Below are 288,358 nucleotides of genomic sequence, written 5' to 3'. Positions count from 1 at the left end.
GGGATTAATCTCATTTGAAGTTATTTTACAAAAAAAAAAAAAATTCAAACAGGTGGAATTTGTTAGTGTTAACAGGATTTGGGTTGAGAAGGAAATTCTATCTTCTGAGGCAAAAGGCATATAGAGTTTCATTTTTCTAGGATGGAGATCTCCAGTTCTGGCTGAGCAGTGAGGATTGAAATTGCCTTTGCCACAGAGTGACAGCCAGGAGGGATGTGTGCTGTCAGAGCTGCTAAGGGCAGACCCAGATATTGAGGCTAATTTATTGTACACTTCAAAATAACTGAAAGAGTGGAATTAGAATGCTCCTAACACAAAGTAATAATAAATTCTTGAGGTGAGGGATACTCCAATTACCATGACTGTTCATCACACATTGTATACTTATAGCAAAATATTACATGTACCCCATAAATATATGCATCTATTATGTATCCATAATAATTAAAAAAATAAAAAAGAACTACTTCTAGAAGTGGTTTCTGATTATTTTCTTATGTTTTCTGAAAGTGACCTTTGCACCTGAGTTGGGGAGATGAAGAGAATACTATAAGTGAAGAAGCTTTGGGCCATTCCTAGCAAAACAAGCTTGTAATAAATGGCATAGATGTGTCAACAGTCTCAGTGCAGATGAAAAGCAGTAAAACAGTCAGTGTGACTAAAAATTAGCCATTTCAAATGTGATGTATCCCACATTGTCCTTCTTTTATTCTTATTTTTCTTCCCTTCTATTATTATCAATGTCTTATCTAGTATACTTTTTAATTTGACTTACAAACATACATACATGTATTTAGACACAATTTAGACACAATGACATATCAAAAATTTTAAAAATATATATCTAGCAGGATTTATTATAGATGATTGTAAGTGAAATGCCAAATAAATAGAGCTTACACAGATAAGCTTATTCACCTCATAGATAAGAGATTTGAAGATAAATAGTCCAGAAAATGAGTCCCTTCTTGCTTTCAGCTATACATACCACATTTTAATTCTTATATCCCCCTTTTACTTTTTTAGGAAATTATGGTGGCTTTAATTTGAAAATGTACCCATCAGATTTGTGTTTCAACTCCAACATGTGAAGAGCTTAGAAGTCATCATACTTGTCTTTACAACAAGAAAAAGCTGAACATACAGAAAATCAAGGCATTTTCCTGGGTCCACCAGAGAACTAAAGTCAGAGTAAATTGTCATGATGAAATCTGGAGAGACAGGCAAGTCCAGAGAGACACAGTAAAAATCTTCTCACCTAGAAAAGACAGCACTAAAGACAATAACTGGTAGGGTCTCTATACTGCTGGAAGCTGAGTGTAGAAGTGCATAGTAAAAACTAGAGTGAGAACAAGAAAATCATATTTTTTTGCAGGATACACACATTTCTGGACTTTATCTTTGGAAATGTCACCAGGTTCTCTCTGTGGAGATCTGAGAAAGACCCTCTGTTGGCTCCAGCAGGATAGAAAATACAAGTGTAATCATAATGAAATATAATATATGACATACACAGAGTCTTTTGCAAGGAAAAAGACTCCAGTCCCTTCTAGACTTCCTGTCACATCAAAAGTGAAATAAACAAACACAAAACCTCATTGTAGCGTCAAGATTCCAAGTGTGTACATTGAGAACTTTTCAACCAGGAAAAGGAGGCAGAGCCGGGGCTTGCAAGCAGAGCTATATTACTGAAGAAACACTTTTTAAAGTTTCAGGGACAAGACCCAGACCTTATTAAAATATTAAGATTTAATAAAACACACAAAATATTCCTGTTTTCCACACTTTACCACCACCCCAATAGGATTCCAGTAAAATAACAGTGGAAGTGGCTGATTAGGATAGACTCATTGATGAGATATTTAAGGAAAGGCTAAAACACCATGAGGAATTTGGCAAGGCAGGTATCTTGAGTATAAGACTTCCAGGGAGAGGGGTCATCACTGAGGCAAGAATACCACTGACTGAACCAAGAAACATCAAGGAGACTACTATAGATTAAATAAGCAGGAAGAAAAAGAGAAGAGAAAGTCAAAGTGGTAACATGTAGTCAAATCATGTATAACCTTGTAGGATATTGTGAGGGGTTAGCTTATGTGTAGTAGCAGAAAAATTTGTTAGGAAGCTGTTTTAATAATGGAAGGAAAGATAATAATGGATCTAACGAATATAGTAGCAGTGTAGATACCATGCTGTGTCTATTAAACCATTCACTAGGTTTTCACTTCTTTCCCCATGTGAACTTTTTCCCTATGACTTTCTTTTTTTTCTCAATAACGCAGTTCTGCCAGCCACAAAGGCATGAAAACCTAAAATCATTTTAATTGCTTTCCGTAATTTGCTATGAATGAATATATTCCACTAATTCTACCTCAAGAATTTCTCTTGAAAATGATTGTACATATTGGAAATCCATAAATTTATCTTTATATTTTTAATTGTTCTTACAGATATATTCTACCTACAGCACATCTTAAATATTTAACCTAGAACAATCATTATAAAGTTTTATATAATTTACCTATTCAAAAATCTTCATTGGCTCCTTATGCAGTTGAAATTAAAGCTTTTCATGTGCTGTTGAAGTGCTTGGCTCTAATATCTACCGTTTGCTCTTTATCTAAACAATGCTTCAATCGAGCACAAATTCTCACTATTTATAATATGTAAAAGATGAGTTTTTGCCTTAACAACTTTCTTATTTTGTTATCTTGGGCATGAATAACTTCCTTATGATTTAAATTTATTAGTTTAAATATTTATACTAAGTTACTGTAAATAGTCAGTCTCCTTTGGGATGCCTAGAAAAATGTCTTTCACTCACTTAATATTTTCTGATCTCATGAGTAAGTTATTTTACCGAAGTAATGTATTACATCATTTTAGAAAAGATAATAGTTTTAATGACTCAAATCTTTTAAATGATTTTATCAGCAAAATTTTGTCTCATTAGATGTTATAATCTAGATTATTAGCAAAGGAAAAATAATACAACAAATTAAGACCAAAATTCAAATTCAAAATAAACATTTATACTGGAAAAAATAGAACCCAATACAAAATGCAAACTATATCCAACTTCTTTTCACTATAATATATGTTGTACAAATTCAAATGAGTAATTACAAACAGTCGGAAAACGTAGCTAAGCATTAGTTGTGCCACTGATAACTAAAAAATGAGGCTTTCTCAGCTACGAAGAACAGAGACAAGATGTAAAAATAATTTTAGAAGATACCACATTTTCCCTTTCAAACACTGATGTTTTGTGAGGAGAAAAAATACATCATAACTAGGCTAAAAGAATAATATGTATTGGAGTTTTGTTTCTGAATTTACCAACATCTTTGGCCCACACTTATAGGCCAGAGTGAAATTAGAAACTTCCACATAGCTTTGGCATAGTAGTGGAAAATCAGGAAGGGAACTCTATTTTTCAGGCTTAGGTAAGGAAAATTGTGAGCCTATATAAGTCTGTAGGAAGCGCTTCAAACATAGTGCAAGGCAGAGACAATGAATCATTATTAGATAGTACCTAAATAGGTGAATTAAATAATTTTTTGATACACCATGGTCTTATAACTCTATGTAGAGGCTCCCTGGGTCCCAGTCTCCCAATAAAATACACGAAATTGTTATCAAAACACCAGGGGTTGGTCTACATCCTGCTGTTCACTGCATAGAAAGTCAATCACTGAGACAACAAATGTTGCCAGGGAAAAAAGCTTTAATTGGGTGCTGCATTTGAGGACATGGGGGATCAGTCTTAAATTCTTCTCTGTGATCAACTGAAATGAGAGGTTTATGTAGCAGAGAAGAAATGTAGCTGCATGCAGAAAAACAGGAATTAGCAAGAGGTAAGGAAGAGGAGTTGGTTAACAGGAAGCAGGTGATCAGTCAGGCAATTATGATGGATGAGGGGTCTAGTGTCTCATTGTACAGATGCAATGATCTGGTAAGTTTTAGTTCATCGATACTATCTGAGAAGGCTGAAGGTTGGTTTCCTGAGAAAGGAACTCAGATAAGAAAACTGTAACTTTCTTAAGTTTTAAGTCTGGGAGTGGCTGGGTGCAGTGGCTCACGCCTGTAATTCCAGCACTTTGGGAGGTCAAGACAGGCAGATAACAAGGTCAGGAGATGGAGATCATCCTGGCTAACACAGTGAAACCCTGTCTCTACTAAAAATACAAAAAATTAGCCAGGCATGGTGGTGGGTGGCTGCAGTCCCAGCTACGTGGGAGGCTGAGGCAGGAGAATGACATGAACCTGGGAGGCAGAGCTTGCAGTGAGCAGAGATCACGCCACTGCACTCCAGCCTGGGTGACAGAGCAAGACTCCATCTCAAAAAAAAAAAAAAAAAAAAAAGACTGGACATGTCGATTTCTATGTTTATTAAAAAAAAAACACATAAACATCAGTTCAGTTCTGTGGGGCAACTGGGTTGGTTTCAAAGCTAGTCAGATTACATGTGGTTTGTAGAAAATCAGGTTGGAAAAATAATACCTCTGTGGTTGGAAATATTGAGCCTGGAAGCCCATGGCCAAAACTCCACTGTTAGGAATCAGCCACTCAAAGAGCCCAAGAACATCAGACACACCTCAACAGTCTTCAGTTCATGTAACAAACTAGTTTGCTAACAACCCAGAAATTTGAAAGTCTAGAGGTCTTGTTGGATCTGCAGAATCAATTTTCCCTCTGCACTGTAAGTTTGTAAGCTAATTTGTAAACTAGAAAGGGAAGGAAGTGGTAGCAGATATCTGAAAGACTGAGTATTTATCTCTACAGAGATAAATTCTCAGAGCTATAGTATATATCTCTATGGTGTTTTTCTGCAAAAGCTTGTAATACACAAACTACGCAAATTAAGTTATTCTAACATAACTAGAATATATTTCATTAACGTTGCACTTGTACCTACTTCATTAAAAAGCAGATATCAGTTAGAGGAAAGAAAAGTACAAGTATAGCTCCACCAGCTACTAACATAACTATGGTAGTTCTTTTCCTAAAGATAAAGCTAAGAAACCTGTTTCACCAGCTGTATTAGTATAAGACTAAGACATGTTTCACCAGCTGTATTAGCTCGTCTTTACACTGTCAATAGAGACATACTTGAGACCAGGCAATTTATAAAAGAAACAAGTTTAATGGGATTACAGTTCCACATGGTTGGGGAGGCCTCACAATCATGGCAGAAGGTGAAAGACACATCTCACGAAGCAGTAGACAAGAGAAGAGAGAGTGTGCAGGGAAACTCCCATTTTTAAAACCATCAGATCTTTTGAGACTCATTCACTGTGATGAGAACAACACTAGAAAGACCTGCCACCCTGATTCAATTACCTCAAACTGCATCCATCCCACAACATATGGGTATTCAATATGATATTTGGATGAGCACACAGCCAAACCATATAATTCCACACTTGGCCCTTCCCAAATCTCATGTCCTCACATTTCAAAACCAATCATGCCTTCCCAACAGCCCCCAAAGTCTTAACTCATTTCAGCATTAACTCAGAAGTCCACAGTCCAAAGTCTCATTTGAGACAAGGCAAGTCCTTTATGCCTATGAGCCTTTGTACATTTTCTTATCTTCCTCTGAGCCCTCCAAACTGTTCTAGTCTCTTCCTGTTACCCAGTTCAAAAGCAAGTTAGTTACTTTCTAGATACAATGGGGATACAGGTGTTGGGTAAATACAACTATTCCAAATGGGAGAAATTGGCCAAAACAAAGGGGCTAAAGGCCCCATGCAAGTCTGAAACCCAGTGGGGCAGTGAAATCTTAAAGCTCCAAAAAGCTCTCCTTTGACTCCATGTCTCACATCCATGTCACACTGATGCAAGAGGTGGGTTCCTATGGTCTTGGGCAACTCTGCCCACATGGCTTTGCAGGGTACATCTTCCCTCCCAGCTGCTTTCACAGGCCCACATGAAATTGAGTGTCTGAAGCTTTTCCAGGTACATGATCTAAGCTGTCAGCAGATATATTCTTCTGGGGTCTGGAGAACGATGGCCCTCTTCTCACAGTTCCACTAGGCAGTGCCCCAGTAGGGACTCTGTGTGGAGCCTCCAACCTCACATTTCCCTTCTGTATCACTGTATCAGAGGTTCTCCATGAGGGCCCCCCACTGCAGCAGACTTCTGCCTGGGCATCCAGTCATTCCCACACATCCTCTGAAATCCAGGAGGATGTTCTCAAGCCTCTATTCTTGACTCCTGTGCACCCACACTCCCAACACCACAAGGAAACTGTCAAGGCTTCGGGCTTCCACCCTCTGAAACAACAGCCCAAGCTGTGTCTTGGCCCCTTTTAGTCACAGTGGGAGCAGCTGGGATTCAGGACACCAAGTTCCCAGACTGCAAACAACAGAAGGACCCTGGGCCTGGTCCAGAAACCATCTTTTCCTTTTCCTTCTAGGTCTCTGGGCCTGTGATGGGAGAGACTGCAGTGAAGACCTCTGACATTCCTGGAGACATTTTCCCCATTGTCTTGGGGATTAACATTTGGCTCCTCATTACTTATGCACATTTCAGTGGCCAGCTTTAATGTTTCCTCAGAAAATGGGATTTTCTTTTCTACTGCATTGTCAGACTGCAAATTTTCCAAGCTTTTATACTCTGCTTCCCTTATAAAACTGAATGCCTTTAACAGGACCCAAGTCACCTCTTGAATGCTTTGCTGCTTAGAAATGTTTTCCACCAGATACCCTAAATCATCTCTGTCAAGTTAAATTCCACAAATCTCTAGGTCAGGGGCATAATACCACCAGTCTTTTTGCTAAAATATTGCAAGAGTCACCTTTGCTCCAGTTCCCAAAAAGTTCCTCATCTTTGTCTGAGACCACCTCAAGCCTGGACCTTATTGTTTGTATCACTATCAGCATTTTTGTCAAAGCTACTCAACAAGTCTTTAGAAAGTTCCAAACTTTCCCGCATTTTCTTATCTTCATCTAAGCCCTCCAAACTGTTCCAACCTCTCCCTGTTACCCAGTTCCAAAGTCGCTTCCATATTTTTCTGGTATTTTTTCAGCAATTCCCCACTCTACTGGTACCAATTTCTTATGTTAGTCTGTTTTCATTTTGCTGATAAATGCCTGCCTGAGACTGGGTAATTTACAAAAGAAAGAGGTTTATTGGACTTACAGTTCCACATGGCTGGGGATGCCTCACAATCATGGTAGAAGGTGAAAGCCATGTCTTAACAAGGTGGCAGACAAGAGAAGAGAGCTTGTGCAGGGAAACTCCCCTTTTTAAAACTATTTGGTCTCATGAGACTTAATCACTGTCAGAAGACAAGCACAGCGAAGACCTGCCTCCATGATTCAATTCATGAGTCAGTTCCCACCAGGTCCCTCCCACAACACATGGGAATTCAAGATGAGATGTGGGTGGGAATACAGCCAAACCATATCACCCACCCAACTTTCTGTACCAAGCAATTAGTACTTCATGAGTATGGTAGGCCCATTAATAATCCCCAAAGATGTCCATGTCCTAACTCCTGAAAACTGAATATATTATCTTAGATGGTAAAAAGGACTTTGTGTATTTTATAAAGTTAAGGATCTTGAGATGGGGAGATCATCCTGTATTATCCCACTGGCTCTTATGTAATTACACGGTCATCAAAAAATACAGGCAAGAAGTCAATTGGTAATAGTGGAGAGGGCGGGAAGATATTATACTGCAAAGCAGCCTTGAAAGTTAGAGGAAGGCAGAATGAGAAGCTGGAAAATACTATTTCTTCCCTAGAGCCTCCAGAAGAAAAGCAGCCCTAAGAACACATTTTAGACTTCTGACAACTAAAACCGTGAGGTAACATATTTATATTGCTTAAGGTCACTATGTTTTTGGCAATTTGTTACAGCAGAAATAGGAAACATACACAATGGGTCTAGAAATTGTTTTCACTTTCTCCAATACAGAATTGAGTCTTTGGCTCCCATTTTAGCCATGCAAAGGGGCACAGTAGGAAAAAGAGGACAGGAGAATATGCAAAGTATCAATTATTTCCTCAGCAGCAACAAGCAAAGCAACAGGTTTGCAGCACAACTAAACACCCCAGTTCCTGTAATAACAAGTGTTATTCCTCAACCACTATTAAGAGAAATCATGAGTAAACAAGGCTAAAACATGAAAAAGCTAGAGAAGTGCATCAGAGATAATGAGTCATTAGGATACAAAGTAAAATGCTCACAAATATTAGATAAATCTATTAATTGATAAAGAATATTTTATGTAGTCATATTTCACAATAGTCATCTTTGGTCATAGATTTGATTTTTGGCTAGTCCATAAATTACTCTTATTATAAGATTTCAGGAAATATTTTTTGACATATTGCACATAGCTTTAGCTATTTCCACACCTCACAATGCCAAAATGCATTAATTTTAAAGAATAAGACTGCAGGTTATTCTAAATAGAAAACATGTTTTTTTTTTCTTTAAAACAATCACTTTCATTTCTGTGAAAGAAATTACACAAATTATTTGCCACTAAAAGAGACACACACAAATCTGGCATATGTCATTATGGGGAGACTATGCTATTCTAATGTGTTCAGCTATGTGTTTTAAATTTTAGAAGCAGCCATGCAGAGTTTAGAATCATACTGCATGAACATCTATTCTTATTATACATTTATTAATTAAAACTGGATTTAACTATCTTTTTTGTGAGAAGCAGAGAAAGATGTTGGTGCTTTGGGAAGCATCTTTAAGTCAGTTCCTGTGTTAGTAGCGTAGGATGGATGTAATTAACTTCTACTTTGGGCCTTGCGTGTATCTGTAAGAACTGTGGATTTTACCCGACACAAAATCTTGTAAGGGCAAATGGCTGGGTTTATATTGCGTTAGATTCAACACTACTTATGATTACCAGCTGGACTTATAATGAAGCGTCTGCCATTGAATTTCCAACAGTAAGGCTTCTGCCAAATTTAAAGCAAATTAATGAAACTTGTTCACTGAAGGGAGACATTGGCATTAAAGTTTGGCAGGTGTTATTTGTCACCCACTGCAGGATATGGTTATAGCTTGATTTTGCTATTGTAATCTATGTATACTGGAGAGAATATAACCCAGAGAACCACAAAACTAGTTTTATTTACAATATTATTTAAATATGTTGGTCTAGTTGCTGAATAGTCTCACTTTCATTCACAAGAATATACACTGAAGCTATGTGTGTCTGTTTATAATTCAAATATCCTATATTTGATTTATTCAACAAATGTATATTTGTCTCAAGGAGATTGTAATCATATGATAAAAAAGTAAGTTACTATTGTTGAAAAATCTATAGTGCTTCAGTATGTAACCCTGATAACAATACTTGAAATGGTTTTTTAATCTCTATTTTAAGGAAGAGAAATGAGTTTAGTAATTTTCTAGACACCTAAATAAGTGTAAAATCAAGGCTATCACCAGTTTTATCCATTAAAAGTCATAATATGCTACATGAAAGGCAGTGCATTGCAAGGGTTTATTAGAAATGAGAGCACTTTGAAGTAGAAAGAGTTAGAAATTACATACATTTGAACAAGAATGGGATTCACAAAAATGGCTATATTTTGGTCTCACCATAAAGAAAGAGGATATGATTGATGTTTCTTCATATCTGCATAGTCAGCATCAACACTGACATACATCTAGTATGCATACATTCACTATGCTGGGCTTTTTAAAATTGCTTCTTTAGACAATATATTTTTCTAATTAATTTAACCTTCCTACCTATATATTTCACAAGGATCTTCTGGGTTTGTTGCTGTTCTTTCCAAAGTATTTCCTTCAAGAATATTTTCACAAAAGATTTCTTTTAGGTCCTGTGTGCATGAATATCTTGGATAGGCCATGATATTTACATGATATTTTGACCAATATGTACATTTTTGATGCTTAATACATGTATTAGATTGGTTAAAATTAAAATATAGCTGACCACATGGTTTTAGCTATTTCCTAAATTGATGGTGAGGCCATGGGGCAACTGGAAATCTACTGCATTGCTAGTGGAAATGCAAAATGGTAGAAACACTTTAGAAAAATTTTGGAAGCTCTTAAAAAATTAAACATCCGCATGCCATGTTACTCAGACATCCCATTCCTACTTACCCAAGTAAAATAAAAATATACCCAAAGATTTATACATTTAAAAATGTATATAGAAGCTTTGTTGTAATAGCACTGAGCTAAAAATAATTTGAATGTTCATCAGTAAATGAATGGATAAACAAATAAGACTATACGCATTTAATAGAATACTATTAAACAATACAATGATCTGGAATATTGATACGTGCAAAAACACAAATGAATTTTAAGAAAATTATGTAAATACGAAAAACTAGGCAGAAGAAAAGAGTATATAGAATTAGAGAAATGTATACAACCTCAAGAAAATAGAAATAAATAAATGTGGCAGAAATCACATCAGCACCTCCGTGAGAATGGTACCTGTAGGACAGATGTTTACAATATGAGGCAAAAGAAAACTTTTGGGGTGATGGAAATGTCTGCTGTCTTGATCAACGTTATGATTTCAGGATGTATTAATTTGTTAAAATTTATCCAATTATACACTTTAAGTACATGCAGTTTATTGTATTTCAATTAAAACCCCATAAAGTTATAATTCTTTAAATCACTGAAAGGCAGTGTCAATTTCTTTCAACTCTTTGAAGTATTTGTGCTATTATTATTTTATTTACAATGTTGCTATTGAAAAGTTTGCAGTCATTTTGACTCTTGTTCCTTTTTAACTGCTGGTTCAAAAATGATTTTAGAATAGTTTTCTTTGATATGATCACATTTTATTGATACATACTTACATGTATGTTTCCAGCTTTTTTATCAACTTGATTTCTTTGACCTGAATTTCTGCATTTCTACCTCACTAATGTTGATGCTTTACAGTTATAAACTTTTTACTTAATTTTATTATCATTATTATTTCAAATTATCCGATTACATTATTAATCTCAACTTTTAGTTCCATAAACATTTTCAAAGTTTGTGCATGATGACCCCATGATATATGACTCTGTTGATTGATTCTATTGACTTGATTTCAAACATAGTATCTTATCTCCTTGTGTTACTATTAATTTTTGTTTAAATGCCTAGTACTTTATATAAAAATATTTAAAATACTTTGAGGCCTAGAATGATATTATACTCCTTTTGAGAGAATTTATTATTGCTTCTGTCAACACCTAGGTATAGAAACAATCTTAAATCACCATAGTACAATTTCAGAGATTTATATATTTTGGCCCTGTCTGGATCCTGTAGTTCCACTTCACCCCTAGTACTAACATTGCCTTTTGTAGTCTTTATTCCAAGGTTGACTTTTACCACAGAAGCCGTTCTTAGCTGACTATATCATCTTTTTTTTCATTTCTTTCTCTCTCCAGAAAGTTATGAAAGTAGTGATTTTCTGCTTGGTTTCTCAGTCACTCAGCTAATTGTTCTGAATTGGCAGACATCTTTGGGTAAAGAATGATTTCAAACATACGGCTCGCATTTCTTTTCTTTTTCTCTTAGATTTTGATTACATACGATTATTATTTCTTCTTTTTTTCAATCCCTCCAGGTTTCCTAGTTATTCACCTTGGAAGAGTGGATGAAAATTTCCTGGCTAACCATTACCAAAAGTATAATCTCCCTGAATGGATAACTTTTTACCATTATTTACATGTGACTAAATGCATAAACTAGAATGGTATATCAAAAATAATATTTAAAAAAAATAAAAGCTGGAGGGTACAAAACACAGAGTTTACTTTTAAAATAGAATTAAATGTTTAGTTTTAATAAAATAAAAGGAATATTGGATCGCAAAAATAACTTCTTTTTCTTCATAGAATTCATATAACAATTTTATATATTTGGCACAGGTCAATTAAATTACCCTTAGGACTCATATTCCCTTCTGTGTGAAGACACGAGTAAATTATAACTTTTTTTTCTGATACTAAGGAAGTAGTACCCCAACTACACCACTTGCCAAGTGTTGTAAGAACAATGTGTGCCCTAAGCACTTTGCAAAATTCCTTCTAGTATTTAGTTGTATCTATATACAAGCTAAACTTAAAAGTTTGCTGTAAAATTTTAAAAATATTTTAACATAACTTTAAAATAATATGAGTGTAAATCGAACCTCATTTTTGAAAATATAAAAATCTATGTGTACAAGATTACAATGTTTTTAAACATTTAGACATTTATTGGTTTTTACTTAAAATTTTTTCTTTGATATTTTGGAGTCAATAGCTTTTTCCTATAAGCCTCAAATAATTTTATTTCAATGGTTAAAAAATAGAAATATCTTTAAAATGAATGGGAATATCTTTTCTTAATTTTAACATAATAACTACTATGGCTTTAAATTCCCTTACACGGGAAAATGACTGGAGAAAAAAAATCTGTCGGAAAATTTATATCCCACATATTATCCCACAAGTGGCATACTTCAATCACTCAATGGCACATTTCAGTCCAACAGTACTTTGCCATTTTAGCTGAGTCATAGAGAGTTTTTGTTAAAATATTTCAGGATAACTTCTATTATTAGTGACGTATTGGCAGTAAGTGTACACCTCTTTTAAAACCCTAATTAGAACAGACATTTTTAAGAAACATTTGAACACAAAATATACTGGGTCATTGATCCCAGGAAGTCCTATTGGGATTGACTCATACCATTTGATAATGGTGATTCACAGAAGACATACCTTATGTAAGTAGGAAAAAAAAAGGAAATCACTGATATGTAAAGTTTGAAATTAATTGTATGCTGTGTAATATATATTTAATTAAAATTGCTTTAAAAACTAAAACAATCCAATTATCCATCAACTATCAAATGGATAAATCTTGGGTTAATAATATATATTTTGGAGGATTATATAATTTGGGGTTATTGTTATAATTATTGTATTATTAATATAAATAATAATTATGACTTATTAATGACGATTATAAAATAATGATTTTGGGTTATTAATATAGATAACAATAAATGTGTGATTTACTGTCAATTATACCAATTATTGTTTAGCAACCAAAAAAATTCTACTGATATACACAACACTATAGATATATCTGAAAAGTATGATGCTGAACTAATGAAGCCAGATATAAAATACTTCATGTATGACTTCATTTATTTTAAATTATATACAAGTTAAAACTATAGAGAAGGAAAACATCAGTGGTTGCCAAGATCCAGCAGGAAATGTGATAGCAAAGGGGTAGAAGGAAAATGTTGGTGTTGAGGGAAACATTCTACATCCTGAATTCGTGATGATGGTGCACACCTATATCATGTTTCAATACTTATCAGATTGTACACTTAAAAACAGTGATTTTTACACTGCTTAAATTATGTTTTAATAAAAATTTACTTTAGAACACAATTTAAACAATAATCAGTAAGATAAATAGCCACATATTTATGTTCCTAGTCAGTATCAAAGTTTAACTTTATCCCTTCGTAAGTGAGGTTAACTATTCTGTTGAGTCCTCTGTGTTTTTCCTTAGGGAGGTGGACTGTTCACAGTAACGTTTTTCGTCTTAGAGCCTGCTGGAAACTCCTAACACGGAAGCATTAGAGTCAACAATATGAACACAAACTGTGTTGGAGAACATGCGCCGTAATTTTCCATTTCCCATTTGGACAAACTTTGCTCTGTAAATTTTTATTTCATTTCTCCTTTAAGTCCATGTTGCTGATGATTAACATATCTTGAATATCAGCTTGTAGGTTTTGAAGAATATTCAGCGCTCAATTAATCTTTTGAAATCATTCTCACATATCTCTCCTAGCTCTGACCTCTTCTAAGAGGACAATTTTTACAGCAGTGGAAGAAATTGTATTAACTCAGTTAACAATTGAACAAGCAGAGTCCTCTACTCTTTGGCTCAGTACACTTAAGCAAAAGACAACAAATTCACACTTCATCCTCTGCCTGTCAGCAAGCAAGTTATTTGTGAGAGTCCAATAACCCCCAACTAGCTTCAGCGATGTAAGACATTTACAGAGATTTGAATTGTGCAAATATGGTATCACTATCATGTTAACAGATAAACTGAGATGTAAAGAGTCTTGTTCAGTGTCAGCAGGCAAGAAAATGCTGAAATCAAACCTCGAATGAAGATCCACCTTCCAATTTTTTTTATTTTTAACACACCTTATTGCTAGATATTCACTTAATGAAATAAAGTATATTCTTTCTAAGATGTCATGCACTAATTATTTCATTGAATAGCCCATCTACCCTCTACTTGCTATTTATAAATCCTGGGAATTAGTAAATCAAGACCAAAATAAAAACTATTAAAATGCGTAATTTTATTAATGTAAGCCAAATATTAGCAAATTCATTACACATATCCAACGGTATATTTATAATAAGTAGAATATTTTTCTTTCTTATATATTTGTATACTAGTGTACATAGAATGTGTTCACTTTAAGGTCTAAACGAATCAGCAATAGCAAGAAACAGTATCCTGTAAATTATGAATCAGTTGTTTCATCCATGCTGACATAAAATATGTCCATTATTTTTTCTAAATTTAAAACAATGTCATGTTTAATTCCCAACAGATATGAAAGGATACTAAGCCATAATATTGGGGCACCAGTGTCGGCAAACTGAAAGTGCCAAACAAAGAAAAGGGAGCTTAGTTACTATTCATGAAGGTTGTACATTTTCTCTACTGACTCCGAATGATCGTTTAATTCTTTTCTCTATGATGCCTAGGCTCAAGGGCAGTATCTATTCATCATTGCTATCATAGCACACTGTACCCTTGAATTACAGGGCTTCAGAGATCCTCCTGCTTCAGTCTCTGGAGTAACTGAGACTACAGGTGTGCACCACCTCACAGCTCCAAACGCTTTTTACAGATTGAAATCTCCACACTTCCGACATAAAAAAATGAGCTGAGCAAAGCATTTGGTATTGAAAATGCATCTGCCTTCTAACAACAGACAACTCATTGTTATTCAAATGCCACATCTATTTTTTTTTTATTTATAGTACTATTTTTTTTTCTTTTGACAGGTGTCAGGATGAAATGCTCCTGTATAACAGCAACATAAAAATATCTGGAGTTGAATTTAAAAAGGAAGTTTTAGATGCAAAGAAAATGCAATGAACTATCTTTAAAATTTAACTTTAGCAAAATAAACAGCTTCTTCATAATTTTTCATCCTATGGTCCTTTCCTGATAGTCCTGATTTCAGTTAGAATTTTTTTTTCACAAGCCAATTAAATTTTACATGACAATCCCTTTTCTATCACAATTGACCAAGCTTCTGAAAGATGGAAAAATAATAGTGGAATAATTAGAAATTAGGCTATATAAATTGAATTATTTTCTAACTTCAAGATATATTAATAATTCTTGGCAGTGTTCATATCTAAATAGGTCTTGGAGTGTCTGACCAAACATGTTCCCTTGCCTGAGAAATTTTCATCTCCCATGTTCACATTATCACTCCTGAGACAGTTGAATTTCACAACGCTTACTTGTGTGAGAAACAAGCCATATGCGCTTTCCTCCAATAACACCCTCCACACAAGCCACGAATAAAGGATCAAGGGTAGGCTGATTACCTAATACAACCAAACAGAGACCCTCTCACAAAAATTAGAAGTTGCCACATGAAGAAACTTTATCCACTCGTTGACTGATGGGCATTTGGCTTGGTTGCACGATTTTGCAATTGTGAATTGTAGGAGCTAAGCTATGAGGACACAAAGGCATAAAAATGATACAATGGAGTTTGGGGACTTGGGGGTAAGAGTGGGAGGGGGCAAGGGATGAAATACTACAAATATGGTGCAGTGTATACTGCTCTGGTGATGTGTGCACCAAAATCTCACAAATCACCACTAAAGAAGTTACTCATGTAACCAAATACCATCTGTATCCCAATAACTTATGGGAAAATAAAATAAAATAAAATAAATTTTTAATTAGAACTGAGGTTTAAGGTTATTTAGATACAGTTCAAGAGTATCTATGTTGAAGTCAAATTTTGAGGCCCTCTTTATTAGAAAGAGTACACACTAGAAAATCCAGATTGAAAAAATTAGAAAAATAAATATTCTGAAGAAACAAATGAGAGACTGAAAAATGAAACTTAGTTTTTCTGGTAGTTTTCAGTTTCTTTTGTTGTTAGAGCCTTCCCTGGCACTTGAGTTTCAAGAAATGTGCCAATTTCTTCATAATAAGTTCCCCTTTACTAAAGCTAGTTTATACTTGTTTCTCTTTTCGTTAAGAAATTATTTAGAGGCCGGGCGCAGTCGCTCACGCTTGTGATCCCAGCACTTTGGGAGGCCGAGGCGGGCGGATCACGAGGTCAGGAGATCGAGACCACGGTGAAACCTCGTCTCTACTAAAAATACAAAAAAATTAGCCGGGTGTGGTGGCGGGCGCCTGTGGTCCCAGCTACTCGGAGAGGCTGAGGCAGGAGAATGGCGTGAACCCGGGAGGCGGAGCTTGCAGTGAGCCGAGATTGCGCCACTGCACTCAAGCCTGGGCGACAGAGGGAGACTCCGTCTCAAAAAAAAAAAAAAAAAAAGAAATTATTTAGAAAAAAATAAATTGTTTATATTTATTTTCAAAAAACTTTTCTGGCCTTTTTATTTTTCACATATTTTAAGCTTTGAGCATTTTAAGTTTGTTCTGTTTGCTTACTGCTAAATAATTAGTTCCATTTCCTACCCTTGAAAATGTCACTAGGGAACAGAACGTTTGAAAGATAAGAAGATTAAAATCTTCCCTTGCTTGAAGCTATAAAAAAAATATAACTTGAAGCTACATAACCTTCAAAAAGTTTAATCTGATAAAGTGTTAAATTAAGAACATTCTCCAATTCCCAACCTTATATTTTGCTTAGTATGAAGCATGTACAAAAATATGCAATACTGTTTTGCTTTTTATTACGAAATTGTCCTTGGAAATATTATTTTAACACAATATTTAAAAAATTCAAATCTCAGAGAGCAGTATGTCCTGTAAACAGAAACATTGAAATGTTACATGCTGTAATTATAATAATGTGGCTTTCTTAATAATGTTACACTGCTAATAAATGTTTAACCCACATCTATTGACTTCTAAAAATTATGGATGCTTGCAAAATATATTTGTTGAAGTAGTGAAATTAGATAATTTCTTCTCTTCCTGCACACTCGAAGGTAAAATAAAACATATAACTGTCTTGGCTTAATTAGTCTAAACTCAAGTAATGAGTTTTAAAAGCTTTCTTTTGTTTATATGAATATTTCATAATTCTTATAATTTTAACATTATTAGTTCTTTTATTTTACTTTGAAAAAATATATTTATGAATTTTGTAAATTTACTAAAAGTAATTTGGTTGCAAAGAGAGCAAATTTTTTTCACAGAAAAAATGTGCAAACTCTGACATTTCGTTGTATTTAAACTTTGCATATACTGTTAACTGAAGTAAGGCAATCTTTTATTTGTAGGTAACAGTGTCTAAATAATCTTTGCAGATATTTGAGTTCTTGATTTCAACATGTTTACTTATTGAGTAAAACCTGTTTCTTGTTTCTATTTTAAAGATACAGATACAAAAGAAATTGAGAAATAAACCTTTAAAGAAAATCTACCATGTGTTAAGCAGAATGCTGTATAGTTTATTATACAACTTTTAAATTAGTTTTTTTCTTTTCTTGCCCCCCCTCACTCTCACCCAGATAGCGGCTCACTGCGTCTCCCAGGCTGTAGTGCAGTGGTGCAGTCGCCCCTCACTGCAGCCTCAACCTCCTGGGCTCAAGAGATCCTTCTATGTCAGCCTCCCAAGTAGCTGAGACTGTAGGCGCCCGCAACCACACCTGGCTAAATTTTGTAGAGATGGGGGTTTCACTGTATTGCCCAGGCTGGTCTCAAACTCCTGGGTTCAGGCAATCTGCCCATCTGAGCTTCCCAAACTGCTGGGATTACAGGCTAAAGTCACCACCCTGGGCCTAATTTTATTTATTTATTTATTTATTTATTTATTTATTTATTTATTATTTATATATTTATTTGTAGAGACAGGGTTTCACCATGTTGCCCAAGCTCGTAAATCTCTTTTAATCATGCAAATAATTGTAATAGGAATTTTTAAAGATGAATTCCCTAAAATGAAGTATCTTTTCCCGGGTACACAACCAATATGTCCTGACTAGATTTTTAATTGATATTTCATTTTATTACATATACCTGCGTTAGACTTTTTCTCATGAACTCATGGAAAAGTTCTCTTTCATTTTCAATAATAATTGGGTTTTCTAGCTCCTAAACCAGTCAATTATTTGAGCTTAATAATATTTGTGTCAGTCATAATCATAAAATATTTGGTAAAAATATTAGGCTCTTCAGGAAAACCTTCTGAGGAACCTATCTATTCTTGACATTGCAACCTAGCCATGAACTAACCTGGGGGGAGCTATGAATAAGTTAGCTATGTTCAAACCCCAAAATGACACCCTTTTTCTTCTTCTCTGTGCTCTTGTCATTGTGTTGCTTCCAGATTGTCTCTTTTTGCCATTCAGTTGTTTCACTTTTCAATTTTTCCCACTTGACTTTCTTACTATCGTTTAATTCTCATTTTTTTCTCCCACATTTATTTTTCAAAAATATGGTAACTTCCAACTTTATCTAGTGATTGTGCAGCATTATGAAGATAGTTCTATCCTCACTTGTTTCCGTGAGGTTTGTAGAATTTTCCTGGAGCTGGGTCAGTCAATTTGGTAATAAGCCTTGCTACATTCCAAGTCAATCACCTATTTAACCCCCTAAATTTTACTGTCACTTCTGCAGTCTCATTTGTCAAATGTGTTTTTGTTTATTTATTCAATTCGTTTATTCAACTAAAATTAAAGTAGATGATGGATATAAAATGTCCTTCAGAACTCTGTCTAAATCATAACTCTAGTCTTTGCCTTGATTCATGTTTATGCACATATTTGCTGGCCCTTTTATATTGTACATATAACTACATATAATTCTTTCCAATCTTGGGAAGTTTAATATTGTGACATAAAATTATATGACAAGTATCACTTTAATAAGACTCTAAATACAACAGGACTCATGATTTAATATGTCTCAGTAAAAGCAAAGGTAAAAAAATCATTTGTAATTATCTGTGACATAGTTTTATTAGGAATATTTACTTTTGTCTTGATTATACATCATTGTATCATTGCCTTACAAAACAACAAAGTTAACCTTGCAACTTGATGACAAGGTAATGTTGAAAGCAACTTAATTTATAGTAAGTGATAGCTAAGATTTACAATATATTACTAACTTTTTTAATATAATGAAGAAAGCATAATGCTTCATATAATGAGGAAAGCATAAATGCTTTCAAATAATCTCAGAAATTTAGTTTCTTAAGTTCACTCTAGAAGCTAGAAAAAGTCAAGTGTATTATGAATTTTTAACACATAAATCACAGAGAGATTTGGTCCTCAGAATAATCCATCTGCTACAGTTTAAAATTATGTATGGTTATCTAATAGAAGCGCTTTAAAAATAATTGCATATTGTTTATTACAACATTGGTGTGACACATAGTGGTGAAAATGTCATCAAATTTTATATTTCAGTAATTTCACTGAGATTTTTGGTAGAAAACTATATAGTATATATTTCTTTACACTTGTTCAATGCCTAATTTAAAATCTTTTTTTTTATTATACTTTAAGTTTTAGGGTACATGTGCACAACATGCAGGTTTGTTACATATGTATACATGTGCCATGTTGGTGTGCTGCACCCATTAACTCGTCATTTAACATTAGGTATATCTCCTAATGCTATTCCTCCTGCCTCCCCCCTCCCCCCACCCCACAACAGGCCCCGTTGTGTGATGTTCCCCTTCCTGTGTCCATGTGTTCTCATTGTTCAATTCCCACATACGAGTTAGAACATGCGGTGTTTGGTTTTTTGTCCTTGAGGTAGTTTGCTGAGAATGATGGTTTCCAATGTCCAACAATGATAGACTGGATTAAGAAAATGTGGCACATATACACCATGGAAAAAATCTTACAGTATATATATCTTATATACAAAAACATACCATATATATATGATTTTAATAAAAAGCAACATCTGAATATTTACCACCAAATTTCTGAATTTTAGTAACATGTTGACTGCTCCATGTGTGTCTTTTAGTTTTACATAATATCCACTTCTCCCTCAGGAAATTAATAACCAGAAATTAGTGTTATATATTGAAATCAGTGTTATATATTGCCAATTTTTATAGTTTTACTGCTCGTTTATACCTATTTTTGAAATTTATGTAAATAGCATCATATGGAATTAATGATGGGGTATTTGGAGGCTATTATTATAAAGTCAAGATTATCAATATAAATTAATATCAAAATTGGAAAATTAATGTACTGTATTTACACATATAAAATAATCCACTGTATTAATATACCACAGGCTGTTTATATATTACATTGTTGAATGACTACTATGACCCTTTATTTATTGTTACTGAAAATTATGCTATATTCTTGAACACTTATTCTGAGGCACATGGCAAGAAACTTTTCATGGGTCTGTAAGAAGTTAAAAGTACACATATCTTTAACTTCAATAATTGATGCAAAAGTGTTTTCTAAAGTGCTTGTAACAATTTTCCTCCTAAGAGCATACTGATGAAACCCACGTATTGCAGACTATATTTTTCTGACAATTTGCTGAGAGTGAAACATTATCTCATTGTGGTTTTTAATTAGAAATGAGGTTGAACAATTTTTCATACATTATTGGTTATTTGTTTATCATCTTCTATATGTTTGCTAATGTGTTATTGCTTATTTTGCTAGTAAATTGTTCCTTTAATTGATTCATGGGAGTTGTTTATATATTTTACATAACAACTATTTGCCGATTTTAAGTATTGTAGATATCTTCTAGTTGTGGTTTGTCTTTCTGCTAAATTTCCATCATATTTTGGTGAAAATAATTTTAAATTTCATATAGTTGTAGATTAAATTTTGACTTCCTTTATTCTAATATTTTCCTTCAATGAGATCATAGCACCATTAGGATGTTTTTATAGAATATTTGGAAAAACATAACATTCACAAATAAATTATTATCTTTCTGGAATGGTTTTTTTGTAACTGGTATAAAGAAAGAATAAAAGTCTATTTACTTTATATGGTTAATGAATTTTTCTGGTACCGTTTTCTTATTTTCCCACTCATTTGCGATAGCAGCTTAGTATTATATAAAGATTTCACAGGTGTCTGAATATTTCCCTATTGTTACACACAGATATTGCTGCACCAATCACATTGTTTTAAAAAACGAGGCCACACAAATAATGTATGAATATCTAGTAGGTTATTCTTCACACCACTGTCTTACTCTTCACATTTTTCAGGCTATATTTGATAGCCATTGATAGCATTTATGTTTTTTTTTTTTGTTTTGTTTTTTTTTTTTTTTTTTTTTTTTGAGACAGAGTCTCGCTCTGTCGCCCAGGCTGGAGTGCAGTGGTGCGATCTTGGCTCACTGCAAGCTCTGCCTTCCGGGTTCACGCCATTCTCCTGCCTCAGCCTCCCAAGTAGCTGGGACTACAGGCGCCCGCCACCACGCCTGGCTAATTTTTTGTATTTTTAGTAGAGACGGGGTTTCACCGTGTTAGCCAGGATGGTCTCGATCTACTGACCTCGTGATCCACCCACCTCAGACTCCCAAAGTGCTGGGATTACAGGCGTGAGCCACCGCGCCTGGCCAACTTTTTTTTACTTTATTCACATTAATGCTACAAATCAAATGAAGAATAACAAATAACTTTACCTAACAAATCTGCATCCTATTTGCATGACGTCTCTCCATTAATTTTCATCTTACATATTTTTCAGTAAAATTTTATGATTGCCTCCGTTAAGGTCTTGTAATTCTTTTGTTCAGTATATTCCTTGTTAGATCATATTTACATCACAAATTATATTATTTTGAATTAAAATATGTAACTTCTTATTGCTGATTTATAAAAATGAATGCTAAAGATCTGACCTGAGAGGCGAGAAAGCTCTGTTCACATCATTATTTGGCAGAGGAGAATACTCCAAAGATTTATTTATTTGATTATACAACTCCATTGCAGATTCCTTAGTCTGGGTGATTCGACTGCCTATTAATCCTTTAAGAATCTACACTCCAGAAAGTCCAATGCAGTGTGAATGGAAAGACTATATTTTCTAACTTAAAAAAAGTGTTTTTGAAATCATATCAGATGATTGTGAATGAATCATACATCTCAAATTGGGTTAGGCTAGGGAAGGGAGCAGAGACTAGGTGGATTTATGTTTTGCTCAGCTTGACTAGCTTCACTTTAAAATTCAAATTTTGAAATTTCTGAGTTATACCTAACTTTATAAGTAACTTCACCTCACAAGAAAGCAACATAATTTTTCACCGGAAAGAGGAGGTCAAGGAGAGATCCTGCACTGTATTTGACATTTCTTCAATTGCAGTCTTCAATCTCCACCACAGTGGAATGACAGTGGTCATAAAGACACCGAATTTCACGTTCAATAAAGACTTTCAATACAGAATGAGTCTTTGGATTTATAGCTTTACCTTTCCTAGATTTAATAACTATGTAATTCATCAAATAGAGATTTTCTATTTGAAGATTAGAAAAGGAAAAATGAAAGGTAACATTTACTGCTCCCTCTGGTTTTATTTTCAAATTCAGGATCATACTAATTTACATAAATACTAGTGATATTTTAAACAGCAGAAACTTAAATGAATCTCATTAATCCCCATTGACTACTATGCAAGAGTGTTTAGTGGTCTTCTGTCTTACATATCTATCTCTAACATCAAGCCAACTGCCTGATGCATGATTGCCAGAGCAGTTCATATTTTCTATTCACTTGTATTTAGAAAACAAATGCTCAGTGAAACTCCTAGCCAAAGGCAGTAAGAAGTTAAAACATCAAGTATGCTGAGAACTACTAGCAAATACTTAAGACTGAGTTATTTCTATATGTCAAACACTATCTCATGAGGATGAGATGGACATTATGTTAACCCTCTTTATGGCAGCTTTCACTAATGTTCAAATAGGATCAGAATCAACAGCTGCTAAGTGACAGGACAGTTAGAACATAGAAATGTCTGAAACTAAAACCTGCAATTTTAACCATTATGCAAAAAACATAGCATATATATATATTTTCCTCCTAAGAGCATACTGATGAAACCCATGTATTGCAGACTATATTTTTCTAACAATTTGCTGAGAGTGAAACGTTATCTCATTACGGTTTTTAATTAGAAATGAGGTTGAACAACTTTTCATACATTACTGATTATTTGTTTTTCATCTTCTGTATAATGTTTGCTAATGTGTTATTGCTTATTTTGCTAGTAAATTGTTCCTTTAATTGATTCATGGGAGTTGTTTGTATATTTTACATAACAATTATTTGCCGATTTTAAGTATTGTAGATATCTTCTAGTTGTGGTTTGTCTTTCTGCTAAATTTCCATCATATTTTGGTGAAAATAATTTTAAATTTCATATAGTTGTAGCTTAAATTTTGACTTCCTTTATTCTAATATTTTCCCTCAATGAGATCCTAGCACCATTAGGGTATTTTTATAGATTATTTGGAAAAACGTAACATTCACAGATAAATTAATTATCTTTCTGGAATTGTTTTTTGTAGCTGGTATAAAGAAAGAATAAAAGTCTATTTACTTTATATGGTTAATGAATTTTTCTGGTACCGTTTTCTTATTTTCCCACTGATTTCAATAGCAGCTTAATATTTTCAGCCTCCAGGGCTGTGAGCAATACATTTATATTGTTTATCAATTACCCAGTCAAGGTAATTTGTTATAGAAACAAAAATTGATAAAACCATTATGCTTTCATTTTTCTACAGTATTTTGTACTATTTTGATGAGATATTAAAATTATAAGATTATACCAGATCTTAAATTAAGTGGTATGTACTCAGGTATTCATTTTATTACTACAGTTTAAAATCACATATGTATTATGTATATCCAGTAATTTGACAATATCAAATATTACAAATAAACACAGACTTAACATGGTGACTCAACCCTGTAATCGCAGTACTTTGGGAAGCCAAGGTGGGAGGATCACTTGAAGCCAGCAGTTCAAAACCATCCTAGGTAATATAGTAAGCCCCTATCGCTACAAAAATTTTTAAAAGCTTATTCGGGTATGATAGTGTGTGTTTGTAGTCCTAGCTACTCACGAAGCTGAGGCAGGAGAATCAGTTGATCGATCGCAGGAGCTCAAGGTTACAGTCATCTATGATTGTGCCATTGTACTCAGCCTTGGCAACAGAGAAAGGTCTCTACAACATAAAAATTTAAAAAATAAAAATTAATAACCCACAGTTTATAAATACAGCATAACACTCTCCATTCTCAAGAGCTGATTATGGCAAAGTAAAAAGGCAATATTCATGTTAAGGAGGCAACTTAGAATCTCAACTACAACAAATTGACGCGTAGCAGATGGAACTTGCATAGTAGTAGCACATGTGCAGGATATTAGATAGAATATTGGAAAAATGGTGAAAAAGGAAATGCATGATTCAAATAAGAAAACTATAGATCAGATCACTAAAAATCACCATGGCTTTAGACATAGTCTTTTTGAGTATTTTTTGAAAAGTTTTGAGACACGTATTTCTGCTATATTAAATCTTGATGTTCAGACTGTGAAAAAACAAAATTACTTCACAGGGACTATCTAAGGCTATCAACTAACAATAAACAATTTTAGACTCTTAGTATGTAATGGGGTAGGTGTATATCATGTAAACACATTTTACTAGTAAACACATTTTCCCAGAAAAAAATATCAACTGCACTATAATAGGAAAATTATGTCCAGGTCATTAGGCCTTCCAAAAATTGAACTCTCTACTTCTAGCTTGAGAAAAGAATGTCATCACCAGCTATATTTCTTCAGAGATAGAACTTTAATAAGAACACAAACTTTTGTTGATTTTATTACATGGAATGCCAACGGTAGTTGACCTTTCTAGTTTAAACTGAAGCCATATAATTTATGGATAGCTGCTATACCGAAAGCTATAGAAAAATGACAATAATGTTTTGCATTCTAAATACGCTATCTTACAACAATACATTTTCTGTCCTGCAATCAATTTAATGATTTCTGCAATTTTTTTACTTTTTATATATTAAGCTTACTTTTTTTCTTTTCTTACACAGCATAGATACTGCAATATTATAGTTATATCCACGTTTTTAGGGACACAACCTTAAAGATGCATAATTTTAATATTGATCATTGCATGTTAAGACACATTTGAGAAAAACATATCCCTCTACATTTTCCCAAAGCTGTATTCACTTAATTGTATCATTTACTTCTATCATCTGCATTTTGAAAATACCTCCACCCTAGGAGCTAAATAGTAATTGTTTCTTAAAAATATGTATATATTTTAAATTTAATTTATTTTAGTTAAAAGACTTTATCTTCTTTACTATTGTATCCTAGAAATGAGTACAAATACAAACATATAAGAATAGGTAAACAATGCTGTTAAAATGGGTACAAAATCTTAACAGGCTATTGAAAATTAAAAAAAACAAAAAACAAAATCTACAATAAAATATCACTTCTTATGATTATTAAGAGGGTCCCTAAAAAATACACTCACCTTTCATGTTCCATCTTTAAAAAGATTAGATGAAGAAATGTTAAATAGGTACAGAGATCAAAATATCACCTACCATTTTGGCAAGGATACGCTGGATTATGTTACTTGATTGGAAGTCCACCGGGCCTGCTCTCTGAATCCCAGATTTATCACTTTGTTTGCAGACAACATTGAAATGAGCAGGTCACTCCCCATGGGAGGTGGACATAGACTAGATCTATTTATAAATCCTAAAGAGGATTTAATACCTAAAGGGAAGCAAAGAAAATAGCTGTAGCTGCGCTATGCATGCCAACTTTACCCCGACAAAGTGTGCTTATCTAATAAATCGCTTCATCTATCTAATGCATTTCAAATTAGAAATTGGCATAATTTACCTGCAAAACAGGAAAACTGACAACATGAGCTTTCAATCTGATAGCAGCAGAAATAAAGAGAAGATTTACTCACTTTTGTAAACAGGCTTGTTTGGACACAAGAAGTCAAGCAAAAATTACAATCACAGGTGCCAAGCTCTCCCTGCTGATAGCTATACTCATGGAAAGAGGAAGACAGACAGACAGACAGAGAGAATCAGAGAGAGAGACTCCCATATGCCTTTAAGTGATTTTCCTGGAGGATGTCTACAGCCATGACTAAAATTCAGTGACAGTTCCATTTTTATCAGGAAAAAACAGACCTGTTATTAAACAATCTCTTAAGTAAAACTCACTTGTATGTCAAACCTAGATTTATTAGGAAGTGTTTCAGTAAGAATTGTAAATAAAAATGGCTTGCCAGAATCAAATTGTGAGTGAGTGGGAAAAAAATTCATGTCATTGATGATTTTTGGTTAAAAATGAACTTCAGCATGTTTCTTCATTGCAACTGAAAATAGTAGGTTACACCCAATTCTTGTTTATCTGGTTTTGGATTCTGTAACAGTAACTCACAGTTACTTACTCACCTAAGAGTATGAACTTCATTGCCATAGTCTCCTCTAGTTGGAAGAGAGAAAGTCACATGAAGCCTGTATTTTTGAATTAAAGAGTGGTCTAAAAGTACTTTAAATATAACATCACAGAATTGTTACGGTGTGTTTAAATGAAATTGAGGTCACTGAAAGCTGTCATCTAACTGTAAAGGGCCAGTGTCTCTTTACAGCCAGCTTTCATCTCAGGAAGCAGCTTTCTCCAGATATTCTGAACTTTCATTTATTTTGTCAAGAAAAATAAACAGCCGCTTTCTTTCTTCCCATGATAAATAAAGTCTTTTCAACTGGAAAGAATAAGATTGGGTTCACAGAATAAATTACTACGTCAATAAGGCACTACTGATTCTGGGGGTAATAATCCTTAAACTATACGGGATAAAATAATTCTCCTAAGTAGATTTAATGTTATTCAGGGGTAATATAAGGTATTTGTATAAAATAAGGAAACAGGATCATAAATTTTAAAAACTTTATGCAGAATTACACATAATATGTTTTATGACAACCTATGAATGGAACTCCAAAGTTAGTAAAATAATTAATTAATATGCATGGAGTGATCCATTGAGACACAGTTCTGTTTTTTGGAAGAGAGGAAGCTTCCTTTGCCTTTTATTCATTGTTATTCTGGACATTTCTTCAGTAGTTTTTAAAGATTAGGCTGCAATATGTAGATGGAAGATAACTGCAAATCTCCCTGTCTTAAAATAAATCTTTCACATTTCTCTGTGTAGTATCTTGCTTAAAAGCATACAAAACTATTGCTTTAGACGGTTTATTTCTTCAAACATGGTCATCGAATACCATGTTAAATACTAAAATATAAGAAAAAAGTAATGCTTGTCATATTGAATCTTTATTTTTGTGTATGTCCAATTTCTTGTTTCTAAATATGTAGATGAATTGCTTTAAAATATTTTTCCAAGGTGAGTGGATCATGAGGTTAGGAGTTCAAGACCAGCCTGGCCAAGATGGTGAAACCCCATCTCTACTAAAAATACAAAAATTACCCAGGCATGGTGGCAGGTGCCTGTAATCCCAGCTACGCAGGAGGCTGAGGCAGGAGAATTGCTTGAACCCGGGTGGTGGATGTTGCAGTGAGCTGAGATCGTGCCATTGCACACCAGCCTGGGTGACAGAGCAAGACTCCGTCTCAAAAAAAAAAAAAATTCCCAACCATACTGATTCACATTCTTGATAATTATTCTTGATAATTTTTCTAACAAGCAAGTAATTTTATAACACTAGTCATTAAAATATTATAGTAAGTCAGTCATAGCACAGATTATTATGTACATGCTAATTACAACCAAATTCCAGTCTCTATCTCTAAACTCATCCCGAAACAACATACTAAGAAATTCATTTCCCACTTCCAAATTCCTAAATGTTACATTAATACACATCTCAGTCTTAATATATTAAAAGCAAAATTGATTAGACTAGTCTCCTCTCTACTACACAAATCAGTTTCTCTCATATTCTTCTCATTTAATTAGCACCTGCAAAACCAAATCTGCAAATAATCGCTTGATTCCTCCCAGTTGCTCTTAATAGATCATCTTTCATCAGTTCCTACCATAAAATATAATTCAAATCCATTTATTTTCACTGCTGCCATTATCTCCCCCTGTATTACTACTATAGCTCTAAACTGACCCCCTGCTGCCAAGCTACAAACCTTACTCCACGTAATAACTAGGGTGAATTTTTAAACATAAATAGTTTATATTATTCTCCTGCTTAAGATTTATCATGCCAGATTTAACACTTATCAAAATGGCCAAAATCAAGTCCCCAAAGACAAAGGCAAGTAAACAAAACCCTACAGACTATGGATGGTAGCTTACATTTGGATGTAGGGAATGGCATAGGAAGAAAAAAATTGGCACAGGGACATCAGCTAATCCCTGATATAAAACCTCAGTTTCTCTGGAATGAATGTAAAATCTGAAGATTTTCTGGAATGATAATAAACAATGGTACTAAATGTGAAAGATTTGATTGTCTTGGGTCTAAGCACCAATTCTTGAGCTGGGTACATAGAAGGAGCATCATTTCAAGGAAACCATCACCAAGATGAAGAACACAAAAAATCATACTGTCAGCTAGGACCAACAGAGTGGCATTTGTCAGCCCTCTTGACACCCATTTATATGTAACTTTTAGAACAAGCAGAAAGAAAAGAGGTACCATTTTAATTTGATATTATTTTTATATATAATTGCATAGATTTATATATACATATACATAAATATACACAATAATATATTGTGAAAAATAAAATCAGATCAACTTAGAATGTTAAGTGTCTATTGTGCATACAAAAAAAAAAAAACCACTTCATGATCAACTTAGAATGTTAAGTGTTTATTGTGGATACAAAAAAAAAACACTTCACAAACTGGGAGACTTCATATCAAAAAATGGCACAAAGTCACTGTATTACAGCAATTATAGCACACCTTACCAATCATAAAGTATTTTGACTTTTTAATGATTGACTGCCATGTATATTTTTAGGTAAATAGAGCTGTTTAATCTGATTCATTAATATGTGATTTGTTTAGTTGGTTTAATTTCATTTAATCATGCTGATAAGGACAAAAAAGCTTATGTTTGTGTTTTAGTTATGTTTAAGGTTAGTGTTTTGGGGAAATCAGAATGACTTAAGTTTTGGTTACATGGCTATCGGTGGTTGCCTTTAGGGTATTCAGACTGTTATCTCCATTTTTATGTATTTATTTCTAACAGGACATATATTGTTTATATTCCCTTCTGCCCTTTGAAGGCAATTGAAATGAACTAACAATAGACAGACTAACAGGAGAAAAGGCATATAAATGTATAAACATGCAAGCCAAATCCTTTATAGTTATGTTTGAAATATTACTCCATTAGAGTTCAATCTCAGAAATGTTTCTTTTAAAATTATTTTTAACTGACAAATAATGATTGCATACATTTATGAGGGAAAATATAATGTTTTGATATGTGTTAACAAGTTAAAAACTAAATGAAACTAATTAGCATATTTATCATCTCACTTATCATTTTAGTGGTAAGACGTTTAAAACTGGCTCAGCAATTTTGAAATATATAAAATATTATTATTAACTGTAGTCATAGTGCCATATAAAACTCAAACATTTATTCCTCCTCTCTAATTGAAACTTAGTACCTTTTGACCAACATCTCCACATTCCCTCTCTTATCCCCCACCATGCTTTCATAACCGTCATTCTACTCTCTATTTCTATGAGTTCAACTTTTTTAGATTCCACATGTAAGTGATATCATGTAGTATTTGCTGTCTGTGCCTGGCTTATTTAGCAGAACTTCTTCCAGGTTCATTCATGGAGGTTCATCTAGGTGTTGCAAATGACAGAATTTTCTGCTTTTTAAAGTCTGAATAATATTCAGTTGTGTAAACACACCATATTTTTCTTCATGCATTCATCAGTTGATGGACACTTAGGTAGATTCCATGTATTGGCTATTATGAATAGTGCTGCAATGAACATGGGAGTGCAGACATCAGTTGGTCATATTGATTTGAATTCTTTTGGATATATACTCAGAAGTGGAATTGCTGAAGCACATGGTAATTCTATCTTTAATATTTTGAGGAACCTCTATATGGTTTTACATAACGGCTATACAAATTTACATTCTCACTTAATAGTATACAAGGATTCCCTTTTCTCCACATCTTCAATAACACTTATATTTCACCTTTTTAACAATAGTCATTCTAACTGTTAGGGGGTATTATCTCATTATCTCATTGTGGTTTTAATTTTCATTTCCCTAACGGTTAGTAATGTTAAGTATTTTTTTAATGAATCTGTGAAACATTTGGATGTCTTTAATAAATGTATATTCAGGTCTTTGACCATTTATATGTGTTTTTTTCCTGGCTATTGAGTTGATTTTCCTATACATTTTGGATATTAACCCTTTATCAGATGTATGGCTTGCAAATATAGATTCCCATTCTGTGGGTTGTCTCTATTCTGTTGTTTTCCTTGCTGTGTAGAAACGTTTTAGTTTTATGTCATCCCATTTATCTATTTTTCCTGTGTTTTCTATGCTTTCAGGGCCCTATTCAGAAAATTATTGCTTAGATCAATGTTAAGGAGATTTTTTTCCGATGTTTTCTTCATTCATTTTAGAGTTTCAGGTCTTACATTTTACTTTTAATCCATTTTGAGATGTTTGTTGTATATGATATAAGAATCAGATTTTATCTTCTGCATGTAGTTATTCAGCTTCCCAACACCACTGAAGATACTGTCCTTTCCTCATTGTGCGTTAGTGGCACCTTTACAAAAAATAATTTCTGTAAACCTGTGGGTTTATTTCTGGATTTTTTATCCTGTTCCAGTGTATGATGTATTTTTTAAGCCAATACCATTATATTTTAATTATTATCACTTTGTAATATATTTTGATGCCTGGTAGTATGATGTCTCTCAGTTTTTGTTTTGTTTGTTTGTTTGTTTTGCTTAATTTGTTATGACTATTGGGGTTTTTTCTGACTTTTTATGGATTTTTGGATTGTTTTGTATAATGGTGTGAAAAAATGACACTGAAATTTTACTAAGAATTGCACTGAATCAGTAGATTTACTTAGGTAGTTTGGACATTTTAACAGTTTTAATTATTCCAATCCATGTACAAAAGATGTCTTTCTATTTATTTGTGTTTTTGTCAATATCTTTTATCAATGTTTTATAGTTTTCAGTATACAAATATTTCACATCTTTGGTTAAATTTATATCTAAGAATTTTTCTTTGCTAAGTATTTTTATTGCTATCATTGCTATTGCAAGCAGGATTGATTTCTTAATTTCTCTTTGGAGAGTTCATTGTTAGTACATACAAAGATAACTGATTTCTGTATGTTGATTTTATATCGTTCAACCTTAATGATTTCATTTATTATTTTTAACAGTTTTTTCATGGAATCTTTATAATTTTCTACAATAAGACCTATAATTTTCTATAATAAGATGTGTCATCAGCAAACAGACAATTTCACTTCTTTTTTTTTCCTATTAGGATGTTGTTTATTTATTATTCTTGCCTAATTACTGTGGTGAGGGTTTCCAGAACTATGTTGAAAGGAAGTGGTGAAAGTGAACTCCCTTGTTATGTTTTTGATCTTAGAAGAAAACTTTCAACTTTTGACTGTTTGTTACACATGGCCATTACTATTGTGGTACTTTTCTTCTATATGTAATGAGTTGACAATTTTTATAATAAACGAATGTGGAATTTTGTCCAATCCTTTTCTCTATTAGTATGATCATATGGTTTTGTCCTTCATTCTATTAATTTATCACATTTATTTATTTATGTTTGTTGAGCCATTCTGGCATCCCAGAGATAAACCCAGCTTAATCATGGTGAATAATTATTTCAATGTGTTGTCGAATACAGTTTGCTAGTATTTTGTTTACAATTTATGCATCTATGTTTATTAAAAATATTTGCCTATACTTTTTTGGTGGTATCTTTGTCTGGCCTTGGTATTAGGGTAAGTTTGGAAGTATTCCCTTTTCATCAATTTTTTGGAAGAATTTGAGAAGGATTGGTATTAATATTTCTTTAAATGTTTGGCAGAATTCAGCGGTGATACCATCTGACCCTGGACTTTTCTTCGATGGAAGAGCTTTCATTACTGATTCATTTTGCTTACTCATCATTGATCCGTTCAGATTTCCTATTTCCTCATGATTCTGTATTGGTAGGTTGAATATGTTTAGGGATTTATACAATTCTAGGTTATCCAATTTGTTGGTGAATAATTGTTCATAGTATTTTATGATCTGTTGTAGTTCTATGGTATCAGTTATAATGTCTCCTCTTCCATTTCTAATTTGATTTATTTGAATGGTCTTTCTTTTTTCTTAGTCTAGCTAAGGGTTTGTCCATTTTTTTTCAAAAGACAAGCTCATAGTTTCATTAATTTTTTCTATTGTTTTCCTAGTCTCTATTTCATTTATTTCTGCTCTGACTGATCTGATCTATATTATTCCACTCTTTCTGCTAACTTTGAACTTAGTTCTCTTACTAGTTCCTTAGGGTGTTATGTTACATTGTTAATTAGAGATCCTTGAGGTGTAATGTCAGATTGTTCAAGATATTTCTTCTTTTTTTACTTAGACATTTATTATTGTAAATTTCCTTCTTACAAATGTTCTAAGACTTGCCTCTCACCTCAATCTTCAATATTCTATTTGTTCAAGTAGTCATGATGTTTGTATGAAGGAGAAAATATATATTAATGATTCTATATACTATCAGTCAAGTTCAACATCTTGTCTGACACCTATAGCAATGTTCTCAAACCTTTACTGAACGTGCATCTGTAGCTATGTTTTTTGTCTGTTTTGTTTTTGAGATGGAGTCTTGCTCTGTCGCCCAGGATGGAGGGCAGTGGTGTGATTTTGGCTCACTGCAACCACCACCTCCTGGGCTCAAGCGATTCTCCTGGAGATTGAAATTACAGGAGTCTGCCACCATGCCTGGCTAATTTTTGTATTTTTAGTACAGACAGGGTTTCACCATGTTGGCCAGGCTGATCACGAACTCCTGACTTTAAGTGATCTGCCCACCTGGGCCTCCCAAAGTGCTGGGATTACAGGGGTGAGCCACCATGCCCAGCCTATAGCTATGTTTTTAATGTGAACTTTCATCTATTAATCTGTTATGTTTTCTCTCTATGTAATACACAAAATAGGACAAGGTAAAGTTAAAAGTGTAACATTAAAATAAAAGACTTTTTTTTTCTTTTTTAATCAGAATCTCATGCTATTGCCCAGGCAGGCATGTGGTGGCACAATCTAAGCTCACTGCAGCCTTGACCTCCCAGGCTCAAACAATCCTCCAACTTCAGCCTCCTGAGTAGCTGAGGCCACACTCACGTGCTACCACGTCCAGGATTTTTTTTTTTTTCTTGTAGAGATGGAGTGTTACTGTGTTGCAGGTCTCTAACTCCTGGGCTCAAGTGATTCTCCTGCCCTGACTGGGATTACAGGCATATAATTATATAATTACAGGCCACTGCACCTGGCCTATGAATATTTTAAATGTTTTATAATTTGTATGGTGTTAAAATAAATATAATTTAATGTGTATAGTTTTTATGTATTTTAGAGTTAATGCATTATAATACAACAATTTAAATGGTTGGTTTAATTTTAAATGGTCTGTTTTATTGATTACTTCAATGAAAATGTTACTTTACCAAAATATGTGGGCCTAAAAGAAAAAATTTCATCTCGGTTTCAATGAACTAATCATGATATTTTATTTTCAGTCATAATGTTTAACTTTAGTTTTGAAATTGAACTCATTAAATTTCATCTTCATTGATATCAAGCAGTTGTTCTTAATGACTAATCAATATATATTACATTTTAATAATTGTGATTACATTTCATACTTCCACTGAAATTTTTATATGAAAAGTCATGTAAATGTTGTAACACTCCTTTTCCAACTCTTGTAAAAGTGTCACGAATGTTTTTGTAAGTAAGAAATTTTGCTGTATTGGTGCAGAATCAGTATGTGATTGACAGAAGACAAGGAACTGAGGTAAAGGATACAAGTATCTTCCCATTAGGCAAAAGAGTGCAGAAATTTAGCTGATATAAGATGGGCACCAGATCAGAGCACCCGGAATCTGAGGGGCAAATATTGTTGGCACTTTAAGGCATGTTGTTGCCCATCTCACCTCCTGATAAATGTGAAGACCCTGTGTGATTCCTTCAGACTCTTCCCACATCTTCTAGAGATCTGCCATGTGAAAATTCCTGGAAACAGCCCGAACACAGTCCGGTGTAAATTACAAATTAAAAGGTAAGTTTCCGTCAGTTCTTAGCAAGCTGAAGCTTTAGGAATGCATGAATTTCTTTCAGGTGCCAGAAACTTTTCCAAATAACTGTTTTCAAACTTATGACTTCACAAAACAAATTTCATCTCAGAAGCAGTTGCTTTTACTGTGAAGGAACAGTCTAAATGCCTCTGTTTGTTTTTCAAAAGTATCTGTTTGTTAATATAATTCTGATATTCCAGCAAAGACCGACAAATTTTACAACATGTATTTCTATAAGATATGTAGTCTATATTTAAGCTTGTTAAGTCTTTTGAAAGAACTAGGATCATCTCCTGTAGCTCTTTGTAAAAATATTTTTCATTCGTTATGTTATGGATGTTTCAGAGTATGCACTGCACATATAGTGTTCTCTCTATGATCATACTCTGGAATATATCTTTATTAAAATTTAAGCCAAAACAACCACTCTTTCAATGGTAACACCTAAATAATAATAGTTTCTGATACAACCAAACCATTTTTTAACTAAAATATCACAAAATATTTTAGGGTTGAGATATTATTATTCAAAAAGGGTAATGTTAAAAAGTAAAAAAGATAAAATTTTTGCCCTCATGTAAATATAAAATAAGCACTTATTAATGATTTTATTTCATTCATTAATTATTGAAAGAAACAATGAGATATTACAACTGTGTTCACAGAAGAATCCAGAGTGTCAAGCATCCATTGATGAATAAAAGAATAATGACATAAATTTATAAATAGAAGCAAAACTGTCAAATATACAGGGCAATAGGCAATTAAATTACAATTGACATAATTTGCATTTCTATGAACAAGATCATTTTTATTAGTGTGTGTTCTACCACTTACAGGTTGTAAGTAACTCAGTGACAATAAAATGCAGAGATAACCTGGCAGGGTGTGTTAGACAGGATATCCGTAATCATTGTCCATTCAGAGTTTTTCAGTGTTTCTTGACACTAGCAAATAGCAAACACCAATACATTTTAGGAATGTGTTAATTTTCCTTACAATTCTCTAACAAATCTTCAACATAATATATTTCCCAAAGTATAAATTCTGCTGTTCCCATGTGGGCTATTTCTAGGTTTTATTTATTAATATTACTGCTACCAAGTCCTCGTACCTGTTGTTAAATAAAATTCATTGGAGGCATTGTTTTGGACTAAGCTCCTGCACTAGGCCCCAATAGATCAAAACAAAATGGAGTAACTCATGCTAAGTGCCATGTAATCAAACTGAAATTTTAAAGAAGCAGGAAAATCCCAAAGCGTCCTAAAAACAGGAGATTCATATCAACAAATAGGAAAGGGCCCAGTCAATTTAAGCCAGCATGACATGAAATCCTCTCTGCTTTAACCCTTACAAGGAAAGTAACCTGAAGTAACATGAGGTTAACAAATACACATTTTTTATTACTGTTTCCTTGTTTGTGCTCGTTACCTTACAAAACCAACTGTTCTGTCATGCCCAACAAAGTACCTCTCTCTTTCTAGATGGAATGCTGTCTGCTTCATGGATCACTAATAAAAGCCAATCAGTCATTAAAATTAATTTGTTGAAATTTTGTCTTTTGGCATTGCATTCATTTAACATACATAAAACTTTTTGTTGGGTATTTACCTAGAATTAGAAGTGCTGGGAATTTTTTATGCATTTGTTTATCTTTTGTAGATACTGCCAAATAACTTTCCAAAGTAGGTGCCTTAATTTACAATTACAACAGCAGTATATGGAAGTTTCGATTTTTTCACAATCTTGAGAACACTCAATATTATTTGCCTTCTGTATTTTAGGTATTTTAATGCGTGTATATTACGATTGAAGTTTTTTGTGTACAATTATTTGGATGCATTTAATTATCTTTAATTTTCTAAGATTACCATCATATTTTCTATGCATATTTATGGTTTTTTCATCTATTTTTCTCATTCTAATAAAGCTGTTTTCTTTCCCTTTTCTGAATAAATTAGATAGTACTTCCAGAAAATATTTGAGAAAAGTAGTTAAATGCTTGTCTTATTGCTGACTTTATAGAAAATGTTTCTACTGTTCTATCATTTTATGTACATCTACAAATATATACTTTTATATATTTATCATATCACATATATTTTATGTAACATTTTTAGAATGTCGAGTGAATGTAGTTTAATTCCTTTATAACATAGTCTTTTAAATTCAATTCACATGAACTTTTTCACATGATTTTCACCAAATGCAGAAGTGACTATACATTTTTTTCTTAGCTATTAATGTGGAGTCCTAGCTTTTACATATTTATTATTCTTTAAATGTGAGGTTAGGTTGTGTTTCTAATATTTTATTTGGATATTATATAAATATAACTTAATGCAATTGATTCTTAGTATTTTTTGCAAAACCTCGACCTTTAAAAAAATATTCAAATCATGTAGTAGATTCATAGTAAATAATTTGTTTTTCTTTTTTATGATTTAGAATAAATTCAAAATACATTTGTATTAAATATTCCACATTTTTATTTAGATATAAAAGAAACAACATATGTGAGGTTTCAAGTACTCTTAAAACATATTTAAATTATTTTTTCTTAAAGAAACCAAGAGAAGCATCCACAGTAAGCATCTACCTTCAGAAGATGAATAAATAAACTAGAACAAAAACTGGATTCTTCATTATATTTATTGAATAATTTAAAGGACATGATATTGATAGCATAGTTTTAATGTCATGATTTCAAACTCTGAAAATACTTTAATTTCACTACATATTTTAACTTATTTTTTCTACCTTTTTTTTCTTTTTTCCAGACAGAATCTTACTCTGTTGCGCCCAGGCTGGAGTGCAGTGGCGTGATCTCAGTCCACTGCAAACTGAATTTCCCGAGTAGTTGGAATTTCAGGCACATGCCACAACGACTGGCTAATTTTTGTATTTTTAGCAGAGACCAAGCTTCCTCATGTTGGCCAGCCTGGTCTCAAACTTCTGGCCTCAACTGATCTGCCCTCTTCAGCCTCCCAAAGTGGTGGGACTACAGGTGTGACCCTAGCCAATTTTTTGCTATGTATTTTAAATGTCATGTTATTTTTTGCATGTGGTTGCCTGCTATATTTAACAGTCAATTTGTAATCTTGCTGTGTCTCTCTTCTCAATGGCCTATTATAGGATGCATTTATTGTTTGCTTTTACTAAAAATTCAGTGTGAAACTCTATTTTAGTATCATAGTTGACAAAAATTTTTAACTAATTTTAGATTATATGTTTTCTATTTTTTGTCTTATTATTTTTGAGGTTAAGATAATTATTTATAAGAATAAATGTAACAATGTTTAAAAAACATTCTTAAACCTGTCTTATATCAACATGAAAATAAATGACATTTTGGCCACCAAAAAGTGATTTAACATATTTTATATTTTTTTTTTTTTTTTTTTTTTTTTTTTTTTTTTTTTTTTTTTTTTTGAGACGGAGTCTCGCTCTGTCGCCCAGGCTGGAGTGCAGTGGCGCAATCTCGGCTCACTGCAAGCTCCCCCTCCCGGGTTCACGCCATTCTCCTGCCTCAGCCTCTCCGAGTAGCTGGGACTACAGGCGCCCGCCACCACGCCCGGCTAATTTTTTCTATTTTTTTTTTAGTAGAGACGGGGTTTCACCATGGTCTCGATCTCCTGACCTCATGATCCGCCCGCCTCGGCCTCCCAAAGTGCTGGGATTACAAGCGTGAGCCACCGCGCCCGGCCCATATTTTATATTTTTGATTTTAGGTCTCCTCTGTCTACTGAAGACAAAGTCTTAATTTCAAAATCAAAGTGCAAAATATCTCTCATAACTTTGCCAGCTTCTAATCTCTAGTCTTACCTACTGCTTTTTCTCCATTTAATTACTTTTTTCCTACAGTCTAATTGAATTTCTTTTTCAACAAACTGTTTCTTTTCTTTAGACTTTTACATGTGTTATTTCCCCTTGAATTGAACAAAATATACAAGACTTCTTAAACTACTTAATGTATTCTTATATTTCTCAAATGCAGTTTAAATATTACATCCACCTGAAGGCCTTCTTTAACCTTTACTTTGATTTGACTGTCCTCCACTATGTTCCCATATTTTGATCTTATTTTTCAAATCATTAATCACATTGTTTTGGTTTTGTTAAATTATATGACTAAAATCTCTGATGGAAATTTAAAATTCTCTCAGACAAATCATGAGTTGTACTTCTTTTCAACTCCACATTTGGTATCTTTTTTTTTATTTCAGAAGGCTTTTAATAAATATGTATTATTTAGGAACATTTCTGAAAGCTTTTCCCACATTTACTAACCTCATTATAATCCTTCTGCAGAACTGGATCTTAACCTAGAATCCTCAAACTAAAAAAAAATATGGGGACCATCAGCAAGTTCATAGGAAAATTTTTGGAAAATAAACTCGGTATCTGAAGAGAATGTCTCCTCATGTATCTGTAAAAAGAATCCGTTACTCTAAAATATTCGGAAAGATCAGTCTATAGTTATTATGTAGAAATTGCTTTCAAGAGATTGACTGTTGAGGATTTTTTTCCATGGAAATCATAAATGTATTTTCACTGGGTTCTATTGTAGTTGTGTAAACCAACAGGTCCTTCAACAAGAGTTCTTCAGAAATCATATACTTATGTAAAAGGAAAAAATATTACTTATGTAAAATAAACATAGTCTACTCTGTTTCAGTATATAACCTCACAATAAGAATTGATCTATATGCTAAGTAGGCTAATTCTTCAATATAATTTGGAAGTGTCATTGATGTACACACATAAAACTCATATCACTGAGGTCCACTGAATACTAAGTGTATTAACATAGGCAAGAGGAAAGAATACTAGGTAGAATTATCATTTACCCCCATGATCTTCCCCTTGGTTGAGCCTGACCTCGTCCTCTGCATTAAAAGCTTATTTTCAGTTCTCTCTCATAATGATGGTGGTGAGTCAAATAAAAGACAAGGAGCCAGAGTCCTCTCCATCTGCAGTGCCACTGTAATTCACTTAGAGCGCTCACCTGCATCTTCACCTGCAACTTCTACATATAATTTCCTTCTGTCTTGTTTACAAAACTCAGCTGTTTTATGCCTTTCTTATATTCCTTTCCATCAAATAACTCACACTTTGTTTTGTAAAGGCCGATATTTATTGTAATATTTCTTCATGTGTTAGAGTTTTATTTGTATAGGTATTGTTTTGTTAGTATTCTGGATAAAAAGTGCAATGAGTCAATTTTGATTTTTATTTAGAGATATATTTTTACAACTATTGTTTTCCACAAATGCATATATAGTGTTGGAGTGTGAACTTCTCTCTTTATATAATTGTAATGGGTTTGATTTAAAAGCTCTGGAACAAGTTTCACACAGCAAATGTCATAAAATATATAATATAGTTTAAAATGTTTTAAAAATTACATATATATGTTGATTTCCTGACATTATAATTTATTTATAACAAGTTATGTGTCCTAAAATTTACTAAATATATGTAAACTCACTTAATAAACAACAAATGCACTTGCTTGCTACTTTTACATACATTAATCACATGGTCGTGACACAGGGAATTTGAGAATAACAAGGTAAAAATCACCAGAAATTCATTCTAATTGTTACAGAGCATTGACCCATCATATTTCACACATTAGAGAATGAAATTTTAATTTTACTTAATTTGTGTTATTAGGTGTTTTATTTTTTTAACAAGTTTAAGTTGTAGGATGCAAGTTTTTAAAAGATAGGTGAAAAGCAAATACAGACTATGGCCACCAAATCAATAGACCTTTAAAAACCAATTAGTTCTTCAAATATATGCCAAATGGACAAGGTACACATTAATATGAAAGTCATAAGTAAGAAAAGTAAACAGAAAAAGGAAGGTAATTGCTTTTCAGCGAAGCTTTAAAAAGAATAAAGCAAAGCAGTCAGGAAGAAAATCCCGTGGCTTACAAAATGATTTGCCATTGCAACGGTTAATTTCTAGTTTATAATGGGTTTTATTTCCACACTTTTACAGTAATACATTCATTTCATGCCCAATTTATACCAGAATTGGCCAGAGAATCCCTTATAGAGATAAGGCAGTTATATTTCATCTTATCTTCTGAGCTATATCAGCATAACATTCTGTAACACTGGAAGATACTAATACAATGTACCAATAAAATGTAGGCAAGATCTGTTTTATTTCTCTAATGGAGAAAAGAATGTTGATTTAACAACACACATAGCTTTCAATTTACTCAGCTAGCATAGCTATATTGTGTTAATCAGTTTGACTCATTTCTCAAAATTTTGAATGGCACTTGTTTTTGCTTATATGTATCACTAAATTATTCAAAATTGATTATGTATATGGAAGTATACTTTAAAAAGTGGGACATTAGCAAACAAACTTCACTTTTCTTTTTGATGTACTTCATTACATTTCTGCTTTTAAAGGGAGAAAAAAACTAAAAACTATATAGCCAAAATTTTTAAATTTTGTAATATCAAAATTTTAATAATTATACTAGGGAAAACATTTAATTTAGGAAAGTAAAGCCTGCATGTGATAATAATCATGTGAAATCTAGTTAGTATGTTTCGGTAATCTTGATTAACAAAAGTGTACATAAGCTTTTATAGAATGCAGGCATATTTGAGACTTCTACTGTCATTTTTTTAGTTACAAAGGGTAGATGAGAAATAATATCTTTTTTATGAGAGTGTAGTACAGGAAGAACCTAGTTGCTATTCTCATGAGAAGATGAAGGGAATGTGAAAGTGAGAAGTTAAGAATGAGAGTTCGTTTGCCAAAAGACAGAGAGTCCAGAGCATGCAGTGAAATGAATTTAGAGAGAGGGGATAGGGAGGACTTGGTTAAGAGAAAAGGAAGAACACACAGCTATGGGCAGCAAAATATGAATATAGAAAAGATGGTAGTTATAATTGGCAATGTGATTTTCTGAAGCATTATCTCAGACAGGTGGATTAGAATTCACTTAGGCTTTTCATAAATACCAGCAGCGCTCTGGATGGTCTGCAGTCTTAACATATATTATTACCTTCTTAACTGAAGGACACCAGCCAATTCTGAAAGGAAGATCCTGGTTTGGATTCACTATACGTTTTAAAGGTGCAATGAGGCCCAAGGTGGAACTCAGAGTTCATTGTTACTTGCATTTATGCTCATAAAAAGTCAAGTAGAGGCATCTGTGACTGCCCACTGTGAGATGCTAAAGCCTAAGTTTGCAAGGCTGGGGAAGAGGGTGGGAAGTCCGGGAGTGGAAGGAGGTGTGGAAGTGAGGATGTTCCCTAAAGGCAGGGAATATATGGACAGCCCAGCATAGGTTTTCAAAGACCAATCATAGGTATTCAGAACCCAAGAGGATAGAGAAGTGGCAACAGAAATGATGGGACATTGTTTATACATAGTGAGATTAAGCAATACTCATTTGAACTCCTTAAGTAAGCATATAATAACAAGTAATAATAATCAAATTTCTCACTGTAGGAGAACAGAGTTAAAAATAAGGCTCTTATGGATGTGGTAGTACTCTGTTTCTTGATCTAGGTTCTGATTACATTAATGTGCAAGTGTTTCTGTGAATCTGAGTTTTCATTTCTCTGGGATAAATGTTCAAGAGAAGAATTGCTGTCTTATAATAAGTGCATGTGTTACTAAGAAACTATCAAATATTTTCCAGAATGTCTATACCGTAATACAACCCCACTATCAATATATGAGGTGTCCAGTTACTCTACATGCTTGCCAGTGTTATGACATTACCATACGACTTTTTAAAAATTTTCAGTTATTCTAATAGATATGTAACAATATCTCATTATGGTTCTAATTTGCAGTTCCCCAGTAGCTAATGATGTTGAATATCATATATTTACCTCTCATATGTATTTTCTTTTTAAAAAAAGCCTGTTGATGTATTTTGTACATTTTCTAATTATGTTGTTTGTTTTATTGATGAGTTTTGAAAGTTATTTGTATATTCTAGACACAAGACTTTCCTCAGTCATGTAGTTTGCCAATATTTTATCCTAAGCTGTAGCTTATCTCTTTTTTTTTTTTTTTTGGACGGAGTTTCACCCTGTCACCCAGGCTGGAGTGCAATGGCACCAACAATTGTCACTGCAACCTCTGCCTCCCGGGTTCAAATGATTCTCCTGCCTCAGTTTCCTGAGTAGCTGGGATCAGGGGCCCGCCACCACACCCAGCTATTTTTGTATTTTTAGTAAAGACATGGTTTCACCATGTTGGCCAGGCTGGTCTCAAACTCCTGACTTTAAGTGATCTGCCCGCCTCGGCCTCCCAAATTGCTGAGATTACAGGCATAAGCCACCGCACCTGGCCTGTAGCTTATCTCTTTATAGGATCTTGTGGAAATCAATAGATTTTAATTTTGATGAAAAACAACTTAACAATATCTTCCATAATGAGCTTTGCTTTTGGTTGTCATATCTTAACTTTTCTTAAAAATTATTTTCCTAAAAGTTTATAATTTTATATTTAAATCTATGAATAATTTTGAATTAATTTGTGTATGTGGTCCTATGTTTTTTTCTAAAAGTTTTGTAGCATTAATTTTGCGTTTAAATCCATGATCTATATTCAATTAACTTTTGTATACTGTATGACTTCAGTGTGAATCATAGGCTAAGGTTTTTTTTCTTTTTTGGCCTATGAATGTCTAGTTAGTCCAGTACTCCAGCACCTATCCACATATTGTACTAAAAATTTATTAAGGGCCGGGGGCGGTGGCTCAAGCCTATAATCCCAGCACTTTGGGAGGCCAAGAGGGGTGGATCACAAGGTCAGGAGATCAAGACCATTCTGGCTAACACAGTGAAACCTCGTCTCTACTGAAAATACAAAAAAAAAAAAAGTAGCCAGGCGTGGTAGTGAGAGGTGACAGCATGCTGGCAGTCCTCACAGCCTTCGCTTGCTCTCGGAGCCTCCTCTGCCTGGGCTCCCACTTTGGCGGCACTTGAGGAGCCCTTCAGCCCACCACTGCACTGTGGGAGCCCCTTTCTGGGCTGGCCAAGGCGGGAGCCGGCTCCCTCAGCTTGCAGGGAGGTGTGAAGGAAAGCGGGAACCTGGACTGCGCACGGGCTTGCGGGCCGGCTGGAGTTCCCGGTGGGCGTGGGCTTGGCGGTCCCACCAACTTGGAGCAGCCGGCCGGCCCTGCCAGCCCTGGGCAATGAGGGGCTTAACACCCAGGCCAGCAGCTGCGGAGGGTGTACTGGGTCCCCCAGCAGTGCCAACCCACCCGCGCTGCGCTCGATTTCTCACTGGACCTTAGCTGCCTTCCCATGGGGCAGGACTCGGGACCTGCAGCCCGCCATGCCTGAGCCTCCCACCCCCTCCATGGGCTCCTGTGCTGCCCAAGCCTCCCCGAAGAGCTCCGCCCCCTGCTCCAGAGCACCCAGTCCCATCGACCACCCAAGGGCTGAGGAGAGCGAGCGCATGGCGCAGGACTGGCAGGCAGCTCCACCTGCGGCCCCGGTGCAGGATCCACTGGGTGAAGCCAGCTGGGCTCCTGAGTCTGGTGGAGACGTGGAGAACCTTTATGTCTAGCTCAGGGATTGTAAACACACCAATCGGCACCCTGTGTCTAGCTCCAGGTTTGTGGATGCACCAATCGACACTCTGTGTCTGGCTGCTCTGGTGGGGCCTTGGAGAACCTTTGTGTCCATACTCTGTATCTAACTGATCTGATGGGGACGTGGAGGACTTTTATGTCCAGCTCAGGGATGGTAAACGCACCAATCAGTGCCCTGTCAAAACAGACCACTCGGCTCTACCAATCAGCAGGACGTGGGTTGCCAGATAAGAGAATAAAAGCAGGCTGCCCCAGCCAGCAGTGGCAACCTGCTCAGGTCCCCTTCCACACTGTGGAAGCTTTGTTCTTTCGCTCTTTGCAATAAATCTTGCTACTGCTCGCTCTTTGGGTCCACACTGCTTTTATGAGCTGTAACACTCACGGCGGAAGGTCTGCAGCTTCACTCCTGAAGCCAGCGAGACCACGAGCCCACCAGAAGGAAGAAACTCCGAACACATCTGAACATCAGAAGGAACAAACTCCAGACGCGCCACCTTAAGAGCTGTAACACTCACTGAGACGGTCCGCGGCTTCATTCTTGAAGTCAGTGAGACCAAGAACCCACTAATTCCAGGCACAGTAGCAGGCGCCTGTAGTCCTAGCTACTAGGGAGGCTGAGGCAGGCGACTGGCGTGAACCCAGGAGGCGGAGCTTGCAGTGAGCTGAGATGGCGGCACTGCATTCCAGCCTGGGCGACAGAGCGAGACTCCATCTCAAAAAAAAAAAAAAAAAAAAAAAACTCACTAAGAAAATTAATACTCTTTAATTCTATGTTCATGTTCTATATTATTTGAACTCATTAGGAAAAAATTATACATTTTTCAAACAGTATCTCCAATATTGGCATTTGCTAATTATATGTATTTTCATCTTGAATCTGCATATATAACTAGTTTGTTTATTTTTCTTTGTATTCTTTTCCTGTAGAAATATTTGTTATTATACTACTTAGTTTGAAGATCTTAGGAATATAAAAAAATTAAAAAATGTATATTACAGGATATGCTAAAAAAGTCACTATCAAGTGAATAGAAAAAAGTGACCAATAATTTCAATATTGTAAAAAAAAGTTGGATACAGATAATTAGTAGAGCTCCACAGTATCAGAATCCGTACTAGCTGAGGAACAGCAAAAAGAGAGTTCCAGGAATTTCAGGCTTCATATTCAACTCTGAGATCCACCTGGAATCTGGTAACGTATCTAAAACATGTAGTGAATCCAAACCAGGATCTTCCTTTCAGAATTGGCTGGTGTCCTTCAATTAAGACAGCCATAAAATATGCTAGGACTGCAGACCATCCAGAGTGCTGCTGCTATTCATGAAAAGCCTAAGTGAATTCTAATCCACTTGTCTGAGATAATGCTTTAAAATTCACATTGCCAGTTACAACTACCATCTTTTCCATATTCGTGTTTTCCTGCCCATAGCTGTGTGTTCTTCCTTTTCGCTTAACCAAGCCCTCCATATCTTCTCTCTCTAAATTCATTTCACCACATGTTCTGGACTTTCTGTCCTTTGGTAAACAAACTCTCATTCCTAACTTCTCATTTTCACATTTTCTTCATCTTCTGTGACAATGGCAATTAAGTTCTTCCTGTCTTGCACTCACATGGAATGGCTAATTTTCTCGTATACAGTTTTAAACTAAAAATTGAAAGCTGGAGTCTCAGATGTGCTTGATCTCCAATGCTGCCTTTACATCTGTCCTGTTCCTTCCTTTTTAAAATAGCCTTGCTTCTTTCTTTAAGACATGCCACCCAGTTATATCACCTTTCTATATCTTCTTCTCATTATTAAGTAAACGTGCATCCAGTTACTACAGAATTTAAAACCTATATGATGTCTTGCTCTCCACTTAAATATTTCACCACATTTGTTCTGATTTCAAATTCATGTGGAATTTCCAATGGTACATGGAAACTTAGTGACTGAAAAATATGATATTCAGTGAATTTCCCTTTACATCCATTCTCATGGTTACATTTGTACTTCTAATAGTGTGAATTCCTACATCACATCTCTGCAATATTATGTTGTTTTTGCCCCCAATTGTTCTAACTTAGTTACCTCCACTATATATCTTATTTGGCCTATTGAGAATTCCAATTCTGAAGTGGACAACTTAGTTTCTGTCTTTTTTTAAAACCCTATATCTGATCTACCTGTATCTATTTTACAGCTGACACTTTAGTTTTGCTTTGTTTTTCTCTTATTTATCAATGCCTTCTTTGTATTTTGGCATTCCTACTAGGCTACATGTTTTATCACACAAGCTCTCTCATCAAAAACTTAACCATATTCCCTATCGTCGTTTTTTTTTTTTTAACTCTTCTGGATAAACTCTAGTCTTGGGAAACTCTAAATGAACATTCTCTCTCCCACTCTGAGGCTCCTGAATATTGCCGTAGTAAATTGTACAACCTTTAGATTGTGGCCACCATAAATTTAAGTGTTCAACTTCATGTTTGCCCTCAGTGTTGCAGAACAACCTTCCATTTCCTTCATCACCTCCCTTTCTCATTTATCACAACAGCTATTTCAAAAGTTTCCAATCGCTGTAAACTTCTGACCCTACAAACTCTCCTCTATATTCAGCAGATAAACTCACTTTCCACTTACTGAGAAAACAGGCACCAATTTTCTGCCATTAGACCTATAAATTTACTTGTATTGCCGCTGCTAAATCTGCTTTCTATCGTTGGGCTTTCACTTATGTGTTGGATATCATCATTCTCATAGCAATTTAGGGAATTTTAATTTTTACTTGCACCATTTTATCTCATTTAAAATTACCACCTCTTACTGTGTAAGCATGAGCACAAACTCAAATTGCTTTCCATCATAACTAAATGCAATGCATGCTTATCAATTATACTCCAGATTGAGAGAAAAAGTGAAATAAAAGGCATTATTGGGATAATTCATAAAATTTGCATATGCACTATATATGTTAATAGTTTTTTCTATCAGCAGTAACTTCACTGAATTTGATAATTGCATAGTCGTTATTTAGGGGAATGCCCTTTTGTTTAAGCAAAATAAATGGAAGCATTTGTGACTGAAGAGAAACTAAAGATTCATAAATCTAGATAAAAAGTATACAGATATTGTGTCTATTGTTAGCATTCCACTATATATTTCACATTATTTTCAAATGGAGACTTAAAAAGTTAATCTATCTTGACCCATGTTACTCTCTGTCTTTCTTCTTCATCATGGCCAGACTTAATAATTCGTTTGTCTATATTTGCTATGTCATCACTTACTTTTTATGTTATTGTAATATAGATTTTATCACCAGGGTTCTATTGAAACTTAACAATTATTTCCTTATTGATATACCCTGCCTCAATTATTATTCGATCTGTAAGTTGATTATCAGAGCAGCAAATGGTGAATTTGCTGCTTTTCAAGTCAAGGAAAAGCACAAGAAAAATCATGCTTATTTAATGGTTTCCAATACATGAGACAGTCAAAGAAATCTGTGTTAGAGTTCTCTGGGGAAACAACCAATAGGGGTGTGTGTGTGTGTGTGTGTGTGTACAGAGAGAGAAAGATTTATTTTAAGTAATTGGTTCCTGTGACTATGTGGGGTGGCAAATATAACATCTGAAGACCAGGTTACAGCGATGGAGACACAGGAAAGAATTGATGTGTTGTGAGTTCAAAGGCAATCTGGAGGCAGAATTTCTTCTTTCATAGGGGACTGCAGTCTTTCTCCCCCAATACCTTCAGTTTAAGGATGAAGATGAGACCCACCCACATTATGGAGGGTAATCTGCTTTACTCAAACTTTACTGACTTAAATGTTAATCACATCTAAAAAATTCCTTCACAGCAACATCTAAACTGGTATTTGACCAAACATCTGGGCATCATAGCCTAGCCAAGTTGAAACAAAAAATTCCATCGCAAAAGTAAGAGTTTATATCTAATCTTGTAGGAAAAATATTTTATTTTAGATAGATTCGAAGGGATGAGAATGACTTCAATATGTATTTGTACCACTACAATAAATAAAAGCCCAAGCATTTCTTTCATGAATTGTTATTTTCAGTTTTGGGTTAAAGTGTTATTTTCTTATCTTACTAAATTTCTGAAGATTAACAAAATTTTCAGTTTGTTATATGTAATTTTATATCAGTATTCAGTGAATACGGAATTAGCAACTTATTTTCACTTCTCCAGTGGGAAAAATTAAATGTTCTATACAGTATCAGGTGATAATTAACATAAATCAAGTAGAATTACATTATTTCCATTTGATTCCCATTTTTGAAATAAAAAAAGGATTCTTATAGTTTCTGACTTAAATGCTTTGTTCTTATTGAAATTCTAACAGGTTATGTTTAAAAACTGCTACATATTTAAGTTAAATTCACTCAAGTTATCAGTGTACCAATTTAATAGGAATAAGTATTTTAAATTACATTTTTACTAGCAGGAAAGCAAGAGCCATCAACCAGAAAAATGACATTCTAATAATATGTAAACAATAGACTTAGAAAAATGTCAAACAATTGTAACTAGGTTAAGATCATTTTTAAATTCCCAGTTTAAAAAAATGAAAAATAAATGCATAATACTTAGCAAAAAGTTTAAGATGTTCAAGAAAGTTTATGCTCTCTTGGCAATTTTCATTTTTAGAAAACAAATAATTCTCAATCATGGATATAATCATCAAATAATTTATTTTCTCTCCTTTTTGTCATCTTTATTATTAAAATGGAGCTTTTATTTTGCAGATGCCGATGCTGTATGAGAGGTTAGGAGATTTAAACTCCACTCTGATGGAAATGACACTTGAAGATAGGTGCTGAAGTTTTTGGTCTCAATAGCTGTCTCTAGGCTAAAATATCTTAGCTCTACATTTCCATTCTTTGAGATACTAGTGGCTTGTGTTCATAGATTAAATAGCTTGGCTGCATAAGTACTGACCAAAAACGTATTAGCTTTTTCCATAGACTTGGAATATAAAATACATTTGGCGACTGCTTCAGTGTTCAGATAGAAGTAAAGTTATTTTTAAATTAACCTTTGTATGTTTTTTTCCAGCCTTAATGTCTTTGTATGAGTTCAAGATGATGAACAGCCTTGGTATAACATGAAACCATTTGTGAATTTGGATAAGAGCAGTATATGCCTATTCAAAAATATTATTCTAGGTATCTATTATATAACATGGTTACAGTATAAAGCTTTTTGTTGTTGCTCTGTACAGCTAAAACTCATGAAATACTCAATTAAAGTTGTTAGTTAAATTAATAAAAGCACACTAGAAACACTTCCAATTAGGTTGCTCAGATAAGTTTTAATTTGCATGTAAAGGATGTTAGTTAATTAAATGTCAATTGCTTCCTCAAGATGAATTATTGCTATTTCTCTGTAGTTAACTCGAAAACATGTTGCAAGAATTTTGAGAGAATTTTGTTTAGACAGTAAGTCAACTGCATCTATTCAACCTCTTTATTTTAGATTTAGCAAAGAGAGCCAATAATTGTGTCTTTTATTAAATTTTAATCAAATATTTAATTGCAATTTTATATTATTGTGAAAACATATGGCATATGATCTAGTATTCAGATTAGTATTAATAACTACATTTTTGTTGCTGATTTTCAAATATTTGTTACATGTAGAAAAGAATGGGATTTCTGCCTGCCTAATGACATTTTTTGAGTTAGTAAACATTATATTAGAAACAAATACTGAAAATTTCCATAATACAAGGAGGGTAAAATATTCATTGTCTTCTTGAAAGGTCTAGACAGAAATCCTAAGACTACGGATTAATATCATACAATTGAAGATGTTAAAAACTATGTGATCTCTAGCATTGTTCTGTGTTTTGAATATAATTACCCTGTGTACATTGATCTTGCAACCTGAAATAGTAATAATATTAGAAAAGCCAATCAATAATTATATTAAAATCTGAGATTTGCTAAGATTAAGATGTAAAGTTCTCTGGTCTGTTATAATTGTAAATCACTCTTTACACATTTTTATTATACTTATACCCACGTCTGTTACAGAAACCACATTTTTTTTTTCCCTTCAACCCCCTGGCCTATGGTTAATTGGTGCTTGATTATTTATTTATTTATTTATGTCTTTATTTTGAGATGGAGTCTTGCTCTGTTGCCCAGGCTGGAGTGCAGTGGTGCGATCTTGGCTCACTGCAAGCTCCGCCTTATGGGTTCATGCCGTTCTCCTGCCTCAGACTCCCGAGTAGCTGGGACTACAGGCGCCCGCCACCATGCCTGGCTAATTTTTTGTATTTTTAACAGAAATGGAGTTTCACCATTTTAGGTAGGATGGTCTCGATCTCCTGATCTCGTGATCCGCCCCCCTCAGCCTCCCAAAGTGCTAGGATTACAGGCGTGAGCCACTGCACCCGGCCTGGTGCTTGATTTTTATAGCTGAAAATAATAATGAAGTATTTTTCTCTTCCACAAAAATACTTATGAATGTTGCTTTTGAAAACAAATTTTCACATAACTAGTTTTTGCCTCCTACAGTTGTTAATTGATTCAACAAGTACTTATTGAACACAAATGAGGTAAAAATCTATTATGGCATCTATTAAAAACTGTTATTGGCTAATATCCACAGGACAAAAAGATAAAAAATAAAGTGTTTTAAAAAATTCTGCCCTATCTATTGCATTTTCTGACCTGGATTTTGTGTTCGTGTATATAAATATATATGTATTTATTAAGAGCGACACTTCACTAAATGAATTTGGAGTGCTTATAAACTTAGGAGTGCAAATTCCAAAATTGTGTTATATTCATTTAGCAACAACAAAAAACAGCACACTAGTTCTAGTTTTGGAGGAACCAGATGCAGTTTCTAATACAAATTTTATATTGAAAAATATTTTGAGATATATTACCTGCACTTATTTAATAGTTATTAAATATATCTAATACATTTAAGTTTTTATTAAGTATGCTACAAGTAATATAAACTGATGAAAAGTGATGGCCAGTATCTTGAGAAATTTCTGAGACTTGTGTGTTTACATTCGTGTGTATGAGTGTGTGTAAGAGTGTTCATGAATATGTGAAAGTGTGTGTGTTTGTGTGTGTATGTGTGTAAGGATGTTGATAAGGAGTGACCTTGGGTTAGTTACATAGCCCATTTAGTGAAGCGAGCTATCTTTTATATGATAATTAATCCTTATGTTCTGGATAATATTATACCACTATTAGAATTCAATTATTAAGTAATTATGAGAAGAAATAATTCTTCTGTTTGAGATGTGAGGGTATAAAAAAGCTCAGACTTTAAAAAAAAATGTTAAGTCATTGCAGAAATGCTTAACATTTCTGTTTTTCTTTTATTTATGTATTTTTTGCTTTTTTTGGCTCAGAGTAGATTGGTTTTCATCTCTTAAGTATATAATGGGAGTGCTTTTCCTAAATACCTTTTGACTATTCTTCCTCACCAATAGCTTTACCAATTGGTAAAGAAAAATAAATTATCTGTAAGTCTTCAGAAACATTGGGCTGTTGATAATTGGTAGTGGTGGTTTAAAGAGAAAAAACTGAATATACCTGCAAAGAGCAATACCCTCAGATCTTTCTACAAGCAGTGAATGAGTAATGTGGATATGAAATATCACTGTAAAAATTACCAAAAATGTTATTTTCATAGAAACCAAAGTTTTTGAGATTCTGAATGCTTTTAACTCCTGGGTTAGAATACATATTTTCATAAATATTCCCAGAATCCTTGAGTCAGCTTTTTAAAATCCACCTTTCAGCCTGCCCAGGCAGTCACTTTTATTCAGAAAATAACTTCTTAGAAGGAATGAGGAGACACTTAATCCTGAAGTGAATTCCTTAATACTAGAGAAGGTGAAAAGAATACAACTTAGCAGAAGTCAACTAGTTGTGAATTATAGGAAATATAGTTCTTTATTATTATTACTCTGTGTTTCTGAGACTTTCTTTTACAAAAAGAATCTATAATTTGAGAGGATTTTTCTGTAGAATCGTAGCAAGCCTTCATTTTTTTAAAAATATTTCCCATTCTTAGTTTTTTTCTTCTAGATAATAGAATTAAAAGCAAATGTTTGTAGAGTGTGACAAATAGTAAACAAATTTATGTAAAATTAAGTAAAATTGGTTGCTTGGCATCAAGCAACAAAAATAGTTGACCTAATTTCAAATTTCTCAATTGACATTTTTCTGTGCACTAATTGCTTAAAACAGATACATCTGCAGATAGTTTCATACTTAAAAGGAATATCGTTTGCAATTATGTATGATGCTTTGAATCATATTAAACAAAGATATTAAAACATGATGCCATCCAAATGTTGGTTGGCTATCCTGTATCCTCCATACACACTTTTTCACATAATTGTAGTACAAATATTCCTAACCTCAGGAATCTAGACCACTCAAATATAGGTCAAACCACATCTAGTAACACTGAAAAAAATCCTTTTAATTTCCTTTAACTTTTGTTGTGGTGGGAAGTAAAATAGGTTACTATAAACCCTTACCTTTGGTTCTATGCTTGCTTTATTTCATTCTTATTATTTTTTTAAAAGTTCAGGTGCAATTTATGTGCGAGAAAAAATAAAATGCTTAAATGGAAACTCAAAGTATACAAAAAAGAAAACACACAGTTCTAAGTGTTCTATTTGATGAATTTTGCTAATTCCATAGAAATGTGAAACTTACAAAAGAAAAAAATAAAACAAAGAATGATGGAGAACATTTCATCACTAAAGTTCCCCAGTGTAAGGGAAATGGCTGCACTTTAGTCAGCAGTAGGCCAAGGTAGACTTCTGATGCGGCATGACTCAGCGGGTTTGGAGCACAGGTGCACAACTCTGCACATTATGTAACCACTCCATGTGAGGCACATTATGTAACCACTCACATGAGCTCGCACTTGGCTTGGAGCCACTATTGTCTGTAAAAGGTGTATCTACCCTGCTGATGCTGTACATACGGATGGCTTGCTTGCTCCCAGAGAGAGAACAAAGCCATGTTGAAACTTCTTACAATTCCTCAAGTGTTCTTTCAGCTGTCTGCCACTTGTCTACCCACTCCCTTCGGTCCTCAGCTTGGGCTGGAAACTGACACTTGGTGTGACACTTGACATAGTCGGCAGGATACCAAAGTGAGTGAGCCTTTGGCCCCTGCTGATTCCAGGTCAGCCATGTGGCCACAACATGGGCTGTGGTACTTGGATAGGCTGTGCTTACAAGCAGCTGTGCTGCTTTGATGGGCTCTGGTGGAAACCTGGGTGGTGGTATATGGGTCCCCCACAAGAATGGAGAAGGCACTGAAGCAGCTGGAAGCACAGAGCATCGAGAAGGAGCGAGCCTTTGCCAGCAGTTGGATGGGCATTTGTGACTGTGCTGCAGGAAGTGCATGCTTAGTCCCTAAGGGGTCCGGCGTGGAGGTGTGGGAGTTAAAGAAACTGTTACCACGTCCAGGAAACCCCTGCCCACCTGGATGGTTTGTCTGTGGAACGAGGGGACAGATTGTATATGCTGTTCCACCTCTGAGATGGAAAAGCTGGCCTCTATCACAACTGACCCCTTCTTTCGTCAGTGGCTGCAAGTAAGTAGGTGGCTGGAAAAAGGGCAAGGTGACCACACCCTGACTGAGAGGCTATGGGCAGCCACAGGAACTGTGAACGATGCCGGTGAAATGCTCAAAACCGTCAGTAGATGGCGGTCCTATACAGACTTGGTGCAAGTCATTCAGGAGAAGAATGATGCTGCGTGACCAGGTCCCTCCTGGGAGTTCCAGTTCAAAGATTATTTGCTGCAGCTGGGCGGGGGTGTAGAGCTTTTTCTATTTGATTAAGGAACTGGCCAAGGTGCCCAGCTTAGGAAAACACCGGATGACCGGAGGCCACACGTAAAATTAGCAATCCACTTGTCTGCCACCAACATACGGCAAGTGCTGGCACTGGTAGACACCAGCACAGATACATTCTATGGGTGGACATTCTACAGGGCTTGGCAGCTGACCCATCTATCATGGACTTGATGGACCACTTTCTGATGAAATTGGAACGGTACCACTATGTGGTGGACTTGGCCAATGCATTCTTCTCAATTGACATTGCTCTGGAGAGCCAGAAATAGCTTTCCTTCATGGAACGGTGACAATGGACTTTCACAGTGTTGCCGCAGGGCTATATGCATAGCCCCACTATATGTCATGGTCTGTATATGTCATGGATGATATTAATGTTAACTTCTGATTATCTTGCAGATTTAGAAATGGCAATGCTCCTCTTTCCTGGGATTGGAATGGTGCGGCTGGGACCTCCTTCCTAGCAGCCAGGTGGGCTATTCAGCAGGCACAAGCCCTACAGGAAGTTGACCAGGGGCACTCATTTGAGCTGCATGTGCATGTGACCACAGATGGTTTTGGCTGGGGCCCCTCGCAGTGCATGGAGCCCTTTAGAATGCCAGTAGGTTTTTGGTCCCAACTTTGGAAAGCAGCTGAGCTCCGGTATTCCTTGACAGAGAAACAGCAGCTGTATATGCCGCCCTTCAGCCTCATGAGAACATGACAAGATAGGCTACAGTTGTCAAGCGGACAACATGCACTATAGTGGGATGGGAGCATTCATGGGTAATGATCCCTTGGACTGGGACAGCGCAGACATCCACTTTAGCAAAGTGGGACACCTACTTTGAGCAGCGGAGTACTCTGAGTATGAGTCCCTTAGCAGCAGAGCTGCAAGAGGTCTTGGGACCTGTAGTCATAATGCAAGATAAGGCCATGGGGCCTGAGGCACCCCTAGACCCCAAGCCAGCACCATTTAAGAAAGGGAGCCCCCCTATTGCCAGTGGGGCATGGTACACAGATGGGTCTAGCCAAGGTACTACTGCTTCCTGGACCACTGTTGCAGTCCAACCTAGTACTGACACCATATGGTTTGAAACTGGGTATGGGCAAAGTAGCCAGTGGGCTGAACTTAGAGCAGTGTGGATGGTGATCACTAAAGAGGTGACACCTATGACAATCTGTACCAATAGCTGGGTGGTCTCTTGAGGCTTAACCTTGTGGTTAACTACCTGGAAAATACAGAAGTGGCCACTTGGTCACCGGTCCATGTGGGGCCAAGCTATGTGGCAAAACCTATGGGAGGAAGGATGACCTCCCCCAACCAGCTGTGGAGATGAATGGTAGGCAAGGCAACAGAAAACTTGGCTGTGACCATGGACCTCATGGACCAAAGCCCCCCACTCCTGGTTGTTGGCCATCGAAGCTCCCTGGGGAGAGGGCCTACAGTATGACTTGCATGAAACTCCTTGGGTGTTCAATACATGTCCCCACAGTTGACTGTTCATAAGGGAACAGTCGGGGGCGATCCCTTCTCCGGGAGACATATGTACTGTCTGTATGGCCTATTATGAGCTTTCCTGTGACTTTGGCATATATACAGGACCCAAAGGAATCATGGGGAGCTGAGAAAATGTGCTACCATCGCCCAGTGCAGAAGCCTTTGGTGGCTGCATTCTTATCCAGGATGAAAGGTTAGCCTGTATTTTGCCTGAGGGATGTGATTTACCTCTGTTAGTACCTGTGCCTGCTCTGTCATTTCCACCGTTGGTTAACATGCTCTGATTGCATTGTGGACTGGGCCCACGCCTACACTGAGGTAACCAATGTTTCCAACAGTTGGATCTGCACTGCCCTTCCAGCAGCAGCTGCAGATGGCTTGCCTTGGCACATACATTCAGGATCTGCAGAGAACTGGACATGGCTGGAGATTTGGGGTCCCATGGCCAATGCCTGGAACGCAACGTGGCAAGCCTTGGACAAAGGACACTGCAAGACCCATGGTACACCCACCTCCTGGCTGGCCCATAGTGTTTATGATGGGTGGGGCTGGCTAGTGGGGGAACATGTAGTACCTCTGGCCCAAGCAACACGGTGCATAGAACAACATTAGGGTACCACTACTGTGGGATGGGTACCCCTTACGGCCTGTGCAAACATAACACGTGTCACCACACTGAAGGTATGGTATAGCAAGCAGCCCCACCAAGGTCAGGCTCTGATAGACTTTGTGCCCCCTGGGAGTTTATGGGTCTGTGGGGACACAGGGTGGTCTTACCTACCAATGAACTGGACTGGCTGTTGTACCTGGGGGTGGCCTTATGTACCTGCCACTGTTCTCCCCACATTGCCCGGACCCACTCACATAACTGGGAGGTGGTATGCTCTCGGTTTTTGCAAGTGCAACGAGCCCCCTGGTGGTTCTACCCCTTAGAAATGACTATCCCTGGAGCGAGTGTCTAACTGTAGAAGCACAAGTTACTGCTCTTGCAGAGCACACCGCTTGGGCTCTGAATTAGACCTAAGTAGCCCTCTTTCTGTTAATAGATGAGGTTGATCAGATGAGAAAAAAGGTGTTGAAAAACTGAATGGCCTTAAACCTAGTAACTGCTGCCCAAGGAGGCACCTGCACCCTTTTAGGAACACAGTGTTGGACCTTTATTCATGACAATGGGCAGAACATAACAGCAGCCCTGCAAGGGGTCTCATGGAGATTAAGGTGCTCAAGAGCCTTACTGACAACCCCCTGCAGAGATGGTGGGCATCTCTAGGCTCTGGCCCTTGCTAGGCCGTAATAGTCATAAGTAGCATAGCTGGGATCCTAATAGTGAGCTGTTGCTCTCTGTATTGTTGTTGTGGGTTATGAATTTGGGTCTCTGCCCTATGGGCACATGTCTCTGCCTGGAGGATGCCCTCAGCAGAGGTGGTGGAGTATAAGGGAAATGGCTGTGCTTTAGTCAGGAGTCGGCCAAGGCAGCCTTCCAGTGCAGCATGTCTCAGCGGGTTCAGAACACAGGCACACGACTCCGCACTTTATGTAACCATGCCACATGAGGCATATTATGTAATCATGCCATCTGAGGTGCATTAGGTTACCACTCACATGAGCTTGTGCTTGGCTCAGAGCCACTATTGTCCGTAAAAGGTACAGCTACCCTACTGATGCTGTACATACGGCTGGCTTGCTTGTGCCCAGAGAGAGAATAGAGCCATGTCAAAACTCCCTAGGATTGCTTGAGTGTTCTTTCAGCTGCCTGTCACTTGTCCACCCACTTCCCTCAGTCCTCAGCTTGGGCTGGAGCCTGACACTTGGAGTGATACCCAGTGTTTACTTCCAGGCAGATTTCCCTATATTCTAATCTGGGTGTTTTTTTTTCCACTATATCTCTCACCATAGATTAATTATAACTAATCAAGAACTTGGTAAATGGAATAACATAACACGTAATCTTGGGTGGCTGACTTCTTTCAATCATTTACTTATTGCATATTGCATTTACCAGCACATTTTAATTGTTGAGAAGCATCTCATTGTATAAGTACATTAGAATTTGTTTATCTGTAACCCTGTTCATGAACATTTGGATTGCTTCCAATTTGAGGTTAATATAGATAAGATTGTTATGAATATATACAAGTCTTTTATGAATGTAGGTTTTTAAAAATCTCCTAAGTAAACATATAGAAGTCGAACTGCTGAATCTCAGAATAGCAGTAAGTTTAACATTTTAAGAAAATGCCAAATTATTTACCATAGAGGCTATAGCAGTTTACCTTCCACAGCAATCAGCTAGGTAATGGGCGGGAAATTTCATTAGAAAAAGAAAAAAGTGGATTAAGACAAAACAAGCCATGAATAACCAGGCATCAAAGAAGAATGTCTTCCCTAAGTGAATTATCTTGGACAAATTATAGTTCCAGGAGGCAATAGAAAAGTAGGGCAAGAAAATAAAATAAGACTCTAAATGAAAGGTTGGGGAGTGCAATGAATTTGGTAGGATTCCAAAGGCTGACACAACCCTTGCTTTTTAAACTCTTCCTATAACCACTCACAACCTCAATTTTCTTTCCTCTGCAAAAGATATGTATCCCCTTTGGTTTCAAGGTAGCAGATAATTGCAGAACTAAATTGCAACAATTTCACAAGTTTGAATAATTAAAGGGACTTAAAAGGACTCAGTTTGCACTCCTGTAAGGCCTTAATGTAATTAATACCAAAGAGCAGGAGAAAGAAAGTGCAGGCAAGCATGAGGACCCAAAAGACATCCAGTGGATGCTCCCTCCGCTTCTTTCTTAGTGGTCTAGAATGTATTAATTTTGGGATCGCAAATCCTCTGCAAACTATCTTGGGTTCAGGGGAACATGGGCAAAAGTTCCTATCAAGGTGTTTTAGGTCCCACTGGTCAGGTAGCCAAACCAGGCTCAGTTACACCAGGTGTAAGTCATCAATGTACACATCCCTAATCCAGCTGGTCCAGAATACCCCAGCAAGTTTATTACTTTACATTTAGCCTTATGTTTTTTACTTTTAATTTTTTTATTTTTTACAGGATCTTGCTCTGTCACCCGCGCTTATGTGCAGTACAGTGGCATGATCACTGCTCATTGCAGCCTCGATCTCCCAGGCTCAATTCATCCTTTTGCTTCAGCCTTCTGAGTAGCTGTGACTCCAGGCATGCACAACCAAGCCCAGATAAATTTTTTGTGTGTTTTTTGTAGAGACAGGGTTTCAACGTGTTGCCCACTCTGCTCTCGAATTCCTGGGCTCAAGCTATTCACCTGCCTCGGCCCTCCAAAGTGCTGGGATTACAGGTGTGAGCCACCGTGCCTGGCCTTGCCTTATCTTAACCAAGAGAATTTAAGGTATCCATAAAGATAAGCATAGAGCAGACCCAGTCCAGCAATAATATAACTGTATCTTACATATCATTAGTAACGGCAATCAAAGGAAGCTTAAAAACATTATGAACAAGTTTTTCGTGCTTTTTTTCTCCAATGTTTTAAACTATTTTTATTATTTTAACTTTTATTTTAAGTTCCAGGGTATATGTGCAGGTTTGTTACATAGGTAAACTTGTTTCATGGAAATTTGTGGTACAGATTATTTTATCCCCCAGTTATTGAGCCTAGTACCCATTAGTTATTTTTCCTAATCCTTTTCCTCCTCCCACCCTCCACCCTCAGACAGGCCCTAGTGTGTGTTGTTCCATTCTGTCATCCACGTGTTCTCATCATTTAGCTTCCACTTACAAGTGAGGACATTCGGTCTTGAGTGTTCTGTTTCTGCATTAGTTTGCTATGGATAATGGCCTCCAGCTCCATCCATATTCCTGCAAAGGATGTGACCTCATTCTTCATCCTAAAAGATATTCATTTACTTTCAAAAGTAGCTTTAAAAGCACATAAATATTAATTACAATTAATTTCAAAAGTGATTTTAGAAATAATAAATATACTATTTATATCAACATATCAATATTTCTATCTTTATCATATAATAATATCTTTGCGTAATGATGGGGACGTGTAACGATCAGGTCCTAGTTTGTTTGGCTTGTTTGGAAACATAACTGAAAATTTGTTGCAGGACAGACTTTCATTTCTCAAAAGTAGCGTAGGTGTATACAGAGCTGATCATCTCAAAAGTAACCTTCAGACATATGCAATTACATAGACTATTACATAAGATTCGTTTAACATTTTCTGTGAAAAGAAAACTTAACATAAAATCTGCCCTCTTAATAAATTTAATAAATGCAAAATATCATATTGTTAACTATAGGCACTACGTTGTACAGTTGATTTCTAGAAATAGCATTACTGAAACTTTATGCCATGTACACTGTAAGTATATCCAGCTCTCTGTGTATCAATTACGCCTAAATGAAGCTGTTAAAAATAAAGGAAAAAAAGATTAGCTTAATATTAGTCAAATATATGAAACAGTATGTGTTTTTCTTCCAGCCTTAATTATTTTTCTAAATATCATTGGAGCATTTGCAAAAGCCTTTGATATTATCATAAACAATGTGCTGGCAGAGTTGTTGTTTAACCAATGAGCGTTATCTCTTCAATTAAATGATATATGTGAAAAAACAAATTACTCTTATTCATAAAAAAGTTATCCCATGCGTCTGATAAGCCCTCATGCAAACATACCATTGATTGCCTAATGTGTTTTTTCCAACCATTGTACTTTTGTTTTAAGGGCAATCTCTTTAGTATTAGTGAAAACGTAGCATATTGTTAACACTAATATTAATGGCAGTTGACGTTTATGAAATACTTTTCCAAATACACTACTTATTATTTAACTTTCACTAAACTTTATTATGTAGGTACTGTTTTTCCTCATTTTGCAGGAAAAGAAACTGAGACTTAGAATAGAGACTCTGGGTAGTGTAAAGCAGTAAACACAGCAGAGTCTAATGACAATACTGACATTTACCGGAAATGTACTTTGGGTAAAAGCCTTAAGCTCTAGTTCCTCACTTTCCTTATCTATAGAAGACAATTGTTTATCTTTTTCATACCAACAAAGCATATTATATGTATGTCTTGACCATGACATTAAGGTGAATGGAAGTGTACTATATCTTAATTGATTAGTTATGATGCTGGTACTCTTCTGTCAAGTAGGAAAATAAAATTGTAAGTCTCTTAGGACATTTTTGAGGTTCTATCCATAGATATAAAATATTTCTTTATAGCTGAAAACTGTGATACATATAGATGTGTTATTACGCTTAAGACGTAAATGTAAAGAATCCTAAAATTAAAGCTATAAGCATTGCTGATTTTGAACAAAACTATTTTTTAGTATAGCATTTGTTTCTAAAGAAAGAAAAATTCTAAGATGGCATGTGTCCTATTGTCTCAATGAAAAGATACATTACAATGAATTTAAAGTCAAACAATCTACTCTGAAACCAAGGGGTTTTAATAGTGGAAAAGAGAAAATGTGTTTGGTTTTTGTGAATCCTTGCTTCTGTACTGCCCTCAAACCTACTTCAGCATCGGCTCTCACTTTCTCGGTCCTGAATTCACCCTCATGAAGGCAGACAACATTCAAGGTCCAAAAAGTCACCAAGAGGTGGATTGTTAAATTAGTCTTACTGCCCTAGCTTGTATGGAGCTTGGAGTGTCTGGATATCTGCGTGCCAAGATGATACTGCCCTCCCTTCTTAGTCCCAGGTGAACTGGTCCAATCTTAGGATCCTAGGATGGCCTGTGCCTTCGTTTCCTGAGAGCAGTGCTCTCTCCTTTATCTCTATTTTCTTGGTCCCAATTTTGAGGCTTTGCCCTTACTAGTGTCTTCTTACTGCGCAAAGGAATAAATAAATCTCAACTTAAAAGAACATTACTAAGTGATTATTCTGCACTATACCCCCAGAAAAATGTTTTTTTGTCCTGTGATTTCTTCACACAGAAAAATTTCAGAGTCACAAAACAAAGAAAATGTATTAGACCAGTTTATTTTTGAATATTTTACTTTATTGTTTTTGTGTTTATTTCATCATAAATTTGCTTGTAGAGCAGACCATCCTAAGAATATATTTTAAAAATTCTTATTCTCCAGCTTTCGAAGGCTGTTAATTAGTGAAAATATTGACCTTTATTTGCCATATGCCTCTTGAAGCAACTGAACTAATAACTAGAAATGCTTAATTTTGAAATGTTGTTAGCTTTTCAACTTCCTTATAAAACTATACCAGTGATTACTTTTAATGAACTTAGTAATTTGTATTTATATTACTGCAAATCTGACTTTAAAAGAAACTCTATTTTACTGAATATCTCAATAGTCTTTCTGAGTGACAGTAGAAATGTATTACAAATAATGCAGTGTAGTCTGTGTAGCTTAAAGCTGAAATTAAAAAGATTTTCTTTAAGTAGGAAAGATACAACACAGCAGTAAAATAAAGATACAACACAGCAGAATCAGGCAGGAGTTGGGGATGGCTTCAATGCCTTCATAGCTGGCCACTAGAAAATAGGAATACAATGATCCTATGTAAATTAAAATGACATTTAACCTTTTTTCCAGTTATGAAATCTTAAGCATAAGGAAATTAGATTCCCTCAATTGTATAAAATTGTCTTAGTGAAATGTAAAGTCAGTTACGGGTGAGCTATATGTGTAAGTATAAAAGAAAACAATCTTAGTTATAAGTAACCTTTCTTAAAATGATAGCGATATGTAAAGTTTCTTATTACGATTGTTTCTTTCAAGTATGTCTTGTGTGATTAATAGAAGTTTTTACTCTATATATTTTGGAGCTCTGTTATTTGACATATAAATGTAGCTATAAAATTAATTATAAATATGAGAGTTTGGCAAACAGATTGAGTTACTAGCAACACTTTTTTTTTTTTTCTTTTTCTATTTTATTTGAGACAGAGTTTCACTCTTGTCTGTCCTCCAGGCCGGAGTGCAGTGCCACGATCTCAGCTCACTGCAACTTCCACCTCCTAAGTTCAAACAATTCTCCTGCCTCGGCCTCCCAAAGTGCTGGGATTACAGATGTGAGCCACTGTGCCCAGCCAGCAACACTTTTTTAAATCACTGATATTTTTGGATATAACATATTATCAAAGTTATACACTGTGGGTAAGCATCACATGGACAGTCGAACAGAAAAAGCTTTACAAAGAATTAAACTGGTGACCTGCATTGTAAGAAACAGATTTTTGGCATAGGCGTAGTACATAAGTAAAAAAATGCCAGAGATTTCTGATAAGACTTGAAATAGTGTGTTACATACATTTATTTCATTTTGCTAATTATTTGATTTGTAATGATATCGCTTTAAAAAGATTCATTTGGATCCTGAATGCATGAATCGTATGTTGAGAACTTTATTCACGGTGACTAAGTAGCAGAAAATAACCTCATTTAATAAAGTGTAAGTATTTATTTATGCCAGGTATATAGATAAATCTTTTCACTTGTTTGTTCAAGGGATACATATTGGAATATAGTCATGATTTGGATACTTCTTTAAGGAAATGTATCACTTTTATGACAAAATAGCATAATTTTATGATTGAGAATAAGATATATAATTTTTAAGACATCATTACTTGTAAATGGTTCAAGTAATGAAAAGCAAGCCTGTTTTCATTACTAAATGATTTTACTTTTTACTCGTAAGAAAGATAAATTGACCTGGCATAGTGGCTCATGCTTGTGATCCTAAGACTTTCAGAGGCTGAGACAGAAAGATCGTTTGAGCTCAGGAGTTTGAGACCAGCCTGGGAACCATAGCAAGACCTTGTCTGTACTAAAAATTAAAAAAAAAAAAAATAAGAGCTGGGAGTGATGACAGTGCCTGGAGGCTGAGGCGGCAAGACTGCTTGAGCTCAGCAGTTACAGGCTACAGTGAGCTATGATCACACCTCTGCGCTCCAGCCTGGGCAATAGAGTGAGATACTGTCTTAAAAAAAAGAAAACAAGATAACTAAATTCTGCCACGGTATATTAACAAAGTAACAATAAAGACAATTACGTAAGGACTGAATTAGGAAGCCATTTGTTACTGACTCTCAAACTGTAACATTTAATTTCCCAGCATGTTCATTGGTTAAGCTTCCAATACTAGTGCTGGAAGTAGTCTGTATTTGGAAATGTCTAATTTCTCCGTATGTACTTAATATGAATATACAAAAATATGAAGATTTTCAAACATTTCCTCCCATTTTCAATGACTAAAAACTGTGAGCTAACTTAAGAGAAATAATGACAAGAAAATATAAGTATAAAGCAAATAAATCAATGTGATGAGGAAATGCTAAAAACAGTTTCCATAGCAGTATATTCTCCATAGCAGTATTAAGGGAAAATACTGGAGTATAACACAATATGAAAAAAAATCTATTAAGATAGCCCATGTTCTAGATTCTTAAAAAAAGAGTTAGTCCTCTATTTGCTTTGATAAATTTGTTAAATGGATAAATTACCAAACTGAAGCATAACTTGAAAGGCAAGAAAACTATTTCTTAAAAATACATAAGCTAATTTAAACTAGCTTGAAGATTGTTTTCCAATGTTTTTTTCTGTAAATAAATTAATATTGCTTCAGTGTAAGATTTTCTTTTTATATTACACAGGAAGTTAAAGAGCAACAATAAATACCCTGTCAGAAATTTTTAAATAATTGCTATCAAGTAAATAAAATTACATTGCAAATTTTTAAAAAAACAATTGGCCCTCTCATACCCAATTTAGGAATAAGGCTTTATATCTCATGCACTGGTGAAATTAAATACAAAATATTCAGAAGCATCATCAACCAAGATATACTGCTAAATTACCTGAACATATTTTTAATATGCAAAATTAAATTTTTGAGTTGAATAATTAACAAACTTCGAGTAGTAAAGATAAATGTTTTCAAAGCAATGCTTTAAGAAAAGCAAGGGAATAAACTAGAATATGTCCAAAATTATATGTTTAGTGTGGGCCAATTTAAAATATTGTCTCATTTTCATATATAAACAATTAATACCCATTAATGTAAACAACACAAAATGGCAATACAAATAATCTCAAATTCTAGCATAAAACACTTCAAATTCTGTACAACATATTGCTTACCTAAAACAAAAACATATGCCAATGATCAATAAAGACAAATTTTAATATTTACCCTTCATACTTAAAAAAATATTTCTATAGGTTATGGGGGAACAGGCAGTGTTTGGTTACATGAGTAAGTTCTTTAGCGGTGATTTGTGAGATTCTGGTGCACCCATCACCTAGCAGGATACACTGCATCCAATTTGTATTATTTTATCCCTCACCCCCTTCACACTCTTTCCCTCTGAGTCTCCAGAGTCCTCTGTGTCATTCTTATGGTCCTCATAGCTTAGCTTCCACTTATGAGTGAGAACATATGATGTTTGGTTTTCCATTCCTGAGTCACTTCACTTAGAATAATAGTCTCCAATCTCATCCAGGTTGCTGCAAATGCCATTAGCTCATTCCTTTTTATGGCTGTGTAGTATTCCATTGTGTGTGTGTGTGTGTGTGTGTGTATACACACAAAAAAATGAGTATGCAAGTGTATAGTAACTTCTTTCCCTCTGGGTAGATAGGCATTAGCAGTAGTGGGATTGTTAGATCAAATGGTAGTTCTACTTTCAGTTCTTTAAGGAATCTCCACACTGCTTTCCATAGTGGTTGTACTAGTTTACATTCCCACCAGCATTGTAGAAGTGTTTCTTGTTGACCACATCCATACCAACATCTATTATTTTATAATTTTTTGATTATGGCCATTCTTGCAGGAGTAAGATGATATCACACTGTGGTTTTGATTTGCATTTCCCTGATCATTAGTGATATTGAGCATGTTTTCCTATGTTTGGTGGGCATTTGTATATCTTCTTTTGAGAATTGTCTATTCATGTCTTTAGTCCACTTTTTTATGGGATTGTTTGTTTTTTTCTTGCTAATTTGTTTGAGTTTGTTGTAGATTCTGGATATTAGTCCTTTGTCAGATATATAGATTATGGAGATTTTCTCCCACTCTCTGGGTTGTCTGTTTACTCAGCTGACTGTTCCTTTTGCCATGAGAAACCTCTTTAGTTTAATTAAGTCCCATTGTATTTATTTTTGTTTTTATTACATTTGTTTTTGGGTTCTTTGTCATGCATTCCTTGTCTAAACCAATGTCTAGAAGGGTTTTTCCAATGTTATCTTTTAGAATTTTTATAGGGTCCGGCCTTAGATTTAAGTCCTTGATCCATCTTGAGTTGATTTTTGTATAAAGTGAGAGATGAGGATCCAGTTTCATTTTCTAACATATGAATTGCCAATTATCTCAGCACCATTTGTTTAATAAGGTGTCCTATCTCCACTTTATCTTTTTGTTTGCTTTGTTAAAGATAGTTGGCTGTAAGTATTTGGGTTTGTTTCCGGGTTTTCTATTCTGTTCCATTGGTCTATGTGCCTATTTTTATACCAGTACCATGCTGTTTTGGTGACTATGGCCTTATGATATAGTTGGAAATCAGGTAATGTGATGCCCACAGATTAAAAATCTCATTCTTCCCACTAAAACAAATAAATAAATAAAACAGAAAAAAACACTTGCATTGTTGTCAATTTAAGGGACATCCTCCTACTATTTTTGTAAAGTACACAAATTAGGTAGTTATAGTTGGGGTTTGTGTTATATTCTCAAACCTGTAATTTTAATATGCACATTATTTTGATTTTGATTTTTCTCATAAGTTGTTTCATCCTTGTCATGTCATCATTTCTTAATGTAGTTTTCCTTTACACAGTGCTTTTATGTATCAGACACTTCCTTAAATGCTTGATAAATATTAAGTCATTTAGTCCTTAAAGCATCTCAACAAAAGTTAGGCATTACTATTTATAGATGATAAAACTGGGGCACAAATAGATAAAATAATTTGTTCCAGTTTGCATAGCAAGTATATGGGAGAGCTGCGATTTGAATTTAGAAGTTCTGGCTCTAGATTCCAACTTCTTCAAAGAAAGCACTTTTGGTAGAAACGTAATTGCTGCAAAGTTCTTCAAGGTGTGTGTTCTGGAAATATTTATAACCATGAAAATACATACCCATAGTGTGGCATATAATGATGTAATTATAAAGTGGTCTGTAGATACAAACCTGAAGTAAATCCCATGATGTAATGTTAATGGAAAAACGTGCGATTTAGAGTAATCTACTGTAGTATTTATTTCTGGATTCTTAACTTTGTTGTATCTGTTGAATTCATGTTTTCACATCAAAATGATGTTAAATTGATATCCGTGACTTGTATTTTCTGAGCAAATTTTCCTTTTCTGTGATACATTTTTATGTTTATTTTTTAGCTAATTGAGCTGAAAAAATTTGTAAAGTATTATATTGAAATACAAGTATCTGTAGAGATAATTTTTGAATAATTTTTATTCTGATGATACTAAATTTTCCACTTAATAGCATGGCATACTTTCTACATTTTCATAAAATATTTTATAAATTTCATGTCATTTTGTGTTTTTCGTATATATCTCATTCCATTCTTATAAAATATCTTTATGTCCTTATTATACACTTTTACACTATTTTAAATGCATTATTTTCCCATTCCTATTGCTAACTACCTATTGCTTAGATATAAGTAAGCAATTCATTTTGAGATATTTATCTATGTATCTATCTAATGTTTTAGGTCACCTTCTAAAAATTTATTTATTCATTCATTTATTCACTCATTCATTTATTCATTTATTTTTAAATTATATATAGAGTTTCTTATTTTTTCAAAGAAGGGAGAAAAGAGAAGAAAAACTTAAGGAGATTTTATGGTGTCTGTTTGTGCCACTGCTTTCACTTCCAAATTTCTGACTGCATCAGATTGAGGCTGAGGGATACAGATAGGGAAATAATGGTAAATCACTACACGTTCAATGGTGCTTTAAGTCATGGTGTTCTTTAGTTATTTACTAGCTGCTATCTACTTTCAAAGTTCTCAAATAGCTGCTATATTTCTTTTGAATAATTTTGTATGGTTTTATTCATTGAATGGGACAGCTAAAGTATATTTATATCAATTTTTGCTCAGAACTGAAAACCCTGTTATTCACTTTTAAGTTCTTAACATATGATTTAATAAAAGAGATGTGATTTCTTATCATCACTGGCTTTATTCCAATAGATTGTAGGCTTATGGTTGTATAATTAACTCCGAACTCATAAAGTTATACTTATTAAGTATGCACAGCCTTTTGTATTCCAATCATACCTCAAGAAAGTGGTTTTGAAAACACTATTAAATATTTATTCTTCCTTTTTTGTCTGATAATAATATAGCCAATTCCATTTTCTTCTATTTTGGGTCTCTTCTAAATTTGCTTCATTTAAAAATGAAGTTCAGAGTATAGTTCTTCAGAAATCAGAAAAAAAGTTTCATAGAACATAAAACATTTTGATAAAACATATATAAATATATAGACCTTCAACTAGATAATTAACCACTGCTTCTCACAGACATACCCATAAATGTATGCCCCCTCAACATCTGTATCTATTAATATAAAATATCAACTTCAAGCCTAGCAATAAATAGCCAATAAAATCTTTAAAAGAAAAATAAAGGTATACATTTTGATCCACAAGTAGAATTTTTTCCTTAAAATTGTACTCAAATTACATCCTGTCTTTTGTTTTGTCTCTAATAAACTGTAAGTCGTTTCTACACTGCTCAGAAGAAGAATGATTGAATTCAGAAAGGGTTAGCTTAATGTAATCCATCAAATATTTAATATTAATAGTATCTGCAAGCAATACATCAACCTTATTTATAATAAATACAAAGAAGAAAAACAAATGGGTAAGACATTGAAATTCCCTTTCCATGCTTACAATGAATTAGTTTCCATGCCCTCAAAGCATATATTGAATACAGTAGCTGGATGTCATTGTAGTGTTATTTTTAATATGCTAATATTTTACTATTGGAGAAATAATATTTTATAACTGTTACCACAAAGTTTTAATTAACATATAACTTATTAAGAACAGTAATCCCTTGGTATCCATGGGAGATTGATGAGTTCAAGGATTTTCTGTGGATACCAAAATCCACAGATGTTCAAGCCCCTTTATATAAATTGTGTAATATTTGCATATAACTTGTGCACATCCTCTTATATACTTATAACATCTCTAGATTACATATAATACCTAACACAATGTAAATGCAATATAAATTGTTGTTATGCTATACTGTTTAGGGAATAATGACCAAAAAAAAAAAAGCCTGTACATGTTTAGTACAGATTCAATTTTTCTTTGAATACTTTTTATTCATGGTTAATTGAATCTATGGATGTGGAATCCATGGATAATGAGAAACAATTATATCAGTAATTCCTTAAAATTACTAAATTAGAACAATTATACTTTAGAAATATAGAAAGGCAAAAAGTTTTCTGTTTTAAATATCACAAGTAATTATGAGAGCTACGCATGACCCTCACGTTTTTAAATCCTTCTTATCATTTTGATTCATGATATGTTTTTCAAATAAAAATGCTGTTTTGCCACGATTTTTAAAATTGTAAATGTATATTTATGAAACATTAGGCCTATCATTAGGCTCTTTCTGAATCCATCTGAAGCATACAATGATAAAATTCACCGACTTTTTTTTTTTTTTTTTTTGTGGGGACAGAATCTCTGTTACCCAGGCTGGAGTGCAGCGATGTGATCTCAATCTTGGCTCACTGCAACCTCCCCCTCCCAGATTCAAGCCACTCTCATGTGTGCCTCAGCCTCCTAAGTAGCTGAAATTATAGGTGTGCACCACAATGCCCACTGATTTTTTTTATTTTTAGTAGAGACAGGGTTTTGCTATGTTGGCCAGGCTGGTCTTGAACTCCTGGCCTCAAGTGATCCACTTGCCTTGGCCTTCCTAAATGCTGGGATTACAGGTGTGAGCCACTGTGCCAGGCCAAAATTCACTGACTTCTAATTGTATAGATGGTCTCCAGTGTACTATTGTTCCCCTTGACTTTTTTGAGTTTACAAGGGTGCCGAAGTGGTGCATATTCAGTTGAAACTATTTTTTGAGTACCAATGCAACAATTCTGTTTTTCATTTTCAGTACAGTAGTCAATAAATTACAAGAGGTATTCAACTTTATAATAAAATGGCTTGGTGTTAGATGACTTTGCTCAAATGTGAGCTAATGTAAATGTTCTGAGCACTTTTAAGATAGGCTAAGCTAAGCTATGATGTTCTGTAGCTCAGGTATATTACATGTATTTCCTATTTAAAATATCTTCAATTTATGGTGAGCTTGCCAGGAGGCATAACTGCATATATATATATATATATATATATATATATATATATATATATATATGTATATGTATATATATATATATTCTTTCGTTCTTTTTGTACTGTGGAGACTCAGTGAAAAGACAGCCATGTGTGAACGAGGAAGTGGGCCTTCACCAGTCACCAGATCTGCCAGAGCTTTCATTTTGGACTTCTCATACTCTAGAAAGGTGAGAAATGCATTTCTATTGTTTATAAGTCACCTAGTTTATAGTATTCTGTTATAACAGTCTAAACAGAGTAAGACATAAATTGATAATAAGAGGTGAGGGTGCTGAGGTTAAAAAAAAATACCTAAAAATGTGGAAATGCTTTGGAACTGGGTGATGAGCAGAGGATGGAAGAGTTTTAAAATGCTTGCTGCAAAAGGCCTGCATTGCTATGAGCAAACATTTAAAGGTGATTCTGGTGAGGGCTCAGAGAGAAAAGAAGAATACTGTAGAGAAAGTGTCAGCCTTCTTAAAGAATATCTAAGTAATTCTGAACAAATTGTTGATAAAATATGGATGGCAAAGGTCACCTGAAGAGGTTCCAAACATAAATGAGGAACATGTTATTGAAAACTGGATGAAAGGGTATCCCTGTTATAAAGTGTCAAAGAACTTGGCATAAAGTAAATTGTGTGAGCTATGAAATTGGATATTCAGCTGAAGCAAACTCTAAGCAGAGAATTGTAGGAGTGGCCTGGCTTCTCCTGACTTACACAGAGTAAAATGGGAGAAGAGAGAAATGACATGAAGATGAAATTGTTAATCAAATAGGAATTAATGATTAAATTGCTATATCCTTAGAATAGGATATTATAAAGGGGTGGAAATAAATAAACTACGGCTACACTGAAACACAAGGATAAAACTTGGAATCATAACTAAAAATGCTACAGAATACAGCTTTCATTATAAACTAATAATTAATATAAAAACTACTTAAAAAGCAAGAAATTGGTAATTATGAATATCAACCTGATGGTTACTTGAGAAGCTACACTCTAGTTCTTGAGTATGATAAAATTGTAGTTTTTGGTAAAATAATAATGATAAGAATAGCAAATTTATTTCCATCATGAAGATATATATTTAGATATAACAATGCATTACTGAAAATGCAGACAATAACTGCATTTATTTCCATTATTAGCAGTAAAATTAGTGATACTTCTGATATTAACATGATCTTGATGATAATAACAATTATGATGATAATTATAATGAACAATAATAGCTAATTACAATATTAAGCCTCTACAATATACCAGGTCTAATAAAGTATTTTGCATGTGTATTTTTGCATGTTTCATAAAGTACTTCAAAATTCAATAGTATAAGTATTATTGTTGTCTCTGTATTATAAATGACATGGCTAAAGTTTTAAATATTAAGTTACTTGCTCAAATTTACAAGACTATTAATTAGCTGACCTAGAATTAGTATCTCAATGCATCTCACTCCAGAGCCCACGATCTTAACTGTTGCATCAGATGACTCCAAAACTACACACATATATTTTGTTTTGGAATTGAAGTCAAAGGTAGAATGTGTTTATTGAGTTAATTTCTACTGAGGACATTTTTATTTCACATAACTGTAAGATTGTTGTTCACTTTGTATTGGCATGACTAATAGTTACTATTCAAATAAATTTATTTTAGAAACACATTTGACTTATATAAATATGGCTAAGAGGAAACTAAAACTTCTTGGTCCCCTTAGCATAACTATATATATATGGCAAATTATTATGAAGATGCATCATAATGTTTATTTTCTGTCTTTAAATAAATCTGATAATTAATTATTAATGCAGCATGTTTTCTTACATAGAAAGTTATCTACTATAATTTGACTTTGTTAATTTAATCTTAAGGACAAGTAATGCATTTATTAATATGCCAAACATCTACCCAATATATACTTCTTAAATAGTTTTTTATTTAATATACCACACGCCCTATCAATAAATATGTAAAACACAGAGTAAAGGTATATCACTATAAACTACACTTAATATTGTGTTATGGGAAGTAGAAATTCAATATTATCTCATAAAGGAAAACTTTCTGTATGATATGTATTGCCAACTTTAAAAAATACATCAGAGAAAACTATCTTCAAATATGTTAAGTGTACTCAGGAATGAGAAATAAGGATTATAATCCAGAATGCACAGAATGACAACCCACTAGTGCACTGGGTGAGAGAAGGGTAAAGAGAAGATTAGAAAAAGGGGGAGGCTTAAAAAATCTGTTTAGAAGCAGAGTTCATTGGTTCCAGAGGCTCAAAGCCAGAGTTGTAATCAGTTTGTTAGTAGAGATGCCATTCCTGGGCAAGTGTTCTTCTGAGGGCGTCTCATCTGAATTACTGCAGCCTTAAGAATGTGCGGTGATACACCTGTCCAACGTGGGAGATGTATGCAGGATGTGAAAGGGTTTATTGGGCTTTTCTGAGAAAGTTTTTGGAAATCGTTCCTATCCCAGACATGTATGCATTCTTATCTCAGGCTTTTGCACCTTCCTGGTCCTGTTTTATCTGGGTCTGGGTAAAGTGATTTCATCATGGTATCTGCAAATTATATAGTATGTTTTCAAGTTTGAATTGCTTTTTGTTTTTAGTTATTATAAAAATACATTTATTTACGCTGGGCATGGTGGCTCACATCTGTAATCCCAGCACTTTGGAAGGCCAAATCAGGAGAATTGCTTGAGGCCAGGAGTTTGAGACTAGCATGGCAAACATAGTGAGACTCTGTGTCTCTTTAAAAAATTTATAGAATAAAATAAAAATAAAGTTAATTATAGTTTTTATAATAACTAAAGACAGAAAATAACCTAAACTTGAATGTGTATAAACTAATTGTATGTGCATATGATATATAGGTTGACTTGAAATTTATGGATGTATAGACATGGCTCAGAAATGTTTTTAAAAACAAGTAAAAAAAATATTCCAAGTATGGACAAATTGCCCAGGCAGAATTGTTTAAAGAAGGTCTGTCTCTGAATGGGAATGGAGTTGGCTGGGAAGGAGGATAAAAAAAATCTAGGATGATGAAAATATTCTACAACTAAATGGAGCTGTGAGTATATGCATCTGTCAAAACTCACAAAATTTAAATGTAAAGTATTTGAATTATATTTGTATGAATTTTACCAAAAGAAAAAGTTCTGTAAACAAAAACTAAATATGTAAAAATATTAACTAAATAGGGGAAATATATCTGGGGTGTAAACTTAAGAAATTAATGTTTTAGTATATTTGTTTTATATTTTATTTAAATGATCACATGTGGTTTTTACAATCAAAGAATAAAATAAACCTGATCAAAATAGTCAAACAATATGCACCACCTGGAGAAAGTTTTAATTTTATAATGAGTATTTATAAAAACTACTTATAATGAAATATTCATTAATTGCTATCGTTCAGTTGTCCCCTCCAAAACTCATTTTGAAACTTAACTGTCAATGTAAGAGTGTCAGAAGGGCCTTTAAAAGGTGAATAGGTCATGAAGACTCTCTCTTCATGAATGTATTAATGCTATTATCTGGGTGTGACTTTTTATGGAAGTGGGCTCCTGATTAAAAAGGATGAATTTGACCCAATTTGTTCTCTCTTTGTCTTTCTCTCTTTCTCGCTCATGCTTTCTCACCATGTGATAGTTTCCACCATGTCATGATGTAGCAAGAAGGAAGGCTCTCACAGCCAGATGTATCCCCTCAATCTCGGACTGTCCAACCTTCAGAACCACGGATCCAAATAAATCTCTTTCTTTATAAATGACTCAATCTGTGGTACTCTGTTACAGCAGCAGAAAATAGATTAAGACATTAATGTTTTCAAGTTCATAAGAATTAAAATGAAGCATTTCATTTAACATATAGTTTCTGGCCAAGTTTCATGTATCCCTTTGATATTATTTTAACAGTTGTTTATTGGAGGTCTTCGTATTATTTAACATATTTGAATAACATATTAATCATGGAACATAGAATTTTATTCATATTTTAAACATACATTTTTAAATCATACAACAGAAAGGGAATACATAGTCAGCATGAGTATTTATGGTTGAGTTTGCAATGTTATTTATACTAATTTTGCAAGATATTCAAAAACAAAACTTTTAAAAGTGTTTCAAGCAAAAGCAAACTAAATTGATTTTGAAGGAAATCACTCAGAAAAATAATTAGGACTTTTATTATTTTCTGATGTATTTTTCTAAAGGATAAATTTCATTTATTAACATTCAGTACATATGTATGTTTACAGATTGCTTCATTTATAGTAATCAAGTTTTTAAACCTCATAATTTTGATAGATAGACAAGAGCTTTCCTTTTTTCTAGTTTGTACACCTATTGACATACTTCATTATTAGCTTCTAATTGGTTTTGATTTTGCATAGCTGTGAAACTTATTTAAATAAGTTCATTATTTTCCTGCCGGGAGAAACAAAATTTAATTTAATTAGAGGTCATTGCATTTCCAGATTGAGTTAATTAAAGATCTAATCAAGCCTCCTAGGAATAAATAGATTGTCAGTTGGGGAAAATCATCACAGGCAAAACTCTAAAATCTACATTAAGGTTAATAGTTATTTCAACTAAAACTTCATGTTTCTTGGCTTCTTCCAACTCTATAGCCTCTTTAAATACTGAAATGAATGTCAAAAAATTTGCATCTGATTAATGTTCCCTAGTCACATTAAATACAACTTTATCAAGTCTTCCAAAAACAAGCAGGATTTGGGTCTTCAATATGTAGGGACCAAGGGAAAACTTCTCCTTGCCAAAAGAGCAGGAGCATCACCATCTTGGACAAATACCACCAATTTAAGGACCTTAAATCCAGCCCCAAAACATCAGCCTAATGGCTAATGTCAACATGCCCATGAATCACAAGTGACATCTCTGACCAGAAACATTCCAACCCTGAGATAAACCCACCTCCAACCAGAAATATGCCAACCCTGAGATAATCTCTCCTCCAACCAGAGACATTTCAACCCCACAATAAAACTCTCCTCCACACAGAAACATTCCGAGCCTGAGATAAGCTCTCCCTCCCTAAACCCTTCAATACCCTTAGTCTGTAAGAGAGAAGGCTTTTGACTGAAATCGGCCAGAAGCCCCTTTCATGTTTATTCTCCAAAATAAACCTGTCTTTGACTGTTGAGCCCCTTTTTGTGTTTCTTCTTTTTTTAACTCCTACACTTCCACCCTCTGAAGGTTCATTAAAAATCAACTGACAAATGGCAGATTAATAGGACAAAATGCAGATAAATGTATTCATGTACGTGAGTGGGTGAGAATCAGGGAGTGATTACCCTACCACCCAGTGAGGTGCAGATGCTTATATACCCTTCTTATTCATGGAAAGAGAGATGGGGAAGTGTGAATAATTTTAGGAGGATAGTACATGATTTTTAGAGGAATTCAATGGACTTGAAGAACATACACTGGCCTGGGACAAAGTCTATTGGACCAGCAGAGCAGACAATGATGTGAGACAGAAATCTATCCAGGTGTGTTGACAAACTTCTGTCTTTCTTCGTGTGATAAGGGTTCAGTTAATGGAAACTCAAGATAGGGAACAGAGATAGTTGTTTTCTTCTTTGGATGATCCAGATTTTAAGCAGATAAGAGAAATTTAGAGAAAAACTTCATCCTGTGCTTTGACTGAGAAAGACTGAGAGATTGGGTGGGGAAGGGAAGGGGTGGGTGCAGGGAGAAGGTCAGAGTGATTTTGAGGCATTTTTTTCAGTTCAGCATGTCAAAGTGTCATATTTGAAGGTAATAGTTTCTGAGGCCCAAATTATAGAATAAATGATTTTTAAACTAAACCAGATAGATGTTACATTACAGAGTCTTTGAGCACTTTTATGTCTCCTGATAATAGAACAATATCAATTTTATTAATGCTAACAGTTGACAGCTTACAAATGTATAATAGCCCTATTAAAAATAGTACGTCTTAAATTTCATCTTCAATTCTATTTATGGGGTGCTAAGTCCATGGGGAAATTTTAGGAAATGATGTAAAATACGTGACCCACTTATACCACTGAATGGTAGAGTGAGGGAGCATAGAGTGTATACAAAACTTCTTTTCAGGGATGTTTAGGGCTGCTGGGATGTGAAGTGGTTGGTATCTTGATATTTCAGATCTGTTGTTCTGGCTTGACAAAATGTTTTTTCAAAGCTTTGTTAAATGTCCTCAGATAAACAGGTGTCAATGATGGTGGTCAGAAACTAACAAGACAGAGAAGAAAGAAGGCTGGGTGCCAACAATATCTGTTCTACCGTTATTTTGAAAAAGGGATAGGTTTAGGGATATCACCATGATTATTATTGATATATTCTATATCTTTCTGTGATTATTAATTGTATGTGTCAACTTAAGTGGACTAGCGGTGTCCATATTAAACACTGTTTTCTGTGAGTCTGTGAGGTGTTTCCAGATGAGATTAGCATTTGAATCATTGTACTCAGTAACTTAAATTGCTCTCACTAAAGTGGTTTAACATCAGTCAATCTTTTTAGGGCCTGAATAGAACACAAGGCAGAGAAAGGAGTAATTTGCCTTTTTGTTTGTTTGGTTTTGCCCATATTGCATAAATTGAGCTAGACATCTAATCTTATCTTTTTTTTTGCCTTTGGACTGAGATTCACATCATCAGTTCCTCTGGATCTCAGGCCTTTGGAATCAAACTGAATTGTACTATTGGCTTTCCTGAGTTTCCAGCTTGCAAAGGGCATACATACTGTGGGACTTCTCAGACATAATCAGGAGTCAATTCTTCATAATAAATTTTATAATTTTATATGTATTTTGTGTGTGTGTGTGTGTGTGTGTGTGTGTGTCTGGAGAATGCTGAATGCTAACTAAAACAGATTTTGGTACTGGGGGTGATTATAAAGAAGGTGAATGTTAACAATGAGTTTTCTTTGGTTTCGGAGTTTTTGGTATTGGGTCTATAATCTGATTAAATTTAAAGATGCTAATAATTAAATTTTCAGTAGTAAAGAGAGCACTGATAGTCAATGGCTTGGTCTGGTTATAGAGATACACAAAATATCTGTGTTACATAGTCATAGGTAACCCCTTCTATAAAGCAAGGAGCTAGTAATATTTTGCTGGTAACATTTTTAAATAATACTTTGTAACATTTTTGAAAAACTAATTAATATAATGATTTTGACGGCTTGCTCCTAAGGTGGATGGACAAAGAGATTCAAGAAAAGGATGAGCTCAGAGATTCAAATTTCCACCCCAAATACCACACAAGTAAGCTAAGGTCTTGTATGTGGGCCTGAAAGTAGATCCTTATCTCTTAGCTATAGAGCTAAAGTTGCCGTAAATCAAAATCTCATCTTCCAACATGATGAATAACAATGCAAGTTGAACTCCCAGCCTTGCAGTGTTTACTGTCAAAATGAGGACACTGACCAGGAAACAAAGATATCCTATGAATTGGGATGGAGTTGTGTGGAAAGGCTCTGATGAAACTGGAAACACTGAGCCCCTAAATTCTGGTGAGCTTTCTTTGCCAGTGGAAGAGGTTTTCTAAACCCAGTGGAAGCAGGCACGCTGCTCTCAGTGTGCTTGGCCTGTAAACTGTCAGCAGAAGTGAGCTTCCTAATCCTTGCAGGAGTAGCTTCCCCATCCGCGCTGGCAGAGGCATCTCCTCCCTCCAAGTGGTTGAAGTCTTTTCTCCCACTGCAGTATTGCCCTGTCCACCTCCACCTGATGGGATTAACCCTGCATTGCCTGAAGAAACTATAAGGGTCTCCCCTGAGGCAGTGTTCATGCAAGACAATGTTGATTGCCTTGACCCACCTCCATCACCTCTCTTTGCTTTTAGATCTATATCTAGAATCAGGGCCATGCAGGTACCTAAAAGGGAAGTGCAATGTGAAACCCATGAGGAGGTGCACTACACTCCAAAAGAACGACTTGAGTTTCTAATTTATACAAGCAGAAATCAGAAAACATTTTTTAGAAATTGATGCCGAGGGTATGGGATAATGGTGAAAGAAACAAGAAGTGGAATAAGGCTGAATTTATGGACGTTGTCTCAATAAGCAAAGATTCATCTGCATTTAATGTTGCATACTGGGGGTTAGAAAGGGCCTTAACAGTTTGTTTCCTTCAGAATATTTTTTGCATAGACAATCATATCATTTGCCAGTAAAGACAGTTACATTTGTTTCTATTTCTTTTTTTCCATTTTATTATTTTTTTCTAGTCTTATTGCACTAGATAAGATCTGTAGTGAAATAATGAATATAATTTGGGAGAGCAAACATCCTTTTCTTGTGCCTGAACTTAATGAAAAAATATTCCGTCTTTCATCATTAACTTCTAGATTTTTCATGTGCATCCTCTACCAGGCCCAACAAGTTTTCTTCTATTTCTGGTTAGCTGAGAATTTTTATCAAAATTGTCTCGAATTTCACCAAATTTTTTTTGCATGTATTGAATTGATGCTACAGGTTTTTGTGAGGAACCTTTATTAATTTTTAAATGTTTAACATTTAATTCTCATGTTAAAACATATTTGATCTCATTGCTTATAATCTTCATTATATATTACCCAATTTCAATTGTCAAAATTTTGTTGAGGTTTAATTTTATCTATGTTTTGAAGGAAGAAACACTGATCTGCAATTTCTTTTTCTTATAATGATTTTTCTGGTTTTAGTATCAGGGTAATGATGGTCTTATAAAATGAACCAGCAAGTGATATTTCTCTTATTATCTTGAAGAATTAGTGTGGAATAGGTGTTATTTTTGAAATATTTGGTAGATCTGGTCAGTATAGTCAGCTCAGTGTGGCGCGATGGGGTGAGGGGGTGGTCAGAGGGAAGTTTACACTAAAATGATATCATACTACTTTATATTAGTGAAAAAATATACTTTTATTTTCTTCTCCTGTCCTTTCAATCCTGCCTTATATTTTATTTTTACATGCATTATAAATTTCATACCACATTGTTTATTTTGTTCAAAACGAAGATAAAAAATGAGAAAAAAATCCTATACAATCAAATGCTAGTAGCATTTAAAGTATGTAATTTGAAAAGACTGACATATGTATATACCCATGAAATCATCCCCAACTAAGATGGCAACAATTTCTATCACTTCCGAAAGTTTTCTTGTATCCCTTTGTAATCAATTTATTTTTCCAACTTCATTCCTAGAGAATAACTTATTTGCTTCTTTTAATAACAGTTTAATTCCATCTGCTTAAATTTTACACAATAGATTCATGTAGTCTGTACTCATTTCTTCCAGACTATATATATATTTTCACTCAGAATATATGTTTAAATAATAAATGTGTATTATTATATAAATATTTATAAATATATATTATATACAATAAATATAATACATAAATTATATGATGCATAATACAATATAAAATATTTTTAATATGTAATATAAGTTATATATTATTTATATCCAGATTGATTTTAGGCTTTGGCTTTTAAAAGTAAAGCTAATATTAACAATTGTGTACAAGTTTTGGATGGACAAATGGCTTCATTTATCTTTTGGTAAATATCTAAGAGTAGAAGTATACTTTAAATTTTATAGGAGTTCACTAAAGTGTTTTCCCAATTGTTTGTGCTATTTTACAGCAGTGTATGAGGGTTCTAGTTCCTCCAAATCTTTGCCAACACTGGGCATTGTTAGTTTTTTTTATGTTAGTCATTCCAGTATACATGTAGTGATTTAACGTTGTGGTCTTAATTTGCAATTTCCTAATTACTAATAATGCCAAATATTTTCTTTTTTTTTTAAATATAATACTGTTTATTTAACTTCAAAAACATTTCAGCATTCTAAGCACACAAAAAAAAATAACAGAACGTTGCAAATCGTGTTTAAGTACAGGAGGTTCTTGAACGTTCATTGATGCAGTGACTCTTTGCTGACAATGAAGAGTTCTACAGTTTGTTTAAAAACAGTTTAAAAACTACTGCACTTAAAAAAAAAATATTCTCATGCCAACTGACCCCCCTTCGTCCACAGCTAAGATGGCAGCAGAATGCTATGTCACTATATACAGAAACAAGACAACCTGAAGCTAAATGGGTGCCCCCTGAAGAGTCAACAGGTCCAGCCTCACAGTGCACGCCCTGAGCTACAGCCTCTCCAAAAGGCATCTTCCCCACAGCCTCAATGCCGAGCAAGGAGCATCAGGAGTTTGTCTGGGTTGTTTTGTTCTTTTTACAAACTATAGATATATACAGTTGAAAACTCAGGATTTCTAGCCAATAACCATAGTTAACACCACCTTACAAAAAAAAAAAAAAAAAAAAATGCCAGAAACGTCTTTAAATGCCTTGCCACACCAACAGCAAAGTGCACAGAGTGAGGAGAACACGAAGAGTGCCTTTTCATTTAAAAATGTTTGGAAATATGTACAACTTTGATATAGTTTCAGGGTGCTCCAGACACCCATGGCCACTTCATGTAAGCCACTGACAATTTCTAGAGCACTTTGAGAGACTACAATATGATCATGATCAAATTTTGTAATTAAACCTAATGAGGGCAATGGACACTTCTCAAATAAGAGATGTGTCAATTATGGCGCTCCCCTACTCTAAGTATTCACAAGGAGACAGATAAACAGTTTCTTTATTCATCCTCCTCCTCCTCCTCCTCCTCTTCTTCCTCCTCCTCTTCTACATCTTCCTCTTCCACCTTTTACCGGGCAACTTTAGCAGGACCCTTTGCACCATCAAACTTCCCTTTCAACTTATAGTCAGCAACATCCTTCTCATACTTTAGCTTTGCCGCCTTAGTGATGTAAGGCTGCTTTTCACTGTCATTTAAATTATTCCACATCTCACCTAGCTTTTTTGCCACATCTGCAATAGAGATGCCGGGCTTTGTGGATTTGATCTTGAGGCAGAATTCTGAACAGAAGAGGAAGAATCCAGACTGTGGCATTTTGGGAGCATTAGGATCCTTCTTCTTCTTGCCTCCCTTAGCTGGTCCATAATCCTTCATTTCCCGATCATAGCACACTTTATCTGCCTTTGCCATTTCATCAAATTTAGATTTCTCTTTCCCGGACATCGTCTTCCACCTCTCAGACCACTTCTTGGAAAATTCCGCAAAGTTGACAGGGACCTCTGGGTTTTTCTTCTTATGTTCTTCTCTCCACGTCTGCACAAAGAAGGCATAAGCGGACATCTTGCCCTTTGGTTTCTTGGGGTTACCTTTAGCCATCCTGACTGTATTGTTCACTAGTCTCACCAAATGTTTTCTTAATGTGCTTATTTCCCATTCATCCATCTTCTTTGGTGAGATACCGGTTCATATCCTTTGCCTTTTTGAAAACAAAATGTCTTCTGATACTGGATAACAGCCCATTATCAGATACATTATTTGCAATTATTTTCTCATCCTGGTGTTTCTTAATTCTATCCTTATTTCTTTAGAGATGCAAAAGTTTCACTTTGAAAACACCTAATTTATAACATTTTTAACGGTTCTTTTCTGTAGTTTTATTGGAATTTATTGCCTGACTCAAGGTCTGGAAGATTTTCTCTTGTTTTCTACTGGAATTTTTATAGACTTACCTCTTACATTTAGTTCTATTATCCATTTTGAATTAATTTTAATTGTGTATAAAATGTAGAGATTAAGGTTCTTGTTTTCATTTTAGTTTGGTTTCAATATTTTGCTTTTAATAAAATTTAAGAGGTACTAATTTAATTGTTAGCTAAGAAATTATTGTATCACTTAAGATCTTGTTAGTCAAGTAGAACTTGTGCATGATGGACCAACATGAGATCCACTTACCCAGACATGGTGAAAAGGACTGAAATGCCACTAAGAAGATAGCAAAACCACCTGGAGATTAACCATATCAAGATGCTGTTTCCTGGGAGGAAGGGATTGTTGCCTCCAAAGTTGAAAAGCTGAGGCCTCCAGGCACAAACAAAAATGTCCACAAGAGGCAGAAAGAAGGCTCTTTGTAGTATGAACTGGATGAATAGTTCAGCCCCTGACAAAAAAGTTGACTAAACCAGATAGCAAGGCTGAAAAATATCTAATATTTTCCCTTCCTTGCATTTTGTTTCATTAGATATAAAAAAACTATTTCCTGATCTAAGCAATAATATTAAATTACTAAATTTTTATAAGAAATATAAAATAGACAACTAATATCACTTATAATTATTTAAACCCAAAGCATTCATGTTAATATGAACTCAGAGGCTCACATTCTATGTCAGAATCTTGTTTTGTAAGAGCTCCTCACTAGACTTTAAACAGCACAAAATTTGGTTAAAATACTCTATAAAATAAAAATAGTTCAATTCTATTTTTAAAATAAAGATGTAAAATATAATAAATTTTTTAACAAAATAGTTGCCACATCACAATAACCCAATTATACTTATCTCTAAATATTTCATTTTGAGGCTGTTATAAATAAAATTCTTTTCTTAATTTCATTTTTGAATCATTATGCTAATTTTAATTATTGAAAGTACGATGTTTTCATAGTTGAGCAAATTTTAGTAGTCTGTCAATAAATAATATATAACCCATATAACATAAATTTAAAGGTAGGTATCATTTTAAAATAGTAAAGATCTGAATTGAATAAGCTTTATGTAACCTCATCCATAGTTCTGAGTAATGCTTTCTGCATGTATTCAAGATGAAACCAATAGGCAAACTATTTCATTTGAGTGTGTGGATAAACCAATAAATATGTATGTGTATGCATATGCGTATTTGTATGCAATTACAGAATGATCAGTATAAATACAAATTTTACTAAGGAGCTCAAAGAAAAAAATTACTTTAATTTATTGGCCCATTTGTGATATGTCCTAGGCACTTGATTAAAAATTTAGATTTTGCTTTATAGGGAGATAATTAATTCTATTAAATTTATGCATATATATCATAGAGAGACATTATATTTTCTAGATAAAAAAAGTAATCAGGAATATTCTATTTAATATGTTGAAAGAGAATAACATTTGTTTATGATAAGGCTCAAATAACTTAGATTTTATATTTACCTTTTTAAATGTTTTAAATATATATAACATTGGAAAATACAGTTAATTCAATAATGATCATTTAAATATAACCATTATTCATTTTACTGTCAGCAGCATCTACTTTAAGCAGAAAAAATACTTTATAAAGTGAATATATTTTTAGCCTGATGAAACAATTAGCATCTGTATGTGATACTTGAATTATTAGAAACTCATTAGATTTTAAAAAATGTATTTGCTTAATTATGATTGATGCCATATCATTAGGCAAACATCAAACATTAAGAAAGAAACTACTGCTGTTAATTGGACAGCCAGTTTTTCTCAAATTACTATAATGAACAAGGAAAGATCCACATCAAGGGTTCCTCCCCTTTTTAGACCAGATAGTATGACTTCCTGATGTTGCCATGGCATTTGTAAACTGTCCTGGCATTGGTGGGAGGGTCTTTTAGCATGCTAATGCATTATAATTAGCACAAAAGGAGCAGTGAGGAAGACCATAGGTCACTTCCATCACTATCTTGGTTTTGGTGGGTTATGGTTGGCTTCTTTACCACAACCTGTTCTATCAGCAAGGTCTCCATGACCTGTATCTTGTTCTGACCTCCTATCTCATCCTATAACTAAGAATGCCTTAACTTCCTGGGAATGCAGCCCAGTAGGTCTCAGTTTTATTCTACCCAGCCCTTATTGAATATGGAGTCGCTCGTTTGTATACCTCTGACATTTATAAGCTTTGATCTGTGTACTAAATCAAAGAGTGCTAGCATATCAATCAGTATTTTTAATAGATAAATACATCCTATTTATAAATAATACAGGGTCACTTTTCGATGATATTATGATATATACAAAAAATAGAAATTGAAAAAGTTGTCCTAAAAATAGATACAACACGGACATTCTTGTATTTTCAATTGTTTTGGGGGTTAGAAACCAATACCCTAAAATATTTTGCTTTGACTTAGCCATGCCAAGGCTTCTTTGGTGCCACTTCTGAATGAAAGAAACCTCAAGATCTCCCTGACTCTCCTCCAACCATCTCTCCCAAAGAAGTTGATGTTTCCTTATCTGTCTAAGATCTAGACCTACCAAGGAGAACAATTGCTTTTTCCCTCTCCTCCCTGTAAGAACAAGAATGTAACCACACTTAAACAGACCTTTTCACAAGATCATTCAAGTTAATATTTGTTCCCAGATCCATTGATTCTCTTAATAATACACTCAACAAAATTCCTCATCTCCCACCTCCCATAACCATTTTGCCAGAATGGCATATAAGCTTCTGAAATCCCATTTGGGGGGTGGGCAATCACTCTGTGTTTCTTCCAGTGTATACATAATAAATATATTTGTATGCTGTTTATTCTATTAATCTGCATCTTGTCAATGAATTTTTTTTTTTTTTTTTTTTTTTTTTTAGCCAACCTTCAGAGGGCCAAGGAGAACTTACCCCTTCCTCCTAAAATTGTTATGATGGCATATTATGTTTTACTTTCTTCGATTTTTGCAGTATTTCAGGACAAATATTTCATTTAGAATTATTATTTTCCTGATAATTTTTTCATTCCTTCAGAATGTAGTGTGCGTGTACACGTCATTACCATTCATGCTTCCATCACTAAGATAGTATATCCTCATATCATTAGGCAATTACTTTATGTGAATATTCCTTATCAATAGCTAGATTATATGATTCTTAAAGATACCGACAATTTTCTATGACTTTACACGTAACTGCCCAATGGGTTCACCTTGCCTGCTGTCTAGATAGAGTCAATTTATGAAGACAGAGACAGCTGTGTGCTGTGCAGGAGATGAGAGTTTTATTATTACTCAAATTAGTCTCCCCAAACATTTGGGGATCACAGTTTTTAAGGACAGCTTGGTGGGTGGGGCAAGAGTGCTGATCGGTTGGGTCAGGGATGAAATCACAGGAACTTGAGCTGTCTTCTTATGCTGACTCACTTCCTGGGTGGCGGCCACGAGATCAGAGGAGCCAGTTTATAGATCTGAGTAGGGCCAGCTGATCCTGTCAAGTGCAGGGTCTGCAAAATATCTCAAGCACTGGTCTGATATATATATTTTCATGCACGTCCATGTGAAGAGACCACCAAACAGGCTTTGTGTGAGTAATAAAGCTTTTAATCACCTGGGTGCAGGCAGGCTGAGTCCAAAAATAGAGTCAGTGAAGGGAGATAGGGGTGGGGCCGTTTTACAGGTTTTGGGTAGGTAAAGGAAAAAGGGGGATTGTTCTCTGGTAGGCAGGAGTGGGGGTCACAAGGTAATCAGTGGGGGAGCTTTGGAGCCAGGATGAGCCTGGAGAAGGAATTTCACAAGACAATGTCATCAGTTAAGGCAGGAACCGGCAATCTGGATGTGTACGTGCAGGTCACAGGGGATCTGATGGCTTAGCTTGGGCTCAGAGGCCTGACATTCCTGTCTTATATTAATAAGAAAAATAAAACGAAATAGTGGTAAAGTGTTGGGACAGCGAAAATTTTGGGGGATGGTATGGATAGATAATGGGCGATGTTTCTCAGGGCTGCTTCGAGCGGGATTGGGGCGGCATGGGAACCTAGAGTGAGAAAGATTAAGCTGAAGGAAGATTTTGTGGTAAGGGGTGATACTGTGGGGTTGTTAGAAGGAACATTTGTCATTTAGAATTATTGGTGATGGCCTGGATACAGTTTTGTATGAATCGAAAAACTAAATGGAATAAGAGAAGGAGAAAAACAGGTATAAAAGGTCCAAGAATTGGGACGACTCAGGACATCTGATTAGAGAGTGCCTAAGGAGATTCAGCATAGTCCTGCCAGCAAAGATTATTTATTTACTTCGAGAGTTAAGAGTGGCAGTTTGGGGATAGCACCAGGAGATATCAGCTGTGATGGCTTGGAGAAACAGTGTAAACCGGCAGTGTAAACAAGAGCAGGGCATGTATGAATAGTTGAGAACAGTGAATAGGAGACAGAAGACAGTAGGGATGACAAGTTTTTTGGGGGCACAGTCTAAGTTGGTCTGGTGTCTGGAATGAGACTGGGGCCTAAAAAAGGAGCTTCTATACAGGAGCTCAAATGGGCTGTACCTTGTAGCATTCTGAGGACAGGTCTGACTTCTGGGAAAGGAAAGTCGTAAAAGTATTGTCCAGTCCTTTTTAAGTTGGTGGCTGAGCTTGGTGAGGTGTGTTTTTAAAAGACCTTTAGTCCGTTCTACTTTTCCTGAAGACGGAGGACCGTAAGGGATATAAAGGTTTCAGTGAATACTAAGAGCCTGAAAAACTGCTTGGCTGATTTGACTAATAAAGGCTGGTCTCTTATCAGACTGTATAGAGGTGGGAAGGCTAAACTGAGGAATTATGTCTGACAGAAGGGAAGAAATGACTGCAGTGGCCTTCTCAGACCCTGTAGGAAAGGCCTCTACCTATCCGGTGACAGTGTCTACCTAGACTAAGAGGTATTTTTGTTATCTGACTCGGGGCATGTTGAGTAAAGCTAATTTGCCAGTCCTGGGTGGGGGCAAATCCTCGAGCTTGATGTGTAGGGAAGGGAGGGGGCCTGAATAATCCCTGAGGAGTAGTAGAATAGCAGATGGAACACTGAGAAGTTATTTCCTTGAGGATAGATTTCCACGATGGAAAGGAAATGAGAGGTTCTAAAAGGCAGGCTAGTGGCTTGTACTATAACATAGCCTGTCTTTGCTGGTGTGTGGCGATTAGGCCTGGTGGAACTGCCATCAATAAGTCAAGCGTGATCAGGGTGAGGAACAGGAAAGAAGGAAATATGGGGAAATGGGGTGAATGTCAGGTGAATCAGAGAGATACAGTCATGGGGGTCAGGTGTGATATCAGGAATAATGTGGGAGGCTGGATTGAAGTCCGGGCCAGGAACAGTGGTAATTGTGGGACTTAACAAAGATTGAGTACAGCTGAAGGAGCCGGGGAGCAGAAAGTATATGCTTCAGGTATGAGGAAGAAAATAGATTTTGGAAGTTAAGAGAAATGTAGAGAGTAAGTTGAGCATAGTTTGTGATTTTGAGGGCCTCTAAAAGTATTAGGGCAGCAGCAGCCGCTGCACGGAGACATGATGGCTAGGCTAAAACAGTAAGGTCAAGTTGTTTGCACAGAAAGGCTACAGGGTGCGGTCCTGGCTCTTGTGTCAGAATTCTGACCGCACTAACTATGCCTAGGAAGGAAAGGAGTTGTTGTTTTGTAAGGGATTGAGGTTTTGGAGATTTATCAGACACGATCAAGAGGGAAAGCACGTGTGTTTTTATGAGAATTATGCCGAGATAGGTAACAGATGAGGATGAAATTTGGGTTTGACTGAAGTAATGGGGGCTGTCTGTGAAGCCTTGTGGCAGTACAGCCCAGGTAATTTGCTGAGCCTAATGGGTGTCAGGGTCAGTCCAAGTGAAAGCGAAGAGAGGCTGGGATGAAGGGTGCAAAGGAATAGTAAAGAAAGCATGTTTGAGATCTAAAACAGGATAATGGATTATGGAGGGAGGTATTGAGGATAGGAGAGTATATGGGTTTGGCACCATGTGGTGGATAGGCAAAACAATTTGGTTGATAAGGCATAGATCCTGAGCTAACTTGTAAGGCTTGCCTGGTTTTGGGACAGGTAAAAATGGGGGAATTGTAAGGAGAGTTTATAGGGTTTAAAAGGCCATGCTGTAGCAGGCGAGTGATAACAGGCTTTAACCCTTTCAAAGCATGCTGTGGGATGGGATATTGGCGTTGATCAGAGTAAGGGTGATTAGGTTTTAATGAGATGGTAAGGGGTGCATGATCGGTCGCCATGGAGGGAGTAGAGGTATCTTGTACTTGTGGGTTACGGTGGGGGAATACAAGAGGAGGACACAAAGGAGGCTTTGGATTGGGAAGAAGGGCAGCAGTGAGATGTAGCTGTAGTCCAGGAATAGTCAGGGAAGCAGATAATTTAGTTAAAGTGTCTCCACCTAATAAAGGAACTAGGCTGGTGGGGATAACTAAAAGGAGTGCTTAAAAGAGTATTGTCTAAGTTGCCACTAGAGTTGGGGAGTTTTAAGAGGTTTAGAAGCCTGGCTGTTAATACCCACAACAGTTATGGAGGCAAGGGAAACAGGCCCTTGAAAATAAGGTAATGTGGAGTGGGTAGCCTCCGTATTAATTAAGAAGGGGACGGACTTACTTTCCACTGTGAGAGTTATGCGAAGCTCGGTGTCCGTGATGGTCTGGGGGCTTCCGAGGTGATTGGGCAGTGTCAGTCTTCAGCTGCTAAGCCAAGAAGATCTGGGAAGGAGTCAGAGAGCCTTGGATCAGAGTTCCAGGGGCTCTGGGAGTGGCTGCCAGGTGAGTTGGACAGTCTGATTTCCAGTGGGGTCCCGCACAGATGGGACACGGCTTAGGAGGAATCCTAGGCTGCAGGCGTTCCTTGGCCTGGTGGCCAGATTTCTGGCACTTGTAGGAAGCTCCTGGGGGAGGAGGTTCTGGAGGAATGCCTGGCTGCTGCAGTTCAGGCATTTGGAAGTTCTTGGGTGCTGGAGATGTGGTTGGGGTTTGTCTCACAGTGGAGGCAAGGAATTGCAACTTTTTTCTATTATTGTACATCTTGAAGGCAAGGTTAAGTAAATCCTGTTGTGGGGTTTGAGGGCTGGAATTTAATTTTTGGAGTTTTATTTAATGTTGGGAGCAGACTGGGTAATAAAATGTATTTTGAGAATAAGACGGCCTTTTAACCTTTTAGGGTCTAGGGCTGTAAAGTGTCTCAGGGTTGCTGCCAAACGAGTCATGAACTGGGCTGGATTTTTATATTTGATGAAAAAGAGCCTAAACACTATCTGATTTGGGATAAAGAAAAAGGAGCATTAACCTTGACTATGCCTTTAGCTCCAGCCAAATTTTTAAGAGTAAATTGCTGGGCAGGTGGGGGAGGGCTAGTCAAGGAACGAAACTGTAAGCCCGACCAGGTGTGAGGAGGGGAGGTGATAAAAGGATTATAGGGTGGAGGAGCGGAGGCTGAGGAAGAATTGGGACCTAGCTCAGCCTGGCGAGGAGCAGCCTGGGGAGGAAGGGAGCGGTCAGATGGGTCTGCAGAAAAGGAAGATTAGAAAGACTCAGCGACACTTGCAGTTGGGACTGAGGGGACAGGTGGGAGGGAAAGAAGAAAGATTTGGGATGAGACTACAGAGGGATCGATGTGTAAAAGAATGCCTGGACGTCAGGCACCTCAGACCATTTGCCCATTTTATGACAAGAATTATTTAGATCTTGTAGGATGGAAAAATTGAAAGTGCCGTTTTCCAGCTACTTGGAACTACTGTCGAGTTTGTATTGGGGTCAAGTGGCATTGCAGAAGAAAATAAGACTCTTAGATTTTAGGTCAGGTGAGAGTTGAAGAGGTTTTAAGTTTTTGAGGACACAGGCTAAGGGAGAAGAAGGAGGAATGGTGGGTGGAAAGTTACCCATAGTGAAGGAAGCAAGCCTAGAGAGAGAGTAGAGACATGGAGGGAAGGGGTTCGGGGGTTCTTCCAGAAAAGCGGGAAAGGGGTTGGGGCGTTAAAATGAAGGGGTTGGGGTGTAGAGATAAGAGGTCGGGGCACAGAAATAAGGGATTGGGGCACAGAGATAAGAGGTTGGGGTACAGAAATAAGGGATTGGGGTGCAGAGATATAAGAGGTTGGGGCACGGAAATAAGGGATTGGGCGCAGAGATAAGAGGTCGGGGTACTTGCCCCTCCTCTAGAAAAGCGGGACTTGCCACTCGGGGTGAAGGAGAAGGGGTTGGGGATTTCTTGCCTCCCAGAAAGGTGGAGAGGGGTAGAAACATGGAGAGAAGGGTTTGAGGTACTTGCCCCTTCCTAGAAAAGTGGGACTTGCCGCTAAGTGTGAAGGACCAAGGCAGGCGTCCCTGCGTGGTCTGACACCTCTGAAACCTGGGTGAATAATCAGAGAAGCATCCCTGCAATGATTAAACACCAAGGGAAGGCTGCCTTCCCTAGTCCGTAATGGGCGCCGGAGTTTTGGGTCCATGGATAAAACATGTCTCCTTTGTCTCTACCAGAAAATGAAAGGAATTGAAATTAAGAGAAGGGAGAGATTGAAGAGTGGAAAGGAGAAAGTGGTTGAGGGACAGTGAGAGAGGTTGGAGAAGAGAGTAAGAAGAGGCCACTTACCCGATTTAAAATTGGTGAGATGTTCCTTGGGCTGGTGGGTCTGAGGACCTGAGGTCGTAGGTGGATCTTTCTCATGGAGCAAAGAACAGGAGGACAGGGGATTGATCTCCCAAGGGAGGTCCCCCTATCCAAGTCACTGCACCAAATTTCATGCGCGTCCATGTGAAGAGACCACCAAACAGGCTTTGTGAGCAATAAAGCTTTTAATCACCTGGGTGCAGGCGGGCTGAGTCCGAAAAGAGAGTCAGCGAAGGGAGATAGGGGTGGGTCCGTTTTACAGGATTTTGGTAGGTTATGGAGAAAGGGGAGTTGTTCTTTGGCGGGCAGGAGTGGGGGTCACAAGGTACTCAGTGGGGGAGCTTTTGAGCCAGGGTGAGCCAGGAGAAGGAATTTCACAAGACAATGTCATCAGTTAAGGCAGGAACAGGCCATTTTCACTTCTTTTGTGGTGGAATGTCATCAGTTAAGGCAGGAACCAGTGATCTGGATGTGTATGTGCAGGTCACAGGGTGTATGATGGCTTAGCTTGGGCTCAGAGGCCTGACATATATGTATATAATATATAATATATTGTATATGTATTGTGTGTATGTGTGTGTGTGTGTGTATATATATATATATATATATTATGTATATATAATAGCAATGTTATCCCCAGCAGCAATTTGGGGAAGGTCAAAATCTTGTAGCCTCCAGCTAAATAAATCCTAAATCATATTTTCTAATATTGTGGCTAATTTGTTAGTCCTACAAAGGCAGTCTAGTCCTTGGGCAAGAAGCGGGTTTGTTTTCAGAAAGAGCTGTTATTGTCTTTGTTGTAAACTATAAACTGTAAGTTCCTCCAAAAGTTAGTTTGGCTATGCCCAGGAAAGAACAAGGACAACTTGGAGATAAGAAGCGAGATGGAGTTGGTTAGGTTACATCTCTTTCACTGTCTCAGTTACAATTTTGCAAAAGGTGGTTTCATACATAGGAAGAAATGTGATAAACACATAAAAAATAAATATACATAGAGGTTGTCCCTTAGTTCTTTTAGTGTAGGGGCCCAAGTGTAGGGGCCAAGGGAAAATTTCCTTTTTGCCCTCTGAAGCCTGGCTGAAAAATCGAAAGACAAAAGACAGATTAATACGAGAAAAGGCATACAATATATTTGAATGTGCATAACAAGGGAAATTGCAAAAGAATAATTACTCAATAGCCCAACGGGTACAGAAGCTTATATAATCTTCTTCATGGGGAAGGATGTAAGGAGACAGGAGGCAGACATTAGAGAAATGTGAGGGGCATAGCTATACAGGAGCATTATGAAGATAAATTCCTCCAAGTAATCTCTTGGAGCTGTCTTCAGAAGAACAGATGAAAAGTCTATCTGAGCGATGACTGGGGATAACTCCTAGTCTTTTTCTCTTCTCTGGTAGTTGATCTTTCCTAGTTATTTGAAACAATTGCATTTCTTTTGAAAAGAGGCTTTCTTGGTCAAATAAGCAAATTCCAGAGCTACTTCTCCATGCACTTTGGGTGGGAGAGGGAAATAAGGCAGTGTTTGAGGGATGTTGATTCTGAGACAGCATCTAAAGCCTCTGAGCACATCAAAGCTCCAGTCTTTGGAGTATCACTTTCTGAGCCCCAACAGAGAAAAATCAACATGAGCAACAACACTAAATGGCATATCTAAAAGAGACAAAAGTTTAAGCTATAGATGATTATTTGGCAAACTACTAGTGATAGATTATTAACATCATTTAGTAAAAGTAGACTGGATTCATATAAGGTCCTTCAGTATCTTGCACAATATGATGGGAAGAAGAAAGTATTTTTCCCCCTGTCTAAAATTTATTTAATACTTTTTTCTTATAATTATGTGTCCTTCTGGAAGAAAATGCTTAGAAGCAGTTACTATAGAACAGTTATTATTGACTCCTGCTATTAATATGTCATGGAGGCAAATGTAAAGAAGAAAGAATGTTTGTTAGGTTATTTTTTAATTTTTATTTTCTTAAGTCAGCATTTTTGGAAGTGTCTTTAGGATTATTTAATTAGAGGTATTATTTTTCTTAGGACCTAATATAAAGACACTGGATTTATTCTCATGTTATTAAATACATATACCAAGAAACGTTTTAATACGCAAATTAGAAACAATGCTATGTGCCTAGCATTGAATTAAACATTTTGTAATTTTTATATAATTTAATCTTTAAAAATGCATTACCACAAAAGTAGACAGTGGCCATTTTTATTCCAGTTTTCTAGATGAGGAGATTAGTGTTGAGGGGCAAATGAAAAGCTTTACAGCTGTTTGAACTCAGATGAGAACTGTTTTTTTTTAAACTTCAAATCTTTGCTCTTTCTATTATATAATACTGCTTCCAATAGATGTATTAATATATGTGTGTTGGTGAATGCATTTGGGCAGACAGAACTACTGCATTTAGGATAATATTTTATTCTTAAATGTTTCTCAGGAATTTTAAAGATATGCATAATTTTCAGAGACAGCATTGATGTTATTCATATATGAGTAGTTATTATCAACTTTCCTAGTTACAATTTACTGGGCACTAGCATCATAACATTTTCTCAGAGAAAAATTGTTCTGTTAATTAAAAAGTAATTTTACTGTCAATAAGCAATTGGTGACTCAGCCAATATTTATTTTATTCTACTTTAAATTTAGAAGTGAGAACTTATTTTCCCAAAGGAATGTCTTCTTGAAAAGTATGTTTTCATTTTAAAAATTACATTTGTACCTAAGATATTAATGTGGAAATCATAATATTAAATAACTGTTCTAAAATTGTAATGGGGATTATGATTTCATAAGAAGAAAATTATTTATGGAGGTAACGTTATTGTATAATTTCCCACAGGATCTCTACATCAGGGCTGGTTTTATTAGATCCTAAAACAAGTCACCTACATTCACTTTAGGATATAAAGTAATGTTAAATTAATATTGCAAAGCAGTTCACAGTGTGAGCAAAGACATCTGTTTATGTTACCATAAATAGTTATGAACTGAGGAGCTCAAACGGCTTTGCCAGCAAAGCATTGCCTCCTAGTTTATTTTTATAGAAAACGGAAGCCTCATTTTTCATGATTGGGTAGTTTGCATTCAAATGTACAAGTAACTTCAAATGAATCACTTTTACACAGCATGTTTTATTGTAGAGCCATAGGATGAAATTGCTAATAGTCTCTTGTGGGGTAGTCATGTTCTCCAATGAAAACTTTATTTTATTTCATAATATTTTTAAACTTAATTTCAAAATTGAGATTCACTTCTTTAGAAAACAATGTAATAAATGTAAAATTAAGAAGGCTTTAATATAATGCTGATGTGTAGAGTCGAAAATGAAAATATGAATGTTCTAAGAATCCTGGAATTCTGCAAGTTCATTCTTGAGTGCTGAAACTGAAACTTTTTCTATAGGTTTTTTTGTTTTTGTTTGTTTGTTTGTTTTTGTTTTTTTAGACACAGTCTTGCTCTATCACCCAGGCTGGAGCGCAGTGGAGCGACGTGGCTCACTGCAACCTCCTCCTCCCAGGTTTGTCAAGCGATTCTCTTTCCTTAGTCTCCCATGTAGCTGGGATTGCAGAAACCCGCCACCATGCTCAGCCAATTTTTGTACTTTTAGTAGAGACAGGGTTTCCCCACGTTGGCCAGGCTGGTCTTGAACTCCTGACCTCAGGTGATCCACCCGCCTCAGCCTCACAAAATGTTGGGATTACAGGCGTGAGCTGCTGCACTCATCCGGATTTTTTTTTTTTTAACAAAGAAAGTGGGAAATCTAAATTATTAAAAATATTTGAATTATTAAAATGTTACAGAGAAAATTTTCTGTGAATAAAACATTTTAAATGACTGTTTTGCTGATTGAATATCATAACAGAAAACAGCACAAGTATTATATTTCCAGACATGCAACCTTAAATTTTGAAAAAGTTAATTCTTAATTTTTAGAAATAAGAGATTATAAATTTACATGGATATTTCTATTTATCCTAATGGACATAAAATATAAATAAAATATTTTTAACTCTAAATGTATAGCATTTATGCAAAATAATACTTGTTCACATGAAGAATTATATCTAAATATTTATAAATATTTTAAGAACAAATGACTCAGTAATTTCACGTAAAATTACTTATATAAGTAATTGTAAAAAGTATAAGCATTGTTTCCTCATTATTTGGCTATTATAAATGTTAGAAAAAATAAGCTGGAGACCCTTAACCTGAGATTATCTATGTACTTTGAGTTCCTGCATAACAAACTGCAATCTGACAGCATGCAAAAAAGAAACAAAAACTTAATTTAGGAGTCTATATTTTATTTACAAATAGCTGGGTTTTAGCCAATTACGAATAGTTGGGCTTCAGTCAATCACACACAGCCAAGTAATCAGACTATACCCAAATAAGGCAAATGCCTCATTACTCTATTCCCAAATAGACGAACATCTAGCTATAGCCAACCATGTGATGTAAGTTTACTACACATATTACTGAGTGACTCTCTCCAAACCTCTCTGGTTCTGAGTGCTGCTTGATTCATGAAATGTTCCTTATTCAAACTCTGCTAAGTTTAATTTGTCTAAAGTTTCTATATGTATAAAATGTATTTACATATTTTATATTAATATACATATTAATACTATATTCTATATGTACAAAATACATATACATATATGATTTTTTTGAGACAGGGTCTCACTCTGTCACTCAGGCTGGAGTGCAGTGATGCAATCATGATTCACTGCAGCCGCAACCTCCCAAGCTCAAGTGAATCTCTTATTTTAGCCTCCTAATTAGTTGGAACTACAGATGTGCAGCACGAGGTCCAACTAACTTTTTTCAAAAATTTTGGAAGAGACAGGTTCTATCTGTGTTGCCCAGACTGGTCTTGAACTCCTGGGCACAAGTGATACTCCTGCTTCTGCCTTCCAAAGTGCTGGGGTTGCAGGTGTGAGCCACCATGCCTGGTCTTGAAAAATACAATATGTATTTGAGAAAAAAGGAAATAATACAATGATATTTAGCAGGTCAAGCATAATATCGTTGTTATTCTTCCTATCACAGAGTACATATTTAGTACGTTGACAGATTGAGCCTTAAGTACTACACATATTTTAGGATTTTTGATATCACAAGTTTGTGAGGACATGACAATTTTCACATACTACAGGTGAGAAAACTGAAGCTTGAACATAAAAGAATATATATATATATATATATGTATTTCTCAATTTATATATGTGTATTATTTAGGATTCAGCCATGGAAGCAGAACTACCAAGAATATTATGATATAAGAGTTATAGGAGTTAGACTTTAATTATTTTGGAGATGGTTAAAACACATATCGAAGGCTGTTGTCTCTATATTTGGTGGGACTTCTGAAATCTATGAAAGTCAGGAGAGCTGATAGTCATGAATAAAATCTAAGCATGGAAGCCAAGAACATGAAAGAGGAAATTGGAACCCATGAGGACAAACTAGGACGTTTTGTTCAGTTTGTGCTCTATTTTTCACAGCTTCCAACCTCAATGATGCAAACGACTTGCACGTGACCTGCTCAAAGCTAAGGACAACACAAACCTAGAAAGACGGCAGTAGACATGAAGGCCTAGCTGCTCTACTTCATTAATAAGGTGAGCCAATTAATAAGTCAACCAATAAGCTGAGTAACAAGTCATGGGAGGTACGGTGCTACTTGTCTCTCTAAATTAATCTACAGAGCATAAAATCGCTTCAATATTACCTTCAAATCTCATGCAAAATGATCTTAATGGCTAATTTTACCACAAACTATGGAGAAAAAAATTCTGCAAAAATGTAGTTCTAGCAATGGTTAAGACAACGAACTAAAATACTGCACTCTTTTTATTCATTTTTACTTATATCCAGACATTATGGATCTCTTACACTTTCATTTTCTACTTCTTTAAACACAAAGTTGAGATAAATCTTTCCTTTTAAACTTATAGCATTATATTTTATAGAAATTAGTAAAATGAAATAGTTTGTTCAGTATTATAAACGTGTTACTTTTATTCCTGACTTTTAGAATTATTACTTACCAATCGGGGAAATATAATAAAATCAATGATTTCCTTAAATACATTATCTTTCAATATGTATCAGAAATATTTGAATGATATTTGATAACACATTAAATCTTTCACAGGAAGAGATCACATGATGTAACTCTGGCATTTTGAATAAATAATTTCAAAAATAAAAATTACTTCATTACTCCATAATGACTGAATCCACTTGATTGTGCTACTAGAAAGTTACTTTGTTATGCATGGCAAATTAATCTGAGTGCTAAATCACACAAATAATATATCAACAATAATAGTTCCTAATTCTTTTGTGGAGTAGTATTTCTAAATCAAGAAATGTATTTATGTTTTTTCCCATGTCCAAAAAACAAGCTTTCAGATTTCACTACAGCAGACATATAGTTTGTGTTTGTAAAATTATATATTGTTTCAATAATCCATTACAATACCTATAAAGACATCACAAAATATAATAGCAGCTTTCAACCTTGGAATAAGACAAATATGGGTTATATATGAGAAAAATAAATACTAATTGTAATATCTAATGGAGTTAGATTTATAAACATACTCCTGGATAAATCGGTAATACCATTTGCATTGCCAAAGGATAAGTACTATTATAAAGATTGAGAAATTATAATATGAATTTATTGATATAAACATTAGGTTTACTTTCCAAAAATAAAAATAGCACCTCTTCCACCCATTCACACTTAACCACTGCACACCCACTTAACACTTATTTTTAGAGTCAGCCAACTTAATTCTACATTTATTATCATAAGTGTCTATTTACCTTGATTCATAAACTCCAAATTAAATGAGTTCAAGTTTAGAAGAAAAACAACACACCGTGATATACTTATTTCTTTGGGACAAATTATTTTCTTGCAAGCAAAAGCAGGAAGAGTGTATCACAAACAATGCATCATGAAAGGCTCAAACTTTCAAGTACTATTCCTTTAGAACAGAAAGACTACAAAATAATTTGCTTTACTAGGACAGGCAAAGAACCCTGTAAACTAGAATCCCATGTAAATCTAGCAAAACTTTGCCCAGTAAATGATTTAAAATATTGAGCAAAAACTTATAAACCCTAATTTTAACAACAAACTTACATTAAAGATCAATAATTTGCCTGGTACAAAATGGAAATGGACCATGTTTGAGACAATGAGACACTATACAGACCTTCTGAAAAACTGCCTGGAAGTGTGTCTGTGTGTTTGTGTGTATGTGTGTGTGTATATCTTCAATAATGTTTCTGACCATACTACAATCAGAGGAACCAGATGTACACTCCTACCATGAACAAAAATAAAACTGTACGAAATTTTTAAAAAGCAGTAATTATTCTCAGACATCAAAAATCAAATAATGGTCAGTGGTCATTGAAAGGACTGAGTTTAACAGAGAAAGACCTTTAATTTTCTGGTCTTTATGGCTTGAAAAACATTAACAGCATGGAGCCAGGAGGAATATCCCAAGCAATAGTCTTGCTGAGTCTTCAAGATAGCGACCCAATTTTAGGAGAGATTATTGCATGTCTGCAAATTTCAGGGCAGAGGTGCAGAGAAGAGGGAGATTCAGGAAAAGAGCTCCACTAGTTGACATGAAATTCTGTTAAAAAAAATTTTTTTTGAACACTATGACAAACAAATGTGAAAAACACCACAAATTTTGATTAAAAAATGACCTTTTGAGAGTTTCTCCATAGCTTGAATGTAACTGATTTTCAATAAGCCACAAGAAAATTCAGTACTACTCTGTGACAGCTATGTCTTAATATTAGGGCAAATGTTCAGTAATGTATAATGTATTCTAGGAATTTCTTAACAAAGCTTAAAATAAGAAAGAAAGCCTAATATTCTTTAAAAAGAGACATATATCCAGACACTGTATAAGATAAAATTAAATATGTACGCTATCCAAATACTAATAAATGTGCCAACAAGCAGGAACATGCAATCATACATAAAAGAAAATAATATGTCAATAGAAAAAAGATCCAGAGATGATAGAAACAACACAATATTTTAGGAAATATATTAAAACTGATATTATAGTTATGTTCATATAGGAAAGAAAAAGCCTAAACATTGTGAGAAGAAAAATGGAAAATATAAAAAAGAAACTTCAAGGATGAAAACTATAGTATCAAAATGTAAAAAAAAAAAAATCACTAGAATAGAAGTTATGGTAAATTCAATACTGTAGAAGAAAATCTTACAGAATTTGAAGACATAATAAAAACTAGGGAAATGAAGCACAATGAGGAAAAAAGAAAGTATTAACAAATTATTGGTTCCTATGGGATAATAACAAGTAGCCTAACAAAAGTTTATTGGGAATACAGAAGGAGAGAGGCTGGAAGGTATAAATATTTAAAGACATTATGGACGAGCTTTTACTAAATTTAATGAAGTGATAAACCCACATATCTAGGGAACTAAAAAACCACCAAGTAATATATACACATAGAAAACAATAATAAGTCACATCATAATCAAATTCCAGAAACCTATAATAAAAGGAAAATATCAACACACAAAATACACACTGTATATAGAAGAACAAAAAGACACTCTATAACAGACTTCTCTTCAGAAACTACGTAATTTAAAAAATGATGAAAAGCTTCAATTCTTCAAATGCTAAAAACAAAAAAAACCTTACCCAAGAATTATAGGGCCGCCCGTGCTAGCTCACACCTGTAATTTCAGAACTTTGGGAGGAAGAGGTGGATGATTTCTTGAGCCCAGGAGTTCAAGGCTAGCTCTGGCAACATAGAGAGATCCTGTCTCTGTAAAAATAAAATAAAATTAAATTAAACTAAATTAAAATTAAAATTTTTAAAAAGAGTTCTACACATGGTTAAAAAAAAAATCTCCCTAAAATGAAGCTCAAATTAAAAAAAAAAATTACGGTCAAAGCAAAGCTGAGACACTTGAAGTCAGCACACCTGCACTGAAAATAAGTTAAAGTTTTGCCATCAGAAGTAAAACTGCTGGAGGAAAAGCAGGGATGAGGAAATAGTATATATATATATATGAGCAGACATTTTTAAAACTTTATGTTTCATTTATATTCTTATTAAAAATAATTGACTCTTTCAAGTAATATAATAAAAATGAACTGTAGGTTTATGATATATTTAGAAATAAATGCTGTACGCACATGAGAGTCAAAAAAAGAAAAGTATATATTTTTTGATATTCCATATGTTATACTTAGTTACATTATTTTATGTAGCTTTTAATAAATTAATTGAATTACATTTAAAGGAATATTTTTCAAATTTAATTAGATGCAGCTACAGAAGAGCACAGAATATAATTCATAGCTTTAAATGTTTTAATTATATATAAAAATAAATACAGGCCTGAATTTAATGATCTAAAATACTAGTGGGAAAGCAAATAATAATAATAATTATAATTATAATGAAAATTTTAAAAACCCCAAACTGATTTTTGAAAAGATCCATGCAATTAATATATTTATTCCTAGGCTGATCAAAAAACAAGAAAGAAACACAAAAAAACCAATAGCATAAATGATAAGTAAAGGGAAATGTAAATCCCATGGACATCAAATAATAATGATAAAATTAACATTTTGCAAATAAAGTCAACCATTTTGATAGAACAGACCAACTATTTTAAAGAAATAAATTATCAAAACAGATTTACCAAGAATTAGTTTTATTTCCTTAGAAAATAATTGTCCCATAAAAATCCTAAGAAAAAGCAAAACAAAAAACTAGGTCCAGATTACTTCCTTGGCGAATGGTATTCAATTTTAAATAGTGAATAATATCTATCTCACATAAACTTTTACAGAAAATAGAGGAGAAGAAAATACCATCATTCCATAAGGGAAGCTTTAGCCTAATACCTAAAGTGGACAAACCAATTATATAAAAAGTAAACTACAGTCAACACTGAACAACATGAGTTTGAACTGCGTGAGTCCACTTTCATGCACTAGTTGGTTATAAACGTATATCATTTTTAAAGTTCTTAAAGTTTACCTTAGTAATTAGAACTAGTAAACTGGTAGCCTTTCTTTACCTTTTTATATATATTTTTTTGTATAGGAGGGGCTGAGGGCTGGTGACCAGTCTCTGTCTTTCCCATACTGTCACCTTTATTCTCTTTTTGAGACCAAGTGTCTCTCTATCCCCTGGGCTGGAGTGTAGTGGTACAATCAGCTATTTATTTATTTATTTATTTATTTATTTTTTAAGACAGAGGCTCACTATATTGCTGAGGCTGGTCTTGAACTCCTGGCCTCTAGTAATCGTCCTGCATCAGACTCTCAAAGTGTTGAGATTACAGGCATGAGTTACCATACCAGGAGGTAAAGTGGTATTCTTGATTTACTGATAAAAATGTGAGGCCATTCTAGTATTCTGGCACCAACATTACCTTATCTGACTAGTGTGCTATTGTTACTGGCTATTTAAGATCTATATATATTTTACATCTCTAAAATATCATTGTTTTATATGTCAGGATTTATTCAGATTTACTCATTCACTTAACCTTCACATTTCTTTTAATTCTTTATCCAAAAATAAACTTCCTTCTGAGTTTTAGCCTAATACCTAAAGTGAAAAAACGATCTAAAATACTAGTGGGAAAGCAAATAATATTCTTTCCAAATGTCTTAATAAATAAAATTCCAAGTGTCTGAAGAATATTTTGATATTTTGCAGTTCTGGTGCAGTTCTCCTAATAAAAACTTTGTCACTATTTGTTTAATTCTCTGAAGATATTGTTAAGGTCCACAAAATTACATATTTCAGGTCTTTGGCTTACATTGTTCTCACTGAAAAATAATCTCTTTCTTTTTTTGTTGTCCCTTTGAATGTAATCTAATCTTTTTTCTCTTGGCTTCTTTGAGGTTATTTTTGCCTTTGATGTTCAGAGTTTTACTATGATGTACCTCAATGTAATTTTATGTATGCTATTTGCGGTTCATGGAGCTTCCTTTTTCTGTGGCTGGCTTTATCATCAGATGAGAGAATTTTCAGTCAATATATTTTTAAATGTTTCTCTACCTCAATCATTCTCTTGTCTCTTTCTGAAATTTCAACCAAATATATTTTAAAGGTTTTTATTTTATTGCTTAAAATGTTTACATTCTCTTTTGTATTTTATATGCAAATGCAGATTTAAACTGCAAGGATCTGCTTATATGCAGATTTTCTTTCATCGCTAGCACGCCTGAGACAGCAAGACTAATCATTGCTGTTCTTCCTCCTCAGCCTACTCAATGTGAAAATGATAAAAATCTTTATGGTGACCCACTTTCATTTAGTGAATAGTGAACATATTTTCTCTTCCTTGTGATTTTTAAAATAACATGTCACTTTCTCTAGCTTACTTTATTGTAAGAGTACATTATATAAAACGTGTAACATATAAAATATTTGTTGACAGTTTAAGTTATTGGTAATGCTTCCAGTCAACACTAGACTATTTGTAGTTAAGATTTGGGGGGATCAAAAGTTATATACAAATTTTCAGCTGTGCTGGTAGTTGGTGTTTTTAAGCCCTCCATTGTTCAAGAGCTGATACTAATATATATACTAATATTCCTCTGAATATACACAAATTCACCCCCAAAACAGCATAATGAGTGGTATAGAACATGTGTTCTATACCATATAGAACGCATATAGAACATGCGTTCCAAGAATGCAAGATTGGTTTAACACTTGAAAATCAACTGGTATTGTTTGTCATATTAAAAAAGGGAGAAAAAAAGTATGAGCATTTTGACATTTAACAATATTTAATAAATCATTATGAAAAAATTATCTGTAAGCTAGAAATAAAAGTAAATTTCCTTAGTCTGTAATTGCGCAGCTACAAAAACCTCCATCAATCATTATGCTTAATTGTGAATGATTGAAAACTTTTCTTTATTTAGATAAGAAAATAAGCAGGCTTGTCTGATGTTATCACTTTTATTCAATATTGCACTAGCAGTCCTACAAGTGCACTATGCATACAGAATGAATAAGATAAAGTAACATATGTCTGTAGTAGAAGATGATACAATTATACATGTAGATACTGTGGGTATTTACCAAAGAGATGAGATAAAACCTAAATGAAGTAAGATAGTTTACAGAAAATCAATTCAATTTCTGTAAAATAGCAATGAGACATTGGAAATTGACATTAAAGTGCAGACAACCTTCACTTTGTACATTTCTGATATGCACAAACTCCTTCAGTTACCATAGTTTAGTTAAATAAATCTAGCCTCAACAATCTACTACAATTATATATATGTGTGTGTGATATGTGTGTGTTTGTGTTTACATATATATATATATATATATATATATACACATACACACTGTCATATGTATGCCTGTGTATATATATACTGTCAGCTTACAAATATATATGTATATATACTGTCAAATATATATTTATATATACATTATATATAAATATATATATACTGTCAGCTTACAAATCACTATGTAAATAAAAGATGCACATCATTACCAATGACCAAGAATCTGAAACTTTACTTATTTCAAAGTCTGTTAGTGATTGATCATTGTGCATCTGTTACTTAGTTCATTCACAGACAGCATAATTTATACTTATGTTGTCATCTGCCTTCTGTCACTTGGTAATAAATCCACTTGATATTTCACAAAATTGGGTAATGAAAATATAGTATTTAAACTATTTTTGATAAATTTTTCACAAGAAAATAAAGTGCTTTAATGGTCAATGTTTTTAATACTTTAAATTACACTGTACTACCTCTAGGTCTTTGAGGAAAGCTGCACTGTCTTCCACAATGGTTGAACTAATTTACACTCACTCCAGTGGTGTAAAAGCATTTATTTTTTTCTACAACCTTACCAGCATTTGTTGTTTATTGACTTTTTAATAATAGCCATTCTGACTGGTGTGAGATGGTATCTCATTGTGGGTTTGATTTGCATTTCTCTAATGATTAGGAAAGAGCAAAGAGTTTATGATGAATAAAATGATCTCTTTTTATGTGTGATATTGAGCATTTTTTTCATATGATTGTTGGCTGTATGTATGTCTTCTTTTGGGAATTGTCTGATCATGTCTTTTCCTACTTTTTAATGGCATTGTTTATTTTTTTCTTGTAAATTTGTTTAAGTTTCTTATAGATGCTAAGTATCAGACGTTTGGAAGATGGATAGATTACAAAGATTTTCTTCCATTCTGAAAGTTGTTTACTTTGTTCATAGTTTCTTTTGCCATACACAAGCTGTTTAGTTTAATTAGATCTCATTTGTCAATATTTGCTTTTGATGCAATCGCTTTTGGCATCTTTGTAATAAAACCTTGCCCTGAATGGTATTGCCTGAATGGTATTACCAATGCCCTGAATGGTATTGCCTAGGTTTTCTTCTAGGGTTTTTACTGTTTTGGGTCTTTAATCCCTTTGAGTTGATTTTTGTATATGGTGTAAGGAAGGAATCCAGTTTCAATTTTCTTCATATGGCTAGCAAGTTCTCCCAGAACCATTTATTAAACAGGGACTCCTTTCCCCATTGCTTGTTTTTGTCACGTTTTTAAAAAATCTGGTGATTGTAGGTGTGCAGTCTTGTTTCTGGGTTCTCTATTCTGTTCCGTTGGTCTATGTGTCTGGTTTTGTACCAGTACCATGCTGTTTTTGTTACTGTAGCCTTGTAACATAGTTTGAAGTTGGGTAGTGTGATTGCTCCAGCTTTTTTTTTTTTCCTTAGGATTGCCTTGGCTGTTGGGGCTCTTTTTGGTTTCATATGAAATTTAAAATAGTTTTTTCTAATTATGTGAATAATATCAATGGTAGTTTACTGAAAATAACATTAAATCTATACATTGCTTTGGGCATTATGGCCATTTTCACGATATTGATTCTTCCTATCCGTGAGCATGGAGTGTTTTTCCATTTGTTTGTGTCATCTCTGGTTTCTTTGAGCAATGGTTTGCAGTTCTTCTTGAAGAGGTTCTTCACTTACCTTGTTAGCTGTATTCCTAGGTATTTTATTCTTTTTGTGGCAATTGTGAATGTGAGTTCATTCGTGATTTGCCTCTCAGCTTGCCTGTTGTTGGTACATAAGAATGCTTGTGACTTTTGCACATTGATTTTGTATCCTGAAACTTTGCTCAAGTTGTTTATCAGCTTAAGAAGCTTCTGGGCTGAGATGATGGGGTTTTCTAGTATAGAATCATGTCATTTGCAAACAAAAATAATTTGACTTCTTCACTTCTTATTTGAATACACTTTATTTCTTTCTCTTGCCTGATTGCCCTGGCCAGAACTTTTAATACTATGTTGAATAAGAGTGATGAGAGAGTGCATCCTTGTCTTGCACTGACTTTCAAGGGAATGCTTTCAGTTTTTGTCCATTCAGTATGATACTGGCTGTGGGTTTGTCATAGACGGCTCTTATTATTTTGAGGTATTTTCCTTCAGTATACAGTTTTTGAGAGTTTTTAACATGAATGGATGTTAAATTTTATTGAAGGCCTTTTCTGCATCCATTGAAATAATCAAGTGGTTTTTGTCTTTAGTTCTGTTTATGTGATGAATCACATTTGTTGATTTGCATATGTTGAACCAGTCTTGCATCCCAAGGATGAAGCCTACTGTATCATGGTGGATTAGATTTTTGATGTGCCAATGAATTCACTTTGCAAGTATTTTGTTGAGGAATTTTGCATTGATGTTCATCAAGCATATTGGCCTGAAGTTTTCCCTTTTTTGTTGTATCTCTGCCAGGTTTTTGTACCAGGATGCTGCTGGCCTCATAGAATAAGTTATGGAGGAGTTCCTCTTTTCAATTTTTTTTGGAATACTTTTAGTATGAATGGTACCAGCTCTTCTTCATACCTCTGGTGTCCCATTACTGGGTATATGCCCAAAGGAATATAAATTGTTCTATTACAAAGAAACATGCTCTCATATGTTCATTGCAGCACTGTGCACAGTAGCAAAGACATGGAATCAACCTAAATGTCCATCAGAGATAGACTGGATAAAGAAAACATGGTACATATACAACATGGAATAGTATGCAGCTATAAAAAATGAGATCATATCATTTTTAGGGACATGGATGGAGCTGGAGGCCGTTATTCTTAGCAAACAAATGCAGGAACTTATATGTGGGAAATGAATGATGAGGACACGTGGACATATGCTGTGGGGCGGGGGGTGGAACAAAACACCCTGAGGCCTGTTGGAGAGAGAGTAGGAGGTAGGAGGAGGGACAGCATCAGAAAGAATAGCTAATGGATTCTAGGCTTAATACCTGATGATTGGAAGATGTGTACAGCAAACCATCATAGCACACATTTACTTATGTAACAAACCTGCACATGTACCCCTGAATTTAAAATAAAATTTGGAAATAATAACAATAATAAAGAAAAAAACATTTTCTATTTTTTGGCCACCCCATCCAACATCCTACCTGAGTAGACTCACATACACAGTAAAAAAATTACATTGTACTAAATAAATATTGTTTGTTAAAATATTTCTGTAGACTTTCCTAACCTACAATAGAATTGGTTACTGATATAGTCAGTCATCTCTTATTATCAATAGGAGATTGGTTTCAGGACAATCCCCCATCATACCTCACCCACCTCATACAGATACCCAAATCTGGGAACGCTCAAGTCCCTTACATAAAATGGGATATTTTGCCACTGCTTTCTAGCCTAGGCAATAGAGCAAAACTCTGTCTCAAAAAATTGTATAGCATTTGCATGTAACCTATGAACATTCTTCTGTAGGTTTTGAATTATCTCCAGATAATTTATAATACCTAACACTATGTAAGTGCTGTGTAAGTTGTAGTTATACTACATTTTTATTTGTATTATTTTTATTATTGTATTGGTTTTTATTTAATTTAAAAAAATTTTTGATCTGAGGTTTGTTGAATTCTCAAATTCATTACACATGGGTATAAAAAGCTGACTGTACACGCACAAACACACACACGTATATATACACAAAATGTAAAAAAGTAAAAATACTTTTATATCTTGGCAACACTTTAAAGGGCACAGAAAATTTTTGATTTCATTATTATAGCTATAATTGTTTCAGTGATTACTGAGATTATTTTAAAACATTTAAGCTTGCACATTAATTTAAAGTTTGAAATATGCAATATGTAGTCAGAACAATTAACATTCTTGTGAGATGTATTGTTATGGGCTAAATTGTATTCCCCAAAATTTATAGGCTGAAGCCCCTAAATCTCCATTGCTTTAGAATGTTACCATATTGGGAGGTAGGGCCTTTAAAGAGATATTAGGTGAAAAGGAAGCCATTTCATTAAAGGATGACTTTGTGAATATACAGCAAGAGGATGTTCATTTTCAAGCCACAGCAAGAGATGCCTTAGAGGAAACCAAACGTGCCAGTGCCTTAACCTTACACTTCAAGACCTCCAAAAATGTAAAAAACTAAGTTCCTCTTCTTTAAGTCCCTCATGCTTGGTATTCTCTTATTGCAGCCCTAGCAAACTAATATACCTATGCATTGAAAAACAAAACATTGCAGATAGAAATCGAACTTGAAATCAGTTAGATGTATTAAATCTTCTTGAATAAAAAAATTCCATATTAAGATACCAGTTCTCTCCAAATTGACCTATAGGTTCAATGCAGTCCTAAGCCAAATCTAAGCTAGCCATTTAAAAATAGAAATTAACAAGTTAACCTTTAAATTTGTATTAAAATGCAAAGGATTTAAATAGATAAAGCAATTTTGAAGAGTTACTAAGTTGGATGAACTTTTATTACCTGAATTCAAAACATAATAATAATTCCTTAAGCAAGATAATGATATATTTGCATAAGCAAAGACATTTAAATCAACAGAATAGAATTCAGAAATTGATCCAGGAATACAGCCAATTAAATTTAAAGAAATAAAACGTCAATGTAACTGAATAAGAAGTGCTATTCTTCTTAACGAATTATGCAGAAAAATCTGATCACTATTTTGAAAAAAAGAATCTCAATTTTTACATCAAACAAATACAAAAATTAGTACAAAATAAGTCAAATACTGCAGTGTAAATGTACAAACTACAAAAGTTCTAAGAAAGAATATATTTGTGACATTGCAATATGCAAACACCAGACACAAACAAATATGAAGCATAAAGTTGCTAAGAAAGATAAAATCGAGTTCATAAAAAATTTTTAAAAAGTGTTCTGTATGGAAGATACCATTAAGAAAAATGAAAAACAAACCATATACTGAGAGGGAGTATTTATAAAACACACATTTGAAAATGGAATGGCAAAACAGTAAAGATTATTTTATTCACAAAAGCAAAAATGTAGAAGCTACCCAAATATGTAGATATATTTGAGACATTTTTTCAGCAATTTAAAGAACAAACTACTGGTAAACCACCTGTATGGAGTTCCTCTAAAGAACACTATCCTTAGAAAAAAAAAGGATAAAATGCATAAATACTGAATCTCTATTTATATCTACCTATTGCCTATGATTACATTCTTTCTTTCTATTAACTATCTATCTAATTCTAAGAAAGACCTATCTCATCTACTTTGATTAAATGTTAGTCACTGTAATATTACGGCAAAATTTTAGTGATTATTAAGGTAGTATTAATACATGTATATAAATTTACAAATTCCATGAAAATGTACAATTTAGGAATGTGTTTTGTCTTGTCAGCCAAAAGAGCTAATGTACTGCAGTATAAATTCTGACCCCAAAGAAGAAATAAACTCTAAGAATAATTTGCAAAACAAAATTACTAATATTATAAAATATTAAGTATACTTAATAAGATGCAAAACATACCTTTATGTAAAAGAATTGCCTATGTTTTGCATCCATTTACCTGATCTCCATATATTCTACATCTTACGACTCTGATTTTCAGAATTCCACTGAAGTGACTCATGTCACCATTATCAATTATCTAAATTTACTAAACACAGTACATATTAGGTCCCCACAGTGCTGAATCTCTCATTAAACCTTAAAGATTCATTTGAGTTTTCTCCCTTTCTCTGTTTTAACTACACTAATGTTATATAAGGACAAAATTTTCCTACCAAATGCTAAAATAAATTCCAGAAATATAAAGACACCATAGTTTCAGATAACTTTTAAACACTTTAAGCAACTAAGCAAAACAGACAAGTGTTTAAGTTCTTGCAATTATTGAAAGTCCTATTAAATTATGCATAAAAATAGATTAATCAAAGTGTGAAAACTCTGCTATTATCACTACGACACTTGTTCCCATATCTAGAACTTCTATGAATAGCTGTTGAAGTAAAAACAATACATATTCAGTAACATATCAGCAGCAGGCCATCCACTCACTCTTCAAAATAAAGTGATTTTTTTTAATGAACTATATTAGGAATATAATAAACAGTTTGTTTTTTCTATGCCTGAGAACTCTCAACCTCTGGTACACCACTTTTAAATTGTGACATCAAATAAATATACAGAGATGGAAAAAATACTATTTCCTTTTTTCCTTCCTTCTTTCTTTTCTTCTTTCCTTCCATCTCTCTGCCTTTCTGTCTCTCACTCTTCTCTATTTGTGGCAAGTGCCCAGTCAGGATACAATTCACCTTTCTCAAACATTGGAACGTTGTCTTTAAAATGTATATGGTTTCCCTGAAAGAAAGAAATGTATATGGTTTGCATAAAATATATCTGCCTTTGGGATTCTAGGCAAGAGAGAACCTTCTAGGTGGCAGCTTTTCCAAAGTTATTGTAAAATTCCCTGAATTAACAGGGTGTCTAATTTCATTACTTGTTGCTATTGCTGAATACAATAAACTGGGTAATTTAGAAAGAAAAGAAATTTATTTCTTGTGGTTCTGGATACTGGGAAGTCCAAGGTTGAGGGGCTTCATCTGGTGAAGGACTCCCAACTGCATCATAACGTGGCAGAGGGCATCACAAGAAGAGAGGCCAAGAGCATGTCTGCACCTCAGGTCTCTTTTCCTCCTTTTATAAAGACATAACTTCCATTATGGGGGCCTCACCCTGATGACCTTATCTCGTCTTAATTATCTTCCAAAATCTCTACTTTCAGTCAACATATGAATTTGACAATTAAGGTTTTAACACATGAAATTTGGGGGACACATTCAAACAATATTACAGGGTAATTCAAGATGATAAAGGATTAAACATATTTCCAGCATTTGTGTTTGTGTTTGAACTTGTGAATCAGTAAAGGTTACTGTCTCATAATGACTCTAATATGGACACTTTAGATAAATATGTGTACATTTAGTTTCGTTATGTGGTAATGGTTATTAACATTGTCATTTGATGCATAGGAGAGTACAAAAAAGTAAAGAAACTGATAGAACATATGGAGGCTCATATGGTTGTCATTTACAATTTAATTATGCAAAATAGGAGCTGTGTATGCTACTCTGTAATAATACTTTTATTAGCCAGAAGATTTATACAAATTATACAACTTTTAGTATAGGAATGGCACCTAAAATGAAGCAAACATTTTATATTAATAAGCTTTAGTGTTTCCATGTAGAATAAATATATACATAAATTTGGTGAACTAAATTAGGTGATTAATGATATTGTTTCCTTACAGTTTTACTTAACTATTTATCTAGGTCTGTTTAATTAGAGGTAAGAGAAATGTAAAATATTTTCCTGAAGAAAATACATACCTATAGGATGTTATCATTTCTAGAAGGAAAAAAAATTCTTGTTCTACTAAAAAAAGTATAAATACTTTACAGGTTATTCCAAAATTTTATCATCTTGGCAGATCAATTTAATTAGTTCTGTTGTAATTATTGTTAGTATTATTACTATATTAAACAAAATTATTTCTCTAAGTCTACAGGTAAACTGCTGTATTTTTAAGATTATTGACCAGACTTAATTAATGCTAATGATGACCTGTTTGAGGAAACCACCCACACAAATTATTCTAGATAATTCATTGCTAAAGAAATTGTCATTTAGTATGTGACCAATTTAGCAATCTGTATTTATAGGACACAAGATTCACTGATTTTTATATTGTTTTAAGCCATGCTAACTGCCTGATTTCTCTGTAAATTTACTGTATCACAAATTTTAAGTTGCTTGATGTGGTTAAAAATATTATTTATAATTAACATTTTATTAGTATAATGTAACAATCATAATTTCTGTTCAACTATCAATACCCTTAAAATATAGCATAGAATTTCTTAAATGACTGTTAATATATCATATTAATTATATTAATAGCATATGAATGTTAATAAATATTGCTTATTTTATGTATATAACTATTCAATAATACAAAAATCATATACATTTTGTATAATAATACTCTATTGTCATTTACATCTCCTGTTGTTCTTCACAGGATATCAGGTTAAATATAAATAAAATGTATTGATAATTTTATTTCAATTAAGTAATTCCAAAAATACTTTTTTACGTCATTTTATTAATATAATTTTACCTAAATATATAAAAATTCATTGACACATATGGAAGTTATTTAAAATTTGAAGTATTGTAATTGAAAAAGATATGAGAAAAAACACTATCTTCTTCAAAATTGATCTTAATTAACAGGACACTTGAAAGTTACACTTGATGTTAGCTAATTATGCCTTCCATTGGTTTGACCTATTTCCTGTTACTTTTTGAACTGTTCTCCTTTATTCCTCAATGTCTCACAACCCATCTTAAGAATTTGTGAATCTGGTACTCCTGCCTGGTAAATATGCTTTAGAATATCAAATTATTAGATTAATTCCAGTGGTATAGATTATTTAGATAAGTAGGCACTTCTGGAACTAAAGAATATCTTTAGTGGTTTCCAAACTATGCTCAAAGTCTAAGATGAGAAGTTATATTTTCTCCAAAGTTTTCCCAATTTGATGACAATCACATCAGACTCACAGTCACACTCTCCCAATGGCTTATAAATATATAGCGTAATAATTTTAAGGTAGGTAACAACTGGTACGTTGATTATTCACATGTCTTTACATTTTACTAAACTATAACCATGCTCATGTCACCAAATGTTTATCAAAATCCTGTCATGATCATAGACTTGTTACATTTAAAAAGCTATGAACTCAAGAGTGAAAATTTTGTGGTTTGGGGAGACATACAGAAACACACATAAAAATATTTTTGTATGAATGAAATTAAAAGAGCAAAATAAAGAAAAACTTTATGGTAATTGATTCAAGCAATAATTTTTAAACAGTAGACATAAAAATTCAGTAGTATAATTAAAAATTCTCAACTTTAACTTTTAGTTGTTAATGATGTCTATGTATTTATTTTAATATTATATCACTTGAATGTAACTAGAATTGAAGATAAAAGCTGTTTCCTTGAATGTTTTCCATTTAGACATGTAGAAAGATAAGAAGTATTATCTTGCCATCTATAAGAAAGTAAAAAATATTTTTTATGAAAAATAAAAGTAAAATTCTAAGCCCCTAATTTTCTCAATGGACCCCCTCTTGGCCAAGGGAACCCCAGAGAAACCTTGAAAGTTGTGGTGTAAGTTTTGATGAAAGACAAGCATTCAACAAATTAATGTCAACAGAATTTAAAAAGTGAAGAATAGGGAATGACTTATTTACCATATATTTACCCCTCGTCTTCCCATTACTTCCCCTTCTGTCCAGAAGTCCAAAATCACTTTTCTTCTGTTTACCCTAACATATATATATCAGCCTCAGTCATGGCCACCTACTTGAGTCTCATTACTTTGTAAAACTCCTATGCATAATTAAACTACTTTTTCTTCTTTAAGGGCTAAACAAAAACCCGCTCTTTCAAAGGCCTACTAGCTTATCTTCCCAGGTACAGAAAAAGACGAGATTAATAATTCCTTTGAACTTCCCAAATGCAGGCCTTTTCTTATATAAAACATAGATTTACTGGGCATTAACCAAATTCTCATAAGTGTGTAATCATTTGCCCCACTGCAACTTCCCCTCTCTGTTTTTAAAGAAAATGGATAAATACTAAACTTTCTGAAAACATTTTTGGGAAAAAACAACCACAGATGCTGCACCCACAAGGTGGTTCAATAAACTTCAATAATTTGATACTTACATCTCCATCATTCATTTTGGTTGACAATCACAACATTTCCACTATTATGTATTTATTTAAAACAATATTTTAATTTTGTTCTCTAAATTTCATCAGAGTATTTGAGGTTCATTTTTAATACTATTATTAATAAATGTTGCTCTTAATTTCCACCCTTTAGGACTTGATATTTAAAAAAATCTAAAACCTCATACCAACAAATCTAGTTTGCAATTGCATGTGGTAGGAATAAATGGATTTCATGAATGGTTACCAAAAGGGAAAGCACAGTGTGAAGTAAATCTTATTTTGACTTTAATGTTGAATCAGTGCGTTTTCACAATATCAATTGCTATTTTGCTAAGTTAGAAAAAGATTAGCTCACACTAATTCTACTACAATAAATAGATAATACAAATGTAAAACAATAATTGTTAAAGACTTTGAACTAGACAGCAGAGTAACTATGCTTGCAGTGAAACTGACAAAAGAATTACAGAAATCTGTCAACCGCATTGTAGGGGAGGAAAATATCTTTTTTCTTTACCTATCTTTGGTTCATTTGCTTCAGTGCCAGAAATTAAACTGACTACATACAAATTAACATAAAAAAGTTTGATTAGGCATAGCAGTTTTACAAAGTAATGAAACTCAAGTAGGTGGCCATGACTGAGGCTAATACATATGTTAGGCTGAGAAGGTGAAGAAAAGTGATTTTAAACTTCTGGACAGAAGGGGAAGTAATGGGAACAGGAAAGGTAAATATATGGAAAATAAGTCATTCCCTATTTTCCACTCATTAAATTCTGTTGAAGTTGTTCAAACTTTTTCTTTGATCAACACTTACACCACAACTGAAGTTTTTTTGGTAGTTTATAATCAAAACAAAACATGTTATTATAGAAACATAAAGTGCTTTAAATGTTTTCAGAAAATTTTTTCTGAAAACGCCTTCAGATACAAATGTATCTTTGTCATAGTTGCCATGCTAACATCACCACTGAACTTTCATTTTGTAATTCAACCTCTCTCTCTCTCTTTCTCTCTCTCTCTCTATATATATATATATATATGTAGACAATCTGATATTGTCTATTCTGAAACAATACTCTCCCTGTGGTAATAACGTGGTCCTCAATGATTTTCTTCACATATATTTGATGGATCTTTATTCTAAACAACTTCTACATATATTCTCTGTTAAAGAAGAATTTCTCTCCATCTTTTACCTTCCTTTCTTTAGGACTTTTAATCAGAACATGTCCTTTTCCCTAAGACAGGGACTATTACGTTCTGGAATTCACTATCTTCTCTCCTAGTGTCCATAGTTATTTACTCAAAGCTAAATCTGTCTCCCCCATTGAGCATGAGACACATGAACACCTTGAAGAGGAATGCCTGTAACACTGTCTTCCTTTCCATAAACTCTGCTTTTAAAACAGCACGCCCCATTGTAGTCTGTCATTGACATTTTTGACCACTGTGCTTTCCAAGATAAAATGTCATACTGGCAATATACTTCCTGAATCTTAATTATTTCTTGAGTTAAGTGTACTTCCCTGGGCATGGGTGCTGACCAGTATTCCATACTAAGAATATTTACTGTGAGTTCTATAGGGACTGGTTCACTTTTATTTTTCACATGCTGCTTCAAATTAACCGTAATGTACTTTGAAAGCTTCATGTTTTTGAACATGTGTTTCAGTTTGCTGCTAAAGGCCACATTGTACTCATGTGTGAACTTTGACAACACAGCTTTTTTAGCATCAACTGAGGCAATTTTTCCATCAAAAAATATTCTTGTCAATTTTTTTTTATAGAATGTTTCAAATACATTGATACGGTTTCGCACTGTAATAAAGAAAATTGCTACCAGGAGTATTGCTATAATGACATCTGAAAATGTCAAAGCAGCTTTGGAATTGGGTAATGGGAGAAGGTTGGAAGACTTTGGAGGGCTCAGATAGAAGACTAAAAGATGAGCAGAGTTTGGGACTTTCTAGAGACTTGTTGAATAGTTGTGACCAAAATGCTGATAGTAATATGGACAGTGAAGTTCAGGCCGAGGTGGTCTCTGAGAGACATTAGGAACTTATTGGAAAATGAAGTAAAAGTTACTCTTGCTATGCTTTATCACAGACACTGGCAGCATTGTGCCCCTGCTCTAGGGATCTGTGGAACTCTGAGCTTGAGAGAGATAATTTAGGGTATCTGGTGGAAGAAATTTCTAAGCAGCAAAGCATTCAATATTTAACCTGGGTGCTTCTAGTAGCATACGTTCATATGTGTGAGCTAACAGATGATCTGAAACTGGAAATTGTATTGAAAAGGGAAGCAGAGCATACAAGTTTGGAAAATTTGAAGCCTGATCATGTGAGAGAAAAGAAAAACCCATTTTTAGGGGAGGAACTCAAGCCAACTACGGAATTTGCTTAAGTAAAGAGGAGCTGCATATTAATAGCCAAGACAATGACAAAAACACCTGGAAGGCCTTTCAGAGACCTTCATGGCAACCATTCCCATCACAGGCATGGAGTTCTAGGAGGAAAAAATGGTTTCCTGGGCCAGGCCCAGGGACCCATTGCCCTGTGCAATCTCAGAGCACTGTTTGTTGTATCCCAGATGCTCCAACTCCAGCCATACATAAAAAAGTTCCATATACATCTCAGGCCGCTCCTCCAGAAGGTCCAAGCCTTAAGCCTTGGTGACTTCCATGTGGTGTTAAGCCTGCAAATGCACAGAGGGAAACAGTTGAGGCTTGGGATTTCAGATCCTAAGATTTCAGAAGATATAAAGAAACACCCAGATGTTCAGGTAGAAGTATGATACAGGGGTGGAGCCCTCATGGACAACCTCTACTAAAGAAGTGTGGACGGGAAATGTGGAGTTGGAGTCCCCATAAAGGGTCCCCACTGGGGCAGTGCCTATTGGAGCTGTGAGGAGAGAGCCACAATCCTCAAGACCCCAGAATGGTAGATCCACCAACAGCTTGCATCATGCACCTGATAAAGCTGCAGACACTCAACACCAGTCTGTGAAAGCAGCTGTGGGGGCTTTACGCTGTAGGGCCAGAGGGGAAGAGCTTCCCAAGGCCTTGTGAGCCCAGTCCTTGCATCAATGTTGCCTGGATGTGAGACATGTAGTCCAAGGTGATAGTTTTGGAGCGTTAAGATGTAATGACTGCCCTGCTGGGTTTCAGACTTTCATGGGTCCTGTAGCCCCTTTGTTTTGCCCAGTTTCTCCCTTTTGGATTGGGAGTGTTTGCCCAATGCCTGTGCCACCATTTATTTTGGAACTAACTAGTAACTTGTTTTTAATTTTTCAGGCTTATAGGTGAAAGGGACTTGCCTAGTCTCATATGAGACTTTGGACTTAGACTTTGAATTCATGCTAAAATGAGTTAAGACATTGGGGGACTGTTGGGAAGGCACAGTTATGTTTTAAAATGTGAGAGAAGCGTGAGACTGGGGAGGGGCCAAGGGAGGAATAATATCGTTTTCTGTGTGTCCTCACTCCTATCTCATGTTGGATTATAATCCCCATTGTTGGAGGTGGGGCCTGATGGGAGGTGATTGGATCATGGGGGTGGTTTTTTATGGTTTAGCACCATCCCTCTAGTGCTCTCTTGTGACAGAGTTCTCACCAGATCTGCTTTTTTTAAAAATGGGTAGCACCTCCTCCTTCACTATCTTCCTCCTGCTTGAGCCATGCAAGATGTGCTTGCTTTCACTTTGACTTCTGCCATGATTGAAACTTTCTTGAGGCCTCCCCAGCCACACTTTCTATATAGCCTATGGCACTGTGAGTAAATTAAATCTTTTTTAAAAAATAAATTAATGTATTTAAAACTATTAGTTCTTTATAGCCATGCAAGAACAGACTAATACATACATCTTTATTGTGAAGGAAACTAAATATTATCATAATCTTGTCCAGGATCCTTTCTAGCTCTTTGTTCACTGTTTCTTTTTTGCTCACTTCTAACTTTGAATCAACATACTTTGTGATGAGGTCTGCAGGCTTTTTTGGTCTCTTGTTCATCTCTGTTGAAGAACATCTGGAAGTACCCCATCAGGTTGAAAAATCTCTCATTCTTCTAGCAAATCTTTGTCATGTGGCCCCCTTTGTCCTTGAACTCCAGCAGGTCAGCAGGTCTTGTACCACATATTTGTATTTCTCAGGATTTATGACAATTGTTTTCCTCAAAGTCTTGATGTATTCACTCCAATGCTACAGCAGCAACTTCTGCCTGCCTTTCACCCAGCTGAACAGTTGATTTCTCTGTGGAAGATTGAGCACTTTGTTCTCATCAAGTAAGTAGTCAGGCTTTTTCTGCAGAATTGCTGTAAAATGTTCTCCTAATAGCTATCTGTCCACAAAAGCAATCAGTGATTTCTATGTTCTGTCTCCTAAATATGTAATTACTGAATCTCCTTATTCTTCCAAATGTCTACTTATGTGGTTAAGATATTCTAGATCATCTGTTTCTTGAATTAACCTTTGGCCTTCTGTAGCATGTAAACAATGAGTCTCTTCCAAACATTTCGGTTTAAGTGAATCTTTATGTAACTGAAGATGAGAGAACATATCTGTAAATTTATAATAAGGTTCTGTCTAGGGCTTCACAATCTTTCTCTCATTCAATTAATGGAAGAATGATATCAATGATTTTACTCCAATCCATTTCATCACTAATAATATAGTTTCTAACTATTTTCAACTCATATCCCAGACAGAAGGAAGGCTGGAGTTCTGATGTGCAAAAGTGTGATTAAAAAACAAGAAAATGCTTCTAATCATGATCATTTGTCTGCAGTGATCTTGTCAACATGTATTAAACTTCCTTAAAAATAAAAAAAAACTAGGTGCAGTAGCTCAAACTTGTAATCCCAGCACTTTGGGAGGCCGAGGTGGGGGGATCACCAGAGGTCAGGAGTTCAAGACCAGCCTGACCAACATGGAGAAACTTCGTCTTTACTAAAATTACCAAATTAGCCAGGCGTGCTGGCCATTGCCTGCAATCCCAGCTACTTGGGAGGCTGAGGCAGGAGAGTCACTTGAACCCGGGAGGCAGAGGTTGCGGTGAGCTGAGATAGCACCATTGCACTCCAGCCTGGGAAACATGAGCAAAACTCCATCTAATAAATAAATAAATAAAACACTATCTATTGAGTCTTCTCCAGAGGTAAGGATTTCTACCCATTCATGATCTTCACAGGCTTGGAGCAGCTGCTGGTAGAGTGGTAGTCTTTGTGAGAAAAAAGATTTTCACTAGTTTGGCAGAGCTCTTCTACATTGTATCTTATTGAGGTATACCCTATGTGCATTTCACTGCATCACAAAGCTTCTGCATCTTGTCCTGGGTGTAGTTACCAGGCAATTTAGTTTTGTTTCAGAAGTTCTTGGTGAACAACTTCTTGGAGCTTCCTGGGTCCCCAGACTGGGAAGTGGTTGGGGATTTTCTGACCAGTGAGATGGACTTGGTGAGGCTCTTGGTGCAACCCAGGAGTGCTCAGGAACTGCCCTTCCCAGGGGCTTCCACCAGGCCTGGGGCATTTATTGCAATATCCCAGCATGAATGCCATCTGTGCCATCTCTGTCTACTTGTCCCTGTCTTACAATCCCTGGGCCACCTGGCCTCCATCCCCATCATATATATATGTGTGTATATATATATATATATATATATATATACAAACACATATATATCTACACATATATATACACACACACACATACATATATATACACACATATACATATATACACATATGTGCATATATGTATATATGTATACATACATTATATATGTGTATATATGTACATATATGTATATATACACACACATATATATAACAAATATATGTGTGTGTATATATATATATATATATATTTATTTATTTAATTTACCTTGGCCAATATTTATGAATAACAAAAACAGACAAATTAAGCAACTGATTTCAGTTAGAATGGAGTTAGTGAAAACAGATAACTCAACTGGTATTAGAATGTATGACAACTCACACAATTCTTCATTATCTTTCCACAGTTTTGGTTCTTTCCACTTGCATTCATCTCTTTATTATATTTCTCAGCAAGGTGGCAATAACTAGATTTTTTTCTCATGTGAACAGATCCCAATTTAGCCAAACATTGGGCAACATACATCATATTTTTCATTTGTTACTGAGTAAACTTGAGTTAACCTTAGTTGCCATTGGTTAAACAATTAAGGATTGACATGTATAAGAGAATTGGTAAATGCTAACAGACAGAGCACAAGGTGTAAAAAAGTTTGGGCTTCGGTAACCTTTAGTATGAACTAAACATTAAAATTAGCCACTTAGAGAAATGTTTCTCCAAAATAAATGTTAAGTTAATAAGTATCATGAGTTGTAGATTTTTCAAAGTTTGATATTTGTCTTAATATATTATGTATAGTTTTTATATTTGTTGGTGGGTTAGCTTATCTCTTTAAAATCAAATAATTCTTTTTCAATTGCTTCTGGATTTTTAAGTTGTAGGAAAATGTTTTCACTTCTTGAATGTGTTAGAAAATTTCTGTAATAACTAAATTAAGGTCAATTGTAAAATTAAAACAAAGCATTGTAAAAGAAGTAAATAAACACAAAGCAATTGTAGAAGAGTAAAAAATATATTTTATTTCTACCCTTCTAAGTTCTTGGCTAGGTATCCTGTACCAAAAGACAAATTAGAAGGAGAAAAGTGTACAGCTTTAATTAATGTAAGTTTTACATTACATGGGAATCTTTATAAGGAAATGAAGATCTGAAGATAAACCTGAGTGTCTTTAGGTTAGATTTAAAGAGGTATGAGGAGTCATGAGAAAATGTCATTGGACCAAAAGATCTGTGAGTTACTAGTAATAAACTAGGGGGAATTTAACAAGAGCTGTTCTTTCAGATTCTTCTTGGCATTTCTCCATTTTCAGAGATAAGATTGCTCCTTTCCTCTGGGCATAAGGAGTGCACCTCTCATTTGAGAGTCTTAAGACCTGCTTCAAGGGAAGGTCACAGAGTCCTGCTAGCACCTACCATTTCTCAAATTTCTTCTGCTTAAAAAATTAAATAGGCCAAGATGTCATAATTTGGGGCACTATGTCATGAACTCCATCACAGTATTCTTATTTAAATAATACTAGCTAGTAATTCCTAAAAAATTTCTGTGTAATAGGATTTATGTTGAATCTTTTGTCTGGATTATCACCTATATTCCTTATATTATAATAAAATAATATGGCAGATTATTATATTGCCTCCTTTTACACATGAAGACAGCAAGGCTAAAAGATTTAAGTTGCCCCCAAAATAACTTGCTAGACATGGCAGAATTAGAATTTGGAACTTTGTGTTGGACTCCATAGCCCACATGCATAATTATAACCTATTGCCCTATTGTGTATGGAAATAGTATATGAGGCAGAGTAGCTTTGCCTGTTTTTTCACTTCACTTCTTTTGCACTGAGAGTAGTATGCTGCATTCTCTTATTACCAGTGTATTTTATAGGACCCCTTTATCTTCATGGTTTCTGGTTTATATTGTGATTGTCAAGTTATTTTATACGTAGATATTCACAAGTATTGTATTTTCATTATTGATTATGGACTTTGGTGCTATAGAGTGTCCATCTAAAGACAGGCAGAATTCTGCTTTCTTGTTACTTTAATTTTCTTGTATATCTTGCCCAACTCCTTCTTTTGTTTAGCTTTTTAAAATCACTATATTTGTCGCCTGTTGTTTATATTTCTTTTTAAAAAATACCAGTTATTGTTTTAAGTACCTTAGAAAAGGCTTAATACGTCTTGAACTCTTAGTGAAGCAGATTTTCTGGTAATTTTGTATGTTCATCTCTCCATTTTCAAGATTTAAGTTTTTAATATCTTTATACTACTAATTCTTGGCTGTCAATCCAATGTGATGCTCAGAAAGCCATTTATGGGGACAAACGAGAGAATTTCAGGTAAAGGAATTCCTTGAATTATATATATATATTATATATATATAAAATAATTATAATATATACAGCATAAAACCACTATGCTGTAGTGGTTATCAGCATAAAAGCAACAATTGCTTCTAAAATTGTAGCATAGTTAAAGATTTTTATATTACTATTCGTAACTTTCAAAAAGTTGGCACTTGTATTTTAAACAACATTTAGTACCAATTCTCAAATTTATAGTGTCATGTGTTCAGACATAGAGATGTCAGTTTTTAATGCACTAAATATAACTATGAGAGGGAACATGTCAAAATACACTACTACTTGAATACATCCAATAAAGTTCTAAAAACAACATACAATTCTTTTAATAACAAATGCTTTAATCAATTCTAAGTGATTTAAGTAAGATTATTACATTTTATTAAATGTTTTTTCAAATGTAGTCAATATAAATAATACCCAAATTTGCAAAATATCAGAAGTAAACACATCTATATTATTGGATTAAAAATAACTTCAATAAGAAATGTAATTTTGCATTAATTTAGCACTTTTTCATTTTTTGTGTGTCTCACATACTTTTGCTATTGCTTATAGAAAGTGACTTTATTAAATTAAACACCAAGGATAAAAACGATATAGAAATAGTAAGTAGAAGTCTTTGCCCATGCCTATGTCCTGAATGGTATTGTCTAGGTTTTTGTCAAGGGATTTTATATTTTTAAGTTTTACATTTGAGTCTTTAATCCATCTTGAGTTAATTTTTGTATACAGTGTAAGGAAGGGGTCCAGTTTCTATTTTCTGCATATGGCTAGCCAGTTTTCCCATCACCCTTTATTAAATAGGGAATCCTTTCCCCATTGCTTATTTTTGTCATGTTTGTTGAAGATCAGATGGTTGCAGATGTGTGGTGTTATTTCTGAGGCCCCTGTTCTGTTCCACTGATCTGTATACCTGTTTTGGTACCAGTACCATGCGGTTTTGGTTACTGTAGCCTTGTAATGTACTTGTAATATAGTTTGAAGTCAGGTAGCATGATGCCTCCAGCTTTGTTCTGTTTGCTGAGGATTGTCTTGGCTATGCAGGCTCTTTTTGGGGTTCCATATGAAATTTAAAATAGCATTTTCTAGTTCTGTTAAAAAAGTCAGTGGTAGCTTGATGCGGATAGCATTGAATCTACAAATTACTTTGGGCAATATGGCCATTTTCACAAAATTGATTCTTCCTATCCATGAGCATGGAACACTTTTCAATTTGTTTGTGTCCTCTTTTATTTCCTTGAACAGTGGTTTGTAGCTTTCCTTGAAGAGGTCTTTCACATCCCTTGTAAGTTGTATTCCTAGGTATTTTATTTTCTTGGTAGCAATTGTGAATGGGATTTCACTCATGATTTGGCTCTCTGCTTGTTTATTATTGGTACATAGAAATGCTTGTGATTTTTGCACATTGATTTTGTATCCTGAGACTGCTGAAGTTGTTTATCAGCTTAAGGAGTTATTGGGCTTAGACGATGAGGTTTTCTAAATATACAGTCATGTCATCTGCAAACAGAGACAATTTGACTTCCTCTCTTCCTATTCGAATACCTTTATTTCCTTCTCATTCCTGATTGCTCTGGCCAGAACTTGAAACACTATGTTGAATAGGAGTGGCAAGAGAGGACATCATTGTCTAGTGCCAGTTTTCAAAGGGAATGCTTCCAGTTTTTGCCCATTCAGTATGATATTGGCTATGGGTTTGTCATAAATATCTTTTACTATTTTGAGATATGCTTCATCAATACCCATGACTAAAACAACAAAGGCAATTACAACAAAAGCCAAAATAGACAAATAGGATCTAATTAAACTAAAGAGCTTCTGCTATACAAAAGCAAATATCATGAGAGTGAACAGGCAACCTACATATTGGGAGAAAATTTTTGCAATCTATCCATCTGACAAAGGTTTAATATTCAGAATCTACAAGGAACTTAAACAAATTTACAAGAAAAAAAAACCAACCCCATCAAAAAGGGGGTGAAGGATATGAACAGACACTTCTCAAAAGAAGACATTTATGTGGCCAACAAACATATTAAAAAAAAGCTCATCATCATTGGTCATTAGAGAAATGGAAATCAAAACCACAGTGAGATACCATCTCATGCCAGTTAGAATAGCGATCATTAAAAAGCCTGGAAAAAAACAGATGTTCCTGAGGATGTGAAGAAATAGGAATGTTTTTACACTGTTGGTGGGAGTATAAATTAGTTCAACCATTGTGGAAGACCGTGTGGCGATTCCTCAAGGATCTGGAATCAGAAATACCATTTGAACCAGCAATCCCAGTACTGAGTATATACCCAAAAGATTATAAATTATTCTACTATAAAGAAACATGCACACATATGTTTATTGCAACACTATTTACAACAGCAAAGACTTGGAACCAACCCAAATGGCCATCAACGATAGACTGGATAAAGAAAATGTGGCACATATACACAATGGAATACTATGCAGACATACAAAAGAATGAATTCTTGTCCTTTGCAGAGACATGGATGAAGCTGGAAACCATCATCCTCAGCAAACTAACATAGGAACAGAAAACCAAACACCGTATATTCTCACACATAAATGGGAGCTGAACAATGAGAACACATAGACACAGGGATGGGAACATCACACACAGTGGCCTGTCAGGGGCTGGTGAGAAAGAGTAGGGAAAGCATTAGGACAAATACCTAATGCATGTGAAGCTTAAAACCTAGATGTCAGGTTGATAGGGGTAGCAAACCACCATGGAACATGTATACCTATGTAACAAACCAGCACGTTCAGCACATGTATCCCAGAACTTAAAGTAAAAAGAAAAAAAAAAGAAATAGGAAGCAGAATATTAAAAACGTAGATTTTTCTATTTTTCTTTTTTGTCTAAAAGTGTTAATGTCATTGATAAACAGATATGTATAAATAATAATGAAATCAGCATAAAGCTTATTTAAACAAAAAGAATCCATTGTTATTGTATAATAAGCACTCACTAGATTGAATGGTTGAAGAAACTTTTGTTCTGAAAAAGAAATTGTTTCCATGAGGTTAGATTGCTCTCATTATTATTAAACTGCTAAATATCTACAGCAATTATCTTGCCAAAAGTGGCATCAGTTAATTTACACTTGGTATGTAGATATTTGGATGCATCTGTAGAAAGTAGTAGATTTACAAATGTTTATTCATCTATAAATTTACCAGCCAAATGACAATTTATTCCATAAAGGGAACCTGGTTTTTTGACTGGCAATAGGAACGAAAATCCATGTAATTAAATATATATATATATAATTTATATACACAAATATATATAGTTTATTTCAAAGTAGTCACTCAAAATACAAATGCTTTCTTAGTATCTTAATGAGTTTCACAAAACCTTACATTGCATTTATTCTATATGAAACTATATTTCATTTTCACTACTTACAAATCTTCTTATAAATATTTCCATATTCGAATTGTTTAAAGTCTTATATACGTTCAACATTTTATTAGGCTTTATAAATGTATTAATGTGAACAAATGACAAAACTGTAGAGACCTAATATAATTCAAGTGTTGTTAGTTTTTTGTGTGTTTTTTGCTTGTTAACTTGATAAATTATATTGTATTTCAAGCCATTTATAACTAATAGTGTGTGAGAAGAATTGTTCAATGTTATGGGTAATGAAATTAAGAGATAATTGAAAGAATAAATTGAAATAAATCAGATAAAAATCAAAATTAAGCTAAGTTTGCAAGACTAAGTTATTTAGTAATCCAAAGAAAATTTTTCTGTACTGGACATTGAGGAAGCTCACCAACATTCATATTACTGAGAAAAAAAACTGGAGTGAAGCTCTCATTTGAATACAGAAGTTGTCACATATGAGTAGGTTAAAAACATTTTATATGCTCAGTATCCAAACATGATTATAAAAGACATCTCGAGCTAAGTAAAATCAACTGTTAAAATAAGAATAAAGTACAAGACCAGAGACAATCAACTCCAAATGTTGGAAACCACGGTGTTCAGACATAAGTGTAATTATGCTTTATGTATTCTGATGTATACATACACAAAAGAAGACAAGAAGTTTTCACTTTGAATTGTTGGCTTATGGTTGAAAGTCCATTATCTCAGAGGAACTCTGCTTTAAATCCTTCCACCATACCATCTGAGCAATGGGGGTGCCCTACTTTGTGATGAAAGTTATAATTTTTCTTACCATGTATCCCATTTTTAAATTATTATAGATGTTTGAGACCTTTATAAAGCCAGGAAAACAGAAAAATAAAATCAAATGAAGTACTATATTGGAGTCAGTGGTTCAGATTTATTTAGAACAATTTTTATGCATATTTAAGTGATCATAGGACCAAAATTACCAACTCCTATTCACGAACTCCTATTCACGTTCTTTTGCCTTAGTACAGAATTTCTTTTTCCACAGAAACTTTGTTTTCTCAATTCTACTACAATCATTTTAAACAATATTTTGCAATATTTCAAAGTCTTTCTAGGAATAAGTTAAAAAATATGTTCAGATTATTTAACACTTTGCAAGCCAATATATAATGGTATGAGAGAAAATTGTTATAATTGTGATGGGATAAAATACAAACATTGATTAAAACAAAAACAAAGAGTATACCAAATAATCTTTACATACTGCTGATTATAAAATAACATTAAATAAAAACATATTCCTAAAAATTCCCAGGTATTGTTTGTATATTACTACCTAATAAAGGAATATAATTTTATAAACAAAATAAATGGATCAGTTTTATCAATAATAGTAGTCATATCCTAATACGTTCAAAAATTTAAAAAAATAGGAAAAAATATGGATTTCATTTGTCTTATCCTCAAATTATAGTATCAATAAAATTTGCAAAGTCACTAAATGTCTATTATTCAATCTTTTTAGAAAGTATATATTCAGTTTAATGCCATTCTGACAGAGCTAATATACAGGATAAATATTTATCTTTAAATATATACTTTGTTTCCCCAATTTTTAGAGTGTTTTATAAGTCTATCTAGATAATCTTTTATAACATATGCAGTTTCCAACTTGTGAGATTTTTAAAAAAATCCTAATATTTTACCCACCAGAGTTTTATTTGGGGATCTCTGTTGCTAGGACTAGATTCCTTGGAGATCAAATTGCTCAGTCACTTCCTTTCATAGAGGACAGGCTGAGGTCCAGAAAAAATGCAGTGCAAGAATAAGGACAGGTTAGATTTCTTGAGTCACAGGTCTATGTCTTTCACATCAACACTTTGTCTCATGCTGATTAAAAAAAAAAAAAAAAGGCAAAACATGAAAACGTGAGCCATTTCACTTTTTAAGAGGCTATTTCATCATACATATTCTCTAGATTGTAATTATTTATTGCAATGTCTAATTTTGCCACCCTGTGTATTTTGGACTTAACTACTCAATTTAAAATTCCACAAACACAGAACTAAATTCTAGCTTTATTTTTATCTGCTTTTTTTGTTTCTCATCATTGCTCTTGATCAGCAAGCCAATTTATTTGCACAATCTACTACAAACGAAAGAAAACAGATGGTGTGAGATGACTCTATTCTCAAATTGCTAATTATAAAGAGCCAAGTCACCTTAATTTTCATGGTAGTCATTGTAATATTCATTTTCCAAATTTCATCAGTAAAAAATATTAAAGAGGTAGAAAATACAAAATGATATCTATGATATCTGTGTTCATTAGTATTTCTATATGTGTTTGCTAAGTAAATGCCATGGCTCAATTATTCAGCTGGCGTTCATACAGAGGAATTCTATCCATCTGTTTCAACTTATTTTAAATGGGAACATTGAAGAAAATGAACTTATAATAACATATGGTGACCAAGTTCAGTCTGGATTTTCCACACTATTGACAAACTCAGAGAAATTATCTTATGCAAATACATATGTTCATGAGCCAAAGTTTTCCTTCTAGCATGGCTATTGTTTAGAGAAAGGAAGGAAAATCATGCTTTTCTATTGGTGTCAGTTACATGCAGTACTGTCAGTCCTGCTTAGAACTGGATGACATACATGCTGCATATTTCACTTCAAGACTGTAATTTTGTTTACTGATTTTAAAGTGCTTTAAAATTTACTGTTTAAAAATGAACTTACACTTACATTAAACAGAATCAAACTTATTGGATTAGTAAAAGGCAAACTCCATGTTTAATACCTTTATAAGGCTGACCAGTCCTACACAGGGATAAAAAATGCTGAGTATAGATTTCTAATTAGATAATATAGTGCCCAGGATTGTTTTACTTCCCTTTATGGTCCTATAATTAACTTTTATTGAGAACTGGACAATGCACAGTGTCAGAATATTTTACAATTCATGTTGCAACATTTTGGTGTATTATTTAAATCTTAATAGATTTGAGTCTCTGTTTTATTTCATTTGCTTTCATTTTACTTTATTGAGAAGATTTTAATATTGTGAAATATTAATGAAAATAAATAGAATACTATGCAGCCATAAGAAAGGATGAGTTCATGTCCTTTGTAGGGACATGGATGAAGCTTGAAACCATCATTCTCAGCAAAGTAACACAAGAACAGAATACCAAACACCACATGTTATCACTGATAAGTGGGAGTTGAACAATGAGAACACATGGACACAGAGAGGGGAACATCACAAACCGGGGCCTGTCAGTGGATAGAGGGCTAGTGGAGGGATAGCATTATGAGAATACCTAATGTAGATGATGGGTTGATGGGTGCAGCAAACCACTATGGCAATGTAGAAATCTATTATTCCAGGAAAAATTCGAAGCATTTTTTTCTCACATTACTCTTTATTTACATAGATCTCATATATATCCTCATATTTTAATGTTCCTCATAATCCCAGTGCCACTCACCTTGACTGAACTGTTCTCCACATTTGCAACCAGAAAGCACATAAATATATGGGACATCTAGGTAAGACTTGTGAAGTAGAATGACTCTTAAAACATAATGAATGTAAAGAAGAAAGACAACAAATGAAGCACAGAGTGACACAGTTGGCTTAGTATGAGAATTAAGAAAAGATACAGGACTTTCACCATTTGTAATTATTTTTATTATTTTATTGCTTAATTGACTTTCTATGTCTCTTTCACTGAGCACCTAAGTCCATAAGAACAAGAGAGTTAAATGTATTATTCACCATTATATATCTAGTTTCTGGCAAAATATTACATTTTATTTATTGATTCTCCTGATTTTCACCACCAACCCTTCATTTCACTTTCTGTACAGTAAACTAATGATTGGTGTAATATTGCAGGGCAGAAAAATTTCAATACATATCTCACTTTTAAAAATGTTTTCATCTGTAAAATGTGGACTTTACTAAATAGCTTTTTATTAGCATAATGAGTGGCATAATATTTTCATAAATCCTGAGAGAGATTGAGTCAGAAGGGGAGAGAGAGAGACTATATCTAGTATGTTGAAACCAAATAAGTCTGAAATGAAAGTACAAAATAAGTGTATAGCTTAGAAGGAATTTGATATTGAGACAGAAATTTCTACTCTACAATACCATAGAATAATATTTTCTAAACTGAAAAAGTTCAATTTGATATTGAATCACTGCTAAAAATTCAATAATTTTATTCTCTTGCCACTGGTCCTGTTCTCCTTATCTTTCTTACATTTATCTTTGAGTGTTTATTTCTTTGGTAACTTTAATTAGCATATTTTAAAAATGTGCGATCACTATTCTTATTTAAAATATTATCTATGAGGAATATTTTCTATATTTTTACCTTGAATATAGATAATTCAGCATGAACTTAAGTGTCTCAAATTATATAATGGCAGGTTTCACTGCTCTTTTGATCAAAAATATTCTCCGAATCTCAAGAAATGTTAGCTAGATGATAGAGACAGATAGATAGATGATAGATAGAATGATGATTAGATAGATAGATAGATAGATAGATAGATAGATAGATAGATAGATGATAGATAGATAGATAGATAGATGATAGATAGATAGATAGATAGACAGATAGACAGATAGATAGATAATGTACCATTTCCTAGTTTAAGGTAAGTAAATAGAAAGGCTTTACTTGATTTTATGGCATTTCCAATCATATTAGCTTAAACATGGAACTGAGGAATACTGTTAGAGCAGATATATTTTACACTGAATACATCTATAAGAAATTTGTCAAAAAGGTAATGCATATATCAGACTACATGTTGAGAGGTTTCCTCAGAATGTGGTTATGATTTCTTTCTCCTGTAAAATAACAGCTAACCATATTTGGTTTGGATATTAAATGCATTTCACTTTTGTAATATAACATGATTCAGAGATAACTTTTTTATTTTAATAGAAAAAATGTCTCACCATGTTGCCCATTCTGGTCTTGAACTCCTGGGCTTAAGTGATCCTTCTGCTTCGGTCTCCCAAAGTGCTGGGATTACAGGCATAAGCCATTGTGCCTGGCCCAGAGGTAACATTTTGTTAATTAGCATGATTTGGATATGAAAATATCCACACTTTTGTCTTTCCAAATTTTATAAGTAAAGAAAACATTTATAAGTACAAACTTTTCCTCCAAAAATTTCTTAAAACAAAATAAATCAATAAGAATTGACTTAAAAATGGAAACACACCCCTGCTGTGTATCTCCCTTCAACATTTCTTAAATTAGATTTTAACATAATTGTTTTTATTTTACTTACTTTACTTTTTTATTATTTTTCAATCCCATTTATATATTTGAAGCTACCTAAAGAAAGTAATTTGATAAATTTATTTGGCTTGATATTTCTACATGTAAAATATAGTGAATGTTTAGTACAGTTCTGGATACTACATAAATACTAAATGTATCAGTGAGTACCTGGCTTCTGATGCCATGGCTTTGGGGTTGACGGATCTCTAAATCATTAGCAGTCTTGCTTCCTATGAACAGCATGGGAGGAATAACACATGATTATGAGAGAAAATGATTAAAAATAAGATAAATAACAGTCAGGAGTGTACTGGTGCTGTGGTCGTTGTATCCATCCTATCCAGAAGGTATTTGAGCTATACCTCTATTTCTCTGTTTCTGGTAGTCAGACAAGGTGGATCTCAAACAGCTGGGTTGTTATTCAGAAGAAGCCTTTAACACTGTATATGCCTTATTTACTTGAGCAACATATGTCTGACCCATCAATATATCTATCTGGGAGCAAAGCAGTAGTATATCTGTGGAAAGTGGTGGGAAATAGATATCATTGTAATAATTTTCTTTGTTTTCTCTACATGAAGTACAAGCTGCCCTAAACTTTTTACAGTTTCAAGGTTGCATGCTCAATTAAAGTATTTCAGTACGATTTTTAATGATTAATTTTACATTCAACAAAAATTTCTTGAGTGCCAAATATGTGTTAGGCATGATTTCAGCTACTAGAGATGCACTAACAAGCAAATTATCATTATGTGTGTTCAAAGAGCTTACACTGTCATGGAAAAAATGAATTAGACTACCAGTCAATAAATTAAATTTATTGAGAATCTCATTAGCAACACTATTGAATATCTGCTAGTTTATCCTTCTTAACCCAAATCCAAAAGAAATATTATGCCTTGAAAAAATAAATACATATTTGAGTTAAACTTTTCTAAAATATGACTTAAGAGTTGACGATAGAGCTCAAGAGTTTTAGTTTAAACCTAAAATATATACTACAGTGGCATGGTATTGTTTTTTATAGAATGTACACTTAAATATAAATATTAGAAAATAAACTCTCTTTTGGGAACACTTTGTAAACTTGTTAGAATATAATATCAGATAAAACGTTAATAAAAAGCTAATAAATTCTAATAATAAACATATAATCAACAATAATATTATTAGAAATTACCTCATCATTAGATCATTTTATAGTAGATAAGCATATACTTTAGATTGAACGGTGGCCGTGTATTTTTTCTTTTCTTTATTGCATGAAAATACAAGCAGAATCTGCAGAAAAGTTATCTCAGTAATAATCAACTGGCTCTATGTAAAGTTTATTTACAGAAATTTCACTATCTTGGTCTTTCTAAAACAAGTAGATTATTTTGCAACAAACTTTCTGGCACGTGGAAAAGTAGAATAGGTTTGAGAATCAGGGCTCAGTAGACCCTCTACCTTGTCACAAGGGACAGAGGGCTTTCTGTATCCCCGGGTTTCTTGTCTTGGTGTACAGGAAGAATTGGATCACATGTGGGCTTGGAGAATGAATGCGAGGTTTTATTGAGTGGAAGTAGCTCTCAGCAGATGAGGAAGCCAGAGGGAAATGGTTTTTCCCTGGAGTCAGGCCGGGTCAGCCCCAAGGTTCTCCTCTGAAGGCCCCCGCCAAACGCTGCCTTGTCAGGACTGTGTATGGCCTGCCTGCGTGCTGGCCATCTGTCAGCGTGCTCTTCTGTCAGGGTGCTCCCTCAAGGTCCTCTCGCTATCCAGCCACTTCTTTCTTCTTCCGCTGATGTGCTCCTCTGGAGGTCTGGCCGCCTGTGTGTTGGCCCGCTAGGATCTTGGGTTTTTATTGGCCCAGGATGGGGGTGCAGCAGGCCACGGTGGTCTTGGAAAATGCAACATTTGGGTGCCAAAGCGGGAGTGCCTGTCCTGACCTAGGTCCGTGTGGGTAGAACCTTAGCCAGCGACTGGCCTTTATCCAGAACTTCCCTTCCCCGCTTCCATATCATTTAAAGGGACCAGGGTCTTTCCTTTCCAGCACTCCTGTATCAATATAAACACTGAAAATATGACAAAATACAATACTGTTCCACATACTTATGACTTACATATATTAATCTTTAAGTTAGAAAAAATAATAAAGTATACATAAAATAAATTTAAGCAGTATCAAACCGTCATATCCAATACACAAATGACTGAGTCACAATAATTAATAAAAAGTATAGGAGTCACAGCTGTTTCTATCTAGGATGGACTAAAATGGATCAAATTTATATTCTCCTTAAAAGAAAAAATATATGAAATACTTTTTTCATAACACTGAACATCAGGCAATGATAGTGATTGAGTAAAGGGAAAAAGTCACTGAATAAGGGAAAACAAAAGAGATGGCCCCTATAATTGGCCTGTATACTGCCCTGAAAGAGTCTCTAGCAGCTAAGGTGTAGGAAGCAAAAATCAAATTTTGCAAAAGATAAAAATGTGTATTTATACATAGATTTATACTAAGCTAAATTTTTAAGTTGAAATTCTTTGCTATAGAACTTTAAAGCTGAATAAGACAATTTCAATTAATTATCACTGGTGGGTGAAGTAACATCTCCTTCCGTTCAGTTTAGCTTCTGAGATTCAGATATGGGGTCTCATTATTTAACAAAATTATTCTACAGTTACACTGTGCATTTATATACAAGGAGTCCTCTGAACTGGCAATTATTGAATTATGATATTTTAATTTGTTTTTTTTAAATAAAACCCAATATATAAAGTGGTCTGCACAAATTCCCTTCCCTAATCTGAAATCCTGATTTTGTCTGTATGAATCTATATTCAAGATCACATCTACTTCAGCAACAAAGGGCACTTTGTGTTCTCCTCTCTGTTTATGAGTCTTTCTAATAATGTTGCACTTCTATATAATTTGCAATTTACCATACAAACAGTTTGTTTATTTTCCACCCATATTACTTAGCGCAACTATTGTAAAGAAGATGAGTTTTAGGGAATATAAAAGCTAACCTGAGACTGCACTTCCTAAAGTGTTAGGCATATGTGTCTGTTTATAACCTACAGGCTGAGAAGCATTTGGCCAGAGTACTCAGCACAGGGAAATAATGGAAATTACTTAGATCATTGAAAAAGGATTAGTGGTAAAATTAAGCAAAACTGTGTGCCTCTGTACCTGCTTGATTACTCTGCATTACTGGCTGCCTGAATGATAAAGTTAACCCTGTCTCTGTGCTGTGCTTCATGAAGCCATTTAGAAATTCAGTCTCTTCTTACTTCAACCATTAGTGAAGTAAATAAGTGTATGATGGATTTTCCTCATCGGGTCAATAGAAATCAGTTTCAAAATAATTCATTACATATAACTTTGGTTTAGCTTCCTTAATGTTGCTTGGATAAATAATTTTCTTATTGGTATACATTTCTAAAATAAAACAAAATATCAGTGACATTTAATATGCTTGCCAATAACTTGAATAATTGTTACCAAATGCTAAACTTTTCTTATATGAGTTAGTTTTATGATACTAAACTGGGTAAAAGGAGGAAAAACAGTGTTACAATGAAGACAGAAAATAGGCAGTGCACAAGTATCTTGCTGTCTTAATGATTAATTCAAATCACCTCAAACATACTTTATCTAGGGTAATTTCTATTAATCATGCAGAATGTTGAAATGCATAAGTCAATTTGGCCAGAAGCACAGACTGTTTCTTGCAAAGAAGGCCCACCAGGGAAGCTGTATCAGAAAACTAATCACAGGTATTATGAGTTAGGGAAGTTGAAATTAACCCACTGTGCTCATACATGTGCATATAAAACAGAAAAATTAAATAGAAATTAAATAAAAGTTGTGCAAATTATATATTACAGTACAATTTGATACATACAGCATGTGCTCATGTAAGTAAATGGAATTCTAACATAGACCATTAGACTTCTAGTTACTTATATTTTGATTGTGCTGTCATTATTTAGAATATCTGTCGTTGACAAATCTGGATTTTACTGGAAATAATTCCTTCATAGGCTTGTTTTCCCCTTTTAAGATTAAACATTTAATTTTCTATAATGCCATATAAATCTTTTCATCATTTTATTCAGTATGGCAGAATTGAACATTCTGTAGATTGCTACCTTGACATGAGTAGGACTTTGTCTCCACTCCAATTTCATAAGACTTTATGTCTGTTATGGTATCTCTTGTACTTATCAGTTTACACAGCTATTTATGTGTGTGTGCATGTGTGTGTTTAATTCTGTGATCAATTCTTTGAAAGTAGAAAAACTTGCTTTTATTTTTTCCTCACACTAGTAGCATTGTGTCATGCATGTATTCTGGGAGTATTTATAAAAAGAGAAAATCCAGAAAAAAATAAAATACCCTTCAATTTATAGTTATTGTGTAGATCTGGTTGATACCATCTAAGTTTTTATGAGTTCATTATCTAGATATGTATTAGATCCTACAATGACATACATTTGAATTTCCTTGTGTTGACATGACAAACACCAAGGATAATATCATGTTTCATGTTGAATGTTTAAAGATTTATTTTCCTAATTTATAAAAGGCAGATTGTTTCGAGATGTTCATGTCACAACCTTTAATAAATACTTTCAAATTACATTTAAGAAATTAAAAAATTATTGCGAAAACTTATATTTAAATCAAAAGTCTGCAATGTAAGCCTCCAGGCTACCTAAGTTTATAAAGGCTTACTCCCTCAATTATACTTCATACTGAAATCTAGTGTATGCATTTAAAAGTAAAGATTTATTTGACATAAATTAGCCTTTTAGTCTCTTTACATTGGTGTAGTATAATAACTTATCCTATAATGCAGGCATAAATGATGATACAAATATTTTACAAGACTAATATGTTTAGTAAATGAATTGTGTAAAAATTTACTTACACTAAGTAAAATAATATTTTTTAAAGAGAAATTGTTTACCAATATATGTTATCTAATAATATTAGCATATTTTTGTTAAAATTATAAGATTATAAGAATACATTATATTGGAACTGACATCATATCAATAGAGATTCACAAACATAGTTGCAGAATTTGACATATTATTTTCAAAATGTTAAAGATAAACTAATATTCCTTAATCTAACACAAATATCTATTTCAAAAAAGCAGCATTTCTTTTAATTTTAATATTAATGATTCAGTTATAGAAATTACTATTTACTTCTAATATTTGAAAACTACATAGCACATATGTAGTTTATAAAAAGCAAAATATAAAAATGTGTAAATTAAATAAAATATCACAATACCTGTGTCATGATTAAACCCCCATACTACATATATCACCCGCTTACAAAACACATATACCTACACTGAATCTTATCATCCAAGATTAACTACTGAAACTACTGTTAACAGTTTTGTTGATTCTTTCCTTTTTTTTAAAATATTTAAATCTTCATTCAGACAAAATTATGTGAGTAGTTAAAGGGAGAAGTATATATAAATTTCACAGACATCTCATATATGATTATTTTAAAAACATCATTTTATATATGATTCACAAAATACTTTTTTTCACTTAGCATATAGCATAACATTTTTTATATTAGTGATACATATATATCTTATTCTTTTACTCACCAATTCAAGTCTTTTTAATGCAAAACAGTTTTTACAAGCCTATATCTTTATTCACTGTTAAACGTACTAAAAGTAAAGCAGGGACTAACCAGACACAATTACAGCAGTTAGATGGCTTCTATTTTATACTAGAAAGCTGAGAAAGCAACCAGAGAAGGTGACACTTGAGAAAGAACTGAAGGAAGCGAGGGACTAGACACATAGAGCTCCAGTAGATGAAATTCCAGGCTGAAGAAAATAAAACAAAATCTTTAAGTCAAGAAAATCCTTGAAATATGCAATTAAACAGAATGATCCCTGGCTGAAATGTGCTGAATTCAATTGTAGCCACCGAAATAGTGTGTTGGCATAACTCTCTATAAATGGCTCAGTGTTAACAGGTTAATTATAATTAACAAATGCCATATTTTATAGTTATAAATAAACTCTTTTTAGTCATTAAAAATTGTAAGAACCACAAAATAGTGTCTGACTCCAAGAAACAATTGTTATTGCTATAAAATAATAAGCCACTATAAATATGGAGACTGCCCAGGGGTAGGGCTGAATACATATATTGGAGGTCATTATCATATGGGTAAAGTTAGTGGAACACAAAATGGGAAAGGGACAGAGATGAAACTGAAGTAAACACTAAAATTTGCTAAGTCCAGGAGGTTGAGAGAAAAAAAAAACAGCAAAGGGGATGAGAAAAAGCTGCTAGAGATGTGGAAGAAAATAAATTCAAAGAGTATGACACTGAGTAATTAGAGAGTTGTAAAATACTCATAAATGCAATTATGAAAATGTAATAGCAATTTAAAAAGAAGTGTAAAAAGGAGAGCCTGACTACCAAGTTTTGGGACGTATCTTGTAAGTACAAACATAGAGACATTTATTGTTGAGTATTGATATCTCCTAAAAATCTATATCATTTCCAATGACAGAAAAGTCAGTTAAAATACCTATGGATTTTAAAAATCAAAACTAGTTTTATTTTCAAAAATATGGATATTATTAAAACCAATGGGCTTTTATAAGAGTATTCCATTAGAGTCCCCCTTACTAATTCACTTCTTGGATTTTATCACATGAGCTAACCAGCTTCCAACTTACCCACTTAGAGAATGCAACCTTAAGAATAAAGGCCCAGAATGAAGAATAAACACTCTTAAAGAGTGAAGAAATATGGCCACATATCCTATCTATAATGGATAAATGTGTTAGTCTTCTACTTCCATATGAGATAACATTAAGCTAGTAGCTATAATCTTCTTTGTATCTTCTAGATATTTCTGTGACAGAATATTGAGTGAAAAAGTGAATAAGTTGTTTCCTAGGTGAAATAGCACGTTGGATGAGTATAAGTTTAAAAAAGTTTGTAGTTTTTGAGCTGAGATTTTAAAGTGCAATTTGAGACAATGAAAATGAGGAGATAAAAACTTCCTGAGAAAACTATCAATCAAAATTGTTCTAAACTCCAAACATATTATAAAATTTATAAAATTCAGAGTATTCATGCAAGATGTTAATTGGGTCACTTCACTCCAGCTAGGTTAAAAAAAAACCCGTTAGCTTCTAGCTAGGTGATAATTACATTTATTCTTGTGAAATGAAGTGACTATAGGTGGGTAGAAAATTTTTGCACTGAGCTAGACAAAGGCTGAGTGGAAATCAGTGAAGTATAACGACAAAGAAAAGAATTAGGACAATAAAATTCATAACTACACACAATTAGTATTATAACAATCTTTTATTTGTGAGTAATTACTACTTTTGTAATGGGTTGATTATTAAATTTTAGTCATAGATTTGCTATGGTTTTATTATTCCTTAACAAGAATTTTGATTGCTGAGTTTTTTTTCTTAAGAAAGTATTAACTTGATTTTTTCTGACTATTTAATTTAGTCTGTTTATGACAGAAAATGCTTTTGTAAAGTTTTAAATTATTTTTCTAAATATGAGATTTTCAATGAGTTGTATTTTTGTTTGATCAGATGAGTTTTATAATTCAATCTGATATTTTACTTTACTAATTCTAGTAAATTAGCTTTCTCTTCAGTACCTTAGCTATCAATTATATTTTAAATAGTCACTTTTTTCCCTTCATTTTGCACTACATTTCCTGTTTTGCCACTATACACAAGCAATTGTAAATTGTAAAAATATTGCTTTCAACAGGAGCAACTTGTTACAGGTTGGTCATCTACAGAGTTTTTTCCGTGAATTGGAGTTTTCCAGATTGTTGTGGGGCAGCTCAGGTAGTGACAATGCTCTGGAAATGGAGCTTTTTCATGAGCTCTGCACCTGTTCTCTCTCCTGTGCCTGAGAGACTTCCGGTCTTCACAGCTACCATAATTGTGAGGCTGCTGGCTTTCAAGGCGGTGCCAGATCTAAGAAGAGAAGGATGTAACAAACTCTGATGCAGATTTTCTTGAATAAACACTCAGACTATTGCAAGCATTTGATTAATGTCCAGAGTTCTGAAAAAGATAATTCTGACAAATTTTGCACTTTCTCCCTCTCTCTCTTTCTCTCTTTTGTTTTTGCTTCTAAGAAGGGAAAACTGGAACTGTACTTTTTAACCTGACGTTCAAAAGAATGCCTGACTTGGAAATGCAATTTTGGGAGTCATCAGTACAAAGATCGTATTTCAAATCGTGAAGTCATAAAGGGGGAAACTGTACATCATAAAAGAAAAAAAAAAGTGGATAAGGATTTACCACTTGCCACTTCTGGACATAGCTCAAACAAAATGCTAAAAATTTGGTTCAAATGTCTTATTGAATTCCATGTTATATGCCCAGTTAGATTCTATTCAGAGATACACACTTCATGCAGGTACAAGTAGGTTGAAGATTTCCATGATTATGGCAAATATTCTCCTGAGTAAATCTTACATTGCAGTTGGTTTGAGAATTGTTTTTTAAATACTTGGATGTGATCTTTAAATAGGACCAATAATTTGTCATTACTTTGTCTCTCTAGAGAATGGGAAAAGAATGCTTGGAAAATGTAAAAGTATCTCATTATAAACTTTGTTACACAATTTTTTCTTAAATAGTATTGACACCTTAATTCTGTAAAAATAATGATATTTTAGCTATTTAGTATACAGAACATACTCCTAGGAAGTATATATTCTTAATAACTAACACACAACCATTTGACTTCATACTGAACATTAATATGGTGCTGTAAATGTAATGAAAAAATGGTTTTATTCCATCCTTCATCCAAACAATATGAATATTAACTCAAGAAACCAGATTTTTTCTCCAAATATTCCAAGCAGAAAAGTGTTTGATCCAAGGAGTTGGTATCAGAAAAGACCAAAGGACTGCAAGAGCAAAAGAATGAAGAGTGTGCTAACCAGAAATTCAGAGATCGAATAGCAAACACTGCTTAGACTGAGCCCGGGGAACAGCTCTACTAGAGTCACTGCCACAATCATAATTTTTTCATTTTATCTCATCTTCTCTAATCTCTCATTCATGAATATCTCCCATTTTCAGGTCTCAAGGGAGCACATCCTGGCAAGAAAATCTGGCAAATATATTTGATAGCAAAGGAAGAAGTAGAATCCCTAGCACATGTAAGAACTGACAGAAGACCTATGTCTTTTGTGCCTATGTAATTTTTTTTTGGCCTTAATAGCAGCAAGAACAAAAAACAACATAGATCTCGTAGATGTATGATAGAATTATTAGGCTGTCCTAAAAAAATGAATAAAACTTCTTAAAAGTTCCAACAATTTCAGTTGTCTGAAAAAATTACTGTGCTGTTGTGTGAGAAAAATGTTTTTGTTTATTATTATTATACTTTAAGTTCTTGGATACATGTGCAGAACATGCAGGTTTGCTACACATCTGTTACATACCTGTATACCTGTATATGTATGTAACAAACCTGCACGTTCTGCACATGTATCCAAGAACTTAAAGTAAACCTGCACGTTCCATATGAGCTGGCAATATCTGAAGTTGGCATGCACATAATCGATGACCCAGCCATTGCATTCATAGGTATGTGCCCAATGATAACATGTACATGTGTGTCACAAAAGTACAAGAATGCTATTATTCATAAATAATGCTATTACTCATAAAGGATGCATTTTCATAAATCTAAAAATTAAAATAAATCAAATTCTATCAAGAATAGAACAATCAATTGTGATATATCCCTTAAAAGATAATGCAAATCAAATAAATGTGTGCTACAGTAAACAACATGGAAAAAACATACTGAAAGAAAGCACTCAGATATAAAAGAGCAGATATTGTATGAGTCCACGTAAATAACATGCATAGACAGAAAACCTAATTCTTGCTGAAAGCTGGATACTGTTTTCCATTATGGGAACTGAGACTTGAAGCACCATGAGGACTTCTGGATGCTGGGGCTAATTGTGATTGGTTCACTTTGTGAAACTTTGTCCAGCAATATCTTTGTGATTTGTGTAGTTTTTTCTGTATTTTATAAATGGTAATACGATTTTCTATAAAATAGTAAGATCAAAAATTTGTGTTGTACAAATTATTTTGTTAAAAATAGTTTCTGTCTGGAAACACAACCTAAAACAAGACAGAAATATATAATCAAAATCACGTGAAATGCACTCTAGGAATTAAATATTTATGTCATAAGCAAAAGTTGAACCTGGGTATTCAATAAACATATGAAAGGATACCACACTTTATCAATAGTAACACCAATACCACATTTAATGGGATGATGGCTTATTAATTTCTCTAATAGATGGTAACATCGTGACAAACAAAATTTATTATGTTAGTCAAATTAAAGATGCTTGTGATGAACACAGAATCTTAACCATCAGTACCTGCACAACAAACTTTATTAAGTGGTGTGTCATTGAAAATTATTTAAATGAGAAGATAATGAAGCAAAACTCTTGAAATATGTTTAGCATAATTAATTCTGAAAACTAGGGAAGTTCATTAAAGCTAAGAAAATAGTTTCTCATTTTAAAAAACATATTTTAAACCATTTAAAGTACTGCATTAAAATGACTCAAAAGAATCAGCAATGAAGTTATGATATTTAAGCTTTTCTTTTGCCATTAGAAGATAATATGATAATATATAAAATATTTTCCCTAAATGCCTTGAACAAGTCAGTAAAATAATATTACTCCACATGAATTATTAGTTATAATTTCATAATAGAATTATATAATTTCATAATAATAGTTATAATTAATTATATCTAGTTATATGTCCTATTAATCTAGAGATTTGAAAACATTTAGACAAAGGATTATATTCTAAGAGTAAAACTACATGGCCACATTTAATATATGTGGGGCTAAAACAGCAAAATCTCTTAAATCTGGTTCATATTCTTTTGAAAATGTAACAAAATGTTACCTATTTTTCCATTATTCTGTATTCTAATATATATAAATAATCAAGAAGCAGGAGAGAAAACAAATTGCCAAATAATACAAAAGTTGGCATAATTTGTAGAATCGATCAAAAAAGCAATTAATATATTAAATGTGAAATGGAGATCTTTAATAATAGAGATAGAAATCATAAGATATATAAAGGAAGGCATTAAAAATTAAAATAAACAAGAAAATAAAAAAATAAGAAACCAGGGCACTACAATAGCATTTTCTATATGTATAGACTGTATTTCTGGAGACCTGTACCATGAATCTAGATTTTTAAAAAAAGAGTGATAGAATTAATGCCTATAGAAGTCCAAATCATTTTTGTGCCCTATTAGTGAAAAATTGAGTTAGTTTTTTATATAAAAAATTGAAAACGAATGTTAACAATTATAAAGAAAAAAATACTCAGTTGATTGTTAATATATCTCTGTTTTGACAAGCTTTCTGTAATCTCAGATTATTCAAATAATTGTTTATATATTACTTTTTCACAGTGATATAAAAAATGTTAACATTTCATCCAATTCCTGTTTGTGGAAATTGTATTCATTATTCTCCAAGAATGCTTGGCTAAGAAATAAAACGTTGCATAATGATCTTTCTTCTCAAAAAATATCAATTCAGGTCTTTTGGTCAGGAACACTTTCTGCAATATACAATCTTTCTAGAGTATGTTGAATACCAATTTAGATAACTCTCAGCTAGGAAATAAATAATATTTTATTTTATGATACCTCTCTTTTCTTTCCTTCTCTTTATCCCTCCTTTTTTCTCTCCCTCCCTTCCTCTTCTCATAATGCAAAGCATTAGTGGAAAATCTGACAAGTATTTCTTTCTTTTTGAAATTGAAAATCTGTAATGAAATCAAATAACTTTCCTCCAGAGCAGCTCTTCTGCTCTTCATTTTTACCATGTCATTTGCTCTTTAAAGCAGACATCTGGAATGAACAGCCTCTCTCCAGTTTCCATGTTGCATGGACTTTTTGTCCAGGAAAGCCATTTATTGATCAAATAAGCCTTTAATGGTCCTGTATTTTCCACTGTTTTTCTCCCAAAGACAAGAATTACCAATAGCCCAAACTAGCTGAGATGTTTAGCTCTTCAATACAAAGTACATGTTTTTTTCTGGTTAATATTTAATAATTTAAGGTTAACTCCTAAAGACCTTTGTTATTCTAAAGTGTCAATACACCTAGATTATGAGTTTACTTTATTCAAGTTCTAATTTAGGTATTTTTGAAAAATCACACTGGTATTCTAAAAAATATATATATTCTAAAATGTATTTAAAGAAAAGCATAAAAGTAATATGCAGTCCAGATCCTACAAGCCAAATATTTTAAAATATTTCATTAGTCAAATAAATTTATGTATATAAATAATCCTTGTATTGAAAGGTGATGCAATTTTTATCTTCTTAAATATGAATAACTCAAAAGAAACTAAAAGAAAAACCACAAAAATCTATTCTCTTTCATGAATTTAAATAATTCACAAAGAAATGCTTTCTGATGTTTTATGTATTACTGCTATTTTACCATTAAAAGCAATCTTGTCATCATCTTTTGAATAATGCTAATACAAAATTTTTAAAATTGTATGCCTGTTGTTTCTAACTATGATTGATTTACAATTCCATTAAGCCACATATTTTTGTATGTATAATAAAAAACCTTCTATCTTGCACACTTTGGGAATAAATATCAAAATATGCCACTCCTAAATTTAACATATTATGGAAATACTATTTATCTCTGTTAGAGAAACATTTTTTTAGCCTCTAGAATGTTAATATTAATGTCCATGCTCTGAATTATTAGAATTTATCTTGTCATTCACACGAAATACCAGTACCTAAGGCATTCATTTGATAATTTGACAATAATTTGGTTGCCTTCCAGTACATGGCAAAAGCATGACTGAGATAATTCCTATTTGAAAGAGACACTCTAAAGGACTTGCTAATTAAATATTCTTTCAGATCATTGTTTCTGAAGAGCTAGTGTGCATAAAAATCACCTGTTAATATTCAAATGCCCTTTCCTATGATTAAATAAAGGTTGATTAACAGGGTAATATTCATACTTCTTTTCTTTTGTTTCTCTCGTAGTCCATCTTCCCCTTCAGTCTTCATCCTCAAGCTTTTTCCCTTGTTCACCTATTTTAATTAGAGGGAGTCTGAGACACATTAGTCAATGTTTTATTAATGATTGTGGTTGCTGTTTCTAAAGTACAAACCAGATTCTGTCATTCCTTTATTTTACTTTTTGTGCTGAGGTGAAAATTATTTCATTATTTACTTGCATCTAATTTCAAGGTCCATATAATTGTCAATAAGCTAAATTCAGCAATTCAGGGCCTGAGATAGTATACATTTTTTGAAGCATTTTATGTTTTCTGCATGTATCAATTGAAAAGACAGAAGAAACAGTATTCTTGTGTGATGGTTTGTCCTAGAAATAGGGTTTGAGCTTGTTTCCTGTGTACTGTACTAAAAAAATATGTGAAAATGGAGAAACAAAAGTAAATGATATTAATAGTGAATAGAGAGTTGATTGGAAAGATCTCAATGTAGACAGAGGGTCCAAGTGATCATACAAATTTAGAACCTGTAGCACAGACAATTTCGAAGCTGCATGATAGTTAATGGAAGTCTTGGTGTAGCACTAAACAGCTTGGGGGCAAGTAAACTACAAACAAACATTCCAGAAACCACTGGAGACAGGAAAAAATTGGGTAGTCGCAAGTTGGCAGATGTTTATTATTGAATTTGAAAATCATTTTTAACAATAAGATTCTTAAAAAAGTTTAAGTTAGTACGTTATACATATTATTGCTTCATTAAACATCAAATATGTTCATCCGAATACAAAAAATTTACTGGAACCAGCCAAACATTATGAGACATCCTATGGGTTTTGTAAGCACATGCACAAATACACACAAAATAAGTCAAATAATGGAATGTGCCTTGATGCCACTTTGCTTATAGGGAAATGTTCTTCACATTAATTATTTTAACAATCTGTAAATGTTAACTAAATTCTGGTTAAAATATTGAGCATGGTGTACCAAATTTTGCCATGTACTGACTTGGCAAGTAATTCCTAAAATCGTAGATTCTGATTATTCTCTGAATAAGCAAACAAAAATAATTGTAACTTTTCCAGCATTTAAATGTATAGATTTCAGATCCAAGGCTTTGAGGCGATTTCTTCTCCCATTACTGTGCCTAATAACTGATGAACAAATTATTATTTTTATCCTATTGACACCTAAGTATTCAACTTAGTTATTTTTACATCCAATATGACTACTTCCACTAAGGACAAAGTAAAGTTCGTATCAGATTGGAAGCTGACAGTGCTTTCTGCTCATTAGCGGTATTCATGATTATCAAAAGTGTGTTTTGGCATTTGCTGGGGTGCTCACTTTGACTCTTACAAGGAAATGGGAGAAGCAGAGAAGGAATGAAAGTGGTTCTCTGTGCTACCTCTAATACTGCCATTGTCCACCAATAAAAGGGAGTAGAAGCTAATGAGGTCCCATACAGGAAATAGCTCTCAGTAATCAGAATGTTCAGGAATGAATGGATCATATCATAAAGAACTCTGATCAGTTAAGTGCCAGCAGAATGTAAAAGGAACATGAATTTATTGTTGACGAGGAAAAACATATTCACCAAATAGAGCCTTTGTTCAATATTTCTCTCCATATTTTTTTTTTTTTTTTTTTTTTTTTTTTTTTTTTTTTTTTTTTTTTTTTTTTGAGAGAGAGCCTCACTCTTTTGCCCAGGCTGGAGTGCAGTGACACAATCTCGGCTCACTGCAACTTCTGCCTCCCAGGTTCAAGCAATTCTCCTATCTTACTTAGCCTCCCAAGTAGCTGGGTTTACAGGCATGTGCCACTATGCCTGGTGAATTTTTTTTGTATTTTTAATAAAGACGAGGTTTCTATCAAACTGCGCTTGGGCCATCTCCATATTTACTTAGGTGTTACTTTATTTAAAATAAGCTACTTCCTCTACTTTTCTCAGTATTTTCACATGATATGATGTTAATTGATGGCATTATAATTTAATCCACAGGTAATAGAATATCAAAAAGAGAACACCATAGAAGCTGAAAAAAAAAAAACTATCAGCAAAGATTTTGACCCTGCTGATGATGCAGGATCCTGAGATTTTGGGCTGCCTTCTGCTAAGAATGAGTTAGACATCTTTTGGATTATATAGTGGGTAGATTCATTGTTCAGAGGCATCACCAAGGGGCAGGGTAAATTTGTGGAGAGTAAGGTAAATATATTTTAAATAAGTTAAATAAGTAAATATAAATGCATAAATGACAGCAAGTGTGGTGGTTGTACTGAGCATTTATGGTTCTTTCTATTTCGTAACATCGGTACCCCTTTTTCTACATCTGGGGAATTGAACTTTTATGAATCTCAGTGAGAAACATATCTAGCTTCCTACTAAAGAAGCTGAAACTGCCAGATACTGACTTTCCAAGATTCTCTTGCAAAACAGAGTAGTGCAACACGTAACTTAGACTTCACTAATTGGACTTTGTTAAAAATAAGTAGGAACTACGAAGTAATCTTTCTGGTGGCAGAAATTGTGATAGTGAGATCAGACTCCTTTAGCAAATGCAATAGAGATGTCTTCACTGGATCAGTAATGTGGTTTGGCAGGAGGCATTTTCCAGCCACTGTAACAATAAACTTAGTATTTCCGGTTTTCTGAAGATTATGTGAGGAACATAATATCTTCTTAAAAATTCCTTTTCAGCCACAGCGAGTTTCTCTTAAAACTAAGAATGCAAAATGACACAAAGTGTTTGAAGACTGTCCCTGAACCACATATTAGGTTACAGTGCGGAGGAGCTCCATGGGAGCACCCACTGGTCCTTTTCATAACCCACTCCATCATTCCCTCCAAGGAAAAGATGAGTGAACACAACAAAAGTTGCTGAGCAAGTTGGTTCTTGGGTTCGCTGTTCTTGGGAACTGCCTGTTCAGATGGGTGTATTGCTGGCAATTATCCAGAAGAGCATTAGGTGGAGGGGCAAGTTTGTCTAGTTCAGGAGTAAAATGAGAAGTGAATTCTCTACAGCTATGAGACACCAGTTTATTTATCTACAAATCTGAGACAGTAAAAGTACCATCATTTTTATGTAATTTTTTTCTGGCTGTTATATGTATTTCTCAGGGGTTCTGAACTATGTTGAACTGAAAAGTAAAAAGGAAAAATGTTGTTTATGACTCTCATTAGCAATAATATAATATAAATTTTATATATAACCAAGTCATGAACATATAAATACATAATTTGGAGAATATAATTGAAAACACTTGTGTTTTACTGATAAGTGAAATTAGCATATACATGCTTTATTGATATGATATTATTCTATTTCCCTTAATGGTTTAGAAATTGTTTATAACTTTAGTCATTTTCAATTTGATGTATAAAACTTTATAGATCTTTATAGAAAAGTTTTATGAAACTAAAATTAAGGAAAACAAAAATTACATATAAATGGAAATCTTTATTACTCCAAATATTTTTCAAAGAACTACTACATTTTGCTTCCTAAGACGTGAAGAAAAATGCTTTTGTGAAGCATATAAAGTTATACTTGAAAAAAAAAGCCTCAAGCAGATTCTTACACTTCATTGACTCCATTAATCTTTATTTTTCTTATTTTTGTTTGCTTGACTGCAGCCTTCAACTGGATGTTATACCTCAGGCATTACCACTCCTCTATATTTTTTTTATCTTGAAGAATCCCAAACTCAAACATTTGACTAAAACTTTTTCTTTCTATTATTCTTCTCATTCCCACATTTCTATTAAAATTGTTCATTACCTTTAGGGCCATTCTTTTAACTCCTAAATTTTATGTCAGGTTTCTGTCCTCTGCTGGCTTCATTTTTATCCCTATAATCTTTCTAAACTAAGATAAGGAAGATGAATAATCAATTCACTAATTTTTAGAGTCTCTCTTATCTCTGATTTTCTCTCAACTGCCACACCAATGATTTTATATCTAGAACAAAGACAGTGGTCTCCTCTATCTAAGCACCTGCTTTATATCTGAGTTCAGATTATACAAAGCTACATTTAAACATGTGTTCAAAATTGAATATTTGCTTCCCACCCCTAAACCTGCTGTGTGCCCCATCTTCTCTTCCCTATCTTGATAAATGTCTCCACTAAATCCACATTGGCCAAGTGAGAAATCTGAGATTTATTGTTGATTTCCCCCTTTATCCTAACCCATATATGATTTACCTCCAAATATATTTTAGATTCTGTTCATTGTTGTCCATTTCAGTTGAAGTCACATGCATACGTGGCCCAAATTTTCACCTGCAATCCTTATTGAAACTCCTACCTGTCCTTTCTTTTTTCCCCCGAGACCTGGATATGCCGTGCTGTAACCAAAGTGAAGCTAATAGTCAAATGCAATCCACAAAAGTGATCATCTAAAGCCTTTTGAAGACTCCTTGCTCTCGGTCTTTCACCCTCCATGCATATCCCTTTGATATTTGCACAAACGCATCACCCACTACACACACTTCTACTCACTTATTTCATTCCCTATCAAATACGAAGTTCTGGAAAGCACTTCAAACCCCTAGCAAATGTTAACCCTGATTTCACAACTTAAGGTAGTGATTCATCACCACTCTTAAAATGACAGCTTAAATCTTACCTGCTAATAGCTGCTTTTTTGGACCACCCACAAAAAGTAGGCCAGTTCACCTATATACTAGTTTTATTTGTTGGTTTCCGTTTTACCTTGAATCTTGTTTGCTTCTCTTCATAGTATTCAGCAGAATTTATTAGTATTTAATGTGTTTTGTTAATTATTTATATCATGTCTTTACCACATCACAGGCTTCCTAAGGAAATAGCATCTGGAGTAGTTTCCATTTCACATCTAAAGTCTGGCACAGTTTCTGGAACATTGATTATAAGGAAATTTGGGTAATAGGAAAATGAGTGAAGTTTGGGAAACACTTTCTCTTTATTTCCATTTGATCTAATGGAAAGAGTCACCTGAATATTATTACTTCACCTAAAATATATGCATTATAAACTTAACCCATCAGAAATTGTTTTATTAATCACTCTGGAATTCTCATGTAAGCATTATGAACGTTTTGCATTCCTCTAACCAAGCAACCTCATCACTACCCTCCACTTTTCCTAAACAAATGATGCTGCTGAAATGACAGTGTAATCTGAGATAACCTGATATAAATGTATTTAACCTATTTTTTCTGAATCAATTTATTCTTTTTAATTTTTACATGATTTTTTACAACTATTATATCAAAATTAATACTCTATTTTCTTCTCTCACACTCTTAAAGTCACTTTCTCTGAATAATCTTTCTTTTCTTTACACATATCTTAATCAGACTTCCAAACTCTAAGTGTAATAAACTTCATAGTCAAACCAAAATTGTATTTGGACTTTAACTCCCATGGTTTCCCATTCATTAAGCAGAAATTGAATGTGGAAAGGGCCAAATATTCTATTTTTCTCCACCTACCTTCCTTTTTCAGGGTGATTTTCTTTGAGTTTGGAGAATGGGTTCTGGAAACTGTGAAAGGCAGAAAATAATATTTATTTTACTAGTGCTGTTCTGTCCTTCATTGGCTCCCCTAGCTAAGATTGACTGTCATTGATATTTATGAAGTTGGCATCCAAATGCTGACTCCATTGTGCAAAAAAGAGAGAGTTTTAAGATAACTTGTAGGATAGAAATTCACTTTAGTTTGGACTCTCTAAATTCTCTCCTCTTAATTCCTGCCTGCAATAGTACACCACAATTTTTCCCCCTTCATCAGGTGAACTCTTTGCATAAAATATTTAAAAGAAGGGCTTATGCTTATCAAGAGTCCACGTGGCCTACTTTACATAAAAAAACTCAAAGATTGTTATTTCGTCAATTCTCTTTTCCTTCAAAAAAACAAATGAGAGAAAAAGAAATCTGGCACCTCATTGGCAGAGGTCACCTGCAAGAAAAAGGTGCACGATACACTCTCTTTTTCAGTGACTTTCAGTCTCCCTAATTGAATTTTACAGAGTCCTCTTACGTAACTTGGTGTATAGAGAAATATCTTGGCTTTCCACAAAGGGAGTAGAGAAATAAAAACAAAACGAACTAAAGAAAAATCTTCCCACCAGATGCAGAGTAATGGCTTCAATAATTTCTGTGAATACATCTTGGACGAGGAAGTAGAGAGATGCTGCTGCTATTAATAAATTCTGGTGCCTTATCTGTCTTTAAAAGTTTTCAGTTCTCTTTAGAAACATTCAGCTCTTCACACATCTTTGATTTCTCCCTTTATACTGGTCACAGATGCCAAAACAAGTCAAGTTGTAACGTTTATAAACATGAAAGAAATTGATCCTTTATCAACAATTGATCTTATTTTCTATACAGTTTTTTGAGTTTTGAGAATTTATTACCATTTTTAAACAATAGATTTATTGATACAAAATATTTTATATTATGCAAATAACATGATTCACCCATTTGAAATGCACATTCAGTGGGTTTTGGTGTATTCACAGATGTGTACAACCACACCACAATTAATTTTAAAATATTTTCATCACCTGAAAAGAAATCCTATACAAATTAGTAGTCACTCCCTATTTCTCCTCAGCCCCAGAAAATCATTAATCCAATCTTTATGATTATAGATTTGCCTATTTTGGACATTGCACAAGTAAAAATCATAACATATGTAGTCCTTTGTGACTGGCTTCTTTCACTTAACATGTTTTAAGTATCTATTTTGCTGTAACGTGAATCAACTTCATTTCTTTTCATTACTGAATAATATAACATTCTATGTACATGTATTTGATGTATTTCATGTACTCATTCTTAAGTTCATGGACATTTGAAATGTTTCTGCATTTTCTACTATGAATAGTGAAGCCATGAACATTAGTGTACATGTTTTTGTCTATAAATATGTTTTTAGTTACCTTGGTTTTGTATAAGGGTGTGAAATTCTGGGACTATATGATAATTCTCTTTAACTTTTGAAAAGCTAGAGACTGTCGTCAAAGTGGCATTCCCAGGAATAGGGTATGTACGTCCCATATTTGCTGCATCCTCAGCTACATTTGTTATTATCTGTCTTCTTTATATGCATTTAATCTTGTCACTGTATATATTTATATATGTCTTATTGATTACATCTACTCCAGTGGGCAAGAAGTAGTGTTTCATTGTGGTTTAGATTTGCATGTTCTTGATGGCTACATTTGTTGAATATCTTTTCATGTACTTATCAGTCAGTTGCAAAAATATCCAGTGATATCCTTTGCCCATGTAAAAATTGTATTATTTGTCTTTTCATTATTTCACTGTCAGAGTTATATATGTATGTATGTGTGTGTATTTGTATGTGTGTGTAAAGTATCTGTAGACATTCTCAATACATGTTCCTTATAAGATGTATGTTTTGTAAAGATTTCTTCCCATTCTCTGGGTTGTCACATCACTTTCTTGAGGATATCCTTGTCATATGGTTTGGCTGTGTCCCCACCCAAAATCTCATCTTGAACTGTAATCTGAATTATAATCCCCACATGTTGAGGGAGGGACCTTGTGGGAGGTGATTAGTTCATGGGGGCGGTTTCCTCAAGCTGTTCTCCTGATAATGAGTGAGTTCTCATGAGATTGGATGGTTTTATAAGGGGCTTTCCCCACTTTCCTTTGCACTTCTCTCTCCTGTCACCTTGTGAAGAGGTGCCTTCCACCATGATTGTAAGTTCTCTGAGGCCTCCCTAGCCATGCAGAACTGTGAGTCAATTAAACCTCTTTTCTTTATAAATTACCCAGTCTCTGGTATTTCTTCATAGCAGCGTGAGAACAGACTAATACACCTTGGAATCACAAGAACTTTTAACTTTAATGAAATCCTGTAGTTTTGTCACTGTTGTTTTTGTTATTATATATAAAAAGGTTTTGCCTAGCTTGAAGTAATAGAGATATGCTTCTGTATTTTTGTTTCTTCTAAGAGTTTTCAAGTATTAGCTGTTACATTTAGATCTATGTTAATTTTTCATTGCCAGTTTTCCCAGCCTGATTTGCTGAAGACACTATTATTTTCCCCTTTGAATTGTTTTAGTACTTTCATTAAAAATCCACTGACCATAAATGTGAGGGTTTGTTTCTAGACTCTCAATTTTATTCCATTGATCAGTATCCCTATCATTATGCTGGTAGTATATTGACTTGTTTAATGTAACTTCGTAGTTGCTTTTGAAATCCGAAATGTGAGCCCTCCAACTCTCCAACTTTGTTCTTTTCAAGATTGTTTTGCCTATTCTGGGCTTCTTAAAATTACACATGTTTACAAGCATTTATTTTTTTTTATTTCTGAAAAAAAAAAAGCCAGCTGTTCTTTTGATAGAGATTACACAGAACCTGTGGAAAAATTTGGGAAGTAATTTCATCTCAACAACAATAAGTCTTTGATCCAAGAACATACCTTAATTTTTATTTTGGGCTTCTTTAATTTCTCTGAACAATGTTGTTTTCAGAATATAAGTTTTGTTTTGTTTTGTGTTGTGTTGTTTGTGTTTATGGAGTCTCTCTCTGTCTGTGCAGTGGTGTGATTTCGGCTCACGGCAACCTCCGCCTCCTGGGTCCAAGTTATTCTCATGCCTCTACTTCCCGAGTAGCTGGGGTTACAAGCGCCCACCACTATGCCTGCCTAATTTTTGTATTTTAATTAGAGATGGGGTTTCACCATATTGGTCAGGCTGATCTTGAACTCCACCGCCCACCTTGGCCTTCTAAAGTGCTAGGATTACTGGTGTGAGCCACCTCACCTGGCCAGAATATAAGTTTTGAACTCATTTTGTTATTTCTTCCCAAATGCTTTATCTTCCTAATGTTATTATAAATTATTTTTTCTCATTCTAGTTTTAGATGATTTATTGATAGTGTACAGAAATGAATTGACTTTTGTGTATTGACCATGTACCCTGCAACTTTGCTGAACTTTTTTCTTAGTTCAAATAGCTCTTTATGTGGGTTTCATAGGATTTTCTATACAAACAAGATAATGCCATCTGCAAATATAGTTTTATTTTCTTTATAAACTTTTATATATTTTTCTTACCTGATCGCCCTAAGTAAAACCTTCAGTAAGATGTTGAATAGAAGCGGTAAGAGGCAACATTATTTTCATGTTCCCTAATTTAGGGAGAAAGCATTGAATCTTTCAAGATTAAGTATGATTTTAGCTGTGGGTTTTTTGTAGATGTCCTTTATCAGATTGAGGCATTTTTCTCCAAATATCACCTTGTTGATAATTTTTTATCAAAAAGGAGTGTTGAATTTTGTCAAATAGTTTTTGTACATTTATTTAGATTAATAAAACATAAACTCTGTAAATCAATGAGAAAATAGCATTCCCACTACCAAAATGCCATTTACATGTTAAATTTGAAACCCTGCGTAGGTTTAATACAATAAACAAGGCTCTTCTGGGGAGCAGTGTCTAACGGGATCATACTTCTCCAGTCAAAGAATGGTTCTCTGTATTGCGATGGCCAGTATTTCTTTTTCTTTTTCTTTTTGAGACAGAGTCTCACTTGTTTCCCAGGCTGGACTGTGGTGGCGTGGTCTCTCGGCTCACTGGAACCTCTGCCTCCCAGGTTCAGGTGATTCTCCTGCCTCAGCCTCCTGAGTAGCTGTGATTACAGGTGCCTGCCACCACGTCCAGCTAATTTTTTGTATTTTTAGTAGAGACGGGGGTTTCACCATGTTGGCCATGCTAGTCTTGAACTCCTGTCCTTGTGATCTGCCCATCTCAGCCTCTGAAAGTGCTGGGATTACAGGCGTGAGCCACTGCACCCAGCCAATGGCCAGTATTTCTTGAATCATTAGTTCAAATGGTCAGGTGTAAGATTCATGTGAATATGTTTTGACAATTTGTCATGTCGTATCTTCCCATATATAAAACATATTTTTCCTGAATAAACAAAGTGACTTTATTAAACTACCTGCTGTCTTCTGTAGTTTTAATAATAAAGAAATATTAAGAGAAATCAGCAATGAGCACAGGAAAATTTGCTTAAAATTCTTATTCACAAAATTATTGGGTGTCTTTTGTCTCTCTCCATCTATCACACATTTGCTTACAAAAACACACAAAAAACATACACACACAAAGCAGACACTGTCACCACACATTATATTTACATGCTTTGCTCTTGTTTATTGCATCATAAATGCTGATTCTTGTTTGGAAGAGAGTAAGAAGATGAAATTTATGTTACAGTATTTCATTGGGCTACCCTGAGGGAAATTATTTTCCTGCTTCTTTTATAGAATATTCCTGGTGTCAGAAAACATTTTTCTCTCTACGGGATTCATACTATTATTCAACATTTTCTATAATAAAAAAAACCCTGCAATACATTCCCTAGAAACTTATGTTGAATTGTGGGTCCTTCATTTTTTAAGAGTAAAATCAGATCATTTGTCTCCCACCACTTGACAAATTCATAATTAGAAACCTTCAATAGCTATATTTTATCATTAAATGACATGAGTTCAATGTCTTCTGTAGAGTCTGGAAATCAGTCCAATTATTTCACAGTCTGACATAATAACTACTATCATCTTCTTTTGAAATCTTCAACAATTACTATAATGGTTATGCCATGAAAGCTTCAGCATACTTAATTAGTTTAATAAATAAGAAAGTAATATCACGACGAAAATATCTCTGATAATTTATATCTAATTTTTAAAGTCAGAAGGATGAACACAAAAAGGTAATATATAGGTTTCTTCTGCACTCTTCCTAACCTTGATTTAACTATTATTCAAATAATTATAAATTACTACATGTACATATATTTATATATGTACCTAACATATTTTATGTCTATATCTATATATCTGTGTGTGTTTGTGTGTGTGTGTGTAAAATGGGAGCAAGAAAGTGCATTTAATGCATAAGCTACCAAATTTGAATATCATGCTGAGATGCAGTTGAAGTACGTATTTCCACTGTACGTTTAGATTTAGAGTGCTATATTATTTGTTGCATGCTTTAGATAATGACTTGAGTTTTATGTGATTTTCTTTAATAGTTTCTCCCATTCTAGCATAGTCAGTACAAGAAAATTTAGCGACAGAGGTTTTTGGTTTTGTTTTTTAATCTAAATTTTTTTTTTTTGAGAAAGCTGGCAATTAGGAGGCTAAAAGAATATCTTTTCCCTTAAAAGGTATTAAAAGGCCAGTCGCGGTGGCTCACGCCTGTAATCCCAGCACTTTGGGAGGCCAAGGTGGGTGGATCACCTGAGGTCAGGAGTTCACGACCAGGCTGACCAACATGGAGAAACTCCGTCTCTACTGAAAGCACAAAATTAGCCGGAAGTGGTGGCGCATGCCTGTAATCCCAGCTACTTGGGATGCTGAGGCAGGAGAATCGCTTGATCCTGGGAGGCAGAGGTTGCAATGAGCCAAGGTTGCACCAATGCACTCCAGCCTGGGTAACGAGTGAAACTCCACCTCAAATAGAAAATATTAAAAATACCTTTTCCATTTTTCTCCTGACATAGTAGAAATCATCTATGATTTTGACAGAGTTGCAAAATAAGTGTAAAGCATAATTTTTTCTAGATTTAAAAGAACAAAAACTGTATATAATATTAAAAAGATAATAAGTTTTAATGTAAGCTTATACTATGACTTTTATCATGTGTCTTTGAATTTAGGTAAAATTAGATATACTTAAGAAATATTATTAAACTATGCCTTGAAGATAGTTATGTTTTTAATTGCTTGAGAAAATATGTAGAAGATTAAGATAGGTTAAAAGAACTGTTTGAGAATTTTTATAAGAATTTTAAAGTTCATTCTTTGCACTATATTAGTGATGCATATTGTTTTTTATTATTAGATCTTGGAGACAGGAAAAATAAACTGACTTATAATTGGACTTTACAAAGAAGAACAGTCGTTATCAATACTGCAAGAGATGGCAACTATCTGGAACCCATTCATTAATTTTGGCACAGAAAGTAGACTTCTATGTGTGTTCTATATTCTTTTCATATCTACATATTTGACTTTGAAGAGAAATCAGCATTGAAATATACATATGTAGAGATGTTCATATATACATAAATATAACAGATACACATAATATACATATGTAAATCTACCTAATGTATAGTATATGTTCCATATGTATATTTATTTTTATTTTCTTTCCAAAATAGGAAAAAAATAAAAGAACTGACATAGACTTTTGATTCAGTTATACTGTCTGAAATGTAACCAGAGCAGAGAATATTAAAAATAGGTGTCAGAAGCACTTAGGAAACAGTTACTGGATCTATATATGATATCTTAATATTTGTCTCTCACTTTATGTTAGTGATACAATTAGTAGTAGCAGATTTGGAAAAAAATTTGATTATTTATGATACATGATGTTAATTTACCAGTGTATTATAGAAGAGAATAACCATAACAATGTAACAGTTATGAACAAAGTACTAGTAAAAACATGTATCAATTATTTTTGTTATACTTCTTATTGGACCATGCAGGCAATTAAGAAATGGTTAAAAGTTGGAAATAAAGCTGTACACCCATAGCCTTTGAATCTTCAACTAAGTTGACAATAACAAGCAATGGGGAAAAGACCTACTATTCAATAAATTATGCTGGGATAGCTGGCTAACCATATGCAGAAGAATGAAATTGGATTCCTTTTTTTCACCATATAAAAAAATTAACTCAAAATAGATTAAAGATTTAAATGTAAGACCTTAAACTATAAGAATTCTATTAGTGAGCAATGAGTCTTCAGAAAAAACAATTCTGGAAGGAAACCTTGGAAACAAATTTTTTACATGGGCCTTGGGAAAGAATTTGTGACTAAGTCTTAAAAAGCGATTGTAACCCAAACAAAAATTGATAATTAATTAATTAAACTAAAGGGCTTCTGCATAGTGAAAAAAACATCAACAGAGTAAACAGACAATCTACAGAATAGGAGTAATTATTTGTAAACTATGCATCCAACAAAGGTCTAATATCAAGAATATATCAGGAACTTAAATCAACAAGCAAAAAACAACCCCATTTAAAAATGAGCAAAGGACATGAGCATAAACTTCTCAAAAGAAGAAATACAAGTGGCCAACAAACATATGAAAAAGTGCTCATCATCAGACAAATGCAAATCAAAGGTATACTGAGATACCATCTCACATCAGTGGAATCACTACTACTAAAAAGTCAAAAAATAACAGATGTTGGAAAGGTTACAGAGAAAAGGAAATGCTTATACACTATTGGGGTAGGAATGTAACTTATTCCAGCCACTGTGGAAAGCTTTTTGAAGATTTACCAAAGAGCTTAAAACAGAACTACTATTAGACCTAGCAATCCCATTACTGGGTGTATATTCAAAAGGAAACAAATCATTCTACCAAAAAGACACATGCACTCATATGTCCATCACAGCACTGTTTACAATAGAAAAGACAGGGAATTAACCTAGGTACCCATCAGTGGTGGATTGGATTTAAAAATGTAGCATATATACACCAGGAAATACTATGCTGTCATGAAAAGAATAAAATCATGTTATTTGCAGCAACATGGACACAGCTGGAGGCCATAATCCTAAGCAGAATTAATGTAGGAACAGAAAGCCAAATACTTCATATTTTCACTTATAAGTGGGAGCTAAACATTAGGTATTCATGGATATAAAGATTGGAACAATAAACACGGGCTTACTAGAATGAGGAGTGGGGCAAGGGTTGAAAATCTGTTGGGTATCATGCTCACTACATGGGTGATGGGATAATTTGTACCCCAAACTTCAGCATCACACATTATACCTATATAACAAACTTGCACACTTACCACTGAAACTAAAAATAAAAGTTGAGAAATAAAAACAAATTGCCAAATAAATACCCACAAAAGGATTTTTTAACCTCTTTATTTTAGCACTGTCTTTGTTCTATCTTATGTAAAACCACCACATTTTATCAAATCTAAATTTTGTTGTAATGGATAGTAAGTTATTCCATTATTTTTGTAACACCAAAAAAAGTAAAAGCTCTGCCAATTACATTTTGACATGTTGTTAATTTTAAGATGCATGCTGATTTCAGAGATGTGAGAAAATATATAGCTTACATTCACTTCCACCATGTGATTGTGAGTACTGAAGAGCAGGGATTTGACTTGTTCAACTTTGGCTCTTCTGAAAACTTGGTACAATCCCTGGCACATATATGGTTCATAAGAGTTAAACAAGTATTTGTTGAATTAAACTGAACAGGTCTCCATCTTGCTCAATTTGCCACAGTTCCTAATACCCTACCTCAGAGACAGGATATTTCAAAGAAAGAGAATTTTATCATCTGTTTCAGAACTCTGTATGGTATAATGAAATGAACCTACTAATAATAGCATCAACAAAAATCTTATATTACTCTTCTCATTTATCCTAACCTGAGCACTTACAGTGTGGAAGATCTTCCACAATGTGCTTTACTTATGTTTGTCTTCATGCTATGATTTGCTTTTTAGCACATTTATATGAAAATCAAGAACTCCTCTTAAAAAGCTAATGTTTATGCGGTAGTAAAAATAATTTTGAAAATGAAAAGAAATGAGTGAAAGATATATTAGGGAGGATGATACTAGATTTGGACAACAGATACTATGTTGGAAAGGACAAAACAAATCAGTTGGCTACTTTAGTACATGTCCAAATACTTAAATTTGACCAAATGTCTTTTTCTGTGTTCTGCTATTATAACAAAATCCCAAAGACTAGGTAATTTGGAGACAATTTAAGTTTATTTGACTCAAAATTCTGCAGATTCAGAAGTCAAGAGCATAGTGCCAGCATCCCGTGAGGAACTTTGTGCTACATCATCACAGGATAGACGGCAGAAAGTGGAAGGGCAAGCAAACCTACCAGAGAGGAGTGGGTATGACACTTTTTTTTTTATTTTTAAGTCAGGGTCTCACTCTTTTACCCTGGATTAGGCTGGATTGTAGTGGTGTAGTCACGACACACTGCAGTGCTGACCTCCTGGGCTCAAGCATTTCTCCCACCTCAGCCTCCTGAGTAGCTGGGACCACAGGCACAAGCCAAACAGCTGACTAGTTTTTAAATTTTTTGTAAAGCTGGAGTCTCACTATGTCACTCAGGCTTGTTTAAAACACCTGGGCTGAAGTGATCCACCTCAGCTTTCCAAAGTGCTGGGATTACAGGTGTGAGCCACAGCACCTGGAAAGCTAATTCTTTTATCAAGAACCCACTCCAGCAATAATTAACCCCCTCCCACAATAATAGCATTAATCCATTCATAAGGGCAGATCCCTTATAGTCTAATCATTTGATAAAGGCCTTATCTTTTAATATGGTCATAGGATCCTTGAGGTGTCCTTTCACCAGCCAGAAACCTCTGTGGCCAGAGGCACCTTCTGTCTGAGTATTGCTTTCTTCTGCTGGGCTTGTTCCACCCACTCAGCCTGACAGGCTGTGCTCAGGTTGTGCTACCAGCCTGGATCCCACACCTGCCAAGGGCAAGCCAGGCGTGGAACAACAAGGGGTGTGTAGGCAAGTGAGAGTGGGCTCCAGGCACTGAGCACAGCCAGGCAAGCTGTCTGCTACAGCAGGGTTAGCAGCTCCAGGTGCCGGCACAGATGCCAGTTCCATTTGAGGCTGTGGCTGGACTAGATGTACAGGACACAGCTTCCACTGTGAGCACCTGTGTCTGAATGAGAGGGATGTGGTGGTGCCTGGAAGCTTGGAGATGCAAGGAACTACAGAGCCCCAAAGGGGTGTCACAGCCCAAGCTCTAGGAACCCCTAGGTCTGGGGTCCCTGAAGGGCCACAGCTCTTCTCTCCTTCTCCCTACCCACAATGTGGCAGGGGGTATGGGGTGGTTCAGCCCTGTTTGTGTTACAGCTCTTTTAGTCTGGCCATTCAGTGGGTCCCAAGTTCTTGTCCTATGTGCAGGAAGAATGAGATATGTGGACAACTGAAGGGTAAGCAAGGTGGAGAGGAGCTTCAGTGAGCAGCAGAACAGCTCTCAGGAGACCCAAAGTACATGGCTCCTTTATGCAGGCAGGTTGTCCCAATGAGTGTCCAGTTCTCAGTGGAGAGGAGACCCACAGTGGGTAGCTCCTATCAGCAGGCAGGTCATCCTGATGTCTGCAGCCCCCAGCTGAGAGTAGACCTGGAGTGCATAGCTGCATAGCTCCTATATGCAGGCAGGTTGGCAGGTTGGCAGGTTTTCCCAACATCTGTCTGAGTCTGGCTGAATGTGTGGCGGTAGGGGGGCTAATTGGCCCGTGGGTGGGGTGGCTCAAAGTGCATGGTGATTGGTCCATGGGTGGCCATGGGCAGGTCCAAAAAACGGCACCGTAAGTTCTCTTTCCGAGCTTCGGACTCCACACATAACTGACAGCCTGGCTGCCGGGCTTCAGGCTGTCCCTGGCTCGAAGGTGGGCTTCACCAGGCCCATTCCTCTCTACCGAGGAACCTGTCTCCTGCCACCATCAACATATCGTGCACAGCACGCAGGCTGTTTGTGCCAAGAAGTGCCTCATGGACCACGCTGAACTGCCCTAAGCCTCTCCTTGGCCTCCCTCTTGTGCTCATCGGCGCCCAAGATCTGGAGGGGCCAAGGCAGCGGGGAACTGACGTGTCAGCAATGCCTGGAGCATGTGCACACCAAGAAGGGTCATGAGAACACCCAAGCTTGGCCTCAATTTAGCTACAAAATCAGAGTGGGCATCAGGAGTGGGGAAAGGTCAGGCAGTGGGAACAGGCACTTGCAAGCCTGCAGGGGCAGGGGTCTTCCCAGCTGCAAGAGCGCAGGGATGCCTGGGTCTGCAGCCAGGGCCTGGTGGCTGCAGCTATATCCTGGAGGCCGGGGCTGCAGCCCCACCAACTTGGAAGGTGGTGGGGCTCCCACCTGTTCCTGTCTTCTGCCCGACCCATGGAGCACACAGCCCTGGTGGCGACTCCCCTGTGGCAGCTGGCACCTTTTAGAGGCTGCTCCAGATGAGCTACTGCTCCCATCAATACCATTACAATGGCAATTAAATTTCAACATGAGTTTTGGAAAGGATGTTCAAACCATAGCACCAAATAATGAAACAGAAATCCTTGAGTGATGAAGGTAATGAGGCGGAAGAGGTGTTTTGGTTTTCTAAATAACTACTTAAACTCTTGTGGATCATTAATTCATGATCCAGTTGTATACGGAATAAGGAAAGTTGAACAATTAATTCGTAAACAAAAATGAATGGGATAAAGTAGAATTAAACTGGATACTCTGAGGAATCTTCAGTAAAATATTTTATTTTTCTATTACGTAAATGTCCCGGTTTCCTGGAGTTATTCTAATAGTTTGATAAAGTTAAACACACAAACACACACACACGCGCATGCACACACACACCCCCCAAGTATTTTTCAGTGGCCCCAAAAATAGTTTCACAGAAATTTAAACTCTTCTGCCACAGATATCTTCAATAGAGTTAAGTATTAATAAATAAAATTAATATACCTCTGTGGTCACAAGATTCAGTATTAGAATGCATTGTAGAGCCATTTTAATAAAGCTTCTTCTATGGCATTTTGTTTCTAGATGCCGCTTTCTGAAAGTCTTCTAAAATATGTACAAGTTTGGTTAGCATCCACTTGGACACCCCTTTTTCATTGTTTCACAAATAACAAAGCCATTGCATTTTCAACTATATAAAGAAGTACATTCTAAAAGTAATGACTAGGATTGATGGTTGATGGGTGAGCTTGGGATACCTGGGAGATCCTTGGTCAATATTTATAAGGCTTTTCATAAACACAAATTGGGGAGAATTGAGAAACTGGAGGTGGAAGATATCGCCCCAGATTTCTCAACAGAAAGTTATCCAATGGTGGATTTACTAGTAAAAAATGTGAGTAATCCCTTTACTGGAAGCAAAAGAATTCTTTGTCAAATTTTGTGTGTATTACTGAATATATAATGGCATTGTGGTAGGCTAGTATTTGTTAAACCTAAAAAACATGAATCTTAAATATTTATGTTTCATATGTATGTATATAATTAATGGTCAAAGGGCATGACTCAGAGGACAATTGAACACTTTACCACATAAGCATTCATTTGAGGCTATTTTCACTGTCTTCAACAAAACTGACAGGCCATTGTTATCAATAGAATGTCAGAAGTAAAAATAGAATGTTTACTGAGATCTTATCTAAAATGTGTGTATCATTCTATAATTCTAATGTTTGCAGAGTTCTGCATTGTGATTATGGCTCTACGTAAAATTTTTCAAGCACTTTTCACTGCAGGGCCATGTAGCTCTTCCATTACTCCAGGAAAATTGCATGTGCATTATTCGTCTTTCAACCCAAAATATAAGAATAACAGCTGGACTATTTTAATTGGCATTCTATATGTGTAACAAATAGCCTTTATTAAAGAATATATTTCCTACAGCAGAAAGAACAATTTAACATAGTTGTAGATTATTTCTCTTTAAGTGATGACAAAATTAAGAAGTCCAACTCTAGGCCGAAATACTATGTGTGTTATATTTGTCCTGATGATAGGCAATTACAAAGACTGTAGCTCTCAGGCCTCACAGAGGAAACTACCTTCCCCACACCAAGTGTGGTGCACAAAGAGTGCATTGCAGCCTCTGAAGGGAGTTGCAGCCAAGACTCTGGCCTCCTTTCTGGCCATGCTTTACTCACTGCTGCATTTCTAGACCAGTTGCCTCCACTGGAGGCTTCTTTATAAGGGGCTCTCCCTGAGGACTTCCTTAGGCACCCCTACTGAGACCTACTTATAGAGGGGAAGGAGAGAGCCTGGGAATACTCTTCCTCACCTGAACTTAGTTCTCATTACTTTTCCACTCCTAACCCTTCACCTTTACTCTCCCTCTAGCTCCTGGGTCCATAAAATATCAGGAGTCTTTTGTTCAGGACTCCCTCAGCTGTGAAACAGTGCACCTCTCATCTGTTGTGATACAGTTGACACTCACTTGGCACCTTTCCATGGGGAAAATGGAACACTGGGGGAGTTGGTGTTTTCTCTATTTATCTTCTTGCTGTAAGAGATTAGTGGCTTGACTGTTGTTTTCATTTTGACATGTTCTCTTAATCGCTACTCTGACATCTGTCAGGTCAGCTCTCCAGCTAAGCTCAGCTTTTGACATGTTTATTTTGTCTCTCTTTGCATTTAGTGAACAGACCAATTTAGTAAACCTAAATTGCAAACCTCTCAGACTTGTTCATAAAAGCCAAAAATAGTATCATTCACAAGTCAAACCCTGAGCCCGATTATTCTCATGCAAGTTAGGTTATATTTATCAATTTACTGAATCAATTGATCCCCGAAAGGTTTTGTATGTTAAAATGGTTGAGAAAATTTAACTGATTTAAAAATTAAATCAAAACCCATAGGAGAAAACTGAGTACAGTTTCTACAGTTAGAGTTCCAAGTAGCAGTTAGCTGAGTCACCTGAAGCAGAATGGTCTTGCTAGGAGTCAGTTCATCAACAGATAAAAGAACTAAGAATGATATCTCATAAAGTTAATTTGAAATTTAAAATATGCAATATATATAATGTAATTACCATGTTATCTGGTACATTAATTGATGTTTATTAAATTTATCTGTTTTCATTAAAATGATTAGTTATACCAAAATCAGACTAAACTTCATTCCTTTGCTTTCTTCTTGCTTTTATACATCTGAGTAGGTTCCTTATGTCTTTGTAATATAACGATCATGTCAATTCTTTCCTTTCCTCCATATAAACTTCTTTATTAAATAAATATTTTTTGAGTTTCTAGTATACATCACATGCTGAATCAGGCGTTGTGTATACCAAAACACACTCAGCTTTGTAGCAAGGTTACAAGCATACCATTGCAATATAATATTTTAATTTAGTAGTAGTTATATGCATGGATGCACTTAATATAATACTATTTGAGTTTTCATTATCCGTATAACATTGTGCAACATAATCTAGTGAATAAAACCGATGGATGACAACAACTGCAGGCTGCTCTCAAGAGTATTGAGAAAAAGAAAACTAGAGGGGGAAGTCTGGTTCTATTCATGACAACGTAGCTTGTATTAGACAAACCATCCGCTTAATGACAATAATGAAAAATGGAATCAATATAAAAGCAACTATTTTAAGGCACTAGAGAACAACCAAACTAGACAAAACCAGAAGGGGATAGAATCCTGGTAAGAAAAGAAGCAGATTAAGTTTGATACATTGAATAGTGTCTCCCAAAATTCACATCCACCAGAACTTCAGACTTTGGAAACAGGGTCTCACCAGATGTCACTAGTTAAGATGAGGTCATACCATTGTGTTTATGAGAAAAGGAGAAGACACACAAAAACAATTCATTGAGGCAGAGATTGGAGTTATGCAGCCACAAGCCAAAGAACTTCTGGGACTACCAGAAGCTGAAGAGGCAAAGAAGGATTCTTTCACAGACCTTCAGAAATAACATGGCCCTGCTGGTAGGTTAACTTCCAGATTCTGACTTTCAGAACGTGGAGAGAATAAATCTCTTTGTTTAAACCTACTCAATTTATGGTACATGGTTATGACAGTCCTAGGAAACTAATACAGTTGGTGAACTACCCATTTACCCATCTTTTTCCTGAGGGCTTTTCTCCTTTCATGGATGTGGCGGTAAGTACAAGAAGAAAGCCACTTTCTTAAATACGAAGAGATACATTGGTGGTTGAACTACCAATAACAGTGCGGAACTGAGGGAAAAACTCTTAAGAAAGAGAGATCAAGAAAGTTGAAAAAGCATATATATATTTTAAAAGATGCTTAAAGGCATAAAATAACTAATGAGATAGTGAAGATTTATGGTTCTATGATCCAGGAGAGGAAGGAAATTAAAAGAGGTAAACGTAAGTTTAGCCTTTGGGATCATACATCCTTTTAAGCATCTATCTGTTTTGGAAAAAGTTGCCAACAGGCTGCGGAGCTGAGCAGAGTGTGAGAGTAAGGGTAAAAATCTAAGTGTAGAAACTGCCAAAGGGAAGAACATTATAAAGATGCCATGGACCCAAAGTGCTACATCCAGGAGCAAGTGTGAATCAGAAAAATCTATGGCCTGACAAGGGCTCATATTTCTGTCTCTTAATTTCTGAATTATGATTGATGTGATGCATGATTGCAGATTTTTTTCTAGATTCCTGAAAAAATATAAATCTCTTCTGAAGGAAGATAGTGTTACTTCAGGCTTCAAATTATTTCTGTAATTTGTTAAATCATGGCATTTTGGGAAACAGCAATCATGTTGTCAAACCAAGGTAGATACAGTAAAAATAGAATGGAAATAGTTAATAGAAATACTATAATGAGGATATTTAACAATTATTTATTAGGTTCAAAGAGATAGGCAAGATTGATCATTTTTCAGAGTAAACTATCAAATATAAAAAGAAACAAAATGGTAATTTTAGCCTTCAAAAATACAATCTCTAAAATTAAGATCTCATTTTAACATGATTAAGAGCAAACTAAACACAAGGATTATTAGATAACTAGAAAATGGATAATAAGAAAATATACAAGACAAATCATGGATATAAAAACTATATAAAATGAAAAAGAGGATATAAATAATTTAGAAAACAAAATGAGAACATCTAGAGTAATTTTTGATGAAATTTCAGAAGAAAGATAAGGGAATGATTAGGGTGGAGAAATACATGAAAAGATAATGACAGAATTTTCTTGTACAAATGGTACGGCTAGCCACAGAAAAAGGAAGCCCCACAAACTACAAGTAATATAAATGAAACAGCATTGAGGCACATCATAGCAAATCTTTGAACATCAAAAAAAAAAAATAACTTCAAAGCAGAAAAAAAAAAAAGACAGATTATCTTTAATGATTTAATGAGACAAAAAGAGAAGTTATTTCTCAATAAAAACAATGCAGACCAGGCCGGGCACGGTGGTTCACGCCTGTAATCCCAGCACTTTGGGAGGCTGAGGCAGGCTGATCACGAGGTCAGGAGATCAAGACCGTCCTGGCTAACACGGTGAAACCCTGTCTCTACTAAAAATACAAAAAATTAGCCAGGTGTGGTGGCATGCACCTGTAGTTCCAGCTACTAGGGAGGCTGAGGCAGGAGAATTGCTTGAATCCGGGAAGTGGAGGTTGCAGTGAGCCAAGATGGTGCCACTGCATTCCAGCTTGGGCGACAAGAGTGAGACTCCATCTCAAAACAAAACAAAACATAACAAAAAAACCCAATGCGGACCAAAAGGCAATAAAATATTATCTTCAAAGAGCTGAAAGAAAATCCCTGCTGATGTATAATTTTGTGGACCTTAATAATATCTTTACAGAAATAGACAAAAATTGTAAGAATTTTTATCAGAACTGCATCAGAACTGCAAAATATCGAAGTATTATTCAGAAAAATGAAAGTAAATTTAGAAGAGAGTTTATTCTGAGAGGAAAGAATCAAGAGAAATGGAAAGGTTAGCTATGAGAGTAAATATAAATAAATACTGACACATAAAACAATAATATTAGAAATATTATATATTATATATAATATATATACTATATTATATATTATATATAATATATATACTATATTATATATTATATATAATATATATACTATATTATATATAATATATAATATATATACTATATTATATATTATATATATTATATATACAATATATGTAATATTTTAAATACCCAGCAAGAGTAGCACAGAAGTCCAATAGGTAGAAAGTAGAGCTAAAATGTTAGCTTGCAATCTTATTGGTAAATTAGTAACATTAGTTTTCATTATTAAGGTAACCTTAAGCATATGTTCCTTGTAAAACTATTCATAATAGCAAAGACATGGAATCAACCCAAATGCCCATGAATGATTGACTGGATAAAAGAAAATGTGGTACATATATACCATGGAATACTATGCAGCCATAAATATGAATGAGATCATGTTCTCTGCAGGAACATGGATGAAACTGGAGGCCATTATCCTCAGCAAGCTAATGCAGAAACAGAAAACCAAAAACCATATGTTCTCACTTATAAGTGGGAACTTAACAGTAAAAACATGTGGACACAGAGAGGAGAACAGCACTCACTGGGGCCTGTTGTGGGGGTGGGTTGGAGGAGGGAGAGCATTAGGAAATATAGCTAATGCATGCTGGGCTTAATACCTAGGCAATGGGTTGATAGGTGCAGCAAACCACATGGCAAATGTTTACCTACCTGTGTAACAAGCATGCACAACCTGTGCATGTACCCCAGAACTAAATAATGATAATAATAATAATAAAGGAATATAAACAATAAGCCACCACAGGCGGAGAAATCAAGCAATATAAAATATTCAATACACATTAATGCAGAGAAATAGATGAAAAAAATAGATCTACACACACACACACATACACACACACACACACACATCAATGTCTTTCAACAAAAATACCAAGGCAAATTTATTGGAGTAAGAAAAGCCTTTTCAACAAACAGTACTAGAAATATTCTGAAAAGATACCTACAAGAAGAAAATATATTGATAATTCTTGAAAAATAATTGATTATATTAATTATGATTGGGCAAACAAATTGCTCTTTCTGACTTCTATTTTCTAATATTTACTCTGGAGACACAAAGAGTATTCCATTATAACTGGAGGGTTTTGGAGAAGAATTTGCCTACAAAACATAGATCATTGTTTTTTTTCTTACATATAGAACAGGATATAAAAGTAAAAGTGGGACCAACATGGTGATGTTTCAATAAATACTTCAAGAAAGATAACATCTTCAAAGCAGATTGTTCATGAATTTGCTGCAGATATATTTGCAATGCCAACATTTCTATTTATTAATGATAATAAATTTGTTGCACAGGTTTTCCCTGTTATTTAAAAACATTAAATATAAAACATATACCTATAAATATACATGTCTACATTTCAATTTACTCATTTTTTACACGTGTCTATGTTTCTCAAAAAGAGTTTACCTTCAATATTATTTCTTCTTCCACCTTTTCCAGATCATTTACCTAAACTGATAATTGCTATTTCCCACTGTATCTTTTGGCATATAACAATAATTATACTGCATCATTAAATTTAATATATTATCTCACCAAGTTATCTCATCAACTTTAGTATATTATCTCTGTCATTTGTTACATCCCCCAAAGAAATTATTTTAAGTGGAATTGAAATCCCCAAAAGTACATATGTGTATGCGTTTATGTATGTATTATATAGATGGATATAAATTCACAAGCATGTTGAATTTTAGTAAATGGTAATTTAAAAAACTCTTCCAGGGCAATTAGCTTGTGGAAACTTAAAGAGATAAAGGTTTACTACCACCAAAATTAAACTACTAATGAAATATTATCAAGGAGAAGTTCACTGCTTTAAGTCGTTAACTGATATTTTAAAATTATATTACCTATTTGTATACAAATTACTATCAGTAATAAAAGATAATGATATTTATGAATTATTAATGTGTATAAGGCACTTTGTTAAACACTTTAAATAAACTATACCTATTAATTTTCACAACTGCATTTCATAGGAAGGGACAATTAATATATTTATGTTTTGCATAACAAAAGACACAAATTAAGGGACTTGGTTTGTCATGTAGCTGACAACAGAAGAGCTAAAATTCAACAGAAGAGCTTAAAAATTTTATGTAAATTCTAACATTAGTCACAGCTAATATCAGAATTTGGCTTCTCTATATTCTGTATGATATACTGCTGAAATTCTCCAAATATTTTGATTTTGTAACTGATTTAAATATACCTATGCTATTTTATATTATTTTCCTAGCAAACCATTTGAAAAATGTTATTTTTTAATTTTCCAAAATTAAATCTTAGCCCCAACCTGCCAAAGAATTTGGTCTTTACATTAATAGAATATGAATTAATAAGAGGTTCTCTACTTAGATTGTCAAATATATGCAAGAATTAGTAAAGTGTAGGTACTTAGAGTATTAAAAATAAAGCCAAGAAACCCAAAGTTATTGTCAGCTGGGTTATAGTAATAGTTATGATACTGATACATTGTTTTAATATTGTATTAGATTAATTAAAACAAAATTTTGATAATCTCTAATCACTTGTTTATGACTTCGTGTAACAGAATTTATTTTTCCCTTAACTACAGTAAGAAAGAAGGTGTTTCTCCTCTTCTGGGCATGATATGGCAGCCTTGTGGGCCCTTCTTTACGTAGTTTTTGGGGAATGGAGATTTTCAGAATTTCTGATATCTTTAACATATGGCTTCTGAATTTTTATTAACATCCAGTGGACAGATACATGAATAAAGAAACTGTGTACACACATTACCATCTTCAGACGGGCGATAAACATTTCTAATGCTTAGTTTTCATGGTAAGAACAAGTCACCCTCTTTAAAGACCAAGAAATAAGGTCCCCTCCCCTCCCCTTCCCTCTCCTCTCCTCTCCTCTCCTCTCCTCTCCTTTCCTTTTTGAGACGGAGTTTCACTCTTGTTGCCCAGGCTGGAGTGCAATGGCGTGATCTCCGCTCACCACAACCTCCACCTCCCAGGTTCAAGCGATTCTCTTGCCTCAGCCTCCAGAGTATCTGGGATTACAGGCATGCGCCACCATGCCCAGGTTTTTTGTTTGTTTGTTTGTTTGTTTTTTAGTAGACACGGTGTTTCTCCATGTTGGTCATCCTGGTATCGAGCTCCTAACCTCAGGTGATCCACCCATCTCGGCCTCCCAAAGTGCTGGAATTACAGGTGTGAGCCACCGCCCCCGGCCAACACAGACCTTTTCTCAGCATCTACCTGCCTCTGCCAGAAGGCAACCCCAAGACTTAAGAATCTATATATGAAAATCTTGACACCTTTAAGCAAATGAGTGATCTGTCAAAAGTAACTTGAAGGTGCTTAAATTAAATTAAAATGTACTAGTTTGGTTTGATATAGGCGTTTGTCCAACAGACCAAACTTTGGCAGAGCATAGAATTTGGCAACATAGAACTTGTGAACACTTGTCAGACCAAGACTTGAAACAGGATTCATCTGGTGATAAATCAGTTATTTAGTGATAAAAATGTTATTCATAATTTCCTTCTTACAGAAAAAAATAAGGCAATGATACTCAAGAGAACAGGTTCACAATCATAAGACAACCTTATTTCACACATCGATCTCTAGTAACTGTTGACTGAAAATGTACATTTCAATAAGCTGATGAAACTGCCAAAGTGATGGAATAGCAAGGTGCTTTGTGTTTCCAATGATGTGATGAAGCTACACACACCCAAGAAGAAATTAGATTCACTTCAATAACATAAATCAAATAATTAAAATATTTCCATTCTCTAAAGCCTGTGGTTTTACTGTATATCAAAATTATTTGCAGGATTATTATTCTCAAAGTATTGTAAGGATTTCAAACTTCTTGTAGTGCAAATTTGGATGAAATTAAACACATACCTCATTCTAATAAATATCTCCTAAGTGAATGTGAACTTTGGAAATAAGAATGGAATTAATGGTAATGTATTTCATATGTGTGTGCTCTGTGTAATGCTTCAATTATTTTCACACGAAGAATTCACTACTTTACCCAAATGACATTGGTCAGACTTTTAATAGGCAATGCTGAATGTACATGAAAATAACTTCCAAGTACAAAAAACTTAGACATTATTTTTCTTATTGTCTAAATGGCAGACCTATTAAGCAATGTCAAAAAAAAAAAAACAGAAAAGACTAGAAAAATAGTATACAATTCTTTCTGTGGTACCAAATTTACAATTAACAGTGACAAATGAAAAGAGGAAAAAGGTTTCAACCAAAAAACGTCTAAGATCACCAGAATTTCGTGAAACACATGACAATCATTTTCTTCAGAAAAGCAGTATAAATCAGTCTGCAATGTAGATGGCAATAACTTAGCAAATACGTCCTTGCCAGTTTAGCCTAATAATAATCAGAGCACTGAAAGAGTGAAATGGACCATGCATTATTATATTTCTGATATTGAGATATTTTAAAGGAGTATAAAAAAGTAAAAAAATCGTGCATTTACTAATAAAGTAAACACATTCCCAATATCAAATATTTTTTGAATATTAAATATTTTGTTATTTGATATGTTTTACCAAATATTTTCTTGTTGACTTTTTTCGAGTAAACATTTTAACTGAAAAACAGTTTAGTGATATATGACAATTGTTCATTAAAATATGAAATGTGAATATAAAATAATGTGATAAACATTAATTACAACGGTATAATCATAATTATGCTTATGTTTAGGCTCTGTAATGACAAACATATTATTTTTAAGTAAAAATAACATTTTAGATTATGGGTCTGCAGTAATTTACAAGATGCTGGTTTAGTTATTATTATACATTCAACAAATGAGAAAGCCCTTGATTAAACAAACATGTCTTTTTCTTCCTCTTCTTCCAGTACTACTGTTTACTGTGTCACCACGTATTGATTTACAACTTGGAGCCTCAACCTTCAACATAAAGACTTAGAAATATACCGCTCTTAATTTGCTACCTTCATTTCTCAGGACTTTTTTTTAAATTTAAGTACATATCTCAGACAAATCATCTTACTTTTTCTGTTGCTGGTTTTCTTTTCTATAGAACAAAGTCTGTATTATAACATCTACTTTGCCTAGTGTCTCATGATGTATTAAGTTAAATTATTTTCACTACCCAAGACAATATTTTAAATTGATACTGAAATAGCCTCATCAATTAGTAGCCTAAATTCTCCTTTTATAGTTTATGATTATCCCATACAAATTAAGTAATTTATTAAAGGTTCTTCATTTAATACTAAAATGGTGGCAATAGCCTAGATTTTGCTTTTATTTTTGGAAATCAACTTTATATTTTACATACACAATGAAAATTATATGTCTGCAATTGAATGAATTTTTTAAGCATACACAATCAGTAATCACTAACCAAATCAAGATATAGGACATATCCATCAACAATAAATATTCCTTTCTGTCCGGGCGCAGTAGCTCATGCCTGTAATCACAGCACTTTGGGAGGCCGAGGCGGGCGAATCACGAGGTCAGGAGATCGAGACCATCCTGGCTAACACGGTGAAATCCCGTCTCTACTAAAAAATACAAAAAATTAGCCGGGCATGATGGCGGGCGCCTGTAGTCCCAGCTACTCGCGAGGCTGAGGCAGGAGAATGGCGTGAACCCGGGAGGAGGAGCTTTCAGTGAACGGAGATCGCGCCACTGCACTCCAGCCTGGGAGACAGAGCGAGACTGCCTCAAAAAAAAAAAAAAAAAAAAAAAATTCCTTTCTGCCACTTCCTAGTTAATGTTACTGTCTCCCCACCCCAGGCAACCATAGATTTGGTTCTATCATTATATATTAGATTTATATTTTCTAAAATTACACATACATGGAACTTATAAATTATATAGTGACAAAAATGCAATTTATATCACCTGCTATTTCAGAAGTTTGTTTTTTGTTGTTGCTAAATAGCATACTGTTGTATAGATATACCACAACTTATTCTAGTTTGGGAACATTAAAAAATATATATGCTTTGGGAGGCCGAGGAGGGTGGATCACGAGGTCAGGAGATCAAGACTATCCTGGCCAAAATGGTGAAACCCTGTCTCTACTAAAAATACAAAAATTAGCTGGGTGTGGTGGCATATGCCTGTAATCCCAGCTACTGGGGAGGCTGAGGCAGGAGAATCACTTGAACCAGGGAGTTGAAAGTTGTAGTGAGCCAAGACAGCACCACTGCACTCCAGCCTGGTGACAGAGCGAGACTTCGTCTCAAAAAAAACTTACATATATATATGCTATAAATATATATATATACTATAAATATAGATATTATATATGCTATAAATAGTTATGCACAATGTTTTTGTGTGTGTGTGTGTGTGTGTGTGGTCACGTGTTTTTTATTTTTCCTTAGTAAATGCCTCAGAGTAGAGTTTTACAGAATAATAAATGTATGTTTAATTTATGAGAATGTCAAACTCATTCTGAGTTGTACCATTTAATGTACTCCTTAACAATACATGAAAAAACTCACTATCCCACATCCTCAAAAACATTATTGATATTGTCAACTTCTTAATTTTAGTCATTTTGGTGGGATATCGTGATAACTGATTATGATTCTGATTTGCATTTCTCAGATACTAAGGGCACTGTTAATCTCTTGTGGCTGTCAGCCATTTTAATGTCTTTCTTGGACCAGTTTATTGAGTTGCTTGCTTTATTTTTTATTTATCATAATTTTTCTATATTCTGGATACAAGTGCTTTGTCAGATCAATATTGGGAATATATTTCCAAATCTGGCTTGCCATTCGTTTCCATAATAGTGTCTTTTGGAAAGTAGGAGATTGTAATTTTGATAAACTTTAATCAATTTATTTCAGGCTTCAGGCAATTTTATTACATCTAAGAAATCTTTACGTATCAAAAGATCACAGGTAATTTTTTTCTCTGCATTTCCAGGAGCTTTATATTGTCATCCTTTGCATATAGATCAACAGTTTATTAGGAGTTAATTTTTGCATGGAGTGTAGGTAATAGCAAAAGCTCTTTTTTCTTTCTTCTTTTTTTTTTCCTTTTTATATGAGGATAAACAACCATAATCGGTTTTTTAAAAGACAACCCTTTTCCACTGAATATTTTGGAACACATAATTGATAGATATGTGGGTCTCTTTAATATCAGAGATCAGCAAATTATTTCCATAAAGGGCAAGATTATTTTGTGCGTGTGTGTGTGTGTGTATACAATCATGTGGAGCATATAGTCCTCCATTGCAACTACTAAACTCTGCTGGGTTTTTAAAAATCATTTCAACTCTTATTTTAGATTCAGGGTATATGTGCAGGTTTGTTACATGGGTATATTACATAATGCTGAGATTTGGGGTGGATATGATTGATCCCATCACCCATGTACTGAGCATAGCACCCAATAGGCAGTTTTTCAATCCTCTCCCCCACCCTCTCTCCCACCTCTAGTAGTCCCTAGTGTCTTTTGTTGCCATCTTTATATGCATGAACACCCAAAGTTTAGCTCCCATTTATAAGTTCCCATTCCCATTTATAAGTCGGAACATGGGGTACTGTGATGAACAGATGAGAGCATATGGTTTTTTATGCTACAACAATTTGTTTTCTTTGGGTAATATACCCAGTAACGGGATTGCTGGGTCAAATGGTAGTTCTGTTTTAATTTATTTGAGAAATCTTCAAACAGCTTTCCACACTGGCTGAACTAATTTGCATTCCCACCAACAGTGTATCAGCATTCCCATTTCTCTGCAGTCTCACCAGCGTTTATTGTTTTTTAACCATTTAATAACAGCCACTCTGAATGGCGTAAGATGGTATCTCTGTGGTTTTATTTCTCTGATGATTAGTGATGTTAAGCATTTTTGTAATTATATTTGTTTGCCTGATTCTATGTTTTCTTTTGAGAACTGTCCATGTCTTTTGCCAACTTTTTAATGGGATGATTTGCTTTTTGCTTGTTCAATTGTTTAAGTTCTTAATAGATTCTGGATACTAAACCTTGGTTGTTGCATACTTTGTAAATATTTTATGACGTTCTGTATGTTGTCTGTTTACTCTGTTGATAGTTTCTTTTGCTGTGCAGAAGCTCTTAAGTTTAATTAGCTCCTGGTTGTCAAATTTTTGTTTTTGTTGCAAATGCTTTCGACAATTAGTCATAAGTTCTTTCACAAGACTGATGTCCAGAATGATGTTTCCTAGGGTTTCTTCTAGTTTTCTTATAGTTTGAAGTCTTACATTTAAATCTTTAATCCATCTTGAGTTAATTTTTCTTTTTTTTTTTTTGAGACGGAGTCTCCCTCTGTAACCCAGGCTGGAGTGTAGTGGCGCAATCTCGGCTCACTGCAAGCTCCACCTCCTGGGTTCACGCCATTCTCCTGCCTCAGCCTCTCCGAGTAGCTGGGACTACAGGCTCCCGCCACCATGCCCGGCTAATTTTTTGTATTTTTTTTTTTTTAGTAGAGACAGGGTTTCACCGTGGTCTCGATCTCCTAACCTCGTGATCCACCCGCCTCGGCCTCCCAAAGTGCTGGGATTACAAGCGTGAGCCACCACCGCGCCCGACCTTTTTCTATATAGTAAAAGGCAGAAGTGCAGTTTCATTCTTCTGAGTATGGCTAGCCATCTATCTCAGCCCCATTTATTGAGTAGGGTGTTTTTTCTCATTGCTTCTTTTTTGTCAACTTTGTCAAAGATCAAATAGCTGTAGTTTTAGATGTACAGCTTTGTTCTGGGTTCTCTATTCTGTTCCAATGTTAGCTCTGCTGTTTTAGCATAAAAGCAGCCATAAGCATACTTAAACGAACAGCTGTGGCAGTGTTACAATAAAGCTTTGTTTTAAGAAATAGACAGCCAGCTGGTTTTGGAATCTATTCCATTAATATTTTCTTCCATACTCATGGTAAAACCACTGTGTCTTGATCACTATAGCTTAAAATGCAAATTTGAAATGATTTGTAATGAATCTATAACTAAATTTCAGGAAAATTGGCATATAAACAATATGTCTTTTAATCTATGATTTAGTACTACTTTTTAAATTTTTTGTCAGCAATTAGTAATTTTTAGTGTATATTCCTTGTATGCATATTGTTAAATGTAACTATAATTGTTTCAGATTTTCTAATACTACTTTAATTAGTACTTTTTCTTTCACCTTCCATATATTTGTTGTTAATGAATCAAAACACAAAAACATTAACTTTGTATCCCAGGACAGGCTAGCAGCCTTATTGTATCTGATCATTGCTTTGTAACGTCCTTAGGATTTTCTACGATAACCCATATTTCCAGTAAATAAAGATAGTTTTAATTATTCATTTCCAATCTATATGTTGAACATTAGTGGAAAATATTACATTCTTCAACGTTACATGTGAAATGAGAGGTAGAATTTCACAAGCTCCTTTGGTCAGGTTAAAGTGGTTCCCTGCTTTTTCTAGTTTGCTGAGTTATTATCATATATGGATGTTCATTTTTTAAATTGCTTTTCCTGTGTAAACTGACATCCTCATCTGGCTTTGCTCCTTTTATTTCCTTAGATGGTAAATTAACATTGATATGGAAATGTTAAACTAATCTGACAGTCTTAAGATAAATCCACTTGCTCAATTATCCTTTTTCAATATTGCTGGATTTTATTTGGTAATATGATGTTCATGAGGAATATTGGGGTATAGTTTCCTTTCCTTGTAATATACTTAAAAAAACTTATTCTCACTTTGGTATCAGAATAATGCTGGCCTCACTGAATGTAAGGAAGAATTTGCTCTTTGCTCTTCCTTTATTTCAACTTAAGTTTTTTTGGGTTTTTTGTTTTGTTTTGTTTTGTTTTTTGAGACAGGCTCTCGCTCTGTCACCCAGGCTGTATAGTACAGTGGTGTGATCACAGCTCAGCCTTGACCTCCCAGTCTCAAGTGATTCTCCTACCTCAGCCTCTCGAATAGCTGGGACTACAGGTGTGCACCACCATGCTCAGCTCTTTTATTTTTTACTTTTTATTTCTAGAGGTGGGGGTCTTACTTTGTTGCCCAGGCTTGTCTCAACCTCAAGCAATTCTCTTACGTCGGCATCCCAAAGTGCTGGGATTACAGGTGTGAGCCAGTGTACCCAGCCTCCTTTACTTTATGAAAAATCTTTCAGGGCTTGTATAACTTCTTCCTTAAACTTTAAAAAATAATTTTTAATGTTTATGGGTACATTAAAGGTATATATATTTATAGGGTATTTGAGATATCTTGATACATGTATACAATGTGTAATGCTCACTGTAAATAAGGTAAATCAGGGTAAATGGGTCTCCAAACATTTATCATTTCTTTGTGTTGCAAACATTCCACTCATACTCTTTTAGGTATTTTAAAATGTACAATGAATTATGGGTGACTGTAATCACCCTGCTGTGCTACAAAATACTAGACCTTATTCATTCAATTTAATTATATTTTTGTACCCATTTTACATCCTCACTTTCCAATTTCCTCCTCATTATCCTTCTCAGTCTCTGGTAACCATCGTTCTACTCTCTATCTTCATGAGTTCAATTTCTAACTCCCACAAATGAGTGAGAACGTGTAAAGTTTGTATTTCTGTGCCTGGCCCTTATCACTTAGCGTAATATTCTCTGGTTCTATCCTTGTTGCTCCAAATGACAGTATCTCATTCTTTTTATGGCTGACTAATACTCCATTGTAATTATGAACCACATTTTCTTTATCCGTTCATCTACTGATTCATCCAACTTAGGTTGATTAAAATCTCAGCTATTGTGAACAATGTTGCAATAAACATGATAGTGCAGATATCTCTTTTACACACTGACTTCTTTTCTTTTGGGTGTATACCTAGCAGTGAGATTGCTGGATCATATGCTACTTCTATTTCTAGTTTTTTTGAGGAATCTCCATACTGTCCTCCAAAGTGGTTGTACTAATTTTAATCCCCACTAACACTGTATGAGGGTTCACTTTTTTCCACATCCTTGCCAGAATTTGTTATTGCCTGTCTTTTAGATAAAATAGATTTTAACTGGGGCTAGATGATATTTCATTGTAGTTTTGATTTGCATTTCTCTGTTGATGAATGATGTTGAGCAGCTTTTCATATACCTGTTTCCAATATGTATGTCTTCTTTTAAGAAATGTCTATTCACATCTTTAGTCCACTTTTAAATTGGATTATAAGATTTTTTTCCTTTTGAGTTGTTTGACATAATTATGTATTCTGATTATTAATCCCTTATCCAAAGGATAGTTAGCAAATATTTACTACCAATCTGTGGGTTATTCCCTTCATTTTGTTGATTGTTTCCTTTACTGTGCAAAAGCTTTTTAATTTAATGTGACCCCTTTTGTTCATTTTTCCTTTGGTTGCCTGTGCCTGTGGAGTATTGCTCAAGAAATTGGTGCCCTATGCAATGTCCTGGGGATTTTTACCAAGGTTTTCTTTTATGGAGTTTCATAGTTTTAGGTCTTAGATTTAAGTCTTTAATCCATTTTACTTTTATTTTTGTATATGTAAAGATATGAGTCTACATTGATTCTTTTGCATATGGATATCTAGTTTTCTCAGCACCATTCACTGAGGAGACTTTACATTTCCCAGTGGATGTTCTTGGCAGCTTCGTTGAGAATGAATTCACTGTAAATGTCTGAATTTATTTCTGAGTTTTCCATTGTGTTCCATTGGTCTGTGTCCCTTTTTATGTGAGCACTACGCTGTTTTACTTACTGTAGCCCTATAGTATAATGTGAACTAAGGTAATGCAATTCTTCCAGTTTTATTCTTTTCACTCAGGATGGCTTTTCACTCAACTCAACACAAACACACAAATCACACACTCAACCAAATCTTAAAACACTTTGTCATAGCTTTTGAGAACCCAGCAGTCTTCAACATTTTTCTCAAGTGCACCCTTCAGATGCCTTTCCCAATATTTTTTCTTGTAGAGCAAAGTAACAAATGATGTTTGATCATTTTATACCTTGAAGATCTCATAAATATCATCGGCTAATAAGAATGTGCATGCAAAAGTGGGTAAGAGAAATGTGTCCTAACAAATACCAAAATCCTCCTTGTTCCTACAATTTGGAAAACATAATACTTATTTTACCAGGAAGTGCAGGAATCCTCCATTCTTGTATAACTTCGAAGAACGAATTTAGCCAAGAGACATATAACAAGGGTTAAGTAACAGAATTTAATGAAGAACAATAAAGTACATTTTAGAGAGGAGTGGAATATAGGTCCAGGTGTGTCCAGCTGGAAAACAGCTCAGGGGTGGTCCTTCTGGAAAAAATAGTAGTAGCAGTGTTTATTTAAAGAGACAGTAGACTCTGAAAGATGAGACATAGTAGGATGCTTGAAAGAATGAGCCAACAGCAGCTAGTGCTAGGGGACTCTTTTTGTAAGAATCTTACATGATTATTTATGAAGGGGCCTGAGGGAGTGTTACTTGCAAGCATGTTTTTGAAGGATCCTTTGGGCATTTTCATGTGCACATGATAGTACACCCTTCACATGTCTCATTAGCACTTACAGGCTCCACCCAGGGGTGTATTTTTACCCTTATAATGAGCAAAAGTCTACTCTAAGGTGAGGTTTTGGAGGAGTGTGCATGCTCATCAGTGGGGAAAATCCCTAGCGTAATTATCTTTGGCTAGGTTCTTTATCAGTCCCCTTCATGACCAGAGGAGCCTAAACACAAGGCTAGATGTAGCCAGTGTAGCCATTGTCCTTTTTGCTGATTATCAGTGAGCAGCATTGATTATCAGTGGGCAGCATCTCCAAGACTTCTTTAGCCAAGGGGCTTGCCTGCTTGCTTCTGGCTATCTGCCTACTCTAACACTTCCCCAAACTAAAATTAGTTTATATTTTCCAGTAACTTACCTCTCTTGGAAGAGACTGACTAGTGGCTGCTCTAATCCATTCTTCTTCCTGGCCATACAAACTGGATTTTCCAGGCTCCTGGAAATTATGCAAGGGCAAGTGCCTATGTTCAATCCAAGGTGATGTAAAGCTTATTAGAACATCTCACATCTAAATCTTTATAATCTTTAATTTTATCCAGGTGCAGATAAGCAGAACTTTCTAGGGATGGCTGAATCACAGATGAAAAGGGTCTGGCTTTACAAATCACCCACTGGAGAAATGTTGTCTGCTGCTCAGGAATAGTTTCTGGACTTTACTTGAGCAAATAGTGAAATTCAATTCTGTTTTAACTAATATCTTTGTGTCTCTCTGTTACAGTGTTTAACATTACCATAACTATTATACTGGGTCCACCCTAATTATTATTATAAAAACATTATTATTTTTTAATGAGTTAATTACCTCAAATAGAAAAGGTTTTTGAGATGACTGGTGTTATCTGCAATGGGTTAAAGTATAGTGTGAGAAAAATGAAGGCTACATAAAGAAATTCGAAATGCTGCATATGTGTTTATAGACCTTAGATTGGCTAAATTGTTGAAATTTGCTGGGGCAAATTAAATGAGAAATCATTGCACATGCTTATAAATACATGCTTAATATACTTATAAAATAGCTGCTAGAAAATCCAGTATAATCTGACAACTGTTTAAAATAATTTAAAGGAATTATTCTCTTATTTGAAACATCCACATTTTTATGGCAAAAGCCATGCTTTATATTTACCACATGTTAAAATAAAAAAGAAAGCATAAAAGATAGCTACTCTAATGCAATGATAACATAATAGTATAGTTTCACCAAATAGTTTTGTCATTTTTCTAAGTGGCTTCCTCTTTCAATTCATGTAACAATTTGCCAATTGTCATCCCATTAGAAAAGTATTTATAAGTATGTCTATGTGTATTTTCTTCTGTCTATAATATCTCCACAAAACAGGCCAGGCGTGGTGGCTCACGCCTGTAATCCCAGCACTTTGGGAGGCTGAGGCGGGTGGATCACGAGGTCAGGAGATTGAGACCATCCTGGCTAACACGGTGAAACCTCATCTCTACTAAAAAATACAAAAAAAATTAGCCGGACCTGGTGGTGGGCGCCTGTAGTCCCAGCTACTCAGGAGGCTGAGGCAGGAGAATGGCGTGAACCTGGGAGGCGGAGCTTGCAGTGAGCCGAGATCTCACAACTGCACTCCAGTCTGGGCGACAGAGCAAGACTCCATCTCAAAAAAAAACCAAAAAAACAAAAAAACAAAACAGAGCATAGCTAAATGTAGTTATCTACAACTCTAAATAATTCTCTCAGGATCATTCACATTGATGGACTTTTCTCACGCACAATGAAATGAATAGTTCTGTTGCTGATTTCACCAATTCTGGGGAGAACAGGAATGACATTGCCTAGAAATTACCAAATACGTCGTGTGAACTGGAAGAAACAGCAGTTAAATTAAAAATTACTGAGAAAATTTAAAATTGTTATGTTCAAAATCCCAAACACTTGGTTGATACTTGAGCTTTTTCAAATATTGAAACAAAGTAATACATTGCAGCCAGGAAATTAATGGCAACAATAATAAACATTTTGACATTTTACAATTTTTATAATAATAATCATTGTTTTCTCTCTCAGTGGGATGGTACCATGCCAGAGGAGATCACAATTAATAGTCTCAAATAATGACACTGCATTTTAGAGAATCCTCCTGACCATCTGACTTTGGAGAAATATAATTGAGAAAAATTTGAGGAAGAAATTGGGCAACAGCCATTATTATCTGACAGGCATCATGGTTAGTGTCTTTGATGGAGGATATACTGGCAGGACTTGGCTTATCTTCACTCTTTCCACTCTATATTGATCTCTTCTTCCCAATTGTGGTCCTGCTAACCAACAGTAAGCCTGGGATCATCTTTAGATGTTTTGATGCAAATTCACAGATACACTGGTGACAAGGGGCAACAACTTACATAGCGCACTTGCCAGGCCCACTCCAGGAGCTAGACAGGGTTAGCTTCAAGAACTCCTTATGAGTGCCAATGTATTCGCCCACACCACTCATTCAGGAAACCTGTTGTGGGCTTTTTCTCTGATTCTGGCCTTTTGGGCTCTTTACTATTTAAGCTTGTCCCACAGTGTGTAAGGTCTTAGTCTTACAAAAATTTTTCTTATGAAATAATATACATGATGGTGGCTCTTCTCTTAACTCCAATTGGTTCAGATGATTATGTTTTTTGACCTTTTTATTCTTCCTCCATATCATATTGCCACACTTCTCAACAATATGTGTAGCATTTTTCTAACATTGTGGAACTTGTGATGCCATTCTCATTAGATTCCAAAAGAAAATTTAGAATTATGATTCCATTATGTTATTCAGCAGTGATACATACTCTATGAGTACATGTTCTTATATTGTAAAATAATGACTAGATGAGTCAACTGTCAGATAGCTGCAGACAAATATAGAGTGGACAGAATTATTGAGTATAAATCACAATAGTATAAATATTTAGTTTCTTCTATTTCTTTTTGCATTCTTTTCTCCTCCCTTTCTTTCTTTACTTTACTGGGTTTGATTGTGCCATTTCTAGAACATGCATAAACATGACACTTTATATAAATTCCCATACAAATTTAATGAAGCCAGGCATGGTGGCTCATGCCTGTAATGCCAGCACTTTGGAGCCCGAGGTGGGCGGATCACCTAAGGTCGGGAGTTTGAGACCAGCCTGACCAATATGGAGAAACTCCATCTCTACTAAAAATACAAAATTAGCCGGGCATGGTGGTGCATGCCTGTAATCTCAGCTGCTCCGGAGGCTGAGGCAGGAGAATCGCTTGAACCCAGGAGGCAGAGGTTGCGGTGAGCCGAGATGGCAACCATTGCACTCCAGCCTGGGCAACAAGAGCGAAGCTCCATCTAAAAAAAAAAAAAAAAAAAATCCCAGAAATTTAAGAAAAAACCAATGTAAAATCTTCCAAAATATATTTTTGTCTACCTTTCTATATTTTGATGTTTCCTCTATTGTTTTTAAAACTTTTATATTTTTGGCCAGGTGCGGTGGCTCACGCCTGTAATCTCAGCACTTTGGGAGGCCGAGGAGGGTGGATCACGAGGTCAGGAGATCGAGACCATCCTGGTTAACACGGTGAAACCCCGTCTCTACTAAAAGTACAAAAAATCAGCCAGGCATCGTGGCGGGCGCCTGTAGTCCCAGCTACTCAGGAGGCTGAGGCTGGAGAATGGCATGAACCTGGGAGGCGGAGCTTGTAGTGAGCTGAGATCATGCCACTGCACTCCAGCCTGGGCCACAGAGCAAGACTCCATCTCAAAAAAAAAAAAAAAAAAAAAAAAGTTTATATTTTTATACCAAATTGGACTTTATTCCTGATTTAGTTCTTCCATCTGTTGCTAAGGCTTAGGAACTCCATTAAAGATAAATATAACTAATTGTTTCTAACTGATGAATCTACATCTGTGTTCAGGCTTAAGAAGCCAAACATAGGCTTCACATGCCCTTTGGCAAGTTATGTGTAATAGCAGATTAACATCACTTCATGCTTGGTTTTGTTTTCGGGAACTCATTACAATAAAACTCTGGAACATTATAACATTTTTCCCTCCAACTCTTCCTTGAGATATATTTTGGAAGCTGTTCTAACTTCAGGGCACTACTGACAGTTACAAGAATGGATAATGACAATATTCCCCAAATGTTTATTACACCGGGGCCTACAAGAAATTATTCAAATTAGTTAGTGAAAGGAAATAAGCAGTGGCATAAGTAATCAAAAGTGTTTAGTCCAAATGTGTCTGGAAAATATTTTTGCAACGAATTGTAACGGTTTCATTCCAGATGTAACTTAAGTTATTTTAGTTTGACTAGTACTAGCATTCTCTACAAACAACAAGCCCTGGCAAAAGGAGACCTAATCTGGAAAAAACATGTGGAAGAGCGTAACCGAGTTGGTTAAAAGTTGGATACAACCAGAATGGAAAATGTTCAGTTTTAAAATAATAATTAATATTTATTTTTATGAATCTAATATTTAATTAAAGAGTTTATAAGACACCATGTTTTTTTCTTTTGTAGACATTTTTCTGTAAACGTATGTACCATAGTAAGGAAGCAGCCTACCTTAATAAAACACCTCAAAACAACTCTTCAAATTTGAGTAGAGAGAAACTTTTGCTGACTGTTTTCTACTTTCCAATTCTTTTCTGGAATTTTAAATTCTTTTTGAGAGCACCAAACGCATCAAGATGTATTACTTCCTCTCTAAATTCTGACATAGAAAGGATTGAAAATTCTTTTGAATGACTGAAATAGATTGGCTTGAGTACACACACACACACATACCTGTTTTCAAAAATTTAAGAAATAAAACTAGGAATAAGAGAAGTCAATATCAATATTTTCAATTATAAGGTATAAAATACGCTGTAGGATTCAATATTTATCACAGCATGTTTGAAAGCTTGGGGCAGTTAGGCCCACCAAGTAAATGCAATGATTTACGTACCTGTGATCCTTGTTCTCATCTCAAATGGCAGGCCATTTGCACCTATGTTTTCTTCCTTATACTCTTTCCCACATTTCTTCATAGTACTGAGGCCAGAAGTCATCATTCAACTATTGACATAAATATAGTCCATACCATAGTGAAGACAGGGCCATCATAAATAAGTACTACCCTCAAAGTCTCTATGTTATTAGTCCCCTCCCATTACAATCTTAGATCTGTAGCTGGTCATAGGGTTTATTTTCTTTGGAATCTCTAGTAGCCACTCCCTTATGTGCTTCTATGTAATATATCCAGCGCAGATAATCTGGACAACTTAAATTTTCATCTTCTTTACCCAATCACCTGAGAAATGCTAAGGAGAGATCACAAGAGTTGATAATTTTCTGTCTTAAATTATTAATTAATTAATTAATTTCTTCACTTAATCACCCTATTTTAATCAGCTCTCTCTCCAATCCTCACTTACTAGGCATCTAAACTTTATCTCTCCTCAAATTCCTTTCCAAATTTAACTCTCTTTAATATCAATACCAGTAAACTCTCAATTTCCAAACCCAATACATATTTTTCAGGCTTTATCATCACAAGATACTTTACAGTGATGAATGCTGTCTCCATGAATTGCACTTGGTTTCCATCACACTACGTCCTTGGTTTTCCAACTGTTTTTCTGTCTCTTCTTTCTTGGTTTCTTTTGTCTAACCTCTTCGTTGCCATTTTCCTCCTCTATACCTTGCCTTGGAGTAAGCTCATACATAAACCTTGCTTTTAAACCTACCAGTACAAGGTTGTTGGAAAGAAGTGATTTCAGGGCAAACAGAAGATAATTAAGTATGACAGAAGGAGATAGCTACTAAGCCTATGAATGGAGAGAAAATGGATGAGCTCATGTTACCAGAGCTCAGGATTCTAAGGTTTCAAATGGAAACTGGAACTTATGAAGATGGGATGTCAATCAGGAGCTTGAACCACAGATGATACAACCTCTGATATGAAAAACCATAAAATGGAAGAAGTATCGTGGCTTCATCACTTTCTAATCTCCAGTGTTTACCATTGGCAAACCAGAAACAGAACCAGTGAGCAAGAGCACCTGTGACGTCCATCGCAAGCTTCAGTGCTCTGCCATAGAGAGTAGAGCAAAGAACAGGAAATGGATCAGAGAAAAATTACACAAATTACTGCATCATGATGTTATTGGCTCCTGGGCTTTTCCATTGGCTGTGGCTTTTATTTTGATTTTTTTCCCCACTCATATTGTGACAGTGACTATGTAGATTCTGCTGATCCCATCAGAGAGTCACTCTTTTCTCTCTCCTATATGCTTCAAGTATTTGGGTAACACAGTATTGTAGCATATATATCCATACATGTTTTGAAGAATGTTAGTATTTATTTAACTTTTTTCAAATTTATATCAAAGTTCTGAATCGAAATAAACCATTAAGTATATGTTTGCTGAATAAATAAACATCATTTATTCAAAATACCAGTTTCTGGGCTTATAAATACTGGTAAAGCCAGCAAAAGAGTACCAGTCCTTGGAATACTTGGTTCACAGATAACTACACTTAAGTCCTAGATGTGTAAATATGATTTCATAAACTTCTTAATTCAAAGTTTCCATACTATAGACAACTCCACGTTTTCTTCATTATACATAAATATCAATTTTTCTCCTTCTATTTTAAAATAATTTAAAAACTTGTAAAATGCAAATTGTATTCCTATATAATTCTGTTGTATTGTCTTGGGAATACATTTTACAACATAAGACGGGCAGAGAACTGGTTAAGAGGCTAGATTCTTGAGCCTGACACAGTGAATTTGTATTCTAATTTCATTTACCTACTGAAAAACCTGCGTGAAATTATGTAGTTTCTTTGTGCGCCAATTTTCTCATGTTAAAAATGAGGAGATTAATATTAGCTAACTCGTATGGTTGTTGTGAATACTAACTAAAGATAGATAAAATGATTTTTAAAATGCCTGGCACATAGAAAGTGCTGTAGAAATATTAAGTGTTATCGTTCCTAATAATCAGATTAATACTCATGAATTTTAATGAATACTAATTCAAATGATTTGCTTCTCATAACAAGACAATATTCCTATAAAAGCCCATTATAGGAGGATGTAATGCAAAAAATCATAAATATGTAACAGTGTAATATGCACATGAATGAAAACAATTAATATAGTTAATGTGCTTACAAACTAAACTTACATGAACAGGCAAAGCTTTATTTCACACGCTATTATATAATTATGTAATTAGCTGCCTAATTACATATCAGAGACTGCTGTCCAATTAGAGAAGATAAAAGAATGTACTGGAGTGGATCTGAAAAATATTTGGTCAGAAAAACACAGTCTTGCTGAGCTTCCCAGAGAGCACTGCCATTTTGAATAGTTAATATACATATTTTTAGAAACGAACTGGAAATGTTTATTAATGAATAAATTAACTTTTAAGGATTTCAACAGAAAAAAATAAAAAACTTAGAAAATATAACAAAATGTTAGCACTCAAGACTGACTGACCAACTGCAATATAGTATTAAATAAATAATAATGTTAGAAAACATGTTTGTATGTGTTTTTCATAAGTGGTTTCCAACTTTTATAGTTCTCTTTTCAACTTCAACAATACTATTTGATTCCCTAAATTCAGATCCAGATTTCTCTTAGTTGTCTTGTGTCTCTTTCAATATCATGCAGAAGATACTCTGTTCTTTTTTTTATTTTTTTTTAATTTTATTATTATTATACTTTTAGGGTACATGTGCACAATGTGCAGGTTTGTTACATATGTATACATGTGCCATGTTGGTGTGCTGCACCCATTAACTTGTCATTTAGCATTAGATATATCTCCTAATGCTATCCCTCCCCCTCCCCCACCCCACAACAGTCCCCAGTGTGTGATGTTCCCCTTCCTGTGTCCATGAGTTCTCATTGTTCAATTCCCACCTATGAGTGAGAACATGTGGTGTTTGGTTTTTTGTCCTTGCAATAGTTTGCTGAGAATGATGGTTTCCAGTTTCATCCATGTCCCCACAAAGGACATGAACTCATCATTTTTTATGGCTGCATAGTATTCCATGGTGTATATGTGCCACATTTTCTTAATCCAGTCTATCGTTGTTGGACATTTGGGTTGGTTCCAAGTCTTTGCTATTGTGAATACTGCCGCAGTAAACATAAATGTGCATATGTCTTTATAGCAGCATGATTTATAATCCTTTGGGTGTATACCCAGTAATGGGGTGGCTGGGTCAAATGGTATTTCTAGTTCTAGATCCCTGATTAATCGCCACACTGACTTCCACAATGGTTGAACTAGTTTACAGTCCCACCGACAGTGTAAAAGTGTTCCTATTTCTCCACATCCTCTCCAGCACCTGTTGTTTCCTGACTTTTTAACGATTGCCATTCTAACTAGTGTGAGATGGCACGTCATTGTGGTTTTGATTTGCATTTCCCTGATGGCCAGTGACGATGAGCATTTTTTCATGTGTTTTTTGGCTGCATAAATGTCTTCTTTTGAGAAGTGTCTGTTCATATCCTTCGCCCACTTTTTGATGGGATTGTTTGTTTTTTTCTTGTAAATTTGTTTGAGTTCATTATAGATTCTGGATATTAGCCCTTTGTCAGATGAGTATGTTACAAAACTCTGTTCTTAAGCAATGGTGTCTCAGCATCATGACTATTGCTACCAGTTCAGTTATTGCATATTTGGTCTTACCTAGAAAGTAGCACCTTGTTTTAACACCTGTGCTGCAGACATATTTTAATAGAGCCCCTTAAGTTTCTGCAGCCTGCTTCTGTCTTATATTTCTTCCTCCCAAGGTTTGAAACCATTATTTAAGATCCTCAGTTGAGTAGCAAAAGAATTCCATCCACTAAAGTCTTCCATAAGATTATTATATATTCTGTGCCCTTGAGTTGCTATTTTCATATAGCACCTGAATATCACGATACTCATAGTTATGAGTTGAATTGTATTCCCCCAATATATGCTGAAGTCCTAGTCCCTAGTACTTGTGACTGTAAACTTCTTTGAAAATAGGGTTTTGTAATATAATAATGTAAATTCTTTAGGGCAGGCCCTTATCTGATGTGACCAGTGTCGTTATAAGAGGGAAATCTGAACACTGTGACACACAAGGAGAACATCATATGACCAGAGAGGCAGAGATTAGAGTGATGGCAGCGCAAGACAACACTAAGGATTGACAGCCACCAGCACAAGCTAGGAAGAGGCACAGTCTACGCAGTCTCAGACCTCAGATCCTTTCCCTGCCCACAGTTTGATTTTGGACTTCTAGCCTCCAGAACAATGAGAAAATAAATTTCTGTCATTTGAAGGCACGCAGCTTGTAGTGCTTTTTAATGTAGCTTCAGAAAACAATACATTTATCTTAAAAATTATTTTTTATCTGTCTATTTTTTCTCTCTGTCTCTTCTCTCTTTCTCTTTCTCTCTGTCTCTCTCTGTCCCCAAATAGCAGCATAGTTTTTATGAACTGTGTTTTGCAGACATGGAATAAAAAGTGATGCTTACATGTATCTTAATTTGTAAAAGAAAATATTTAAAATGTTCATTCTTTGTTCCACAAAATTAACTGGCAATTCAGTGAAATGTGAGGAAGAGTTCATTGGGATAAACTGTTGAAAAAAAAAGAGCTTTGCAGTTGTATAGCCAGAAATAATTTCATTTTTACTCACTAGTTAAGAAAGCATGAATTAGTTCAAGATGAAATCTTCAAACTGCTATAGCAGAAGCTTACACAATTTCTTTATTTTCATTAACTAAAACTTATGGATCTCCTTTAAAGTAGAATATATTATTATTAAAAGATTTTTTTTTCACCTTAGGACCTTTAACAAAAAAGTTTGTTACTCTTTTCTTCTGCACAGGTGGACTTACATAATTTTATGACTGTGTAATTAATACCTTGAGAACGAAATGGCTTCTTTCAGTTTAATAATTTTCTTGGCAAATAAACAGAAAAACAACAGATTAAATAACTTTGGTGTGAGCAAATATATATGACAAATAAAATGAAAATAAATAAGACAAAGATTTCAGTTTTCTTATTCTTGTAGCCTATAACAGAAAATACTTTAGAGCCTATACAGTAATAGAGCTCCCAGAAGGAATACCAATGATGATTTTGACCAAGTGGCCTTCATGGATTGATGCATTCTGTAGAAAGAGACTTGTGAGAAAGGTATGTTAGGAATATTAACTCATTTTTCTTGTAAAAAAATAAATGTATCACTGCTTCTTCTTCTTGCCAACATTTTGCAGGCTTTGGTTTTCAAGGTATATGTCTTTTATTGCCAGGCAATAAATTTAAAGATTTTTTAAATCTTAAAAATACAATTTCTAATTACTGCATGCCCTCCATAGAGTAGAGTGGAGATCATTAATTGATTTTCATTAAATAACATCATCATAAGAGACAGCCCTCCACTTCCAGTTTATGATACAAGCTCTACTTTAGATTTAACATACAGAAAATGTTTTTCACCTGGGAAAGGCAGTTTGCACTTGCAATTCCAGCTACTCAGGAGGCTGAGATGGGAGGATTACTAGAAGTCAGGAGTTTGGGACTGGCCTGAGCAACATAGTGAGACCCAGGCTCAAAAAAAAAAAAAAAAAAGGAAAAGAAAAGAAAAGAAAAAGAAAAAGAAAAAATTAACTAGGTGAGGTGGTGAGCACCTGTAGTCCCACGTACTTGGGAGGCTGAGGCAGGAGGATCTCTTGAGGCCAGGAATTTGAGGCTGCAATGAGCTATGATCATGCCCCTGCACTGCAGCCTGGGCAAAGAGTGAGACTTTGTCTCTTAAAAAAATGAAACTAAAAGAAAGGAAAAAGAAAACATTCTAGCACTAATCAGAATCTGGAATTGTTTTGTTTCACATAGTTTCAGATTAACACTGTCATGATCAAATAAAATTCAGCATCAGAAAATGTTTTGTATAATTTGCGAATAGAAATTTCAACATTACTGCAACAAATGTTTACCTAGTGTATGTACATACTGATAAATATCAACGTATATTTATTTTAGCTGTAATATTTTAGAAAATCAAATGAATTTTCCGTGTACAATTTTAATAATATAAAATATAGAAATTCTATCCGTTTGCTTTTTTAGAGGGAGTTATAATTTTTATGATAAAATATAAATAGGAAATTTTTTATTACAATGCTCATCCTAACAGTATGCCATTCTGTTTCATTATTTCCTTGGATGATCACTTTTCAAATATATTAATCGCCTTGTAGCGAAAATCAGAAAAAGGATTTTTACTCTTAATATTAAATAAAACTTTGCCATAGTCTGGCTTCTATGGTGGATGTATTAGGATACCTAAAATCATCTTGAAATGAGAGCAGAGAGTTATATACCTAAGTTTGGTAGATTGACAACCTCAGTATAAATGATATTAGATGGACCATCTGGGAAGATCCGATAGTTGTTTTAGTTACAAATTTGGCAGATGATTGGCAAGAAGCAATAATACAGAGTTCACTGGATGAGTGTGGGGAATGATGCAAGGGCTGTCAGTTATAACTGTTGTCATTAGATGTCAGAGACAGTATTTTAATCCCAGTTTAATAAATTGTACCAAACACAATACTAATAATATGCTGACTGCTTTCATGAGAAGGTCATGGTCCTTAGTGTGATATTAAGGTACAGTGTAGAAAATTTTTCTTCTTCCAAAATTTTTTTTCCAACTTGTGTGTGTGTGTGTGTGTGTTTCAAGTTGGTCAGAAAAGGCAAAAAGAAACATACTAACAACTGACTTAGCCCTATGCCAATAATTTCATTTTTTTCTTTGTATGTGAACATTTAAAATAATGAGGCAAATAAATGAACAGCAACATTACTCATCTATCAGTATTTTTCTGCAATTATTTTTTAAAAAATTTGGACTTTTAAATTAGTACTCTATGAGGATTTGGGCTATCTGGATAATTTCCAGTCTCTGCCACATATTATTTCCACTCATTTTTTATCAATGTTAAATATCTCTAATACAAAAATAAAGTGTAATTAAATTTTAATTTTGTTTAAATTCTTCTCCAGACAATCACTTGTTTTGTTTCTATTACAGTACAATATAGAAACAGTTACTTCTATCCACTTCTCAACTCATTCTCATATCTTCAGCCAGGATGACTTCTTGAAAGCAATGTTTAAAATGACGTCCTTTAAAAAATGAATCATGATTGTCCTTAGAATAATGTGTAAAATTTCATATAGACCTGTTTACTTCTCTAGCTTGATCTTTGCTATCATTTCCCCTATTATCTTCATTTTCACTTTATAAATGCTTAAGCCATAGAAAAATGCTTTAATATCTCTTACACTAGAGTGCTTATTTTTTTCTCCTTCCTCCCTCCTTCGCTACCTCCCTCCCTCACTACCTCCCTCGCTACCTCCCTCCCTCGCTACCTCCCTCCCTTGCTCCTTCCTTCCTTCCTTCCCTTTCTTTCCTTTTTTTCTTTCTTTCTTTCTTTTCTTTCTTTCTTTCTTTCTTTTTCTTTCTTTCTTTCTTTTTCTTTTTCTTTCTTTTCTCTTTCTCTTCCTTCCTTCCTTCCTTCCTTCCTTCCTTCCTTCCTTCCTTCCTTCCTTCCTCCCTCCCTCCCTCCCTCCCTCCCTCCCTCCCTCCCTCCCTCCCTTCCTTCGCAATGTTTTTAAAATAATATCATCATGGTTTTTATCTATCTTTCTGTTGATTCTTAGTTGAAATCTCTTCCTTCTGGAACTCTCTTCTATAAGAAGATGACTATTATGGGCTGAATTTGGTTCTCCCCCAAAAGATATATTGAAGTCCCAACCTTCAGTACCTCAGAATGTGGCCTTATTTAGAAATAAGGTTGTTACAAATGTAACTGGTTAAGACAAGATTATACCGGAGAAGAGTAGATTTAACCATTGACCTGAATTTTATGCTAATAATTTCTGAGTGTGTCTCTGTAAGTTTACTAAACATGTATATCCTTATTTTTAGCCTTTTTACAAATATGTGGTATAAAATTTTTTGAATCCTTCTGCAACTACTTGATTTTAAGCTCAGCTGTGTAATAGTTTTGGTTGGTGTTACTTTATTTAGTATTCCTAAATTTGAAAGTCTGACGAATCTTTTTCTATATCGTTCACTCTACCATATTGACCTAATTATGGTAAAAAAAAAAAGTATTATTTTAAAATTAGTACTCAACCATCAATTCCTAATTTAAATAATATTTCTTTCCTGGGAATCTTCTCAAATCCTTTGTCCAGGACTTCTGGCTACTTTTTGTATCTATAGCATGTGGTTAAAATCTCTCTTCCAGAATTTATGGTATTTTTTTATTGTGATATTTATGTATATATATACAGAATGATTGCTTGCATTTGCATTCATAATACAAATTCTTATTCCAATTCTTATTCTTATCTCTAATATAGAATAATGTAATTGCTACCATTGAACTGGATTCAGCTTTGTAACTGCAAAAGACAAAAGTCTAGGGGCCTGTTGTCAAAGGGTGACTCTTGAACGTTGAGAGGATGGTATCTGTCACTGAAGATTATCTGAAACTTGATGGCCTGAAGGTGAGAGGAGACTAATCAGGTTCTTAGATTTAGAAGACTGTTGAGAGCAACTGTCAGTCTTACAGTTGATTATAAACCACCTTTTGAAGAGGGTCAAAACAAGACAACAAGTGTCTGTCGATGACAAAACACAGTACAATAGCTACAGTTAGACATAATTGGCAAGGAAATTTCTTACCTCTGTGGAACAAAATAATTTAACATAACAATTACAATGATTACTGATAATGTATACTAAGTTATATCAGAATTATAGGAGTTTCATATGATTTTGGAACATGTACCAATAACACATTTATAATGAACAGATTAATGCTTTAATAAAGTTCTGTTGTACTATTACTCCAGTGTTCAATTTACAAAATCTTGAATAATACCCGTTTGACTTTAGCCAACATGATTATACACAGAATTTCTTTTATGAGATAAACTTTTCACAAACCTTCCACAACGTGCTTAAAACTTCAGCTTTATCCTAACTTATAACAATCCTTTAACCCTCTAAACCAGGCAAAAATATCTACATTCTCATGCCTTCTTATAACCTTTTACCAAAAGCACATTTCACTTTCTGTACACATCTTCCATTTAAAACTATTTTTCCAGTAGTCTCAACTACATGTTACACTGTTAACTCTAAGCAACTGTTACTTTTGGTGAAAAACCTGGTAAGTAAGTGATTCTAATTACATGCTAGGTGTGAAGCGTAGGACACCAGACAGAAGTGCAGACAAGGTGAGTCTTTCCAGCATAGCTAGAGGGCATGGGTAACTCCGTATGTCCCCAGGTCTTACTTAGAATTTGATGGCTTTAAAGCAGGAAACTTGTCCTGTTCAGAGTCATAGTAGCACTTTATGACCTTAAAATATTTAGTAGGCCTAATATGCTTTAAAGTTGTATTACATTTCTTTCATAAATTCACTTTCACAAATTTTTTTTACAATGTAAACAGACCGTCAACAACATGCTTGAACTTTCTTTTAAAACAGCCAGTCATTTTACTTTAGGACAAGAATTTACCATACAAGATCCTTTTTTTATACAAAATATCTTTTCTTTATAAAATTCCTTATACAAAACCTCTCTTTACCTATGCTTTTGATTAAATAAGTCATTTTCCTTCTGTTAGAAAGTTAGGGTTTGTTGCCATGTGAGTCCTGTGAATCAGGAGCAAATAAGGAGGTTATCTGTACACTGTAGAAGTTATCCCCACCAAGAGATTCCTTGGTTAGATTTTTGCTTGGGCTTGTTCAAATAAGTGTGGGCTATTTCTAAACCTCTGAGGTAGGACTGTCCAGATTGAAGTAATTTGTTAAAGATTTAGGTAGCTTTCCCAGGAGAAATAGGGCTGTTAGAGGGAAAGATGAATTTAGAGATTGGGTAAATATTAAGCAGGCACCCATTTAGAAAGTATACTTTTGGCCCAAAGTGGTGTGAATCTTTTCTCTGGAGGGAGGGGGTGCCATTTGCACCCATTACTCAATAGAATTTGGAGGAGAGTTGCTCAGGAAAGGAAATTAGCACAGAATAGAAAGCTCTTGAAACCAAAAGGTAAAATTATAATTTTACCTGCTGCCTCCTGAGTTGCCCTTGGATTTGTACTTTTGATGACAATGTTTAATTTGGAAGCCACCAAGAGCAGAGAGTCCTTTCAGCTCAAGGCCATCAAGGGTGGGGATTCTATCCCAGGGGCCCTTCAGCTCTCAGGGCAGTCTTTTTTTCCAGTGGCCGAGCTTGTGGCAGAAGGGCAAGCCATGTGTGGCTTCCTCTTGTTAGTCCTGTTGGGGCAGTTTGCATTGCAGAAGTCTGGCTTTCCACATCAATTGTAGTTACCTGAAGTAGTGTCCTTAGGGCAACCTGGAGGGGGCTGGAGAGCTTGCAGAACAGCCAGTAGGTGAGCCTGCCTCTTGTTGTGGCATTTTTGTTCTCCTTAGCCCTGTTCTCTTTATTCTGCCCTCAGATATAAAGGACTGAGAAGGCTAATCTGAGGATTTCCTGCATAAGCGCACGGGGTTCTAAGGCTGACTTTTGTATTTCCTCCCAGTTTATGTTAGGTCAAAGAGTATTACAAAGGAAAACTAGTTTTTGTTTTAAGCCTGGGGATTAAACTTTTCACAGTTCTTGGGAATGCATCTGAGGGTTATGTTCTGTGGTATGAAGACACGAGTACCCATTTGTGAAGAGAGAGCAGAGGAGAAAAAAATGAAAAGGAAAAAGAAGAATTCCCTTCTTACTTTCCTGTTATCCTAAATAGGGCATCCTCCACTTATCCTTAGGGTTCCAAAATGAATGGTCTTACTGTGTACCTTTTACCTTGGTCCCATTTGGTCACAATTACCCACTTGAAAACACAGGAGACACTAGAGTGAACAGAGGGGTCCCCAGTTTGCCCTTGGCACTCTGGAATGAACCAGTCTTACTGGGTACCCTAGTCTTGCCTTCATCTCTATTCTGTGGTAATCTATTAGCCTGAAACCAATCTTCCTCTCTATCCTATGGGTCTTTCGCACCTGCGGCCTTGGGCCAGCCTACATTCCTGTCTCTATGACCTTATAGTGACAACGATTATCTCTTTTCTCAAATTCCCATTTCCCATGTTTTTTAAGTAGACAAGAAGCCTGTTTTTCAGCTAATGGCCACAAGGTGGCAGGACTTTCCTCCTATTGAATATGACCTTGACGGTCTTGATGCATAATGAGAAGGGTGTGGAAGTGATTAGAGAAGTGGAGGCTACTGCAGGAAGTGGAAGGAAGCAAGAAGAATACTCATGAAAGCCCTCAGATGCTTGAAAAAACAGTAGCCTTGAATTCCAGAGGGCGACATTTATTTGATCTCTTGACATAAAGGGTACTTGGGGCTTGGGGTAAGAACTCACAAATGGCAAAAGAAGAATTTTCCTTTTCCCATAGGAGTACTAACTCAAAGAAAGCAATTAAGTAGTGTATTAGTCCGTTTTCATGCTGATGATGAAAACATACCCAGGACTGGGTAATTTATAAAGAAAAAGAGGTTTAATGGACTCAGAGTTCCACAAGGCTGGGGAGGCCTCACAATCATGGCAGAAGGTAAAAGGTACAACATACATGGCAGTAAACAAGACAGAATGAAAGCCAAGCAAAAGGGGTTTTCCCCTTATAAAACTATCAGCTCTCATGAGACTTATTCACTACCATGAGAACAGTATGGGAGAAACCACCCCTCTGAATAAATTTTCTCCCACTGGACCCCTCCCACAACATATGAGAATTATGGGAGCTACAATTCAAGATGAGATTTCGGTGAGGACAGAGCCAAATCAAATCATTCTGCCCCTGGTCCCTCTCAAATCTCATGTCCTCACATTTCAAAACTAATCATGCCTTCCAAACAGTCCCCCAAAGTCTTAACTCCTTTCAGCATTAACTCAAAAGTTACTTCCTAGATACAAGGAGGGTACAGGCATTAGATAAATACACCTATTCCAAATGGGAGAAATGGGCCAAAATGAAGGGGGCTAAAGGCCCCATGCAAGTCCAAAATCCAGCAGGCTTTTCCAAGAGCACAGTTCAAGCTGTCTGTCAATCTACCATTCTGGGGTCTGGAGAATGATGACCCTCTTCTGACAGCTCCACTAGGCAGTGCCCCAGTGGGGACTCTATGTGGGAGCTTCAACCCCACATTTTCCTTCTGGACTGCCCTAACAGAGGCTCTCCATAAGAGTCCTGTCCCCAAACTTCTGCCTGGACATTCAAGCATTTACAATTCTTGACATTTGTGCACCCACAGGCTCAACATCAAGTGGAAGCTACCAAAACTTGGGGCTTGCACCCTCTGAAGCCATGGCCTGAGCTGTATGTACCTTGGCTCTTTTTAGCTATGGCTAGAAAGGTTGGGATGCAGGGCACCAAGTCCCTAGGCTACACATAGAAGGGGGATCCTGGGACCTGCCCATGAATTCAAAGGTCTCTGACATGCCCTGGAGACATTTTCCCCATTGCCTTGAGGATTAACATTTGGCTCCTTGTTATTTATGCAAATTTCTGCAGCTGGATTGAATTTCTCCTCAGAAAATGTTTTTTTTTCTTTTCTATTGCTTCATCAGGCTGCAAGTTGTCTAAACTGTTGTGCTCTACTTCCCTTTTAAAACTGAATGCTTTTAACAGCACCCAAGTCACCTCTTGACTGCTTTGCTACTTAGAAATTTCTTCCACTAGATACCCTAAATCATCTCCTTCAAGTTCAAAGTTCCACAAATCTCTAGGGCAGGGGCAAAATGCTACCAGTCTCTTTGATAAAACATACAGTCACCTTGTCCAGTTCCCAACAAGTTCCTCATTTCCATCTGAGATCACCTCAATTGGGATTTCATTGTCCATATCATTATCAGCATTTTGGTCAAAGGCATTCAACAAGTCTCTACGAAGTTCCAAACTTTCCCACATTTTTCTATCTTCTTCTGAGAGCTCCAACTTCTTCCAACCTCTGCCTGTTGCCCAGTTCCAAAGTCGCTTCCACATTTTTGGGTATCTTTACAGCAGTGCCCCAGTCTACCGTACCAATTTACTGTATTAGTCCATTTTCACACTGTTGATAAAGACATACCCAAGATTGGGTAATTTATAAAGAAAAAGGTTTAATGGACACAGTTCCATGAGGTTGGGGGAGCCTCACAATCATGGTGGAAGGCAAAAGGCACATCTTACAAGGTGGCAGACAATAGAGAATGAAAGCCAAGTGAATGGGGTTTCTCTTTATTAAACCATCATATCTCATGGGACTTATTTACTACTATGAGAACTGTATAGGGGAAACTGCCCCTGTGATTCAATTATCTCCCATCAGGTCCCTCCCACAACAGGTGGAAATTATGGGAGCTACAACTCAAGATAAGATTTGGGTGGTGACACAACCAAATCATATCAGGTGGAGTTCTTAAAGGGCCAGAGTGAGGTCTTATGGCAGGAGGACAAACTGCTTAGAAAGCTACCAAAACACTTGGCCCTGGAAACTTAACAGAGATGAAAAGTGAAAAGCATATGGTAAGTCATAAGGAGCCAGCAGAGCCGGGGTTCCAATTAGTGTCTGTCCCAGCAATGAGCCAGCAGACAGGGGAAACTTTTGGACATCATCACAGCTGGTAGGGTAGAAACAAATATAAATCTCAGGAGATACCCGCAAGGGAGCCTGTGTCTTTGATCCTGAAAAAAATACAGCAAGAGCTGTGGGTACATGAATAACAGGAAGTGTGTGTATTTAAGGCAGGGAAGGAAGCGACACGGCATGCTAAGTGAAACCAGAGAAGAGACCGACTTGCCCCTGAGGTGGATGGTCCAGCAGATGCACAAGGGTATTTCAGAATAGACACAAAGGAAACAGGAGGATAGGTGTGCAGGTTTTGGAGAAAGAGCCGATTTCAGTTGAAAAAGCAGAGGAAACCCTAGACGTTTCATGGATTTCGGCTTTAGCCCTACCACCCTCATGAGCCTCCTGTCCAGGAGGGCCATAAATGCCTCAGGTCATCTTGTCATGGACTCCAAGGTCCTTTCCACCCCCAGCAAGCCACCTGTCAGTGTGAACTGGGAGATCAGCTTGGGGGAGTGGAGCCACTGTGGCTGAGAGGGATTGTTCTGAGTGTCGGTTAGTAAGCAGGAGAATGAAAGAGAAGAAGGAACGTGCACACAGGGGTTGAATGCCTCCTGCCGAAGAAGGCAAAGCATAGAGTGGTCTTACCCCTAGGGAACATATCCTAGTCACGCTGTATGGCAAATCCGTACAGGTCTGCAGCAACTTCAATTCTGGCCTCTTCAAAGTAAAGAATTTTACTTAGGGGCGTAAGGCAGAGGGAGAGACCGAGGCAAGTTTTAGAGCAGGACTGAACATTAAATAGTTTTAGGGCAGGAATGAAAGGAAGTAAACTACACTTGGAAGAGGGCCAAGCAGGTGACTTGAGGGAGTCAAATGTGTGTGGTTTGACCTCTGACGTGGGGTTTTATGTGTTGGCATATAAAATCTTGATTCTTCCCTTGGGGTATGCTGCCCGCATGTGGGGTGGCCTGCCAGCACCCAGGAGGGGACACATGAGCAATGTGTTTACTGAAGTTGTACCCATGCTCACTTGAGGCATTCTTCTCTTACCAATCGGGTGTTCCAATAAGATTAATATCAGTAAACTCTGCCATTTTGCCTCTTAGTGTGCGTGTTTGAATCTACTTTCCTAGCTCCTGAGATCTTATTGGGAAGCTGATCACCAGTTTCAGGTTTTTCTATTTATTGGGAGACTGCCGTTTCCCTGGTGCCAGCTGTGACCAATTATTATTTTAGAGAGACAGTTTAACAACCACCTGAACATCACTTGATGGTCAGCTGACATTCCTGGTTTGGGGGCCCTCTCCTGCCTGCTCAAGTCTGCCTGACTACCTACTGCAACATTCTGATGTGGGAGCTTGAAGGCCAGGTAACAGGAGACGGTCAGGAGAGGGAAACGGATGTAAGGTGAGAAAGGACAAGTAAGTTTGTACCCACCAGCACCAACTGCAGTCAAAGAAGACAGGCAGAAATCTGTTTTAGTTATTTCTGCCTCTGATGTTGATGGAAGGCAAGGGGGGCCTTCATTATAAAGGAGAACACATACACCTGGTTCAGGAGTCAAAGAAGCTGAAGGAGGACCCAAGGGAATGTGGAGCAGTGGTGTGCCCATCTACTGTTTCATCACAAAGAAACAACAATGTTGTACAGAAAGTGGCTGCTGTCTCACTTTTGCCCTACAACTCTCAGACAAGTGTCTCTCTCAAGGCCCATACCAACTGGAAACAAACTGGAAAGAAATTCCGGGAAATGTAGTTTATAAGCTGACACATAGTAAAGCCCTCACAAATATAGATATTGCATTTCCTTTACTATTTTTCTAGATAAATTATTTTGTGTTCCAAGTTTCTAGGCTATGTCTACAAATAATTTTCATAAAAGTAGAGTCTAAAATATTTTGTTGTTTTTCAGTACATATGGGTGATTCAGTTCTATAAATGAATGCTTCAGTTTTAAATACATTGGAATATTGAAGAGGGAACATTTCTTGTGTTAACTCATTCAAATGTTTATATTAGAAATTTTCAGTTATGATATAATGACAGAAACAAAAAATTAAAATCTCATAAAATAAAGATTATGATTTCTGTATATTTTCATCCAAGCTCCAAAAAGGTAAATTGGCTCATGTTTCCACTCTCTTTGTCACTTGGCCAGTGATTTATATTACAGAGTGAAGATTTTAGAAGGCCCTTCCAGGAGAGCACATATCCTGCCTCTCTGGAGCCAATATCCAACGTGCCTGTAAATTACCGAAATGAGTTACTTATTTAATAATTCAGACCAAAACAAGTATTGTCGTCTTTTAACAGCACCACAATTTCCTTTGAAAACTTATGTTTTCTGTTTTGGATGAAATTCCTAAGAAAATCTGCCTTTTCCTATCAGAGGGGAAGGTGTGTAGCTCAAGCTAAGATAATCACATTCATATAATAATTCAAAAAATAATTAATGGTCATGAAGACTGCACTTATTTTAAATTCATAACTGGCAAAATATTAATAATATTAATATTCAAAGAAAGATTTCTCAGGACAAGGTCTGCATACACCCAGGCATTTGTATTAACTGATACTCTGCAGAAAATTTATTTTTACCCTGTCAATTCCAGCATTGTAACTGGTAACAAAAGGCCAGTGCTGTAAAATAACTACAGTTGCACAAAATATGCGCTGGAAAAAAATAAATCCAAAGTGGCATAACATATTCTCTTAGATAGAAAATAATCAAAACCAGTCTAATCTGGTCGAGAGGCTGAAAGCACATGCTATTTATCATTTAATTTCTTTCATAAATTTAAGTATGCCACATATTGTTTTGTTTTGTATGTAGTGATAAAGTTTGGCAGTTATATACACTTAGAAGAATTAACAACATCATATAGGAAAAATAGATTCAGAAACTATTTCTATAGGACTATATTTTGGAGAGAATGAAATTTAATATAAGAGCCTTGTTAAGTAGCTGTTTTCAAAGTGTGATCTGCAGACTTGCATGGGAATGCCACAAGTTTTTAGGGGACTGTGAGAGCAAAATTGTTTTCATATTAATGTTAGGATACTTTGTTTTTGTGTTAACATTTGCATTAATATGATAAACTCAATGATGAGTGAGACTACTATTGGCTTAGCTTGAATAAAAACAGTGGTACCAAACCCTTTCAGTAGTCACTGTTTTTCACCAGGAAGTGCTTCTTGTAAGAAAATTAAAAAAAAAATAGAAGCCAGTTTTCATAGTCCATGAAGATATGAAGATTAATATTAATAAACATTGGCAATGGTGTTCATACATTTCTAATATTAAGTTTGAAAAAAAATTTAAGTATTAATAAAGTACTCATGGTACATAACAAAGTTCAATTTTTGCCTTAAGTGAAAGCACTTGTGTGATTGATTTGATAACTGAACTAGTTACCTTTGTAAATGAACCACAATTTTTACTTGAAAGAATGAGATGACCTGCATTTATGCAGATTTATGTACTTGGTGGACATTTTCTTGAATATGAACTAACTTAGTTTGACATTGTAAGGAAAATAACTTAAAATTTGAACTTATAGCAAACATTAGAATTATGAAAATGGGTATCTGCCATTTTCAGCTTGACAATGTCCAATAATTAACATACTTTCTGATGAGAAAACTATTGAATGCCAATATCTTTATATTGTATTGTGCAATATATCAACATTTGGATGCATTTTTATGATTCAAAGAACCAAACCCATAGCTTCCAAATGACCAATGTATTATGTTACAAAATCATGCATGGGTAAAATGTTAATTTAAAATGCATACAAGTGCAGTGGAATTTAATGTGAAGCACTGGAAAAAGCTCAATACCTCAATAATATGGTTTCAGATTCTACATTAAAATTAGCTTTTATGATACCATCATTTTTTATGTTTAGGAGTAGTATCCAAGAAAAATATCCACAATTATCCAGAAAGACATACTTTAAAGATATTGAGAACTATTCTGTTTTTTTCACTAATTTTTATATTAAAAATATTTTTCAAAAAAAGTTAGTTTTGTTAACATGTAATTGGTTTTTCATTGTTCTAAAGATTATGGTAAATATTTATATTTTTAATATTATCATTTCCATTACAAATATTATATATGTTCCACATAAATACAAATTTATTCAGGTCCTCAACAATTTTTTAAACTTTAAAATATTAATAAGTCTGAAAAGTTCGAGAACCATTTTTTCTAGAAGGTAGAAATATACAACATATACATTCTCTGTGTTTATAAAACTCGTCTACAATTCCATGCAATCTTTCGTTTATTTTTTCAATAAAGGTTTATTGAACAGCTACACTGTAGTAACCATTTTTGCAGGTGCTGAGATTAGAGAAGTAAAAAAAAAAAACTCTTTTGTTTTTAAGGATTTTATATATTGCTGCCTTTTGTCTCTCCCTCATAGTGACAGTGACCACCATCACTGAGTCCCTTACTCCTTCATCTGCTAATGTCTCATTTACTTTGTTTTCATTGTTTTAATATTTTGAAAATGTATTTTTAAAATCCTTGAAAAAAATCTTGGCTAGGTGTGATGACTCACGCTTGTAATCCCAGTGCTTTGGGAGACTGTGGAGAGAGAGAATCACTTGAGTCCAGGAGTTCAAGACCAGCCTGGGTAACAAAGATCCCTTTTCTACAAGAATTTTAAAAAATTAGCCAAGTGCTGTGGCACATGCTTGTAGTCTTTACTACTTGGGAGGCTGAGGTGGGAGGATTGCTTGAACCTAGGAGGTAGAAGCTGCTGTGAGCTATAATCATGACACTGCAATTCAACCTGGGTGACAGGAGATTCTGTCTCAAAAACAAAAACAAAAACAAAACAAACTAACAAACAAAAAACTTTAAATAAAATAAAATCTTTAAGAAAAAAAAAGACTCACCAATTTTATTCCATAGCCATAGTAAACAGAATCAGTTCTTCAATTCTGATAAACTTTATTTTTATTCAAATACATCTGACTTTATATATGCCTCAAATTTTTATTACAAATATTTCCAGGGTTCTCTGCATATCTACATATGCCTTAGCAGATGACTTGTCCTGTTCAGAATAAAGTCTGAATTATGGAAAATAGGTCAGTGAGTCAAATAGATATTGGGGAGTTTTTAGCAGCCAATTTTGATTTCCCATAGATGTACGTATTTTATTAAAAGTATATTGACATTTATCAAGAAGTAAGTCCATGATCCTCTAATTGGAGAGTAAAATGATAAAATAGTAAAAGGAACTGGGAAAAATGTCAGTAGAATTATTAAATATCTAGAATTTAGAAAACTGTGAGAGAACATAGTGTCAGATATAAGAGAAAGTTTACATGATCTAATGCTACAACAACTTGAGAGAAATATATTTGCACGTATATATTAGCATAATTATATCGAATTTGTAAGACTTTTCATTGTTATTAATTGGACAGTTTCTTCAAGTTCACTGTAAAGCACTTCCAGGAAAAGTAGTTCTCTGAAAGTAAAAATAACTCTAAGCTAGGAGGAGATCTGAGATAACAATTCCTACTCTTTCACTCAACTTTCACAAGTTGTGCAGTATCTATTGATGTGCTTTGAATTTTTCAAAATTTTTGTAATGATTATATACAAATTTGTGAAAGACTAATTGGTACCATATTAAATATACTTTGTAAAATATTACATAATTTTAGGTAGACATTGTGTTTTTGAAAAATATAACATTTTTAATTTATTTTATTCTAATTTTCTCTCCCCAGCTTATCTAGCCAATTTAAATGCAATTCTTACCAAATGATAATGACCTAATATTGCATCCTTAGTATTTCTTTATCACAAATTTATAACCAAGAAAACAATCAACTACGTTGTAAAAATGTGATGGATATCTACATAAGGAAATAATCCTAAAGTAATCTGCTAAACACTTGAGACAGAAAAAAGTAAATAATAGAAAGTTATAGGACAGGATGACATACAAGAAAGTTAATTAAGAAAAACTAGTGATGAACTTATAAGCATAATTTGACAAACTGCAATACAATAACTTGTCTTTGAATTGGCAGCCCAAACTTTTACAATATTTTGTGTTAAGGTCTGTGAAGACCTACTGATATTTGTGAATATGAACTTGGATCACAATAATTTTTCCTAAATCGGTGTGGAGAAACATTTCTTAGTCATTCCATTTAACTTTCAATCAAACCAAGTATTACTGTTTATGAAAAATAATGTATCTTGGAAATGAATCTGAAGAAGCGGTTTTTCTTATTAAATCAACGTTTACGAAATTAGCATTAACTGATTTGAATTAAAACGAGTTTTATAATTAACCATTGTATATATGTCTATGTAATTGACTGGGATGCTTATTTGTCAAAAACATTCTAAAAGCCCAAATAAATTCAAAATCTACTTGTTGACACACACATATTATATTTATATAAACAGTATATTTTGCATGCATACAATTTTGCTTTTGTTATTTCTGTGTTCTCAGCTTAGCCTCAAGTCTTTGCAGTTGCTGTTCCCATATCCTGCAATGCTCTAGATCTCCTAGATCTTTATATGGTTCACTACCTCACATTATTTGTCTCTGATAAAATGTCGTTTCCTCAAACATTTCTTCTCTGACTGTCCTAGCAAATACTCAAGTCAGCATTCTCATGACAATTAACCACTTGAATAAAGATAACCATGAGTTTTCTCATGTACAAGATAAATATCCTTAATTCCATTACCCAGTCTTTAATGGTTATGAAGATTCTCATCATTCCTTGTTCTTCAAATTGTCATTGTACCTCTTAAATATCTAAAATTGAATAAAGTATCATGTATGGCATGACCAGCAAAGGGCAGAAGAGAACTGTCACCTTTCTCATTTTAAATGCTTGACTTCTTTAATATATCTTGACATTTCATTAGCATGTTTGTCAAATATATCTTCTTGTTGACTCACACTAAGAATATTGAAAATTATGTTCCTAAACAATGCTATAATAGTAATCCCCATTTTTCTTTCTTGATTTACAATTTTAACTAAATTTTGTTTTTTCTTTCAATGACTACTTTAAATGTTGGTCAATGTATATAAAATAAAATAATATATAATTTGACATGAAATTAACAAGAAACATTAACTTCACCCTAATAACTAAGAACCCCTATCACATTTATTGTTTCCTTTGGTTCCTCAAGTGACAATTCTATATTCTCTTATCACAACAATTGTTTTATGACCTAATGAATAGAATACATTTGCCAGAAACACTAGTTAAAAACTAAAATTAGTTAACAAATCTTGAATTACATTGTAGTATTAGAATAATGCTACATATTTAATTGTTACTATTTATACTTGAGAAATGTTATTAACTAAGATGTTGGAATAATGAGCTTTTCACACCCCAAAGCTCAGTGGGGAGTTTGGCTGTAGAGGAAAATAAATTCATTATAAAATTATCTTCTAAGCATCTAGAAGCTGTTAAAAAAGTAAATCATCATAGTATTTTCAGAACCATGAAGCTGCTCATGCAACAGTGACGAAGTGAAAAATAATTGGTGTTTATGCATGTTTCATACTCAAATGGGCTTTACCTGCTGTTTCAATTTTGATATTGGAGAAAGAACCAAAAATAATAATCAAAACAGTATAGTTTAATTATTGGAAACCACTTTGAGATGTTCTAAATATCCTAAAGAAAAGGTAACTCCTTAGTGAATTAAGGAGTTTCTGTTTTCCTTAGTGAAAAGTTAACTCTTTAGCTAAAATCTTAATAAATTATAGGTTTATTTTTTAGACGCTAGTTTCCAATAGGTACACTCAGGCAAACAATTACATTAATATTGTTGAGAAATGACATTTGATATCTTTACAGTCCACCTTGATTCCAGGACTCTGCGTGCTTAACAGAATCTGTGTATTCGCTGTCTTTCCTCTTTTTCAAAGTTCATTTGTTTCATGCTCCGGTTTCATGGGTAATGGAGAAGGAAAAAATTTTATGACTCACAGCATGGTAGATAACATAAGCTTCATATTTACATCAATCCTCCTTCCTCTTCAAATATCAGAAGGGTAATATGTAGGCAGGCCCAGCTGAATGCTGCACTAGGTTTATGGCACAGCTGAAGAAATTCAAGCTTAGGTAACCTTGATCTTTTAGTGGGGGTTGCTAGTGAAACTGACCAATTATTTACCCTGGAGGAAGACTTTGTACAGCTGTTTAATTCACAAACATCCTTGAAAAGATAGTCTGGATATCTGATATAAGACTTGCAGCAACTGAAGGGACCTACTGAAAATCGTGTCTCAACACTTTTAAGAGTTAAGATTTAGCCAGAAACCTGAATGGCAAAAAAGATCCAGCAACTGATAATCAGAGAAAGCCTCCTGGGGAATGAATGCAACTGTTGCAAAGGTCCTATGGAGAAAACAAACAAAACAAAACAAAACAAAACACTGATGATTTAGGGAAACAGAAAGATATCGTAGGCCACAGGTGAAGTCTAATACTTGAGTTCAAAGTGGTTGATAGCGGTCAGATTTTGTAGAACAAGACTTCTCAAATTTTAATATGCATAATAATCACATGGGAAGATGATCTTGTTAAAATGCTGATTCTATTTAAGTAGATCTGGGGCAGGGTCTAAAATTCTGCATTCTAACAATGTCCGATGAGAAGTGATTGTGCTGTATAGTGGCAATCAAGGCAGAGAATACTGGGCTGATACAATTTAACACACATTATGCAAACAGATATAATGAATGGAATAGATGTGGAGGGTGACGAATGAAATAGACATAGATTATGAAGGAACAAAATGGATACAGAGAATAAAGGAAAGAGTCATAAAGGAAAACCCCTAGGTATTTTGATTTTAAAATTGTATATATTTTAGCATAATTCTTTGAGATAGGAAAGACAGGAAAAAAGCATCCTGAGTGTATATGGGTGAATATCAGAATTAAGTGTTCTATTTTAAGAAGAAATTTGAACCTATAAGAAATTCAAGTGTGTAGGTCAAGTAATCAAGTAGATGGTATACACATTTGCAGTGATAAAGGTCATTAACATATAGGTACATATAGATATTACATAAATTATAGAATGAAGTTAAACTATCTAGGAAATTGAGGAGTAAAGAAGATCTAAGCAATACTCACAGCTTTTAAAGTTTTAACAAGGAAGAAACCAGCAAAGGGGTCCCATATGAAGCAGAAAACAGTCTTCTTCGATGGCATTAACAAGAGCACTTGGGGAACTTTTTGAAACAGGAAATTCAATGAAGTTAGTTAAAGAGAAAATGGGAGGGACAGAAGTAGGGACAGCAAGATACAGTTTTTTTTCTTTAAGTTTTGTTCTAAAGGTTCACTGTAAGAAAATAATTGTAGTTAAAAGGGGATATGAGCAAAAGTGAGAATTTCTTTGCTCTTGTTTTATGATAGAAGACACTAAAGCATGTTGGCACGTGAGGGGATTGATCGAATACTATGACAGTATTTGATGCTCTTCAGAGGAGATAATTAGATTTAGGAAGTTTCTAGCATAGCAAAAGGGAATATGATGCTGATAAGGCGCATAGATTTGAAAGCAGAGGCAAAGGATTTATTGTAACAGGAAGGAGGGCAAAACTTGATTGTTGTCACTTAAATGAGACATTGGTTTCTTGTGATTTTTCCTCTCTTATTGAAGTATAAGGCAATATCATCATTTGAGTAGAAGAATGGGGGATATTTAATGGTTAAGGAAATACAAAACAGTTGCTTTGGAGACTGAGGAAGCAAAGTCATGAAAAAATATGTGGTACCACTGGGCAATATTTGTTGATTTGACATTTTTGGTTGTTAATTTAAAGTAAGCCTGGTCAATTTTTGGGGTATCTGATTGTTTGTTTTCCCAGAAATGTTTAATTGCATACATCCATGAAGAAGAAAGTAGATGGGTTTTTACCAGGAGTAAGGCTATTGGATGAGAGAAAAGCAAAGGAATGAACACACTCACAAGACTCACTTTTGATAATAAGCTATGTAGGCCATGGACTCCAAATGGTGTAAGGGCAGAAGTTAGAACTTGAAAGAATTAAATTTACTGAGGGTGTTGAGTTGGAGAAGTTAAAAGCCATGGAATTTGTTTAGTCAGTTAACTGTTACTTATTTCATTTCTGAGTAGTCCAGCTATAATAGATTAAACACTGGTCTTCTAACAAGAAAACATATAGCTACTTATTTACAAGACAGTTGAGAAGATTTACTCTAAGTTAAAAGTCTATTATTTCTTATGTAATTTGGGACTACTGAAGGTCATAAGGTTACCATGAGGAATTAGCATATTATCCAAATAATTTTTTAAACCTATACATTACTTGCGTTAATATTGCCTTTATACTCAAGCAAGAAAGGCCTGGAATTTTTGAGGACATAATTCATAAGCACAAACTGAAAAATATACTCATTAAGGAGGATAAAGGAATTTCTTTCATAGTTATGGCATTCAGCACTTGGCAGAGCAACATCTATAAAATCTACACATCTACTGTAGTTGTAACACCTTTCAGTCTCTGAGAAGGCAGTCTTCCATATAGGACAAGAGTCCTACGACCTCATAACAAAATGCAGCTGCTTCTGACTGTCATGAAGTTTGTATATTGCATTCCTGCCAATGTTAGAGATAGATATTGATTCAGAGTGTATGCAGGATTTGAGTGATGGATGTGCTTAGATAGGAGGAAAGACAAATTAATTAACTTGTCAAATCCTTCTCCTCAGACAGCAAGAATGCAATAGATTCTTGCATAATTAGGTATTGATTCCCAGTAGTTCCAAACATCTGTTTCCTTGCTTATCTTGATGTTCCCATTTGTGATTTCAGAGGAACTCATAAATTAGAAATGGTTTTCACAACAATGGCAAATGGAGGCTGATGTACATTTGTAATATTAAACAATTTATCTTACTCTTGAAATTGTCTATGCTCTTCAGACATAACATGCATGAAGTGCATCATCATTCTTTATACTGTCAGGTAGATGACTTTGAAACTTAGAATTGGAAGCAGTTTTACTTTAAAATGCTGTTGATGACATTTAAATGAATGTATACAATAAAATTAATTTTATGTAAAAAAATTTTCACATTTTAATTATATTACCTTTTAATTTTAACAGATACATTTTACCAATTTCAAAGAAAAATGCCAATTAAAAGTACAAACAAAATAATCTTTATTAATGCAAACACTTGTATTTAATTTACATATTTACAAAAATAATTAAAAGTTGAAATATTGGACATACACTTTATTTTTAATCATTCAGAAAATTGAGAATAAGTCATGATAGAATATGGCTCATGATAGAATTGGAAAATATAAAAATGTACCTCAGGCAGGGGAAAATAAAGTTGAAATTAAAAAGTGAGATAATCTTTAAAGAGCAAGACATATAAATTTGTGAATGAAATTAACAATTTCTCACCCTGTTACAAGCACTTTATTATTATCAGAAGAGCAATGTCTAAATATAGCATATTGTCTTAGTTCATTTTGTGCTGCACTAACAGAATATCAGAGACTAGGTAATTTATAATGAAAAACAATTTATTGGCTCACTGTTCTGGATGCTGTGAAGTCTAAGATAGAGGGACTGACATCTGGTAAAGGCCTTCCTGCTGCATCATCCCATAGTGGAAGGGCAAAAGAGAGAAAGAGAAAGCGAGAGAGTGAACTCACATCCTCAAGGCATTTTATAATTGCTATTAATCCATTCATAAGTGTGGAGGTCTCATGACCAAAATACTTCCCATTAGGCCCCATTTCCCAATACTATAACATTAGAAATTAACTTTCCAGCCCATGCTTTCTGGAGGACACATTCAAATCGCAGAACTGGCATTGAATTCTGAGTATTAAGATTTTGTGGAATCATAAAAAAAAAAAAAATGTGGCTTGGTTATCCAAGGTAATAAACATTCCATGAAGAAGAATCTACATTTATCTCACATTCAGAGAATGCGGCTGAATGTTTATCTTTTATTAAAGTTTATCTTTAAATTCATAAGAATCTAACCCACTTTATAAAAATAATATCTATAATACTGAGTAGAGATATTTGACACAATTTACATCATCTAGTAACTTTGACTAGAAATAAGAATAGATACCGTATCCTTCACACGAAAACATGGTAAGTAAAAGCTCTTTTAAGCAAACAGAATTTATTATTTGACTTAACAATATTGGTTTATTGGTAGGCATATATAAAGTAGGCTCACTGTGCACTGGTAACCAACTTGTCTGAGTATGGTGAAAAAGAAAACCCACACATACGAGTTATATGAAGCAGGTCTATTACTTAGACATAGGCCAAAAGGGAAACAGAAGCCTTGGATTTATTGTGAGCTGGTCCTGCAAGTTTCCGTGAAGCCATGTGAGGTGACTGGAGTCTCACTTGTGTATATCTCTCTTTCATCACAATTGAGGTTCCCCAGGAAACAGCCCATTCTGAGTTTTATATCCCAGGGACAGATCGCAGAAATCAGCTTGCTCTGGATTTTGTACTTCACAGGGCAACATGACACACAGGAATAAAGCATTAAAGGACACCCTGTTTCTAGAAGAGGACAGGAACAGAGCTGAAACGATTTCAGCTGTTACTTTCTTATCTCAGGGTGTTGCATTCCAAGCACGTCCTACAGTTATTCTTGATAACTAAAAGTGAGAAAGGAGAAATAACTGGATTAGTCCAAGACTACTCAAAGAACTGACCTGCAGTACACCAACAGAAACGCATTCTGGCTGGGCGCGGTGGCTCACACTTGTAATCCCAGCATTTTGGGAGGCCAAGGCAGGTGGATCACCTGAAGTCAGGAGTTTGAGATCAGCCTGGTCAGCATGGTGAAACACCATCTCTACTGAAAATACAGAAATTAGCTGGGCGTGGTGTCGGGCACCTGTAATTCCAGCTACTCGGGAGACTGAGGCAGGAGAATCACTGAAGCCGGGAGGCAGAGGTTGAAGTGAGCTGAGATCGGGTCATTGCACTCCAGCCTGAGCAACAAGAGCAAAACTCAGTCTTAAATAAAATAAAATAAATAAAAATGCGTTCTAACAAATGCTACTTTTTTGTTAAAACTCACCCCATTTGAATAAATTCCCAGATGTCAACACATACTCTTGAGGCTAATTCCCTGCTCTTTCATAACCAATTTTATTGATAGGTGTTAGTGTCTACTTTGCGACAATTTAAATTCTTCCCAAATATTTATGGAGTTGACCTCACACCTTGAAGAAGCTTGAATGTATCTCATACCTTGAAGAAGCTTGAATGTTATCAAAATCCCCTGGGTCCTGACAGACGACTTTAGCGTATGGCTTTGCTATCAGCATTGTAGGTCATATATGCAAAACAAAGGAACATTAGCCTGTGAAGTGAAGATGAAATGCTATTTGAATTAAGAGGCAGTGTGATTTGCAGACAAGAAATGTGTTAAATCCTGGATTTAAGCAGGAATATATTTTCAACCAAAGTGTCTATCAATAAGCATATTTGCTTGTTAAAATTTTTAAAAACTCATTGCCTTATTTAGAAGCATCAATATTTGCAATCGAGGAAGCCATATGGTTAGCATCAGAAATCCTGCTTCAGGTCTGTATACCTATTACCATTATTATCTTTGTTTCTTCTCGGGCTTGTTTTATTTAACAGATGATTTTATTGTTATATTTTAGTAAAGTCAATTTTTTAGCCCACTCCCAAATTTCATATTTTAACTCCCTTTTGTATAATTCAAGCCCATATTTTCATTACAATTTTTCAGTGCAAATAGAACATCAAACAGGCTAAAAAAATCTAACAGTTTAGGTAAGATTTCCCAATCCTAGACAATAACTAAAATTGAGCTTGTTAGAATAAAACAGGTAGATAATCATAACATGTTAAAGTTGCTTGAAATTGTTATGATTAACTTTTTCATAAATGAGAAAACCAAATTAACAGGCAACATAACTAACTCTCCTGAAATCCTAAACCTATAATCAAAACTTTAACCTTTAGTCTCTCTCTCTCAGTTGTCCTCGTCTGGCATCAAACAAGCAATTTCCAAGAATCCATCTATTCCTCTTGTGCATAGCGCCACTTATACATTTCTGTAGAAAAATTTTCAACTTTGTTAGCTGATCACTCTTATAAGTAATGACTGCAGCCCGGTGCAGTGGCTCATGCCTGTAATTCTAGCACTTTGGGAGGCCAAGGCGGGCAGATACCTGAGGTCAGGAGTTAGAGACCAGCCTGGTAAACATGGCAAAACCCCCTCTCTACTAAAAATACAAAAATTAGCCAGGCATGGTGGCATGCGCCTGTAATCCCAGCTACTCAGAAGACTGAGGCAGGAGAATTGCTTGAACCCGGGAGGTGGAGGTTGCAATAAGCCGAGATAGCACCATTGCACTCCAGCCTGGATGACAGAGTGAGACTTCGTCAAAAAAAAAAAAAAAAATTAAAAAAAATAAATAAATAAATAAATAAGCCATGACTGCAAAACTGAAAATAATACATAACTTTCCTACAAGAATTCCACAGTAGCTCCTGTTCCTGTATATTTTAAGGATAACAAAATTTCCTCTTCTAAATCTTATCTTTTCCTCACATTATCAACTTGTCTTTGTACCTCGATGATATAATAGAAGCAACTTAAATAGAAGCTCACATAATCAAATTCATAAATACACTAGAATTTGTTCATGCATTTTCTCTCTTTCATCCTGTTAGAAAAGCAGAAATCACTATGGGACTCTAAAAAGCCAACTCTTTTACATGTGCTGCTTCTCTATTCCCTTTCAACATGTGGCTATCAGTCATTTTTGTGTGTAGATATAAAAAACCTCACCATATCCTTGATTATTCTTACAATTATAAATTTCTAGTCTATAAATAAAACAAACAAAAATCACTACCCCTTGTCTACCGAAGCCCTTCTACGCTGTTTCTCCATTCCACTGCTTAATTTCAATCCAGTCTCTAAAAAGACATCTGCACTATTGACATTGCCACATTATATTCACCTTTCAGCAAATATCAGTCTGATTCATCTTTCCTCCATTCCACTAAAACTAGTATTTTCGACATTGAAAAAGAGTATTGTTTTCCCAAATCAACTGACTACCTCTGTTTTATTCTGCCCTAACACTCAGAAGCTTTCATGAAAATTTACATCTCTTTCCTACTGACATCATGTTTTACCTGTTTAATAAATTTGCATTTGTGTGTGTTGTCTCTGGTCCCCATAAATGTTTCTTTCTAAACTGCTGAATACGCCATGTCTCCATTATGTTTTAGTGCCTGGTTCTTCAGTCTCGGGATCTGTTTTTCGTATCTTCAGTCTTTCCCAGAAGACTTCATCTGGTTCCATGGCTGAAACACCATATCTGGTCTGACTACTAAAAATATTCCTAGCCTTGAATTGTTCTCTGATTTATAGGTTTTTATGTTTAAGTATCTAACTGATCATTATCTTAAATATAACATGTCCGGATAGTACATTTGACATGGCTTCCAAAACTTATTTTTTTCAATATTATTTTTCTATCTCGGTAAATGCCACTATTAGCCACCCAGTTGTTCAGGCTAAAAGTCTGTCACACTCAATTACTTCTTGTCTCGCCCTTCCTCTAATCCCTCAACCAGTTCTATTGTTTTCTACCTAGAAAACATATCTACATTGCTCTCACTTCCCTTCATAACCAACTTGTTATGCTGGCATCATCTTTTGCCTAAACTTCTGAAATAGTCTTTCTTTCTAGCTTCTCCACAGCTTATTTTCCAATATCTAGACCAGGTTTCACAAACTGGCTACAGCCCCACATCTTCCACTTATTCAACATTAAGCCTATGTCATTCTTAAATGTTCCATGCTTTATACTAATGGGACCTGGGTTTTAAATTCCTGATCTAGAGTAATATTAAATATATATATTATATATATATATAAATATCTATATGTAATTTTATATATTTTCTTTGACTTGGACATCATCCTCAGTTTCCCCCAGACTAATCTCAGTAAGTGTTTTTTTTTTCCCATATCTTGCTGTCTTCATCTTGTACCTCTATTTAAAATTCATCAGTGACTTAATTAACTTCAAATACCTCTCATAACCCAGCTGTCACAGCCAAGAACTCAGAAGCATCTGGGAATACAAAAACAAAGCAAAATAGGCAGTGCAACCAAGCATTAAAAGGAATGGAATGGAGAATACCTCTAGAGGTAGGGGATTATCACAAGAGAACAATAATTTGGTGTTCTACCTAACTCAGAAGTATTTTGCAAGATCAGATTCCACATGTAATTGTTTGGATGCCCTGGGAAATGCAGACAGCACTGTCTGGTGATCACAGCACGTATTTCAATGTCTTAAAGGTAATTAGGCAAGTTGGGCTGCATTGTTTTTCAGCACATATTATGCAGAAATACAGTGATTATAAGGCAATTTTATGTAAGCTGCATCCTTTAAATCATGTAAAACTTTTTTTTCCTGAAAGAAATGCCCCAAGTATCAAACCATAACTCTATCACTAATTGTTACGGTTTCATGAGACATATAAGAATGAAAAAAAATTGCCCTAGGTTCAATGAAAAATTTGAAGATAGACATTGAATTTTAATCAAAAACGCCATTAGCATTTTCAAAAAACTCTGGCTTTGTAATACTTGAAGCTTAGACAACGATATGTAAAACCCCATTAATCAAACATGAAGCATGAGATTCTTATCTGCCGGACAGAGCAAATCAATTTTGCATCCAGGGACAAAACTATTTATCAACCAACAACCAATCTGGCAAGATAAAAATGTTGACTACAAAATAGTATTTTGGTGGGGAATTAGTTTTCTAGTAAAGGAAAGTGTTTCCTAAAATGCTGTGTTACTATTCTCATAAAATATTCCTACATACTATATTGACCTCCAGTAGCAACAATAGAGCCCAACAGTAAAGAACATATACTCTGTCATTTACTAGCTGTGTGAATTTCAGCAAATTACTTACATACATGCCTCAGTTCCTCTTCTGTATAAGAAAAACAGTGAACTATAATGGCATTTGATTTGTAAAATTTTTTTGAAAAGTAAAACTAGTTAATATATTTAAAAAGCTTATAAAAACATCAGGTAAAGAGTATTAATGAGTGTTAACTATAATTATTACTATTTATTATGGTGACCATTGTTACTATTGTTATCACTTAAATGGAGAATAAAATAATTTGATCCTGTTTCATATTAATTATTAATATAAACAACTTTTTTATCATTGTATATTTTCACTGGTGTTACTATCTCTCGGTAGTTATAGAATTATATACAAGTAAAATATACTAAGCATTTTACATACTTTAGAAAATCTGGCTTACTCTAATTCTCCCAATAACTCATGTTGTATGTAATATATCCATTTTTATCTTCAAATGAGTTTTCTAAGTTAAAAAAAATTAACGAACCTGGTTAAAATATTCAGAATTTTGACTCCAAATCTGACCATTGCCTTCGTTTAGTAAATTGTAAATTCTCAAGAGTACACTGAAGTCCTAGCCTCCAGCTGAAACTGGATTGGTCCTTCACTGTAGTGGAAAAGAAGATGATGATGAAAAGCAAAATAGTTAAAAAAAATTAAAAAATTATAGAATATATAATTCAATCTGTTTTTCTTTGATCTAATGATTTTTGTAAAAGTGCCAGATTTACATTGGAAACTTTTTTTTTTATTTTTCAGATTTCAGAAAGTTAAGTTCTTGCATGAAATATATATATTAGATAACGGTAAATTTTTTGCATGATATATATATTTCTTTATATATATGCATATACATTATACATATATGTATATATACACATACACTCAGAAGGAATAGGGGGAAAAGGAGTGGTTATACAGAGGTTCTAGTTAATTCAATTCAAATTGTGCAGCCAAGACTTTGTCATACACTTCACAACATTTTTATTTATTTTGAGAGATTTTGGGATTTCAAAATGGTGAACTATATAGTTGGGCTCTGTGTCTCCACCCAAATATCATGTTGAATTATAATCCAGGGACCTAGTGGGAGGTGACTGGATCATGGGGGTGGATTTCCCCCTTGCTGTTCTTATGATAGTGAGTGAGGTCTCACCAGAACTGGTTGTTTGAAAGTGTGTAGCACTTCCCCATTTGCTCTCTCTCTCCTGTTGCCATATGAAGACATGTTTCGTTCCCCCTCAGCTTTCTTCAGCTTTCTACTATGATTGTAAGTTTCCTGAGGCCTCCCCAGCTGTGTTTCCTGTATAGCTTGCAGAAATGTGAGTCAATTATACCGCTTTTCTTTATATATTACCCAGTCTCAAGTAGTTCTTTATAGCATTGTGAGAACGAACTAACACAGTGAACAAGAAATAGTTCACTTGATTTTACTTACTGTATCATTAAGTTGATTTTCTAATTAAGGGTGCTTATTCTTTGCCTTAGTAATTGGCTAAAAAAAAATTATAGCCATATATATTGCCTATAATATAGAATAAATTTCTTGGCATTTACACCTTTTTTTTTTTTGTTTTTTTTTTTGAGACGGAGTCTTGCTCTGTCGCCCAGGCTGGAGTGCAGTGGCGCAATCTCGGCTCACTGCAAGCTCCACCTCCCGGGTTCACGCCATTCTCCTGCCTCAGCCTCTCCGAGTAGCTGGGACTACAGGCGCCTGCCACCACGCCCGGCTGATTTTTTGTATTTTTAGTGGAGACGGGGTTTCACCGTGGTCTCGATCTCCTGACCCCGTGATCCGCCCGCCTTGGCCTCCCAAAGTGCTGGGATTACAAGCGTGAGCCACCGCGCCCAGCCTACACCTTTAATCTTAGTTCTCAGTAATTGACTAATGAGGCCAAGTTGGAATGGCATAAAATACCATTAAGAATAAAATTGACAAATTCGGACGCCTATCTATTTAACAATTAAGTATCTATTTTTCTATCTACCTATTTATCTTTTTTATTTGAATGATAAAATTCCATGTAGAAAGTTGAAAACTTAAGTTTCAGTAATTCTGCATCTGTGTGTTTGCACACTGGGAAATTTGCAAATATCCTAACACAACAAACTTATTTTTAAAAAGATGTGTGGTCTTTCTTAGCCTAAATCAGATCCTCAAAATAATCCATAAACCAAAATCAAAAATTACAGAAAACAAATTACAAATTTTACAGTTAAATTTTCTTATAAATAACGGTAAATTCCGAAAGTACATTATTGATGTACCCTCCCAGAGAATTTGCAAGTTTGAAATTACGGGAAGTGGAGTATTCTGCATACATCCATTCCTTGGATCCTGATACAATCTATATCAATGCACCTGAAGTGGAATAATGAATAAGAGAGGAATGGTGAGCAAAGCAAAACCCATGTTTGCAGCATAATCATTTCTTGTCCACTGTGCCTGAAGTTGAAGCTGTATCCAATGTGGTCATTTTTCATTTAGTAGAAATTCTTCAGTCCCATATTTTACAAAAGTGACATTAGAACTAAAGATGTATGTTTATGAAAATTTGCTGTTTGTTTATAGTGGAGAAGATCAATTGAGTTTCTTTACATTAATATTCTCTAAGATATTGCTCCAGATCTCATGTATATAAAAGTGGAATAAAAAATCATTCTTCTGAAGATTTTACTATGACAACTTCCAAGTACAGTCATGTGTCACATAAAGTTTCAGTTAATAATGGACCACATATATGAAGATGGTCCCATACAGTTATAACACCATATTTTTACAGTACCTTTTCTATTCTTAGATATATTTAGGGTAATGAATACCACTGCATTAAAATTGCCTACAGTATTCAACACAGTAATCTGCTGTTCAGGTTTGTAGCCTAGGAGCAATAGGCTATACCACACAGCCAAGGTATATAGAAGGCTAGACCATCCAGGTTTGTGTGAGTGCAGTCTTTGCTGTGTGCATAGCAACAAAATTGCCTAATGACATATTTCTAAGAAAATATCCCCCTTGTTAAGTGATGCAAGGCTATAGTACACATTTAAATATAATGAAAGGAAATGTCCATGTTTCAACTTTTGCCAATTGTGTTCAACACTCTACTGAGAACAGCCAGACTCAGTGACTTCCAACAGTGGAAGGAGATTTGGGCTCCAGTCAGACTCATACAAGATGCAATATAAAATGAAAATGGACCTCTGAGACTCATATGTATAGAAATAATTTTCTTTCACAAAAGAAAACATTAAATCACATAAATAGAGTAAAGTAAAACAAGTAAAATACTGCCTAGAAAACATTCAATAAACATTGGACTTATAAGACACATGGAAGTTATGTAATGGAAACATTTTGTATTATTAAATATACATTTCAAATTCCTCTTCCATTCACATAAGCTTGAATGTTTGGGTGCCATGCTTATGGAAAGCTAAATTCATTTCTGTTAGCTCAATAAATAATGATGAAAATTTCAGCCTTGGGAAAATATTGAAAGTAAGTTATTCGCTCTTATGTTTATGCCTATTAAGTTCTGCTGTAAGCTATAATTTTGAAGAATCTAAAGACTATTACGGGAAACACTGTGATAAAAGTTCACACAAAATACTCTTGAATTTTTTTTTCAAGAAGAACCCATATCATCTAAATATTTCTTTTTTTTGTGTACATAGACTGGATGCCCATGAACGACAGATGCATGAAAAATCAGCAAGGTCAAACAGAAAAAACGAGAATCACTTAAAATTATTATTTGAATATGCATGGTCATTCAGTTTGGAATTGAAATATGTGGCAATAATTAATTTTAATTTAATAATATCCAATACAATTTAAACAGAGTTTAACAAAATATCTGAATATCTGGCTGCAATTAGGACATATTTGGAAACATTTGCAAAAATTAAAGGGATAGAAAATAAGTAGTATCATAAAGGATGAGCTGTTTTTGTGTCAAAGAATGAGTCAAAGCTCTGCCAAGTCTACAGGCAAGAGCTTAGATGTAGGGGAAGAGCACAGAATTAAACTGCCATTTTCATTACATTATATTATGCTATGAACACTACTTACAGTTGGTGTTGACCTTGGTCATCTGGCTGAAATCATGTTTTTCAGGTTTCTCCAATATAAAATTTATCCTTTTATCCCCTTTCCATGCTGTATTCTTTGGAAGGAAGAACTATATCTATGCATAGCCCACACTTAAAGAGTAAGAGTTATCCTCCATTTGATGGTAGCATATTTGCTTAAATTATTTGGAATTGTTCTGCAAGAGAGAATTGTTTATTTTTCCTTATTTCTTTATATATCCAAGCATTTACTCATATTAGTATGAACTCATGGTTATTTCTATTATGTGTTATATTCTAATATTACTTTATTATATTTTCTTGCTCAAATTGTTCTAGGATTGACTATCAGAAGCTCTATCAGTTGATGTCTATGTTCCTTTGACAGACACCCATTATTGTGGAGGGATGTGTGTGTGTGTGTGTGTGTGTGTGTGTGTTTCATTTTTTTCAAGTATTTTAAGTACTTCCTTGCTTTCTGGCATCACAAGAAAACAAAGTTTCATCAAGATGCTTCAGTTTCAACTTATATATTTTTGCATCAGTATTGTGTGTGTGTGTGTGTATATGTAAATATATGTAAATATATATGTAAATATAACTATATATGTAAATATATACATATATAAATCCCTTCAAAAAGGACTATAATATTTATGCATGCAATATTTATGCCTTCCCATAAAACTAACTTAAACCCTTTATTGCAATACAAAAACTGTATGTACAAGACTTGGTAGTTGCTGTTTGACTCCATGTGGTGTTAAAGCACCTATAGCAAAGTTTACTATTTATAATAGTCAACTTGTTTTTAACTCAGTGTACCAAAGTGTTGTGAAATCTATAATATGTTTTAGAGAAAAATCACAAACATGTATTTATGAAAATGGCAAGAAACCGAGTTTTAGGGCATAATATGGTCACATCATCATCAAATATTGGAAACTAATTGTAAAATTATATACAATTAATTTTTATTGCTGCATTGTGCATTTTTCTCTTCTATATTTCCTCCTTCTGTGCCTTAACAGTGAAGTCAGATGATTTGAGTTTCAAGGGCACCAAAGGTTTATTAGTTACACAAAAATGTTTAAATCTCATTTAAAAAGCAAACAAGTTTTACTGTTCCATGTAGTTATCACTACTGAGAATACAAAGCAAACCTAATGGAATAAATACACATGTTTATATACATCTATATCAAAATCCACACACATGCATATGTAATACTAAATTTACACATGTATACATACATACATATGTGTGTGTATATAGAGAGACAGACATGTGTGTGTGTAGAGAGGGAGAGAGAGACCCAAATTCTACACCAAAAAAAATCTCTATAAAAGAGTGTCTAATAAAGGCTGGGAAATTATTTGTCCATCTTCAGAAGAAGAGTGAGTCACAGCAGACAAAATAAATTAAGTTCAATTCCTCAAATATTTATTGACTGCTTAGTACATTCCAGACCTGGTGGTTAGCAGTGGGGGTGAAGTGATAATTAGTATGCCCAGTGGTAATTTGTAGTCTAACCACATCTACAACTTGAGAAATAGCTATGGTGCAATATGTTAAAGCTACTTAGAAGAGCAGAGAACCGAGTGACCTTGGGTAGACAAAAATACATTGGAAGAGTGTGCATTGGACTCTATAAGGGATCCACTGGCAGTGCAGAGGTGAGTGGCTCTGGTGCAAGTAACACACATCATGACTTCGTCAGAGCCTGCACCAGCTGTTCAGATGAAAGCAGTCGATGTGCTCACCATTACCACAGTATGAGTCTCCAGGGGCCATCAGGACAGGAGTGGCAGCGCTGAGGGCAGTGGAAAAGCCAGAGTTCACCAGACATCCAGAGAAGCTCATAGTCTGGGTTAAGGTGGTGATAGAGATGGTACAGCCTTCACTCAAGGAGATTATGAAGTGATGAACTGTAGCAAAGTGAGAATAGCAGTGAAAAGAACTTCTCAGACTTTTTTGTGAGCATGAATGATTATTAAATACTAGAGAGAGAAAGAAAACTAAAAAAAACTTTCATAACGTCTCATAATGCTGGTGGGGAGTTAAGTCATTAATGGAATTTCTGTTGGAATTATAAATCCTTAAAATGATGAGGCCTGGGGAAGACAGTAAGGACAATTAATGTACTAAGTTGTATCACATGGAAACCATTTTATAAAATACAGAAAGTTGTATAATCAGCCAAAATGTAAGTAGACTTATGGTTTAATGAATAATTACTTCCAAAAATTGTCAATATGAAAATATTATGGAGATAGAATGACAGATATTCATATACATTTTATATAAAATATAAAAACCATCTTAATTAATCCTGGGGTCCCTTAATGGAAACATCCTCTTATTATATTATTTTATTAACTTGCTGCAGGATAATTCTTATGTGAGTAACTAAACCTTTCAATAATCCCTTCTGAGTCACTCTTTGGAATTTAATATTATTAAAGCAATGCACTTGATCTCAGTTTTTAGTCTTTATAAGAAAAAAAAATGGTCTCTGAGTCAAAGAAAAGTGTTGAGCAGTAATTAGTTTGGGCAGGGAAATTTATATCAGTATGCCATCATCTTCTCCACTGGCGTACTGATATCGGGATGACCTCCAGCTCATTCACCAGCATTTCAGATGCGCAGCACTACTGCCTGGTAACATGTGTGATGTTCCCAAAGACTGGTTTTGCTTTCTGAGGAAATTTTACTTATTCACATCTGTTTTCAAGGTTGTTAAGAAGTAAAATGCTTTCTTTACCAGTGCATATGCAAAGCACTGTAAACTGTGCTTTTCTTTGGTAGAATGACATTACTCATTCTTGTTTTTAATATTGATATTAGCTGTCAAATACCGTTTTGATCTTAATTATGCCTAAAAAAAAAGGAAAGGAAGATACTTGACACACATACCAACTTGTTTTACATAAAATAGTAACTTCAGTTTTGACTGAAGACTAACTTAAACTAATTTCTGTAAGTTCAAAGCACTGAAACTGCAGGGAAGAAAATGTGCCCCTTTTATTGACTGCATGTATTTGTGCTTATAAAAATTATTTTATGGTCAGGCGCGGTGGTCATGCCTGTAATCCCAGCACTTTGGGAGGCCAAGCCAGGTGGATCACGCAGTCAAGAGATCAAGACCATCCTGGCTAACGTGGTGAAACCCCGTTTCTACTAAAAATACAAAAAAATTAGGCAGGCATGGTGGCGGGTGCCTGTAGTCCCAGCTACTTGGGAGGCTGAGGCAGCAGAATGGCGTGAACCCCGGAGGCGGAGATTGCAGTGAGCCGAGATTGCACCACTGCACTCCAGCCTGGGCGACAGAGCCAGACTCTGTCTAAAAAAAAAAAAAAATATTTTACAACATTAGGAAATTTATCTGTCTTGCTATAATCACATCAATTTCGTAACAAAAATTTTCTTTGCTAATAATTTGGTTAATAAACTGAAGACTTAACCATCTCTGCATAATTTTAAGAAGAGCTTTAAATCACCAAAAATTATTATAGTTCCTTCATTTTTTATTTAACTTCTGGTAAATCTTAACTAATATTCTAATAAGTTTGAAAAAGAAAAAATATATACAATCTAGATATAGTATAAGACTTTGGTGAAGGATTAATACCATAAATATTTATGAAACAAAGTTACTCACAAATAATTTTAAAACAACAACTTCTCCATTCTTACTAGTACTTTGATGTATGTATGTTGTTATCAACTAATGGAGATACACTGTAGTGATGAAAAGATTTTTATGCTTAAGGATATCAAGACCTATTTATTAAATTTAATTGGCACTATTATAATGATAATGTTTACACTTTTCATTCAGTTGCCCTAAATCATTATAATACCACTCCCTTTCCCAAAATATCAGAGACGAATGAATATTGAAGCTAGTCCTGATTTCTGCTCTTACCCTCTGCTTATAGTTATCATTAAAATCACCATTTTGTTTCAAATTATGTATTTGCCTCTCTTGTTTTCCTAACCACATTGCAAGCTGCACGGTTAGTGTTTATTTCTCCAATATTCGGCACAGTACAGAGCATATGAGGGAAATTTAACATACACTTATGCCAAAGGTTCCAACCTTTTTGTCACCAGGGACCAGTTTCATGAACGACAATTTTTCCACAAACCAGGGGAAGGGGGAGATGGTTTGGGGGATGATTCAAGCACATTAAATTTATTGTGCACTTTATTTCTATTAATATTACATTATAATATATAAGGAAATAATTATACAACTCACCATAATGTAGCATCAGTGGGAGCCCTGAATTTGTTTTCCTACAACTAGATGGTCCCATCTGGGGGTGATAGGAGACAATGACAGATTGTCAGGCATTAGATTCTCATAAGGAGCACACAATCTAGATTTCTCACATAAGCAGTTCATAATAGGGTCCACACTCCTATGAGGGTCTAATGCCACTGCTGATCTGACAGGATGCAGAGCTCAGGTGGTAATGGGAGCAATGGGGAGCGGCTGTAAATACAAATGAAGTTTTGCTCCCTTCCCTCTGTTCACTTCCTGCTGTGTGGCCTGGTTCCTAACAGGCCAAGGGCATCAGAAGTCCATGGTCTGGGGTTTGGGAACTGATTTATGCAACTGAACGTAAATAGATATGTTAATTTGCAAAATGCTTGATTTTCAAATTGGATAAGTTTGATTCTCATTTATTATGAAAATATACTATTTACAGACCAAAAAAAACCAAAAAGAACTAAATTGGGGTTTGAAAAGAGAGGTATTTTTAGAGAGGCACTAGTACTATGGTTTGTGCTTAATTTTTTTTTAATGATTTTCAGTATTTTTTAATTGGCAGTAAGTAAATGGCTTATTGTTCATTATCCTTGATAAATTTATACCTTGTATGGTCAATATTAGACCATAAACTACTTGAAGGAAGCAATTTAACACTTCACTATATATCTAACATTTCTATAGCAACTTCTATGTTGCCTTTTTCAAAATAGAACTCAAATCATATATTCATCAACTATGACTGGTATAAAAAGTAATTCAACTTAGCAAATATCGAGTACTTGCTGTGTCCATTGCTGTGCTCAGTCTTGCACATAAAGTTTAAAAAACAATTCCTTTTCTCACTGTTTATAGCCTGGTGGAGAAGTATACTAATTATTAGGGAATAAACATACAAATAAGCCATGTGATTGGGGAAACTAAACCAGGCATGCTTGGTGTAAGGGAGTCTTCCAAGAACAGATATCTATGCTGTGAATTAGAGAACAAAGAAGGATTAGATAATGTAAACAGTGGAAGAGAGTCTGCCCGACAGAAGAGAGGGTATAGGAAACTTTTTTGCAAAATAATGATGTGATCAAATTTGCATTTAAGAAAATATTATTGGCTGTATTTTGGAGAATGGTGTGGTGAGGATCAGACAAAAATTGGTCAGACAGCAAACTGTTTTACAAAACTCCACAAGAGCATATGATTTTCTGTACTAAAGTAGTAACAGTGAGAATGGAGGAAACAGACAGTTTTCAGAGACTAGTGACGAGATTGTCTTAATAGGACTTGGTGTTTTTACAAATGTATAGTTAGAGAGAAAGTGTGTTAAACATTTACATCACTCACCTTTCTGCTTCAGCTATGTTGGAACTATTGGCAACTTTCTCTAAAATAGAAAACACGGGAGGAGAGGTTTGTGGGGAAAAATAAATTGAGTTTTACATATATTAAATGTGAGATGGCCTTGAGCTATTAAAATACAGGTAACTGATAGCAATTGTTTATATATGTCTTGAGATGGGGAGAAAGATATCAGCTAAAGATGCTTTTTAGGGTGTAATCACCATACAGATAGACAATGACTGAAGATAGAGTGGTAAGACATTTCTAAGGATGAAAATTTATGTGGATGAAATAGCCTGCAACAAAAGCAACAGCCACCAAGCAATCATCAGCACTGCTAGAGATGGTTTAAGAAAAGCATGAAAACTAAGGAGTATCTTTGTGAAAGAATCTTTCTACCCTGTCATCCTAAGAGATCTCATCCTGAGATAAGAATAGGAAAAATAAAATATAATTTAGCTGAAAAAATTTTCACTAACGTGTGTAGAAAACTTTATAAATCATATGTTCAAAATATCAAAAGCAAAACTGGGTGATCAATAGTCTTTACACTTAAAAAAGTTATTCTCCAAGCTAAGGTTTTCAAATAATTTCAGAAGAACTTAAAAGATTTGCATTAACTCCACTGAAGATTATGAAGCCGGGAGAGCACAATGTATGCACAGCCTTGAAGGATTACAGTGTAGATTCTATACAGCTTTTCTACAGATTGAATTGGATACACAAATTACCCACTTACACAGAATTTCAAAATATATATGTCTAACCAAAGTAAAATAGTTACTTTAAAAACACTTCTATATTATGTTTCTCATATTATATATAAATTCATATCATGGTATTGATTACTTTTACATGTATTTTATATGGTAAGAAAATAAATTTTATAAAATAACTATATTTAATAGATATTTCAGAAAAGCATAAAATGACTTATTGGAAAATTTTAAAAAGTAATATGATTCGTATTTATTTTGTTAAATAACTAGCTTTGTGAGCAATCAAGATCAATTAACCAAAAATAGTATACTCATCGTGTTTCACGGAAAACATTACAACTTACAAGTATGTCAGCAATAAGAAACCTTTGTTTTAAGTATACGTTTATTTAAAGCAAACAACTGTATTGTTCTCTCTTAAGTCTATGACAGCTGCAATTTGCTGTCCTTGGAATGAGAGAAGAAAGTCACACACTCCCTCTGAATCCGCATGATCAACTTTCTCAATGTCTGTGAACACACCAAGCACCTGCCTACACCAGGACTGTTGCCCGTGTCATTCCTTCTGCCTGGGATTTCCCCCTAAATACATGCATATTTTATTCCCTTATCTCCTCATGTTGATTTTCGAATATCACCTTCTCTGTGAATTTTTCTCTGATGACCTCAGCTTATAAACTTCAACTCCACTTCCAGTCTTTAGCACTGTCTACCTTGCTTACTTTTCTTATTTCTCCACAGTAGTAATCATCCTATACATGATATCTATTTTATTCTATATTTTTCCATTGACCCATGCTAGTATGTGATCCTCTTAAATTATGCATTTTATTGAGTGTTTTGCTCACTGCTACATCCTCAGAGTTGAGGAAAATACTTCGTTAAATGACAAATGTCCTATATATTTATATTTTTTTAAATAATTATTCATTTATGTGATTAAAATATATTATAAAAGAGAGTTAAAGGATGATTGTTAATTAGACATTTAAACAATGTCTTCAGATACACATCATTTAGCATACTTCTACTTCGCACATACTGTATTAATCTTTAGTCTATGAAATATATTATTAGAACATACGGAGAAGAAAATAGAAAGACTTAAGCAGCTTATATTTCAGTAAATCAGTTTTTGTTTCTTCGGGAGTTCTTTGGGAACTAACAATGTTCCCTGAAGTTGTTAGTATATTTTCTGAAATAAATAATATTTTTTTAAAAAGGCTTTCTATTCAAAATCTCCTCTGAGATAAACATTGAAACCAAAGTTGTAATACAAGAAACAGTCAGATTAACATGCCACAGTGGATAACATGGGAACAACTGGCCACCAACACTGCCACTAGGCAGTGAATGTGACGTTTAATTTTACAATAATTTTATCGAACGTTCATACATACAAGGACACACAAGACACACATACACACTCATGCCCACACATTTAGAGGCTGTTACAAAATCGATGTTCTCTTTCTTGAGGTAAAAACACGCCTAATATACAGAAGGCTGAGTTTTTGTAAGATGTAGATTATTGCTCTAACTCCATGAATTTTGACAGGGTTAAGAATAATGCTGTCACTACTTTAGGATATTGGACTTACATCAGGAGTACAGTAAATAATGTTGATTAATTAAAACAAAATAAATTACTATAAATAAAGAATCCTTGTTTTTCAGATCATGGAGCTTTTGGGCAGAGACTATAGAGTTATTTAGATATGGAATCATATTATCTGAAAATAGGGATAGTTTTAGATCTTCTCTTAATACTTGGATGCCGTTTACTTCTATCTCTTGCCTTATTTTTTTCTGGCCAGGATTTGTAGTCCTATGTTGAACAGGAGTAATGTGAGAAGCTATCCTTGTCTTGTTCCAGTTTTCAGTGGAAATACTTCTATCTTTTGCCCATTCAGTAAAATGTTGGCTGTGAGTTTGTCTTAGATAGTTCTTATTATTTTTAAGTATGTTCTTTTGGTGCACAGTTTTTTGAGGGTTTTTAACATGAAGAGATGTTGCATTTTATTGAAGGCCTTTTCTGCATCTGTTGACATAATCATGTGGCTTTTGTTTTTAGTTCTGTTTAAGTGATGAATCATATTTGTAGATTTGAGCGTGTTGAACCAGCCTTGCATCAGAGAAATAAAGACTACTTGATCTTGGTGAATTAACTTTTCAGTGTGCTGCTGGATTTGGTTTACTAATATTTTGTCGAGGATTTTTGTCAAAGATATTGGTCTGAAGTCTTTTTTTTTTAATTGCATGTCTGCCAGGTTTTGGTGTCAGGATGATGCTGCCTTCATAAAATGAGTTAGGGAGGAGTACCTTCTAGGGACTGGAGGAGTGGGACCTACCATTCGTTATACATTTAGTAGAATTTCGGTGTGAATCCGTCTGGTCTCAGGCTTTTTTTTGATTAGTAGGCTTTTTATTACTGATTTAATTTTCAAACTCGTTATTAGTCTGTTAAGGTATTTAATTTCTTTCTGATTCAGTCTTGGGAGTGTGTATGTTTCCAGGAATTTATCCATCTCTCGTAGTTTTTCTAGCTTGTGTACATAAGGGTGTTCCTAGCAGTCTCTGTGGGTTTTTATATTTCTGTGGGGTCAGTGGTAACACTCTCTTTGTCATTTGTGTTTATTTGGATCATCTATCTCTTATTTATTAGTTGAGCTAGTGATCTACATATCTTGCTAAATTTTTTTGAAAAAAAACACAATTCCTAGATTTGTTGGTCTTTTCTATAGTTTTTTTGTGTCCCAATTTCCTTCAATTCATCTTTGGTTTCGGTCATTTCTTGTCTTCTGCTAGCTCTGGGGTTAGTTTGCTCTTGTTTCCCTAGTTCCTCTAGTTGTGATGTTAAGTTGTTACTTTGAGATCTTTATAACTTCTTGATGTGGGTATTTAGTGCTATAAACTCCCATCTTAACACTGTCTTAGCCATATCCCAGAGATTCTGGTGCATTGTATCTTTGCTCTCAGTAGTTCCAAAGAACTTCTTGATTTCTGCCTTAATTTCATTATTTATCTGAAAGTCATTCAGGAGAAGTTTGTTTAATTTCCATGTAATTGTATGTTTTTGAGTGACATTTTTAGTCTTGACTTTTTTTTATTGTACCGTAGTCCAAGTGTGTTTGGTATGATTTTGTTTATTTTGAATTTTCAGAGGATTGATTTATAGCCAACTGTGTGTTCAATTTTAGAGTGTGTGCTATGTGCAGATGAGAAGCTTGTTCTGTTGTTTTTTGGTGGAGTGTTCTTTAGATGTCTATTAGGTTCATTCGTTGAAGTGGTGAGTTCAGGTCCTGTATATATTTGTTAGATTTCTACCTGAGTTATCTGTGTGGCTTGTAGGGTTTCTGCTGAAAGCTCCACTGTTAGCTTGATATGGTTCCCTTTGTAGGTGACTTGCAGCTTTTCTCTAGCTGCTTTAACATATTTAATTTCATTTTGACCTAGAAGAAGCTGATGATCATGTGTCCTGAGAATGATGTTCTTAAAATTTAGAAGTAAGGCAAAACACAATCCAAGAATTCTAAGGAATACAATACAACAATACAGGGGAGGAAAGAAAAAAAAAATGGCCATTTTAAGAAAGAACCAAACTCAGCTGAAAGAGCTAATCAACTAACTTCAAAATTTTCAGAATACAATCACAAGTATTAACAGCAGAATCTACCAAACTGTGGGAAGAATCACAGAGTTTGAAAACTGGCTGTCCAAAACAATGTAGAAAAAAATAAAGAAAAAATCACAAAGAAGAATGAGCAAAACCATCAAGAAATATGGGACCTATTCATAATCTGAATTCTATTTTTGTTATTTCAGCCATTTCAGCCTGGTTAAGAACCATTGCTGGGGAGCTAGTGAGATCATTTGGAGTTAAGAAGACACTCTGGCTTTTTGAGTTGTTAGAGTTCCCCTGCCGTTTTTTTCTCATCTGTGTGGGTTGATATTCCTTCAGTCTTTAAAGCTGCTGTCTTTGGATGAGTTTTTATATTTTGTTTTTATTTTCTTTGATGTCCTTGGGAGCTTGATTGTGGTATAAGGTGGGTTTAGTTGACTGGCTTTGTTTCTGGTAGATTTTTGTACTCCTTGGCTTAGCTTAGTACTCCTTGGGTGTGTGCTCTAACTCCAGAGGGCTGGTATCAGGCCCCTGGCTTTGTTCTTTCACCCGTCAAGGTGCTGTTGTACTGAAAGGGCCAAGGTCCTCCCATAACACTGGTCATAACACTCTGAAGAGTAGTGCCAGCCAAAGCAGTTTTTCAGGCAATGGCAGTGGGATCCATGCTCATGTGCTCATTTTCTTGTGCCAACCACAGTGGCAGGACAGCAAGGTGCATGCTCATTCATGCCAGCAGCAATCATGGTGCAGGGTGGGGGGCAGAGACACTGGCATCCCTGTACATGTTAATGCCAGCAATGGCAGTATGGTGGTGCCATGTTGGGGCAATGAGTGTGCTCATGCCAGCAGCAATGTCAGGGCACGGTGTATGCCCACCCTTACACCAGAAGGAGAGGCATAATCCACCCATGCACAGCATGCCAACAAAGTGATGAAGGGTTGGCCATGGGTGAGCATGTGTCAGCAAAGTGGCACAAGGGAGGCTGTGGTGTGGGGAGGGCACAGGTGGGTTTGTATGTTTTGGCAGGGGCCATTCTGCTAGAGTTCTCCAATGGTCAGGCACGGCCTGCCAGCATAGGAGCTATAATGCAGATCCCCAGGCAGCATTCTAGATGGGCATCCGAGGCACCACTGAAAGCAGGAAGAGCCAGGCTGGAGCCTCAGGAGAGGCAAGCAGACAAAAGAGCTCTCAGATCAGACTGTCATTATTTCATGGGAAAGATTGCCCTGCTCTGTTCAAATCCAACAGTTCCCCTAAGGCTAGAGTCTCCTAGGAGAGAGGCAGAAGCCTTGAGGGATGGGTGTCTCTAACCTTACTCACCTGCAGACATTTCCATATTAAACCCTCTGGGCTCTGTATATGCTGGAGTCCTGCCCCTACCACCCCTCTAAACAGCTCTTCCTGCCAGCTTAAGCATCCATGGGGGTCATGGGCCCTCCTGCTGTCAGGATTCCTAAGGTCTGTAGTGAGAGTTGGTCTCTCTTCACCTGCTCAACTCATCCCTTACCCAGAAGTCATTGGGGACCAGGAATGGGTCCCAATGTGTGACAGATTTATGCAGGGTTTCCAGCTTCTCCTACTTCAGCCCAGCCCTTATATCCTCCCTCTGTCCACGCTCAACGTCCTCAATCAGAAGATCTCCTTGGAGTGCACCAGTCTTCCCAGTGCTTCTGTCCCTTAGTGGCAGATGTTCCTCCTAACTTCATCTAGTCGGCAATCTTGCCTGCAGGCCCTGTCAATTCTTAATATAACATATTTAATGACAGGTAAAATAATCTGCAATGTCACTGTGTTATCTACCTAATTAAATCATTTACTTAATTTATAAGTGCCAAATTGATTAAAGTACTTTTGGTAGATTAATAGAATTTTTCAGTAAACCATTTTTCAGTATTAACATTTTTTTTGGAAAATTAAGAAAACTGACTTCTGAATTATCTCTTCAATTTCAAATTAGTTAATATAGTATGAGAATCTATGCTAAAGTCAGAGTTGTGAAAGGAAGAAAACAACCAAAGCCTTAGCTCAAACTTTTGTTATATTTTGCAGTTTGAGGAATGCTCAAACAGACTTCTTTATGGTGAGTATGAAGCTGAAACATTTTATATGATAGATTGGGGAAGGGCAGTCAAAGTTTGATTTTATTCCGAATATTGTTCACCCTTAAAATTCTTGAAACTCATGGGAGAAACCAAGGTTGTGTTAATTACAGTACTAGAAGGATCATGATCAAGACTGAGACTGTAATTTAGCCTATAAAGAATAATTGAATATTTGTTGAATAAGTAAATAGACTTTAGTTACCCAACTGGAGTTTAGCAAGAAGGTTGGTAGAAAGTTAAGGGCTAAGATCTTTGCAGTGTCACTGGAAAACTATCCCTCCATCAGCATATTTCAAAAATATGATTCAATTATTTTCTTTCTATAATATTAATTTCATTGTTTTTGAGGAAAAGAATCAAGTCCTGCTTAAAGTGCATCATCTCTTCTGTGCTGAATTACCAATAATCAACACCAGCTTTAGCAGTTCCCTATATGGATCTGAATTAAAATTTGTACATTACAATATCTCTCACAAAATTTGGAAAGAAGATATTCATTCAAGAGGCTGTGGGAAGCAGATACTGCAACTGAGCATTCCAGCAATCTCTAGCTTTACTGCTACAGGCTGAGACAGTTGACTGTTATCTTTTCCAAGGCAATTTCCTGGCAACAGTTTTAGAACTACAGTTGGCCCTTGAGCAATACAGGTTGAACTGGATGTATCAACTTACACTCAGATTATCTTTCCCCTCTGCCACTCATGAGATGGCAAGACCAACTCTTTCTCTTCCTCCTCTTCCTCAGCCTACTTAACATTAAAATGACAAGAATGGAGAGCTTTTTGATGATCCACTTCCACTTAATAAATAGTAAATATATTTTCTCTTCCTTATAATTTTCTTAGTAACATTTACTTTTCTCTAACTTACTGTATTGTAAGAGTACAGTATATAATACATAAACAACATATGTGTTAATCGACAGTTTCTGTTATTGGTAAGACTTCCAGTCAACAGTAGGCTATTAATAGTTACATTTTGGGGGAGTGAAAAGTTATATGCAGATTTTTGTTTGCATAGAGTTTGGCACTTCCAACCCTTGCATTGTTCAAGGGTCACCTACACTTGCTACAGGGCTCCTGGCTGCTCCAGTGACTTTTCAGCTGACTTAACAGCTGTAGCCTTCCCTACCAACCTTCACTTTCATCACTTTTCCGAATATTGTATAAGCCCTAATTTCTGTATTTAACCTGTTTATTCCGATAATACTTCAGATGGCTCTGTTATTCTGAGCAACCAAAAATGATACACTTGGACACAAACATGAAATCAACCCTATATATTAGAACCCTTTTCAATACATGCTACCTGTGTAATGTATCTTTTAAAGTAGGGCTGCCACAATATCCAGAACAACCCAACCAAATCCAGAAAACTGTAAAACCAAAAAGTCCTTTTTTAGAAGTTAACGACTTCATCTGTCTAATGATAAAACTTTGTTTACTCATACTTAAGACTGCTTGTAGTGATAGGACTCAATATTGCTATCAATCTAGCATGTTAATGTAAACAAAACATCTAGAATTGACTTCTCTCTGTTAAGATCATACCACTGTAATGGGTTTTAAGAACTTGTATTTGCATGCAGCCTTAAATACTTTCCCCAAAGAGAGAAAGGTCTTTATCTTTTGGATGATAATATCTTAAAATTAATGTTTGAAATTAAAAGGAGACGGAAAGACAGCAATGCACCATTTTTTAAAACTGAGGCTGATCTTTATTATATTCAGTTATTTTTTTAGCCTCTACCATAACCAGTTTGAGGGCAAAGACCCAGCCTTATTCACCCGTATAATCCCCTTCAGCCTACCCAATTGTAATTTATAGAATAGCATTTTGCACATAAATAATTGTTCTGTATTTATGAGAAATTTTTTAATGTAATGTCAAGAAGAAGAAAGCAAAAGCTCAGCAGAATACCAAAATAAGGATATGGCAAAATTTAGAAGAGATCTTCACTCACAGAATTACTAGCAAAGTTGAACAAATGGAGACACAATACATGTTTTTCAATAAAAAGGAGGCCAAGAGTAAGTTTCCTTATTATAACACACAAACTCATACATATGTGCATATACACATCTGTATGTTAAAAACATGTATTTACTTTTTCTCATTTGACAATGTGATTCTATAAGTATTATTACTTTTGATGCTTACGATAATGTTATGTGTGAGAGATAACCCTTCTTATACAATCATATCCTATTAACATAATTTAGTTTGAAGAAAGCCTTTGTTTTATATTCCAAAGAAAATTGCTTCCTTCCTTCATTGTATACACACACACATATATATATATATATATATATATATTTTTTTTTTTGGTGAGACAAAGTCTCGCTTTGTCCCCCAGGCTGGAGTGCAATGGCATGATCTTGGCTCACTGCAACCTCCACCTCCTGAGTTCAAGCGATTCTCCTGCCTCAGCTTCCCGAGTAGCTGGGATTACAGGCACCTGCCACCACGCCCAGCTAATTTTTGTATTTTTAGTAGAGATGGGGTTTCACCATGTTGGCAAGGCTGGTCTCGAACTCCTGACCTCAGGTGATCTGCCTGCCTCGGCCTCACAAAATACTGGGATTACAGGCATGAGCCACAGCGCCCAGCCATTGTAATTTTATATTTTACAGAGACTTTTATCATAAATATTTCAAAATTTCATTTCACTGTATTCATTACTACATGTCTTTGCTTTTCCACCTCATGTTTCTTGGATATAGAAAATGAGCCTCAAAAATATATATTTTGTATCCTGAGGCTTTGCTGAAGTTGCTTATCAGCTTAAGGAGATTTTGGGCTGAGATGATGGGGTTTTCTAAATGTACAATCATGTCATCTGCAAACAGAGACAATTTGACTTCTTCCCTTTCTATTTGAATACCTTTATTTCTTTCTCTTGCCTGATTGCCCAGGCCAGAACTTCCAATACTATGTTGAATAGACATGGTGAGAGAGGGCATCCTTGTCTTGTGCCGGTTTTCAAAGGGAATGCTTCTGGCTTTTGCCCATTCAGTGTGATATTGGCTGTGGTTTGTCATAAATAGCTCTCATTATTTTGAGATACATTCCATTAATACCTAGTTTATTGAGAGTTTTTAGCATGAAGCGGTGTTGAATTTTAGCAAAGGCCTTTTCTACATGTATTGCGATAATCATGTGGTTTTTGTCATTGGTTCTGTTTATGTGATAGATTATGTTTATTGATTTGCATGTGTTGAACCAGCCTTGTATCCCAGGGATGAAGCCAACTTGATCATGGTGGATAAGCTTTTTGATGTACTACTGGATTTGGTTTGCCAGTATTTTATTGAGGATTTTCACATCAATGTTTATCAGGGATATTGGCCTGAAATTTTCTTTTTTTGTTGTGTCTCTGCCAGGTTTTGGTATCAGGATGATGTTGGCCTCAAAAGTTAGGGGGGGATTCCCTCTTTTTTTATTGTTTGGCATAGTTTCAGAAGGAATGGTACCAGCTTCTCTTTGTATCTCTGGTAGAATTCGGGTGTAAATCCATCTAGTTCTGGGCTTTTTTTTGGTTGGTAGGCTATTAATTACTGCCTCAATTTCTGACCTTTTTATTGGTCTATTCAGAGATTCAACTTCTTCCTGGTTTAGTCTTGGGGGGTGTTTGTGTCCAAAAATGTGTCCATTTCTTCTAGATTTTCTACTTTATTTGTGTAGAGGTGTTTATAGTATTCTCTGATAGTTTGTATTTCTGTGGGATCAGTGGTGATATCCCCTTTGTCATTTTTTATTGTGTTTATTTGATTCTTCTCCTTTTCTTCTTTATTAGTCTGGCTAGTGGTCTATCTATTTTGTTAATCTTTTCCCAGCTCCTAGATTCAGTGATTTTTTAAAGGGTTTTTCATGTCTCTATCTTCTTCAATTCTGCTCTGATCTTAAGTTATTTCTTGTCTTCTGCTTGCTTTTGAAATTGCTCTTGCTTCTCTAGTTATTTTAATTGCGATGTTAGGGTGTTGATTTTAGATCTTCCCCACTTTCTCCTGTGGGTATTCAGTGCTATAAATTTCCCTCTAAACACTGCTTTAGCTGTATCTCAGGGATTCTGAAACGTTGTGTCTTTGTTCTCTTTGGTATCAAAGAACTTACATATTTCTGCCTTAATTCTGTTATTTACCCAAAGGGCTAATATCCAGAATCTACAAAGAACTTAAACAAATTTACAATAAAAAAACACGCAACCCTATCAAAAAGTGGGTGAAGGATATGAACAGACACTTCTCAAAAGAAGACATTTATATGGCCTACCAACATCTGAAAACAAGCTCATCATCACTGGTCATTAGAGAAATGCAAATCAAAACCACAATGAGATACCATCTCATGCCAGTTAGAATGGTGATCATTAAAAAGTCAGGAAACAACTTTTTCAAGTCAGGAAACATTAAAAAGTCAGGAAACATCCTAGAGAGGATGTGGAGATAGAGAAACGGTTTTACACTCTTGGTGGGAGTGTAAATTAGTTCAATCATTGTGGAAGACAGTGTGGTGATTCCACAAGGATATAGAACCAGAAATACCATTTGATCCAACAATCCCATTACTGAGTATATACATAACCAAAGGATTGTAAGTCATTCTACTATAATGACACATTCTCACGTATATTTACTGCAGCACTTTTCACAATAGCAAAGACTTGGAACCAACCCAATTGCCCATCAATGATAGACTGGATAAAGAAAATGTGGCACATATACACCATGGAATACTATGCAGCCATTAAAAAGGATGAGTTTATGTCCTTTGCAGGGACATAGATAAATCTGGAAACCATCATTCTCAGCAAACTAACAAAGGAACAGAAAAAAAAAAAAAACACTGCATGTTGTCACTCATAAGTAGGAGTTGAGCAATGAGAACACATGGACACAGGGAGGGGAAGATCACAGACTGGGGCCTGTTGGGGGCTGGTGGGCTGGGGGAGGGATAGCATTAGGAGAAACATCTATTATAGATGACAGGTTGATGGGTACAGCAAATCACTATATCATGTGTATAGATATGTAACAAACCTGCACGTTCTCCACATGTATCCCAGAACCTAAAGTATAACAAAGATAAATAAATAAATTTAAAAACAATTATGAGAATTGGAAAATTGAATGCTTATACTACTAGAGATGCTTTCACTACTGACCCAGAATGATAAACATACTACAGCCACTGCAAAGGAACAGCTAAATATGAAAAAAAATTTAAATTTGAAAAATTGTCCTTATTTAAAATAAACTTTGGCTGCTTGCGGTGGATCATGCTTGTAATTCCAGCACTTTGGGAGGCCGAGGCGAGCAGATCCCTCGTGCCCAGGAGTTCGAGACCATCCTGGGCAATGTGGCAAAACCCCGTGTCTACTCAAAATACAAAAATTATCTAGGGGTGTTTGTGTACACCTGTACTCCCAGCTATTCAGAAGGCTAAGGTGGGCGGTTCCCTTGAGCCCAGGAGGTCCAGGCTGCAGTTAGTCATAATCTCACTACTGCACTTCAGCCTGGGAGACAGAGGAGACTCTATCTCAAAAAGAAAAAACAAACCCAAACTCCAAAACTTTACTGTTAGCAAAATTTCTGAATTTTATAGCTAATTTATAGCTATAAATGTATAGATGTTTGTTTTGGCCATTCTATACAGTGCTTACAACACTACTGAAAGGAATTAGAAAGTTTATTGTATGCTTTCCAATTGTATGTGTAATATACCAGTTCCTCAAAGTATATTAACTGATTTCTTCAAAAGGCCAATTATCAAATATTCTAATATTTGAGGCAGACTGAATATGGATTCAGGGTTATTATAAGTGTAGAGATTTATGTGCATCACAGGTAGATAAAGGCATGATGAAGTTAAAGTTTTTATTACCTAGAAATACATATTTTCTAGGTCTTTTCGGGAAATTAGCTATATATGTGTGAAACTGTTATAATCTGCTTTCCATTTTTCCATCTGGGCCAAAGGATAGTGTCTGTCCAATCTCTTGCTAAAACATAATGCACTATAATTTGCTATTCTCTATACCTACTAGTCTAGAATTCTATTAAAATAGATATTTGGTTGGGTCAAATATTCATTCATTCATTTACTCATTCAATGATAATTTCTAAAGATATGCAATGATTTATTATTAGTGAATGTGTGCTGGAATTTAGTGACCATCATTTTCTAAGTGCTTGCAAGGTGACAGTTCTGTAAGCATTCCATAATTTTGCTTGTCTATGATTTTTGGAATTTAATGTTGAGCTTTTAAAATCTCCAATAATGTTTTCTCTATTTTGTTTTTGATTGTTGAACAGAATATTTTGTCCTGTGAGCAAGCAACTATGACTAAGCATAAAATATATAGTCAGAATTTGTTCTTAGTTGTAAGATATTCAACAAAGAAAAATTCATTTTTACTTTAAAAATAAATACGTACATATATTTTTCAAAATTACTAGTTCATTGCATTTTGAATAAATGGTGGAATGTTTACTGAATAAATGAACAAACAGAATATATTTTTTTTTTTTTTATGTGAGGCTAAAGTCAGTAGTATCAGCTTAGTAAGCAGAACAGCCATGGGTATAAAAAACAGAAAGTTTAGATAGAGTGCTCTATAGTCATATTATAAATTAAAAGGAAGATAAAGGGTGATTAATATAGGTAAGTATAACAACAGATATGTAATATTACTCTGGGTATAGATTAGACAACTTGCTTCTATTTATACTTCTTAACATATTCCAGATGTATTTTGCCTTTATTAAAATCCAAGATATTTTCTCTTTTATACCTAGTAGTATATAAGAGATTTTGACTGGGGACAGAACTAGGAGGAAAAGGAGAGAAATTTGGGAAAGATGGTGGTGTGTCTGTTTCCTTTGTGGCACTATAGGTTAAATCTGAGCAGCTGAGATTAGGGAATGAAGGCTCCAAGCTCCCAGGATTCCATAAGGAAGACTATATAAGTTTCCAGATATGGTATTCAAGTAACTACATGTGATAGCCAGTTGGCAAGAAGCCCTTTCGCTTAGTAGAAAACTCCTTATTATTCTGACTCTCCAGGGAAGAAATGCCTTCAGAGCATTGACAGAAGCTTCCCTGGTGGCATTTCAGAAGAGTGAGTGGCTGTGGTAAAGTTCCTGTTAGCAACTACGGAAGCAGGTGCGGGGAAGTAAGAGTAATACCTGAGTAACACAGTTCGGAGACTGCAGTTTATAAGTTCACAAATGGGCATGAGTGAAGAGCTCCTCTGAGACTCTAGAAATAAGTACATAATGCTGTGAAGGGGAGAGCTTGCTCACCATTTCATAGGTCATTGCTATCAAACAGAGTCATTTGGGTGGACAAGCAATGGAGTTGCCAAGCAATTTGGAGGACCCAACAGAAATTGAAAACCATAAATCTGCCCTGCCTGGCAGAGTTATGTAGTTGTGCCAGCAAAGCTCAGGAGACAGAAAAAGCTGTTGATTAGAGAGATCCAGTTTGGAAATGGGTTTAAATGAAAGCATCACAGAACAGGAGAAGAAGGGAATTGAAGATGAGTGTGGGCTGAAATGGCCAGACTTGATGATGAATTTTGTTGGAAATGTAAAGTCAAGAATCAAATGATAATTTAAAAATATATGGAGGGATTTAAAATCTGAAGTGAATGAAAAAGTATATTTATCGGAGATAAGTGTTTGTTATCAGATAGAGGAATTTCATATTAATGGTTTAGAATGCATTTCCATTCAGGGAGATAATAAATCCTGACTGAAGCCTCAGGCATGGAGTACTAAAGAAAAATAAAGTGAAAGTTATTGTCATAGAAAAATATTATGAAATTGTGAGGTAACTAAAGTTATTCAGGACAAGGTAAGAGTGAAAATAGAATAAAACAGTCAGGTGCTACATTCTCCTCAAAACGCTGGAATATGTATGCAATGAGAAGATGTATTGATTGAGAAAAATTAGCCTTGACTGTTGTAAAGCCATTCTAAAATCCCATTCATTATACCAATAAAACTTTATTATTTTATTTATATTATTTTAATTAACAAGTCATAATCGTATTACATTTATGAAGCACAATGTAATATTTTAATAGAGTATAAAATGCAAAAAGATTTAATCAAGCTAATTAACATAGCTATTACCTCACTTACTTGCTTCGCTGGGTGGGACCTCCCAGCCAGGCCCTCCAGCCATGCTCCCCATATGAACATATTACTGACAGAGCTCTGATCTCTCCCAGAGATGGTGTCTGTGGGACTGGAGGACCGCCACCCAGGTTGATTGGACCACTCAGCCATTCCAGCCTGTGAGCATTGGACAGTCCAAGCAGACAGGGGCAGAGGGGGTTCCCCACCATGACACACCTGTTTTGTCAGGCATGTCCAGACTGCTTCTTTAAGCATGACACTGATCCACTCTTCCTCTTGGGGCTGTCCCAGCTGGCGCCTTCAGCCACCCCCACCCACGTTCTATAGGGCCAACAGAGCTCTAATTTCTCCCTGGGACAGAGTACCTGAGGGGCAGGGCAGGATGCCACCTTAGCCATTCAGATTTCTCAGCCGGTCCAACCTGTGGGTCTTGGAGAGCCCAAATCAATTGAGGGCTAAAGGGATCCCCAACACAACACAGCTGCTCTATCACGAAGCAGCCAGACTGTTGCTTAAAGCAGTTCCCTGATTCTGTTCCTCCTGACTGGGTGATACCTCATAACTGGGTTCTCCAGACACCTCCTACGAGTGCCTTCAGGCCTTCCCTGAAGGTGCCTTCAGTACTCCCCTGGGATGGAGCTTCTAGAGGAAGGGGCAGGCTGCCATCCTTGCTGTTTCACAGCCTTCACTGGTGATACTTCCAGGTGCAAGAAAAACAAGGCAACTAGGGTCTGGAGCAGACCCTGAGCAAACTGCAGGCACCATAGGGAAGTGTGGCCAGACTGTGGAAAGACAAACTAACAAACAGAAAACACAACCACCACCAATACAACCCCACGAAAACTCATCAAAGGTCAGCAGCCTCAAAGATCAAAGTTAAATATGCCCAAAGATGAGAAAAAATAAACATAAAAATGCTGAAAACTCAAAAAGCCAGTGTCCCTTTTCCTAGAAAACTGAAACAAAAACAAAACAAAAAATACTACGAGACCTTCACCATACAATCACAAGTATTAATAGCAGATTAGACCAAACAGAGGAAAGAATCTTGAGCTTAAATAGTATCTTTCTGAAGTAAAAGAGGCAGACAAGATTAGAGAAAAAAAATGAAAAAGAATGAACAAAATATCTGAGAAATATGGGATTATGTAAAGAGACTGAATCTGCAACTGATTGGAGTACCTGGAAGGGATGGGGAGAATGGAACCAAGTTGGAAAACATACTTAGCGTATAATCCAGGAGAACGTCCCCAATCTAGCAAGCCAGCACAACATTCAAATTCAAGGAACGCAGAGAATGCTAGTAAGATACTTCATGAGAAAATCATCCCTAAGACATGTAATCATCAAATTCTCAAAGGTCAAAATGCAAGAAAATCTCAGAGCAGCCAGAGAGAAAGGCCAGGACACCTACAAAAGGAAGCTCATCAGGCTAACAGTGGCCTCTCAGTGGAAACACTGCAAGCCAGAAGAGATTGGAGGCCGATATTCAACATTCTTAAGAAAAGATTTTTCAACCCAGAATTTTATATCTGGCCAAACTAAGCTTCATAAGTAAAGGAGAAATAAGATCCTTTTTAGACAAGCAAATGCTGAGGAAATTCAATACCACCAAACCTGCCTTGAAAGAGCTTCTGAAGGAAGCAGTAAATATGAAAAGGAAAAACCATTACTAGCCACTACAAAAACACAGACCAGTGACACTATGAAGGAACCACATAAAAAGTCTGAAAAATAACCAGCTAGCATCATGATGACAAGATCAAGTCTACATATAACAATACTAACCTTAAATGTAAATGAGCTAAATCCCTCCATTAAAAGACAGAGAATGGCAAGTTGGAAAAGGAACCAAGACCCATCAGTATGCTGTCTTCAAAAGACCCTTCTCACATGCAAAGACACACATAGGCAAAAAAAAAAAAAAAAAAAGCAATGGAGGAAAACTTACCAAGCAAATGGAAATCAGAAAAAGCAGATGTTGCAATCCTAGATTCTGACAAAACAGACTTTAAACCAGTCAAGATGAAAAAAGACAAAAAAAAGGGGCATTACTCAAGGGTAAAGGGTTAAATTCAACAAGAAGAGCTGACTGTTATAAATATATATGCAATGAATACAGGAGCACCCATATTCATAAAGCAAATTCTTAGAGACCTTAAAAGAGATTTACACCCCTCAGAATAAGAGTGGGAGATTTTAAAACCCCACTGACAATATTAGACAGATCATCAATATGAAAAATTAACAAAGATATTCAGGACATGAACTCAGCTCTGGATCAAGTGGACCTGATCAATATTTACAAAATTTTCCACCTCAAAACAACAGAATATACATTCTTCTCTTTGCCACATGGATCTTACTCTATAATTGATCACATAATCAGAAGTCAAAGACTTCTTAGCAAATTCAAAAGAAATGAAATTATGTAAACAGTTGCTCAGACCACACCACAATCAAATTAGAACTCAAGATTAAGAAATTCACTCAAAGCCACACAACTACATAAGCAATCTGCTCCTGAGTGACTCTTGGGTAAATAATGTAATTAATGCAGAAATCAAGAAGTTGTTTGAAACTAATGAGAACAAAGATACAACGTACCAGAATCTCTGGGATGCAGTTAAAGCCGTGTTAAGAGGGAAATTTATAGCACTAAAATGCACACGTCAAAAAGCTAGAAAGATCTCAAGTTAACAACCTAACATCACAACTAAAAGAACTAGAGAATGAAGAGCAAACAAACCCCAAAACTAGCAAAGACAAGAAATAACCAAGATCAGAGCTGAACTGAAGGAGATAGAGACACATACACACAAAAAAAAAACCTTCAAAAAATCAATGAATGCATGCATTAGTCTGTTTTCATGGCAGTGATAAAGATATACCCAAAACTGGGTAATTTATTAAAAAAAAAAAGGTTTAAAGACTCACAGTTCCACATGGCTGGGAAGGCCTCACAATCATGGCGGAGGCAAACAACATGTCTTACATGGTGGCAGGCAAGAGAGAATGAGAACCAAGCAAAACAGAAAACCCCTTATAAAAACATCAGGTTTGTGAGACTTATTCTCTACCACAAGAACAATATGGGGGAAACTAACCACATGATTCAATTATCTCCCACTGAGTCCCTCCCACAACACATGAGAATTATGGGAGCTACAATTCTAGATGATATTTGGGTAGGGACATAGCCAAACCATATCAATCCAGGAGCTTTTTTTTTTTCTTGAATAAAAAAAATACATAGATCACTAGCGAGACTAATAAAGAACAAAAGAGAAGATTCAAATAAACACAATTAGAAATGATAAGGGGGATAGCATCACTGACACCACTGAAATACAAATAAACATTAGAGAATGCTACAAAGACCTCTACGCAAGTAAACTAGAAAATAGAGAAGAATTAGGTACATTCCTGGACACATACACCCTCACAAAACTGAACTAGCAAAAACTGAATTCCTGAATAGATCAATAACAAGTTCTGAAATTGAGGCAATAATAAGTAGCCTACCAACAAAAACATTGCCCAGGACCAGACAGATTCACAGCTGAATTCTAACAGAGATACAAAGAAAAACTGGTACCATTTCTACTGAAACTATTCCAAAAAATTTAGTAGGAGGTACTCCTCCCTAACTCATTCTATGAGGCCAGCATACTCCTGATACCAAAACCTGGCAGAGATACAGCAAAAAACAAAACTTCCGGCCAATATACTTGACAAACATGTATGTAAAAATTCTCAATAAAATACTGGCAAACCAAATCCAGCAGCACATCAAAAAGCTTATCTGCCATGATCAGGTAGCCTCCATCTCTGGGAAGCAAAGCTGTTTCAGCATATGCAAATCAATAAATGTGATACATCAAATAAACAGAGCTAAAGACAAAAAACATATGGTTATCTCAATAGACACATAAAAGGCCTTCAATAAAATTCAACATCTCTTCATTTTAAAAACGCTCAATAAAATAGGTGTTGAAAGAACATAACTCAAAATAAAAAGAGCCATATATGGCAGACCCACAGCCAATATCATACTGCATGGGCAAAAGCTGGAAGCATTCACCTGGAAAACTGGCAAACTGGCACAAGAAAAGGATGCCCTCACTCACCAATCCTATTCAACATTGTATTGGAAGTTCTGGCCAGGGCAATCAGGCAAGAGAGAGAAATAAAGGGTATTCAAATAGAAAGAGAGAAAGTAAAACTATCTTTGTTTGAAGATGACAGGATCCTGTATCTAGAAAACCCTATTGTCTCAGCCGAAAAGCTTTTTAAACTGATAAGCAACTTCAGGAAATTCTCAGGATATAAAACCAATGTCAAAAACTGCTAGCATTCTGATACACCAATGACAGGCAAGCCAAGAGCCAAATCACAAATTAACTTTTATTCATGATTGCCACAAAAAGAATAAAATCCTAGGAATATAGTTAACAAGGGAAGTGAAGGACCTCTTCAAGAAGAACTATAAAACACTGCCTAAAAAAATCAGAGAGTACACAAACAAATAGAAAAACATTCCATGCTCACAGATTGGAAGAGTCTATATCATGAAAATGGGCACACTGCCCAAAGCAATTTATAGATTCAATACTATTCCCATTGAAGTACCATTGACATTCTTCAAGGAATTAGAAAAAAACTATCTGAAAACTCAAATAGAACCAGAAAAGAGCCCAAATAGCCAAGACAATCCTAAGCAAAAAGAACAAAGATGGAGGCATCTTGCTACCTAACTTCAAACTATACTACAAGGCTACAGTCACCAAAACAGCATGGTACTGGTGCAAGAACAGACACATAGACTAATGGAACAACACAGAGAACCCAGAAATAAGACTACACACCTACAACCATCTATTCTTCAACAAACCTGACAAAAATAAATAATGGGGAAAGAATTCCCTATTTAATAAATGGTGCTGAGAAAACTGGCTAGCCATATGCAGACAACAGAAACCAGACCCCTTACACATGCCTTATACAAAAACTAACTCAAGATGGATTAAAGACTTAAATATAAAACCCCAAAACATAAAAACCCTAGAAGAAAATCAAGGAAATATCATTCAGGACATAGGCATGGGCAAAGATTTTATGACAAAGACACCAAAAGCAACTGCAACAAAAGCAGAAAATTGACAAATAGTATCTAATTAAACTAAGGAGCTTCTGTACAGCAAAAAAAAATACTATCATCAGAGTGAACAGACAACCTAGAGAATGTAAGAAAATTGTTGCAATATATCCATCTGGCACAGGTCTAATATCCAGTATCTACAAGGAATTTAAACAAATTTACAAGAAAAAAACAGACAGCCCCTTTGAAAAGTGGGCAAAGAACATCAACAGACACTTCTCAAAAACAAAAAAAAGACACACATGTAGCCAACAAACATTCAAAAAAAGCTCAACATCACTGATCACTAGAGAAATGCAAGTCAAAACCACAATGAGACACCATCTCATACCAGCTATTATTAAGAAATGAAAGAACAACAGATGTTGGTGAGGTTGCAGAGAAAAATGAACGTTTTTATGCTGTTGGTGGGAATGTAAATTAGTTCAACGATTGTGGAAGACAGTGTGGCAGTTCCTCAAAGACAAAGAGGCAGAAATACCATTTGACACAGCAATCCATTACTGGATATATATCCAATGTAATATAAATTACTCTATTATGAAGATACACAGACACATATGTTCATTGCAGCACTATTCACAATAGCAAAGATATGGAATCAACCTGAATGCCCATTAATGATAGATTTCATAAAGAAAATGTGGTACATATACACCATTGAATACTATGCAGCCATAAATAGAAAGGAGATCACGTCCTTTGCAGGGACATAGATGGAACTGGAAGCTGTTATTGTCAGCAAACTAATGCAAAAACAGAAAATCAAACATTGCATATTCTCACTTATAAGTGGGAGCTGAATGATAAGAAACATGAACACATGGCCGGGGAACAACGCACACTGGGGCCTTTTGGAGAGTGGGGGATGAGAAGAGGGAGAGCATCAGGAAGAATAGCTATGGATGCTGGGCTTAATACTTAGGTGATAAGATGATCTATGCAGCAAACCACCATGGGACATGTTTATCTGTGTAAAAATTCTGCACATTATGCGTACGTTCCCCCAAACTTAAAATAAATGTTGGAAATAAAAAAAAACAAGATATAATAAAATAAGATAAAATAAAATAAAAAATAATGTTGTGAAAATGTTCTCATGGGAACAAAGTTTATTCAGGCTGAGAGGTTTGAGCATTCTTTGTGAAAATAATGAGGATAGATCAAAGTTGTATAAGACATGGTCCTAAAAGTAAGAATATGAGTTGGATGAGGGAGGACACTGTGAAAGTGTAGGTCAGCTGGATATTGACTTGGATGGAATAGATAAAGAATGGTTTTTACCAATGAAAACCATCAGATAGCATGGAAATGGAAAAGAACAAGCTAATGGTGAAAGATAAGTGGCACATTTGCAAATGATTTCATAAAATTTGAGTGAAAAATTATACATCAATATTCCTGCCACCAAATGTCTCTATATCTGCCTACAGCAACAGAGAGTAAAATGAAATCTAACAGGCATCATCCATAGTTGTGTGAGGGGACTGACTTTTAGACTAAAATGGTAAAACCACGTAACATATACATTTTAATTTGGCAGCTATTTTCATGTTAGTGTAATAATTATTTTAGTCTCCTCAATCTTTACTCTTCACTCATTTATTAAAATCATAAACTTTATTTGGTCTTTTGCTACCTACTTGCCAATGACAGAGAAATAAAAACTCAAATTCACAATTCCTGATGTCAACATGCTTAAAAGGTAGTGGAGAAGAGATACTATCAGGATCTGCTCTGAGGTGCCCCAAGTGGGATAGGTATGCTCATAGGGCACAAAAATGTGACAGGGTCAAAAAAAGCTTTTCTGAGGTGACACTTACACCAATTAAAAAAATAAAGCAACCACAATAAGGTAGCTTATTTAGTTGGCCAAGAAATGAAGTGTGTACGTGCGTGTTTGTGTGTGGGTGTGGGTGTGTGAGATGACTACTACTATAGTAGCCCACCCCCTTACCTTCAGGGGATACATTCCAAGAACCCAGTGGATACGTGAAACCACAGATATTCTTGAACCTTATATACACCATGTTTTTTCGTATACATACACACTTACGATAAAGTTTAACTTACAACTTTGTCACAATGACTGATTAACAAGAATAACTAACAATAAAATAGAACAATTATAACAATAGACTATAATGAAAGTCAGACAAATATGAACCATGTTTCTCTTGCTCTCTTTCTTTCAAAATATTTTACTATATTGTACCCAACATTTTTTGGACAGTAGTTGGCCTCCAATAACCGAAGCTGCAGAAAGCAAAGTCATAGGTAAGTCGGGACTCCTATATTTCAGATAGAGAAAATAGCATTGAAGAATTATATGCACTCCCCAATAATAGTGCTTTCCAGAGAAGGATGAAGAGTTTAGTGAAGATAAGGAAGCATCCGAGGGACTGGCAGAAGACAAGACTACAGGAGTTGGAGTTGGTGTCACTTGATGAAGCACCTTTTGCTACATGTGAAAGGTTTACACATATGGGGTGTCACTGAAAAATTGTAGGCAGAAAAATAGCTATATGAGATTCATGGTTTGGGAAAATTCTCCCTATTATCTGGGGAGTGGGTTTTAGAAAATAAAGAACACAGATGAAATTCATAAAGTTGTTCCAGTGATTCAGCTATAAATTGATGAAGCTTGACCTAGGGTAATATGAGAGAGAAAGGAGAGAAAGAAATAGACACGAGACATTGATTATGTAGAATTTTAGCTCTGCATGTCTGTTTGAATGTAGGAGAGTAATGAAAGCATGACCTTGAGGAGTGATATGGATGGGATGGGTGGTTTTACTTTCTGAAACATGGAAAACAGGAAGAAAAACAGCTATGATTTGACCTTTAGATGTAGCGCTCAGGGAAGATGTCTTGTTTGGAATCTATTTATTTTCTCAAAGTATTACTTGAACATCTATGATGAGGTTTACATAAAAAGCAGAAAAAAATCTGTAAAAAATCTAATATTTGCTTATTCATTGCTCTGGTATTTCTTTATTATTTTAATGATTTCACAGAAATTCTTGCCATTACTAACAATTTAATTTGCACTTACTTCTAGTGACATGAGGTATAATTTTTCTCATGGAAAAAAGGAATTACTGAAAACTGGAATAATAAAGAGCTTCTAGGTGGCCCTTAGAATCACTTATCTCATGTTAGTGTTTACTATTTTCTTATGAATACCTCCTATATTATTTTCTGTCTGATGGTCTTTTGTCAGGACAGATGTGACTGAAGCAAATACAAAGCCGTGGGCTCTCTTTTTTCCATATTATTCCTCAATATTATGTCAGCCAAGCAAGCCTTAATTCTATCATTCTTTGTTCACCTATTCTGACTACATTTAACAAATCAATCATTGTAATTTTCAAAAATCATTTATGTTCATTAAATACAATCAATTGATTTGAAACTTTGGCTCTGCTGATTTTATTTTTCATATCTGTAAACCAGGCACAAATATTATTTTTTCCCTTCTATATCAATTGGTCCTAAGAAATTCCTTGTAAGGTCATAAGTGTGAATTGAGGGGAAAGTGGCAATGTAGAAGAAATTGTTGTAAAGGTCTAAGTAACTAGTCCATTAAACTAACTTGTGCCTTTTGGTCCTGCTCAAAGGTGATGTATTATAAAGCATTTCCACTTAACGATATGTGTAAGCCCCCATGTATGGCTTAGTAGAGTCCATTACATCTATGACATCTGGTCATCTGGTCATTTGGTATTTATAATTAGGCTTTCAATTTCCACCACAGCTTAAAAGAAAACCAGCAGTTGTTGCTTATAAGAATTGTCTGAAAAGAAGGTGTTTTTTCTCAAACCTTAGACAGCTGAATTATGGTACTAATATCGGGATATTTCAAAGCCACCAAAGAACATTTCTCTCTTCTACAGAAAATCTGAGTAAAACTGAATGTTTGATTGTAATGTTGAAGGTGAGATATGCCTTATGGAACTCTGGAATTGCTGCAGAGCCTTTGTTGCTGTGGTCTCCATTCACAATTGCAAGTGCCATGGCTTACTTTGTAAATAGGTCAGAGTCATACACTCAAATGTCTTATGTTTTTTCCTTAAATATCCAACTGTTTTTACCAAGATTGTGTAACAGCTTGTCTTTCACCTTGGGAAAAGCAGTACATCATTCTCTATATATTGCTGGATCCCCAGAAACTTCATTGAGGTAGCAGGTCCCTGAATTTCCTGGCATTTATCTTCTTTCTAGTCTATATGAGTCTTAACAAAGAATCTAAAATACATGCTAGTTTTTGCTCATCACGTCCAATCACCTTAATGCCAGCAGCATTAAAGACAAGAGTAACATTCTGTGGAATGCTAGTGTGATCTTCTGTGTAATGTCTGTCTTGATGGTAGGTATTTTGTAGTCTGTATTAGTTCATTTGCATGCTGCTGATAAAGACATACCCAAGACTGGGCAATTTACAGAAGAAAAAGGTTTAATGGACTTAAAGTTTCATGTGGCTGGAGAGGCCTCACAATCATGGTAGAATGCAAGAAGGAGCAAGTCATGTCTTACATGGATGGCAGCAGGCAAAGAGAGAGCTTGTGCAGGGAAACTCCCATTGTAATACCATCAGATCTCATGAGACTTATTTGCTATCATGAGAATAGCATGGGAAAGACCTGCCTCCATGATTCAATTACCTCCCACCAGGTCCCTCCCATAATATGTGAGAATTACGATGAGATTTAGGTGGGGACACAGCCAAATCATATAATTCTGCCTCTGGCCCCTCCTAAATCTCATGTCCTCACATTTCAAAACTAATCATGCCTTCCCAACAGTTCCTCAAAGTCTTAACTTGTTTCAGCATTAACTCAAAAGTCCACAGTCCAACATCTCATCTGAGACAAAGCAAGTCCCTTTTGCCTACAAGCCTGTAAAATCAAAGCAGATTGATTGATTTATCCAATGCTTGTACTCCACATTAATAGATATCTATCATTGTGGGGTACAGGCATTGGGTAAATACAGCCATTCCAAAGGGGGAGAAATTGGCCAAAACAAAGGCGCTACAGTCACATCCAAGTATGAAATCCAGTAGGGCAGTCAACTCTTAAATCTCCAAAATGATCTCTTTTGAATCCTTTTCTCACATCCGGGTTATGCTAATGCAAGAAGTGGGATCCCATGCTCTTGGGCAGCTCCGCCTATGTGGCTTTGCGGTGTATAGCCTCCTTCCCAGCTGCTTTCATGGGCTGGCATGAAGTGTCTGTGGATTTTCTTTCTAACTTATATCACCTTGACAAACAGAGGCTCTCTTGAAACCTTGAGAGATGGATAGATAGATACTTAGAAATACTTAGAGATATTAATAGTATAATAGCTACATATACTATTTATTATATAAGTAATGCCTATAACTTATATAAATGTGGTACCTATTTCTTATATGAAAGCAGTGCCTATTACTTATCTAATATGTTTATTTAATAGACATTTCCTAAATTCCTTTTATGGATTAATTCAACCAATTTTGAGGCTATATCTGTTATACCCAATCTACATATAATGAAACTGAAGCTCTAGAGGTTATGTAATCTGTTCAAATTCACTCAAATAATAAATAATGAAACACAGACACAATACTATGCACAGGCTATCTGAAAAGTGACCCTTCTAGTTCATTGAAGAGCCCCTAGAATGGAGGACAATACATTTAGCCCATAGTGTATTGTGAAGACAAGAAATATGGAAGAGATACACACACACATACACACACACACACCCATATCACTGAGGAAAAAACAAATCACATTTATACAGTTTGCTTGACATAAATAATTGTCCATCATATAAACATATAAAGTTGTGTCATATGAAACCTTTGAACTAAAGTCTGACAGGACAATATCGTTAAGATCTTTTCCCTTACTGAGTAGGCCTTTGTTTTGGAGAATACTCTGGGTATATTTCAAAAGGATTCATTTTCCCCTCATCTTGCCATTAAATACTATGGTATTTTCTTGGCTCTTTATCATGAGAATCTAGTAGGCTTCTTAAAAGTATACCCATTAGAATGTGGAAGACCATTCTCATAAGACTGCAGCCTCAGGAGTTTCCCACTTTCAGGCTAGTCTACACTCAGCTTGCAGAAATTTGTAATAATTACCATTTAGTTATTCCTACCAGTAAATAGCTTATGAGGCATTTCTTCTAGGCATGCAGTTATTGGCTGTGATTCTTTGTATTTGCCTCTTTTCAGATTTTACGGCAGCATTTTACTCTGCAAACTCAATTCTATGATGAATCCAAGAAGATCCCATAATTTTCAATTTGTTCCTTTTTTTATCTTATTAGAAGTGCAGGAATATTGACTTCCAAGTTTTTTAAAGAAGCTGGAGCTGCAGTCTAGAGGAAGAATTTCTTCTTTCCCTAGGAAACTTCCATTTTGCTAATAACTCAGAAGGTACATCTGCTTTCATTAAACCAACAATATCATATTAATCTTATTTATCAAAGAGTTACACAAAGATCATTCTGATTTTAGGGCTCATAGTTTTATGACCTTAAAACATCTAGCAGAGGCAACTATGATTCTGTCCAACCAGTAAACCCAGAAAAAAATATACGCTGACATTTCTAAAGGCATTTTTATTTTTATTGTATCAAAAAAATTAAAACCAGCTTATTTATCAAAGATTGATCTTAGTTATGTGAACTAAAAGACATTTGTGTTCATTACTATGCATTTTAACTTTTTAATTTTTGAGAAACCTCTGGCTATTGCCCAGGCTAGAGTGCAGTGACTGTTTACAGACATAATTACAGTGCACTGCCGCCTTGAGAATTCCTAGGCTCAAGTGATACCCTTGCCTCAACATCCTGAGTAGTGAATAGCTGGGACTACAGGCACACACCACTGCACCTAGTCATTTTACCAATTTTTTTTGTCCTTTCTTTTTGAGATGGAGTCTCGCTCTGTTGCCCAGGCTGGAATGCAATGGCGCGATCTCGGCTCACTGAAAGCACCACCTCCTGGGTTCACGCCATTCTCCTGCCTCAGCCTCCCAAGTAGCTGGGACTACAGGTGCCCTCCACCACGCCTGGCTAATTTTTTTTTTTTGTAATTGTAGTAGAGCGGGGGTTTCACCCTGTTAGCCAGGATGGTTTTGATCTCCTGACCTTGTGATCCACCCGCCTCAGCCTCCCAAAGTGCTGGGATTACAGGCGTAAGCTACTGCGCCCAGCCCATTTTACCAATTTTTATGAGCACTCATTTATCGAAGCCAACATGGATAGAATTCCATAAGCAATTTGTGGTCTACTATGCCAGCTTCTACCATGCAGACACAACATATAACATAATATATGTATATCTGCATAAATACACCTAAACACATTTACATACACAAAACACAGATCTTATGGAGAGGTGACAGTGTGCTGGCCGTCCTCACAGCCCTCGCTTGCTCTTGGCGCCTGCTCTGCTTGGGCTCCCACTTTGGCAGCACTTGAGGAGCCCTTCAGCCCACCGCTGCACTGTGGGAGCCCCTTTCTGGGCTGGCCAAGGCGGGAGCCAGCTCCCTCAGCTTGCAGGGAGGTGTGGAGAGGTGCCAGGAACCGGGGCTGCGAGCGGCGCTTGTGGGCCGTCTGGAGTTCCGGGTGGGCGTGGGCTTGGTGGGCCCGGCAGGCCCGGCACTCAGAGCAGCTGGCCGGCCCTGCCGGCTCCGGGCAATGAGGGGCTTGGCACCTGGGTCAGTGGCTGCGGAGGGTGTACTGGGTCCCCCAGCAGTGCCAGCCCACTGGCGCTGTGCTCGATTTCTCACTGGGCCTTAGCTGCCTTCCCACGGGGCAGGGCTCGGGAACTGCAGCCCGCCATGCCTGAGCCTCCCACCCCCTCCATGGGCTCCTGTGTGGCCCGAGCCTCCCAGACGAGCGCCACTCCCTGCTCCACGGCGCCCAGTCCCATCGACCACCCAAGGGCTGAGGAGTGTGAGCGCATGCACGGGACTGGCAGGCAGCTCTACCTGCAGCCCTGGTGCAGGATCCACTGGGTGAAGCCAGCTGGGCTCCTGAGTCTGGTGGAGATGTGAAGAACCTTTATGTCTAGCTCAGGGATTGTAAATACACCAATCGGCACTCTGTTTCTAGCTCAGGGTTTGTAAACACACCAATCAGCACCCTGTGTCTAGCTCGAGGTTTGTGAGTGCACCAATCGACACTCTGTATCTAGCTGCTCTGGTGGGGCCTTGGAGAACCTTTATGTCTAGCTCAAGGATTGTAAATAGACCAATCAGCACTCTGTATCTAGCTTAAGGTTTGCAGACACACCAATCAGCACCCTGTCAAAACAGACCACTCGGCTCTACCAATCAGCAGGACGCGGGTGGGGCCAGATAAGAGAATAAAAGCAAGCTGCCCAAGCCAGCAGTGGCAACCCGCTTGGGTCCCCTTCCACACTGTGGAAGCTTTGTTCTTTGGCTCTTTGCAGTAAATCTTGCTACTGCTCACTCTTTGGGTCCATACTGCTTTTATGAGCTGTAACACTCACCGCGAAGGTCTACAGCTTCACTCCTGAAACCAGCGAGACCAGGAGCCCACCAGAAGGAAAAAACTCCAAACACATCCGAACATCAGAGGAACAAACTCCGGACACGCTGCCTTAAGAACTGTAACACTCACCGCGAGGGTCTGAGGCTTCATTCTTGAAGTCAGTGAGACCAAGAACCCACCAATTCCGGACACATTATTACTTTGATTTTATAATTTTAGTGATTAGACAAAGAATAATAACATAAGTTTACCAGTTTATAAATAATCTTTGAATCTAAATTATATTTTTGAAAATTAGGACATATTCACATGGCTAACAGGTAATCTTATATAGGCTGTAGAACAATTTTCTGGATAGATGTTTTGTATAGCAGTTTGATTAAAAAAACAAACAATTTTCATTTTTTTCAGTATCAAATAATTTTAGGGTTAAATTTTTAAATGTTTACATTTTAGTTAGAACTGACTGAATTGTATAAGCAAAACAAAATATCCAAGCACCCTTGAATTTCGGCAATAAATCTATCCCTTGTTTGCTGATCTGGTTTCCCTGACTGGTCAACATGGGAAGCATTTTTTTAAAAAATGATTTTTTCTGGCTCTTTCTGGCCCATGTGTCCTAAAAAAAGCATTTTTTATTCTGGAAAGAATATCTTATGTTATTGCTCTGATCTGAAGATTTTGACTTGTTTGTTCTGAGAGCTTAACTGTAAAAAACATTTTTCTGATTCTCTTTTTTAAGATTACCAATCTTTTACTTAACTGTTCTATCACCCTAAGTGACAGCCAGGCAAATCTAACTTTACATTTCCCAAAGGGATCACTCTTATGTGTACAAGGGTAGGTTGGTTGTTGCCATGGAACTGCTATAATATGAAAGCCCTTTTATCTCCTTATCTTGGATGAAATGCCCTAAGGGGGAGGGAAAACATTTCTATGTGCCTTTTGAAATTAGCAACAATAGATCAACTTAATATAAGAAAAATATTAGCATATTTAGGAGAAGCAAGATTTTTTTAAAAAAAGAGACTAGAAGCTTCTATATATTGGTGTTTGTCAAACTCAAAAGTTAGTTCCCCTTTTCAAGATAAAGAGATTCTGCCATGGTGTGTGTGTGTGTGTGTGTGTGTATATATATCCCATGGTGTGTGTATATATATGATGTATTCTAAGAAAGTGAAAGGAGGCAAAAGTGAAAATTTAAAAGGAGTGGATATCTTGGAGAGGGCCAAAGTAGAAAGAAACAGATCATCATCATCATCAAGTTTGGTCTTCAGGTAGAGATAGAGAATGTTAAGAGAAAGATTGCATGGTCATCTTCCTTTTGCAAAACTCTTTTTTCCAGTGACATATTTTTTTGTTTGTTAGTTAGTTTTGTTTTGTTTTACAATATTGGCAGAGAGCAGGGAGTCTTTGGTGATTTATCTGGGAGCTTCAATCTACTACAATTGAAGCTTAAAAATTTTAATAATTTTCTTTTTTTTAGTGTTTTCAAGGGTGGAGGCAAGTTGTTTTGCTAAATTAATTAGATTAGGAGTGGGCAGGTTTTCCATTCTGTGTGAGCTCTTTTAAAAGCTGGGAAAATTTTGACAGAAGGCTATTCACAAACATGGAATTAAAAGCTACTCTAGTGGAATCAACCTTTATAGGTCATCCAGAATTAGCTGGGGAAATTTTAAGAGACTTAAGTTTGGAGCATTTGAGTGACTTATTTAGTGGACATAAATTATCCTTGATGGAATTTGTCCATTTATTTAAAATGTACATGAGAATGGACCATCAATTTTGAATGTATAGTCTGCTAGAATCCCAGAAAGCTTGCCATGCCTTAATATGCAAGTATTTTATTCCATTTCTTATTAATCTTTTGAGAGCAAAGAAAATCTTATAAATCTAATCAGGGAAGGTCAACAGTTTGGACTGATGTTTTAGATGATAGAGACCTAGTGTCTTTTAACTGGCCATCTCATGTTCACTATTTAGAATGTCTTTTTTGCCCTCAGGAAATGTTCAAAAACAGGAAAGGAAAATCCAAATTATTTACAAACATACGTAATCAAATTGTAATGAAAGCAAAATCAGAGTACTCACAAAAATTTGAAGCCAGGCATTCAGATCAAACAAATGTTAAACCAGATACATAAAACCAAAAGTGAATTCACCAGAAAACATATAGTCCTCACAGTCAGAATGTAAGGAACAAGAGTATTCTCTAAAAGAACTGTCTGTATATTAAAAAGAGCTTGTCCAAAAAAAAAAAAAAAAAGACATTGTTAATCCCAAGAAGAATGCAAAGTCTTTTTACATAAGGTAGACTTATTACAAAATCAGATTCTAAATAAAGTGAAAAAGAACTCACTAAAGGGAGGAAGCCTGAGAATCTGAGGGGAGATTCACCCTTACAGAAAAGGTGACTCAGGGAAGAAAAGAACACAAAGGGCTCAGTCCATACGATAGTTAATTCCAGGGCCTGCAGATCCATCTGAGGTGAGCTCCCTTTGGTCACACTTCTGAGATATCAATTTATGTTGACCCCAGTAACGGACATAGGTAGGCTCTCTAAAATAAAATAACATTTATTCAAGAATGGGCACTGAAATTGAAATATACGTGCGTTAATAAATTGCATATTCAGGGAGGTAAAGAAAGACAAAAAGTCTTAAAGGAAAAATTAGGAGAATTACATATTTCTTTTGAGATCACTTTTCTTGATTACAAGGATCAATAAAAAGGGTGGCACAGTCCAAAGTTGGACAGGCAGTTTCTGGGCAGATGTCCTTGCAGAAGTATTTTTTTTACGTGTGTGTGTGTGTGTGTGTAAGGTTGTGATGGTGTTTGTGCAAGGTAGCTGTTTTTGCAGAGTCTTTTGTGATAAGTTGTGTTATCAGGCATTCATGCATGAGAATCCTCCCTATATGGCCTTCCCTGGCCCTGTTTGTCAAAGGTTTTAACACAGATGACTTTATTTTGATTCTGACAACTTTTACATCATTGCTATCTTTGTACAAAATGAAATGCACCTCCTTTCTTACTTTCTCAACTCTTAATTCTGACACTGTACATGAAAAACATACTGCTATTGACTACATATAAAATTATAATATTCTATTGCTATTCATTAGCCATTTTGAAGGCAGTAGAAAAGTGAAAATAAACACTGATTTTGAGAGGGAAAGAGAATATAGTTTAGAAACCATCACTCTACCCAGTAATTATTGTAAGTAATATTTGGGGTGTGTGTTAGATTTATATTGTTCCTATAATAAATTGCCACAAATTTAGTGGTTTAAAACAACACAGGTTTATGATGTTATAGTTCTAGAGGTGGAAAGTCCTAAAGTCAAGGTGTTGGCTATGCCATTCTGCAGGTATAAGGGGGGAGGGTCCATTCCCTTGTAAACACAAGAGTCTGCCCACATTCCTTGCCTCCTCATCCTTTCCTCCATCTTCAACTCCAGCAGGGGGATACATTTACTTCACTCTCACTTCTGCTTTCATGGTTACCTTTTCTTCTCTGACTCTGCTTCCATCATGGCAATGTCTTCTCTCTCTTTCTGACCTTTCTGCCTTCTTCTAACTCTCTAATGTAATCCCTGTTAGAGTACATTAGAATCTGGATAATTCAACATAATCTCCCCATCCCAAGATCTTTAATTTAAGCACATCTGTAAAGCCTCATTTGCCATATAAAATAGCATACTAATAGGCTCTGGAGATCAGAATGTAGACATCTTTGAGAGGCTGTTATTCAGCCTCACCCACAGGGTATTGATATCGCTACCTACATGGACACACGCATAAACACACATTTCAGCATAAATCTGGGGATTTTGACATTTCCTTCTCATTGACCCCAAATACAAATCGTTTCTTTCCTTGACTGGCTGGAATTTCTGTTTAAATTTCTGAGTCAAGGCGTTAGAGGAGTTTCTAGCTTCACTGCAGCGGATCATAAGATAAAGATCTTGAGTTTTCAGTTGTAAGTAAGTCTAAAATTCAGTAACAATGAGCTATGGCTGTGGAAAAATATGTTTAAAGAATTTTAAGCTGCAATAATAAAATTATGTCATCTAGTACAGCCGGGATGATATGCAGACTGTCCAGAAAAACCTATATACTAGCTACATGTACTATACCCATATATATTTATTCCAGCAGCTTCAAATAGCCCTGTTACTAGCTAGACGTAATCAAGAATACAATAAAAGATTTGGCAAAATCGTTTGAAGTTCTTGAGGCTGTTGACAGAGAGAATAAATAATTTATTTAGAAAGTGAGATTAGAAAGACATTTCTTTTCACAATATTTTAAAAATTAGAAGGATTCAAAGGAGGTATCTTGCAAGGAAAAAGGGCTTTTTTTTTTACATTGTTGTAACTTTCAGTATCAAAGTCAAAACTCAAATACTGACTTTCTTATTCTAAGTCTTGTCTTCTGTGCACAACATCACAATGGTCTATAATGGTTTATGTAATATTACTGAGAGAATCAAATATGCAAACGCCCGTAGCAGAACCTGAGGAACAATGCTGTGGCCTGCATAAATGCATGGAATCTGGATCCAGATTACCTCAGTACAAATACCAGTCCTACTAATTATTAGCAGGTTTCTTATTTGTAAAATGCTGTTAATTTTGCCTAATTAACAGGGTTTTTTTTTTACCTATGAGAAATAAAAAAAGTTTATATATTTAAAATATTTTGCAGTGGGTAAGAACTCTTTCAGTATTAATGTAATAATGAAAATTATTCTCTAGCACAAGAGAAGAACTCAGTAATTTTAGTTTCTATTTTCAACATGAAAATGTTACTATGGAAATAAATTAACATATATTCTAACATTACAACAGGATTTCTAGAAATCCAGAGAGTGGAAAAAATAAATTTGAATAAGATATCATCTTGGGTCTTTTTTATAATGTGAAATTTTCCTATTCACTTTTCAAGACAGAGCTCAATAGAAGTCAGTTCTCAAATCAGATATTTTCTTAACTTTTTATATAATCCTCAATTCCAGGTTCATCTAAATTAGGTCTTAAATAAAAGCATTTTCATTTTAATGTTAATAGGGATATTAATGCTAGCATATGTCAAAGGAGGAGAGAAATGGTGGCTATAATTGTGTATTTTGTGTGCCTTCTTATAACAGGTTCCTTTATATTATAGCAAATGAATAGAAATATCTTTTAAAATCTTAATTGGTAGTTGTTTGAATAGTGCCAGAACAAAGAAAGAATTTTACCAAAATGTTCCATTTTGCTCATTATTGTTTGCAGAGGGAATAATGCTATTTTGGTGACTATCAATTCCCCATATTTGCCTTATTCACAGGTACTACAGTACTAGTAATATAACCCAATTAATATATTTGACTCATACCCTCAATCAGGCTAAAGTGCTATAAAAGATATATAATTTGATTAAAGTACAAATATAAATTTCAAATTTGTTTCTAAAATTTTAATCTGTTAAGACATAACATTAAAAAAATGTGGATACATATATTACTCCCATATTATTATCTTCTGCATATTCACATCTTTGAATTGAATACACTATAATGAATCTTGGCTTCATCTAAGCTACTAATGTATTTCTCTCAAAAATACCAGAAAATAATTAGACTGGGTGAATGAAATACATTCATTCATCGTAAGCTAGCACTAAATATGCATTTCAATTTGGTGCTTTGAAATTTATGTATTTTTTACATTGGTTTAAGTATCTGAAGTTAATGTTCTTGTATTTTAAAATGGCTTTTTTTTTTTTGTCAGAAAGATTTCTCTTCACTTTTTCCTTCATGGCTAATCAGGGTAAGTTGGATTAAAATGATCTATTTAAAAGTTTAACACTAATCTTGTATGGCTTAAGGAGGATCTTCAATTGATTAATAGATTTCATGTCAAGATATATTTACTGGCTTTGTGTAATAATAGAAGTGGTAGAAGGAAGGTGAAATTAAAACTTCACTAATACTATCATTATTCAAATGATTTATCTTCCACAAATTCTATCATAACTTACTTCCAATCCCTAAATTATTTAATGTTATGAGTACATAGTGGTGCCAGTAGTGTCAGTTAGATTCCATTTTTTCCAGAGTCATTCTATATTGTGCTTCACCTAGCTCCTTCTTTTAAAAACCAACCTATTGAAATAAATGACCAAACCCATCTTTCCTCTGGCTTCATGTTTGTTTCAGATAATGGGAAGACCCAATGAGAGAACAAAGGAGTCAGTGATTTTTGTAACAAGATTAAGCTTGCTAGATTGAGTTAATACATTTAAAATTCTCATTCACTGGATCATTGACTAGGAAGGTTGATTCTTAGTCCTGAGACAAGGAAGCTATTCAAAGAAGATGCTTTGGGACCTAATATAGGTGGCCAGGGTCACAAATATATCAAAAACAAAAAACGGTGCAACAAAGGGACAAGAGTGGGGTGCTGTTTTGGAGGACAGTGCTGTTAAATTATTAAAGATCATATTAGGCTTCTTCAAAATTTGGTGTGTGACTGATATGTAGATTTTTGGCTTTCCATTGCAAAATTAGTATTGGAATAAATAGCAATCTTATTGCTGTAAATTGAATGTGTCCTCCCCTGACCCACAAATCCATATGTTGGAATTCTAATCAGTGATGTGACTAGATTTGGAGATAGGGCCTTCAAGAAGGAGGCAGTTAAGGCTACATGAGGTCATAAGGTGGGATATGGATAAGATAGAATTATTGTACCTACAAGAAGGGACATCAGAGTGTTATCTCTTTCTCTGTCACATGAAGACAGAGCAAACAGGCAACTGTTTGCAAGCCAGAAAGACAGATTTCATCAGAATTTCCACCGTGCTGGCACCATGATCTTTGATTTCCAGCCTCCAGAACTATTAGAAAATAAATTTCTCTTTAAGCCACCTACTTTATAGGATTTTGTCATGTGAATTATGTATTAGCCTGACTAATACACCTGTATTGTATCAACTGTATTCTATTCCTTAATTTTAAACCACGATTCTCTTCAAATACTATGGTGTCAAAAGAAAATTTGATTGTATATCTAATGCCTTATATATAAATTAATTTTGGCATTTAAAACAATATAAATGAAAGCTTTCTGTAAAAGAAGTTGATTCTCACAGGTTTTGCTTGATTTTTTGATGACGCTGTGGAGAGACAAGCTCTTGGAGCTATCTACTCTGCCATTTTCACTAATGTCTTTGTTCTTTTTTAGATGCCCTAGTTTTTCTTCAATTACTCTTGAAAGGAAAATATTTGGAATCAGAAGCAACACAAGTTAACATGTTTTTCACAACCATAAATGTAGTTTACATTTTTAGAATCTATATTTATTGAAATAGTGCCAGTAGCCCATTATTTTGACATTGTATTAGGAACCATACCAGTATTAAGAGAATCAGGAAACAAATGAGAAACTACGTTGCTCATAGCACTTTGATTGTGAGAAAGCTAATCGCTTTGTGAGTTCTGCTATGAATGAGATAACAGAGCAATAACCTGTGGTAAGCATAAACATAAAGGAAATTAACCTTGATAGGCCAATAACAGATAGACCATTGAAAAGGTATTCCTCTGATTAATCTACTATGGTTTTCTTAAAGGAAGCATTTATAATTAAATAAATGGATTTTTCGTTTTCTCTGTAAATTATCATTGCTTTTCTTTCTTTTTCTTTTTTTTTGAGACGGAGTCTTGCTCTGTCACCCAGGCTGGAGTGCAGTGGCGCAGTCTTGGCTCACTGCAAGCCCCGCCTCCCGGGTTCACGCCATTCTCCTGCCTCAGCCTCTCCGAGTAGCTGGGACTACAGGCGCCCGCCACCACACCTGGCTAATTTTTTGTATTTTTAGCAGAGACGGGGTTTCACCGTGGTCTCGATCTCCTGACCTCGTGATCCGCCCGCCTCGGCCTCCCAAAGTGCTGGGATTACAAGCGTGAGCCACTGTGCCCGGCCATCATTGCTTTTCAAGCAATTCCCCTTTAAGGGTACTTTATATGAGTTTCCTTTTAATGTGGTATTGACATTTTGCTGTGATTATCTTGTCCTATTATTTTCCAATTCCCATTATTAAGACCTTGATGATTATAATGAGGATGATGATTAATTTTTTTATCAAAGCATTAGAGTAAAAAAACTATCACTTCATTTTTGTCCCAAATTCTAAAATTGTCTGTAGTCTTCTTAGAAATTTCCTGAAAAAGGCAACTGTCTAATCTTATCTGGTGGATGCTTCTCTGAGGGACTTGATTTCCTGGGAATACGACCAGCCCCCAGCGACCCCTTGTCCCCACTCCAGCTGTCCCTTGGCCTGGGTCCCAGGGAAGGAAGCCATGCTGGAGCACCAGGACTATGAGACTGCCATGCTGTCGGACACCAAAGCCCTCATTCGCAAGCACTAGGCCTTCGAGAGTGACCTGGCTGCACACCAGGACCGCCTGGAGCAGATCGCAGCCATTGCCCAGGAGCTCAACGAGCTGGATTACTACGACCTCCACAATGTCAACACCCGGTGCCAGAAGATCTGGGACCAGTGGGACGCCCTTGGCTCTCTGACCAACAGTCGCAGGGAAGCCCTGGAGAAAACAGAGAAGCAGCTGGAGGCCATCGACCAGCTAGCTGCACCTGGAGTATGCCAAGTGCGTGGCCCCCTTCAACAACTGGATGGAGAGCGCCATGGAGGACCTCCAGGACATGTTCATCGTCCACACCATCAAGGAGATTGAGGGCCTGATCTCAGCCCACGACCAGTTCAAGTCCACCCTGCCGGACGCCCACAGGGAGCACGAGGCCATCCTGGCCATCCACAAGGAGGCCCAGAGGATCGCTGAGCGCAACCACATCAAGCTGTCGGGCAGCAACCCCTACACCACCGTCACCCCACAGATCATCAACTCCAAGTGGGAGAAGTTGCGGCAGCTGGTGCCAAAACGGGACCACGCCCTCCTGGAGGAGCAGAGCAAGCAGCAGTCCAACGAGCACCTGCGCCGCCAGTTTGCCAGCCGGGCCAACGTCGTGGGGCCCTGGATCCAGACCAAGATGGAGGAGATTGGGCCCATCTCCACTGAGATGAACAGGACCCTGGAGGACCAGCTGAGCCACCTGAAGCAGTGTGAACGCAGCATCGTGGACTATAAGCCCAACCTGGACCTGCTGGATCAGCAGCACCAGCTCATCCAGGAGGCCCTCATCTTCAACAACAAGCACACCATGGAGCACATCTGCGTGGGCGGGGAGCAGCTGCTCACCACCATTGCCCCAACCGTCAACGAGGAAGAGAACCATATCCTTACCTGCGACGCCAAGGGCATCAGCCAGGAGCAGACGCAGGAGTTCTGGGCGTCCTTCAACCACTTCGACAAGGATCATGGTGGGGCGCTGGGGCCTGAGGGTTTCAAGGCCTGCCTCATCAGCTTGGGCTATTACGTGGAGAATGACCGGCAGGGTGAGGCCGAGTTCAACTGCATCATGAGGCTGGTCGACCCCGACCGCAGCGGCCTTGTGACCTTCCAAGCCTTCGTTGACTTCATGTCGTGGGAGACCACCGACACGGACACGGCCGACCAGGTCATCGCCTCCTTCAAGGTCCTGGCAGGGGACAAGAACTTCATCATAGCTGAGGAGCTGCAGAGAGAGCTGCCCCCCAACCAGGCCGAGTACTGTATCGCCTGCATGGTGCCCTACCAGGGCCCTGAGGCCGTGCCGGGCGCCCTCGACTACAAGTCCTCCTCCACGGCCCTGTATGGCGAGAGCAACCTGTGAGGCCCCAGAGAGACCCGGACCCAACACCCCCTACGGCCTCCAGGAGGGGCCGGGGCAGCCCCACAGTCCCGTTCCTCCACTCCGTATCTATGCAAAGCACTCTCTGCAGTTCTCCGGGGTGGCTGGGTGGGCAGGGAGGGGCTGGGGCAGGCTCTCTCCTCTCTCTTTTTTGTGGGTTGGCCAGGAGGTTCCCCCGACCAGGTTGGGGCTGGGGAGACTTGGGGCCAGCGCTTCTGGTCTGGTAAATATGTATGATGTGTTGTGCTTTTTTAACCATACTGGAGGGGCCAGTGGATTCCCACAGCACAACCGGTCCCTTCCATGCCCTGGGGATGCCTCAGCACACCCAGGTCTCTTCCTTTGCCCCGAGGTCCCTTCAAGGCCTCCACCATCCAGGCCAAAGCCACATGTGCCTTGTCCAGGAACCGCCTGGGCCATGCGATGGGCCAGCAGAGGGCGCCACCGCCACCCGACGGCTGAGGACCCACCCAGCCCCTCTCCCCTCCCTGCTCCAGGCTCACTTGTCATTGCCAGAAGATGGGGGCCCCAACCAGCACTCGGCTTTCGCAGCAAAGGAGTTGAGTTGGCAGACAGGGCCCCCCTGAAGCCCACCCCATCCCACCAGCCCCGGCCTTGCTTTGTCTGGTCTCACGTGTCGCAGATTTTCTAAGAACCCTCTCCCCCCCAAAAAGGAAAAAAAAACACAAAACAACAAAAGCCAAAACAAAAATCACAAAAAACACAAAAAAACTATAAAAAAGAATTAAAAACATTCAGAGAATTACTAAAAAAACATAATAAAATAAAATAAATAAATAAAGTTGTTTCTTACGTCAAATCTGCATTGTTAAAAATTGTATAATTTTACTGTGGATCACTGGAGAGATCAATAGCTAGTTGATATTATCTTTTAATGACGAGTAGAACACTTTAGACAGCCATTTAATAGTGACAGGAGAAGCAAAATATGAATAAAATGTATGTTGAAAATTCATTGATATTTTTCATGTCAACATTGAAATCACTTCAGAAAGGTTTTTATGTTTTTTGGAGTGATATTCTCAAAACTCAGTAACCTATTACAACATTGTTACTAGGAAATTATGTACAATTTACTATATTGAGTTTATTATAGGATATAGCTCTCTAGTAGTTTTAAGATTAGCATTTCAGTGCACTCATCAGTCACTCTTTAATATAGTAATCACTTCCTTACACAAAAGAAACCTGGGAAACAAATCATACAGAGTATTAGAGATTTTTACAGTTTTATCCTATAATTTTAATGTCTTACTTACAATGAAATATGTAGAGTTTTTAGAAATATTTGAAACCAGTTTTATTAATGAAATTAATAAACATTAAATTATCATTTGCTAAGTTCTAAAGATAATTATAAAGTAGAATTAACTCATTTAATTCTCATGAAATAAGTATGTCATGTGTTCTTATTTTATATTTAAAGGAACTGAGAAGGGAGAGTGTAAGTAATTTTCCCAAGGTTTTTCTCCCTGCAAATAAATACTGATAAAGTTGAAGATCTGAGGCATGAACCCACATAGACTGGCTTAACCACTACGCAACGTTGCTTTTCCAGGATGCATATATAGTTGTATATTTAAGGAGATATATATATATCTATCTTAAGTTGGCCGGGCATGGTGGATCACACCTGTAAGCCCAGCACTTTGGAAGGCCAAGGTGGGTGGATCAGGAGTTCAAGACAAGCCTGGCCAACATGGTGAAACCTCATCTCTACTAAAAATACAAAAATTAGGTGGTCATAGTGCTGCACGCCTGTAGTCCCACCTATTCAGGAGGCTGAAGCAGGAGAATCTCTTGAACCCGGGAGGTGGAGGTTGCAGTGAGCTGAGATCACGCCACTGCACTCCAGCCTAGGTGACAAAGCAAGGCTCTGTCTCAAAAAAAAAAAAAAAAAAAAAGAAAGTCTTTACCTAGCCACAGGCATACATTGTATCTACTAACTGTATATTTCTCCCTATGTCCTGGATAGCACAATAATTCATCTCTATTCTAAGCTTAGTATCTGGGAACCACGTTAAATGCCACTTTCTTTTCAACCCAGATCTACTGGGTCTCCAAATTGTCTATTCTACTTACTATGTTTTTATATCTCCCCACTTCCAGTTTTGGCCAATCTATTACTTTTGCTTTGATTTAGGCCTTTATTATTCTTCTACTGGTTGATAGGGGCAGCTTCCCAAGGCGTCACTCTGGCTCTAGCTTAGTCCTTCCCCAACACACTCTTTGTACTAGCACCACCATGGCGTGTCAAGGACTAAAATTGAGATGTGATCATCTATAACTAGAAAGTCAAAGAAAATTCAAGGTTGTCAGAATTAGGCACATATTTTGCTTTCCTTATGCATGAACAGCATTTTCTCAACTGTCAAATCAGTAGCATTTCCAGCAAGTTTGATCTATTTTTATATAAAGTAATGTGAATGGATTAGATTAAGACTGCAATGGGGAGGGATTTCAGAACTCTGGGCAGTAACTGAGTAAACATCATTTGGATCACAGAACGTTCCACCTTTGAAGATTGCCAATAGTATTTATCTTTGAAGAAGTCTGCTCATCATGCTGAATGTCCTCAGAATTTTTAAAGTCACTCAGAGAACGCTACCTCTATCCAGATAGTCAGAGGAATGCCATATGAACTTCTCTGTTATTCCTCCAGATGTCCTTGGGAGTTACAAGGAAGAATGTGTATTTCTTAAAGGTCCATACCCATAATTTATCTAGGTTTGGGAAAAATTATGTTATTATCCTTTTGAATAAACTGTCTACCCCTATCTCTTTTCCTACCTCCACTTTAAGGCCAATAACTCTTAGATTTGCCATTTTGAGGCTATTTTCTGTATCCTGTAAGTGTGCTTCATTGTTTTCCATTGTTTTCTCTTTTGTCTCCTCTATTTTCAAATCACCTGTCTTCAAGCTCACTAATTCTTTATTTCTCCTTGATCAATTCTGTTAAGCGACTGTTAAAAGACTATGATGCATTCTTCAGTATGCCAATAGCATTTTTTAGCTTCAGAATTTCTGCTTGATTCTTGTAAATTATTTTAATCTTTTTGTTATATTTGTCTGATATAATTCTAAATTCCTTCTCTGTGTTGTCCTAAATTTCTTTAGTTTCTTCAAAACAGCTATTTTGAATTCTCTGTCTGAAAGGTCAGTTATTTCTGTTTCTCCAGGATTGATTACTGGTGCTTAAGTTAGTTCATTTACTGAGGTCATGTTTTCCTGGGTGGTCTTGATACTTATAGATATTTGTCTGTTTCTGGGCATTGTAGAGTTGGGTATTTATTGTAGTCTTCTCAGTCTGGGCTTGTTAGTACCTATCCTTGTTGGGAAATCCTTCCATATATTCGAAGTACTTGAGTGTTGTGCTCTGAGCTGTATCTGCATTAGGGGTTACCCAACCACGGTAACACTGTGGTTTTTGAAGATCCACAGGGGCATTTCCTTGATGGTCTTAGACAAAATCCAGGAGAACTCTCTGGATTCACAGCCAGAGATTCTTATTCTGTTTCTTCAGTTTCTACCAAACAAATGAAGTCTCTGTTATGAGACACTTAGAGCTGGTGGTGGAGTGACACAAGCACCTCTGTGACCGCCACCACTAGGAATGTGCTGGATTATACCTGAAGCCAGTACAGCACCGGTTCTCACCCAAGGCCTGCTGTAATCACTCAGTGGCCACTCCTTATGTTCATTCTAGGCCCTGAAGCTCTACAGTCAGCCAATGGCAAAGCCAACCCAGCTTGCGTTCTTCCCTTCAAGGCGATGGGATTCCCCAGGTCCTTAGACATCTTCATGGTGTTCTATCGCACTGTGGCTGAGCTGACACTCAAACCATGAGACATAGTCCTTCACATTCATCCCTCTCCTTTCCAAAGGCAGGGTCGTCTCAGCACATGGTCACCACCAGCACAGCCCACAGACAGTACTGACAGATGACTGTCATTGTTCCTTTAAGGCCCAAGGTCTCTTCAGTCAGTTTGTGTTTAATGCTGCCTGTGCTGGCACTCACCATTCAGGGCAACAGACTCCACTGTGGTCCAGGGCAGGTCCAGAAATGCTGTCTAAGAGCCAACCCAAGAGCCTCCTTGGTGTTCTACTCCACTGTGGATGAGCTGGTAACTGAGAGGTAAGACAAAAATCTTTACCCTTCCCTTTTCATTTCTAAAGTGGGAGGAGTCTCACCCTATAGCTACCATAGCTAGGACTCTTCTGAGTCTCACCTGAGGCCAGAAAGTCTCAGAAACTCACCCAAGGCCCTTGAAATAGAACCTTGCTATCATTGTTGGTTATTCATGGCCCAAAGGTTCTTCAGTTAGCAGGTGACGAATCCTGCCAGGACTGGGTCCTTCTTTTCAAGGCCAAGGCTGCCTTTCTGGATCAGGGTGTTTCTAGAAGAGTTATCTGGGAGCTAAGGCTTGGAAACAGGGACTCACGACTCTGACCAGTGTCCTATCCTGCTGTGCCTGAGCTGGTATCCAAATCCAAGACAAAGTCCTCCCCATTCTTTCCACCCCTCTCCTTAAGTGGAAGGAAGGGGTCTCTTTTGGAGTCACAAGCTTTTTTTAACCTGGGTTAGGAGATGGGTGATGCCAGTACTCCCTTAGTCATCCTAGCTGGTATCTTAGTAGGTCATGTGCCCCCCAGTTCCCTGGCTCTGGGCTTAGTTCAGCACTAGGTCTCACCTAGGAATTTCAGTTCTTGTGGCCAAGGCTGACTTTCTATTTTATTTAGGTGCCCAAAGCCATGTTAGTTCACAGTGGTTAGGCTTGTGGGAATTCAAGTACGGACCACTGGGAAGGGTGATTCCCCTCTGGCTAGGGCTGGCTTAAATACTTTCTCCATGGGTAGGCATCAGCTATGTTTGGTCCGGTTTTGTTTTCAGCTGTAACAGGGTAGCGCTACATGTTCAATGCCTCACAATTGCTGCACTTTTCCTCTCACAGAACTGCTCTCTCTACCACACCGCCACCGCTGGGGACTGGAGGAAGGGTGTCATCAGTGATTCAAGACTGTTTTCCCTACCACTTCAGTGTCTCTTTCATCAATATGAATGTAAAACCAGATACTTTGATTGCTCACTTGATTCTTGGTTTTTATAAAGTAGATTTTTCTGTGTGTGTGTTTGTAGACAGTTGTTAACTTGGTGTCTTTGCAGGAAGGACAATTCTTGGAGATTTCTATTCTGCCATCTTGCTCCACCTCCTCCGTCATCCACATTTTTCAACTGCTGCATATTTCACAACGATATGTTAAGTGGGTGTATTAGTTTGTTCTGGCATTGCTTTAATAAATACCTGAGACTGAATAATTTATAAAGAAAAGAGGTTTAATTGACTCCCAGTTGTGCAGACTGTACAGGAAGCATGGCAGCTTCTGCTTCTGAGGAAGCTTCAGGAAACTTACAATCATCATAAAAGATGAAGAAGAAGCAGGCCAGAACTTGACCAGAGCAGGAGGAAGAGAGGGGAGATGCGACGCACTTTTAAACAACGAGATCTCAGATCTCATGATAACTCACTCATTCACTATCAAGAGAATAGCACCTCAGGGATGGTGCTAACCCTTTCATGAGAACTCTGTGCCCATGATCCAATCAGCTCCCACCAAGCCCTGCCTCCAACATGGGGGATCACAATTTGACATCAGATTTGGATGAGGAGACAAACTCAAACCATATCAGTGGGATTAAAAGAATAACTTCTTTTTTCATTATCACTATTTTTATTTCTGAATGAATGCATATATTTCACTTGTCTTAGACTGCTGTGACATATTACCATAGATGAGTGGCTTACAAATAACACATTTGTTTCTCATAATTTTGGTCTCTGGAATTCCTAGATCAGGCGGCCAGCATGGTTGAGTTCTGGTGAGGATCCTCTGCCAGGCTTCAGACTGCCGACTTCTCGCTGTATCTTCACATGGTAGAGAGAAGTGAGAGGAAACAAGTTCTCTTGTAATGACTTTTCTAAGGGCACTAATCTCGTTCATAAGGCTCTGTCCTCATGACATCATCAAATCTTAATTACCACCCAAAAGCACTACCTCCCAATACCATCACAGTGGGGATTAGGGTTTTAACATGAATTTGGAAGAACCATTCAGTCTATAACACCATGAACATGTGAAACTAACCCTAAACATGGAAATAAGAAAGTTTGATCTGAAGTTCTAGAAATAAATAAAGTGGTTTTTTAAACAGAATTATCAAGAGACAATGAGGTTAACTGCAGAAAGATTAAAATGACTAAGATTTCAAATGGGTATTTGGGGGCAATAGGATCCAAGTATGTGGATCCTGTGTTTTGATTTAATTCTATCTGGAGTAAGAATACCTTTGTTTGAAATGTTTGTTCCTCAGTGCCATAAAGAAATAGCACTTGAACATAAATTTAATTTATTTCTTAAGGCCATTTTTACTTCCTGCAGAAAGGGTACACTCGCCAGCAGTTTTGCCATGAGAGTACACTGAAAAAGGAGACAGGGCCATGTATAACCTGACGCGTCCACCCTACTGCTGTGTCCAGCTTCCACTGGCTGGAACGGAACCTCACATTCTCTATTTGTCCTGATTGGCTAGAAGCTTAGGACTTTTTAAAAGAGGCAAAGGTAGAGGGGAACAAAGGAAGGAGGAAGTAACTTGTGGAATGCTGAGAAAGGTAAACACACTTTTAAATAAGGATCAGGAACAGACTATGACTTGATGCTTGCTTGGAGCAGTATAAGCATGCCAGGGCAAATATTTAGGCTAAATTGTGGGAGCTAAGAACATAAAGTATAGTGATTTCTTTATTAAGGCCAGCAGATATTAAAGAATGTTAGCACAGGTCTTCGAATAAATTTTGCTTCTAAGAGAAGTTACTATTTATTCCTAATTAGATGGGGAGGAAAGTCTTTGAAGAGGAACCTCTACTTTACTTTTTACACCTTTAAGATATAAAGTGGTTTATTGTTTGAAAAAAAATAAACTCATTATGATAATTCTCTATCCCACAATTTAGAATTTAGAATTGCATGATGGTAGAGAACAGATCGCAATAATAATATGGTCATTGGTGATATTTAGAAGTCATGCACTCAGGTCTAGACAATGACACATTCCTAATCATTTTCTACATATCTTTTGAGCAAAGACAAATCAAATAGTAAATTTCAAAGCTTGTAAAGAAGGGCAACTCAGTATTTGCTAAGGTTACTGAAATTGTGTTTTACTAGTAAACTAGAAATTAAGGAGAGAAAATGTTCTGGTATAAACGGACACGAGACCCGGGTGCCTTACTTGCTCCTCATGAAAGCCAAATCAATGTTCATTGGCTTTTTTGTCTTCAGTGAAATAAACAAAAAATTAAACTATTTGGAGCAGCTCATGATATCCTCTTCATTTTATACCATTATAAGTTGGTGAAAAACAAGTGAATCAAGGTGAAAGAACAAAAAGGAGAGGAAAATAAGATTCCACTTCATTACAAAAAGGAATTCTTCTTGACCATCATTAGACCATCCTCACTTTTTTTGTGTTCATGCATCCATATATTCTACCATATTTTTTAAAGGGGTGTTTATAATAAAAAGTCCCACAAACGCCAACTAATAAAACCCTGTGTTTTTGTGTACATAAATGGTAAATCCCAACACATGAGATACTTATGGTTTGTTGTTTTATGGGAAACACCATAAAATTTTTAATAAACTTTCTAAGCATGCTCCAGAAGGAAAGACATCTATCCATACAGATGTAAATGTATTAGTGGTATTTTGATGTTCAGTCATTTGGCAAATTAGAAAATTGTAAAATAGGGATAAATTTTAAATGCATGTCATTATATCTGGAAATGTAAACTTACTGTGGAATATAAATACTAACAGTATCATATTGTATTTATCCTTGGTGGTCTATTAAGAGACATAAATGTATTCATTGTGATTTATAGCAATGTGTCATTTGTCAAATCTCAATATGATGTACTTGCCTTTTGGATGAGGTGGTACTTACTTGAAAAGAAATGCAAGTTGGAGAACATACACTTATTTTGTTAGAAGAAATCGTGATGGTTAACAAAGCTAACCATTTAAGCAGGTATACTCTCAGATTGTTCAAGTCATTGCAATAATTAATTCCAAATGAATTTTATTTTGAAAATACTACATATAAAATATTTTTAAAATTTAATCCAGTAATATGTTCTTTCTTACCTATTTCAGGAATTACAGATATGAAGTAAAAAAACAAAAGAAACACTATAAAATCTATTTTATATATTTATTTGATGAAAAATTATTTTTTCTGTGATAGCATGAACCTTGGATCATTGTTTATCATTTTATGTCTTCAGGACTTACCTGCAAGTTTCTTGTGGTATTTTAAACTAAAAATGATTTGATGTTAGGGATTACTTGTTTAATACAGGAGTTGGCTATAGGTAGGATCTCCAAGAATGACTCCAATGTGCCATGACTCCAATGTCCTGCTGGAGGATCTGGTGCTTCTGACCCTGACATGGATGAGGGGACCAAAGGGACTTCCAAGGCTTGCATTACAATAGATTCTTGGCTCCTATCCCTCCTGCTCAGAACTAGACCCTGGGATGTTACTGAATAAAACCCTAGATCCTCTCAACTGTATTTTCTGACAGAAAATAATTAAATAGAATGCCAGTCCACCATAAAAATATCATACAAGTGTATCTCTTCAATAAAAAGCAATTTGCTAATAAGAGCTATGAGATATGTAACTTTTAATGTTACAGCTTCTTCAGGACAGGTAGGCACACAAAGAGACGCAATGAAAAATGAGAGCACTAATCCCACATATTTGCCGTAATTTACATTACTTTTATATTTCAAAATATTACTGACTTTTGTTCTTCTAAAAATAAAATAAATTGAGAATAAGAGTCAAATAATATTTGGATTTCTAATAAAATATTTCTTATGCATTTTATGTATGAAATGAGATGCATGATTTACTTAATTTGAAATATGATTGCTGATATTATATATAATTACATCTAAACTTTGAAATTGATAGAGAGACTAAAACTTTTAACATGTTCTCCTCAACTTAGTTTTAATGGTGAGTTTTATTCTATGCTAGTAATTGAAAAAGAATAAATGTGAACTGCATGCTCTCTGCTTTTATTGTATTAAACTATAATCATATATAAAATGAAAGTCTTCCAGCACCTATCAAGTTTTGAAAACTCTAGAAAACCATAGAAGTATGAAGGAGAAAAAAGCGGAAAGAAGGACACAGTCACAAAAATGGTTTTCAGCCTGTAGTGACACAGGCTACAGGCCAGAAACATCAGCTAGCTGATGTGATGTTGGTTCACCTTACCCTCCTCAATTAATCTTGCTAGCAATTAAAAATTCTGAGACTTATTGGCTTACATACTCATGCCTTTTGAAATTTTCAGGATATAGTGAGATAGTTTAAGATATCAGTATGGAAAATATTATGAGACAAATGACAAACACTGGGGGGGAAATGTTTTCATCTTGCATTTGACTACTCACTAGCTGTGCTTCCTTGGGACAATTTTTTATAATCCTCTGTGCCTCAGAATTTTTATCTATAAAGTGAGGAAAATAATGGAAGCTAATACAGGGTTGTTGTGAGTGCTAAATGTTATAGTCCACATAAAGTTATTAGAATAGTGAGTATTTAAGAAATCATTTATATTTATCATATGCATAGCAATGATAAACTATTCAATAGAGTTAGAGTAATTCTATAAGATATACTTCTCTTCATTTTTGTTTCAGAGTTATTAATAAAACATCTATGATAAACCTTTAGTAAATTATATTAGATTCTAAATAAGCTTACACCTACACACACACACACACACACACACGGCATCAAATAAATGGAATAATTGTTAAATACTGCATAAACTGAATGTTTATGCCTTCCCCAAAATTTGTATGTTGAAAATCTAACCTCTAGTTTGGTGGTATTTGGAGGTAAGGTTTTTGGGAGGTAATGAGGGTTGGATTAGGAGCTGACTGTGGAGATACCATAATGGGATTAAATGTCTTCATCAATAGAGGAAGAGATATGAGATTTCTTTTTCTGCATGAAGGTACCAAGGAAGGGCCATGTGAAGACATAACCAGGAAAAAGGCCCTCAGCAAGAACTCCATCACGCTAGCACCCTGTTCTTGGACTTCCAGACTCCAGAATGGTGAGAAGTAAATTTCTGTTGTATGAGCCACTCATTTATGCTAATTCGTTACAGCAACCTGAGTTGACTAAAACGAACACTAAGTTAATCTTAATTAATTATAATTATAGTCAAGTAAAATATTTAAGTGATGAATCATGAACATCTACAAATGTGACAATTTAGATATTTATTTTCATGTGAGACAGTGAGTGTTATAATTACCATATTTATAAATTATGTTTGTATTTTTCCTCAGGTTCACTAAAATTGAAATTCACTAAAATGTATTAATTTTATGAAAAATCAGTGTATGAAACCTTAATTTTGTATCACCTTTGCTATACAAATCACAAAATAGACACAGTGAGAAAGTTTTCATACAAAAACACATGTAAATCTAGGTATTTGACCTTCACTATACAATATATTTTTACACTTGTGAAAAAAGATTTAAAAGTTTTTAAAGCTTAAATAAATTCAGAAATTTTCATGATATTTGTAAATATATATAGGAGTGATTCCTGAAATCCCAAAGGGAATTAAAATTTAATTTCAGTCATAATTTAATCTATTATTTAAAAATCTAGATGTTATAATTTATTTTTTACATATATTTATTTATTTCATAATAAATAGGGATTAATGCCTTTAAGTAACACAGCTAATTGAGATTTTTTAAATTTGTTTTTAGTAATTGATTCAAACTCCTCTTTAAAATTTATCACTGTAGAACTTTGTGTTTATCACATTACACATGTATGTATATTTTCTAATATCTTTGTTAACACTGCATTTCAATGTATTTCTGTTGAGGTTTTGATTTATGTTTTGGTCTAACTACATATTTTTAAGAAGTGACCTTGATTTGACTGTTTAGCTCACCTTAATGCTAATAAGACGGGGATGAGGTGTCTAATGAACTTGTGTATGGGAATAATGATAGATGGCTTATTTGGAATTCTACAGATGCAGCACTGCCAAGTCTGGTGAGGAGTCTTTGGATCCTAATTTAGAGAATGGTTTTATTGATTACACAGAGAGAGGGAACTTTTTAATCATTTTTTGCACTGTATTGCCTGAGGTAACAAAAATCCATTAAACAAGGATTATAAACTTTGTTTTAAACTAGATCCTAAATTGTTTCTTGATATATAGTCAACAGAGGCTCTGTAAGATCAATCACAGTTACTAAGGCATATTAAAATCAACTTGTTTAATTTTAATTGCTCATATGCCTGACCCTCTGAGGTGTAAGTGCTCATGAGGCTAAATTACTTTTCTCCCAGATAGGAGTTTCATTTTAGGTTTGGGCTTTTTACCTGCTATATGGCTATATGGCATCTTAACTGCTCTAATATTTATTTATTTTTAATTCTGATGTCTTTGTCTTCATAAAACATAATTTACTAACAGTCAGAAATTTGTACTCAGTATTTTATGCAATTTTTAAAGGGTTAAGATTTTTCCAAACATTTATTTGAAGTGTTAAAACATCTTTGTGAGTGTGCATGTGCACACGCATACACCAGTACACACAAGCTCATGTTCCACGTGGATGTATCTTTACAGAATCCTGACTGGGTTTAAGCATTCTAATTAGCTTTATGATATGTTGTTGATTATATTTATATTCTTGTCAGGGCCTTACTATTTCTGAGTCAACTCCTAATTGTAACATTATTCCTAAGAGAATATAAGATAGGTTTTATCATAATTTGATTTATAATGAGCTTTTAGAAAATAAACTGTATCTTTCTATAAATTAAGAGCAATATCAGAAGTCATACCAAGAGTGTGGCTAACGTCAATACAACTGTGTCATATTGTAATTCTCTGTAGCTATATCTCTAACTTTCACTGTATTTTAATTCTCAATTTATACCCACTGCACTCATTTGAGTCATTGACCTTTTTGCAGGGAATATGTTTTATTTGCATTTAAGCCTCCAGAACTCAGCGTAATTCCTAGCAAATTGTAGACATTTGATAGATTGATTGAATGGATGCATGGATACACATCATGAATATTTGGGACAGATTAATCTGGCATGTTGAAATAATTAAAATGGAAAAACAATTGTTGAGTTTTTTTATGGGAGACTGAGGCAAATTTCCAAACAAAAAATAACGGAAGATGGAAGGTGACCAAGAGGAAGGTAGTCTAAATAGCAGTAGGATAAAGGGCAGATAAAGGGAGACATTATTGAAATAAATAATAAAAGGTCCATTGGTGGGACTTTGCTTATGCTTGTTTCTACGTCTAGACAGGACAAAATCTTTTCATAGCCCTACCTAAAATATCCCTGTTCTAAAAGGGAAACTAACAGCTCACTTATTCCATTAAGGTTTTCTACATGCTAGTGGCAAACCTACTGAAATATTGATTTTATTGTTAGGTATACATTCAATGCTAGAAGGCAATGTTAAAATGTTAGTCATGAGAGGTTATTTTATGTTAATGCATGCCAATTAACTAGTAAACCTCAGATCATTATTTTCTAATTTTTTTCAGATAAATTGAAATAAGTGGCACTAAATATTAATGTCTTGCTTCTTGCACACTTCTTTTAACTTCGATTTAGCTGCTGATCTAAGTAACTCAACCAAAAATATTTAAACACTAAATTAAATGCTACCCACAGTAACTAACTTATTAGTGGTGATATTATGTATACATTTTTAACTTCTTATGATTTTAGTATTCCTATAAACTGGTACAATTCCATGTACTTACAATATTTCATATAAGATCAGAAATGCAAAACTGTTATATAACAAATGTGTTTATTTACTTCAAATTTTGAATTGTTTTAAGATATTTAAGTTTCTAGGCTTTCTTAGAGGCATGTATGAACATAATTAATTGCTACTGATTTACTAAGAAAAGTCATGCCACCTATGTTTAAACAAAGGAAAGTAAATTACTCACAAAGTTGTGAGAAATAAATACTGAATTTAATTTAGTTTTCTCATTTGTCTCCATATGCTTATTCTAAGTCAATGCCATTCTGTGATGCTTTTATGGAACATACACACACATACCCACACCCCCCCTCCCCCCACACACACACTTGCATGTCCACATGCACATGCGTGAGCTTTAGTGAGTTGGAATCTAATGTTTCCACCAAACTTTGGTCAAGTTGTTGCCTACTATGTGTGCATAGGAAGTTTGTGTTGACAGAGTACCTTTAAACAAGTTGGTTATGATAATTGGAATCCATCAACTATATCTTTTCTTATAATTACCAGATTTTTATTCTATTTTACTCTATATTATTGAACTATTATTAAGTAAGGGAAAAAAAGCACTTTGGGATGAGCTGTATGTTCCATGTAATTCAATATTTAGAATTTGTTAGCCGAGTCACCCAAGTGAATAACTGCCCTGCTTGTTACTGTCACATAACTTCCTTTTATCTATTCACGCACATATCTTTCAGTTGAACAATGTGACATTTCTATATACTTCTTTTCTTCTTCTTCTTTTTTTTTTTTTTTTTTTTTTTAAGAGCGGGCTTCACTCTGTTACCCAGGCTGGGGTACAGTGGCACAGTCCCAGCTCACTGCAACCTCAGCCTTCCAAGCTCAAGCAGTCCTCCCACCTCAGCCTGCTGAGTAGCTGGGGCCATAATTGTACCACATCCGGGTAATTTTTGTATTTTTTGTGGAGACGGGGTTTTGCCATGTTGCCCAGGCTGAACATTTCTATATATTTAATATCATATTTTCCTTAGATGTCAAGATTTGCCTAAAAGTTGCATGGATTTGTAGAGAGAAAGTCCCTGAAAAGTCACACAGACTTTGACCAAAATGAAAACTTAGCAGGTCACATACTCCTTGGTGACCTGGGGACAGACTCATTTTCAAAGTCTGACAGACTCCAAAACTCAACCATTATCGTAAGTGCAAAAGGACAGGTCACAATCCTCAAGCACTGAGTATTGGATATCCGGAAAAAATGTTATATGGTTTAACCTGAAATTCAATTTATGTATGTAAACTGTCTTAGTAAAAATAAAAAAAAAATTCTTATCTTTGATGCATGGAAAAGCCAAAAACTACTAGAAGTACTAAGTACTAAAATTATGTAATATGTGTTGTATTTTTAAAGCTCCCTTATTATATCTTAATTCGTATAGAGAGGGAATATTTATACACAATATTTATTAACATTTTAAAAGATATTAAAAAGCACAAAACAGCCTTTTCAGTTTTTTTAATATTTCCCAAATATTATTCAGTTTCTTGTGCCTTAAAGGTATTGTGATATATTTTGGGTGGTCAACAGGGTAGATACTCCCCTTGCCTTTCAGAACTTATATTACTATACAGACATTTAAAAATTATTACAGGAAAGAGGTTTGAATGTGATAGGAGTAGGAAAGAGGAGGCTAATGAATTTATTATTACTTTGATTTTATAAAATTGACAACGAGAACATGTTTTTACTCAGAAGTTCAGAAAGAGCACATATAATCTAAGTGAGAAAGACACACCAGACTGTTTAGGCAGATCATGCAAATAAACCCAGATTTCAAAAGTTGGAAATTGTTACAGCCAGTATATATAGAGGTATGTAGGAGAACAAGAAGATGAAGTCAGTTTGGCACAGAAAGAGAAAAGTTCAGTTTGATTATGAAGTAATCTTTATGATGACATGAGCGAAGCAAATTTAAGTAAAAATATCCATGATACGTTGATCAGTGTTGAGATAAGAGAGAACGGCTAAAGCAAAGAAATAATGTCAGTATAGATGTGAGTTTAAAAATCATTAATATATTTTGAACTCTCTTTGCACTTGCTGAATTAAAAAAGAAGAGAGATAAAAAGTAAAGGACAGAGCTTATATACAACATAAGATATAGGAAAGGAACAGGTTTTCAACTTTATATTTAAAATGCTATAATGTTGGGCTAATACTTCATTAATTTATTAATATTACTGCATGCTATTTCATTAATTATAAAATTTCAAAATACATTAAGGAACAAGTTGAGTATGGAATTATTCTTTTTCATTAAAAAAGACTATTAAAAATTCATTCTAAAATATTATCCCTTATTTTCTTTATATCAAGAAGCCATAAACAAAAATTTAAAAAGCAAGGTAATAAAACAAACTGTGTTTGTCAGATGTATGCAGAAAGTTGAACTTGAAAAATAAAGATATATGCATAAAAAAAGAGACACACCGGGTATTGACAACAGTTCATTTGATTATATTTATTTCAGCAACCCAAATGAATAATTGAAAATATTACTAATGAATAGGAACATATAAAAGATCAGTAATGTGCATGAAAGAAGGAAGAAAGAAAGAGAGAGAGAGAAAGGGGAGGGAGGGAAGAAGGAAGGAAGGAAGGAAGGAAAGAAGTAATCCAGAAAAAAAGAAAAAATGGAAAGAAGAAGGGAAGAAGGAAGGAAGGAACAAAGGAAGGAAAGAGGGAAAGAAGGAAGGAAGGAAAAAAGGAAGGAGGGAAGGAAGGAGAGAAGGAAGGAATGGAGGGAGGGAGGGAAGAAAGGGAGGGAGGAAGAAATCGAGAAAGAGCAAGAGTACGGAAGGAAGGAAGGAAAGAAGGGGGAAAGAAAGAAAGAGAGAGAGAGAGAGAGGGAAAGAAAGAGAGAAAAGAAAGAAAGAAAGAGAAAGAAAGAAAAGAAAGAAAGAGAGAAAAGAAAGAAAAGAAAGAAAGAAAGAAAGAGAGAAAGAAAGAAAAGAAAGAAAGAAAGAATAAGAAAGAGAGAAAGGAAGCCACAAGGAAAAAAATATAAGATAAAGTAGAGGTAATTATAAATGAATGCACTTTACGAGATTAGGGAATGTACTAGTAAACACAGAACAAGAGATATAATATTTTATAAATCATATATTAAACTTAATTGCATGATTTTTTCTTTTTTAGACGAAGTCTCCCTCTGTTCCCCAGGCTGGGGTGCACTGGCGCAATCTCAGATCTCGGCTCACTGCAACCTCCTCTTCCTGGGTTCAAGCGATTCTCCTGCCTCAGCCTACCTAGTAGCTGAGATGGGCATCCGCCACCAGGCCCGACTAATTTTTGTATTTTTAGTAGAGACGGAGTTTCACCATGTTGGCCAGGCTGGTCTCCACCTCCTGACCTCAAGTGATCCGCCTGCCTCAGCCTCTCAAATTGCTGGGATTACAGGCATGAGCCGCCACCATGCCCGGCTTAAACTTAACTTTATGAATCTATATTCTGGCACCTGAAATTGAGAAATATGTGGAGAATGAGGGAAGATAAAAAAGTAAGATAAGCACATCATCTTACATCAAGATGTGCATGATTATATTTAATTCTAGTTATTGAATATTAAAGAAAATAGGGTTAAAATATTCTACACTAACATTAATAATTTATTCCAAATAATAGAGGGTAAAATATCAAAGTGCATATAGCAGATGTTCAAAAATTTTTAAAACAGAAGTAGAAATCTTAAAACTAAATGATGAAAGTAAGATTAACATGTTTGCTCTATCATAGAACCTCATATGACTGACTGAAATATGTATAGAGACTTATGCAAAAAATACAGAACATGTGGTCATATCAAAAATTCATGGAACATTTACAGAAGTTCAGAGAGTTAACCCCAAAAACATCTAAAACATGGAACACAGAGTAATATAATTAAGAAATACATAATTCAAGTTAAAAATGATTTATTTCCTTAGGAATTCAAACTATTCTAAAAAACGACCAAACTGTCATAATCACTGATTTGCCAAGTTTCTTACCATTATTTATGTATTTTTATTGACAATTGTGAATGACCAGAAAAGACTCATCATCAAATAAAAGTGAGAAAGTTTAGCCCATTACATTCTTCTCACACTTTTCTTCCTGTCACAGATCTCAAAGTAAAGTAAAATGCATTATTATTATGATGAAAGAAAATATGTATTTTAAAGCTTAGAAGGTACAAATAATATAAGGAATTTAAAATTAATTTCTGGTTAAGTATGTAAAAGTAATAAAATTTTACTTAAAAAAGTAAAAAAAGGAGATTTTTGTCATTAGTATTTCTAAGCAGATTTTGACACTAACAGTAAATAATGTCTCTTTTTTTATTTAAATAGTGTTCCCTATAGTGTGATATTATGCATAATATGTGTTAATAAATTTAGACAAACTAGTTTTTTACTATTATACCTATGACTATACTTTCTAATTTTTTCTAAGATAACTTCATTAGCAATGTTTGTGTAAATATTTTGTATAAATGCTAAAAATGAAGAATTTATTCCCTAAAACAATTACATTATATTAATCTGAAATCTTGTGCAACAAAACTTCCACTGTAAGCTTAAAGCTAAAGTCAAATGACCTGGGAATCCATATTGACTGGACCACTTATTAGCTTTATGAGTTTGGGAATTTAATTGTGACTCTTCTTATATATGTGAAAAAGGTTTAATAATATATGCATTTGTAGGGTTGACACCCATTCTTGTTTTAATGGGTTGGCAAAGTTCAGATTATTATTGTGTATTATCTGAATTGCTCATTGATTCATTTGCTTATTCATTCATTTAATAACTATTTTCTAAAATCCTTCTTCTATATTTGAAACTGTTCAATGCGTTTTGGATACATTAAGAACAGAAAAAACCTCTGGTCTCCAAGAGCTTACATTCTAGTGATTATCAAATCAAATTTGCAAAATCATCTAAACATATTTATTGTTTAGATGATTTAGATAGAAAAAGCACAAAAAACATATGTTTATAGATTTTAAGTTTCTAAATTTTACATTATTATGACATTTCTTTAATAATTAAATGAGAAATTCAGCCCAGTAGATTTCAATAAAGTGAACGTGTGTATAATTATTTAATATCCATTTATATTTATTAAATTTATCATTTACAATATTGTGAATCTGTTTTAATTACTTCTTGTCCTTTATTAAAATTTTTTTCTTTGATTCTGAGCCTTCCAATTCTTTTCTGCGTACTATGTAAATGTTAACAATTTGAGTAATTAATAGCACAGCTATTCTTTTAAGATTACAAGTATTTTTGGCAATCTGCATTGAATAATAGCTATTTTCATCTATTTGTGTTTTTCATCAAACTTACAATTTCTTGATTTGAAAAAAACTGAGAAGATGCAAATTAAATATTTGTTTAACCCCTACTATCTGCATGATGATTTAATGCCTTGAAATGCCCATAGCAACTGTGGGAAATACATGTAACTAACATTCCATAGGTGAAAAAAATAGAGACTAATTTGGTAAATGGAAGCATAAAGGATTGAATACTGGTCTGATTAACTCTACAGTTGATTTTTGTTTTTACACAAAGTTGAATATGAACAAGTTATTAGAAAAAAAATCAGTGTTGTCTCTGTATACATAAATAATATACACAAAAGAAAGGGAAATTTAAACAAGAATACAACTGGTATGTTTTTAGGAATAACTGGGAGTTATATGGATTTACACCTACTTCTCAGTCAATTATGGAGCACACAGATGGTAGAGTTAAACACTGGTCCTAAGTAAGCGCTTGATTGTGTGATCTTTAAATATCTGTGGACTGAGTTTGTGAAAATGATTCAACTACAACATCATCAAACAGTCAAGGTATCACCAATTTAGAAGTGAATGTTTTCGGCTAAAAGTACTTTGTTTAGTAATACATGCCTCTTGACCCATGAGAACATTGACCAATAACTTTCACAGAACTTTTCACTGCCTTTTTGTGCAAATACCCAGAAACCCATGTTTCTGAACGTTTCTAAGCATCAGCTTCATCAATCATTTTGACAGCCATTGGGCTGGATCAAAGACCCATAAAAAGTTGCAATATGGATGAAAAAACAACTCAGTAGAAAGCAGTTGAAAATGAAAACTTTTCATCATTCTTACGCAGTCTAACTTCTTGAATTTTCATGCTTCAACAGAAAAGAGAGAATGAAATTAGCAAGTACAATGACCAGTAAGAGTTGAAAATACAACCTTAAAAACAGATTTGTCTGTGTTTTCTCAAACATGTTTTTGGAATGCTTAATTTGTTCTCTTTATTATTTGGATGCATATATAATACATATTTTAATTTCTTACTTGACTTCTTCTACAGTGGTGATTGATAAGGAATTCCTTCAAAAAACTTTTTGTTTCCTCCTACTGAAACTTCTCATTGAAGTTACAAGCTTCATGGTTAAAAAGTAATTTTAACTTATATAAAATTCAGGAAAACTGTCTGGGTTGTATTGTTTTGCCTGTTTGGCAGTGTGTGTGTTTATGTGTATGTATGCTTTTGATTGATTTGTTTTAGAAAATAAATACCATTTGTTTTTTTCTAAAAAAAAAAAAAAAATGTAGGGTGTTTGATTTATTTTGTGTTTGAAAGGTTTGGCTTTTATAATTGAACTATGACCTGAACTAAACTATTTTACAGTCTGTGAATTAATGTTGCTAAAGTATCCCGTAAGTAAAAATTAACTGATAATAAGGGAGGAGACCGCCCCTCATATTGTCTTATGCCCAATTTCTGCCTCCAAAGAAGGAAGAAGTAAAAACTAAAAGGCAGAAATGAAATCTACAGGCAGACAGCCCGGCTTCACGCCCTGGGCCTGGTAGTTAAAGATCAACCCCTGACCTAATCGGTTATGTTATCTATAGATTACAGACATTGTATAGAAAAGCACTGTGAAAATCCCTGTCCTGTTCTGTTCTGATCTGATTAACGGTGCATGCAGCCCCCAGTCAGGTACCCCCTGCTTGCTCAATTGATCACGACCCTCTCATGTGGACCCCCTTAGAGTTGTGAGCCCTTAAAAGGGACAGGAATTGCTCACTTGGGGAGCTCTGTTGTTGGAGACGTGAGTCTTGCCGAAGCTCCCAGCTGGATAAAGCCCTTCCTTCTTTAACTCGGTGTCTGAGTGGTTTTGTCTGCAGCTTGTCCTGCTACAATAAGTTGAAATGAATTAAATTCAATAATACAGGAAAAGATACATTTATCTGTCCTAATAACAGAAGAATAAAATCTGTCTTTGCTTTCTTATAAAAAAGTCTCTTTTAAAGACTTACTGAAATATTTATTTATTATTCCAAATAAAAAAAATATTCTTTGTCTCTTTCCAACTATTAGGCTTAAACACTCTATTTCTGACAGAAAAATAACATTTAAAGTATTTTTTAAACATGTTGTCTTTCAAATTATCTAAATTTATTTTCTAATAAGTGTCATTAGTTGTAAAAAGTTTTCTTAGAAATAAATCTACCTAAAATACTTGAAACACAGAGTTAGAGATCATTTTAAGATGACAAAACCTAGTGATGGCCCAAGATATTGAATTTATCTACTTAATTTTCAACTAGATCTAACCATTAAGAATAATTTTACTAACAAAATTTTGGTGGAGGAATCCCTGAGGTTGCATGTTTGTGCTACATAATTTTAAAGGAAGTTGAAAATAATGATGCTTTAAAAAACTTATGAAAAATTAAAAAATTGTTGATGATGATAACATTTATTGAATATTCTTATGGAGTGAAGCAAAAAGTTTAGTTTTAAAAGCGACGGTTTCCCAATATATACTAATTCAAACAATTAACAAACTACAGAAAATAGAATAAAAAGGCCAGGCATGGTGGCTCATGCCTGTAATCCCAGCATTCTGGGAGGCTGAGGCAGGCGGATCACCTGAGGTTGGGAGTTTGAGACCAGCCTGACCAACGTGGAGAAACCCCATCTCTACTAAAAACACAAAAATTAGCTGGGCCTGGTGGCACATGCCTGTAATCCCAGCTACTCGGGAGGCTGAGGCAGAAGAATCACTTGAACCTGGGAGGCAGAGAGGTTGCAGTGAGCCGAGATCACACCACTGCACTCCAGCCTAGGCGACAGAGCATGACTCCATCTCAAAAAAAAAAAAAAAAAAAAAAAAAAAAGAAGAACAAAAGAATATATTTAATATATTTAATAGTTGAAGAAAAATAATTTCAGTGCTTATTTTCATTGTTTTCCTTGATAGCTTTCTGAAATGATGCAACTGATATTTGTGGAAGAAACACATGTCCTTCCTTATTACATTCACAGTCATTGCTTGTGGGCTTTATCTGTTTATTAATGGAGTCACTTCCCAAGCTCTGACTCTGCTACAAATATCGATCTTAGAATAAACTGCCGAAGGACAATGGCCCCATAAATTGCTGAGTGTCCTTAAAACAATTAGACTCTTTTGCTCTTCTACAAATGAATAGTTGAGTTTGTCAGCCAGAGCAGATATGGTTGTATTGCCTATGGACCAATTAGACGCCTCAAATATGCCCTCCACGTTTGTCCTTTTTCTACTTCTCATAATAAACACACATAATGCCTTTTATTTCTATAGGCTTCTTTTCTATGAAATCTTCATTTGTGGGTATATATGAAAAAGAAGAACATTGCATCAGGACACTTCCTTGATGAGTGCTCAATGAAAATCCAGGCTTCTAGCAAAAATTTTAAAATCCAGGAACATAAAAAAGAAGCAATTCATAAATTAGTGAAAGGAGCACTGCAGTTATAAAAGGAATAATTATTCCACAGTCACACTTGAAAGTCATTAGTGTGTCTAATTTCTGAATGAAAGGTACTGAACTATTCTAAAACCGTGCCCACTCATGTGTTCCCAGCTCTGTGCAAAAACATAGCAATACACATATGACCTTTAAACTAAACACACTAATATTTAAAGTCTGGGTAATTATAAAATGCTCTTATATACGACAATATTTAAGTAATTCACATAAGTTTATTTGTATTGACTTAGTAAGTGCCAGCACTTATAACATTTTCTACTTATTGGTGACATGAGTTAAGACACCTGACCATATAAACAGCAATATGATCTCATTCATGTGGATGATTTAAAATTTTATGTAAAGTTGTGATTTTTCAAGCCATCCTCAGTTTAGGGATGTCTCCTTGAGCTTGACTAGCTCATTTTTAAATGAAATATTAGAAACTGAATTATTACTACCTATTTATATTCTGGATTTATTATTTGACTGCTTAATGTTCATTTTATCTCATCGATGAAAGAATGAAAACACAAAAAGATGTTTCTATATATACATATACACGATAATGAATTATTTCAATGAAGACTATTCAAAAACATACACAAGGTTCGTGATTCAATCATTCACCAATTCAACATCATTTCACATCTATCTAAAATCAGGTACTGTGTTAGCTGATGTTTCTTGTTTCCTGTTGAGTTCACAGTAGTGGACAAAAAAATACAAACATACCCCACAGATCCACTTCAATGCAATAAATGTGCATTTGAAATGTATGTGTCCATCTGAAATTGCTCTTTTGAAACAAGCATATGACAGGAGTGTGCAGCATGAAAGGAGCATGGGTCTGGGATTTCGAAAACTATTTAGGAAACGTGTACTCTGTTTTCAATACTAATTAGTTGTTGGAACGTTAGAAATTCACTTACATTGTTTGTGTCTTTCTTGCCAAATACAGCTTTTTAACATCATATAAATAATGTTTTAAGTAAATCTCTCACTTAAGGATGCCCCTTGATTGAAAGTTCTGATTTTGTTTGTGTCATCAAATGCTGGATATTTTAAAAGCCATTATTATGTTTAAACTACAACCTCAGAAAAAAATTGTTGAAGCATTATGAAAGACAAGAATAAGAAAAATTCCTCTTGTTAATTCTAGTTGCTCTGTAATATTTGTGATTATTTTTACTCAAAATGATAGGGTGACTCTCCATATGTTGTCAAACACCCAAACCATGAGAGGTTTACCATCACCATGTACTATAAACATATTCTCCTGTGATCTCAGCTGGTAATTGTAGAAACACTTTTTCCATTTTTTGTAACTTTCTGAATATAGATAAAATATTTGTATTTATGCACACTTACTCTTGTTTTCCTGTTTAGTCATGGCATCACTTTTTCTCACTTAAGGCAACAACTTTCAGTAGTCAAAAATTTACCATAAGCAAGTGCTAGTTTGTATGTTTAAGTTTTTCTTAAAGCCTCAGTTAAATAAAGTAAAAGTATGATTTTCTAGCTTCTAACATAATATTTTTTCTTTCTGAATTTATAGTTTCAGGAAAGAGAGTTTATGGAGATCTCGGAGAAGAGGCCCAGATCTGGCCACTCCGCAGTTACATTAAATCATTTAAACACAGAAGCCTCCATAGAGACTTGGGGAATGGTTTTTTCTCACTGATATTATTTTTCCATTTGAAAGTCATCCTTGAATTTTAGGCCCAGAATGTGTCTAAAACAAAAGGCATTATTAATTTTATTAATTCTCATATAATAAAAAGTTGCTTTAAGGATCTTAAAATATATTATGTAACAGTAAATATAATACTTCTCTATAAATTTAGAAAGTAATTTAATGCATAAAACCCAACAGGCTCCACATTAAAGCAAGTAGTGTCCCAGGAAATTTTACGTACAAAACTCAGATGGTGAAGCTGCAGACGTGGTGGAGATGAAGAGCACATGATGCTTCCTCATGGGATTAGCCAGATCAGTGAGAAATCTGCAGGGAAATATGAGCCAGAAAATGGGGCACAGTGATCTCATTAAGAAGAATTAACAAAACAATGACAATGAAAAGCCAGAATGTTTATTTTAAACATTCTGTTAATGCACAAATTACCCATATATTTTGGTTAATACTGAGACAAAATAAAGGATCTTTAGAAAATTAGACAGGTACTTCCTTTTCTATTTAATCTAACTTTAAAAAACCTTAAAATTTACATTAGAATATATATTTAAATAACTAGAAAAAAATGTTCTTTAAAAATCCAAACTATGTAATTAACAATTGAGTATTTGCACCATGTTTATACCTTTCCCTATTTCTGTGACTTGCCATGATGGATGACACATGTCCCACCTTCACCAGCATGTGATACGGAAAGAAGAAATATTGATATGTAGAAAAGAATATGCCCCATGAAACTTATGTCAGTCTGAACATAAATGAAATGTAATTTCCAGAAAATGTCTTATATTTGAGAATCAGTCAGAAGGATTTGAAGTGTAATCATGATTTAATATAATTAATAGATTTTAGTGGATTCTAATTCATGCATAAACAAACAAGAAGAGCTTAAGAAAAATAATTTTAGTAGTAGACAAAAATAAGTTGTCTTTGGGTAGATTACCTGGATGTAATTTTGCTTATCTTGTACAAAAATGACAGCTTAAGAGAATCTATCTGGGCCTGGCACGGTGGCTCACATCTGTAATCCCAGCATTTTGGGAGGTCAAGGCGGGCAGATCCACCCTGGCCAACATGGTGAAGCCCCATCTCTACTAAAAATACAAAAATGAGCTGGGCGTGGTGGCGGTCGGCTGTAATCTCAGCTACTCAGGAGGCTGAGGCGGGAGAATTGCTTGAACCCAGCAGGCAGAGGTTGCAGTGAGCCAAGATCCTGCCACTGCACTCCAGCCTGGGCGACAGAGTAAGACTCTGTCTGAAAAAAATAAAAAATAAGAGTATCTACCTGACTGTGTAAGTATTATTGTGAGGGCTGATGTATTTTTTGTGGATGTATTTATGAGAACAAATTTACAGGTACTCTTGAACAAAAGGGTAACTCTTTTTCTTTGTATTTTAAGAGGCAGTTGGGTGAACATTCCTCATTATCACACAAGAGTTCTCATTTAACACTGGTCACTTTCAAGCTAGCCCTGGTACTTCAGTGAAATTAAAAGCCACTTTAATGGGCTCTTTTTGGCCTGTGAACATGGGCTCCCATACATTATTGAGGGAGACTTGGTACCTAAAATTTTAGCACAGATTTAACCAATGAGAGTCACAGTAATTGGGTTTATAATTCTTTACTTCTACAAAACGAAACATTGATTTCTCAATTTCAGGATAAAACAGATAATCATAAGAAAATGATTATAATTACTCTCAACTAGATATCCCAAGAGATTTTAAATACATTTAGAGAAATAAGTTGTTCCACTCTCTAAACTACATCATTAGTAGTATTTCCAAAAAGTGCTTATTTTTGCAAAAGTTAGGCACTGATTTGGCAGTTTAAAATATGAGAGGTCTTTTTTAATAGCTTTCATTTTTCCTAGTATTTCTAATGCCTCCCTTTTGTTACTTATTTTATCTTCTTCCCATGATTAAGAATGCTTAATTTCCTAGTATTGTTTTTGAATAATAATATTAATTTTCCACTCATGCAGTCCTGAATTTACTTGCGAACTAATTTAACAAATTGCTGTAAAAAAACAATAAAATTGGACATTTGAATTTTAGGGGCCGGGCGCGGTGGCTCACGCTTGTAATCCCAGCACTTTGGGAGGCCGAGGCGGGCGGATCACGAGGTCAGGAGATCGAGACCACGGTGAAACCCCGTCTCTACTAAAAATACAAAAAATTAGCCGGGCGTGGTGGCGGGCGCCTGTAGTCCCAGCTACTCGGAGAGGCTGAGGCAGGAGAATGGCGTGAACCCGGGAGGCGGAGCTTGCAGTGAGCCGAGATTGCGCCACTGCACTCCAGCCTGGGCGACAGAGCGAGACTCCGTCTCAAAAAAAAAAAAAAAAAAAGAAAATGAATTTTAGTTGTGACATCATTTGAGTATATGTACACTTAAGAATGTGTGTATGTTTTGTCATTCTCCTGTATTAGTCAACTGTTTATTTTCAATATCATGTATTTCTCCCTTTAATTCCTTTTGTTCCAAGTAACTGGGTATTTTCCCCTTTATAAACACTCTTTTCTGGAACAACATTTATACACAAATGTTATTACTTATCTAGCTCAATTGTGGACCTTTACATTTTTTAAATAATTGTACAGTTTTACTTTTTTCATTACATTTTTAGATTTTTTTTGTAATTTTATTTTTTAGATTACCAATTGGGTGCTTATCAATAATTGAGCCTTTAGCTTCCTTTTTTCTAATATTTAGCACTTTAATTAAATTCTTTATTTTAACAAATATACTTTTTAAAAATTTCCAAGTATATTTATTCTTTCTCAGATTATTATTTATAGTAATTTGGGATACATGTATACACACATTATCTCCTTAATTTTATCTAACGGCTACTAATTATTAGTTTAGTTTTCTTTTGTTTTGAGAAGGGGTCTTACACTGTCTCCCAGGCTGGAGTGCAGTCGTGTGATCATGTCTCACTGTAGCCTTGATCTCCCAGGTACAAGCAATCCTCCCACCACAGCCTTCCAAGTAGCTGAGACCACAGGCATACATCACCATGCCCAGATTTTATAATTATTGTGTTTTGTAGAGATAAGGTCTCACTATGTTGCCCAGGCCGGTCTCGAACTCTTGGACTCAAGTGATCCTCTTGCTTCAGCATCCCAAAGGCATGGCATTACGGGTGTGAGCTACCATGCCCAAATTTAGTTTTTAATTTGTCTTCATTTTCATTCACTTTCTCTGTCTCCAAATAATATGTATTCATCTGCTGTGACATGGACATGTATTTAATTAACTAAATTAATTAGATAGAACTCCTTCTTAATTTTATTTTCATGACTCCATAGTTAGAATTTCACCAGGGATAGCTTTTATATCAATAGTTAACGTGCATGTAGTACTATGTTCCAGGCATCCCTTCCAAGGTTCAGTGTATTTTAATATATTTAGCTATTGTGGGATGATAGATAACTTGCTCAGGGTCATAATGCCAGTAAATGATGGAGCCAAAATACAAACACTGGGGCTGCAGTTACAAACGTGTTGCTTGTAATCACTACATTGTACCATCCTTCATAGAAACTGCTTTTGTTATTAGAAGAGTGTTTGATGACAAAAGCCATGTCATATTACTAATCAAAAGATATCTTTCTATTAGGATACATATCATCCCTCACACTCCATGAAAAAAGTAAAAAAAAAAAAAAGAACTATATAGTTATTTATTTATGTGTATTTTGATTGTGCATGCAGTTTTTCAATGATCAAAATATCAGATTTATAAAATGATTATATAAAATTCAGGAGTTCAGGGTTTTTTTTCCCAAAAGGATAATTGTTATATTTCAGATAAGTGTTATATTTCAGGTCAAAATCTGTATACACTTTGGTTAACTAGGACCTGTCAGTTCACAACCAGTTAGTTCCATATGAAAATAGTAGCACTAGCTGTTTATACAGATCTTTTTTTTTTTAATTCAACTTTCATTCTAGTTTCAGGAGGTACCTGTGCAGGTTTGTTACAAGCATATATTGTGTGATGCTGGGGTTTGTGGTATGATTGAACTCCTGGCACAGTTAGTGAGCATAGTACCCAATAGGTAGTTTTTCAACTCTTGCCTCCCTCTCCACTTACCCATCTTGTATTCCCCAGCACCTATTGTTCCCATCTTTCTGTCCATGTGTAACCAAATTATGACCCCCAGTTATAAGCAAGATCATGCAGTATTTGGTTTTCTGTTTGTGTGTTAATTCATTTAGGATATTGGCCTCCAGCTGCATCCATGTTGCTGCAA

The 288,358-nt window shown here is 35.1% G+C and overlaps 2 protein-coding genes across 2 annotated transcripts; one reads left to right on the top strand and one right to left on the bottom strand.

Moving 5' to 3' along the window:
- Positions 1 to 80,548: 80,548 nt before the first annotated feature.
- LOC129480235 (high mobility group protein B3-like) lies at positions 80,549 to 81,169 on the bottom strand. Its single transcript, XM_055273971.2, has one exon. It carries the CDS (start codon positions 81,161 to 81,163, stop codon positions 80,636 to 80,638), a length of 528 nt encoding a protein of 175 aa, XP_055129946.1. The 5' UTR covers positions 81,164 to 81,169; the 3' UTR covers positions 80,549 to 80,635.
- A 3,741-nt stretch (positions 81,170 to 84,910) lies between these two features.
- On the top strand, positions 84,911 to 261,492 carry LOC129480234 (alpha-actinin-4-like). The gene is made up of 4 exons (XM_063637956.1): positions 84,911 to 85,090; positions 95,658 to 95,774; positions 256,656 to 256,694; positions 259,072 to 261,492. The coding sequence occupies exon 4, from the start codon at positions 259,557 to 259,559 to the stop codon at positions 260,652 to 260,654; it is 1,098 nt and encodes a 365-aa protein (XP_063494026.1). The 5' UTR covers positions 84,911 to 85,090; positions 95,658 to 95,774; positions 256,656 to 256,694; positions 259,072 to 259,556; the 3' UTR covers positions 260,655 to 261,492.
- Positions 261,493 to 288,358: the final 26,866 nt, after the last annotated feature.

The sequence above is a fragment of the Symphalangus syndactylus genome, chromosome 4 (genome assembly GCF_028878055.3).
Source record: "Symphalangus syndactylus isolate Jambi chromosome 4, NHGRI_mSymSyn1-v2.1_pri, whole genome shotgun sequence".
NCBI classification, from domain to species: domain Eukaryota; kingdom Metazoa; phylum Chordata; class Mammalia; order Primates; family Hylobatidae; genus Symphalangus; species Symphalangus syndactylus.
The sequence above is the reverse complement of the archived record's forward strand: the minus strand, read 5'-3'. Positions and strand labels throughout refer to the sequence as shown.

Excerpts from the sequence above, each read along its gene's own strand:
- LOC129480234 (XM_063637956.1), top strand. The coding sequence starts at position 259,557 with ATGGAGAGCGCCATGGAGGACCTCCAGGACATGTTCATCGTCCACACC.
- LOC129480235 (XM_055273971.2), bottom strand. The coding sequence starts at position 81,163 with ATGGCTAAAGGTAACCCCAAGAAACCAAAGGGCAAGATGTCCGCTTAT.